This window comes from Myotis nattereri (assembly GCF_964212035.1).
Source record: "Myotis nattereri genome assembly, chromosome: 2".
NCBI lineage: Eukaryota > Metazoa > Chordata > Mammalia > Chiroptera > Vespertilionidae > Myotis > Myotis nattereri.
In genome coordinates this window covers 88,037,598-88,302,917 of record NC_138076.1, presented here as the reverse complement: position 1 = coordinate 88,302,917, position 265,320 = coordinate 88,037,598, and the positions used below count along the sequence as shown (strand labels likewise).

At 41.1% G+C, this 265,320-nt stretch overlaps 3 protein-coding genes across 3 annotated transcripts; all 3 read right to left on the bottom strand.

The window, feature by feature from the left end:
- Nucleotides 1-31,860: 31,860 nt before the first annotated feature.
- MLNR (motilin receptor) lies at nt 31,861-33,807 on the bottom strand (the record flags this gene model as incomplete). The annotated part of the gene is made up of 2 exons (XM_081084671.1): nt 31,861-32,249; nt 32,886-33,807. The coding sequence occupies 2 exons, from the start codon at nt 33,805-33,807 to the stop codon at nt 31,861-31,863; spliced, it is 1,311 nt and encodes a 436-aa protein (XP_080940797.1).
- Nucleotides 33,808-37,743: 3,936 nt separating this feature from the next.
- LOC308513269 (uncharacterized protein) lies at nt 37,744-38,287 on the bottom strand (the record flags this gene model as incomplete). The annotated part of the gene is made up of 2 exons (XM_081083165.1): nt 37,744-37,998; nt 38,078-38,287. 2 exons carry the CDS (start codon nt 38,285-38,287, stop codon nt 37,744-37,746), a joined length of 465 nt encoding a protein of 154 aa, XP_080939291.1.
- A 2,350-nt stretch (nt 38,288-40,637) lies between these two features.
- Nucleotides 40,638-260,229, bottom strand: FNDC3A (fibronectin type III domain containing 3A). The gene is made up of 26 exons (XM_081082785.1): nt 260,108-260,229; nt 215,583-215,720; nt 196,487-196,562; nt 123,746-123,822; nt 110,615-110,852; nt 106,067-106,336; nt 105,586-105,644; nt 97,630-97,787; nt 95,465-95,524; nt 94,233-94,371; nt 85,868-85,921; nt 83,188-83,312; nt 82,669-82,843; nt 80,975-81,061; nt 64,548-64,686; nt 63,941-64,009; nt 62,727-62,845; nt 60,496-60,601; nt 60,233-60,408; nt 56,807-56,920; nt 54,927-55,076; nt 54,545-54,828; nt 54,235-54,447; nt 52,619-52,785; nt 51,114-51,241; nt 40,638-43,176 (listed from the first exon to the last, which is right to left on the bottom strand). The coding sequence occupies exons 2-26, from the start codon at nt 215,679-215,681 to the stop codon at nt 42,862-42,864; spliced, it is 3,597 nt and encodes a 1,198-aa protein (XP_080938911.1). The 5' UTR covers nt 215,682-215,720; nt 260,108-260,229; the 3' UTR covers nt 40,638-42,861.
- Nucleotides 260,230-265,320: the final 5,091 nt, after the last annotated feature.

Sequence of the window (265,320 nt, the reverse complement as noted above, 5' to 3'; positions counted from 1 at the left end):
TTGCATACTCACTCCTGATTGGCTGGTAGGCATCATGAAGGTACAGTCAATTTGCATCTTTCTCTTTTATTAGTGTAGATAATAAAAAAAATGGAAACAAGCCAAATAACCCACAATGAGTGAATAGTAAACAAACTAAGGAATATCTATGAAATTAAATACTACTTAGCAATAAAAAGGAAGGAACTCCCCTGGCTAGGTGGCTCGGTTGGTTGGAGCATTGTTCCATATACTGAAAGGTTGCAGGTTTGATTCCCAGTCAGGGCTCGTACAGGAGGTAACTGATCAATGTTTCTCACTCTCTCTCACTTTCCCTCTCTCTCTCTCTCTCTCTCTCTCTCTCTCTCTCTCTCTTGGGTGAGGATTAAAGAAAAAAAAATGAAAGAACTATTGATTTATGCATCATCTTGGTTGAATGTCCAGAGCATTGTGCTAAGTTGAAAAAGCCAATCTTGATGCATTAGGCACCTTATTATTCTATTTTACATACCATTCTCAAAGTGAAAATACTATATAGTGATGGAGAATAGATCAGTGGTTGCCAAGTGCTTTGTTTGGGAGAAGGGTGTGACTGACTATTAAGGTAACTCAAGGGAATTTATTTGTGTTGATAGTCACTCATATCTATACAGATGAAAACATTTCATAGAACTGAGATAGCATAGGAACTTGGGCCCAGAAATGGAAAATACAGGGTGACCAGGAAGCCAGTTTAAGACCAGTTGGTCAGAAGGAACTTGGGATAAGCTGACTACAAAAATGTCACCACCCCTCCACTCCCTTACTCAAATACACAGAGGTAGCTGATTTTATCTCCCTTCTAACTGGCATGCACAGTTGATCAAGGTTTGACTGCCAGAGGACCTTCCTAGGGTTGCAGAAATGAGCAGTATGCCATCTTTCCCCAATAGCACAGGCACTAACTTAGGCAACACACTTAAAAAGGAAGTCACCAACCCTAAAATGGAAAATTCCTCAAGTCTGCTTTAAAAAAAGCCCACCTTTTTACATAAGCCTGCTTTGTCCTCAGCTTATAAAAGCAGCCAAGCAGAGCCAACCTCTGAGCCAGTATAAGCTTAATAAAATATGTCTGGAAATTTCTCTGGTTTCCTCTTGATTTCTATCTTGGGGAACCCAAGAACCCCAACACCAGTAACAGAACTATACACCTAAAAACAAAAGTAGTGTATTAAAAGCTAGTGAAATAAAAATAAAGTCGATACCCAAATTAGTAGTACTGTACCAATGTCAGTTTCCTGGTTTTTCAAAGTACTGTCATTATATAGATACCAGAGGCCCGATGCACAAAATTCGTGCATGGGGGAGGGGGATTCCTCAGTCCAGCCTGCACCCTTTCCAATCTGGGATCCCTTTCTCAATCTGGAACCACTGGCTCCTAACTGCTCACCTGCCTGTCTGCCTGATGGCCCTAACTGCTCCCCTGCCAGCCTAATGGCCTTAACTTCCCTCCCCTGCCAGCCTGATGGCCCTAACTGCCCTCCCCTCCTGGCCTGATCCCCCTAACTGCCTATCTGCTCTCCCCTCCTGGCCTGATCCCCCTACCTGCCTATCTGCTCTCCCCTCCTGGCCTGATCCCCCATCTGCTCTCCTCTCCTGGCCTGATCCCCCTAACTGCCTGTCTGCTCTCCCCTCCTGGCCAGATCCCCCTAACTGCCTATCTGCGCTCCCCTCATGGCCTGATTCCCCCTAACTGACTACTGCTCTCCCTTTCTCTCTGTGCCCTTTGGACCCTGGTGCAGGCATGCTGAGAGTGCTCGGCCGCAGCCCCACCCCAGTCCTGATTGGTCCTTACCTGATGGTGTCCCAGCCAATTTGCATATTCCTCTAGATTATCATTGCAGAAGCTGAGAAAAAGATAAATAGAAACTATTATTTTTTAATGTATTTTAATTGATTTCAGAGAGGAAGGGAGAGAGATAGAAACATCAATGATGAGAGAGAATCATTGATTGGCTGCCTCCTGCACGCCCCCTACTGGGATTAAGCCCGCAACACAGGCATGTGCCCTGACTCAGAATCAAATCAGGGATCCTTCAGTCCCCAGGCCGAGATTCTAACCAGTTAGGGCTCTTCTATTATTTTTGAAACTTGTTTTGAATCTTAAACTCTTTCAAAATAAAATATATTGATATCTATATACTACCTGAATGTTATATACAGATGTGTATATATGTGATTTCACACACACACACACACACACACACACACGACGTCCCCAAAAATGTATACACACTTTAACAGCTGATAAGATGTTAAATGAAAATTGAATGTACTTTGTCGCAGATTCCAAAACAGCGGCCGATAGGACCAGAGTGAATGTGAGAGGGCGAGTGCGTGCGCACACACGCAAGTGTGTCTGTGTGTGTGTGTGTGTGTGTGTGCACACGCGCGCACGCCCGCGGGAGTCTGATCACGTGCAGGAGTTTCAGGAGTGGGTGTCTTGGGCTCTCCTAGCCTGGGAGCCACTGCTACAGGCACACCACTCCTCAGGCCCAGCTCCCACACAAAGACCGCGCCATCATGCAGGGTGTACAAGGTCTTCCTTGGAGAGGCTGCAGGAGCGGCAGCAAGCTAGGCGCCCAGTCTCGCCACCGCCCAGGCCCAAACCAAGGCGCACATGCCCCAGACCCCACATGTCTGAGAAGCCCACACCCTGCGAGCCTGCAGCTGACCCTGAAAGGGACCCCACAACCTACAACAGACACCAGCGGGACCCCATGAGCCTGGCATGCACCCAGCCTGACCCTGCACGTCCCATGGGGGCCCAGCCTGGACCCCATGCAACCACGGTGTGACTGCCGCTGACCAAGCAGGACCCTTACCCCTGCTATGGACTCACTTAGTACCATTGTGCTGCCACTGACCACCTTAGAGCCCAACTGCCCAGCTCCACCACCAGGACTTGGGGGCAGGAACTGTGCTGAAGGCAGGGAGATGGATGTAGCCTTCCCTGCCTTGGACCTACTAGAACTGAGGACCCGAGGAAATTGCAGAGGCCGCAGATCAGTGGGTGAGACAGGTGGGACTTGGACTGAGAGAGGGAGCCCTGAGGACGCTGGCTGTGGAGACTGTGGACTGGGGCTGAAGTCCCTGGATAGAGTAGCGCTAGCACCCCACCACCGTGTGGCCTGGGAAGCTCCTCCTGATCAATAGGAAAGGCCATGCAGGGGAACTCAGGGCCAGCCTCCAACAGAGAGGTATGAAGGACACGTTGAGAAGTGAATCTGGGGGACCCTTTATTTCTTGGAGGAACTTGTGCTGGTGAGCAGAAAGGGGACTACATAGTTGGACCAGGAAGAAGGATCAACCCTGCCCACCTGGAAAGTAGCAGGGGCGGGGGGGCGGAGGGGGGAGCCTTTTTCCTGCTGGCAAACAGCTGCTTCTGACCTCACCTACAGTGACCTGAGGTAAGGGGAAACAGCCCTGGGCTGGAAATCTGTGCCCTGCAGGTGGCAGTGAGGAGGTACCAGCAAGTCGGGCAAAGCTGAGGCATTGGAAAAAGAGGAATGGCTCTCCCCTCCCCCTTCCTACAAGCTACTGGCACCACCCCCTAAAAAGTCTGATCAAACACTATAGGCCAATACCAGGATATGCTCACAGAGCTGGACTCTGTGGGGGAAGGGAGAACAGCTCAAAACAGGGACAATCAAGATGTGAGAATTGAAGCAGACCCAGCCTCTGGGCTAAGGAGTCCCCACCCACTGGACTATTAGGGGCTCCAACCTATCGAACCTCAATCAGGTTGCCTAGGGACAGAAAGGGACAGTGACTCACATTGGCCTGTAACAGAGAAGCTCCCGGGAGGCCCAGGATAGGCACACCAAGGGACCAGATTCAACAACATCAAAGCAAAATTCAGTCAGCTCCACAAATAGTGCACCCAAAGGTTTTTGAGTATGAGTATGGGTGGTTTTCTTTGTGTGTGTGTGTGGTGTTTATTTTTGGGTTTGTTTTTTTTTTAGAGTTTGTTTTTCCCCTTTTCTTCTGGTATATCTCTAATTTCTTTCTTTCCTTTGATTCTATTCTTTTTTTTTTTGTCTCTTTTCATCATTATTTTATTTTTCTTTTCTACTTTTTCCATTTCACTTTTCCTATCTATGTCTTAATATTCCCATTATTACTGCATTTTAAATTATATATTATTATTTCAATTATTTCCTTATCTTTCTTATTTCTATTAGTATACTAGTTCATTTAGCTTCCTTCTTGCTTCAATATTGCCATTTTTCTTCTTCTTCTTTCTCCCTTTTTCTTTACATCCCCTGTAAGTCTTTGGTCTCGTGTCTCTTAGTATTCTTTTCATTTTTTCTTTGCTTTGCTTTCTCTTCTTTTTCCTTCTTAGTCTTTCCTGTTGTTGTTGCTTTGCATAGCTTGATTTTTGTGGTGTTTTTAGTTCAGTCCTGTTGTGTCTTGTTCTGTTTTGTCAGCACCTGTATAATAGCTGGCATGACAAGGTTGGGGTTGAGCCTGTCAGCAAGTCATAGGGGAGATCAGTCCCATGAACAGGACATAAATAATCAAGTCCTAGTAACAATAAGAGAGCCCAAATAACCTACAAAAGGGATATTTCTAGAGCATCCAGCTCAGGAGATCAAAGAGACTGCACCACTGTACGCCTCAAGACACTTTCAACATAAGGCCATCCCCCAAAGACTGGGAAACATGACGGTTTGTCTAATACATAGAAACAAATACAGAGAGACATCTAAAATGGGGATACGAACAAACAACCCCAAATGGAAAAAAGGAGGAATTTCCAGAGAAAGAACTAAATGAAATGAAGGCAAGCAACCTATTAGACAGAGTTCAAAGTAATGGTAATAAAGGTGCTTAGGGAACTTAGTGAAAAGTACAAGGAACTCAGTGGGACCTACAACAGCATGAAAATGGAAATAGAAACTATGAACAAGAATGAGACAGAAATGAAGAATTACATATCTGATATCAAGAACACACTGGAAGAAATTAAAAGTAGATTGGATGAAGCAAAGGATTAAATCATGGATTTGGAAGACAAAGTATAAATAAATACCCAATTAGAGCAGCAAATTGAAAAAAATTAAAAAGCAGGAAGATGGCTTAAGAGAGCTCTGGGACAACATGAAACATAACAATATCCATATCATAGGAATACCAGAAGGAGAAGAATGTGACCAAGGAACAGAGAACTTATTTGAAGAAACAATTACTGAAAACTTCCTCAACCTGGAGAAGGAAAAATTCACATAAGTTCAGGAGGCACAGAGATTCCTAATCAGGATGAACCCAAAGATACCCACACCTATATACATCATAAGTATTCAAAGTAATGAAAAGCAAAGTCCTGAATTCAAGACTACTGCATCCAGCAAGGCTATCATTTAAAATGGAAAGTGAAATGAAAAGCTCTCCAGACCCCCCCCAAAAAAAATGTTAAAGGAGTACATTACCCCAAATAAGCTATGCAAGAAATTTTAAAGGGACTGCTTTAAGAAGAAGAAAAGAAGAGAGAGAGAATCATAGGCATAATGAAAATAAAAAATGGCAATTAGCAAATACCTATCAATAGTAACCTTAAATGTAAATAGATTAACAACTCCAATCAAAAGACATAGGATGATTGAATAGATAAGGAAACATGACCATATATATACTATCTACAAGAGACCCACCTCAGAACAAAATATACACACTGAAAGTGAAGGGATGAAAAAAATATTACATGCAAATGCAAAGAAAAAAAGAGTTGGGGTACCAATACTCATATCTGACAAAATAGACTTCAAAACAAAGGCCATAACAAGAGACAAAGAAGGCCACTACATAACACTAAAGGGAATGATTCAACAAGAAAGTATAACACTTTTAAACATATATGTGCCCTATACAGGAGCACCCAAATACATATATATACACTCTTGGGAGGCTTTAAAGGAGATATCAACAGCAATACAGTCATAGTAGGGGACTTTAACACCCCAGTGACATCACTGGAGCTAGATCATCCAGACAAAAAATCAACAAGAGAACAGAGGTCTTAAATGACACATGAAATCAGATGGATCTATCTAATATTTATAGAACATTTCACCCCAAAGCAACAGAATATACATTCTTCTCAAGAGCACATGGAACATTCTCAAAGATAGACCACATGTGAGGACACAAACAAAGTCTATACAAATTCAAGAATATTGATATACAGACAGTCCTTGGGTTACGTCGGACTCAATATACATCGTTTCATGGTCACTTATTTATTTATTTATTTTTTAAAAAGTTCCATCATTTCAACATATATACATATGTGCTTTATTTATTTATTTTTTTTTACTTATTTACCACAAGTAAAGGTCAGGAATTGTTATATTTCTTTTAAATTTTTTTTACTGTTTCACTTCATTACTGCTGTGTATGTGCTCCATGTGAGTGATGTAGGTGCTTATGTAGGTGGGTTCCAACTTACGGCAAAATACTCATTACGTTGCGCCATAGGAACAGATCTCCGAAGTAACCTGAGGATCTACTGTAATACCAAACATCTCGGATCACAATGGCATGAAGTTAGAAATCAACTACAATACAAAAACTCAAAAAAACTCAAATACATGGAGGCTAAATAGCATGTAATTAAACAACTAGGGGCCCAGTGCACGAATTCGTGCACCTTGAAAGGAACTGTGGGCTGTGAGGCTGCAGTGGGCACAGGTGTGGGTCTTGGCCCATTCTCCACACCCCCGCCTGGCCCCTCCTTCCGCAGCCCTCTGTCCCCTCTCTGCCAGCAGCCCCGCTCCCACTGCTGCTGTTTCAGATCACTTGGCACTGTCAGCGGGTGCGAGCAGCTTGGAGTGATTTGGGCCAGTGCTGTCAGTGGGTGCAAGCAGCGGCTGCTGTCCCGATTACCCCTCAAGAGCAGGGGGAGGTGGAGAAGTCCTCAGGGGCAATCAGGGCCTGTAGCTGCCATTCACACCCGCTGACGGCACTGAGCAATCGGGGACCAGCACCAGGTGCTGGCAGCGGGTGCAAGCAGTGGTTCCAGCACCAGCTGCAGGTGTGAGTGGGGCCAGCGCTGGCAGCAGGTGTGAGAGGGGCCGTCACCAGCAGTGAGTGCACATGGCGGCTGCCAGCCCGATTGCCCCTCAGAAGCAGGGAGAGGTGAAAAAGCCCTGAGGGGTGATTGGGGCCGGCAGCCACCGCCGCGTGCACCCGCTCACAGCACCGAGCGATTGGGACCAGGACCAGGCACCGCTGATTGTGGGTGCAAGCGGGGCCGGCGCTGGCAGTGGGTGTGAGCAGCAGCTCTGGCACCCGCAGTGGGTGTGAGTGGGGCCACCGCTGGCAGCAGGTGCAAGCACCAGGCGCAACCGCGACATGCAGGAGCAAAGAATTTTCAGTAACCACCAGAGGCTTGCCCCGATGACAGTGACCAGCACCCTGCCTTGGTCTGGTGCCTCCATTCACCTACTCCACCATCCTGCCATGGCTGACGCCCACCATGTTTTGCGCATGCCCCCTGGTGGTCAGCTCATGTCATGGCGACTGGTTGTTCAGTTGTTCAGTTGTTCCAGTTGTTCTGCTGTTCGGTCTATTTGCATATTAGCCTTTTATTATATAGGATGAATGGGTTACCAATGAGATCAAGGAAGAAATAGAAAACTTTCTGGAAATAAATGAAAATGAGCATACAACAACCCAAAACATATGGGACATGGCAAGAGCAGTCCTGAGAGGGAAGTTCGTAGCATTACAAGCCTACCTCAGGAAACAAGCAAACAAAAAAAGCACTAATAAACTATCTAACCCTACAACTAAATGAATTAGAGAACAGTGAGGGAAGGAGAAAATGGTGGTGGAATAGGCAGACCGGTCTTGTTCCTCCTCCCAGGGCCAGACTGGAAGTAAAACTAAAGTGGGGGACATTCATCCAGAATTATCAAATGAGGTTCAACTGAGAGGAGACTTATATCAAGGAAGGACAAAAAACACCTGGAGACTGGTAGGAAGGGCAAGGTATGGAGAGGAGCTGACCCAGCTCCCGGGGTAGCAGGCCAGTAGGTCGAGAGTGAGGAGGGAGCTCCCTGCAACAGGAAGGTCTGCTCCCTCAGAAGACGTAGGCCTGGAACTCAGGCTGGGCTCAACAGCCCAGAGCACCAGTGCCAAGACCTGTGGCCCACGAAACATCCAGCTGGGAAAGGCGGCAGGGCTGCTGGCCGTGGTGGAGCCTGCAGCCAGTCTGGTCAGAGAGAAAGCCGCAGTTTTGGTTTTGTATTTTTGTTGTTGCTTTTCTAAACAGAGAGAGCAGGGCTTTTCATTTGCAGCTATGCGCCCGAGGCTTTGGTGCAGGGGGAGAGGTGTGGACTTGAGGTGTCTAAGGAGAGGCTGGGGTGGGAAACATAGGAGGGAGACATGGAAAAGCAGCAGCCGGGAGTCCTGCATTTGGTCATATGCACCCAAACTGAAACAGACATTTTTCCTGAGAGGAGCTAGCTACTCCCAGTAACCTCAGGGCAGGTAAAGGGAAAAGAACAACAAAAAACCTGCCCTCGTAAAACAAACAGACAAACAAACAACAAACAAACAAACAAACAAAAACCTGCTCTAGTGATACTGCCTGCCACACCCTGCACTTTGACCTTTTCAGAGGAAACAAATCAGAGGCCAAGCCTATGTGTTTGAACAGTCTCAGGGAGCATCAGTGACTGGCTTGGGGGAGGCGCCGTCCACCCCACTATCCCGGGAACCTGACTGCCACTTTCCCAACACAGGAGAGCTGATAGAACCTCCAGGCTCCAGCCGATGCCACTGAACTGCATACAAGGATCTCTGCCCAGCTGAGGGCAGAGTAATATTTTGAGCCTCTTTCGGAGGAGTAGCTCTGGGACAGGGAAACACACCCACCACATCCCCTGAAATCTGAATAGCACCTTCCCCACCTAAAGCCCTTTCAGGAACAGACTTCTGAGGGATTAATACTGGAAGCTGACTAGCAGGCAAAGGCTGGCAGAGGTGGAGCCCGGGGACCCAGGGGAAGTGTGCTGACCCTGCCCTGGGCCCCATGCTGCTACCAAACCTGCTTTAGAGGGCAGATTGGCCCCTCCTGCTCGTAGCCAAGTCACAGGACACAAACCGTGAATTGCTTGGAGCTTCAAGCAGGTTGCTGAAAGCCAAAGGAGGACAGTTTCTGACAGTGGTTACCACCTGAATACCTCATGGGAAGTTGGCAGACATAACGGTCAGCCAGTCATCAGAAGAGTAGCATACAAATGGAGCTACCACGAGGCACTAAACTCTGCTGAAATGAATGCCACTTTACTTTTTTTTCTTTCTTTTTTCTTCTCATTTTTCTTTTCCTTTTTAAATTTTCTTCTTTTCTTTTTTCCACTTTTTATTTATCTTCTTTATCTATCTGATTTATTGATTTGCTGTTATTCTAGTCTCTATTGTTTCATTCATATATCTAATTTTCTTCTTCCCTGTTCCTACTCGATCTTCTTTTTATCTTCTCTCTTTTCCTATTCCCCTGCTTTCTCATTTTTTCCCCTTTTCTAATTTTGGGTCTTTCTGCTTTCTCCTCTATTTTCCTTTTCAAAACTTTTTTTGGCTTTTCTTTTCTTCCTCCTTTATTTAAACTGTTTTTCTTTTCCCTATTCCCCTAATTCTTTATCCTTATTTTATTTATTTTAGCTCTGCAACTATATAGTCCTTTCTCTCTCCCCACCTTTTTTTGTTTTGTTTTGTTATTTGTTTCTGTGTGTGTGGGGGGGGGGGGAAGGGGTGTTTGGTTAGCTATTTTTTCTCTTCATACTTTCTTTTTATTTTCTTCTATCATTCTTGCTCTCTTTTCTTTTTCCTGACTCTCTCTTCTCTGGTGGTGGCTTTTGTTGTTGCTGTAGGAGTCTTGTGTATATTTTAGTTTTGTTTCTTTTTTTCCACATTTTGTTGTGTTGTATTTTGTTTTGGACTGTCAGCACCCCCACAACAGCTCATATGAAATGATCAAGGGTGAACCACATAGTCAGCCAGCCTGAGAGGAGATTCCATCTATAAATGGGAGAATAACTTTTAAGACTTACATACAACAGGAGAACTGAAATAACTCAAACAAGGGGCTTTCCTAGAGCACCCAGCTCAGGATATCTAAAAGACTGTATCACTGGGTTCCACAAAACACCTACTACATAACACCACCCACAAAGTCTGGGAGGAATAGCAGTTTGGTCTAATACAGTTAGAAACAAATACAAAGGGACAGCAAAAATGGGGTGGGAGAAACCAAGATGGTGGCATAGGTAAACACCTGAAATTGCTGCCTTGCACAACCACTTCAAAAATACAATTAAAAGACAAAACGGACATCATCCAGAACCGCAGGAAAGCTGGCTGAGTGGAAATTCTACAACTAGAAGGAAAGAGAAAAGCACACTGAGACTCAGAGGAGGTGCGGAAGTGCAGAGGTACGGAGGGGCACGCGGAAAGGGCTGGCAACTGAGGACGTGGTTGTCTATTTCAATCAGGAGGGAGTCTCAAGCTCCCGACTGCTCTGAACTCCAGTTCCAGGCAAGTCTCTGGGGACTTAGACTCCTATGGGGAGAAACTGGACTGTCTGGCATCGGGTGGAACTCAAGGGTGACCTTCTCTCAGAGGTGCTTGCAGCGATTACTGTGGGACACTGAGACCCAGATCCGGGACCTCTTAGGGCAGGAATGAAGAGCAGCCATAGCTGTTTGCTCCACCCTATTGATTCCCTGAGACCCCACCCCACCCAAGCTGTGTGCAGAGGCTTTTGCATATGAATGACCTGGCCCTTTGCAATCTAAAATTACCTAACAAACTGCAGCTGGGTCAGAGAGACCCAGAACATCCAAAAGAAGGCCCAAGGCCCCACAGCAGCTTGCATTGCTTCACAGCTGGGCCTCATCTGGGCACCTCCAAATCCTAAACAAAGAAGAGGAATCTGCAGATCTCTCCTTAGCTCTTACTGGGTAGCCTCAGGCAGAGGCTAAATTAGCACGTCCTTAGAGATCCAAGAGCCAGAGTACCCAGGGGTCAGAGTGGGACCATCCAGATTACAACTCCTCAGATCCATAAGGGACACACTCAGGGGGCAGACTCAGTGAGCACCAAAAGCCCCACTGAAGCAAGTCTTGCCCCATAAGGGTGTCTCCAGCACAGAAGTTCTCCCAACATGAACACAGCTAATTCTCACAACCAATTGGCCTGGAGGTCAATACCTCCCAGTGATACCTACAACAATCAAGGCTTAACTACAACAAGACTGCACAAAGCCCACAAAGGGGTGCACCAAGAGTGTCCACCTCAGGTAATTGAGGAGGCTGAGCCACTGGGCCCTATAGGAGACCTAGCACAGAAAACCACTCTATCAACACAGGGAAGCAGCCAAAATGCGGAGACAAAGAAACAGGTCACAAATGATAGAAATGGAGAAAAGCAAACTATTGAATATAGAGTTCAAAACCACGGTTATAAGGTTTTTCAAGAATTCTCTAAAACCGCCGATAAATTTATTGAGACCCTCAATAAATCCAGTGAGACCCTCGAGGATATGAAAAAGGACCAAATAGAAATTAAGCATAAACTGATTGAAATAAAGAATATTATACAGAGATCCAACAGCAGACTAGAGGATCGCAAGAATCAAGTCAAAGATTTGAAATATGAAGAAGCAAAAAACACCCAACCAGAAAAGAAAAAAGAATCCAAAAATATGAAGGTAGTGTAAGGAGCCTCTGGGACAACTTTAAGCATACCAACATCCGAATTATGGGGGTGCCAGAAGAAGAGAGAAAGCAAGATATTGAAAACGTATTTGAGCCTTAACCGGTTTGGCTCAGTGGATAGAGTGTCGGCCTGTGGACTCAAGGGTCCAAGGTTTGATTCTGGTCAAGGGGATGTACCTTGGTTGCGGGTACATACCTAGTAGGGAGTGTGCAGGAGGCAGCTGATCGATGTTTCTCTCTCATCAACGTTTCTAACTCTCTATCCCTCTCCCTTCCTCTCTGTAAAAAATCAATAAAATATATTAAAAAAAAAAAAGAAAAGAAAACCTATTTGAAGAAATAATGACAGAAAACTTCCCCTACCTGGTGAAAGAAATAGACTTACAAGTCCAGGATGCACAGAGAACCCCAAACAAAAGGAATCCAAAGAGGACTACACCAAGACAATCATAATTAAAATGTCAAGAGTAAAAGACAAAGAGAGAATCTTAAAAGCAGCAAGGGAAAAACAGTCAGTTACCTACAAGGGAGTACCCATACGACTATCAGCTAATTTCTCAATAGAAACTATGCAGGCCAGAAGGGAGTGGCAAGAAATATTCAAAGTGATGAATACCAAGAACCTACAACCAAGATTACTTTATCCAGCAAAGCTATCACTCAGAATTGAAGGTCAGATAAAGAGATTCACAGATAAGGAAAAGCTAAAGGAGTTCATCACCACCAAACCAGGATTATATGAAATGCTGAAAGGTATCTTTTAAGAAGAGGAAGAAGAAGAACAAGGTAAAGATACAAATTATGAACAACAAATACACATCTATCAACAAGTGAATCTAAAAATCAAGTGAATAAATAATCTGATGAACAGAATAAACTGGTGAATATAACAGAATCAGGGGCATAGAAAGGGAGTGGACTGACAATTCTCGGGGGAAAAGGGGTGTGAGGGTGTGGGAAGAGACTGGACAAAAATCGTACACCTATGGATGAGGACAGAGGGTGGGGTGGGAACCGGGTGGAGGGGAGCTATGGGGGGAAAAAAGAGGAACAACTGTAATAATCTGAACAATAAAGATTTAATTAAAATTTTAAAAAATGGGGTGGCAAAGAAACAACCCCCAAATGAAAGAAAAGAAAAAATAGCCAGAAAAGAAACTAATTGAAATTGAGGCAAGCAATTTTTCAGATAAAGAATTCAGAGTAATGGTAATAAGGATCCTCAAACAACTCACTGAAAACTGCAAGCAACTTAATGAGAATTATAAGGAGCTGACTGAGGTTGAAATGATAAATAAAAATCAAATGATGAATGACATAGCTGAAATAAAGAACACCATGGAAGGATTCAACAGTAGACTAGAAGAAGCTGTGTACTGATTCAGCAAATTAGAAAGCAAGGTAGAAAAAAACACCCATCTAGAGGAGCAAATGAAAAAAAATTGAAAAGCATGAGTAGAGTTCAAGAGAGCTTTGGGATAACATGAAACATAACAACATTTGTATCATAAGGATACCAGAAGGAGAAGAATCTAAGCATGGAATAGAGAACCGGTTTGAAGAAATAATAGTAAAAAATTTCCCTAACCTGGTGAAGGAAAAGGTCACCCAAGTTCAGAAAACAGAGTCCCAATGAAGATGAACCACAAAAGACCCACAGCTAGACACATCATAATTAGAATGGGAAACATTAAAGTCAAAGAAAGAATCTTAAGGGCTGCAAGAGAGACATAGAAAGTTCCCTACAACAGAGCTCCCATTAGATTGTCACCTGATTTCTCAATAGAAACTCTTCAGGCCAGAAGTGAGTTGCATGAAATATACAAAGTAATGAAAGACAAGGGACTGAATCCAACAGTAGACTATTCAGCAAGGCTAGCATTTAAATTTGAAGGTGAAATCAGGAGCTTCACAGAAAAAAAAAAAGGCTAAAAGTATTTATTACTACCAAATCAGCACTGCAAGGAATGCAAAAGGGACTACTGTAAGAAGAAGAAATAGAAAGAGAAGAACATAGGCATAAAATAAGGCATAAAAATAAAAATGGTTATAAATAATAATCTTAAATGTAAATGGCTTAAATGCTCCAATAAAAAGACATAGGGCAGCTAAATGGATAAGAAAACATGACCCATATATATGCTGTCTACAAGAGACCCAACTCAGAACAAAGGACTCACACAAACTGAAAGTGAAGGGATGGAAAAAAATTTTCAAGGCAAATGGAAATGAAAAAACAAACAAAAAACACGCTGGGGCCACAATATTCACATCTGACAAAATAAACTTCAAAGTGAAGGTCATAACAAGAGAAAATAAAGGTCACTTCATAATACTAAGGGAATTGATACAACAAGAGAATAAAACTCTGGTAAACATACATACACCCAACACATGAGCATCCAAATATATAAGAGAACTTCTAGAGGATTTTAAGGGAGAAATCGACAGCAATACAATGATAGTAGGGGACTTTAACACCCCACTGACATCACTAGATAGATATACTAGCCAAAAAAATCAACAAGGAAATAGCAATCCTAAATGACACACTAGATCAGATGGAATTAGTTGACATTTACAGAACATTTCACCTCAAAGCAACAGAATATACAATCTTCTCAAGTGTACAGTGGACATTTTCAAAGATAGACCACATGTTAGGACACAAACTAAGTCTCTACAAGTTCAAGAAGATTGAAATCATATCAAGCATCTTCTCAGATGACAATGGCATGACATTAGAAATCAACTACAATAAAACACTCAAACATTCAAACACATGGAAACTAAATACCATGTTATTAGACAATGAATGGGTTACCAATGAGATCAAGAATATAAAAAACTTCCTAGAAACTAATGAAAATGAACACACAACAACCCAATCTATGGAACACAGTGAAAGTAGACCTGAGAGGAAAGTTCATAGCACTACAGGCCTACCTCACAAAACATGAAAAACTTCTAATAAACTATCTAACCCTACTACCTAAACAGTTAGAAAGAAAACAATAAAAGCAAGGAATAAGTAGAAGAAAAGAAATAATAAAGATCAGAGCAGAAATAAATGGCCTAAGACTAAAAAAAAATACAAAAGATCAATAAAATCAAGAGCTGATTCTCTGAAAAGATAAACAAGATTGATGAACCTTTAGCCAGATTCACTATGAAACAAAGAGAGAGTACCCAAATAAATAAAAATCATAAATGAAAGAGGTGAAGTAATAACTGGCCCCACAGAAATACAAAAGATTGTAAAAAAAATCTATAATAATAAAAGTGTAATATGCTAATTAGACCGGACTGCTGATGACCTTCCAGACGTCATTCTGGACATCCTTCTGGATGAAGGATGAAGCTGCGGCAGCGAGGGCTGAGGCAGAGGCAGTTAGGAGCGATCAGGCAGGCAGGCAAGCAGTTAGGGGTGATCACGCAGGCAGGCAGGTGAGCGGTTAGGAGCCAGCAGTCCCAGATTGCGAGAGGAATGTCTGACTGCAGGGCGGGCTGAGCGACCCCCCTCTCCCCCGCATACACGAATTTCGTGCACTGGGCCTCTAGTATACTATAAACAACTACATTCCAACAAGCTGGACAACCTGGACGAAATGGACATATTCCTAGAAAAATACGACCTTCCAAAACTCAATCAGGAAGAATCAGAAAACCTAAGAAGATAACAACTGATACAATTGAAGTAGTAATAATAATAAAAAAAAAAATTCAGTCAAACAAAAGCCCACGTCTGAACAACTTCTCTGGGTAGTTTTACCAAACATTCAAAGAAGAAATAACACTATTCTCCTCAAACTATCCCCAAAAAATCCAAGAGGAAAGAACACTTCCAAGCTCTTTTTAGGAGGCTTGCATTAACCTAATTCCAAAACCAGATAAAGATATTATAAAGAAAGAGAATTACAGGCCAATATCCCTGATGACATAGATGCTAAAATCCTCAACAAAATATTAGCAAATTTAATCCAGCAATATATTAAAAAGATCATACACCATGACCAAGTGGGATTTATTATGGGGATCCAAGGTTGGTACAATATTTGCAAGTCAATAAATATGATACAGCACATAAACAAATTAGAAGACAAAAATCACATGATCATATCAATTGACACAGAAAAAGCATTTGACAAAACCCAACTCCCTTTTCTGATAAAACTCTCAGCAAAGTGGGAATAGAGGGATCATACCTCAATATAATAAAGGCCATATATGACAAACCTACAGCCAACATCATACTCAATGGGCAAAAACTAAAAGCATTTCCTCTAAGAACAAGAACAAGACAGCATTATTGTTGATTTTTTGTCTTTCGCCACTCTTATTTAACATAGTACTGGAAGTCCTAGTCACAGCGAACAGACAAGAAGAGATAAATGGCATCCAAATTGGAAAGGAGGAGGTAAAACTGTCATTATTCACAGATGACATGATATAGTACATTGAAAACCCTACAGACTCCACCAAAACACTACTAGATTTAATAAGTGAATTTGGCAACATAGCCAGATACAAAATTAACATCCAGAAATAGATGGCATTTTTATACACCAATAATGAATTCTCAAAAAGAGAAACTAAACAAATAATCCCATTTACCATTGCAACAAAAAACTTAAGATACTAAGGAATAAACTTAACCAAGGAGATAAAAGACCCATGCTCAGAAAACTACAGGACCTTGAAAAATGAGATAGAGGAAGAAATAAACAAGTGGAAGTATATACCGTGCTCATGGATTGGTAGAATTAACATCATTAAAATATTCATACTACCCAAAGCAATCTATAGATTCAATGCAATCCCTATTAAAACACCAACGGCATATTTCACAGCCCTAGAACAAACACTCCAAAATTTATATGGAACTAAAAAAGACCCAGAATAGCTGCAGCAATCTTGAGAATGAAGAACAAAGTTGGAGGCATCACAATATCAGATAACAAGTTATACTACAAAGTCACTATACTCAAAAGAGCCTGATACTGGCACAAGAACAGGCATAGAGATCAGTGGAACAGAACAGAGACCCCAGAAATTGACCCAAGCCATTATGCTCAATTAATGTTTGACAAAGGAGGCTAGAACATACATTGGAGTAAAGACAGTCCCTTCAATAAATGGTGTTGGGAAAATTGAATAGATACATGCAAAAAAAAAAAAAAATGAAACTAGACCACCAACTTACACAATACACAGGAATAAACTCAAAATGGATATAAGACTTAAATGTAATTAATGAAGCCATAAAAATCTTAGAAGAAATCAGCAAAATGTCAGACATCTCTCATGGCAATATATTTGTGGATGCATCTCCTAGGGCAAAGGAAACTAAGGATAAAGTAAACAAATGGGACAAATAAAAACTTAGGCACAGCAAAAGAAACCATCAACAAACCGAAAAGAGAGCTCAACACATGGGAGAATATATTTGCCAATAATACATCTGATAAGGGGTTAATTTCAAAAATATATAAGGAACTCATACAACTTAACAAAAGAAAGACAAAAAACCCAATTAAAAAATTGGCAAAGAACCTAGACACTTTTCCAAAGAGGACATATAGATGGCTAAGAAACATATGAAAAAATGATCAAAGTTACTAATTATCTGAGAGCTGCAAATTAAAAGACAATGAGGTATCACCTCACACCTGTCAGAATGGCTATCATCAACAAAGCGACAAGTGTTGGCAAGGATGTGAGGAAAAGGGAACCCTAGTATACTGCTGATGGGAATGCAGACTGGTGCGGCCACTGTAGAAACAGTATGGAGTTTTCTCAAAAAATTATAAATGGAACTCATTTGACCCAGTGATCCAACTTCTAGGAACATATCCTGAGAAACCCAAAACACCAATCAGAAAGAATACATCCACCCCTATGTTCATAGTAGCAAAATTTACAATAGCTAAGATGTGGAAACTGTCCCAAGTGCCCATTAGCAAATGAATGGATAAAAAAGTAGTGGTACATTTACACAATGGAATACTACATGGCAGTAATAAAGGGTCTCTTACTCTTTGAGACAGCATGGATAGACCTGGAGCGTAATATGCTAAGTGAAATAAGACAGAGAAAGGCAAGTATCACATGATCTCACTCATATGTGGAATCTAATGAACAAAATAAACTGATGAACAAAGTCGATCCAGAGACAGAGAAGCATGGAATAGACTGACAATTTTCAGAGGGAAGGCATGGGTGTGTGGGGTGGGTGGGGAGAGATTAACTGGGAAATTTATATGCATATATGCATAGCCCATGGACACAGACAATAGTGTGGTGAAGGCCTTGGTGGGGTGGGTGTGGGGTGAAGGTGATCAATGGAAAAACAAAACTAAACAAAGGGGACATCTGTAATACTTTGGATAAGGATGATTTTTTTTTTAAAGAAAGAGAACAGCAAGGAAAGCCCAGAGGAGGTAGGAGGAAAGAAATAATAAAGATCAGAGCAGAAATAATTGATATAGAGACTAAAATATATATATAAAAGATCAATGGATCTAAGTTCTGGTTCTTTGAAACTCTATTGAAGAACCCTTAGCCAGACTTATCAAGAAACAAAGAGAGAGCACCCAAATAAATAAAATCAGAAATTAAAGAGGTGGTATAACAATGAACACTACAGAAATACAAAGGATGGTGAGAAAATACTATGAACAACTATATGTCAACAAACCTGACAACCTGGGTGAAATGGACAAATTCCAGAAATGTACAATCTTCCAAAAGTGAATCAGGAAGAATCAGAAAACCTGAATAGGCTAATAACAACTGATGAAATTGAAGCAGTAATTGAAATATTCCCAGCAAACCAAAGTCCTGGACCAGATGCGTTTACAGGAGAATTTTACCAAACTTTCAAAGAAGTAATACCTATCCTCCTCAAACTATTGCAAAAAATCCAAGAGGGAGGACCACTTCCAAGCTCTTTTTTTTTTTAATTAAATTTTTATTGTTCAGATTATTACATTTGTTCCTTTCCCCCCCCCATAACTCCCTTCCTCCCAGTTCCCAACCCACCCTCCGCCCTCACTCCCCACCCACTGTACTCATCCATAGGTGCACGATTTTTGTCCAGTCTCTTCCCGCCTCTCCCACACCCCTTTCCCCCCCCAAGAATAGTCAGTCCATTCCCTTTCTATGTCCCTGATTCTATTACAATCACCAGTTCATTCTGTTAATCAGATGATTTATTCACTTGATTCTTAGATTCACTTGTTGATAGATGCGTATTTGTTGTTCATAATTTGTATCTTTACCTTTTTCTTCTTCTTCCTCTTCTTAAAGGATACCTTTCAGCATTTCATATAATACTGGTTTGGTGGTGATGAACTTTAGCTTTTCCTTATCTGTGAATCTCTTTATCTGACCTTCAATTCTGAATGATAGCTTTGCTGGATAAAGTAATCTTGGTTGTAGGTTCTTGGTATTCATCACTTTGAATATTTCTTGCCACTCCCTTCTGGCCTGCAAAGTTTCTGTTGAGAAATCAGCTGACAGTCGTATGGGTATTCCCTTGTAGGTAACTGAGTTTCTTTCTCTTGCTGCTTTTAAGATTCTCTCTTTATCTTTTGCTCTTGGCATTTTAATTATGATGTGTCTTGGTGTGGTCCTCTTTGGATTCCTTTTGTTTGGGGTTCTCCGCGCTTCTTGGACCTGTAAGTCCATTTCTTTCACCAGGTGGGGGAAGTTTTCTGTCATTATTTCTTCAAATAGGTTTTCAATATCTTGCTCTCTCTCATCTTCTGGCACCCCTATAATTCGGATGTTGGTATGCTTGAAGCTGCCCCAGAGGCTCCTTACACTATCTTCGTATTTTCAGATTCTTTTTTCATTTTGCTTTTCCGGTTGGGTGTTTTTTGCTTCTTCGCATTTCAAATCTTTGACTTGATTCTTGTGCTCCTCTGGTCTGCTGTTGGGAGTCTGTATAATATTCTTTATTTCAGTCAGTGTATGCTTAATTTCTAGTTGGTCCTTTATCACAACATCGAGGGTCTCATTAGATTTCTTATACATCTCATTAAGTTTATCGGCAGTCTCTAGAAGACTCTTGAAAGACCTCAAAAGTGTGGTTTTGAACTCTATATCCAGCAGCCTGCTTTCCTCCAGTTCTGTCATTTGTGTCCTGTTTCTTTGTCTTGGCATTTTTTATGCTTTGCTGTGTCCATAGAGTGGCTTTCTGTGCTAAGTGTCCCAATTACCTGAGGTAGACACTCTTGGTGAACCCCCTTGTGGTCTTTGTGTGCAGTCTTGTTGTAGCTAAGCCTTGATTGTTGTAGGTAACACTGGGAGGGATTTGACCTCCAGGCCAACTGGCTGTGAGAATCAGCTGTGTCTTCAGTGGGAGAACTTCTGTCCTCTAGGGAGGTGCTAATCTAGCCTTTGTCTGAGGCTATCCCGCAAATGCCTCCCTGCAGGGCTTGGGCGGGGTGGGTCCCAGGGGATCAACAGGGCAGAGGGAGCAGTTATGGCTGCTCTCAGTCCTACCCTCAGAGGCCCTGCTTCTCAGTGTCCCAGTAATCACTGCAAGCACCTCTGAGAGAAAGCTGCCCTCGAGTTCTGCCTGATGCCAGACAGTCCCACTTCTCCCGTATGAATCTGGGTCCCCAAAGACTTGCCCGGAACTGGAGCTCAGAGCCTGAGACTCCCTCCAGATTGAAAAAGACAACCATTCCCTCAGCCGCCAGCCCGCTCCGAATGCGCCTCTGTACCTTAGTATTTTACTTCCGCACCGCTCCTCCTCTGAGTATCGGTAAGCTTTTCTCTTTCCTTCTAGTTGTAGAATTTCCACTCAGCCAGCCTTCCTGTGGTTCTGGATGATGTCTATTCCATCTTTTAGTTGTAGTTTTGAAGTTGTTGTGCGAGGCAGCAACCTCTGGTGTTTACCTATGCCGCCATCTTGGTTTCTCCCCAAGCTCTTTTTTTGAGTGCAGCATTATCTTTAGTCCAAAACCAGATAAAGACACTTCAAAGAAGGAAACTACAGGCCAATATCCCTTATAAACACAGATGCTAAAATCCTCAACAAAATATTAATAAATCAGATTTAGCAATATATTAAAAAGCTCATACATCAGATCAGGTGGGATTTATTTCAGGGATGCAAGGCTGGTACAATATTTGAAAATCAATAAACATATACATCACATAAACAAAATGAAAGACAAAAATCACATGGTCATATCAATAGTTGCAGAAAAAGCATTTGACAAAATCCAGCACCCTTTTTTGGTAAAAACTGTCAGCAACGTGGGAATAGACCGATCATACCTCAACATAATAAAGGTCATGTATTACAAACCTACAGCCAACATAATATTCAATGGGCAAAAACTAAAAGTGTTTCCCTTAAGAAGAGGAACAACACAAAGAAGTCCACTTTCAGCACTCTGATTCAACATAGTACTAGAAGTCCTAGCCACAATGATCAGACAAAAAGAAAACATAAAAGGCATCCAAATTGGAAAGGAGGAAGTAAAACTGTCATTATTCACAGATGACATAATATTGTACATAGAAAACCCTAAAGACTCCACCAAGAAACTATTAGACTTAATAAATGAATTTGGCAATGCAGCATGATACAAAATCAACATCCAGAAATCGACAGCATTTAATACACCAATAATGATTTTTCAGAAAGAGAAACTAAACAAACAATCCCATTTACCATTGCTACAAAAAAAAATAATAAGATGCTTAGGAATAAACTTAGCCAAAGAGGTAAAACCCCTGTACTTGGAAAACTATAGGACATTGAAAAAAGAAACAGAGGAAGATACAAAAAATGGAAGAGTATAGATATACACATATTTCTACATATACACATAAACCACAATCATGTGTATGTGTCTCTTTCAATGGCTATCTCTCTAAAACAGTTCATGTTGATATCTTCAATTCCAGTCCAGCACATCAGGATTATGTGTAGCCTTCCCCCTTGCTATTTTGGTAAATGTCTTCTCAAACAGCAAGAAACCCAACTCCCATTATTCTTAGTATATTTTTTTCTGACCTCCTCCCCCATTCACCTGTTGTGCCTGACTAATCTTCCCAGCACACCAGTTGCCTCTTTGGCTTTCCAGACCCTCTACTGTGGCCTCCACAGCTCCTTTTGTCTCTGAGGAAAGGGAAGAAAAGGGAGGGGAAGGGGAAATACAGTTTTCTTAAAAATCCAATGATCCCAAATAGCACAGAATGTGGCAAAGAATAGGTGCGCAATATCATTAATTATTGTGCCTCTCTACTTTGTATTTCATTTGCTTGTTCTCTACAGGTAACCTGAATCTTCACTGTTTAATCTAGGTCCTGTTGGTTTGGAATATCGTCCTAGCAGTGTATTTATTTGGACAGAACCTTCTTCTTTTTTTTTTAAAAAAAAAATATATTTTATTGATTTTTTTACAGAGAGGAGGGGAGAGGGATAGAGAGTTAGAAACATCGATGAGAGAGAAACATCGATTGGCTGCCTACTGTACACCCCCTACTGGGGATGTGCCTGCAACCAAGGTACATGCCCTTGACCAGAATAGAACCTGGGACCCTTCAGTTCACAGGCCAATGCTCTATCCACTGAGCCAAACCTGTTAGGGCTGGACAGAATCTTCTTAAAACAAAACAAGTTAAGGTCCCATGGAACTGATCATACACATAAGGTATCTATACTGGATTTGTTGTAGATGAAAATGCACAACACACAGTCAAGTCTGCTCTTCTACATGGAAGGCCCACCATGACCAGTGACCGTGTCTTCTGCACTCCTAGAGATAAGGTGACCATAGGAAAAACAGGGACTAATGGTGGCCAGTGCACCCCTGTGGGCAGGATTAACCCTAATTTGGTCATTTTGGGCAAAAGCTATACCCATAAGCATCATCCTAAATCTGGAAATTAAGGTTTCCTAAACAATTCTCAGAAGGCAGTTCCTGGCTGCACTTAAACCCTGAGGAAGCAAAGAGAAGCCTGAAACAAAATCCAGATACCCTTCATGGAACATTCACTTTGTTATGGAGGGCAGTGCTGACAAAGACAAGTGGCTTCTCAGGTTCTCCATATGTCGCCCCAAATGCAGTAGCGCCAGCAGCAGCATCAGAAAGTAACGGTGTCCTCAGAGAAGTAAACTTGGGGCCACACAGACTAATGTGCTACAAAGTAAGACTATCCAGGAACCCTGGGAGTGTCTGTGCTCCACAAAGTGGGAGGACTGGCAAGCCCACTTCCCATGTTGTCCTGAGGTGCTCTGCTACAGGCCACCCAAAAGAGGGTGGGCAGGTGGGTCTGGGCACCACAGTCTACGTCCAAGCTCCTTTTGAATCCTCATTTGTGTGGTGCCCTCTGGACTGGGTTTGGGTATTTCTGAATCAGCATTCCTGAAGAGGGTCTGTAATTAGACATGTTAGAAATCAACAGAAGGGACTAGGGGGAGGAGTAGGAACGAGAGGAGAAAGAGGGAATAGAAAGAGAACTATCACTGATGAAATATCTGCAATGCATCAGATACCTTATGTAACAGTAATAATAGTAATAATAGTGTCTTACATTATTGAGCATTTACTACGTTCTAGCTACTTTACATATGTTATCTCATTAATGCCTTTCAGCATCCTTATGAAGTGGGTGTTATTATCGTTATCTCTGCTTATGGGAACCAAGACATTTAGTAACTTGCTCAAGCAGGTAGCTTGAAAGGGGTGGGAGTAGGATATAAGTGTGCTTCATTCGATACTCACAGCAACCTTGTGGTACAGATTTTTATCATTTCCATTTTACAGGTAAGGAAACTAAGGCCCTTGGGCCACCAACATGAACATCGCTCAGGAGCTTGCTAGAAATGCAGTGTTGGCCCCCACTTCAGACCTACATTGTCAAGGGTCTGTACAGAACCACTCAGCTAGACCAGAGGAATCCAAGCATAAGATCCCCCCAGAGACTATGTTAAAACCTGGATTCTTGGGTCTACCCCCTAGAGATTCGGAGTCCATGGTATTCCCCAGTAGTATTTTAGCCCTCTGTAGAATTGCTCTTACCAAGTACTCTTTTAGATTACATCATCTATCACCATTAACTGATACTAAAAAGCAAATTTTTCATGCTAGTTAAGGAGCAGGTAGCAGAGTTTTATTTAGCTCAGTGTTGACCAACTTTTTCTGGAAAGGCCGGATAGGAAATATTTTTACTAGTAGGCGCTGTGGGCCATTTGATCTGTCATATGTCACAAAAGCAAGGATACCTTTGTCCCACTGTTGAACAAGATTTTCTACTTTACAAAATGCCATCTTAGAGTTCTCATAAATTTTCCTGTCTCCTGTGAATCATACATATAATGTCCCTAACCAGACACCAGGGCATGATTTTTGAGTCCTCATTTTCTCCTTGGTACAATCTTATTTTACTTACCCTCATTTTTACGTAGTTCCTACTTTCCCCAGTTATGGGACTATGCTCCAACCAAGTGAGCCACATGGTCAGGGCAGAGTATGGTTCTTTTTAAAAAATATATATTTTTAATGACTTCAGAGAGGAAGGGAGAGGGAGAGAGAGAGAGAAACATCAAGGAGAGAGAATCATTGATTGGCTGCCTCCTGCACACCCCATACTGGGGATTGAATCCATAACCCAGGCATGTGTCCTTGACTGGAAGGAACCCTGGACCCTTCAGTCCGCAGGCCAGTGCTCTATCCACTGAGCCAAACCAGCTAGAGCAAGAGTGTGGTTCTTAAAGTGGGGTCCTGAACCAGCAGCAGCAGCATTGCCTGGAAACTCTACAGAAATGCAAATTCTCGTACTCCAACCCAGACCTACAGAATCAGGTCTTCTGGGTTGGGCTCGGCAGTCTGTTTTAAGAAGCCCATTAGTTGTTTCAGATGCAGGATAAAGTTTGAGAACCACTGGTTTAAATGATCACTTCTATGCTGTTGACTCACAAATCTTACTAGCCTAGATTTCACACTCTAACTTTTCTCTAGTATTTCAAACTGGAATGTTCTGTGGAATGCTAATATATGCTCTTTCTTTCTTCCTTCCTTTCTTTTTTCTTTGAACGTTAATATATGAAAGCAAAGAAAAGAAAACAAGCTCTACGGCAGTGGATCTCAACCTTGGCTGCACATTAGAATCACCTGGGAATCTTTTTAAAATCCTGATTTCTGGGCCTCATCCTCCGGAAATTCTGTTTCTTTGTTATGGGGTGAGGCCACACATTAGTAACAAAGAAACAGAATTTCTGGAGGATGAGGCCCAGAAATCAGGATTTTAAAAAGATTCCCAGGTGATTCTAATGTGCAGCCAAGGTTGAGAACCACTGCTCTATGGTCAAAAGGAGTTTACATGGCATTGCAACATTTCTTAAAATAATTTACTGTTGGGACCTATTTCCAGGAGGTTGTGGAAAACCCAACAACAAATGAATGTCTTCATTGGAAACAGAGAAATCAAAACAGAATTCATTATCGTCCCCTGCTAATCATTGCTACCTCGGACAGCCTATTCTTTCAAATAGCACAAATGTCCTAGTTACATAGGCTTAAAATACTGGAGTTATGGCTTCCTCTTCTCTCATGTCCAATCAGCCTCTGAGTTTTAGGGACTCAGTGTTGAAAGGTTAGAGACCCAAAATGGCTTTCGGGGGACAAGCAAGCTGTTGTTGTGGCTTATCAGAGTCAAGACTCAGGAGGCAGCCCTTCACTGGAACCTGGAGACTAGTCCGTCCACCTGAAAGGCAACTCTGGCTGATCTTAGCAACTAGCACGAGGCAGGAGCCTGGGGCAGCAGGTGGAATGCTCCAGAGCTACCCACAGGCCCACAGGTGACATGCGATCAAGGAATCAGGGATAGAACCCAAGAGGGCCCTGAGGAGCTGAGTAGGTCTGTCCTGGAAGATGAGGAAGAGGTCAAGGAACCAAATCAGGTATTGAACAAGTTAAACAACGTGTTTTGAAGAGCAGGAGCGAGGCCTAGTTGTTGAGATGAGGAGTCAGAGACGACGGGACTCAGACTGGCCTGCAGGGAGAAGGACCTGTCAGCACTGACAGTGGAGTGGCTTGGCTGCTCCCACAGGTGGAGATCAGGGGCACTGAAGGGCTAAGAGCCAGGGAGTCATTACTGGATCACAGTCATGATTTCTGCTAGAACATAAGTGACTTTCACATGAATCCACCACCCAAACCTACATTTAGTATCTTTGTTTACTCTCTTTGTATCTCTTCCTTTATCCTGGGGTAAACAGAGGAAAAGGAAGGAAAGGGGTGGGAAGGGGGAGTTGGGTGGAATGAGAATGAAAGAGACTGGGGAGCTTTTAAAAAATGTGTCTGGGTCAAACCCCCAGAGATTCTGATGGCACCGATCTAGTCTCCAGATTAATGAATCAAATATTTATGTGCATCGGAATCCCCTGGGGATCTTGTTAAAATGCAGATTCTGATTCCGAAGGTTTGGGGTGAGACCTGAAAATCTGCAATTTAACAAGATCCCAGGTGATGCTAATGCCACTGGTCTGTGGATCTCATTTTCTACAGCAACAATCTACAGTAGGGGTTCTCAGAGGGTCGTCCCCAGACCATCAGAATGAGCATCACTGGACACTGGAGAGAAATGCACATTCTAGGGCCCCAACTGAGACTCTGAATCAGAAACTCAGGGGAGGATGTTCGTACAGCAAGACCCACCGAAAACCCTGAGACTGAAAATCTACCTCTGGAAATGGAGAACAGGGAAAGACTAAAAAAAAGAGGCTGGTCAGTCCAGTCTGGCAACTAATAGAGTTTATTAAGGGAAACTTACATACGAGGTATGTCTTAGGCGACTGCGCTACAAAATGAGTCCCCTCGCTACTTGGCAGGGGAATTATATAAGGCAAAGGGGTGGATAGTCATGGGAACAAGTATGTGAATGCTACCAGGTACAGAAATCACTTTACATGTTTGACCAGGTCAGGACAACAACCTGTTCCAGGAATCAGCATGTAGCAGAAGGCAGGGAAGGATGCTTATTTATGTCAGAATGAACATGAGTTACCATCAGGCAGTCTCTAAGGGGGGTTTCAGAAAGCATCCTCCATTCTGGGTCGGGTCCAGCTTGTGGGACAGACATGTCTAGAGCAGTCTCACCTTCACAGTGGAGCCCAGCAATCTGTGTTTTAACCCATCGTCCCGGTGATTCTTATGCATGCTCTAGACCAGTGGTTCTCAACTTGTGGGTCGCGACCCCTTTGGCGGTTGAATGACCCTTTCACAGGGGTCGCCTAAGACCATCCTGCATATCAGATATTTACATTACGGTTCATAACAGTAGCAACATTACAGTTATGAAGTAGCAACGAAAATAATTTTATGGTTGGGTCACAACATGAGGAACTGTATTTAAAGGGACAGAAGGTTGAGAACCACTGCTCTAGAGCAACCTTTTCCATCTCATGGCACACATAAACTGATTACTGAAATTCTGAGGCACGCCAGAAGATATTTTTGCTGATATGACAAAAAATAGGTATAATATGATTCGTCCACACCATATGGCTATTGTTGTGTGGCTGTTGTCATTTTTTTATTTGACAATCTAAGGGAAAAGAGATCAATGCCCCTGACTAAACAATGCAAGCACTTGCGGCACACGAGTTGAAAATCGCTGCTCTAGAGAATTCATGAAATCCAGAGAGAAGGGAGCTGACATTCACTGTAAGGACAAGTAATGAATTATTGTGGGAGTAAGAAAGAAACAAAGAAAGATCACATTTGGCTCTATTTATGTTCCAGCTATAAACAGGTATAATTATTATAGCAACATTAAGACATAACCCTGAAATCAGCACATATTTGCTTAAAATTTTTTTTATCTCCCTATCATCACAATGTAGAATCTCTTAGAACACTTTTGGAACTTGCACACTCACTGCAAAGGCGAGAGGAAAGAGATGACAACTGGCCCTGGTACTGATGTGGTGGGAGTGCCTAAGGCTGCGGATTAAGGATGGGGAAAGGGGCCTCGCTGCTCTGAGCTGCAACATTGCTAGAGGTCTCGGTGAGGGGAGGTGTTGAAAGTGGCAGTGTCATTGCTCCAGCGTCACCACACTAACCCATGAGTGCCCCGTGCCTGGATTACGGCAAATAACTGGTCCCAACTGGCCTCCCAGGCTCAGGGTGTACCTCCCCCCACCCCCCGCCTGCCAAACCCACTATGGTGAGGTGTTTTGCAAGCTCCAGCTTCTGGTTATACCAGGTGCCCTTGCCTTTTTCTCCAAGGCCCTTCCTCTACTCCCTTCAGCACCCTCTCCCCGCGTGTGCCCTTCTTGCTCCTGTCTGGTGCTTGCCAGATTAGAATGGATGTTCCAGTCATCTGCTAGCTCAGCCTCCATCTGTCCGTCTGCTGGGATGCAGATTCCCGTACCCTCCCTTGCTGCCAGCTGAGTTCAACTCACATTGTCTATGCGGGCAAGAGATGCCAAGGGGGAATAAAACCCAGTCTTCCCTTAGGGAGCAAGTTACAATTCCTGGGAACTAGCCACTGCCATACACTAAGCGCCATGCAAGAGATTCCAGCCCACACTCTGTTCTCCTGGTCTGGCTGGCACTTTCTAGCCCTTAAAATTACACAGGAGTCCATAATTCTTCAAAAGGCGTGTGCTGTTTTCCTATGAAGTTGGCAAGTAGAGTCAGTCTCTGCCACGTCCTTGTAGCTTACAGAGAGCCAGGGGCACACCGAGTGGGCACAGAGCATGCCCGTGGAGCCCGCGCTTGCTCAATGACAAATGTTCCTGTGCTCCCAGGAGAAAAAATGTTGGTATCTGAAGGCTGCTCGGAACTGCCAGAGTCTGTGTAATATTTAGAGTTAGGAATCTTTAGAACGTTGGCTCACAATAAAAAATTGCCTCACACCTAAGTTTAAGAAAAGCTGTTTTAAAGCTCCACTTACAACACTTGACCCGTTCAAGCACTATCACTTATACACAAAAAGCTTCCACATTCTGGCAAATGCTACTATCACACGAGTACAAATGGCCAGGAGAGGCCATGTTCAGACTTCAGGCACCGTCAGCATGCTGCTCTTATATGCCCTTGAGGACCCGGTGCAGGGGCTCTCGGTCCCTAGGAGGTGCCATGCCATAGCTTTTTTGAACATTTCCTTCAGAAGTGAAAACGTCTCCCATAGAAAAGACGAGGAATGTCTGTGTGGATGACACTAACCTGATATTTGGCAGGCCTATCTGAGCTAAGTGCTTTTATTAACCTACTAGTGGCCTAGTGCGTGGATTCATGCACATTGAAAGGAAATTGATTAGAAGATGTCTATTTTTAAATTTCCAGTGTGCGTCATATGTACCGGTTGGTGAGTCGGTCGGTCCTATGGACAGTCAGCCACCTAACCTTTTACATATATAGATGAGCTGTGTCTGTGGTTAGTCAAGAAGACACAATCACATACAATAGCCAAAAAATGCATTGAAAAGTTGATTGATTTGGACAGCATGACATGAGCTAATTTTTCTAGTGTATTTTGTCATGCACATCTAGCACTTAGCAGTTGTTTGGTAAATATTTTCCAATTGAATGAATGAAAGAAAAACCTTTCCCCAAAGGTTGTTCCTCACCCAACACAAATGGTGTGGCCTGCAGAAAGCAGAGGAGGCTCAAAGAGTTCCCCGTAGGGACGCCAGTTCAGGGCTCTGTCTGGGTGCAGGGAGCGTCTCCGTGATATGGCCCCCGGGGAGGAAGGCCCACGTCGGAAGGCCACACTCTGCTGTCCCTTTCCAGGGGATCTTCTCTCTCCCCTGCCGGGTCTTCCTGGACTGCCCTCCTGTACGTACAGGAGAAGGACACTCTCAGTTGGGGTTGAGAACAATTTTAGATTTTAGAACAATTTTTCTAATATTTTTTACCATGACCCACAGTAGGTAAACATTTTATTTTGTGAACCAGGAAGACACCAACCAACATATTATTGGACAAAAGTTTCACAATACAGCAGTTACCCTTAATGTGTGGGATGAGCTGATTTATCAATTCTATTCTTGCCCACTCCTTTCCATTAAAGAAAAATGTGACCCACTCCACTGATTTCACAATCCACCAATGGGTGAGACCAGCATTTTGAAAACAATGGTACAGTGATCGCTAGAGGGATGGGCGCAGGCACCCCATCTCAGGGGCCCTGCAGGGAAAGATCCTGCACCATGCCCACACCTGCAGACACTCTTACATCACAGGGGAGTCTGATGTAAATCCTTTTCTAGACTCGGAACAAGAAAGCTCCAAGGAGAGGTCTTTGCTTCTATACCTAAACTATTGTACTATAAATAAAATACCAGTAAGGCTCTTTTTAAAATATATATATATTTTTTATTGATTTCAGAGAGATAGGGAGAGGGAGAGAGAAACATCAATGATGAGAATCATTGATCAGCTGTCTCCTGCACGCCCCCAACTGGGGATGGAGCCTGCAACCCCGGCAAATGCCCTGACAGGGAATCAAACCCTGACCTCCTGGTTCATAGGTTGGCATTTAACTACTGAGCCATGCCAGCTGGGCATCAGTAAAGTTCTTAGCTGTGACCTTCCACAGGGAAGAAGCCACTTTTGACTGCCCAGACAGGAACTCTGTGAGTAGAAAGACTTTTCAAATAATCCTCGAAAATCTGCGGAACAGAGTGTAGGGACTGCTGCTGTCTGCTTCTTCCACTAGCCAAGGGGCTTGGAGGCAACACTGTGCCTGGCTGATCAAGGGGCAAAGCAGGACTCCGTGGGCAGGTGAGTGACCCTTGTTGATGGATTTCCTTGGTTGTAGTTTACAACCAAGCAAGCTGTGCCCTCCCACCTCCAGGGGCACCATTCACACAGACTGTGTGCGTGAGGCCCTCTGGAAACAGCTTTATGTTTTAAACTGTAAAAAATAAAACAAGGTTACAGAGCTGTTGGTCAGAATGTCCAACACATTCTCCTTCACCCTTGACTACATCTGCTGACTTGTGTTTTTCACGAGTGGGAGTGGGTATAGATCTTAAAGATTGCGAATGATCTCCCTGTTCTGATTTTGTAATAATCAGGGCAGGCTACACATTCGCTATATTAAGACCAGGCATGTGTGCCCAGACCTAGTTCTTTCCCTGGGTCTGGTTTTATAAATGCTGGTGATAAACCAAGTCTGATTTATATGATGCATCTTCAGTGGGAAATGTGTGACTCCAGGTGACTTTGATCAACCTCAGGAAATGACAGCACCGCTAGCGCAATAAGATAACTACTGCTAATTTCAGGATTACCAGCTGCTGTTAAATGAGTTGTAAAATTATTGTTTTATTTTTAAAATAAGAGATCTTAAAGACTGGAGTTCTTAAGACCCATCAGTTCCTATTTGGGAAATTTAAGACTCAGTTTTATCACTACTAAAGCAGTAATCACGACAACACTTAGCCACCAACCTGAGGCAAATAAGGTGTATGAAAGCTCTTTATAAATGTCCGGAAGCCAGGTCTTGCTGCAGCTTCTTGCCCTCAGGCTTCCTGCCTGAGTTTGCTACCTCCTGGCCGGATAAGTAGGTTGCAACAGTTGCTTATGCACAGTAGTTCGGCAGGAAGGCATTGTGCCTAAACTTTATGATTTGGTCTGAGCCAAGAGAGGTAGGGCTCTGAACATTGAACTCAGCCCAGAATTCCTTTCACTTGCTTCTAAAAACTTTTGCTGCCATAAATAGACATTAAATAATTTCTTGAATCAATACTGTCATTATCCTGGGTTCCTTGTATATGCACCATAACATTTATTTACAAAGCATAAAAACAAAATACACCTTTGATCTCAAAGGCAACTATTTTTTATTGCAGCATCTCTCTGTATCTTACGAACTGTAAAATGAGCAATCATATTTCCAAAGACCAGGAGAATGAAGACGTGTAAAACCTCCCGAGAGCACATTTCGTGATTGGGATTGCGTGAGGCTAAAATGAATGTCTCTGAGGAGGTACATGGAAGGAAAACTAGAAAGATTGGTACACTTTTTGTATCTTGATTGAAAAAGAATTATGCTAACGAAGTTACTGGCCAACTTACAAAATGTGCACCGCTCTTTCTAATTCTTCCTGACAGCGTCGTTTCCCCTTTCAGTCCTTATGGTCCTACAGACCTGTTTTCTCCGAAGTCCCAGGACTGTGGGAGGAGGCGACTTGCTTGGCCACGCTAGCGGCAGGCGTCCGCAGGCTAGTGCTGGTCTCGGTGTAGCCAGCCGAGTCTCCTCCCGTGGTCCCCTCTGTGTTTCTGTTCCTACAGACACCTCTCTGTGCCGGCTGTCTCCCTCGAAGTAGTTTCCAGGCCGCGGCTCTATACTTCTTTGAAATGAGGTTGTAGAGGATTGGGTTAACGGATGCACTTAGGTAGAAAAGTTGCAACGCAACAATGTTGAAGTACTGAGAAAAGTACATCGTCTGAGAATCTTCCGTGTTTATGTAAATGATTCTGCCAACGTGGAAAGGCAACCAGCAAACTATAAATGACAGAACCACCACCACTGCAAAACAAGACACAGGCACCGGGATTAGCTAAAGCATTTAAAAACGAACAAGGGTCCCCAAGAAACCATCGGAAGGAATAAGTAACAGCAGAACAATTAGGTAAAACCTTGACCTAACCAAATCCCCAGCCCATCTATATTTGCTTTAAAGTTGCATATGTGGCTAATATATGTGCTACCAAGGCTGGACATGAAGCAGAAGGAGCAATTTCTATTAACAAGCTGACAGGCTCCCTTCCGCACAGCCACTCGGCGACATGTTCTCTGCTTTCCGTTGAAAAGAATTCTGAAACGGGTCTTTTATGTATTTATTTGTTCTTATGGGCATGGTTCACTTTAACCTTCAGGAAAACTTAGCATTAAGTAAAGACATTTTAGCTTAACGTGATCTACCCTGCCTTCTCAAGGATACTGTGAGAACCCCATCTGCGGCCTCCAACAGGGACATCTAAGAGCCTCCAATTCCTGTCCTCGGGCCAGCAGCTCACGGATCCCAGCGTCTCTGAAAAGCACTGCTGTTTACAGGACCTGGTAGCCCACCCGCAGGGCCGCCCCGGGGGCCCAGGAGCGGAGGCGCCACGGGCTGGGAGACCAGCGGGTTGGTGTGTGTGGAACAGACGCGGCGCCACTTACGCAGGACGCGGACCGTCTGCCGGTGGCCCCGTTCCCGCCCGGAGGCCGCCGGGCCTCGCAGCGGCCCCCGGCTCCTCCACAGCTCCCGCCCGATGAGCCCGTAGAGGACGCTGAGGCACAGGAAGGGCAGGAAGAAGTAGGCGGTGGTGACCCACAGCATGACCCGCAGCGCGCCCAGCTGCGAGGGGCTCGGCCGGCACTCGCGGCTGAACAGCGCGGCCGCCGCCGCCGCCTCGCGCCCCGACGGCGGGGGCAGCGTGGGCGCCGCAGGGGACCCGAGGGCCGACGGAGTCCGTGGTGGCCGTGGTGGCGAGGAGCCGGGCGAGGGGGTGAGCTGCCTGGTGCCGTTCAGGTCCGGCAGCGAGTCGACGCGGGGGTCCTGCTCCACACCCACCAGAAAGAAGAAGGGCCCGGCGGAGAGCAGAGCCACCGCCCAGAGCGCGGCGATGAGCGCGCGGACGCGGGGCCGGGTGATGAGGACGCGGGCGCGGAGCGGGCGGCAGATGGCGAGGTAGCGCTCCACGCTGAGCGCCGTCATGTGCAGCAGCGAGGCGTAGGTGCAGCCCTCGCCCACGTAGAGCGAGAGGCGACAGAGCAGCGGCCCGAACACCCAGGGCCGCGAGCGCCAGAGGCGGTACAGGTCGAAGGGCAGCCCGAGCAGGATGAGCAGGTCGGACACCGCCATGCTGCCCAGGTACAGGTTGGTGGTGGTCCGCATGTCCCGGTAGCGCCCAATGAGAAGCACGGTCACCACGTTGCCGCTCACCCCGACGGCGAACAGTCCCAGGCACACGGCTGTCACCGGCACCAGCGCCCCCAGCGGGAAGGGCGAGCAGCGGCGCTCGTCGCAGGGAGGCAGGGCGGCCCACGACGGCTCCCCCGCGCCCTCCGCGCCGTCGCTGCGGTTCCAGGGGCTGCCCATGGGCGTGCCGCGCGGGCCGGACGCACGGACACTCGCGGGCTCCCTCGGCGCCGCCGCGCCCCCAGGTGGGCCGGGCGCCTAGAGCCTGGCTCCGCTGGCGAAGCGCTTCCTTTGGCGCGCGCGGCCCCTGCCCACTCTGCGAGGCCCAGGCAGCCCTGCCCGAGCCCGGCCGCGCGGGGACGCAGTTCTGCGGGGTACTCGTTGGGGCGCTACCCAGAGGGAGCGCGCAGTCTCCGCCTCCGGCCCCGGCCGTCCCTCTCCCGCATCCTTTCCCAGGCCCGTCGTTTTCCAGGATGCTTCCCTCTCCACCAACTGGAACGCGGGGCGCGGCCGAGAGCACCAGCCCCGCCTCGGCTCGGGGAGCGATTTCCGAACCCAGTGAGGCTGGTTACCGCGTGGGCGGGGCGCCGGCGCTTCATTTGGACGGTACCGCGGGGACCTCCGGGGGGACGCCTGCTTCCTGATGGCCAGGGAAGGCTGCCGAAACACGGGAGTGTGCGAGGAGCTTAGACCAGAAATGGAGTTCCTCCCGGGCTCCAGTTCTGGCTCCACAACCGAGTACTCTTGGGTCAGCCCAGCCTTATTCAGCCTAGTTCTCTTCTGTGAATAATTTCAACGATCTCTTACAACTCTGAAATCCATGGGCATGACCGTGTCTACTCATCTTAAAGAACGAGGCTTAAGTATTTGCGTGTATATTTGAGTACTTAAACATGTGCCATATTGTTCCTATGTACAAAATATTCTGTAAACTTAAAAAGCCGAGTATTTGCCAACACGAAAAAGAACTAAAATTCTGTGGGAAAGACTCAAACTGAGTTAATTCATATGGTCTTTATTTATTTATCTTTATTGTTGAAAATATTATAGATGTCTCCTCCCCCCCCCCCATTGCCCTCCTCCACCCCGCTCTAGGCCCCGCCCCCCAGGCCTTCATGGCACTATTGTCTGTGTCCAAGGGTTATGCATATATGCATATAAGTTCTTTGGTTAATCTCTTCCCGTCCCCCACCCCCCACCTTCCCTCTGAGACTTGTCAGTCTGTTGCATGCTTTCATGTCTCTGGATCTATTTTGTTCATCAGTTTATTTTGTTCATTAGATTCCACATATAAGTGAGATCATGTGATACTTTTTTTTTTTTTCCTCTTACTGGCTTATTTCACTTAGCAAAATAACCTCCAGGTTCCTCCAAGCTGTCTCAAAGGGTAATCGATCCTTCTTTTTTTACAGCTGCATAGTATTCCATGGTGTAAATGTACCACAGCTTTTTTATCCATTCATCTACTGATGGGCATATTTGCCAATGATACATCTGATAAGGGGTTAATTTCCAAAATATATAAAGAACTCATACAACTTGACAAAGGGAAGAAAAACAACCCAATTAAAAAATGGGCAAAGGGCCCGGCCTGAGTTGCTCAGTGGTTAAACATTGACCTATGAACCCGGAGGTCATGTTGGATTCCCAGTCAGGGCAGATGCCCAGTTTGGGGGCTCGATCCCCAGTGTGGGGCGTGCAGGAGGCAGTCAATCAATGATCCTCTCTCATCATTGATGTTTCTACTTCTCCCTTTCGCTTACTGTCTGAAATCAACATAAACATATTTTTTAAAAATTGGCAAAGGACCTAAATAGACACTTCTCCATAGAAGACATACAGATGGCCAAGAGACCTATGAAAAAATGCTCAAAGTCACTAATCATCAGAGAGATGCAAATTAAAATGACAATCAGGTATCACCTCACACCTGCCAGAATGGCTACCATCAACAAATGAGAAGTGCTGGCCAGGATGTGGGAGAAAAGGGCTAGTACACTGCTGGTGGAAATGCAGCCACTATGGAAAACAGTGTGGAGTTTCCTCAAAAAATTAAAAATGGAACTGCCATTTGGCCCAGTGGTCCCACTTCTAGGAATATATCCTAAGAATCCTGAAACACCAATCAGAAAGGATATATACACCCTTATGTTCACAGTAGTGCTAATTCACGTGGTCTTAATGTCAATAGCTAACACTTACTGAGTACTCACGATGTGTTTGGCCCTGTGGTTTCCATTTAATCATGTCCTTAGGAGCTCATTTCACTCGTGAGCAAAGTGGGATTCTCTTGAGATCACACAGGTAGCAAGATGCAGGGATAGGATTTGAACTCTGGCCAGCGGATTCCAAAGCCTGCAGGCCCTATGATGTGCCACCAAACTGCCTTGCTGTGCCCCCACAGTCATTCTAGCTCTGCAGTCCTCACCCGAAGCACCACAGATTGCTCTGCAACTTTTCTGGGAGTTATTTATCTCTGCATGAACACCACTAGTATTTTCACCTTCCTCATTACTGCTGTTCCAGTCATCCTAAAACTTAGTCTTGAAACCAACTTCCTCAGATTTTCCAGCCCTCCCTCATCACTTGTACCCTCACCCCTGAGGATTTTGCTGCCTGCCACTCTCTCAAGCATTCCTCCTGATAAAATTTACACCCACACGAGCCTGGCCATGCCTTGGTTTCTCCTTTCTATCTGATCTTCTTGTCTCTCCATCGAGGGCAGTGGCTCCTATGGACATCCCTTATACTGTATTATTGCAAGGATCTGGGAACCTCCATCATTTCCATTTCAGTCATACCACCCATCTTGCTAGCTCACTTTCTCTAATACAGTGGTTCTCAACCTTTCTAATGCCGTGACCCTTTAATACAGTTTCTCATGTTGTGGTGACCCCCAACCATAAAATTATTTTTGTTGCTACTTCATACCTGCAACTTCGCTACTGTTAAGAATCGTAATGTAAATATCTGATATGCAGGATGTATTTTCATTTTTACAAATTGAACATAAAGCATAGTGATTAATCACAAAAACAATATGTAATTATATATGTGGGTTTTTTTTTGTTTTGTTTTTTTTAAGCCTCTGTCAAAAATGTATTTCTTATTTCAGGGTACAGGATTGAAGGACAAGATGATAGTTACAAGTAAAGAAAATTTACAAGAAAAAAACTGACGAAAGTTTTTCAATTAAAGTATTGTAACATTCAAACTTGACTTAAAACATAACTAATGAAACAAAATGGCAAACAAAAAATGTTTTTGGGTTTTCGAAACAAATAAATGAAATAGTGTTTAGGCAGTAGGGCTCATGCTGATGGCTAGCAGAAGTAACAGAGTGTACTCTACTTGGAAAAATCATTAATGTACAAACAAGCCCAAATTATGGACTGCAGTAATTTAATCATCACTGCCACTTTTCTTCCAAAATAAAGCCTTGATTAAACCATTCATACCCTATTATTACTCATACCTTTACTTCAAAGATTAAAGGAACTATATACAACAAATGAATTTATTTTCACCATAGGGATAACATATTGTACCTCTCTGCCAATGTTACTTGAAAACCTTCCATGTCAAAACAACTTGACAGTAGATATAAACAATTCAATAAATACGCAATGATCTTTCATTACAGTCCTTTTAAGATGCATGTTAATTCATGCTGTTAACCTTAGGATCACAGTGCATAGAATCCAAATAGAAGCAAGTTGGGGTGACTTTCAAAGTAATATTGGATCCCTCACTTTATTTATAATCTCACGTTAATGTCTCAGGCCCCGTCATGCATTAATCACTGGGTGGCAGGAGTTAATGAAAATTTTTCCTGTTACGACGTCCATTGCCGGCAATGAACGTCCCAAAACCGTCAAGGAAGTCATTGTTATTGCACAATACATGAGGACCTGGAACTTTTCCAAAAGCTTAAAAAAATAAAAATAAAAAATGGAATTATATTTGACATTTCCTGACACCTGCATTAATACTGTATGACTAATAAAAGCATGTCAGCTGCCTGGACTGAGCCAGCGATCAACATGCGCCCAGAATGCACACGAGTAAAAATGCAGTAAAAGGAAGTAGTCTTCATTGCCTATAGGTCACTTCCAGTCAAAGGTTAAAGTTCAAAGATTGAATGATCAAAGTGCTCATTTTCTCAGTAGGACTATCTTCTGCTAGGAGGATGATAATAGTGGCATCAACAAGTATCATCATGATACCACCATTTTGTTTTCTTTGGATTCTTGTTACATGTTCGAACATAAAAAGAATTATCTGGTGGTCGTCTCTTTTCTTTGCAGCTGGAAAGCATGCTAATAATGCTAAGACAAACTGATTGGACTGAGAGCGCTGGGGACCAGTCTTCTGTTAGAATGGATAAACAGATATGACCATTGCTATAAACATGAGGATGAACGGGAATATTTTCACCAGTAAACATGACCTGAGGAGAGTCAAAAGGATATCGACTACTAAACTTAAATAGAAGTTGAAATTTTTCCCCTTCATATAAGGTACCTGGTGCACCTTCCATGTCTACAATCCACTGTGTAATTGAATTTTGAACACTCTTTTCATTTAAAGTCATCCCAGGAGGTGGGTCATTTTGCAAAGCCAACAGTTCTTTCTGCAGTCGTTTCTGCATTGACGCCATGATGGAACCATCCCTCCCCCCCGAGGCCGGCAAGGCCAGAGCTATATATGTGTTTTCTGATGGTCTTAGGCGACCCCAATGAAAGTGTCGTTCGACCCCCAAAGGGGTCGCGACCCACAGGTTGAGAACCGCTGCCTTAGAGGGTTGTGGGTTGTTATGGATATGGGCAAGTGTTTAGCATCATGTCTGGCTTACATAAACTGCTAGATAAATGCTATCATAAATGCATTATTAAAGTCCATTATTTCCATTTCCTTCTTAGAATACAGGACTTCTAGGAGACACATCAGAGGATAGTGGTCGAGTGTGGGGGCACCTGGATTCAAACCTCAACTCCATTATTTTTTAGCTATATGACTTAGGCAGAGTGCTTGACTTCTCTCTGTGTTTATTCTTAATAGTGCAATTAAGAAGATTATGTAAATACTAGAGGCCTGGTGCACGAAATTTGTGCATGGGGGTGGGGGTGGAGGGTGGGGAGTCCTTCAGCCCAGCCTGCACCCTCTCCAATCTGGGACCCCTTGAGGGATGTCCGACTGCCTCTCAACAATCCGGGAACACTGGCTCCTAACCACTCACCTGTCTGCCTGCCTGATTGCCCCTAACCACCTCTGCCTGCATGATTGCCCCTAACTATTTCTGCCTGCCTGCCTGCCTGATCGCCCCTAACTGCTTCCCTACTGGCCTGATCGCCCCTAACTGCCTCTGCCTCGCCCTGCACCTGGGACCTAGGATTCCCTCCTCTGGCCGGTTGCAGGCACCCAGGACCCAGACCGGCTTTGTCCGGGCTGGCCACAGCTGCAGGGGACAGTGGGCGGGTGGCTTCGCCTGGGCTTCGGCCGCTGGCGCCCGGGACTGTGGGGCGCCCGGGACTGTGGGGCGGCCTCTCCCTGGCCGCAGCCCTAGTTATTGGCGCCTGGGACCGGGGGGCATGCGGCTTGTCCCTCTCCCGGGCTGCAGGTGCAGGCACAGGCATTGGTGCCGCCGCTTATGCCTGGGACCGCAGGGTGGGTGGCTTGTCCCTCTCCGGGGCCACAGCCTGGCTGGTCCCCATTCCTCTTTCCCCAGTGTTGAGTGTCTGAGCTGTTACGGCATGAGGGCATGATGACCATTTGCATATTAGCTCTTTATTATATAGGATGGTCAGACACTGAACACAATGCCTAGCACACATTGAGTGATGGATAGATGCTAGCCATTATGATTTGAATGGGTTCAAAATCTATTTTCAAAACTCTTTTGGCAAATTTCCCATAGCAAATATCATCCTATTTATTGTATAAGATGAAAAATAGCCCTTTGTAACATGTAAACATTTGAAGGCAACACTCTCAAGTGAGAATTTAATGACAACTATTAAAATATTTGTTCTTGTCAACTTTTGTTTTTTTGGAGTCTTTTATCCCCTTTAAGAGTATCAGGGAGAAAATGAAGAGTATTTAAAAAGCTTTTTTAAAATAATGCATTATCATCATCTATGTTGATGGTAGGTGGTTAGGTTACAGGATGAAAGACATTAGGTGTTGGGGAACCATTCCTTTGCAGTCTGTTTGCCTGACTGAGCCACCATAACCATGGGATCCTCCTGCAGAGAATTTACGATAATGAGAAAGTATTAATGTTGGAAACCAACCCTGGGAATGCTCAAACCTGGGTGTATTTCCTGGTTCTAATCTAGGGGCAAAAGGATGATGTGCAACACTGTAAATCAGGATCACATTCTTTTCAATGCTGGACTCGTACTTGGTTGTTTCTGTGGATTGATCCTCCACAAAGTATCTCTTCACCAGCTTAACATTTTAAATTTTATTGTGATCCCTGCATTTGTGGCAATTAGAGAGCTACTTAGAAGCAAGGTACCTAATGAACTGCACAGAATTAAGTCACTAAGATAAAACTTCTAATTTTATTCTTTAATCTACTGGTATTTACCTCCTTGAATATAGGTCCTTAAATCTGTTGAAGATTTGAATACTGCTAGGAAAATTGTTGTAAGTCCATTGCAAGAGTGGAGTCTTAACATTTTCTAAAAGAGGCAGCAGCCCTGGCTGGCATTACTCAATGGTTAGAATGTTGGCCCAAGCACTGAAGTCGTGGGTTTGATTCCTGGTCAAGAGCAAGTACATGGGTTTCAGGTTTGATCCCCAGCCCTGGTCCAGGTACGCTGAGGAGGCAATCAATCGATGTGGCTTTTTCACATAGATGTTTCTTCCTCTTTCTCTTCTCCACCCGCCATCCCTCCCCACTTCTACTTTCTCTAAAAATCAATGGAAAAAATATCATCAGGTGAGGATTAACAATAAAAAAGAGGCGGTAAATAATGAATGTACATGAATACAATAAACATATCTCAAAAAAGAATGATACCACTTTTATTTTGCATGGATTTTAAAGATATTTTTGCTACATAGTTTATGTATTTTTATGAGATAATATTTTTTCACTTGTATGAAGTTCAACCTTATACAATTTTAAAGTGATATGTTTGGTAGTGTATCTATAATCTTTAAAAAGTTTAGAGTTTTTGGAATGTACAGTATATGAGGTAAAATCAAGATTACATTAAAAATTGTTTTCTCTTCTGCACTAATTTTGCAGTGAGGTTCAAATGGCAAATACACTATTAAATGACATTTACTATCAAAAATAGGAGTTCATTTCCATTACTATGAAAAACATAAGCCACTGTAACTGTCACAGTGGTACATTTTACCATTTTAGACATTCAACTATTATAGAAATCTCTGGGCTATTACACTCAAACTCATTTGTACTGCCAAATGTGGCACTTTTAAGAAGTTTCTAGAAAACAATCACAATCACTTGTTTTTTGGGAGTTTTCAGCCTATACATAAGAGATTAAATTTAAATAAAATGTAAACATACAATATATTATATTGACAGATCATTCTTACCACTTGGAAAGGCCAAGTTTATCCATTTCTTTTTTGAACAAAGGTTAATGTTTTTTCCTACGGCATGGATCATTTGACATAAAACAATTACAACACATGCCCATTCTAATACAAGAGATATTCTTCAAAGATCTTCAAAAGTACAAAACATACGTCCTTTATCAAAGACTGACACAAGTGCTTAGTAATCACTAAAATGCTAACTTCAGCAACTAAAAATTAGTGATTCACTATCCTAAAATTCAAATAATAAATTAAAAAGACTAGTTACAAGTGTTTTACAGATAACAGATGTGATAAAACAAGAATTTTAGAAAGTTTCATTACAAACTATTATTACTGGCAGTCATTGACATCTATGCAAGATGTTCAATGTGATTCTTGTCAAAATACAATCTGATCATCCTATAACTCACAAATGCAAGCTCACAAAACATTAATGAATTATGCAATTGCAAAGTGCTCTAATGCAACATTAAACACATGCAATCAACAATTTGGAAGTATCCAAACAGACATTACATTAAACATTAGTTTTTTAAGAAAGAAAGCAGCTTGAAGTTTACTGGTGCAAATTAATTTTGTCTTTAAATTTGGTGTTCCAAACAGAAAGGTTAAATTTGATTATGAATTCTGATGGTGATGGCAGTAGTTATGGAAGAAGCAGCAAAACTTAGAGGAGTTCTTAAAAATGAGCCTATATCAGTTAGATGAGAGAGTGTGTGTGTGTGTGAATATTTCCACACTTGGTATGTATAGTTTATATGCCACATATGTACATGTATGTCCTTATACACATACAAATAGTTTAAAGGTTCACAAAACCAAATTAAATAGGTTTGAAATTCAGAGTTGACTATAATTACTTTAAAAAAAGTAACTATCTAAAAGCCCTCTGTTCTTTTCCATATTCTCAACACCTGAAGAGGTACCTTTTGAGTAAACATTAAATTAATTTAGGCCAAGTAAACTGTCTGTGCTTTCTTTAAGTGATTTATCTGTGAATTCATGAAAATATAGTGTAATAAAGAACTCCACATTCATCAAACAAGTGGTTCTTTTTCTCATGCATATTCTTTCACCCAGTTTTTGTTTGCTAAGCTCCTCTAGTTATTCATCATAATCCCACTTACCAAATAATTAAGACAAATGAGGAGGTAGAAATATAGCACTAGATTGCTTTCACAGCATCAGACTTTAACATTTTTATATAGCTTGTTTTAGTGTAAATTTTAATCATTCTGAATCATTCACTAGGTAACAATCTTTAAAACAAACAGATCAGGTTGTCAATGTTACACTCATGCTGACTGGTCAAAATATCCATTATGTATTCTTGCCTCTTAGAAGATTTGTTTGACAAGAAGGCATGTGAAAAAGACAAGAAAGAAAAGAAAAAGAAAGGAAGGACAGAAGAAAAAAAGACAAGGGAAAAAAAATACCCAAACCAAACAAAAACCCAAAAATGGCTATTTCTGTGGCTTGCATTCTAATGAGGTGCAAGCCTCTACCTAACAATATAAGCACTGAAAATGGCAAAAATGTACTATAGTCTCAATGCCAGTGCTAAATGCCACTGTTTTGGAAAAGCAATACAGAAATAATTTTAGTACATGACAACATAAAATGTAATACAGTATTAAAAATAAAGTTGTATTTTCACTTGATTACAAAGTATTGAATGATAAAGGCAATTAAAATGGAAAAGAAAGCAAACAGCACAAGGATGACGGCTGCACACTGCTCATCACTAAGTGCTCGCCGGGTCCTGGTGCTTTCCACAGCGTCTCTGTTGGTGCTGGCTGCTGGTTCAGTCCTCTGGGAGATGAAGAACACTGCTGTGCTGAAGGGACCTACTAGGTCCTGATGGCCCACAGGGTCTTGGCACTGGCGAATGGCACACACGCGGAAACGATACTCACAGTTCAGCTGAAGGCTTGAATACCGGAGTGACGTGTCGGGACCCTTGTAAATCTGTGTGTAAGGTATTAGAAAAAGAATTACGTGTGGAGGCTGGGAAGAAAAATGTGTTAAAGTTGGCTAGTTTCAGAATTATTTTTAAACATGGAAGCTGCTATTATCTTTCAAATGATATTTAAAAAATACGTATGGATAAATCTGAAAAGTTACAATGTAAGCTCTACCCTCACAGAACTTGCAGACCAGTTAAGAAGTAAAGATGCACCCCTAAAGTAGCTGGAGAACAGGCAAAATCAGCCCACGGACATGTTTCCTCAAATGTTCCCTGGTTTCCTCAAATGTAAGAAGTCACACTTTTGTGAAATCATTCCATGAGAGGAGGAAGTATCTAATCTCATCTTTGTATAACTGGTTTTGCACAATTTCAAAATAAAACAATTAATGAATAAGGAGCTTTCTATAGGTGTCCATGGCAAATCATTTAATAGACTTTAAAGAGAAGAATCACAGAATTGGATCTTAAAACCCGAAGTCCTCTGCCTTAGAAGGGAAATAATAATAAAGAAATTCCATGGATTTTCAAGAGTGTGTGCCAGGGCTTAAGAGAATATGTATTAGAATTGGTCACCCCTGGGTCCAAGCTGTGCTCTATCACTTTACAGTCCATGTGATCTTAGACCCCAACTACCTTGTGTAACAAGCGTAATAGTAGTTATCTTGCATGGTAATTATGATATTGAAGTAAGTTACTACTTGTTAAAGCACTTAGCACAGTGCCCAGCATATAGTGAGTGCTCAATATATGAAGCTATCATTTCCTTTAATGAGGCCCTTCCATGATTTTGTATGTGGGAAAACCAAGGCTCACAGTGACCTTCCAATTGAGTACTCCCAGCGAGCTGGTGGGCTGTAAGTCAGATTAACCAAAACCTGGGCTACCATTCTTTCAAGCTATCTTAGCTGCCTCAATTATATGTGTTGTAAATTTAAATTTTTTACATACTAGTTTGCTCCAAGGGGAATGAGGTAAGAACTGTCTCATTTTTGTGTCTCTAGAATCCAGAATGTAATAGTTACTTAATAAAAGGCAATGATATTAATAAACCATTGACTATTTGTACTTCAAAATGTATTATCAGTGGATGCTGAGTGTGTGTATATATAACCTTTATTTAAAGAGGTAAGCCTTAAGATGAGTCTTAAAGAAATGGTGATTAGCATTAGTTTTGAGGATGCAGATGAATGTTCTAAGTGGGAATGCAGAATAGGTTCATAATTAGGCAATGGTAAAGGATTAACTTAAGTAATTCAGAAGGTTGCATTAGGCTGCAGTGTGAAACAGCACATATACAATGAGGACAATTTTGTACGAGTAAAAAACAGTATGTATCTAATGGGTACAATATTTATTTTTGTCTTTAAAATTTTCTTTGCTTTCCATTTATTTCCAAATAAACATAGTAATATGCTTAGGAGAAAAAACTCAACAAGTGGCATGAAGGTGATAGGTAAGAGATATGACAAAGAGAAGGAATATGTTAATACACTAGTTGAAAACTTAGGTTTGAATCCACAGGGGCTACTTTAGGTGTATGATATTTAAAAGGTGTTTTAAGGAATCCTGATCATAAGGCTAAGGGAGAGATTGAGGGAGGTGGGCAGGACAGGGCTTAAGCATAAGGTAATGAGGCCTTAGCATAGTTTTTATGTATCATTTTTAGAAATGACTATTACTTAAGAGTTAATAGCCCCTATTCTTCCAAGAGTTTAAAGCTTAGGCACCAAAGTGAAGTTAGTGTTTATGACGCTGATGAAGTAAGAAAGCAGTTGGGGAGGAGAGATTGGGAGGGAAGATAGATGATGAGATTTTCAATTTTGTGTTTTAGATGTTAGGAGGATATGTATATAGGGAGACATCTTATAGACAACTGTAGATACAGGACTGAAGAAAACAGATGAACTTGCTTAAAACTAATTTAAAGGGATTTTTATACCCAAGTGAAGCTATTCAAAATAAGCATTAAGCTCAAGATGAGCTGGGGTAGGGTCTCAGAATGAAAAATAAGATTAAAATGAATAACGTCATTTTTGCTCTCCCACTCTTTTCATACTGACAAGATAAAATTGTTGTGGCCTTAATAAATAGTAAAGGGCAAGTAAGAACTCTATTTAATAATTTTTTTGGCCCACAGCTATTGCTCAAAGATTGTATTACATAAACTTAAAACGAAACAAAAACAAAATAGCCCCATCTTTGCTATCAATCAACTACCCTTTTATAAGGAGAGTGTGGCAAATATCAATTAGTGCAGATTTACAATGGAAGACAATGGAAGGTAAAGGATAATTTTCACTTCTCATTTTAATTAAGGAATACAGACTAGCCTGGCCAGTGTGGCTCAGTGGTTGAGCATTGACCCATAAACCAGGAGGTCATGGTTCAATTCCCGATCCGGGCACATGCCCAGGTTGTGGGCTAGATCCCCAGTGTGGGACATACAGGAGGCAGCCGATCAATGATTCTCTCATCATTGATGTTTCTATCTCTCTCTCCCTCTTCCTTCCTCTCTGGAATCAATAAAAAAAAAAATATATATATATATATATATATATATATATATTCAAAAAAAGAGAATTACAGGCTAAACCGAAGCTTGTGAAGTTAGTGCATGTTTAGGTGACCAAGAACTTTGAGATAGTATGCCAACTGCAACATAATTTTATAGGAAAACCTTTAAAGAAAATTTAGACCCTCACAAATTGGTATTTGTCTTTATTTTAGCTTTCTGAATATATCATAGCATCGAGAAAATAACAGTTGTAGAACTAGAGCCAATAAAAATTGAAATCAGTATCTTGTCAGTTTATATCTCTTTGCGGGTTTTTATACCCACATTCTAAAAACTTATTTTGGTTGGCTAGATTGATTTACCAAATACTTTAATACGAAAATTTCAAAATAGTCCTATCTTTTAAGGATACGTGTACATATTTACTATCAAAGATAACCACTTTTGAAGCTGTCATTACAGAGGAACAAATTCTGTTTAATTAGTTTTGCTTTCTGTGTACATTACATATCCATATCTGATTTTACATTGAAGAACATGCACAGTATACATTATTTATAGCAGTAACTATAAGACAATGATTTCAGCAATACATTACTTTTAGACTGAGTGAACTTATTTAAACCTTCCCTGAATATTTAATACTAGAGGCTCGGTGCACGAAATTCGTGCATGGGGGAGGGTAGGTCCCCTCAGCCCAGCCTGCACCCTCTCCACTCTGGGACACCTCAGGGGATGTCCGACTGTTGGTTTAGGCCCGATCCCCTAAACTGGCAGTTGGACATCCCTCTCACAATCCTGGACATCCCTCGCATAATCCTAATCGCTCACCTGCCTGCCTGCCTGGTCACCCCTAACTGCTCCCCCCCAACCCCCCGCTGGCCTGATCGCCCCTCACTGCCTCTGTGTGCTGGTCTGATCGCCCCTAACTGCCCTCCTTGCCGGCAGGTTGCCTCCAACTACCTCCTCCCTGCTGGCCTGGTCGCTCCCAACTGCCTCCCCTGCTAGTCTAATCGCCCCCAACTGTCCCTCTGCTGGCCTTGTCATCCCTCACTAACCCCCCTGCTGGCCTGGTCACCCCATGCAGCCTATTTATTCAGTTGTTGGTTTATCCCTCACTAACCCCCCTGCTGGCCTGGTCGCCCCATGCAGCCTGTTTATTCAGTTGTTGGTTTATCCCTCACTAACCCCTCTGCTGGCCTGGTCGTAGGCAGCCATGTTGTGAGGGTGTGAGGGTTAATTTGCATATTACCGCGTTATTATATATGATGCACTTGATTAAATTTTAAAAAATAATTATTCATATTGACACATAAGGTATATGCTGTCATATAATTTGGCACATATGGTCACATGGGGTCCTATGTATATGCTATGGCAAATAATTATTTTGTAGTGTCAATGCATGAAGAGAACAGTAAAAACCCTCACAAAAAAGTGATAGACAAATAACCACAGCTCTTGTCTCTACCATTACTCCCCTTTATTATTGCTGAGGGATTTGTAAGTGAACTTGGAGCTTTTATTTCATTTATTTAAAAATATTTTTATTGATATTTAGAGAGGGAGGAATGGGGAGGGAAAGAGAGACATTGAAGTGAGAGACTGAAATATCAATGGGCTGCATCCTGCAAGCTCTCTACCAAGGACTAAGCCCACAACTTGGGCATGTACCCAGACGGGAATCAAACCAGCAACCTTTCTGTGCACAAAACAATACCCAACCAACTGAGCTACACCAGCCAGGGTAAAATTGGAGATTTTGGAGCAGTTCTTAAATTTATTGTGCACAAGCACCACTTGAAACAAACAAAAAGAATATTGTGGATCCCATTCCCAGATATTCACGTTCATTAGGTCTGCAGGGCATTTGAGGAACACTTTTTTGAGAATTTAAGTTCAGAGAGGAAGAAGTTGTACAGAATCCAATAGGCCTCTGTTCCAGTACCCATTCTCTGACTGCCAATAGTATCCTGATTTTGGATGGGTGTCAAACTCTCCCTTACCCAGGCTACGTACTAGGAGGAGCTGGCCTGCCTCTTAACTCCAGATGTGGGCCCTTGTTGGCTTGAACCCTGGCATAGTCACTGGTCCAGGGATGGCTTTGTAACTCTAAGTGTCCCCTGCCCAATGTGAATAAGGAAGAGTAAGTTCCCTATGGCTAAGGGCAGCACTGTGAGAGAAACCCTGATGACTTCATTGAGTTTCTGGATCAACCAGTCCTTAAGCCAGCAGACATCTGACTTTTGGCATGAATTTTCCCAAGAAAATAGTCTTTCTTTAATGCCAGTAAGGTCAGCTATTCTGTAAATATGAGAGTTGTATGTGTGAGAGAGGGAGGAAGGAGTCAGAAGGAGATTATAATTTTAGAGAATGGGGGCAAGTCTAGGTGAGGTGCTATTCAGCATGTAGGGCACAGAGCTGCAAGAAGGCAGCAAGGATTGGTGAGAGCCACTGACTGATCAAAGAGGGATAAAGAAAGGGAAGAATGCAAAGAAATAAATTGTTGTTGCCCCATTAATTTGCTTCCAAATTCTCAAACCTAGCAAAATTTATAGGTTAAACAGGGTTTTAGAGGCTAGTCTAGAAATGTAACCACCAATCCTCTATAATAAAGACACAATATGCAAATTGACCATCATGCCCTCGCACAAGATGGCCACCCCCGTGTGGTCAAAGATGGCCGCCACAAGAAGGCTGGCAGGGGAGGGCAGTTGTGGGTGATCAGGCTGGCAGGGGAGGGCAGTTGGGGGGGGGGACCAGACCTACAGGGGAAGGGAGTTAGGGGAGACCATACTGGCAGAGGGGCAGTTAGGGGCGACCAGGCCTGCAGGGGAGGGCAGTTGGGGGCGATCGGGCCAGCAGGGAAGCAGTTAGGCGTTGATCAGGCTGGCAGGGGAGTGGTTAGGGGGAGATCAGGCTGGCAGGCAGAAGCGGTTAGGGGCAATCAAGCAGGCAGGCAGGTGAGCAGTTAGTAGCCAGCAGTCCCGGATTGTGAGAGGGATGTCCTACTGCCGGTTGGACTGGCAGTTGGACATCCCCCTAGGGGTTCCAGATTGGAGAGGGTGCAGGCTGGGCTGAGGGACCCCCCCTCCCTCCCCCATGCACGAATTTCATGCACTGGGCCTCTAGTTTATAATATCCTCCTTTTTAAAAACATCAACAGTTCCTACTGCTATAGAATAAAGACCCACCTAGACCTGGCCCTCTCCTCTTCCACATACTCCATTTTTGAGTCACACTCGAGAGTTCATAGTTCCTCCTAAGCTCACCAGTTCCCCAAAAGACTCACTTAAATGACACCCCTTTTGGAAAATATTCTAAAGTCTATCTAGAATAAAGCATTTCTTTTTATAAGGTAGATTTTTATCTTCATTATCTTTTATTTGGCTAAATAAAATGGCATGTTTATAAAATTTCTGCTTGCTTCTTAAATTTAATTCTAAACAAGTTTTTTGAAATCAGAACAGTAAGTTAATAATACAGCCCCCCGTAATTCTTCAAATGTAATATTAAATACATGTGTTGAGTATCAAATAAATTTTAAAGTATCAAATTATATGAATGATATTGAATTCTTAAAAAAAGACTTTCGAGAGACTTAGATGAGCATACATAAAATGAAGTTTCTAAGGAAATTAGTATTTTAAGTTTTACGTTGCTTATAATCTAAAATAAGTGGAAGTCATGATAGGGTTTAGCTTTTAAGTTAAATTAGAATTAGCACTGCTCTTTATGTAGTGATATGTTCATTAAAATTCATTTACTACTCAAATGTGGGGTTCCTATTTCCTTTAAACAGGTAATGTAATTACATTTTCTTTAATATTAATTTTGCTTCCTCCTTGGAAGGAAACCTGCTTATCTGTAAATTATATTTAAATCTAATTATCATGTCAATTTGCAGATGGCTTACTGAAGAAAAACAATCACATGCCAAATTTAATATGACTCTCTCGGGTCTTTTGTAATATCAGTTAAGAAATTCCACTTCTACACTTAACAAAATTTGAGAGAAAAAAAAATTTTATTGGAAAATATTTTATTTTTAATAGTTACAACGGAAGACTGAAATAAAAATGAATGATTGGTTTTCTAGTGGGGAAAAAAACCCCAAGATGAGATGCTAAAATCAAAACAACACAGTTTAAAAGCCCTCAAAATCAAGAAGGTTGACAGCAAAAAATGGAAAATCAGATGAAATAAATATAGCAATTAAGTTAGGCTTTTAAGTTGCATAACAAGTTCTTTATCTTTGAATTTTTTTGGCTGGGAAGTTGATAATTCCTCTAGGCTTCCACAATAACTGTGTGTATTATGACTATTACTATTATTGTAAAAGCCTCCATAATGGTCTCTCTGCTTCTGTACTTGTCCCACTCTAGCCAAAATGACCTTGTGTCTGATCATGTGACAACTCTGGTCTAAATCCTCTATTGGCTTCTCATTTTACATGGAGTAAAAGTCATAGTATGGCCTATAATGCCCTACATGACATCCACACCACTCATAAAACTCCCTTCCCCCTGACTTTATCTACCATTCTCCCCCTTGCTCACACTGCCCTAGCCATACTGGCCTCCTTGTTTTTCATTAAATTTAACAATCAAACTCCTGCCTCGGGCCTTTGTACCTATTGTTTCCTCTCCTTGGAACACTCTTCTCCCAATATTTACTTCCTTTGGGTCTCTATTCAAATGTCATTTGACTCCCTGTATAAAATAATACTAGCTGCCTGTCCCCCCCAGTACTCCCTACCTTTTACCCAGTTTTATTTTTTCTCCACTGCAATTACCACTATCCAACATATGATACAGTAATGTGTTTTGTTGCTTTTAGTATCTCTTTTTCTACTAGAATGTGAGTTCCATGGAGGCAAGGACTTTTTATTCAGTGTTGTATCCTGGGTCCCTGGTACAAAGTTCAGTAAATACCTGTCAAACGAATGAACATTCTGTTTAAGTATAGCTCACATCCAAAAGATTTTGGACCCTGAGACACTAGTTACTAATGTTTGGAACACTGTAAGTCCTGAATAAAATTTTTTTTTCAATTACACATGACATACAATCTTATATTAGTTTCAGGTGTACTGATTTAGACACTCATATAACTTGCGATCATCCCGATAAGTCTAGGACCTGACACCATTCATAGTCATTACAATATTATTGACTATATTCCCTATGGTGTACTTTTCATCCTGAGCCTATTTGTATAGCTGTCAATTTGTACTTCCTAATCTTACCTTTTTTACCTCCAACCTATTATCTGGTGACAATCTATTTATTCTCTGTATCTATCAGTTGAACAAATGTTTTTGAATTAGGAACATAAAGACAGTCAAATCTTACAATGGAAAATTCATAAACATGAGAAAGGTAAAAGTATATATCCACAGAATTATATTTTGGCACATACCTGTTTGAATTCGGAATCCTTTCCCACCATAACTTGAAGACTATAAATAATTGGATCACCTTTCATTGGCTGTAAACACTCCCATGTAATTTCACAAATGTGATCATTTACTTTCTCTATTTTGGGGGCTGTAGAGAGCAAAAAATATAAATAAAAATCTGCTCTACTTAATTTTTACTTGGAACATTACACAGACACATTAATCAAAATCAATAAAACTGTAAAACTTAATTATTAACTTGAAATAAACGTCAGTGGATTTTTGAAATTTGCAGAGAAATGGTCAATAGTTCACTTCTTACTATCTTCAGGTCATACAATCTACAGATGCTACAATGGCTAGACTGACTAAAAGATCTGTCAAGGTAAGCACTATTTTATTGCGTTAAAAAGCCAATAGAGGGGTATATGGCAGTTAAAAAAAAACAACTATGGTACTTCTAAGAGCACAACTAGAACATTAAATTTATAATTTAATCTAAGAGGATGAGCTGAAAACTACCCCTAGTTCTTCAACCACATATGACTGTTTCACTCAATAGTGGGGTACAGAGGGGTCAAAATCAGCAATCTTATTAAGGCTAACGGACACTAAACTGGACAAGAGGACAGAAAAATGACTCAGTGGAGCTCTGTCAACATTATTAGAAACACTATTCAAGAACAGAACTGTTAATTATGGATTTGCCTAACAAATGGTATATCAAGTTCATGATTGAGGATACTGTATTAGAAGTCCTTGTGATTCGTCCTCAGAGTGTGAGGAAAATTGGCTAAATGCACAAAGTATAATCTTGCTGCAGTCGCTTTAAAATAAGGACCCCTCTGAATTGATTTTAAAGATACATGTATGGACAAATGTGTGTGTGTTTGTGTAAATTTGATTTAAAGATTCAAATCAACTAAGAATTTATGTTTTGCTTAACAAACAACCTGGGTCTCTCCCTAAAATAGAAATGAATGAAATAACAATGACTCAAAGCAACCAGAATTTGTGATTTTTCCCCCTTTAAGTAGTAAGAGCAGAAACAGGTAATGGCCTTATTAGAAAACCAGCCTATCTTTTCAATTTAGTATTTTTGAAAAAAAAATGTTTTCATTGATTTTTAGAGAGAGAGGTAAGGAGAAGGAGAGGGAGAAGGAGAGGGAGAGGGAGAGACAGAGACAGAAAGAGAGACAGACACACACAGAGAGAAAACCATTGATATGAGAAAGAAACATCAATCGGTTGCCTCGTGCATGCAACCCAACTGGGGACCTAACCTGCAACCTGAGCACATGCCCTGACCAGGAATTGAACAAGTGACCTTTCAGTGCATGGGATGATGCTGTCAACTGAGCCACACTGGCCAGGGCTCAATTTAGTATTTTTATACTAGATTAATTTAAATGTTGGACATATACTGGATGATAAATTTTAATAACAGTACATAAAGCACTTGATGAAAATGCATTTAAAAATCATTTGTTATTAAAGAAAAATAACTTGAAGATATATAACTTACCTTTCAAGGCAGCTGGAACAGATTTTGTAGTAGTGAAAATATATTCTTGGGAGAGAGGACCTTCCCCTGCTTCATTACAAGCTTGAATACAGAATTTATAGGATGTCGACTCATTAAGTCTTTGTACTTTGTATGTATGACATGGACCTCTGTATAAGGATACAAACCTAAAATGGAAAGGATTCATTAAAAATAATCCTTGACTACATTACATTTATAAAGTACTGATTGGGACATAATTTAGGAATAACAACTTACTCCTAGAATTTAATGCCAGGATTGGTTTGTCACTCCAGATAAATAATGTGCTTTTTCATCAGATGATGACAATTACAGAACAGGTAAGTTTTTGAATTTGGCATAGTTTTCTGAAAAATTATTGCTAAATTTCCTATACAACCATGGTAACTGTTTCTTTTCAGGATTCTGATTGTTTTGATGTACACATTTTTAAAGGTACTCAGAACACCACACTTTTCATTATAAATTATTTCTAATTAGAATCATAGGCATACAATTTATCACATAAAAAAAGGTAACTCTCAATTCCCAGGCATAATTTTAGTTGATTTGGTGATGTTTTCTAGCGATTTATATAGCAGTATAAGAGAATATATAATTTCCCATGAATTATCCTCTCAAACTGTTTGATGGGAAGTTTAATAACATATGTTACCTATAAGTTGAATGTTCCTCAATATTTTTGACTGACTGCTGGTTAGCTTTTTGGAAGTTGGAGAATGAATAATGAATGCTCATACAGTTCTCTCTTTCTCTCTATATATATATATGTTGTTAATCCTCACTCAAGGATATTTCTTCCACTGATTTTTACAGAGAGTAAGAAGGGAGGGAAAGAGAGAGAAAGAGAGAAAGATCAATGTGAGACGCACACAGATTGGTTGCCTCCCCATACGCCTCGACTGGCGCTGGGAATTAAAACCTGCAACCCAGGTATGTGCCCTTGATTGGAATCAAACTGTGACCATCTGGTGCATGAGCTAACACTCTAAGCCAATCAATCATTTACTGTAAAAACTGCCTCTTGCTGGAAATAAGCATTCAAGCCCTAGCAAAGATTAAGTTTCTTTTACAAGCATGAAGGGAGTAAAAGAGTTAGAGTAGTGATTTTCAACTAGTATCCCGTAAGAATTTTTAAAATGTGCAATACCTGACTATTTAGTCAGGTTACTCATCCCTTTTCCCTTAGGTTGTCAAATAAAAAAACAACAGCCAACACAATAGGCATCCAGTGTGAATGAATTAAAATTATGCCTATTTTTTTGTCAGACTGTCAAAAAAGATAACATTTTTTTTTTTATGTGCCACAGAATTTTAGGAATTAGTTTATATGTGCCATGAGACGAAAAAGGTGAAAATCACTGGGTTAGAGAAGTGAGCCATAGAATAGACCACTAAAGTTTTTCTCTCTTGACATCCCACTCACAAGTGAAAAACAGAAAATCGTCATTGTTTCCTCTAATGCTTCAAAAACAGCACACTTCAAAATTCTTATGCAAATTCTCTCTGAAAATTTATTTTATTTACTTCTATTATTTATAAAAATATATTCAAGACCCAAGAAACTACATAAAGAAGTAATTTAAAACACCAACCTTCCATTCTTATCCTCCATCTGAAGGTGGTACTGAATAGAATCTGTTGACAGTATCTTTGGGGTTCCTTCTCCCCATTTCAGCTTAAGGTTCTGGTGGCTGAAGGCAACACATTCCAGACGAGGTGGATCAGGAGGGAGGGGCTTAGTTTTTAACTTTATCATGTGGCTGAAAGGACCAGCTCCAAGGCTATTCAAGGCTTGAATTCGTATTCTAAGTGCCATATAAAAAAGAAAAATTAGTTTATGATTATTCTATTTAAAGTGTCTCTCTGGTCTAGGCAAAAATTAACATAGTTTTTATAGTATACCTGTATGTTGTATCTGGTTGCAAATTGTCTAGAATATAGCTTGTAACCTTTCCTACTGTCAAGGGCTGTTTATCTCCAAAGTCTATGCTGTAGGCAAGGATTTCTGAACCATGGTCACAAGGCTTTTCCCAGTTTATTGCAAGGCATGTAGAAGGTGAATAATCGGGATTTTCTATATCTTCATCACTTATTTCTTGAAGACAAGTCACAATAGCAGGAACTGATGGTGGAGTCACACAGGCTACTACTTCACTGAAAGGACCTGCCCCCACAATACTCAGAGCCTACAAATGAACAGAGCCCATAGTTAACGAAGATTTGGCCATGAAAATGCTCACAAAACCGTAAAGACAGAAAGTGACGAGGCCCTTACTGCCTTTACCTGGACTCTGCAATAATAGGTAGTTGCTGGTGAAAGTCCTTTTAATTCATAACTGAGACTGGGCCCACAGTAACATATCTGCATACTTCCTTCAACTCCTCCCCACTCCAATCGATATTCAGTGACATCAGTTCCATTACTCAAAGGGACCTTTAAATTAAGAAAAGGATAAAGGTCTTAACATTCAACATTGATTAAACAGCTTTTGGGTAAAAATGTTCTTTACCCAAACATATAAAAAACTGGATTGCTTTTGAATTTCTTTAAAATGTTTAAGCAGAATTAAGACTATTCAATATTACATTTTATTTATTAAGGCCACCTGAATTTAAGATTAGTCAAAAAAATATAACTTTGTTGTCAATTGGAAATATGATTGAATCACTTTATAAAGAGTAGTTTAAGGTAAATATACTTCTAAGTAATTCTATTAAGTAATATAAAATGGTAGATCATACAAGGATATTTTCTTTGTTAAATTTCAAAGGAAACTGAAAATGTAATTGTCATTATTATACACAATAAATACACTGAAGATAATGAGAAATAGTATTATACTAATTCCCATGAATGTTCTGAACATTAAGCTAGTCAGTGGCTAAATATCTCATTACTGAGACAAAACCTTAGATAATACACAAAGCACATCATGAATAAGAATCTAAATATCTGCAATGCAAATATACCTTACTTAAATGCTTCTAGGAGAAAAAACCCTCACTTTTTACTATGTGAATTTAAGGAGACTTACTCTTTGTATAACTTATATGAGGATATAAACAGTATCTTTATTATTTTATATAAACTACTAGAGGCCCGGTGCACAAAATTTGTGCACTCGGGGGTGGGCGGGGGGTGGGGAAGGGGTCCCTCAGCCCGGCCTGTGCCCTCTCGCAGTCTGGGACCTCTCGGGGGATGACCACCTGCTGGCTAAGGCCTGCTCCCCGGGGGATTGGGCCTAAGCTGGCAATCAGACATTCCTCTGGCAGCCTGGCAGCCCTCAGGGGATGTCCACTTGCCAGCGGGGAGCAGGCCTAAGCTGCAGTCAGCCTGGCTTGTGGCTGAGCAGAGCTCCCCCATGTGGGAGCGCACTGACCACCAGAGGGCAGCTCCTGCATTGAGCGTCTGCCCCCTGGTGGTCAGTGTGTGTCACAGTGACCAGTCATTCCCAGTCTTTCTGCTGTTAAGGTCAGTTTGCATATTACCTTTTTACTATATAGGATAGAGGCCTGGTGCACGGGTGGGGGCCGGCTGGTTTGCCCTGGAGGGTGTCCCGGATCAGGGTGGGGGTCCCGCTTGGGTGCCTGGCCAGCCTGGGTGAGGGGCTGATGGCTGTTCACAGGCTGGCCACACCTTCTTTAGGGTGGAGGTCCCCACTGGGGTGCCTGGCCAGTCTGGGTGAGGGGCTGAGGTCCGTTTTCAGGCTGGCGGACAACTGAAGCTTCCAGTCTCTCCTTTTTTTCTTTTTTCTTTTTTTATTCTGGGATTTATTTACCTTCTATAATTGAAACTTTGTTGCCGTCACTGGAGCTGAGAGCTGGCTCTTGCTCGCTCCAGCTCTGAGGCCACAGCTGGCTGAAAGCAGATATCTGGGGTTTGTTTAGCTTCTATAATGGAAACTTTGTTGCTTTTGGAGCTCAGAGACGGACCACGGCAGGCGGGGAACCTTGGCTTCCTCCATCACTGGAGCAAGCAAGCCTCCTGCTCACTTCAACTGCGTGGCTGCCGGCTGCCATCTTTGTTGCGGTTAATTTGGATATCACCCTGATTAGCCAATGGGAAGCGTAGTGAAGGTACGGTCAATTACCCTTTTTGTCGTTTATTAGATAGGATTCTAATTGACTAAGAAAGTAAATATAAGTCAGTGGAAATGACAATACCTCCCAATTCACTTGTGCGCAAGTTGCAGATCTGCATGTCACTTGAGGGGGGTTGCATTGATCTGGTGGTCCAGGGGCTGTAGTAATATCACATTTTTCTGAAAATGGTCCAAACTAGAAAAACAAATGTAACCACCATTTCCATTTTTCACCTATCGAGTGCATAGCTCTCTATAAAAACTTACAAATAAGTGCATAATCCTTGTCCTTCAAGACTAATTGGTAATAATATAAGTCTAAAAGTATTCACAGAAAGTAGAAAGATTTAAAGATTACAGAAGTGAATATGTGGGGTATTTTTAAGTTTCATTTACTATATTTTCTTCTCCTGTCCCTTATTCCTTCATGAACTGTTTTTTTGTAAGAAAGGCATAGCATTAGGGAATTAGGTAGGTGGGATCAGTCAGAAAAAGTTGTGAGGAGTGAAGAAACAGATATCAATTAAAAGTATAAGAGATGGTAGGCATAAATTCTATCTTAAAATTTACAATAATTTAAGATGGGTCTAACAGGTATATTCTTTGAAAAATACAGAAAGCAAGTATTTACTTAGGATGATTTAGACAAATTATTACAAACCTAAAAATACAGATTAAGGATACTAGTATTAAAGGTGCGATCCCAAAGTACTGCAGCTTTGTGGGGCTTTCAAGATGATGACTTATGTACGAACTGCCAACAAAGTATATAAAGTTGATGTAAGAAATTTAAAAATAAGGTTATAGATATTTGGAGAACATATGCACAGTTCACTAAAACCTTAAATAATAGGGAGGGAAGAAGCTCAGTTTAATTTTGTGAAATTTTAATTACAGAATAGTTCAAAGAAACAGTGTTACTCAACTGAGGTAAGAAATTACTGCTTTGACCTTAGAGAACCTGCTTTAATGCAGACAGGTTGACACAGTTGAGTGGAGTCTGACAAACCTAAGTCTAAGGCTTATCTTTACCACTTCTTAGTTTGTGTAACTGTGGGCAAAATCTGAGCCCCAGCTGCCTTAGTTGTAAAATGAGATATCACCCATCTTTTGTTCAATTATGGAGTTAGTTGTACAGATATTTAGATAATATTAAAAAAAAATCCACACAAGGGAGAACCAAGATGGCGGCATAGGTTAACGCCGGAGTTTGCTGCTTTGAACAACTACTTCAAAAGTGAAACCAAGAAACGGAAGGGACATCACCCAGAACCACAGGAACGCTGGCTGAGTGGAAGTCCTACAACTAGGAGGAAAGAGAAACGCATACGGACACTCAGAGGAGGCGCAGTGCTGAAGTCAAATTCTGAGGTGCGGAGTGCGCGGAGCGGGCTGGCGGCGGAGGGCGCGGTTGGCGTTTTCAATCGGGAGGGAGTCACAGACTCTGAGCTCCAGATACGGGCGAGTCTTCAGGGACCCAGACTCAAACGGGAGAAGCGGGACTGTCTGGCTTGGGTCAGAGCGAGTGCAGCTTTCTCTCCGAGGTTTGCAGCCGTTGCTGGGACTCAGAGAGGCAGAGCCCCTGGGGACAGGACTGAGAGCGGCCATAACTGCTCTCTCCGGCCCACCCTGTTGATCCTGTGCGACCCGCCCCGCCCAAGCCCTGCACAGAGGCATTTGCCGGATAGCCTCAGGCAAAGGCTAGATTAGCACCTCCATAGAGGACAGAAGTTCTCTCACTGCTGACACAGCTGATTCTCATAGCCACTTGGCCTGGAGGTCAAACCCTCCCTGGAATTAGCTACAACAATCAAGGTTTAACTATAAGACTTCGAACAAAGACCACTAGGGGGTGCACCAAGAAAGCATAACAAAATGCGGAGACAAAGAAACAGGACAAAATTGTCAATGGAAGATATAGAGTTCAGAACCACACTTTTAAGGTCTCTCAAGAACTGTTTAGAAGCCGCCGATAAACTTAATGAGATCTACAAGAAAACTAATGAGACCCTCGATCTTATATTGGGGAACCAACTAGAAATTAAGCATACACTGACTGAAATAAAGGATAATATACAGACTCCCGACAGCAGACCAGAGGAGCGCAAGAATCAAGTCAATGATTTGAAATGCGAGGAAGCAAAAAACACCCAACCGGAAAAGCAAAATGAAAAAAGAATCCAAAAATGCGAGGATAGTGTAAGGAGCCTCTGGGACAGCTTCAAGCGTACCAACATCAGAATTATAGGGGTGCCAGAAGATGAGAGAGAGCAAGATATTGAAAACCTATTTGAAGAAATAATGACAGAAAACTTCCCCCACCTGGTGAAAGAAATGGACTTACAGGTCCAAGAAGCGCGGAGAACCCCAAACAAAAGGAATCCAAAGAGGACCACACCAAGACACATCATAATTAAAATGCCAAGAGCAAAAGATAAAGAGAGAATCTTAAAAACAGCAAGAGAAAGAAACTCAGTTACCTACAAGGGAATACCCATACGACTGTCAGCTGATTTCTCAACAGAAACTTTGCAGGCCAGAAGGGAGTGGCAAGAAATATTCAAAGTGATGAATACCAAGAACCTACAACCAAGATTACTTTATCCAGCAAAGCTATCATTCAGAATTGAAGGTCAGATAAAGAGCTTCACAGATAAGGAAAAGCTGAAGGAGTTCATCACCACCAAACCAGGATTATATGAAATGCTGAAAGGTATCCTTTAAGAAGAGGAAGAGGAAGAAAAAGGTAAAGATACAAATTATGAACAACAAATATGCATCTATCAACAAGTGAATCTAAGAATCAAGTGAATAAATAATCTGATGAACAGAATGAACTGTTGATTATAATAGAATCAGGGACATAGAAAGGGAATGGACTGACTATTCTTGGGGGGGAAAGGGGTGTGGGAGATGCGGGAAGAGACTGGACAAAAATCGTGCACCTATGGATGAGGACAGTGGGTGGGGAGTGAGGGCGGAGGGTGGGGCGGGAACTGGGAGGAGGGGAGTTATGGGGGAAAAAAAAAGAGGAACAAATGTAATAATCTGAACAATAAAGATTTAATTTAAAAAAAAAAAAAAGAAAAAAAAATCCACACAAAACCAGAAGTGCTTAAAATGTAAAGTGTTTTTTTCCTTAGGCCAAAAAAGAATCACAATTAGTTGTCAATGGAAAGTAAATGCTGCATATAACCAGCCCAAAAAACAAATACTTCATCTTATGATCTTGTTTCTTCTCCTAAATTTACTAGTAAGTAAACCCTATTAGTACTACCTGAAAGGCAAATTTTAGCTCAGTTCAAGTCTAAAATGTCACAAATTGTACGTGGAATTTGAAAATACTGAGGTTCTATAACAATAATATGATTTCACCGTATCTTATTTATCAGTATAGATTTACAGCTATAAATTGTGAAATATGGAGTCACAAATAAGAGGTGCAATTAATTACATATGTTACATGAAACACACTGTGATTATAATTCAGTCATCACAGTCTTCCTACCCCCATTTTGTTAGCTGCGTGTAGTCTGAAGCTGTAAGTCTTTCCAGGGAGAAGGTTGCTCACTGTACATTCTATTTCAGAACCTTGGTAAACTTCTTTGGGTTCATCTTTTTCTACAGAAGACATTTCCACACTGTAGCAGGAAATGGGAGATCCGCCATCAACCAGAGGGGGTCCTAAAGATGGAAAGATTTGTGCAACTTAACAAGAGGAATATATTTAGTATTAACTTAATTATAATTTGTTACCAAAATGGAAATTACCCCATCGTAATTGTATTTCTTTTGCTTTGGGTCTACCCTGTAATCTGGGAGGGAGGCATGGGCCAGGAGGCACAGCTGGAGTCTGCACAAGTAAAGTTTCAGATACCTGCCAAAACAAAAGCAAAAACAAAACAAAAATGCCCCAAACTAAATAGTGAGATTGCTTTTGTTAAAGAAAAATAACATAAACACAAAGATTGTATCAAATTTGAAATTATACTTGACTATTGACTGAAAATAAAGTTCTGAATAAAATCAAACCTTATAAAATCAAGAGCAAGTCATTAAAACTAAAATTTTATATACACAAATAAAGACACTGAATACTATATACAAAATAAGTTACCAAAATAAATAAAAAGAAAAGCTCTTCCTTTTCTTTTTCATAAATAAAAAACAAAGCAAAACAAAAAAGAGAAAAAGAAAACTCAAAAAACAAAAACCAAACATAAATAAAAACCAAAAAACCCTTACATCCAACACAACCTAATGGACATTATTTTGACCCTGTCCAAAGGATCCACAAATCTCTTCTAAGGAAGGATGTTTTAACATTCTGTGAATGCAATTTACCATGTTTTCAGGAGATTTAGACTATTTTGGCCACTTTACTGCATACTGTATTTTTCACCTGTTTAACTTATTTATTAATTTAAAAAAGTGATTTTCTTCTTCCTTTCCACCTAAAAATAATTTAAAAAATTAGGTAAGTTTTTCCAAGTATCTATCATCTTTCTAGGTGTTTGGTGTTACTTTTAGCCATTTTTTAAAAAAAGTCTTTTATTTTAAAAGACATTTTCTTAAAAACATTGACAGAAACCCAGTGCCATATATGCCTTATCTGCACTGTGTTAAGGTTTACAATTAACTTTCTTTCCAAAGATAAATAAAATATTTGGTCATCACCTTATTCAGAAATGTATCTTATATAAGAATGCTATAATGTTATATTAGAAAAATAGCTTTTTTGGGGGGGTGGGTGGGAGAGGGAGTAGGAGGTTTTTTTTTTTTTTTTTTAGAATCCAGGAAGATTTTCTTATTAGAGAAAATGAAGCAACTGGATCCCAAGCCTGTTGGCCAGGACTTGCATGCAGTTTCAGAATACTTGCATTTTCAACAATTCATTTTTAAAAGTACTTTTACTACATTAAATTCCATTTGAAATATAGTAACAATTATGAATGCTCTAAGAAACCCCCCTTGGTTAAATTCATTAAAAAGAAAAAAATTACTCCCATTAAAAAACATACTTCTGAGTACTGGCCAGTGTGGCTCAGTTGGTTGAGTGTCATCCCATGCATGGGAAGGTTTCAGGTTTGATTCCTAGTCAGGGCACAAGTTTCAGGATTGATCCCCAGTTGGGGCACATATGGGAGGCAACCAATCAATGTATCTCTCTCACATTGATGTTTCCCTTTCTTTCTCTTCCTCTCTCTCTACAATAAATTAAACCAACAAAAGAACAAACAAAAACCCCCGTACTTTTCCATAACATTACATATGTCTCATATGTAGTCAATGGTACATTTTTTAAAAAATATATATGTATTTTTTATTGATTTTTTACAGAGAGGAAGGGAGAGAGATAGAGAGTTAGAAACATCAATGAGAGAGAAACATTGATCAGCTGCCTCCTGCACATCTCCTACTGGGGATGTGCCCGCAACCCAGGTACAAGCCCCTGACCGGAATTGAACCTGGGACCCTTTAGTCCGCAGGCTGATATGCTATCCATTGAGCCCAATAGGCTAGGGCAGTGGTCGGCAAACTGTGGCTTGCAAGCCACATGCAGCTCTTTGGCCCCTTGAGTGTGGCTCTTCCTAAGCCTTAGGAGTACCCTAATTAAGTTAATAACAATGTACCTACCTATGTAGTTTAAGTTTAAAAAATTTAGCTCTCAAAAGAAATTTCAATCGTTGTACTGTTGATATCTGGCTCTGTTGACTAATGAGTTTGCCAACCACTGGGCTAGGGCATAAAATTTATCTTTACAAAATTTTCTACAATGTTTTCATATACTTGTTTTTCCAAAGTTGAAAATAGATATTCACTGAATACAGATATGCACTAAGGACTATTATTAGGATATTCTGGCCACTATAAAATTAACCATCTGGTGACAGAAATTACTTTTATACATGTATAAATACATTTTAATATTTGAAGTGTCATCTGGTCTTCTCATTTAATTTGATCAAACTTGAAAAAAAAAATCTCTATATAAATATTACCGCACTCTGTCCTCCATCACTGATGCAGTAAACTCGTAAACGATAGAAACAGCCTGGACTCAGTCGATCACAAAGATGTTCCCTAGTAGCTCCACTGTATATCATATCCCATTTGTTTCCTGTAAAGTGAAGAATTATGTTCAATCAGCTCCAAGGTAATGTTTAACATTTTGGTATCATGGACACGGCAGGTATCCTAGCTTCACTAAATAAGTGTTTATGTAATTTGTCAGAAACAATTTAAGCTTGTTTTGAGTTTCCTGGAAATGATCTAATTTTCTTTATGTGTGTAGCTTCCTAGACAAATTTTGCATGGCTTTGTTGAAGGTAAATATCTCTGTAACTCTGTACAGACTTTGGCTGAGATTGATAATTTGCTTTTAATTAAGCATTTTAAATGTGTTTACTGGTCCAGTAATAACATTATAACACACAAAGAAAGAACCAATACCACAGGAAGTTTAGTCTTAATTAAAAGATATCCTTATTTTTTTGCAGACAACAGGTCATTTCAAGAAATAAAGATTGTTAAATGTGCCATTCAAAAATAAAGTTTAGTAGGCATAAAATTTCTTATTAAAATTAGTATAATGTAAGTTAACTAAATTTTAGAAGATAAATTTTCTCTGGTACATCTGGGTATAATCTAACTGAATAAACTAATTTCAGAAGAGTTTAGGTATACTGGACTTGAGCAATTCAAACAAAAAAATAAGAGAATGTAAACGAAATCATATAAGTAATAGCAGTCTCACATTTGATTTGTTATATTTCTAAAGATTACAACTTAAAGTGGTTTGTAACATGCAAAATCCTAACTGCTACAAACAAAGGGAAATAAAAACCAAGAGAAAAGAAAAAAGATCATATAAAACTAGAGGCCTGGTGCATGAAATGTGTGCGGGGGGGGGGGGGGGGCGGGGGACGGGAGCCGCGGCGGGAGGTGTCCCCTCAGCCCAGCCTGGGCCTTCTCTCAGTCTGGGAGCTCTTGGGGGTATGTCTGCTGTGGAGGCGGGAGAGGCTCCCGCCACCGCTGCTGCACTCGCCAGCTGTGAGCCTGTCTTCTGGCTGAGCGGCGCTCCCCCTGTGGGAGCACACTGACCACCAGGGGGCAGCTCGTGCATTGAGCATCTGCCCCCTGGTGGTCAGTGTGCATCATAGCAACCAGTTGCCCCGCTGTTCGCTTGATTTGCATATTAGCCTTTAATTCTTACCATTAGAACCTTCTGCCATCTCCACTATATATTTACTGATGGATGCCCCTCCATTGTCTTTTGGTGGGTCTATCCAAAGAAACAATAGTAGTATTAGGCAAAGTACATGCAATTTAAAATGACAGAAAAATCCTAATAAACATAATATCAAATCTGGTGTTGCTTAAAAAGAAAAAAGAAATCACCTACAGTGCTTTTTTATTAATATCAGCAACTCATTAATCTATTGCTTTTGCATTAAGTAGTATATCAGTAGGTGTTTAATAAATGTTTATTTTAAATGAATAAGTGATTTTCATTTTTCATGAGAGCCAGGATGACCTAGGTGACATTAACTACAAGTTCAGCAATCTTTCATTTTACACAGTGTTGCCCCTGCCAACAGTTCTACAGTAGACCCCAAATTCTTCGTGTATCAAATCGGAACTTAGTATGTGTGAGTACATACACAGCTGTTTACAAAAAAGATCCTCAAACCATGACTCTTACATTTCCTATTAAACTTGCTCTAACGTATTTATTTACATATTTTAAAAATTATCTTACTATTCAAATCATTTTAATCAAATATAGAAGTAATGATGTACAAATATGCATAAAATCTTACCCCAAGTTATTTTAAAACTGTGTGAATGTATCTTTCCTTTAACTGAAGGCTTTATGGGTACTCCTGGTTTATCAGGGCATGTAGTGAATTCTACTATTTCACTTGGATTACTTTTACCTTCTGAGTTGTAAGCAATAACCTGTGATGAGACACAAAAACATAAAATAATGTTTGACACAATGATATTGGCTTAATGAACAAAGTGATGAGAGACATAAAGGTTCAATCAAATGATAAAGTTTTCACACTGTGATAAGCCATCAGGCTTTGTTTTTGATAGGGATTAAGCATATATAAGAGTATTCAGTCCTAGAAGTATTCAGTGTAAATCTAACATTCTGATACTAAGCAAGAGTCATCACAAGAACAAGCTAAATCTAATGATACTTGATGGAATTTCCACAGTTTCCCTGACCTGTGGTCAACTGCAGTCTGAAAACATTAAATGGAAAATTTCAGAAATAAATAATTGATAAGTTTTAAATTGTGACTCTTCTGAGTTGCCCGATGAAATCTTGTGATGTCCTACTGCAGCTGGCCCAGGACATGAATTATCCATTTGTCCAACGCATCCACAATGTATACATACTGCCCACCCGTTAAGTCATTTAGCTGCCCTCTTGGTTATCAGAGAGAGGAGGAGTGAAGAAGACAGGGGGGGAGAGATAATACACATGTGCCTCACAGCACATTTACCTAACATTTATTACAGTATTCTATCTAATAAAAGAGAAACATGGTAATTAGCCCTACGTCCGCTACCCTTCCCATTGGCTAATCAGGGCGATATGCAAATTAACTGCCAGCCAAGATGGCGGCTGGCAGCCAGGCAGCTTCAAGCTAACATGAGGCTTGCTTGCTTCAGTGATGGAGGACTCCAATGTTCCCCGCATGCCTTGCCGGCCTCTGAGCTTGCAGTTTGAAACATTGTTACAAATATAGAAGCTAAACAAAACCCCAGAAACCTGCTTTCAGCCAGCCGGGATCTCAGAGCTGGAGTTGATACAGTGTTTCGATTATAGAACCCAAACAAGCTAGATACCTGCTTTCAGCAGCCTCAGAGCTAAAGCTGGCCCAGAATAAAAAAAGAAAAAAAGGAGCGGTTGGGAGCTTCAGTCACCCGCCAGCCTGAAAACAGCCCTCAGCCCCTCACCCAGACTGGTCAGGCACCCCAGTGGGGACCCCCACCCTGAAGGGTGTGTGACCAGCTGTAAACAGCCATCATCCCCTCACATCCAGGCTGGCTAGGCACCCCAGTGGCGACTCCCACCCTGATCCAGGACCCTTTTCAGGGCAAACCAGCCGGCCCCCACCCATGCACCAGGCCTCTATTCTATATAGTAAAAGGGTAATATGCCTCCCAGCACCGGGATCAGCGGAGCCACGAGGCCTCCTGGCACTGGGATCAGCGTGACAGGGGGCAGTGCCCAAAACCCCCTGATCGCCCTACAGCTCTGTGACAGGGGGCGGGGCCACAACCTCCCTATCCGCCCTGCTCTGTGCCTGATAGGGGGGAGCTCCCCAACCCCCTGATCGCCCTGCGGCTCTGTGTGTGACAGGGTGCGGCGCCCCAACCTCCCCCCCCCCCCCACGGGCCCTGCTCTGTGTGTGATGGGCTGGAGCCATAACCTCCCCATTGGCCCTGCCCTGAGTGTGACAGTGGCGGCGCCCCCCCGCCCCCCACCGGCCCTGCTCTGTGGGTGATAGAGGGAGGCGCCCCAACTCCTGATCTGCCCTGCTCTGTGTGTGACAGGGGGCGGTGCCCCAACTCCCCTATAGGCCCTACTCTGTGAGTGACGGGGGAGCTCCTCAACCCCCTGATCGGCCCTGCTCTGTGACAGGGTACGGAGCCCCAACGCCCCCTGATGGGCCCTGCTCTGTGCGTGACAGGGGGCAACACCCCAATTCCCTGATTGGCCCTGCTCTGTGCGTGACAGGGTACGGAGCCCCAACCCCCCTGATGGGCCCTGCTCTGTGCATGACAGGGGGCAGCACCCCAAACCCCTGATTGGCCCTGCTCTGTACGTGACAGGGGGTGGCGCTGCAACCTCCCCATCGACCCTGCCTTGAGTGTGACGGGGGCGGTGCCCCAACCCCCCAATCGGCCTTACCCTGAGCGTGACTGAGGGTGGCATCTCAACCTCCCGATCCGTCCTGTTCTGTGCATGACAGGGGGCGGCACCCCAACTCCCCAATCAGCTCTGCTCTGAGCCCGACCAGGGGCTGCACCTAGGGATTGGGCCTGCCTTCTGCCACCCGGGAGCAGGCCTAAGCCAGCAGGTCGTTATCTCCCGAGGGGTCCCAGACCCCTCCCGAGAGGGCACAGGCCGGGCTGAGGGACCCCCCTTCCCCGAGTGCACAAATTTTTGTGCACTGGGCCTCTAGTATTGTTATAAATGTTCTATTTTATTATTAGTTACTAATTGCTTATTGTGCCTAATTTATAAGTTAAACTCTATCATAGGAATGTATGTATAGAAAAAAAGTACATATAGGATTTGGTACTATTTGCAGTTTCAGGCATCCACTGGGGGTCTTGGAATATATCCCCCACAAATAAGGGGGAGGGACTACTGTATCATTAAATACCGTCAACTTTCTCTACTTTTCTATTTTTACTACTACCACCACCTTAGTCAATGCCTCCTTTATCCTATCTTTTCAGAATGACTACACTATACCACCAACTAGTTTCCAGCTTCCATTCCTTCCCTCAACCCCATTTACTTTTTACACTTCAGCCAGTGGGACTTTATCACTTTTCAGCTTAGAACCCATCAATGGCTTCTTATCTTACTCAGAATAAAATCTAAATTCCTTATTATGGCCCATGTCAGTGGTCGGCAAACCGCGGCTCGTGAGCCACATGCGGCTCTTTGGCCCCTTGAGTGTGGCTCTTCCACAAAATACCACGTGTGGGCGCACATGTACAGTGCAATTGAAACTTTGTGGCGATTGAAACGTACCTCAATCAGAGTGAGGACGTTTTTAGCAAAGACCAGCTTAGGAGTACCCTAATTAAGTTAGTAACAATATACCTGCCTATATAATTTAAGTTTAAAAAATTTGGCTCTCAAAAGAAATTTCAATCATTGTACTGTTGATATTTGGCTCTGTTGACTAATGAGTTTGCCGACCACTGGCCTATGTGATTTCACCCCTGACTACCTCAACTTTAGGACCTTTTGCATTAGTAATTATTACCCGTCTGTAATGTTCTTTCTGATCTTGGCATGCTACCTCCTTCTTTCTATTTGTATATGTTCAAATGTCATTTCTGAGAAGACTTCCTTGACTACCCAAGTAATTGCCATGTCACCCTATTTTAGTTAACTTACAACTATCTGATATTTGTTTGACTTTCTATTGCCTCTACTAGAATATTAGTTATTTTGATCACTGTTGTATTCCTAGTTTTTAGAACAGTGCTTATCATAGAGTAGATGCTCAATAATTATTGAGTGATTCATAGACAGGGACCATTATGACATGCCATGACACTATAGATGAGGATCTAAATAAATCTACCCCAAATAACTCATGGAGCCCATGAGAACTCAGTAAAATTTAGTCTAATGGCTCAATTTTGCTCAGGTTTCCTCAGTCCTCCCACAGGACTATTCAGATAGATTTTCAGGATGTCTCTTCATTCTGCTGCTATACAAATTAGACTACAAAGGGAATCAAAACACTTCCCAATATAGTACAGTGTGTCTACTAAAACCTAATAACTAGAGAAAACTTTAATAATAAGAACAGGCCCTGGACGATGTGGCTCAGTTGGTTGAAATGTCATCTCATATACCCAAAGGTCGTGGGTTCAATTCCCAGTCAGGGCGCATACCCAGGTTTTGGGTTCGATCCCCAGTTGGGGTGTGCATGGAAGGCAACTGGTTGACGTATCTCCCCCGCCCGCCCCCCACCCCCCTCCCCCCGCCTCTCTGAAATAAATAAGAATGTATCTTCAGGTGAAGATTAAAAAGAAAAAAGAAAAAAAAAAAGAACAGATTCCCTAAAGACCATAAAGATTCACTAATTATGTTTTTAAAGGTATATAATATTTCATCATTGACACCTTTTACTTCAGTTGGTCATATGAAGCAGGGGATCCCTCGGGGGTGAGGACGACGGGGCCCCAACGCGCTAGGGTGTCTGCATGCACGACCCCGGGGACCAGGTTCATTGACGCAGATCCGTTTAATTGAGGAACTACAGGGGTATATATAGCATGAGGGGACCAATCAGAGGGAGACACATTGCTATAGGCGACCAATCAGAGGGAGACACGTTGCTATAGGCGACCAATCAGAGGGAGACACATTGCTATAGGCGACCAATGGCTGAAAGGCTGGGGTACTGTGCACGTGGCTCTAGGAGTTAGTTCAGGCGGGCGTTGCTACTTCCTGGTGTGCCGAGGAAGCATGTCATGGTGGAGTGTGCTCACACCATTGCAACAGCCACAGCGCTGAGACATACTTCCTGAGCTCTACTACATCTCCCCCTTCCTTTCTAATTAGCGCCAAAGCAAAGGAGTTGTCACTACTCAGAAGGAGATAGAAGGGTGGCCTTATAGACGGGTAAAAGGAGTAGCAGAGGCACGTGCCACTGGAAACTGGGAACACTAACTGGCATGCGAACGCCAGGGTGAGGTATCACAGTCCGCAGACCTTATCTGTGTGCACCCGTGCTATTAGCTGTGATGATGGCACACATTAATAAGAATAATTTTCCTGGCGATGGGTTCCCCTCTGGCGCCATGCGCGCGGCTTGGTCTTGTAGAGCCTTGGTGTCACCCCAGGTGATGGGGTGAGCTTGTCGGTGTCTAGGTCGTCTCCGCCGTCGGGGCTGGTTCTCTTCTATGGTCAGGTCCTCCATTTCCTCCACGGGGGACGATGGTGGTGATCTACGGCTCATCGCTGATGGTGTGGGGTTTGACGTCATTAGCAGGGATCCATGCGGGACTCCCATCACCTTCTGGAAAAATACAAGCAAACCCTCTCCCCTGGGTTAAGAGTGGGTCGGGGCCTTTCCAGGCTCCAGTGAGTGGGTCTCTCCACCAGACCAAAGGAGAATAAATTGACTGGACTATTTTGACAGTAGAGAAGGGCGTATATTATAGCTCTGAGGTCTCCTACTTGTGCTGAGCCTTGATAAGTGTATCTAAGGTAAGTGGGGTTGGTGGACGTTTTAGGAGACTTTATTATTGCTGCACAGTAATGCTTCCCCGCGTCAGTGAAGGCACTGGGTGCCCTTTGAGGGAGCCGTTGACAGTTGGAGGTGGAATGCGGGAGTTGGTGCCCTTTAAGGGAGCCTTTGACAGTTGGAGGTGGAATGGAGGAGTTGGTGGTGCCTTTTGCAAATCCCACCAACAGTAACAAAACCATGAAGGTTTGGGAGCTGAGCCCAGGGTGGAGGGAGGGATGGAGACACAGCTTCCGGGCAACGGGGCCGGAATGTCAGAGAAGGGGGTAACGGTTTTTCCTTGTGGACCTCAGCGGGTCGAATCCTTTTCAAGACCTTCTCCCAAGTGGAGGGGTTCCAAATGGGGGCCTTGATTAACCACAGATTGGACTATAATAGATACTCCCAATGAGTTTGGAGTTCCTTTTCAGATACCTTAACTTGCCTGCTCTGCAGTAAGGCGTGGAGCGCGCACGCTTGTGGCGCTCTTGCCGAAGGGGGAAAGTTTCCCATTTTACTGTAGAGGGTCGCTCACCCGTCCAGCCATTCCGGGGGCCCCACGTTCGGGCGCCAGATGAAGCAGGGGATCCCTCGGGGGTGAGGACGACGGGGCCCCAACGCGCTAGGGCGTCTGCATGCACGACCCCGGGGACCAGGTTCATTGACGCAGATCCGTTTAATTGAGGAACTACAGGGGTATATATAGCATGAGGGGACCAATCAGAGGGAGACACATTGCTATAGGCGACCAATCAGAGGGAGACACGTTGCTATAGGCGACCAATGGCTGAAAGGCTGGGGTACTGTGCACGTGGCTCTAGGAGTTAGTTCAGGCGGGCGTTGCTACTTCCTGGTGTGCCGAGGAAGCATGTCATGGTGGAGTGTGCTCACACCATTGCAACAGCCACAGCGCTGAGACATACTTCCTGAGCTCTACTACAGTCATAAATGTATCTCTATATATAAAAGCCAAGTGACTGGAATGATGGAATGACTGGTCACTATAACATGCACGGTGGTGGCCAACCGGACCAATCAGGGCCCCAATCGGTTCCCCTCAACTTTCCATGGCCTCTCCCCCGAGCTGGTCCTGCCCCTGATTGGGGCAGTTGGCCGGACCCCACCCATGCAAGAATTCGTGCACCGGGCCTCTAGTAAAGCTATAAGGTTATCTCAGCCCATCCCAATTTTACAAATAATCAAAACATTCACTTAGTGCCTGCCATAGAGGGAGCATGGTGCTAAAAATTCTAGGTGTGGTGAACACCTTACCTTAAATTAGAATCTTTATGCAAAAGACAGGCAATATGCATATCAAAAGAATTACACACACAAAAAGATGACTATGGCTTAAAAAATGATTCAGGAATCCTTTAAAAAGGCAAATGTAAGTAATATGGGGCAGCAGTGAAAGGGGACTATCGACGAGGATTTAAATAAATCTACTATTAGGTAAGACAGAACAGAAAACCCTGAGTATAAGAGCAGAAGTGAACAGCAAAATTGCAAGCTCTACTCAGGAAAAAATGAGTAATCAATCTAGTAAGGTAGCCTGCTTATGTAAGGAATAAAAAGAAGTACATTTAAAAAACTGAATTGATCAGAATAAAAAAAAAACAACATCACCTATGTCAAACTAAGGAAACTGGTTTTCAGAGGGAAAGCTGTTTCAGAAAGGTTAATCTAGCTATAAAATAGAACTTGGATTAGAAGGCAAGAGAACAGCCTGAAAGCAATACAGAAAACTTTAGTATTCTTAAAGACAGAAATGACAGAGGAGAAAGGAAGGCAGACAAGATGAGAAAAAAGGAAAGGAACATGACTATGTACTGTCATAGATGCTGTTATATAAGTACATAACTTCAAAGAAGTTAACAGATCCAGGTACTGTTTTGCTTTTCTTCATTGATGAAAGGCCTCAAAAAAACAGGTAACAAGTTAAAGTGAAAATATCTAAGGACTCTCAGCCCTTAGACCAGTGGTTCTCAACCTTCCTAATGCCACAACCCTTTAATACAATTCCTCATGTTGTGGTGACCCCAATTTCATTGTTACAGATTGAACATAATTAAAGCATAGTGGTTAATCACAAAAACAATATGTAATTATATATGTGTTTTCTGATGGTCTTAGGTGACCCCTGTGAAAGGGCCGTTCAACCCCCAAAGGGGTCGCGACCCACAGGTTGAGAACCGCTGCCTTAGAATCTAGAAGCCTTGTTACTTGAAAAACTATTTTTCAGGAAACAAGGCATCAGCTTTCTAGCGGCTCAGAATCACAGGAACTGTATACTACTAGCCCCTGAAGCCTTTAATTCTTCTTTTCAGGTCTTGGCTCAGCTTCCAGTGAACCATTTGATGAAATTAGCATTGTTTGCTTTATTTTAAGAAATGACTGCTTTCTTACGCTTTAAATCTTTACTTTCATTTTTATTTTATCCTTTAAATTCTTTCATTGTTCTAATTTTGTTTTAGTATTTTGAATGTCCTAGGACTGTCCTTAGTATCGAATTGAGAACTCTAGCATTTGGAAAACTTGGTCATTTTAGAATTTTATGTAATTCATATCCTTATTGTTTCTTTAAAAAAATAACATACTATTTAATAATTACATCCTGTATTATATTTTTATTGCTTTTGCTTAGTATTCTAAGATTTCTAAGTTAAGATTCTGTTTTAATATGTTTCCTTGAAAGAGGAGTCTGCAATGCCACGCCAGAAAAGAAAGACAGACATTGCAGTAATATTTAATGATTTAAAACCCTCTCAGCTGGTACTCAGTACATGGTAGATTCAAAATAAATGTCTGGGCTTCTAGAAAACTTTACACAGTCATCATTTTCCCTTTCCTAAATTTTTTTTTTTCTGCTCTAGATCTGTGGTTCTCAAATTTCAGTAAGCATCAGGATCATTTGGAGGGTTTTCTAAGATACAGATTGCCAGGCTTTACCCCCAGAATTTCCGATTGAATAAATCTGGATTGGGGCCAGTGAATTAATATTTCTAACAATTCCCAAGTGATGTTGATAGAATGGTTTTATGATAACACTTTGAGAACTATTGTTCTAGATCTTGGATTTGTATATCCTGCAATTTGAGAGTGACTACCATAGTGAAACAGTTTTGAATATAAATTGGTGATTTGTTTATAGTGAATTAGTAAGGAATTTAACTCCTACTTGTAGGTATACATTTTGTCTCTATGTTGCAACAACACCATGCTGTTACACGGTAGTAGAATTCTAAGAATTTTAATAAATTTATTAAATTATGAAGACACGGACAACTTGCTCAGAAGTCCTGTTGATAATCATTATAGAAGCAAAAATACAATTCAATATCATCATCAGAGGAAAACTAGAATAAATGTATACACATCTCAGGTATTTTATAATTCCTATAAATATGAAAACTATTTAGAAATTAAAATAATCCAGTGTTACTAGAAGTTCTGAAAATGAAACTAATATACAAAGCACAGTATAACAGATATAATTATGCCCTGCATAATCAAAGTTACCATTATCATTAAAATGTTCTTTCTAAGGTTCTTAAGGAGTAATAAATTTATTTTAGATCTTTGAAAGTTAAAACAATTTATAGTGGCTTTTATCATTTATTTGAAACTAGAGGCCCGGTACACAAAAATTTGTGCACTCGGGGGGGGGGGGGGGGTCCTCTCAGCCTGGCCTGCGCCCATTTGTAGTCCAGGAACCCTTGGGGGATGTCCACCTGTTGACTTAGGCCCACTCCCCTGGGGATCAGGCCTAAGCTTGCAGTCAGACATCCTTCTGGCAGCCAGGGAGCCCTCGCGGGATATCCGACTAAAGGCTTAGGCCCCCAAGGGATTGGGCCTAAACCGTTAGTTGGACATTCTTAGTGCTGCCACAGAGGTGGGAGAGGCTCCTGCCACCACCTCTCCACTGGCCAGCCATGAGCCAGCTTCTGGCTGAGTGCACTCCCCATATGGAAGTGCACTGACCACCAGGGGACAGCTCCTGCATTGAGTGTCTGCCCCCTGGTGGCCAGTGCGCATCATAGTAACCGGCCATTCTGCAGTTCAGTGAATTTGCATATTAGCCTTTTATTATTATTACTAGAGGCCCGGTGCACAAAAATTTGTGCACTCGGGGGGCGGGGGGGCGGGGGGGGAAGAGGGTCCCTCAGCCCAGCCTGTGCCCTCTCGAAGTCTGGGACCCCTCGGGGGTGACCACTTGCTGGCTTAGGCCTGCTCCCCGGGGGATTGGGCCTAAGATGGCAATCAGACATCCCACTGGCAGCCCTTGGGGGATGTCCCCTTGGCAGCGGGGAGCAGACCTAAGCTGCAGTCAGACATCCTTAGTGCTGCTGAGGAGGCAGGAGAGGCTCCCACCACCACCGCTGTGCTGGCAGCCATCAGCCTGGCTTGTGGCTGAGCAGAGCTCCCCCATGTGGGAGCGCACTGACCACCAGAGGGCAGCTCCTGCATTGAGCGTCTGCCCCCTGGTGGTCAGTGTGTGTCATAGTGACCAGTCATTCCCAGTCTTTCTGCTGTTAGGGTCAGTTTGCATATTACCCTTTTACTATATAGGATAGAGGCCTGGTGCATGGGTGGGGGCCGGCTGGTTTGCCCTGAAGGGTGTTCCGGGCCAGGGTGGGGGTCCCGCTTGGGTGCCTGGCCAGCCTGGATGAGGGGATGATGGCTGTTTGCAGCTGGTCACACCCCCTTCAGGGTGGGTGTCCCCACTGGGGTGCCTGGCCAGACTGGGTGAGGGGCTGAGGGACATTTTCAGGCTGGCGGGTGACTAAAGCTCCCAACCTTTCCTTTTTTTCTTTTTCTTTTTTATTCTGGGATTTATTTACCTTCTATGGCTGTCACTGGAGCTGAGAGTCAGCTTTAGCTCTGAGGCTCGGCTCCAGCTCTGAGACCTCAGCTGCTGAAAGCAGGTATCTGGGTTTGTTTGGCTTCTATAATTGAAACACTGTTTCAGCTCCAGCCCTGAGGCCCAGCTGGCTGAAAGCAGGTTTATGGGGTTTGTTTCACTTCTATAATTGCAACATTGTTTCTTAGAGTGCAGCTCAGAGGCCGGCAGCGGCAGGCGAGGAAACTTGGCTTCCTCCATCACTCGAGCAAGCAAGCCACCTGTTCGCTTCAGCTGCCTGGCTGCCGGCCGCCATCTTGGTTGGCAGTTAATTTGCATATCACCCTGATTAGCCAATGGGAAGCGTGTAGGAAGTACAGTTAATTACCATGTTTGTCTATTATTAGCTAAGACTAGTGGCCCAGTGCACAAAATTCATGCACGGGAGGAGGGTGTCCCTCAGTCCAGCCTGCACCCTCTCTAATCTCGGACCCTTTGGGGGATGTCGACTGCTGGTTTAGGCCCGATCCCAGGATGTCCGACTGCCGGGATCGGGCCTAAACCGGCAGTTGGACATCCCTTTTACAATCCTGGACCGCTGTCTCCTAACCACTCACCTGCGTGCCTGCCTGATTGCCCCTAACTGCTTCAGCCTGCCAGCCTGATCGCCCCTTAACAGCTCCCCTGCCGGCCTGATTGACGCCTAACTACTCCCTGCCGGCCTGATCATCCCCAACTGCCCTCCCCTGCTGGCTAGGTCACCCCCAAGGCTTTTATTAGTATAGATATGACCCTTCACAGAAAATTTCACTAACCCTGCTTTGCAATAAGGGATTGAAATCTTTGGGGCCAGGCACCAAGATTTCCTTTCTTTGAATAGTGGAGGAATAATTATCTTGTCTTTAAAATGCCCTAAACGTCAAATGAGATAATGACTTAGAAAAGCATAAAAGTACCATATGAAGACAACTGCCTTTTTCATATACTGAAAAGACAAAGTGGTAAAATGAAAAACACTATTTTTATTCTTCCCCTTCCTTCCTTTACAGCCTTTATTTATACTTTGAAATTTAGAAAAATTTCACTCCTATTTTCATTTCTTTACATTCAATATTATTTTGTATTAGTTTCAGGTTTATTAGTTACAGAATAGTGGTTAGACAACCATATACTTTACAAAGTGTTCCCTGATATTTCCAGTACCCCCTGGCTTCATACCATCATTACAACACTATTGACTCTATTCCCTATTTAAGTGACAATAGGTTTACAGGTTCCTTCCAATCTTTCTTTTGTGTTGCCCGCCCTTCCTTTTCTTTCTCATGTCTTCCCTAATTTTCTTTATATAGTATCTCAATTGGCCCTCAAAGCTCAGTGAAGGCACTGGGACACGCTTAACACATTTTACAGAGCAGGAAACTGAGGCCATTTCCAGTTGGCTATGGAACTGGACTCTTCGCGCAGGGAGCCCTCACAGCCAGCTCTCCACCTTTCCTAAGGGACAGCCGCAGGGCAAACAGAACAAACCTCCACGTGAGGCTTCCAAGCCTCATTCTCCAGCTCCTCTTCATCATGGATGCTCCACATTCTTTCCTCTCCCCCGCCCCCACCCCATTCTTTACTGCCCCCCGCCCCTTCTGGGGAGCAGGTGGTAGGCTTGCACTCACTGTGCAGGTGTGCACCCCCATGGGGTGGGGTGAGAACTGGGGGCTGGGCGGGCGCAGGCTTGTTTTTGGGCCAAGGCGGGAGCAGGAGTCCTGGCCTCTCAAGTGTGCAGGCCCGGTCAGCGCTGGGAGCTTCACCAAACCGCTGCAGTGGGGTACCCAAGCAGTGCGGCGCTCCTTCACTGAGGTGGCGCTGCCCCCCACCCCTGCCTCAGGGCTGCGAGTCTGTGCCTCTCCACCTGGGCGTCCTTCCACTCCTGCAGCCATCGCCTCTTGTTTCCTGCCTATTGGGGCCAATACAGAATCTCACTCACCCCGGGTGAGGCAGATCCCCGCCCTCCAGCACCCTGCCCAGGCCTGAGCCCTCTCCAGTGCACCCCACCTTGGCGCTGCTCTGCGCTCCTTGGGCCGCCCGTCTCCTGGCCAGCTGCTTCCCCGAAGCCATGGCGCTTGCCCAGGATCCCCCATCAGGCGGAGGCCTGTGCGTGCGCCTGCAGACCCCATGGCCGTGGCTCCTGGCAGCCGCTTTGCCAAAGGTTCCTCTACCTTCAGGCTCTCTCCTCAGACCCCCGGGAGCTTGGCTCCTGCAGCCCAGCCCTTCCGTGGCTCCCTGCAGCCCTCACTCTATTCAGCTCTCCCGCCACCCACCTGTCAGGATGCTGCTGGGTGCCTTGCTGAGGGCAGTGTGGTTCTGGGGCAGTGGCTGGGGTGTGGGGAGCAGCTCCAGTAAAGTTTAGTAAACCCCAGGCCCCCAGTCCCTCCTTGAGCGGAGCCCAGGGCAGGCTGGGGGCCTGGGTCCGAACACTGCAGCTGCAGAGGCCCCGCCCGCCCAGGACTGCACACAGGGGTCCCGGATGGCATTGGGGCTTATACGGCTTGTTCGTGCCATCAAGCTCCCCCGTTGCTCAGAGCCGCACATGGGCGTCCCGGCCAGGGGCGTGGCTTAGGCGGCTTGTTCGCACTGCCAAGCCCCCCGCCACCCAGGGCCCCACACAGGGGTCCCGGCTGGGGGCGTGGCTTAAGTGGCTTGTTCCCGCTGCCAAGCCCCCCGCCACCCAGGGCCCCACACAGGGGTCCCGGCTGGCGTTGGGGCTTAGGTGCCACACGGGGCCGGATGGCAGCTCGAGCTGGCCCTCCCTGCCTGCAGTATGCAAATTAGCCGCCATCTTGGCTGGCTGTTAATTTGCATATCACCCTGATTAGCCAATGGGAAGTGTGTTGGAGGTACGGTTAATTACCATGTTCATCTTTTATTAGATTAGATTATATAGGATGTCCCTATTTCTCCCCTTTTGCCCCCTCTACCCAGCTCTTGCCCCCACTTCTCTCTGGCCATCACCATACTGTTGTCTGTGTCCATGGGTTGTGCATATATTTTCTTTGGCTAATCCCTTCTTTAAATTCACTTCTTCAAATTTTTATTTTCAGATAAGTGCTTATAACTGCACTATTATATATTTTCTATTATATCATTTAGAATTAAGATATTTTTTAATTGAACCCTTGTAAATTTTAGCACAATTTAATAAATTATGCGAGAAGCAATTAGGAGATTTTTCATGTAATGCAGATACATTTCAATTAATATTTTATTAATTTTTAATTTTTTAGTATTTCAATTTGAAATAATCTCATACATGTAAAAATAAACTATAAAATACTACAACATATTATATGTACCCTTCACCCAAATTCTTAGGTGTTAATAATTTAAACATAACCATTATACACTAACAAAATCTGGAATATATTTTTCTTATAATCTCTTTAATGTTACTTAATCCATTTACTTTGTTTTTGTTAATCTTTACCCAAGGATATTTTTCCACTGAATTTTAGAGAGAGTGAAGGGAAAGGGAGAGACACATTGGTTGGTTGCCTCCTGCACATGCTCTGATAAGGACTGGGGTTCAAGCCAGCGACTAAGGTACATGCCCTTGACTGGAATCTAACCTGGGACCCTTCAGTCCAAGGGCTAATGCTCTATCCACTGAGCAAAACAGGCTGCAGCTTAATTCATTTACTTTTAATCTATATGTGTCTTTATATTTAAAGTGGGTTTTGTTTTTGATTCACGTTCATAATCTGTCTTTTAATTGGTGCATTTATGCCACTGACTTTCAGAGTGCTTACTGATAGAGTTACTGCCATATCTGGTGGCTCCGGGGGCTTGCGGGGCTGGCGTGACTGCGGCCCGGGACCAGATCTGGTCCCGGGCAGCAGGCAAGCAGCTTCTGGCGTCGCATGGATGGCGGCTGGCGCTGGCGGCTCCTGCTGTCCCGTCCTGCCTGCAGTTTGCAAATTAGCCGCCATCTTTGTTAGTGGTTAATTTGCATATCTCGCTGATTATCCATGGGAGGTGTAGTGAAGGTACGGTCAATTACCATGTTTGGCTATTATTAGATAGGATGATTTGATTAAACAAGACCTACAGAAAAACTCAAATGCTGAGTTTATCAACTAATAGTATCCTGGTATATTTTTGTGTAAACTTCTGCACAAAAATGTAGGCTGGCTTATATTAATTGGTATGTTAATATAATCACTGTCTGCCAAGAAATAATGATATACATCATGGACCAAGTCAGAGCTAAAATATATCCAATATTTTTCAAAGCTTGCTACTGTCTCAAGTGAGCAAGAATAATATGTAGGGCAGGGGTCCTCAAACTACGGTCCGCGGGCCACATGCAAATACAAATATTGTATTTGTTCTCGTTTTGTTTTTTTACTTCAAAATAAGATATGTGCAGTGTGCATAGGAATTTGTTCATAGTTTTTTTTTTAAACTATAGTCCGGCCCTCCAACGGTCTGAGTGACAGTGAACTGGCCCCCTGTTTAAAAAGTTTGAGGACCCCTGACGTAGGGTCTCCATGCCTCAGTAAGCAAGAATAACATGCAGTCTTCTCTGCCTTTCTTCCAAAATAATTCAGTCCAAAATCAACAGATGGACTAAACAAGGCAAGTATTTGTGGACAGGAGTGGAGGCAGTAGCATTTGCCCAGTAGGAACTCAAGCACCCTGAATAGGGAAGAGTATAAGGGAAAGGGGAAGCGTTTGATCCAATAAGTAAATATATTGAACACAACTTGGGCAATTTTTCTCACTGACAATGAAGGAAGTCAGAAATAAAGGGAGAAAACCAGAATTAACCTGTGGCATTGGATTAAAACTGGAGGTATTTAGTTTGCGCGTGCACACACACACACACCACATAGTTCCTAGCTCTGTTCAGTGAGAGGGTGTCCAGGAGTAGCAAACCCTTATAGCAGTAAGTATACTACCAGATCTTGGTTTCTAAATATCACTGTCCACTAAAAGGACCCAGGTACTTTGAGAAACAGCAAATTCCAAGGTTAAAGAAGAGAACGTATGAAACCGGAATTCCATGTGCCAGAAAGGAAGGGCTCAAAGAATAATGAGGGGAGGGTCATGGCTAAAGTATTCAGAAGCCAGATTGAAGGGGCTCCCAAACCTGAGACAATTTGAGTCTTATCTCATAACTGGTAATCACAGTAACAAAATATAGCCCACTCAATAAAAAGCAATCCATGAGTTCACATTGATGATATAAATTAATGATAAGAGAAAGCTTTTCCTTATATTATAATGCCAACTAATAAATGTAGAAGGAATGATAAAATAAAAAAATCACACTTAGCAACGATTAATCATAGTAATGATTCAAGCAGGAATTATCAATGGGTGTTAAAACTATGGGTAAAAGTTTGATGAGGAACAAGACGTTTACACAGTATTTACAAAATACTTATTATAAAGGGAAAAAGAACAACTTTATAGTGAAGAAATATGGTAGATATCACCTTCACCAAGTGAGTGTCAGTAATGGAATGAACTGAAATTGTGTACCATTTGATATGATGCACTGGGAAAAAAGTAATATTACTTTGATATCCCTGACAAAGATTTTATTCTGATTATGTTTAAAAACACGCACATTTTAAAAGATATTTGTTCACATTTACAAATAAGAGTTCCATAAAACATTAAAACTGTTTTGAATTTAAATATAGTAGTCCCCTTTACCTGTGGGGGTAAGTTCCAAGACCCCCAGTAGATGCCTGAAACTGGGGTATTACTGAATCCTATATGTACTATGTTCTTTACATACATAACTATGATAAAGTTTAACTTATAAATTAGGCACAGTGTTATTAAAACAACTAATAAAAATAGAACATTATAACAACATACTGTAATAAAAGTTGTGTGAAGGTGGTCACTTGTTGCAGAGGATCCCTTGCTCAAGTCTCCTAAGAAGCTCCATACTTTCTGGCACAACATGTTGCCAACAAGTGGAACACGTTTTCTGTTCATGTCTTCACACACTGTGTCTGTAACTTCCACTGCTTAAGGTGTGCCAGTAAAACTAACATGAATTTCTTTTTTCAATTTTAGTATCAAGATACTAAGAATAGTGCGCAATTTAAAGTTTATTAATTATTTACTTCTGGAGATTCCCATTTACTACTTTCAGATTTCTGTTGACCATCAGTAACTGAAACCATGGAAAGTAAAACTGCAGATAAGAGAGATGGGACTACTGTACATAATGTTTGAGGAGCACTATTATATAGTAAGAAAGTAAAACAAAGCACATTAGAAAAGGCCAAAATTATTTAAGATTTTAAAACCAAAGGAGTGAAGTATACACTTGGCTTTAAAACCAAGGAATAACAAGAACAACAAATAAATCTTTTAGGGGGTTTCCAAAGCTTACCTTAAATTTATACTTTGTACTACGTCTGAGATTTTTCACTGTGTAAGTAAGATCTTCTCCATCATATTTAGGCTTAAAACCATATCCCTGGAAAGGGGAAAAAACAAATCTTCATTAGATGTCTAACAGCAGAAATATGGGGAATAATGAATATGTGAAAAGACTCAGGTTTTCTTCATCTTCACCTATGTGCTATGTGATCAATGCTGTTTAGTGTAATTCTCATACTGATGTTTCTAACTTGAGTGGACAGATCCAGAAATGCTACTAACAAATACAGAAGGATGAAGGAGACCACTTATTCTCAGTAAAGAGAGTATCTCAGAGAAGATTTTTGTGTTGAGGGAAGAGTGAGAGGCAATGGTAACTTGACTATCAGTAACCTTATCTCTAGAACAGAAATTTCCCAGACAGATGTTCTAAGAGCTAAACACAACTATAACTAATGTATTTAAGTTGCCCTGAACACATAGTTGTGTTTAGATGAATAAATGGACGGTTGGTTGTCCTGGCAGGTAGGAATGTCACTTAGGTTTGGGATTGCTATTTATAGCCCCAGTGACAATGCTTCATTAATTTTCCAATGCTATTTTTAACGTTTTAAAAATTTGAGGTATAATACATGTACCAAAGAATTCCCATTTTAAAGTATGAAATTCAATGGTTTATAGTATATTCACAAGGTTGTGAGTCACTCAATACCTCACTTATAACCATCACTTAATACCTAATTCCAGAATAGAGCCTGTACTTGATTTTTTGGTTAGTAGTCACTTCCCCTGTTTTCTCATCTACTAATATACTTTCTGTCTTTACAGATTTGCCTATATCCATCAAATTAAATAACATAATATGAGATCTTTTGTGACAGAATTCTTTGACTTAGTACAATGTTTTCAAGATTCACTTATGTTGTGGCATGTGCCAGTACTTCATTCCTTTATATGGCTGAATGATATTCCATTGTATAGCTATATCACATTTTGTTTATCCATTCAGCAGTTGATGGACATTTGGGTTGTTTCTACTTTTTGACTATTATGAATGATGCTGCTATGAAAATTCATGTAGAAATTTTTGTACGAACATGTGTTTTCAATTCTCCTGGATATATACCTAGGAGTAAACCAATGCTATTTTTTATTCATATTGTTTCAAAGTAGCTCTAAAAAGCTATGGAACTATATATAACTAATACAGGACAGCCTAACTTTTATTCAGCTTGATTCCAGTTCACAGAAAATGAGCCAGTAGTAACTAGATTTAGGTTGTACTATAGAATCTCATGTGAGGTTCTTTAAGTCCCCTGTGGCACTTGGGAAAGCAGTGTATAAACACAGTTGGAGAAGGCAGACATAGTATTTCCTTATCTTTTAGAGTTGCTTAGTTTAGAAGGCTGGGTGATCTTCCCCTCTCTTTATTTCCCCCAAAACATATATATTTGACATACACTTGATGTTATTCCCAGGCACAAACATACATACAAAAACATAAAAAACAAAACTCATTCCTACACATCAAGAAAAATAAAGACTGAATTCTCCCTCACTTCCAATACCTCCAAAATATAACCAACCAAGGAGTCAAAAGATTTGGGGAAGGATCTAACTATTGTGGCAATATGTACAGTATTAGGATTAATACCACACTGAAATGTTTTAAATATCCCATTTAAAATACATATTCATACTCACTGAAGTTTCATCCTCCATCTCTAAAATGTAAGAAATTCCTTCATCTGATGGTGTTCCTGAGGGTTTACGCCATTGTAAGGATAACCAAGTAACACCAGCCTTAGTTAATATAGGACTTGCTGGCATAGAAGGGGCACAGCCTGAGGTGTAATATAAAACTTCTTCACTAAAACCACTGTTGAAACATATGAAATTTGTTTAAGAAGAAATGAGAAAAAGTTATTTTTATAAAGAATTAACTTTTGATAAATGACATTTTTGATAACTAATTATAACTTCAATAATATATCTTGAATTTGATATCTTTACAGTAACCAAGTCAAACACCTAAAAATAAATTAGCATTCTTTTAAAACTGCAGTTTATGCAACTAACCATTATCTTATAGCTTTTAATACAACTATAGCAATAAAATGATAACATAGCAGATAATTTTAGCAGATAATTTGTACTGTAAATAATTTACACAAATAAAGTTGACTGGATAAGCTAAAATATCTACATTAAAGTGTATTTTACCTTGTGCCATACTCATTTTTGGCTGATAGTCTAAATTTACATCCCATTGCTGGTGATAGTTTAGTAATTTTAAATTGCTTCTGTGAGCCCATGTAACACTGACAAAATTCTCCATTTCCTTTTCCCTAAAAGAAATGGATAATTATTACATGTCAGGTATATTATTGTAAAAAGATAAATCCACATCAATTCCTACTTGACAGTAACATATTAACTATCATACATTTTTGTTGTTGTTGTTGTTACTCCTTACCCGAGGACATTTTCCCACTGATTTTTAGAGAGAGTGAAAGGGAGGGGGAGAGACAGAGAAACAATGATGTGAGAGAGACACAATTGGTTGTCCCCGCCTACACCCTGATCAGGGCCGGGGATTGAGCCTGCAACTGAGGTACATGCCCTTGATCAGAATCGGATCCTTGACCCTTCAGTCTAAGGGCAAACGTTCTATCTACTGAGCCAAACTGGCAAGGCCAAAAGTCATCTTAATTACATGCATGTCATGGATCTCAAGAGAATGATGAGATTACATAGATCTTTTATATGGTAGTTACTCTTTGTTAAATGCAGAATTCAAAAATTGGAGAATAGGTATCTTTGCATAACTTCTTGAACTAAGTGCCTGTTTTGGCTGATGCTAAACCTCTGGCTTTAAGCGTTTAAGAAACGCTTTCCAGGTATGGAACCCATAATCTCAAGGGGGGGGGGATTGGCAGTGGTGGCAACGGTCATCTTTGATATGCACCACTGGTGGTGTTCCTTAGCTTATGAAAAGTTCTATGCAGAGTTTTAAGAAAATGTCCATACACATCTCCAGATCTCCACTTAGACAGCTACTAAGCTTTTTTACAATAAAGATTTTGGAGCTGCTACTGCTTAGATTTAACAATGAAAGAATATAAGCAGAAAAGAAAAAGGAGTATAAGGGAAAGAGAAAAGTCTGCAGGTCAGGACAACTAAAGAGTTTTAGAAATTTAGGGTGCTACATAAAAAGGACTAGGTTCTCACTCTCCAACCATTTTTGCTTATTTTGTCAATAGAGGTAAAGGGCGGTTAGAGTAACTTCTGCTTCAAAGAAAACCTTTAGTCTTTGTCAGTCTGTTTTACTGAACTCTTGTTAGTTTTAATAGCATTTATAGTTAATTCTACTGAGTTGTCTAAATAGAAAATCATATCATCTCTAAATAATGATAATTTTGCTCCCCAGGCTAGCCACCATGGCTATACTTCTTGTCTTGGTTCCAAATCATACTGCATTAACTATAACTTCCTGAATAATGTTAAATAAAGGTGAGGATAACTGGCAACTTTCACTTGTTTCTGCTGTAACCAGAATGCTTTCACTGTTTAGTGATGGTATTTTACTTAATACAACAATAACTATCAAATAAGGAATTACCTTTCAAGTCCTAATTTGTTTTGAATTTTAATTGAAATGGGTGCTAAATTTTTATCAAATACCTTTTCATAATTTGTCAAGATGCTATAGTTTTTCTTCTAAATTACTATCATATAGTAATAGGTTTCCTAATTTTGAATTCTCTTAGAACTTTTGGAATAAAACCCACTTGATTGGTCCTAATTACTGCTGAATTTCCAAATTACCAAAGGAATTTCTTCTACTCTCTTTAGTCCCTCCTATTTTAGCTGTTGTGTAAGCAGCAGGGTAGGAGAAAACATGATAAGTGATAGTAAAACAGAGTACTAAACAATACAGCCCAGTAATCTTGCTGTGGTAGGCTGAATAATGGCCCCCAAGATATCCAGGTCCTAATACTACCTGGGACCCGTGAATGTTACCGTATGTGGCAACAGGGACTGTACAGATGCGATTAAGTTAAGGCTCTTGAGATGGAGAGATTATCCTGGTTATCTGGATAAGCCCTAAATGGAATTATAAGTATCCTTTTTAGAGGGAGGCAGAGAAGGACTTGAAGACAGAAGAGGTAAAAGGCAATGTGATAATGGCAACAGGAGGAGAAAAGGCATTTAATGTGGCCATTAACCAAGTAATGAGGAGACCTCCAGAAGCTGGGAAGGGCTAAGCAATAGATTATTCTCCTCTAGAGTTTCTGGAGGAAGCAAGGCCATTGTGATATCTTGTTTTTGGCTCAATGAAATCCATTTTAAATTTCTGGTTTCCATGCCCTGGCCAGGTGTTCGGAGTGTCATCCTGTATGCCAAAAGGTTATGGGTTCAATCCCTGGTCAATGGATGTTTCTCCACCCCCAACAACTATCAATAAACATATCCTCAGTAGAGGATAAAAAACAAAACAAAACAAAATTTCTAGCTTCCAGAACTACAAGAGAATAAATGTGTATTGTTTTAAACCACCAGGTTTGTGGTAATTTGTAAAAACAGGCATAAACAATGACTCTTAGCCTTTAAAACTAATGTAAAAAAGTAATTTTTTTTAAATCAAGGTAATTACCCAAGTAACAGCTTAATGGTGGTTTAGTTAAAAACAAAACAAAACAAAACATAGGGAGGTCCAGTCAGTAATATTTTCTAAGAATACTGTCAGTTCACTCATGTTCCACATGAAATCATTCACATTGTTTTTATTTTTTTTCACATTGTTTTTAAAAGAGGAAAAACTTAACTATTAAACAAAAGTTACTTCTGCCTGAGGATATGCACATAATTTTAGCCTAATTTAAAGATTCAATTTACTCACCTCATCCCATTCTAAAATAAAGCTTTGGATTTTAGAACCATTGTCACTAGGTGTCTAAAACAAACAAAATGAGTACAAATTAGTACTTTTGTAAAAGATACTGTGATGATCTAATCTAAGGAATCTATACTGTTACAGATGTTCTCTGTGACTTGGCCCTAGAAAAATTTGCACAAAAATATATGTATTGCATACCTCATAATCCTCTTACATGCAAGGAAAGAACAAAGCAAGAGGTTATTCAAGTTTTTCTGAATATTAAAATGCCTTTTTAAGCAAGAACTATCTTAACTTTTATAATTCTTTTTAAAAAATCCCTTTGCCTTTTATTAGCTTTAAGCTCCTTAGGGCTGAGTTTTTATTAAAACTCACCTTACAATCTAAAAGTAATCCTAGATAATAAAAGGCTAATATGCAAATTGACCTGAATGGTGGAATGACCGGTTGCTATGATGTGCACTGACCACTAGGGGGCAGACGCTCAATGCAAGAGCTGCCCCCCTGGCGATCAGTGTGTTCCCACAGGGGGAACGCCGCTCAGCCAGAAGCTGGGCTCACATCTGGCAATGCAGCGGCGGTGGAAGGAGCCTCTCCCATCTCTGCAAACATCCCCCGAGACCTCCCGGACAAGAGGGTGCAGGCCAGGTGGAGGGACCCCCCCCCCCAAGTGCACAAATTTCATGCACCTGGCCTCTAGTATTGTATAATACAGTGGTCGCCAACCTTTCAGATCTCACGGACCACCAGTGGTCCGTGGACCATCGGTTGGCGACTGCTGGTATAATACACCAAAGATAAAAGTAGGGTGCTGAAAGGAACTCCAAGAGGGCATACTGTCTGGATCTCTGCTTCTAAACTCAATGTGCTACTTACCTAGGACTACTAATTCATCAATCTGTTAATTTTCCATCTCCCTTGGCATTTTATTTCAGTATTTAATCACTCAAGATTTTCAACCTTATTTCTACCCGAATTTTCTTTCTATAATTTCAACCTATTTCCTTTTTAGTACTCACTTTGATTCAGAACAAATGATCATTACAGTCCTTAAATGAAATTTCATCTATTTGAACACAACTGACTCTTAGACTCCTATAAAAGTTAAATAATCTACAGATGATGTAGCATATAATTGTACACTTGAAACCTACATAATTTTATTAAACAATGTCACCCCAATAAATTTAATAAAAGATAAAGCAAAAGAAAATTTTCCAAGAGGAAAACATTCTTAGTTTTTTTTTTTTTAATTAAATCTTTATTGTTCAGATTATTACATTGGTTACTCTTTTTTCCCACCATGACTCCCCTCCACCCAGTTCCCACCCCACCCTCCGCCCTCACTTCCCACCCACTGTCCTCATCCATAGGTGCACGATTATTGTCCAATCTCTTCCCTCTCCCCACTCCCTTCCCCCGCGCCCCCAAGTATAGTCAGTCCATTCCCTTTCTCTGTCCCTGATTCTATTACAATCACCAGTTCATACTGTTCATCAGATTATTTATTCACTTGATTTTTAGATTCACTTGTTGATAGATGTGTATTTGTTGTTCCTAATTTGTATCTTTACCTTTTTCTTTTTCGTCCTCTTCTTAAAGGATACCTTTCAGCATTTCATATAATACTGGTTTGGTGGTGATGAACTCTTTTAGCTTTTTCTTATCTGTGAAGCTCTTTATCTGGCCTTCACTTCTGAATGATAGCTTTGCTGGATAAAGTAATCTTGGTTGTAGGTTCTTGGCATTCATCACTTTGAATATTTCTTGCCACTCCCTTCTGGCCTGCAAAGTTTCTGTTGAGAGATCAGCTGACATCCGTATGGGTACTCCCTTGTAAATAACTGAGTTTCTTTCTCTTGCTGCTTTTAGGATTCTACTTTGTCTTTTGCTCTTGGCATTTTAATTATGATGTGTCTTGGTGTGGTCCTCTTTGGATTCCATTTGTTTGGGGTTCTCTGGACTTCCTGGACGTGGAAGTCTATTTCTTTCACCAGGTAGGGGAAGTTTTCTGTCATTATTTCTTCAAATAGGTTTTCAGCATCTTGCTCTCTCTCTTCTTCTGGCACCCCTATAATTCAGATGTTGGTACACTTAAAGCTGTCCCAGAGGCTCCTTACACTATCTTCGTATTTTTGGATTCTTTTTTCATTTTGCTTTTCCGGTTGGGTGTTTTTTGCTTCTTCATATTTCAAATCTTTGACTTGATTCTTGTGCTCCTCTGGTCTGCTGTTGGGAGTCTGTATAATGTTCTTTATTTCAGTCCGTGTACGCTTAATTTCTAGTTGGTCCTTTATCACAACATCGAGGGTCTCATTAGATTTCTTGAGTATCTCACTACATTTATTGGCGGTCTCACCAGTCTTCTTGAAGATCTCACTACATTTATTGGTGGTCTCACCATTCTTTTCGAGGGCCTTATTAAATTTATCGGCGGCTTCTAGACAGTTCTTTAAAGACCTTAAAAGTGTGGTTTTGAAGTCTATATCCAGCAGTTTGCTTTCCTCCAATTCTGTCGTTTGTGTCGTTTCTTTGTCTCGGCATTTTTTAGGCTTTGCTGTGTCGATAGAGTGCCTTTCTGTGTGAAATGTCCCAATTACCTTAGGTAGACACTCTTGGTGCACCCCCTTGTGGGCTCTGTGCACAGTCTTGTTGTAATTAAGCCTTGATTGTTGTAGTTATCACTGTGAGGAATTGACCTCTAGGCCAATTGGCTGTGAGAATCAGCTGTGTTTGCAGTGGGAGAACTTCTGTGCTGGAGACACCCCTCTGGGGCTAGACTTGCTTCAATGGGGCTCAAGTCTGAGGACTCGGAGTAAATTGGGGAGAAGGGACCACGGGAGGTTGGCCACCAGCCCCAAGAAGGGAGCCAGTCCTCAGCCCCCCTGGGAAAGGGGCCATTTCCGCTGCCACCCACCCCCCATTCCCCATCCCAGCCTGGGCCCAAGGGCCCCTGTGGGGTCAGAGAGGAGGCAACAATTGCCAGGCTGGGCATAGAAGGAATGGATGCCAGACGCTGAGGCCACCGTTGGCACCCCGCCACTGCACAGTTTCCTGCCTCCCACCCTACCCTCTCCCTCGCTGCCGCACCGCCACTCTGGCATGCGGACCCTGGGAAAGGGAGAGGACTGGAGTGAGACAAACCCTGTGTCAAGGGCTGACTTTCAATAGATTACAGTGAGAGAGCTGCTCTGCTATGTACAAAACCCCAACCCAGAAGCAGGTCTCTACAAATGGCTTAGCACCAGGGGCCAATGGGGGCTAGAGGGCCAGGGGGAGGGGCCCTAGGAGGTTGGCTGAGGGAGGGCACTATCAGAGGGAAGCTCCTGCATTGAGCATCTGCCCCCTTGTGGTCAGTTTGTGTCATAGCGATTGGTCGTTCCGGTTGTTCGGTTGTAATGGTCGCTTAGGCGTTTATATATACACTAGAGGCCCGGTGCACAAAAATTTGTGCACTCGGGGGAGAAGGGGGGGGTCCCTCAGCCCGGCTTGTGCCCTCTCGCAGTCTGGGACCCCTCGGGAGATAAAACGCCTTGCTGGCTTAGGCCTGCTCCCAGGTGGCAGAGGGCAGGCCCAATCCCTAAGTGCAGCACCTGGTCGGGCTCAGAGCAGGGCCAACTGGGGAGTTGGGACACCGCCACCTGTCATGCACAGAGCAGGGCAGATTGGGCGGTTGTGATACCACCCTCAGTCACACTCAGGATAGGGCCGATTGGGGGTTGGGGCACCACCCCCTGTCAGACTCAAGGCAGGGTCGATGGGGAGGTTGTGGCGCCACCCCCTGTCATGCACAGAGCAGGGCCAATGAGGGGGTTGGGGCTCTGTACCCTGTCACGCACAGAGCAGAGCCGATCAGGGGGTTGGGGACCTCCCCCCTGTCACTCACAGAGTAGGGCCGATAGGAGAGTTGGGGCACCGCCCCCTTTCACACACAGAGCAGGGCCAATCAGGGGGTTGGGGCACTGCCCTCTATCACCCACAGAGCAGGGCCAATCAGGGGGTTGGGACGCCGCCACTCTCACACTCAGGGCAGGGCCGATGGGGAGGTTATGGCTCTACCCTGTCACACACAGAGCAGGGCCCGTGGGTGGGGTTGGGGCACCGCACCCTGTCACACACAGAGCAGGGCCGATCAGGGGGTTGGGACGCCGCACCCTGTCATACACAGAGCCGCAGGGCGATCAGGGGGTTGGGGAGCTCCGCCGTATCAGGCACAGAGCAGGGCTGATCAGAAGGTTGGGGCATCTTCCTCTGTCACAAACAGAGCAGGGCGGATAGGGAGGTTGTGGCCCCGCCCCCTGTCACACACAGAGCCGCAGGGCGATCAGGGGGTTTGGGCGCTGCCCCCCGTCACACTGATCCTGGAGCCGGGAGGCCTCTCGGCTCCGCTGATCCCGGTGCTGGGAGGCCTCGTGGCTCCGCTGATACCAGTGCTCGGAGGCATATTACCCTTTTACTATATAGGATAGAGGCCTGGTGCATGGGTGGGGCTGGCTGGTTTGTCCTGAAGGGTGTCCTGGATCAGGGTGGGGGTCCCCACTGGGGTGCCTGGCCAGCCTCGATAAAGGGATGATGGCTGTTTGCAGCTGGTCACACACCCATCAGGGTGTGGGTCGCCACTGGGGTACCTGGCCAGCCTGGATAAAGGGATGATGGCTGTTTGCAGCTGGTCACACACCCATCAGGGTGGGAGTCCCCACTGGGGTGCCTGGCCAGTCTGGGTGAGGGGCTGAGTGCTGTTTTCAGGCTGGTGGGTGACTGAAGCTCCCAACTGCTCCTTTTCTTCTTTTTTTAAATTCTGGGCCAGCTTTAGCTCTGGCTCCAGCTCTGAGGCCTCTGCTGTTGAAAGCAGGTATCTGGTTTGTTTGGGTTCTATAATCTAAACAATGTATAACTCCAGCTCTGAGATCTCGGCCGGCTAAAAGCAGGTTTCTGGGGTTTTGTTTAGCTTCTATATTTCTTACAATGTTTCAAACTGCAGGCTCAGAGGCCGGCAAGGCAGGCGGGGAACGTTGGTTTCCTCTGTCACTGAAGCAAGCAAGCCTCATGTTCGCTTCCAGCTGCCTGGCTATCGGCCGCCATCTTGGCTGGCAGTTAATTTGCATATCGCCCTGATTAGCCAAAGGGAAGGGTAGCGGTCGTACGCTAATTACCATGTTTCTCTTTTATTAGATAGGACTAGAGGCCCGGTGCACAAAAATTTGTGCACTCGGGGCGGAGGGGGTGTCCCTCAGCCCGGCCTGTGCCCTCTCGCAGTCTGGGACCCCTCGGGAGATAACGCCCTGCTGGCTTAGGCCCGCTCCCGGGTGGCATAGGGCAGGCCCAATCCCTAGGTGCAGCCCCTGGTCGGGCTCAGAGCAGGGCCGATTGGGGAGTTGGGGTGCCGCCTCCTGTCACGCACAGAGCAGGGTCCATCAGGGGGTTGGGGAGCTCCCCCCTGTCACGCACAGAGCTGGGCTGATCAGGGGGTTGGAGCACTGCCACTGTCACACTCAGGGCAGGGCCGATGGGGAGGTTATGGCTCTACCTCGTCACACACAGAGCAGGGCACGTGGGTGGCGGGGTTGATTGGGGCGCCGCACCTTGTCACACACACAGCAGGGCCGATCAGGGGGGTTTGGTTGCTGCCCCCTGTCATGCTGATCCTGGTGCCAGGAGGCCTCACTGCATCGCTGATCCTGGTGCTGGGAGACCTCACGGCTCTGCTGATCCCAGTGCTGGGAGGCATATTACCCTTTTACTATATAGGATAGAAGCCTGGTGCACGGGTGGGGGCCGGCTGGTTTGCCCTGAAGGGTGTCCTGGATCAGGGTGGGGGTCCCCACTGGGGTGCCTGGCCAGCATGGGTGAGGGGCTGAGGGCCGTTTTCAGGCTGATGGGTGACTGAAGCTCCCAACCTGTCCTTTTTTCCTTTTTTTTTTTCATTCTGGGCCAGCTTTAGCTCTGAGGCTGGCTCCAGCTATGAGACTTCCACTGCTGAAAGCAGGTTTCTGGCATTTGGTTACCCTTCTGTATTTGAAACAATGTTGCGTTCCTGCTGGCTGAAGTCCAGGGTTTTGTTTAGCTTCTATTTTTGAAACATAGTTGCTTAGAGTGCAGCTGAGAGGCCGGCAAGGCAGGCGGGGAAGCTTTGGCTTCCTCCGTCACTAAAGCAAGCAAGCCTCATGTTAGTTTCCAGCTGCCTGGATGCCGGCCGCCATCTTGGCTGTCAGTTAATTTGCATATCTCGCTGATTAGCCAATGGGAAGGGTAGCGGTCGTACGCCAATTACCATGTTTCTGTTTTATTAGATAGGACTAGAGGCCCGTTGCAGGAAGATTCCTGCAAGAATAGGGCTTCCTGAGACCGCAGTGAAGCAGAGAAGAGAGCGAAGCCCACCGAGGCGGGCTTCGCTCCCTTCTCCGCTGCCTTGCTCCCTTCCTTCGCTGCTTAGCTCTCGGCTTCTTCCCTTCTTTGCCACCTGGGGTCTCTCTGTTCTCTGCTGCTTTGTTCTCTCGCCAGGTCACGGATCCAAGGCCCGGATCCCCCGGGCAGCATTGGGCGCTACCGGCCCTGCCTCGCTGGGTCAGGGATCCAGGGCCCAGGTCCTGCGGGCAGCGTCGCATGCTGCCAGCCCCGCCTCGCCGGGTCAGGGGTTGAGGGTCTGTGGGCAGCGTTGCGTGCTGCCAGCTCCGCCTACAGTATGCAAAGTAGCCACCATCTTTGTTGGCAGTTAACTTGCATATCGTGCCGATTAGCCAATGGGAGGTGTAGCAAAGGTATGGTCAATTACCATGCTTATCTATTATTAGATAGGATATTAGAGGCCCGGTGCACAAAATTCGTGCACTGGGGAGGAGAGTGGGGGTCCCTCAGCCTGGACTGCATCCTCTCAGATTCCAGAACCCCTCACACCTTACTGCTCACCTGCTCACTGCTCCTTATCACTTAGCTCGCTGCTCCTTAGTGCTGCCATAGAGGTGCGAGAGGCTCACGCCACCACTGCTGCGCTTGCCAGCTGTGAGCCCGGCTTCTGGCTGAGCAGTGCTCCCCCTGTGGATCCCTGACCCCTGGTGGTCAGTGAGCATCATAGTGACCGGTCATTCTGGTCATTCCACCATAACCGTCACTTAGGCTTTTCTTATATAGAAAGACTAGAGGCCCAGGACATGAATTTGTGCACTGGTGGGGTCTGGCCCCAACTGGGGTGTATTGGGTCTGGGCCTGTCGGGAGGAGGTGATGGCGGGAGATTGGCCAGTTGGCCCACCCTGATCGGGCCCAATCAGGGCTGGGACGGCTCGGGGGAATGGCCATTGACAATTGGCTGGCGGGCCCCATCCCCAATGGGGTGGGTGGGGCCAATCAGGGGCCAGGAGCCTGAGGAAGGGGTCATGGGTGGTTGGCCTGCTGGCCTTGCCCCTGATTGGAGTGGGGGAGGGCCAATTGGGGGTGGAGCTGGCTGGGGGAAGGGGCTGCGGGCTGATCAGGGTAGTGGGGCTGATCAAGGGTGGGGCCAGTGGGCCTGCCCCTGATCAAAGTGAGGGGTGCCGAATGGGGGTGGAACTGGCTGGGGGGAGGGGCCGTGGGCCGATTGGGGTGGTGGAGGCCCATTGGGGGCGAGGCCAGCTGGAGGGAGGGGCTGCAGGAGGTTGGCTGGGCAGCCCCACCCCTGATTGGTGTGAGGGGGGGCTCATCAGGGGTGGGGCCAGCTGTGGGGAGGAGCTATGAGTGGTGGGCTGGCTGGCCCGCCACCAATGGGGTGGGAGGGGCTGACTGGGGGCCAGTGGCCTGGGGGAGGAGACATGGGTAGTTGGCCAGCTGGCCCTGCCCGATCAGAGTGGGGGGGGCCGATTGTGGACGGAGCTGGCTGCGGGGAAGGGCCGCAGGCCGAATGGGGTGGTGGGGGCCCTTTGGGGGGGAGGCTGGCTGAAGGAGAGGGGTTGAAGGAGGTTGGCTAGCCGCCCCCACCCTGTATTGGGGTAGCGGGGGCAATCAGGAGTGGGGCTGGCCTGAGGGAGGGGCTGCGTGCCAGTTGGGGTAGTGGTGGCCCATCGGGGGCGGGACCAGCCAGGGGGAAGGGCCTCGGAGAGGTTGACCGGCGGCCCTGCCCTTGATCGGAGTGGGAGAGTCTGATCAGGGGCAGGACTGGCTGAGGGAAGGGACCACGGGAGGTTGGCTGGCTGGCCCCACCCCCCGATCAGGCTGGTTCGCTGGCCACAGTGGGCATTATAGCGACCGGTCATTCCAGTTGCTGGCTTTTTATATATATAGATATGTAAAGAGCAGGTTAGCTTAAAGATTTTTTTGTCTCCAAAAATAATTGAAATACTATTCAGGGAAAAAAGAAAATAAATGTCCAGTTGGAAATATTCCAGAGAATATTCTTACCTTCCATTGCAAAGTGAGTGAATTTTTGGTCCGATTTGCTATCCTTGGTGGATTAGGTATGTCAGGTTCACAGCTCAAGGTGGTAAAGCTTTCACTTTCTGAAGGAGTTCCCTTTATACAATTGTATTCGGCCTGGACTCTACGGTGATAAAATAAATAGTTTTATCCTGCAGAATCATTGCAAACAGCCCTTTAATAGCATCACCTTTAAGCACTTGCAAATTAGAAAGTTCCCCTCTAAATGGTTTATTAAGAGAATATGCACATTAAAAGGGTGGCCATTAAAAAGAAAAAAAAAAAGACTAGTGGCTTTTACCTTTTTTTACTGCAAACCAGAAGTAAAAAATACATTTTAAATTGTGACATAACTGTCTGCGCAATATGTATTATCCACAGGCACACTAATACTAGTGCGTGTACACATGTGCAAAACAAGGGTCCCGAAACAATATCCTTAACTAGAGTAATACATATACTGATACTCTTCCATTCCATTTGATAACATTTAATTTTTTTAAATGCTGAATATAACCCAATAACATTAATTACACGATCCAATAATGGCTGCAATCCACAGTTTGAAGAATACTAGGTTAGACAATACATTGTGTTCATCCATAGGAAGTAGAACTGAAGATTTAATTTAATAGTTTAATATGAATAATCCTATCACAAATGTTCTTTTTCAAAATGGAGATGACTAAGTAAATGCATTATACTCAGTCCCAACCAGGGAAGTCCCTGGAGTCAATAATTTTGGTAAATTACAATGGAAGACCTATGCAGAGTAAAACAGTTTCTAAGTTATCCCCAATTAAATGTGAAATTGTAAGAATTTTAGTATCTCAAACTCATTCCAAAAAAAGATGTAGTAAAGGTATGTAAGTATAAGTCACATATTATTTGATTCTGTTTTATAAAAATTTCAAAAGCTGGGACAATTTCTAGTGCTAAACCAGATATTGTAGACATATTATATATATTAACTGTGTATTTATTCCAATCCTTATGTTCTACAAACAGGGTGACTAATCCTTCAATATAACAACCTAGTTAAAATGTTCTACTTTTGTGGGAAAGTATTGATAATTGTGCCAAAAAAACCTTATGAAAGTTCATGTTTTTAATACAAAGTGAATAATTAAATTACATTCTAGATTTTTAAGAAAATGATTAAAAATAACACTACCTATATTCTATCATAGAAAAGCTACATGTAGGAGGTTTCTTACTTTGCATGGTATTCCGTAGCTGGCTTGAGATCATTTAAAGTGACACTTGTTTCTTCTCCTCTGCGGAAAAAAAGGTAATATTTCATTGTCTGGCAAATAAAGCATTTCTGGAGGATATGCATTATGTACACTGTAGGTAGTTTATAAAATTATACTGCTTCTTACTTTACAACCTGTGATCATATTCAAATTCCCCTAATATGGACTTTCATTAATTAGGATATGTGCCTAACTTAAGTATGTACCTGCATACTACTATAAAATAAGTGTGGTAAGCAAATCAAGATATAGAACTATTTTATATTATTTAAAAATCCATTTTGCACATAGTTGAAATGAGAAATAACACATGTAATACTGAAATAAAAACTACCAAATTTTTACATGGAGTCTGCCACTATTGCATTTTATTAGAATATAACATGAAACTTTAAAATGTTACAGTTTAATGAGTAGATAAGAAAAAGCAATAATCGCAATTTAAAGTAAAGCATTTCCCATAGCCACTATGACATTTTTAAACACAACAATACTCATCTTCTTAAAATAATCATTTCATACAACTATTACTTGGTATGTAGCCAACAAACCAGCCTCTTTTCTACTTCTTAAAAAAAAAAAAATCACTGTTCTCTGCTCCATTTCCTTCATCCAGGTTTCTCTCCTCTCCACTTTTTGGACTTCTGCAATCCCCTCCTCCCTGTTTTCCAGCTACCTTGTTTCTCAAGTCAAAACCAGTAAATATTATGAGAAAAAAACAAACAGGTCTCATTGGTGAAAATACATTTTAATGAATTGGGCAGTTACAGCAGCATCCTCAGAGAGAGACCTTAATGGAGGGTAAAGGAAGTGACTAATTTCCCTCCTGTTCTCTCTTGTCAGGCTGCAACAGGAGATAAAACTTCTTAAAAAGCAACCATAGCTAATTATAGACGACCAGTAACACACAAAAACTCCCTTTATGTTGATGGTCCTTTATCCCCTTAGATAGGGTGTAAAAAGGGGATAAAGGTAGGTAGGTTTGTCTCTTTTAAGAAAAATGAATAGAATAAACACAATGAAGTCTCAGAGATAGGAGACAACATTTTTATAATCTTATGTTACCAGATGATAATTACTGGGGTAATTTCACTTTCCTTTCTTCCCTATACTAGCTATTTTTGGAAAAAAGACACACAAAAGGCTGATGTATCCAGTATTCTGTATTAATTATGATCATTTGAATGACTAACCAACCTCATTTACAATCTTTCTGGTGCTTAAATTATAACTAATAATCAACTTTACTCTATTTTTTCACTAGGATAAGCAATTTCTATATGAATAAGGACAGAAAAATAATTTATTATTTTATTTTTTAAAATATATTTTTATTGATTTTAGAGAGGAAGGGAGAGGGATAGAAAATTCAATGATGAGAGAGGCTGCCTCCTGTGCCGCCCCCATCCCCTTCCCTCCACCCCCTCCCCCCGCCACACCAACCACTCTTACTGGAGATTAAGCCTACAATCCAGGCATGTGCCCTGACCATGACCTCCTGGTTCATAGGTCAACATTTAACCACTGAGCCACACCAGCAGAGCAGAAAAATAATTTATTTTACAACTAGTCAATTAAAAATGTTACAATTTTAGCCACTGACCTTTCTAAGGCTAACTGATGTATAATAAATACACTTTGCAGCAAGAAAAGAGAACTATGATAGGTTTTCAAATTACAATTATTAATAAACCAACATACAAATGAGGAATAATGACACTAAATTCATTTTGCAATAGGACATGAGCTTATACAAATAAGAATTAAATCTAACTCTTCAGAGGAGCATTACCATATTTCATGAGTTTGTAATCTAAGAGTTCTCATTTTTGGTCCTGGCTTCTACATATTACAATTTATATTTATGTCTCAGGAATATGTGAATAGTGAACCATCTGTTAGGGAACCTACTGAAAAATAAAAAAACTGGTCAGTGAAAGCAAGGGCTTTCCCTGTGTGTACCAGCCAGCATTTGGACTATTTACATTGAAATCACTATCACTGCTCAATTTATAGTTCAAAATAAAAGCATGAAAAGAGGAAAGTAGAACAAAGGTAGTATTAAACTCCTTATGATAAACCACAACTTATGCAATGGGAGAGAGTATGATATAACAAATACCTACACATATACACTTTTATATTTCCCATCTTTTCCAGTACTTGAGACCAGAATTTCATAACCATAGAGCTCTGGTACAGTAGTCTCATCTGTTTCGCCGTTAATGAAGCTGGAAGGAGGTGACCAGGTAAGTACTACTGTCCTTGCCTGGATGTCTGAGGCCTGCAAAAACACAATATTTAAAAGCTCTAGGAAGCAACTGTAACGTACACAATGAACAGTGAAAAATTTAATGGTGTTTCAAGATTAAATAAAATATATACATGTGTCTACTTAGATACAATGGATTTCAAATAGAAACCTATTCATTTGTAGATGAGATATAATTTATTCTGAATGGGCAGGTGGGTTAAAGAAAAGTTTAAAGACCAAAAGAAAGAGACAAAAAACTCAAGAGAAAAATGAGGAAAGAACATGGACTGTCCAAAGACTCATAAATATAAATGGGTAATATATGAAATTATGTGTAACTGCATCATAATTAAGTACATGTTAACTAAACAGGATGCCACTTTTTATCCACCAGCATGTGAGGATCTACAATAACATCATGCTCCATTTTATGGAAGAAAAAGATTAAAAAAAGTTAATTGGCTTATCCCAGATTACTCAACTCCTGAGTGCACATCTAATGCTGAGACTAGCTTGATAATCTTCCGCATACACTACACTTGAGTCACAATGATTGAGCTTTTATTCTTTTATTTGGTTCCTCAAATGTGTCACATTTCAGTTCTTTTCAAATGCTGGTTGTTCGCAATACTATCCCCACACTCTCCCACTGTCCATAGTGCCCGACCACTACTTTTTCTTTAAATTTTGGTTCAATCATCCTTCCTTAGGGACCTTTGTTTGACATCCTTGTCAAGCTCTAGTCCCCCTATTATTAGAGGCCCAGTGCACGGATTCATACACCAGTGGGGTCCCTCGGCCTGGCCTGTGGGAACTGGGCCAAAACTGGCTCTCCAACATCCCCCAAAGGGGTCCCGGATTGCGAGAGGGCGGTTCTTGGGTGACACACCCCGGAATTGGGCTCCCTCTCTCTGGTTCCGGGTGTGTCACCCAAGAACCGCCGCTGCCAAGTCAACACAGCTCGGCAGTTCCTGAATTGAGTGTCTGCCCCCTGGTGGTCACTGCGCCTCATAGCTACCAGTCAGATGGCTGCTTAGGCTTTTATATATATAGATTCTTATAGTACTCTCTTTGTTGTGACACCTCATAGATATAGTTTTATATTTACTGCATGATGCTTACTCTATTAACTGCAGTTCTGAGGGCAGAGGCCATGCCTGCCTTTTGCTTTCCATTCTATTTACAGCTTCTATCTCACATTTTGTAAATGGTCACGTATTTGTGGAATGATTAAGTAAATGAATAAATTTAATTTGGTATTCTAAATAATTTAATAAAGGCATAGCTACCCAAACTGTTAAAAAAAAAACCCTTAAAACAAAGTAAAGCAAAACAAAACCATCAGCATTACTTTATGTTTTATGATACAGGGCTATTGTTTTATTAAATTACCTCTTCCCCATAATATTGGGCAAGAAATTCTTTTAAAAAATTGTTTCAAGCTTTATTTGCCTGAAAAATTATACTTTTAGTATTATATAATGAGAAATGCTTCTAGCACTAGTTATTATATCATTCAAATAATTCTATAAAGGCTATCAAATTACTTTTAAAGTTCATCTAATTCGGATATATCTAGATCTTGGAAGAATAATGCCTGAATTTCAATCTCAGCTTTAATACTACTTATTAAACCCACTCTTTCCTCATCTGTAAAATAGGGAAAATTGTACAGAGGGTTGTTGTAGAAATTAAAGAAAGTAATGTATATGTGTATTCAAAGTACTTTGGACAGAGTCTGACACTAGGAAACTTATGTTAGCTGTTATTATGAAATAATTCTGTATATGTTTACATTAATTTATACGTATACATACAGCTCAATTCTTAAGAGAGAACAAATCAGAAGGTAAATTATAGCACCCAAATCTATTACTTAGGGTTGTCAGAAGAAATAAGACCATAGTAGCCTATTAGATTAGTGACTGTCTTACTCAAACTTCCTAAAATGGGGTAAAATGAAAAGGTAACCCTTTGTGGAGAAAGTGTTAAGAGTAACAACCATCCTTGTACAAAAGTTAGAGCAAAGAATTTTTTAGATAACTTAAATATTTTTCCATGGATTTTTTTTGGAAGTGGCGGGGCACAGGTAGAGTTTTTCTTTTGGACACCAAAAAATACTTTTATCAGTGTTTAATGAATGATAATGGTTTTTTTCTATCTGGCAAGCTTGCCATGCTTATTTCTGCTCTCCCTTTCCTATTCCTTCCAACTTTTGTGCCTTTTGTAACTCTTCAGAGGCTCAGAGAAAGCTTTCCTGATTGTTCTATTTAAATAACTCCCCTTTTCCCAGTAACTTATCATATCACCCTACTTCTGTAGTAGCACTTTTTACAACCACACATGATTTGTATATTTGTTTTTAATTTATTGGCATATAGCAAGGGCTCAATACATATTTTGATTGTCATGGTGATAAATATTTGGATGAACTGACCACATGGATAACTATGCAGCTCTTCAAAGAATAATGTCGTAACAGAAAGATTGCTAAGGCATAACAGTGCTCGCCACAAGCAACAGGGTACAGTATAACCCCTTTTTCATAAAGAGACAAAAGAAAAAAATTATATTTTGCTGGACAGACACATACAAATAAATTGAAATAGTACTGGAAGGAATTCCAAACTGTTAAGTGTAATTAAATTGAGCAAGTGGGTAAAAAGAAATTTATTTTAACTCTCTACATTTATGTGTTACTTACATATTTTACCATATTAGTTATAAAATATTGGGATTCAATTAGTCACTTGCACTTGTTAGCTGCTTTTCAAATGAAATGAAGTCATAACTCTTAAAAAAACAGAGAAAGAAAAAGACTAGTAATATGAACTACTGTGATATTTTGGTTTTCTCTTCTAGTCTTACTCTAATTTTTTCAAAGGCTTTTCTTCATATGGCTGTAATCATGAAGTCCAAATAGTTTGATCCCCAGCACTTTTCGTTACAAAAGCATTGTTCTAAGTTTTTGCAGTCTTCAAATACACAAATATATATATATTTTAGTGATTTTTGAGAGAGAGAGGGGAGGGAGAAAGAGAAACATCAATGTGAGAGAGAAACATAGATCAGTTTCCTCACAAAGGGGACCAAACCCGTAAACTGGGCATGTGCCCTGACCAGGAATTGAACTGGTGACCTTTCAGTGCAGGGATGATGCTCAACCAACCAAGTTACACCGGCCAGAGCCAAAACCATATTTTTAAGTGGCTATATCATTCTGGCCAGTAAAAACATACTAATTTATCTATGCATTCCTTTGTTTTATTTTTGTTAATATTAGTGCTGGAACATACTTTTTTTTCCCTTTTTTAAAAAAAATCTGAAGTGCTGAAAGTATTACATAGGTCCCCTTCTTTCCCCCCACCCCCCCAATTGACCTCTTCTAACCCACCTCGATCCTCCCACCCAGGCCATCATCACCCTACTGACTGTGTCCATGGGTTATGCATATATGCATACAAGTTCTTTGGCTGATCTCTTCCCACCCACCCACTCCCACCTTCCCTCTGAGATTCCTAAGTCTGTTCCATGTTTCTATGACTCTGGATATATTTTGTGCATCAGTTTATTTTGTTTGTTAAATTCCACATATGAGTGAAATCATGTGATACTTGTCTTTCTCTTATTGGCTTATTTTGCTTAGCATAATACTCTCCTGGTCCATCCATGCTATCTCAAAGGGTAAGAGATCCTTCTCTTTTATTGTTGCATAGTATTCCTTGGTGTAAATGTATCACAGCTTTTTTATCTATTCACTAGAGGCCTGGTGCACGAAATTTGTGTGTGTGTGGGGGAGGGGGGGATCTAGGGGTGGGTGAGGGAGGGAGGCGGGTGTCCCTCAGGCTGGCCTGTGCCCTCTTGCAATCCGGGACCCCTCAGGCAGGGTCCCTAGGCCTGGCTGGTGATGAGGGCCTATCTTGGATTTCCTTCCCACAGCTTCCAGCAGCTGGCCCCGCTCCCACCGCTGCCACTGCTTGCCATCTGTGCGGTGCTACCCACCCCCGCCCCCCAGCACTGGTTGCTTCCCTCTGTGGGTGACAGGCAAGGGGTGTGATTGCTTGGCTGGCCTGGGCCTCCCTCTGTGGGGCAATTGATCATGGAGCCCCCAGATGGGTCGCCCCCCACAGGGAGGCCCCACCCACCTGCCACAGAGCTGCCAGCTAGATAGCCTGGGCTTCCCTCTGTGGGCGATCGTGGGGTGATGGCGGGGCCCCCCAACCAATTGCATTACACCTGCCTTGGCTGGTCTGGCACCAATGCATGTCATAGCGTGGTTGTCTGGAAGTTCATCCGGACGGTCATTCTGTTGTTCGGTCGTTAGGTCGATTTGCATATTACGCTTTTGTTACTATAGATTTACTGATGGACATTGGGCTGTTAAGTCCTAGCTATTGTAAACTGCACTGCTATGATCATAGGGGTACATACATTCTTTCTGATTGGTGTTTTGGGTCTTTTAGGATATATTCCTAGAAGTGGGATCATTGGGTCAAATGACAGTTCCATATTTAATTTTTTGAGGAAACTCAAAACTGTTTTCCACAGTGGCTGCAGTGTACTAGGATTCCCACCAGCAGTGCACTAGGGTTTCCTTTTCTCCATATCCTTGTCAGCACATGTCATTTATTGATGGGAGCCATACTGACAGGTGTAAGATGATAACTCATTGTCCTTTTAATTTGCATCTCTCTGATGATCAGTGACTTTGAGCATTTTTTCATGTCTCTTAGCCATCTATATATCAACTTTGGAGAAGTGGGCTCCTTTTTCATCTTGTTGATGGTTTCTTTGGCTGAGCAGAAACTCTTTATTTTGATGTAGCCCAATTGGTTTATTTTCATCTTAGTTTCCTTTGCTCTAGGAGATGTATGGCAAACACATTGCTATGGGAGATGTCTGAGATTTTGCTGCCTATGGTTTCCTTTAGAATTTTTATGATTTTACTACTTACACTTTAAGTCTTTTATCCATTTTGAGTTTATTCTTGTGAATGGTGTCAGTTGGTGGTCTAGGTTCATTTTTTTTTGCATTTATGTGTCCAATTTTCCCAACACCATTTATTGAAGAGATTGTCTTGACTCCATTGTATGGTCTTGTCTCCTTTATCAAATACTAATTGAGTGTAATGGCTTGGGTTAATTTCTGGGGTTTCTGTCCTGTTCCACTGAACTATATGCCTGTTCTTGTGCCAATACCAGGCTGTTTTAATTACAGTGGCTTTGTAGTATAACTTGATATCTGGTATTGTGATTCCTCCAACATAGTTCTTTCTCAAGATTTCTGTGGCTATTTGGGGTCTTTTTTGATTACGTATAAATTTTTGGAGTATTTATTCTAGGTCTGTAAAATAAGCTTTTGGTATTTTAATAAGGATTTCATTGAATCTGTAGAATGCTTTAGGTACTATAGACATTTTAATGATGTTGATTCTATCAATCCATGAGCATGGTATATTCTTCCACTTGTTTATATCTTCCTCTCTCTCTCTTTTCAATGACCTGTAGTTTTTGAAGTACAAGTCTTTTACCTCCCTGCTTAAGTTTATTCCTTAGTATCTTATTTTTTTGTTGCAATAGTAATGGGATTGCTTTTTTAGTTTCTCTTTCTGCTAATTCATTATTGGTGTATAAAAATGCCATTGATTTTTGGGTGTTAACTTTGTATTCTGCTACATTGCTAAATTCATTTATAAAATTTAGTTTTATGATGGAATCTTTAAGGTTTTCTATGTACAATATTGATGTCATCTGTGAATGAGAATTTTACTTCCTCCTTTACAATTTGGATGCCTTTTATTTCTTCTTCTTTTTTGATCACTGTGGCTAGGACTTCTAGTACTATGTTGAATAAGAGTGGTGAAAGCGGACATTCCTGTCTTGTTCCTATTCTTAGGGGAAATGGTTTCAGTTTTTGCCCATTGAGTGTGATGTTGGCTATAGATTTGTCATATATGACCTTTTTATGTTGAGGGGTGGAGATACCTCTATTCCCACTTTGCTGAGAGTTTTTATTAAAATGGGTGTTAGATTTTGTAGAATGCTTTTTCTGCACATATTGAAAGATCATGTGATTTTTGTCTTTCAATTTGTTTATGTATCACATTCATTGATTTGAAAATAATTTAACAGCTTTGCATCCCCAGAATAAATCCCACTTGGTCATGGTGCCTGATCTTTTTAATATATTGCTGGATCCATTCTGCTAATACTTTGTTCAGGATTTTAGCATCTATGTTCATCAGGTAATTGGCCTGTAATTCTCTTTCTTTGTAATGTCTTTATCTGATTTTGGAATTAGGATAATGCTGGCCTCATAAAAAGAGCATGGAAGTGTTCCTTCCTCTTGGATTTTTTGGAATAGTTTGAGGAGGATAGGTGTTAGTCGTTCTTTGAAGTTTGTTAAAACTCTCCTGTGAAGCTGTCCAGACCAAGGCTTTTGTTTGCTGGGAATTTTTTGATTACTGCTTCTATTTCATCAGTTGTTATTCAGGTTTTCTGATTCTTCCTGATTCAGTTTTAGAAGATTACCTAATTTTAGGAATTTTTAGGATTGTCCATTTTGCTCAGGTTGTCCAATTTGTTAACATATAGTTGTTCACATATTTTTGCTCGTATAGCTTTTTATTGAGAAACAGGACTACACAGTTTCATAGAAGTTAAATTTATATTTCTCTTGATTACTAGTGAACAAGTCTTTAGGGTCTTAATGGGTTTAAAAAAATATCACTGTATGAGCACTTATTGTTAATCTGATGCAAATTTTCTTATATTTGATGCAAGTTTTTTTTTCTATTAGGCTATCTAAAAAACATGCAGAAAATTATAGGTAGCCATTTCTGCTGACATACCTACCCTTTGTTGATTTCTTCTAATATACCTACACTTATAAAGGATTGAGGAACATTAATTTTCTTGTACAGTTTGATATTATTTAACTATTTTTGTATCTGGAGTTAGTTGGATATATTTTACTAGAGGCCCGGTGCATGAAAATTCATGCACTGGATGGGGGGTCCCCTCAGCCTGGCCTGCCCCCTCTCACAGTCTGGGAGCCCTCAGGGGCAGGAAGTGACCTAGCGATCAGGGGAAGGCAATGCCCCATCACACCTCTGCTGCTGCCACTGCCGGCAGCGCAAGCCTCGGCAGGCCCTGGTTACCTGTGCCTCGGCAGCCCTGGGCAGCTGGGGAGCCGCCATCCAAAGCTTGCCTGCGCCTCAGGACTGCCCTGGGCGGCAGGGGGCCTGAGGGGACTGGGGGTCTCCGGAGGCTGGTGTGCAGAGCACCTGCCGACCCAGTGGGGGTGAGGGGACTGGACGACGCCATCTTGTGGCTGTGGGCGCCGGCCACCTTTGAGGGTGGAGCAGTCAGTTAGCATGTTCCCTCCTTATTGGTTGTGGGTGCTGCCATCTTTGAGGGTGGGGCAGTCAATTAGCATATTCCCTCCTTATTGGCTGTGGGTGCCGCCATCTTTGCAGCATGAGGGTCAAATTAGCATATTCCCTCTTTATTAGATAGGATATGGAAATCACATATATAGTTTTTTTAAAACTTGGTAATTAGTTGTATCTACATTCGTTATTAATCTTTGCCTGGTCCAAATGATTTTCAATAGCGTATATAAATCCTTGTTTTAAAAAAATGAATTCTTGTTTGAATATTCTGCTTCACTGATAACTTTTCTCACCTGTCAGGCCCATACTGATTCATAATTGACCTCATATTCCTCATATAGAATTAAGTATGAAGTAAGGCTTAAATCAAAATATACCAAAATCCTCTATGAACATAGTAAATATAAATGTAAAGAAAATAAACGAAATACTTACCACCGGTTTGACAATGTTGGAAAGAAGTGCTTCAAAGGCTTTAGTTTCTTCATCTTTTTCTAAAAAATTTTTTTTTGAAAATTAAAAAATGGGCTTAAATGGAAGCATCCCACTCCCACACAATATGTCTTGTAAAATAGGTTATTATTTGCGATTTTTACTTTCTAGCTTTTACTCCTTAGTTCATTCTTAGCTTGTGGCTCTCCAGGATTCTTCTGCTTCAGTTTCTATTTCCATTTTAACCATGATTACTAATTATAACACACACACACACACACACACACACACACACACTAGTCAATAAGATTTATATATAGAAAGTATATTTTTATTCATAGTTGTAAAAAATACTTGTTCTCTGTAGAAAACATGACATTTGGAGCATGACTAAATGACCAAAAGGTTAGAATATACTTTTACTAAGTTAAATATTGAGGAGAAATAATACCAAAAAGAATATCTGAGTATTTTAAATAGTTACCTTCGATTTCTGTATCCATTTGTGCACCACCTTTACCTTTTCCTGACTTGTTCTTTGCTAATCCTGTGTTTACCCCACTAGCATTCTGCCCTTTTATAAGTCCATTATGTTCACTTATGGGAGAAGGGCATTTCTGGGGTGATGATGGTGGACTACTCATTTTATCTTTCTGTGTTCCTTGGCGATCCTTTAATTTTTTCTGCAAACGTTCATAAGTTTTACTAGATCTTTCATCTCTAAAGTTGGACCTTCCATGTGTAGAGTGAGCATCTACGAAAAAATAAAAAATAAAAAGACATTTACAAGGTCACTTTCTCCAAATACATTTATGGAATGAGAAAAGAACAGGAAATAAATCTATCATAATTATATAAAACAAAATATTTCAAAGAATAATTTTGCAAAAAAACCCAGAAAACAAAACCTATTTTTGTTTCTCCAACTGACAGAAGCAAGTTCTATGACTTGATTATATATATATATATATATAAAATAAATTTACAGAGACATTCCTTTCCTTCAACTCTTCCCAAGTAACTGTTACTCTTCATAGAAATAGCATAGTGGTATGCTATGATTATCATAGATGGGGAATAAGACCTGAATTGAGCTGTGGACAGTTCTTTTTCTTTTACTCTTTTGTACCCATTACTCTTAGCATCTCTTTTAACTTCAAACATATAAAATAGGTAAAAAAAACCCACCAACCACCACCTGCCTCAATTTAAATTCCCTTATAATTCAAAAAGCAAATCATCACTAAAAAATAAAGTTTTAGGAGTTAGCAAAAAGAAATGAGTGGATTGTTCACTAATAGAATTTTTGGATATTGTAAATTCAAGGTTATGATTTTTAAAAATGTATTATTTCAAATAAAAGTCACACAACAATATAATAAAATTAATATACTCAATACTGTTAAAGCAACTGTCCTCAGCTTATGTTTATTTTAAATTTAAAATCTGTAAAAATAACATTTTAAAACAAAGTCACAAAAATATCAGTCAAGTTTTAATTTATCAATGCTCTAACAAATTTAGTATAATATTCATTTTTTTGTTATATTGATCCTCACCAGAGAATATTTTTTCCACTGATTTTTAGAAAGAGTAGAAGGGAGGGAAGGAGGAGGAGAAAGAAAGAGGAAAGAGAAATATTGATGTGAGAGATACACATCGACTGGCTGCCTCCAGCATGTGCCAGGACCGGGCCAGCGATTGAACCTGCAATTAGGTATGTGTCCCTTGCCAGGAACTGAACCTGTGACCCTTTGGTGCATGGGCCAGCGCTCTAATCACTTAGCTACAATGGGTAAATAAAATTATATCCACATAATGGAGTATTTTAAGAATACTAAGGAATGGAGTACTAGTCATGCTACAAACTTGAAATGTATAAACCTTGAAAAAAATGTTAAGTGAAGAAAGCTACACACAATAGGCTACACATTGCATAAACACTTATATCAAATATACATATTGTGTGTACACTTATAGGAAATAGCTAGAATAGGAAAATACATAGAGATAGAAAGTAGATTAGGAGATAGGGTAAAGGAAAATGGAACTGACTGTTAATACACAGTTTCTTTTTGGGATGACAGAAATGTTCAGGAATTAGATAGCAGTAGTGAATATGATATATAGTGAATATACTAAAAACCACTGAATTGTACACTTTAAAGTGGTAGATTTTGTTATATAAATTATACCTCAATAAAAAAAGAAAAAACACAGAAACTGTAATTAGTATGTACTTTCAAAATGTAGTTATCCAAATGCCTTTATATTTTATTTATTACTCAATATAAATAAAATAATAAAGCAGCCATGGTGGAGGGGGGAGGGGACTACAAAGAATATGTAGAAGAGCAGGAACTTTATTATAAAAAAGATCTTATAGGGTTAAAATCTTCAGCAATGAACTAGCAGGGGCCATGGAAAAATTACTTAACATTACTGAGTCTCAGTTTCTTTATCTGTTATTTTGCAGAATTTTATTGAGGCTTAAGTGATATAACCCATGTATCAGCACAGTGTCTAGCAAAGTTCAGGATCAATAATGGTAGTTGTTAACGGTGAAATGTTGGATTAAGTACCACTTTGGGAATCTATACAAAATATGGAAAAGGATCATGGAAACAGCTACGGGTTATAAAATGAATTGTCTATTATTAAGATTCAGTGGTAAATTCTTTGGCTTATAACCTCATATACAATATGGTTCTTGTCTTCCACCACCAGGTAGCTTGTTTTTAAGATTTATACTCTTCATGGGTTTGTATGCTTCACTTTCCTTCACATCCCTGTGAATCATATCTAGTCTAATGTATATCCCCTTGGAATAAGAATGGTTTTTAACAATGCAAAACCGTAGTAACTGCAACACCTAATTTTTCTTAAATTCTCTCAAACACATTTAAAAATACTAAGTCATAATAAGAAAATAGAAGAGACTGATTTGTAATATAAACTGTTGCTACTCAAGCCCTGGCCAGTGTGGGCCAGGTGGTTGGAGCATCATCCTGTATACTAAAAGATGGTGGGTTCAATTCCCAGTCAGGGCAAATACCCAAATTGCAGGTTCTATCCCTGGTCGGGGAGCATGTGAGATGCAAACAATAGATGTTTCTCTCTCACATGGATGTCCCTCTGTCTTCCCCCTCTTCTGCTCTCTAAAAATCATTAAAACAAAAAACTCTTGCTACTCAAAAGTATATTCATTAGAATATTGCATGAGTCTCACCTGGGAGTTTGCTAGAAATGTTAGGAACCCAATCCAGACTTACAGAATCATGCATTAATTGGGCAATAAAAATAAGTTTGAAAAATAGATTGTATCTACTACTTACAGGCTGTATTACGTATTTTAAATTTTGTATTTAGAGTTATATCTTCTTCAGATTTACTAAGCATAAATGACAGGTTCTGCTAACTAACTGCAAGGGAAACGGTGATGAATAAAGCAGATTCAGTTTTTAGGGGATTTACAGTCAAGTAAGGGAGAAAGTCATACAAAAAATTCAAATTGTGCTCAGTTCTGTGAAAGAAACAAACAGATTTCAGTGCTAAAGACTGATAAGGCAAGGTCATGGATGGTTTCGCTGAAAGATAAAATCTAAAGGGAAAAAAAGAAGAAGGTTTCCAAGGAAAAGGGGGGAGAGCATTCCTGGTGGAGAGAAAACCATGTGTGGAGGCTCTGAGGCAAGAAAGCTTGGAGGTTCTGAAAAACTGAAGGGGGCTGGTGGGGACAAGAGGGAAATGGCAATCAGAAGTCATAGGACAGAGCTTTGTCCAGGGCAATGGTTGCAACTAGGGCAAATTTTGGCTCCTAGGGGTCATTTGGCAATGTCTGGAGATATTTTTAGTTGTCACAACTGGTTAAGGTGAGGGGAGGGTTATAGTAGAGTACTATTGGTATCTAGTGGGTAGAAGGCAGAGATTCTGCTAAACATACACAACAAAGTCAAGTCCTGTCTCCACAACAAACACTTATCCATCCCAAACATCAAGAGTACTAAGGTGGGGAAATCCTGGTCTGGGGAAGGGTTTAGAACTATATTTTAAATGCAAAGGGAAGTCACTAAAATAGAATAGTCTGATTTATACTTTTAAATGGTTATTCTGGCTGCTCCTGGATGATTTGAGGCAAGAATAACAGCAGAAAACCAACTGGGAAGATGATGTTGCACTTGTCCTGACAAGAGGTGATGGTGGATTAGATCTGAGTAGCAGTTAAGAAAAAGTAGATAGATTTGGGAAATTTCTAAAAATAAGACTAATACCAAATGATGTGGAGGAATCAAATTTTACCATCTGATTTTCATTTGAGCTAATTAAATGGACAGTGGTACTATAATGAGATAAAGATGACTGAGAAAAGCAGGTTCCATGATTAGATTTATGTTTTATGTTTTAGAAATGGTATAACTGAGATGTATGAGGGCATCTAAGTGGAGTTATCAAGAAGCCTGTTAGAAATATAAGTGTGTGGCTCAGAGAAGAGGTTTTGGTGAAGATACAAATTTGAGAGCTCTCAGTATATAGACGGTATTTCAAGCCACAGGAAAAAATAAGGAAACTACTTTGTGTGTAGGGTTGTCTATTCTTCCCAACAATTTATTAACTCCCTTGAGGGCAGAAGTTATGTTTGTCTTACTATTGTTTTTTTCCTCAATCTCTCAACAGAACCTAGCAACTTGGGTTAGTGGCATGACAGCCTTCAGGATTTAACAATGATGTGATAATTCCTGGGTGCAAATTTTTTAAAGAGCCTAGTCAGCCTAACAGAGGAGAGGACCTCTTGTTTGAATGTGTCCCCACTAAATATTGCTACATGATATATGTTACTTACCCTCTTTGATTTTGTTTATTCATCTGCCTTGAAGGATGAGCACGAGGATGAAATACTTAGTCTAGTGCTTAGATAACAGAAAATGATTGTGATACTGTTACCATTTTTTGTTTCTTTTATATAATATAATAGCATCTATTATATTAAGCAGAGAAGAGCCAACTCCATAAAACAGGAATATTTTTAATGTCTTACCTACATCTCCATATACTTGTGAAGATTGATACTGTGGCATATACTGTGTTGCCATGTCTCCAGCTCCAGTCACAGGTGAGTACATATGGCGTGGTGGAGGGGGAATCATGGTTGGGACAGGAATGAAACCTGGCAGAGGAGGATGAGGAGAACGATGTATGACTGTGTGACCACCAGGATGAAACTCTGGTGCTTGAGGAACCACAACAACTCTTCGAACACCATTGTCTTCAATAACCTATAAAATAAACATTAGATTAAAAGTTTCTTCCATAAACTGTAAGCAATTCTTTTGAAATATGTTACTTTAGAGTAAGAATTTTTACACCATTAAAAATTAATTTAAAAAATATTACAGAATCAATTTAAAAAGACTTTAAATACATTAAGTATATATGAATTAGCATTGAACAATATGAAGTAGTTTTTGTTATATAATACAATATAAATCTTAAAACACTAATGAGATTAGCAAAATAATAATATAAACAATGAGCTATGATATTAGATATTATCCAATGTGCTATGTGCATCTAGTGATGTGGTAAAAATGAAGGGAGATTCAAGGGAATTTTTGGTTTGGACACAATAGGGTCATGAATTATTTTCCTTTACTGTATTATGGGTAGGAGTTGAGGGAAAACAAGACGTTGCGAAACAGAAATAGGTAAAAAACTGGATCCAGACTCCTAAAGCTCAACCATATATTGAATTCAGGTACAAAATTCTTATGACCATGACCAGTACAATTTTAACAGCTGAAGATAATTTTAAGGGAGACAAACATCTAATATAACACCACTTAAGAAAAAATATTTGTGGCTTCAAAGTCTTAGAAATTACACATTTTAAAATAGGGGCCACATTGTGGGAAAGGACCTTTTTCTTTTTTTTCCAATCCTGGAAACAATACTCATTTATTTTGTTTAGAAAACAATGTCCCTGAAACTCAACTTCCTTCATTATAAAGAAAAAAAGGTATTGGATTAGAATGATGATGCAATTCACATTGTTGTACATTAATTAGGTACATAAATAATTGGAAGCTGAAGAAGAGATGAATGATACACAAAGCAAAGGAAGTGTATACTCTGGCTGTTAAAATAACTGAGAAAAAAGGAACTGTGGGAAAGGATTTTTTTAAATGATGAATTTTTTTCCCTTTAAACCTCACTGAAGCAGCAAGGACATATAGGAAACGTCAAAAGGATATAGGACTTTATCTCAAAAATTGGAATCCCTCTATTAAAAGTCTCTACTCTCTTTAGACTTAATTGGTTACTGTTGAGGTATAAAAAATGTCTAATAATACCTTTCCTAAGGAAACAAAAAAATAATTAAAATGTAAAGTGCTATCTTAAAGGAAAATCCAGATATTTTTCAGGAAAAACAAATTTTATTATGCTTAAAAATAGCAAATTTTATATATAAACATATTATGTGCTTGGTAGATATATTAGAAAACATACTTATTTGGGGGTACAGATAAGCCTAAAGTAAAAATAAATTACTGCTTTAGAAAGAAGATAGTTACTATTAAATAGTCCATTAAATTACCACTCCCTCCCCCCACCCCCCTGGTTGAAGTGTGAGATGACTTGCCTGGAATATAGGTCTAGAAGACCAAATAAATTCACTGTGTTTTTTAAAAAATATACTAGCTCTAGAATTGGAATGCCTTGCTTCCAGCAAAATGGATGCCTCAATATCCCATCTTTCTCCCTAATTAACTCAGTTCTGGATTCAAACTCAGACAAGTGTATATATCTGGACACAAAATTGTATCTGAAGCCCTAGCTGAAGAGAATCTGGAAACTGTTCATAGCTTCGTAGCCTCTCACTTTATAGAAAGGGGCATTAGAAGAAGTTTAGAATGAATTTTAAGTGGCCAAACCACAGGGTCTGTTACAATATACTGTTATTACCTTTAACAACTCTCTAACTCACAAATCTCAAATGACCTCATTTCTGATAGGATTAGACCTGGCATTCAACCTGGCTCTATAACCCATCTTCCTAGCTGTTCTTTCTTCTACACCAAATCCTGAACCCTTAACTCTAGCTAGGCTGGTATACTTAAAAACCTATCTTCATATATACATTTCTGTATCTTTCCTCTACACTTTGCTTTTCCTTAATCTAAAACTACATGGATCTATCTCATTTATTCTTCCAAATCTACTTCTAACTTTACCTCCTCTACTCATTTAAAAAACATATTTGTTTATGAATAAAACAAAACATTGATAATTTAGGAGAGAAAAAACATTAGTGTGGTGTCTTTGTGGGGGCTCAAACACAGAGGGGCAGACAAAGAGAACAACAAAAGTAAATTATTTAGCATGTTGAAAAGTGATAAATACTATGGAAATAAAAAGGGCGAATTAGCCTGGCTGGTGTGGTTCAGTTGTTGAGTGTCACCTCATGAATCAGGAGGTCATGGTTTGATTCCTGCCCCACATGCCTGGGTTTCAGGCTTGATCCCCAGAGTGGGGTGTGCAGGAGGCAGCAGATGGATGATTTTCTCTCATCACTGATATTTCTCTCTCTCTCCCTCTCCCTTCCTCTCTAAAATCAATAAGAACATTTTAAAAAGGGTGAATTAGAAGGGGACAAGTTATAGTATAAAATAGAGTGATCAAAATAGGCCTTACTGGCAAAATGAAATTTGAGAACAGACTTGAAGAAACTGAAGGAATTAGCTATGCAGAAATCTGGACGAGTGTTCTGGGTAGAGGGGAGAGTTAAAAAAAAAAAAAAAAGTCCTTAAAGTATGGTGGAAGTGAGTGGATCAGCATAAAAGAGGACAAAGGACAGAAACAGATGAGGTCAGAGAGATAGGGAGTGAGGAGAACCCAGGTCAGGTAGGGCTGTATTAGCTATTAAGGACTTAGACTTTAGCATTTACTCTCAGTAAAATGGGGAACCACCACAGAATCTTGGGGGTAAAAATGATAAAAGCCAGTGGTTCCTAGCCAGAGGTGATTTTGCCCCACAGACATTTGGCGGTATCTGGAGATATTTTTGGTTGTCACAATTTGGGGGTGGGGGTACTACTGTCATCTACTGGGTATAGGCCAAATGCCAGGGATGATGCTAATTACCCTATAACACAGAAGACAAACCCCTACAACAAAAAATTACCAGAACTACAATGTCTATAGTGCCAAGGTTAAGAAATCCTGATATAGAGTCAAAACCAAGATGGCGGCATAGGTAAACACCGGAAATTGCTGCCTCGCACAACCACTTCAAAAATACAACTAAATGACAAAACGGACATCATCCAGAACCACAGGAAGGCTGGCTGAGTGGAAATTCTACAACTAGAAGGAAAGAGAAAAGCACACTGAGACTCAGAGGAGGTGCGGAAGTCAAGTACAGAGGTACGGAGGCACATGTGGAAAGGGCAGGCAACTGAGGACGCAGCTGTCTTTTTCAATCAGGAGGGAGTCTCAAGCTCCCCATGGCCCTGACTCCAGTTCTGGGCGAGTCTCTGGGGACCAGACTCATACGGGGAGAAACTGGACTGTCTGGCAGAGGGCAGAATTTGAGGGCGGCTTTCTCTCAGAGGTGCTTGCAACGATTACTGCGGGACACTGAGACCCGGGGCCTCTTTGGGTAGGACTGAGGATCAGCCATAGCTGTTTGCTTCACCCTGTTGATTCCCTAAGACCCCGCCCCACCCAAGCTGTGTGCAGAGGCTTTTGCACATGAATGACCTGGCCCCTTGCAATCTAAACTCACCTAAGAAACTGCAGCTGGGTCAGAGAGACCCAGAACATCCAAAAGAAGGCCCAAGGCCCCACAGCAGCTTCCATGGCTTCACAGCTGGGCCTCATTTGGGCACCTCCAAACCCCAAACAATGAAGAGGAATCTGCAGATCTCTCCATAGCTCCTGCTGGGTAGCCTCAGGCAGAGGCTAAATTAGAACTTCCTTGGAGATCCAAGTGCCAGTGTACCCAGCGGTCAGAGTGGGACCATCCAGATTACAACTCCTCAGATCCATAACGGACACACTGAGGGGGCAGAATCAGTGAGCACCAAAGCCCCACTGAAGCAAGTCTTGCCCCAGTAGGGTGTCTCCAGCACAGAAGTTCTCCTACCACAGACACAGCTGATTCTCACAGCCAATTGCCCTGGAGGTCAATTCCTCCCAGTGATACCTACAAAAATCAAGGCTCAACTACAACAAGACTGTGCACACAGCCCACAAAGGGGTGCACCAAGAGTGTCCACCTCAGGTAATTGGGGAGGCTGAGCTACTGGGTCCTATAGGACACCTAGCATAGAAAACCACCCTATCAACACAGGGAAGCAGCCAAAATGCGGAGACAAAGAAACAGGTCACAAATGACAGAAATGGAGGAAAGCAAACTACTGGATATAGAGTTCAAAAGCACACTTTTAAGGTTTTTCAAGAATTCTGTAGAAACCGCCGATAAACTTAGTGAGACCCTCAAGGTTATGAAAAAGGACCAACTAGAAATTAAGCATACACTGACTGAAATAAAGAATATTATACAGAGCTCCAAAAGCAGCCTAGAAGAGTGCAAGAATCAAGTCAAAGATTTGAAATACGCAGAAGCAAAAAACACCCAACCGGAAAAACAAAGAAAAAAGAATGCAAAAATATGAAGATAGTGTAAGGAGCCTCTGGGACAACTTCAAACGTACCAATATCCGAATTATGGGGGTGCCAGAAGAAGAAAGAGAGCAAGATATTGAAAACCTATTTGAAGAAATAATGACAGAAAACTTCCCCTACCTGGTGAAAGAAATAGACTTACAAGTCCAGGATGCACAGAGAACCCCAAACAAAAGGAATCCAAAGAGGACCACACCAAGACACATCATCATTAAAATGCCAAGAGCAAAAGACAAAGAGAAAATCTTAAAAGCAGCAAGAGAAAGAAAGTCAGTTACCTACAAGGGAGTACCCATATGACTGTCAGCTGATTTCTCAACAGAAATGATGCAGGCCAGAAGGGAGTGGCAAGAAATATTCAAAGTGATGAATGCCAAGAACCTACAACCAAGATTACTTTACCCAGCAAAGCTATCAGTCTGAATTGAAGGTCAGATAAAGAGCTTCACAGGTAAGAAAAAGCTAAAGGAGTTCATCACCACCAAACCAGTATTATATGAAATGCTGAAAGGTATTCTTTAAGAAGAGGAAGAAGAAGAAGAAAAAGGTAAAGATAAAAATTATGAACAACAAGTACATATCTATCAACAAGTGAATCTAAAAATCAAGTGAATAAAAAATCTGATGAACAGAATAAACTGGTGAATATAATAGAATCAGGGGCATAGAAAGGGAGTGGACTGACAATTTTTGGGGGGAAAGGGGTTGTGGGGGATGCAGGAAGAGATTGGACAAAAATCGTACACCTATGGATAAGGACAGTGGGGGGGGGAGGGGGAAGGGCAGAGGGTGTGGTGGGAACCAGGTGGAGGGGACCTATGGGGGGAAAAAAGAGGAGCAACTGTAATAATCTGAACACTAAAGATTTAATTAAAAAAAAAAAGAAATCCTGATGTAATCTTACATTTAATAGGGTTACTCTGGCTGTTGAATTAAGAACAGAATGTAGGGCAGGGGCAAATTCAGAAAACTATTGTAGTAATTTAGATAAGATATGGTGGTGGCTTGGACTAGGGTGGTAGCAGTGGAGGTGCTATATATATAATCTGTATATACATAAAGGTAAACCACAAAGATTAACTCATGATTCTAAAGGAGAAGTGAGAAAATAGTTTATAGATGATGGTCTTCTATTAACTATGATGGGAAAGGCTGTAGGGTAAGAATAAGTTATTTGGGGAATACAGATTTGGAGTTTTTGGTTTGGATGAGTTTGGCTAAGTTTATGAAACATCTAAGTGAAAATTTGGAGTAGGCAGCTAGATATAGTAGTTTGCAGTTCTGGAAAGATTGGGAAAGGACAACCAAGTGAGGTGGGAAGAAAACTAAGAGAGTATGGAGTTTGGTGATATGTATCAAGGATAAAGGATCAATTTTGTCAAATGCTGCTGACAGGTTAAGATGAAGACTAAGAACTGATCATTGGATTTAGCAATGTGGAAGTCATTGTGACCTTGATGAGAGAGCAGTTTTGGTGTACTCATAGGGGCAAAGCCTGACTGGTGTGGGTTTAAGAGAGAAAATGGGGAGGAGAATTAAAGAACTAAAAGCACAATTTTGGAAAGTTTTTCTGCAGAGGAAAATATGGAACTTGGCTGGTGACTGATAGTAGTGCAATCAAGAAACTTCATACTAATAAAAATGATCCATCAGAATGGAAGAAATTGATGATGTAGAAAAGAGAAAAGAAAACTGCTAAAAATGCTAGAGCAGTAGTAGGGCAAACTGCGGCTTGAGAGCCACATGTGGCTCTTTGGCCCCTTGAGTGTGGCTTTTCCACAAAATACCACATGCGGGCGCGCACCTACAGTGCGATTGAAACTTCGTGGCCCATGCACAGAAGTTGGTTTTCAGCCTGGGTGAGTCTATTTTGAAGTGGAATTAGAAGAAGTGGGGGGTGTTGGTCGGTGGGGCGACAGGAGACACTGCACAGGCGGGCCACAGGATACGCAGCGCAGGGTCAACCTCAGCAAACGTACCTCAATCAGATTGAGGACGTTTTTAGCAAAGACCAGCTTAGGAGTACCCTAATTAGGTTAATAACAATGTACCTACCTATATAGTTTAAGTTTAAAAAATTTGGCTCTCAAAAGAAATTTCAATCATTATACTGTTGATATTTGGCTCTGCTGACTAATGAGTTTGCCGACCACAGTGCTAGAGTAATGCCCTTGAACAGGCAAAAGGGCACAGATCCAGGACCCCAGTAGGGGCATTGAGCCTAAGAGTGTGTGGCACGAGATGACAAGGTAGAGCACGTAATTCTAGATGCTCATAGAGATGTGGGGCTAGGAAACTGTGGATGGTTTCTTTAGATTGCTCCCCATGAACCCTTTCCTGGGCAGCACAATCTAACTGATGTCTCTCTCCTATCATTTCTATTGCATTTGTTTTGTATCACTTGTTAGGTATAACACTGTAGTATTCGTTAATTTTCCAGATGCATATGTCTTACTCTATAACTTAACTCTAAGTTCTTCAAGGGACATGTATTAACTATTTAACCCTCATAACAATGCTACTAAGGGGTACTATTATCATCTCTATTTTTTAGATGGGTTAACAGGCACAGAAATGTTAAATAACTTGCTAAGGTTACATAGTATTTGAACTCAGGCAATTTGGCTTCACTGTTCTTACCCACTTTATGGGTATAGCATCCACAAATACTTGGTCTTCTAGCTTTTTGTTTTGTTTTTCGAAATTTCACAACACAGATGAGTTCTCACTGGTGAAAAAGAAAATGGCTAAACTGCTTATGAAATTAAAACCACTTTTTCTGCTGAGAAAGAACATTTAAAGTACAAAGACAAGCTGGGGGGAAGGGAAAATGGGGAGTTATTATTATTATTTGTTGTTAATCCTCACCCAAGGATATTCCCCCCCACCCCCCTTTTTTAAAGAGAGTGTAGAAAGAAGGGGGTGGGCTGAAGAGATTGAAATAGAAACATCAATGGGATAGAGACATCAGTTGGGCCCAGGGATCAAATCTGCAACCCAGGTAGGTGCCCTTGACTGGGATTCAAAACTGCGACCCTTTGGTGCATGGGCCGACACTCTAACCATTGAGAAACACCAGCCAGGGCAGGAGTTATTGTTTAATAGATATAGTTTCAGTTTTGCAAGATGAAAAGATGTTAGTGATAGTACAACAGTGTGAATGTACTTAATGCCACTGAACTATACATTTAAAATGTTTATGGTAAATTTTTTGTTATATGTATTTTACCACAATTAAAAATAACAAAAAGTTAAGATGTTGAGGGAAAAAAAGGGGCAAGATGAGGACTAAATGAGTATGGAGACCTCAAAACTATCTGCTAAGTTCTCTAGCTGCTGAGAAATGGCCAACCATGTAGACAATTAATTTTATATCAACAGGGTACACTGATGATTAAAATAAAATCAACAAGTAAAAAGGAAAAATATGATCCAAATTAATTTATGTAAATAAAAATTAAAACAAAGACAATGAAATATAAATCAAATGGGGATATCACAGTAACCACATATGCCACCTAATTTCTAATTAGGAAAAGCCCTGTTTTCTTTCCTTGAACATAGACATAACTGAGAGGGGCTGCAGAGAAAGGTGTTTGTGTTTACTGATATTTTATACTGTGTATGTGTCTTCTTCACCATACTATACAGTCCATGACAAATTTATTTATCATTTTTTCCTGGTGTAGTGCACTCAGCACTTGCTCAAAAATTTTTTTGTTGAGTGAATGATAATGAAAAAAACCCAAATGTCTTCTATTAGTTTTACTAGAATGCTACATTCCCCAACCCCCCCCCCCCCCCTTTATAAGAACACCAAGCCTTAGCTGGTTTGGCTCAGTGGATAGAACGTTGGGCCTACGGAATGAAGGGTCCCAGGTTCGATTCCAGTAAAGGGCACATGCCTGGGTTGTGGGGGGCATGCAGGAGGCAGCCAATAAATGATTCTATCTTATCATTGATGTTTCTATCTCTTTTCCTCTCCCTTCCTCTCTGAAATCAATAAAAATGTAAAAAAAAAAAAAAAAAAAAAAAAAAAAGGGAACACCAAGCTAACAGGGTTCTGTGATTTCTTCAATTCTCAAAAATTTTGCTTCCCTTCTACTCTATGGCCTTACCCTGAACCCAAACTATTCCTACTTCAAGCTATTCAACAATATAGGTACTTCTGACCATTCATCCAACAGATCTTTATTTTACATATCTACACACACACACACACATAACATACTTTTTCTCTCTGGCTCTAACTATAACTCGTCATCCTATTTAAACCTCTATATCCCCCTATCTTCCAATTTCTTATCCTACCCATCTTTTTTGGCTGTTTTCTACAGGAGAGACAGAGAAGACTGAGCTCAGACTGGCAGACTGGTTTGGAGAACCTTTGGAAAATTTACTGACCTCCACTGATGCATGCTGACATAAAGGTCAAGTGCAGCTCAAAATCATAATCTGAAACTTCACCTGATTTGCCCTCTCCCTGAATTATGAGATCTACCCCTCCCTGTTGAGTACCCTTTCATACCATAACTATCTACAGTCCATAAAAAACAGGGAGCCATTACAAGAAAGGCAGGAGAGAACTTTGGATGTTACCTTTCAGGAGTCCCATTCAGGTTGTCTATATTCATCCCTAAAATACCAAGTGTTGGAATAAAAAGTTATGCTTTTAGTGCCTATAAGTTAGTATTATTTGCCGGTAAGTTAAGCTCCTTTGACTCCTGTTACCTTTTGCTTTCTGTCATTAACTGCTTAGTGTTTGAGTTTTACAGTTTTTGTTTCCCCATTTAATATCTTAGTTCATTCAGTTGGCACACATTTCTGCCTCTATGCAGTATGTCACACTCTCACAAACTTTCCTTTCTTATGTGTTGAACTACAATAATAAAGCTCATTGAGGTCATGTCTAAAATTATGTTTGCAATTAGAAAAAGGGCTAAAGAAAAATATACTAAGTGTTTACAGAAAGTATTTCTGGATTACAATATTCAATGTAATTTTTTCTCTACCTTTTTATATATTTCCCAAGTTTTTCTACATAACAATGATTAGGAAAGTAGTTTAAAATGTACAACTATATTTGTTATTTATCACAAAATATATTTTAATTGCCTTATTTGCAAAATTAATATTCCTTTTTATTTAAGTTGCTGGTGAACAATTTCATTTTGCTTTATGCATATCATTTAGCTTTAGGTCTCCCTATTATATTGAACAGTAGTGTTATGGTAAACAAAATTTTTTTAAATAATAATTTTTTTAAAAATGGTAATCCATTTTTCTGATTTGATAATAAAAATTATGTGTATTACTAAAAAACTAAGTCACGATTCCCATTATTAAGTAGAATGCTACAGTATCATAGGAGTAAGGTGCAAAGATTATAAAATAAACAATATTGTAGAACTCCTGAATAAGAATATAAAGGCTGTCTAACACAACTGGCAATTTTAATAGCAGGTCTGGGCTGTGCAAATTCTGCAAATGAGAAATATAAAACCATTTACTCCCAAAGCTACCCAATGTATGACATCCTGACTGTCTCATGTTAATGAAGTTAAAATATATGCAAGAGTTAATGAGTTTATTTTTAAAGTGGATCTCAACTTAATAGGGACATGCCATTAGGACAAATATCACAAATTTGAAGGTTGTTATATCCTAGGTAAATCATGATTTCTTCATAAGTTTCTTCTATTAAGTACTTTGATTAAATTTTGATCTTAAATTAAGATTGATTTATCTTTGGGACTTTTCGTTTTTCTTCTTTAATATACTTAATATACTCTTAGGTGTATGTATGCCACATTATTTCCTCAGTGATAGAGCTAAAAAGTCCCAACACTGGATTTTTATTTTATACTAGAGGCCTGGTGCATGAAATTTGTATATGGGGGAGGGGGGCCTCAGCCCAGCCTGCACCCTCTCCAATTTGGTACTCCTCAGGAGATGTCCGATCGGGCCTAAACTGGCAGCTGGACATCCCTCTCACAATCTGGGACTGCTGTTCCTAACTGCTCACCTGCCTGCCTGCCTGATGGCCCCTAACTGCCCCCACTGCCAGCCTGATCACCCCTAACCGCCTCTGCCTGCCGGCCTGATCGCCCCTAATTGCCCCCACTGCCAGCCTGGTCACCTCCAATTGCCCCCCCCCTGTCGGCCTGGTCACCGCCAACTGCCCCCCTCTGCTGGCCTGGGTGCCCCTTACTGCCCCCCTCTGCCAGCCTGGTCGCCCCTCACTGTCCCCCCCCGCCGGCCTGGTTGCCCCCAATTGGCCTCCCCTGCTGGCCTGGTCGCCCCCAACTGCCCCCCCCCCCACCCGCCGGCCTGGCAGCCCCTCATGGCCACCCCTGCCAGCCTGGTTGCCTCATGCAGCCTGCTGTTCAGTCATTTGGTCGTCCCTCACCAACCCCCTGCCAGTCTTGTTGCCCCACACAGCCTGCTGTTCGGTCATTACTGTGAAGGTGTCCTGACCAATTTGCATATTACCCTTTTATTGGTATAGATGTTTCTATTGATTTCAGAAAGGAAGGGGGAGGGAGAGAGAGAAATATCAATGATGAGAGAGAATCACTGTTTGGTTGCTTCCGGCACACCCCCTACTGGGGATCAAGCCCATAACCCGGACATGTGCTTGAAGGGGAATCAAACCGTGACCTCCTGGTTCATGGGCCGATGCTCAACCACTGAACCACACTGGCCAGCCATTTTTGCAGTCCTTGTTTTTCTGACCAAACTTTTTAGGATATATATATTTGCTGAATCCCATTGATGATACAGCAAAAACGTGATGATACAGCAAAATCACATGATGATACAGCAAAAACATTATTTGACCTTCCTTGAGTCAACAACAACACATAGGCAAGGGATGAAGGTGATTAAACCTGATGCCATGAGGAGAGATCAGTGCAAAAGTCTGAAAGGAGACTACAGATAGCTATTTATAGGTTTAGCATGTGTGCTATGTAGCTCCTATTAAGCCATATACAACCTATACTTTATTATAGTCACCTGTGTGTCTTAACATTTAGTTCAGTTCATAGCTTCTAAATTTGCTATATAATTATGTTTGCTTATATGTCAAGATTTGGATAATTATCAAGTGCTTAGCTGTGCTAGAACTAATAAGTATTTTCTAAAATCAGAAATTGCATTTTCACAGTGATGCCAAAATGCTAGAATCCATTCTTGCATAGTGGGTACTTATATTATTTCAATACTTATAAGACTAGATTTTTGTCTTTGGATTACCCTGTGTAATGGAAAATGATACACTTCCTAGAGATAATCTTAAATTAAGATTGATAATAGTAGCCCACTAGCCTCACATAATCCTTCTAGTAAGATAACTGCTAAAGCTCATTCACTTATTTGACAAATATTTATAAGACACTACTATATTCTAGTTACCACAGAACAAAAATAATTAAAAGGCATCTCTTAGCCTCAAGGAACTTAAAATCCCATAAGAGAAAAAAAATATATGTACATCATAATATTAGATGGTGTAGTAACAGCATTAACAAAACCATGGAGAAAGGAAAACATCATGTGAGTATGTGAGTAATCATGTTTGGCTGCAAAAATGATTAGATATGTGATTAGACCTATCAAGAGAAGGGTAGGACAGAACTGTGAAGGCTTTATATGTCAAGAAATCTAGACTTCCTTGAGTGAACAAGCCAACTAAAGGCTCTTTATGATAAGAAGTGAAAAGTTCAAAGTAATATGGGAAGATTATTTTAGTGGCTCTTGGCCTAAAGATATAGAACCTCACAATATTCTGGCATAATTAGGAAGGAAATAAGAGAGGGCCTGAAGAAAATTTCAAGTATAAATTCATTGCTAGGAAAAAAAACTTTGTACTCCAAAAGAATTTTAGGAATGAGTACAAATTATGCAGAATCTTAGTAGCAGAATATACTGAACATCTGCAGTATATTATAGTTTAATTAAGTTTGCCTGTGTAAACTGTGTAAGTAAGTTAGTTATACTTTATTCTTTAAGTCAGAAGTTCCCAACTGGTGTGCAGGGAGACCTTACAGGTGTGTGATAATACTGATCCTCTTAGTCCTTAGAGTTGCAGGTTTACAGGTCTCAGTTCCCTTCGATTTACTACAATGTGCCGGGTATCTGTGAGTCATTGTGTGAATAAGGTTGGAAGCATATCTTGGGTTACTTCTAAGCAAATAATTTTAAAAATGTTAGTGTAGGTACCTTTTAACCTTTATAGTACTTACAACAGTCACATATTCAGAGAACAAAACTCTAGAATTTATTCTCTATTATAATTCAACACCCAAAGAAAAACTAAATGATGAGTGCTACCAATTTAATTGTTTTCTCCTTTCCAAATACACCAATGTACTACAGTACTTGAAACAGATTTACCAAAGATACACTGTATTGGGAAATTAAAGTAACATTATGTTCTCTATTATATAGGTATTAAAAGAAAAATAACATAAAAACATACCTGTGGGGCATAACCAGGAGGCACGTAAATAGGAGGCACAGAACCATTTGGAGACATCATTGGAACCTGAGCAGGACCTGAATGGGCCACAGAAATAATGTATTAATCCAGGATTACTTAGCAAGCTAAAGCTGAAAACAATTTGAATTACACCTGAATACTTCATTTAAACTAAACACTCAAACTAATAGGGACTATATAACTATAAAAAGAAACTCAGATGATTCAAAAGTTATAATATATGAAACTTTATCTTATAAAGTGCACTGACTGCTTTAACTGCAGCTGTGTTTCTCAAACTTGCCTGGTGATCATAATAGTTACCAGAGAAACTTAAAAATACAGATTTCCAGGCTCTCCTAAAGATTTTTATTTAGTATGCTTATAGTAAATGGAGTCTTGAGTCAGTATATTTACTTTACAAATATCCCAGGTGACTCTTATTATTGTGCAAATGTAGAAACACTGACTTCCAGGAAAATAAAACCAAACTTTGCATATAAAACAAATGAAAGATAAAAAGGCAAAATTTTGAAAAGCAATAGGAAAAATCAAGAAAAACTCAAGAGGAAAAAAACAATAAAAGGAAGAATAGTTGGGAATTTGGAACTTGCTTTGTTAGGGTTAAATAAGCCTCTTGTGTAATGCGTAAGTCATGTCTGTGGGGGCCTGAGAACAAATAAAAACACCACATGTATTTTTAGTCACAGAAAAAAGGTTTTTGTTTCTTACACTGAGAAGTTCTTTAAAAAGAAAAAAAATTCAGCTTGTTTTATTCTACGTTTCCTTTCATTTTTACAGTGTTACCTTTTCCAACCAACTTTTATAAATATATCTTGTTTACCTTCTCTCTTAACCTTTCTGAAATAAAACAGACACTTTGGAAGGTGTGTTTTATTCTTTCTAGGAACTAAAATGTTACTTGCTTTATTTAACTTAAAAAGAAAATCTCACCTTCAGATCCCCTTTTCCTGGTAACTTTAGACTGCATTGTCCCGTCACCCAATGGTTTTAATAACTTGAAATGAAACTTTCTCAAAGAGCCTTACTCATTTCTAAGGAAAGAGAGGTACCCAAGAGTCTGATGAAGAACGTAATGGGGAAAGAGTTCCTTTTATATGTAGAATTTCAACCTGTAGTACATATAATGGATCTTAGTTATAAAAGAGGAAAAACTTAATTATAGGGCAGAAAAGAAACAAATTTCACTGGTAACATTACACATACGTCAGAAAAACAAAATAAAGAGCATGGAGGTTGCCAGCAATTCTATAGATAGCACCGTTCCTCTTTCTAAGGAAGGAGAAGGGGTAATGATCATCAACAAAGTGGTAGTGGGAGTAGGAAAAGGGAGGTGAGAGATAGGGAAAGAAACAAAGAAGAATGTAGGAAAAAGGGGGATCCAGGAAAGGAAATACTAAACAGTGGAAAGAAAAAAGGGGAGAGAGGAGAGAAGGGAAGGTAGGGAACAAGATAAAGGCAAGAAGGGAGAGAGGAAGGGAGGGGCAAAGGAGGAGAAGCAACAGAAGAATAGGGAGGGTAAGGGAGAAGACAGGAAGAGAATACAGAGGGGCTGGAAGGAAAGGAGAGAAGGGGAGAGTAAAGAAAAGGAACAGGAGAAAGGGAAGAGAAGGGGTAGGGAAGGGGGAGTAGGGAAAACACTCAAGTAGTTAAGAAGAAGTATGGAGTGCATGTGTATGTATGTGTGGAGGGCAGACTACCAAATTATGCTATGTAATAGATGATTATAAAAATAACTTTTCAATAAAATACTCTTCCCATTCAAAACTAGCCCACTAAATACATGAAGCTGTTCAGAATATTATCTTACAATATCTAATTATATATAGCTAATACTAACTTACTGTGTGACAGGCCTTTTATGTATTTTTTTTTTCTCTTTATACTTATTCTATTAGGAAAATATTATTACTTTCATTTTCCTGATGTGGAAATTAAGGCAGAGAGGTTAAGCTTACCTAAGTGGTAAAATTAGGATACAAAATCAGGCAGTTTCATTTCTAAGGATATAGTTCAATTACATATTCAGGAAACATTAAAATAAAATATTATGCATTACTGGTAACTAATGTAATTTGAGACTTAAGCATGTGCTGATGCTTCTAAGAAAGGTTAAGGCCTCATTATCTTTAGAAAGGAAAAACAAATTTTTCTGAAATTTAAGACATTACTTATTAATTTACTAAATAAAATTTGTGAGGTGCTTTATAACTCTGGGCAAGAAAGGCTTCAACTAAAACTCACCTTTTAACTTCTATATGCTGGACTCAAGAAAAAATGAGAACAGTTTTAAACTAATGCTGGTTTACTTCTGAATCTTGAGAGTTGGCTTAGAGTCCAGGGGTGGGCAAACTTTTTGACTCGAGGGCCGGAACAAAAGCATGGATGGAGTGTTTGTGTGAACTAATATAAATTCAAAGTAAACATCATTACATAAAAGGGTATGGTCTTTTTTTTTTTTTTTTTAGTTGTATTCATTTCAAATGGGCCGGATCCGGCCCGCGGGCCGTAGTTTGGCCACGGCTGGCTTAGACAGATATTATTAATCATATGTGAACTTTAACTGGGAACCAGAAAGAGAATTCCTTGAAAATCTTGTCATCTTAATAAAGGAATTTAACATTTATTGAGTTTCTACTATACATGCCATGGACTGTGATTCTTTTCACATGTTGCCAAATTTAATCCTTGTATCAAGTCATCAGTATAGTGTTGCTATTTTTTTCTTTTTAGCCATTAGGGTAAAAATGTTACTGCTGATTAAATTTAAACCTGTAAAACTACATAACTACTTTGGGTTGCCCTTCTTTTACTAAAAACATTAATATGTGGTTATAATTCAAACAATATTATACTTTGAAAGCTGTCAAATAGTTTATAATTTAGTAGTATGAAATTCTACTTTAGCCTTTAATATATTTAAGTGTGTTACTGAAAACAGAATAAAACAAACCCAACCCAAAATAAACCAGTTGTAAATATATTACTAGTTGCAGTCCTGGAATAATGATTAACTTCCCTAGGAAGTAATCATTTCACGCTAGCAAGTAAATTTCCTTATCCTGAGGAGGAAATGGTGCATGATTAGCTTTTAAAGAGGCAATTCAGGGGTACTATATTTATACCTAAAATACTGGTGTGAAGTAACACTGAACACTGAACTTTACATAAAACTACCATTGTGTAAATATAGTAAATACAAGTACTGATGTTTTGAACTACAATATTTACATTTCTGTTGCTATTCCTGACTATAGTAGCAAAGTCCTAAAACCTTACATTCTTGATGCAAATGATTGATTACCTCCTTAATACAATGATACTTTTTAATTTAGGGAAGTATTAAAAGATTAACTACAAACCCTAATTAAAAGCAGTGAGGGGAATTTTATTCCAATGAAGCAGGTAAATGTGTTACAGATTGTACCATTAAATGCACATCTGCATATGAGTAGCTATATTTGAATAACTGTAGATACACCCAGCATCTTCTGAATAATCTACATGATTTGAGCAAAATCTGCCCAAAGTCATAGAGCTATTATTTTTAAGGGCATATTTCTTATTCCAAAATCTTGCAGAAGAAGAAACATTTTTATTCACCAATCATCTTAAGAAATCTGAGAGCCCCCTCACCTCAATTTCTTAGAAGTGCCATCAATAACTTATTAAAGGTGATATATCATCTAGTACAAGTAAAATTCTATTTTCTTTATTGGCATACGTTCACATTTAAGTTCTTTTAAACTAATGTACAAATATTTCTGAATTTAAATTCTTAAAATGAAACGAGCTGCTGATGTGCTACACATTCTCTTTATAAGCAAGCTTTCACAATGGCTTCCAAATATTCTGATGCCAATGTTCAGATTTCAGTTGTAAAAACGAAAAAGATAAAAACGCTGGAAAGAAATATTCTGTGAAATATAAAATCAGCCCAACTCTGACCTTTTATAACTGCGTGGCAACAATTTAAAATATTTTTATAGCGATAGGCTTGGCAGCTACTGAAACACACACACACACACACACACACACACGCACACACACACACACGCAAGCACACTTTAGCTTAATACAGCACTTCCTATGCTTTAAAATAAAAACAGAAGGTTCAAAAACAGTCAGCAAATCTTACCACTCATTTTGTTTTTACAGTAGCAGCAGGGAACAAGAAAATCCAACAAGGAAACAGCGTAGTACACGTTAACAGTTTTAATTGGAGAACGGTTCGCTTTTTTTCCCCCAAAGCTGAGGAAAGAGCCTTTGACCGAGTCACGTGACGCTATCACGTGACCTGCAGTTAACCGCGGAAAAGGAAGAAGGAAAAGCAACCGTTCCTGAAGGCAGCGTTTCGGATATAGTAAATGATTAAATGATTTCTCCTGTCGCTGCCTTTAATTTGACCTTCTTTCAAATTCCCTTATGAGCCAACTCAAACGCTCATTAAAATACAAATACAAAAATATTTGATGTAAAACGATTCTCTTTGTTTACGTGCTCCTCCAGTAATATCTCAGGCAAAATCTTCTAATTCAAATTTTATTATCCAGCCTGCACTTTTCCTTTAGAAAGTTTAGGATATGTATAACATTAATTTAGAGGATTCACTGTAGAATTTCTTTGTGTAACTTGATCCACATTCCATACTCAGCCCTTAAAAATGCCCATAAAGAATTGACTAAGAACATAAGCTTGATCAATGTATTCCCCAAAGGGGAGATTTATGTTTCAGGCTGGTATTTACCCCTGAAGCTAATAATAACAGCTACTACTTTTATTTTGGTTTTCTTTTTCTTTTCTTTCTCTCTCTTTTAAAATTTAAGATTTACCCTGGATATTAATACGGATATTTGGTGGATGGCATTTTTACTCATATCTGAGAAATCTGAAAAGATAGATCATGGGTTCGGGTTTAGTAGGCTTAGAGTACTTTACCCAGGCACAGTTGGAGAACAGGAAGGAGACCAAAGATTACAAGAGAGGGGTGAAGATTGTAAAAACTTCTGGAGGCCTTTTCATCACTTTATGGTGATATGTTAGTTAAGGAAATGTATTAATAGCTAACACAAATATACAGGTAATGGTAATTATTATGATTTGTAACAAGTTGCAGAATGGAAAGAAAATGAATTTTGGTATAAAAAGATAAGTTTTAATAACAGCTTCCATATTTATTAGCGAGGCAATTTATTCTTTGAATCTGCTTCCTTCTGCAAAAAGGTTAAAATAACCTCATAGCATTGTGAGAATCATATTTGATAAATTTAAAGTACTAAATATGGTTGGCACTGCTCAATAAATGATAGTTAATATACATAAAAGTATGATCACTATTCCCTGCCACCCGCCCCCCCCCCCCAAAAAAAAATAAAGTTATATAGTGCAGAATATATACCAGGCATCATCAGGAGTGTTTTACGTGTGTTAACCCACGCAATCCTCACAAGAATTAAAGTAGGCATCAGGCAAAGAAACTAAATGAAGTTAAGTAATATGCTAAGGGCACACAATGAAGAAAATCCAGTATCTAAGGCTATATTAAACAGTTAACCATGTTCAAAAGGCCAGTCTCCAAAATAAGTGAACAAGAACTGACAAGGAATAACTTGACGTCAATAAATACATGCTAAACATTCCAGAGAAGATAAGACCATAAAGACCATTCTCACACATGGGGAAGGGTAATTGTTAACTTCTGAGTTCCTACTAAAAGGCAAGAATGGCCTGAAATATTGGACTCAGCCTCAGTAATTCCAACCATGCCTCTGATCTTCAGTCCCTAAACAAAAAGCAAGCCCCTGCAAGCCCACTTCGTCATTTTGGCTGTGTTCTCACACAGCTGTGTTTCCATTTCTTTCTTTTTTAAAAAAATTAATTTTTATTGTTGACAGTATGATATATGTCCCCATTTCTCCCTTTTGCCCCCTTCTACCCACTGGTTACCTTTTCAATGGTGCTCAGTAGAACCATTTCCCCCGTTATAAATTCCCTTATGTTCTCAACCTTTTCACAGAACAGCTGTTCATGTACTTCCCTTAAATGAAACCTGGCTCTCCCCTAGGACAGTTTTTCTAGCAGCCCCTGGGAGCAGAGACCTCCCTTTCTCTCCTGAGGCAGTCTCCAGATACCCCAAGGCTGCTTCCCCATTACCACTGTTGTTCCCATTTCATGCTAAAGTTTCTTTTTCCTTGAGGTTATACCATATGAGTATGTAACTTTCTACCCCATTTAACTGCTGTCATGCTCAGTCCTCACTGAGAACTTTGACACTATTTCACAGTTCTCAAAAATCTAGCCTCAAACTTTCTTGAATTCTTCTCTTCCATTCTGTTTTTAGTAACCCATGTTCAAGGACACATCATGAAACTTTCACTTAGAATTCCACTCCCATGAAACTTTAAAGTTTCATGAACAAAATAAACTGATGAACAAAAGAGATCCAGAAACATAGAAGTATGGAACAGACTGACAAATCTCAGAAGGAAAGCAGGGGTGGGTAGATAGAGAGTGATTAACTGGGGAACTTATATGCAAAACCCATGGACACAGACAATAGTGCAGTGAAGGCCAGGGAGAGGTGGAAGCAGGGTGAAAGGGGTCAATGTGGGAAAAAAGGACATCTGTAATACTTTCAACAAGAAAGATACATTTTTAAAAAGTTTAATGTTTTAGTTTCTGGTTACCATATCTATCTTTCATCTCTCCAGTTCTCTTCTACATGTGTTTTTTTTCTCATAATGATCTCCCCTTTCTTCTGATTCAACACTGCCTTCACAGACTTACTTTCTTTCCCATCCTCTCCCCTGAAAAATCCCCAAATCCAATCAATCAGATAATCACCTCTCCTTCTCTTAGACCTGAACTATAGAAATCAAATAACACTCAGGCCCTAGCTGGATTGGCTCAATGGATAGGGTGTCAGCCTGTGGACTGAAGAGTCTTGGGTTCGATTACCATCAGGCGCACATGCCTGGGTTGTGGGCTTGATCCCCAGCAGAGGGCGTGTAGGAGGCAACCAATCAATGATTCTCTCCATCATTGATGTTTTTATCTTTCTCTCCTGCTCCCTTCCTCTCTGAAGTCAATAAAAATATATTTAAAAAATAGCACTCAGACTGTCATGCTTATAAATTTAGTTATCTACAACTTCAACTCAGCTGTCAGTATTGCTCAGGAATTCTTTCAGGAATTTATCAATGATTAAACCATCCTGTTTTCTAGAGAGATTATCAGAGATCCTCACTACTCTTTTTTAAAAAAATACATATTTTATTGATTTTTTTTTTTTTTAAAGAGAGGAAGGGAGAGGGACAGAGAGTTAGAAACATCGATGAGAGAGAAACATCGATCAGTTGCCTCCTTTACACTCCCTACTGGGTATGTGCCCGCAACCAAGGTACATGCCCTTTGCTGGAATCAAACCGGGACCCTTGAGTCCGCAGGCTGACACTCTATCCACTGAGCCAAACCAGTCAGGGCCTCACTACTCTTTAAAGACCTTCCCCAAACTGACCTCATCCACATATGTCAGCATAAAATTGAACCCTTTCAATGTTATTTTCAGAATTATTGTTCCTTCACTAGGTCAAAGCTATCTCTCCACATTTACACTTGTTATTACCTCCACTTTCTTCTCCACTCGGTCTTTGCTTTATTGGTCATTTTGGTCTCATTCAGTATTTTTACCTGTCTTTAGGACCATTCTAAGGAGACTCAGTTCTAAACCTTTACTATTGTTGCAATTGCCACAAAGTTCTAATGCTGAGAATTAGTGACATGATCCATACTTTCAAGGATCTTTGTTATAATGGGGAAAGTATAAAATAGATGTATTTTACATTTCCTAAAGAACTTGTTAATTCAAGCAAGTGCATAAGTCAAAAATTTCCATATAAAACATAGTGAGAGGACACACTGAGAGTATTACAATTACAGGAATGCATTATACAATGATGAGGATATTTTACATTTTCTTGAATTTCTTTAATAGTTTGAGAAGGGTAGATGTTAGTTCTTCTTTGAATATCCTGTAAAATTCAGATTTTGTTCAGATTTTGTTTCTTCTTGACTCAATTTTGAAAGTTTGTATGTATTTAGAAATTTATCCAGATTGTCCAATCTGTTGGCACATAGTTGTTCATAGTATTTTCTTATAATCCCTTTGTATTTCTGTGGTGTCAGTTGTTACTTTTCTTCTTTCATTTCTGATTTTATTTATTTGGGGCCCTCTCTTTTTTTCTTGTTTATCTTTTCAAAGAACCAGCTCCTGGTTTCTTTGATCTTTTGATTTTTTTTTAGACTATTCCATTTATTCCCATACTGATCATTATTTCCATTCTTCTATTCACTTTGGACTTCGTTGGTCTTTTTCTAGTTCCTTTAAGTGTAAAATTAGATTGAGCTTTTTCTTGTTTCTTGAGGTAGGCCTATAATACTATGAATTTCCCTTTCAGGATTGCTTTTGCTGTGTCCCAGAGATTTTGAGTTTTCATTTGTCTCAAGGTAACTTTTGATTTCTTCCTTTATCTCATTGTTAACCCATTCATGTTTAGTAACACATTATTTAGCCTCAATGTGTTTGTGTTTTTCAAAATTATTTTCTTGAAATTGGTTACTAGTTTTATACCATTGTGGTTAGAGAAGAGGCTTTTATGTTGTGTGCATAAATGTTTACAAGGCTTATATCCTTTGCTGGATTAATCCCTTTATCATTATGTAATGTCCTTCTTTTTCTCTTATTATAGTTTTTGTTTTAATATCTACTTTGTTAGATTTAAGTATTGGTACCCCAGTTTTTTTGTCTCAATTTACATAAAATATAATTTTCCATTCCTTTACTTTCAATCTTTGTGTCTTTTGTTTTGATGTGGGTTTCTTGTAGAAAGCATACATATACATGGGTCTTGTTTTCATATCCATTCAGCTACCCTGAGTTTTTTGATTGGAGCATTTAATCCATTTACACTTAAAGTGATTACTGATAGGTACATATTTATTGCCACTGTATTCTTTATAATTATGTTGGCCTTCTTTTTCTTTCTTCTTAAAGAAATCCTTTTAACATTTCATAATCTCTGTACACTGTTTTGAACTCTAGCCTTTATTTTATTTAGTTCTTTTTCTCCAGATTGCTCTTATTCTTTCATTTGGGGCATGTTTTTGTATCCCCATTTTAGCTGCCTCTCTGTACTTGTTTCTGTATATTAAGTAGATCTGCTGTCTCCAGTCTTGGTATGGTTGCCTAATGTAGTAGGTATCTTGTGAGTTTCAATGACACAGTCTGATGATTCTTGGAGCTGCTCCAGATGTAAAGTGTGTCGGTTCTGTGAGCCTTCTGTTGTAGTTGAGTCTTGATTGCTTTTGGCCTGTCAGTGGGTGGGGTTGACTCTCAGCCTGGCTGACTTTGAGAATTGACCTTGACCACAGTGCACAAGGTGTACTGTGGGAGCTGACCCAATGAAGTGAAATTTGCCCCAGCATGATCTGGTGCCCGCTGAGATCTCCCTTTGGGTGTGCCACTTGCAGAGCTAGTTGGGTCATGCTCAGATGTGGTCTGAAGGTTTCCACAGGACAGTGCTGATTCTGGGGCCTCCTGAAAGGAGGTCAATGTTATATGCTGCCTGTGACCACCCCTGGGCTACCTTTTTGGAGTTACAAAGAGATCCACAGTTTGTGGTTGCCTCTTCTAAACCTGGTTGTACATGGGAGGGCCCAAGCTGTGTACCAAGGCCAGCTGCCACCCATGCCAAGCCCAGGGGCAGGTCAACAAAAGTCACAAGACAGATCTGCCTCTGCCTGCCAGCTGTTCAACCAACTCCTGAGTCTGCATGTCTGCACATTGGGCGCAGCCTGACTACAGCCAGCAGACTCCTCTGCAGGGTGTAAGATTGGCAGGGTGGGGATACAGGGAGTCAGGAGGGTGGGGCTAGTGGACCTCCTGTAAGGGTGGTGTGTTTATTAGTCAGGCGCACAGGGGAGAAAAATGGCCCCTTTCCCAGAGCCACAAAACACAGCTTCTCCACATACCCATCTCCGACACTCCCTGAGACTGCCTGAACCTCCTCAAGAGCTAAGAAGGCCTCTACTGAGGAACCATGTTGGCTGCATAGTTTCCATTTTCCCTTCTTACCTAATAAAATGACAATTTTAGAAAACTTAGTATGAACCTGTTTTTTTTTTTCTTTTTCAAAAACACTAGCAACTATTTTGCAGAGGGCTCTCTTAAATTAATACCATGACATGTTATACCAATTGTATGGAATTCCTGGTAACATTTTAACACATATCTGAACTACTAATTTTCAGGTAGACTTGTCAACACAATCACTAGCACTATATCTTGGGTGATACCGTTTAGAAGCACTTACTGGGTATCAGGCACTAATCTAAGGGCTTTACAGATATTAACTTATTTAATCTGTATAATATTCCTATGAAATCGAACAACTACTATTTCCATTTCATAGGCGAGGAAACTAAGATACAAAGATATTAAGTAACTTGCAAAGTCTCACAGCTAGCAAGCTGAAAATAGAATTAGGTGGTCTAGCTCTGAAACCCATGCTCTTCACCATGATACTATATATACTACCTCTGTTGTTCAGAATATATTACCAGTTACAAAATGAATGAGAAAACTGCAGCACAATAATACCAAAGTTCACTTGAAGGTAAACCACAAATAGAAAAGCACTGAACATTTGACTGGAAGACCCCACACAATACACCCCAAATATCTGCTGAGTATATAATGATAATAAAGCAAAGTGTATCTAATGTAACTCACTTAACTGTTACAAAGATAAGATTCTACAAGTTTCTTAAGTGAGGATATCTTATGGAAAACAGTCAGTGAATCACTTAATAGGCAAATTTCTTTCTAGAGTTGGGATATATAACCTTTCCTGTTCGTATGAGCTGAAATGTGATTAAATTAAGACTCCAAGGGCCATAGTGTCAAGCTAGTCCTTATCTTCTACAGATCAAGAAATGTATGTCTCAAACTGCCATAGAGCATGGCCCCAATGACTTGGCATTTCAACATCATTAATCATCAGAGAAATGAATATTAAAACCTTAATGAGATATCATCTCACATACATCAAAATGCCTATCATTAGTAAGTCAACAAATAACACGTGCTGGTGAGGATACGGAGAAAAGGGTACTCTCATGTTGGAAGGCAGATTGGTGAAGCCACTATGGAAAACAGTATGGAGCAGCCGTGGGCAAACTACGGCCCGCGGGCCGGATCCGGCCCGTTTGAAATGAATAAAACTATTGAAAAAAAAGACCGTACCCTTTTATGTAATGATGTTTACTTTGAATTTATATTAGTTCACACAAACACTCCATCCATGCTTTTGTTCCGGCCCTCCGGTCCAGTTTAAGAACCCATTGTGGCCCTCGAGTCAAAAAGTTTGTCCACCCCCGGTATGGAGTTTCCTTAAAAAGTAAAAATGCAACTGTGAGGATTATCCTAATGTTACTGTGGACAGTCAGGTGGAGTGCCGAGGAGTCTCCCACATTATCCAATATGAAGGCAGGGGGAGGTTCTTACACTGAGCTTGCCAAAAGCTAGAAATATGAATGGACAGGGCCCAAGTGCACTAAAAGTTAGCAAGATAATTGGATAGAAAAAAAGCTCCCCCCCATCCCTATAAAAATGGTGGGCTTAAGCAAGAAGAAACATTTGTCTTTGAGACTGGAGTCTGCCATTCTCCGAGGTCATATGGCTCCTGAATAAAACTTCTTTCCTTCTGCACCAGCACCTGCCTTATGAATTTGACTTTTGTTGTGGCAGGCAGCTGAACCACCATTTTTTGTTTGGTTACAATAAGACTAGTTGGATTGACTGGGAAATGAGGGTGGCTGGGAATCCATATAGACACACAACTATACTTTAATATACTATTTCCCAAGTATTTGGATTTATGTGCTAATAAAATTTTATAGGGACTCATTAAGGTAATCAGCTTTTTAAAAAATTAATTGATATAAAAATGAAGGAGGGAGAATTAAGAACAGATAGAAGGAAATCTATCCTATAAAACACCACATCATTTCATAAAGAAAGGATATTTTTAGTCTCAAAACAGTAGGAGGGATTAACATAATTAATTGACTAATTATTTTTATTATATTGAGGGGTAAGAAAAAGAGTTCTATTAAAATATTTAAAAAATAAAATGTTTTATTAAAAAACACACAGAGGTGGGGAAGGGGTAAGAGATCAACCAAAGACTTGTATGCATGCATTTAAGCATAACCAATGGACACAGACACTGGGGGGATGAAGGCATGTGCTGGGGGATGGGGTGGCTGGGGAGAGGTCAATGGGTAAAAAGGAGACATATGCATTACAATATATAATGCTTTAAACAATAAAGAATTAAAAAATAAAAAATAAAAACACACAGAGTTCATTAAAGATCATTTTATCAACTACCTTATATTGAATATCTGAATATTAAATAGTATAAGCAGAACAATTATTATTAGTACATATCCATGTATTTTAATCAGTTTGTTAGCTATCCTGTCTAGAATTCCATATCACTGGTATTTCACTGAAAATTTTCTCTTTTCAATAGTCTATTTTTAATTTTTTTCATAAAACTGCCTGCAACTGTTATATTTTATGGTTATTTTGAGAATGAGAATACCTTCAATTAAATCTTTTCTATAATATTTTAACTTAGGACTATAACAGTTATATTAAAAATACTCTGATTCTGAGGTGCTATCTGGTGAGCTGGAAGCAAATTCTGCTAAGTGAAGGATATCTGTTTTTTAAAATCTTATTGAAATGTGAAATATTCAGTCCATATATTATACCTTCAAATATTTTTACAAAAAAACCTCATTGAATTTTATGTTTCTTTTGCATATTTCACCAAATTTAGATTTTTTTTTTAGCTCATTGTTGCTGAAAGGGTTCATTGCAAAATAAAAAAAGCACTGCAATAACAAACAGTTATAGATTTACATAATAAATGACAAAACCACTCAGACTATTTTTTAAATATATTCTGTTGCATATATGTATATAGTACCCAAATTTTACTTACTGTATATATTTCACATTCATCTAACCTAGATGCTTCCCATTGATCCCTCCAACTGGTGGCCTGATGACATCAAGTGGCCAGCAGCATCACATATGACTTCTGCCACTACCACTTCCAGAAGACTGAAACGAGTTAGCAGTCTTTAGCCCTCTGTATCTAAGAGTACTTTGCTACAAAGTCCCTTAACTGTTCTTGACTTGCTTCTGGCAAGGGTCAGGAAAAGAGAAATGGTTTAGTCTGGTTGCCTTTAAGATTTAATCACAGGTTAACATAAAAACAAGAGATGAATAACTTGCTTACTTAGAATTCTGAGATCATGCCAGAATATGGAAACATAATATTATGGTTGACCAGATGTATCACAGCTTATTTTAATGTAACTACTAATTATATTACATTTAAAAATGAATAGTCTAGGACAGTGGTCAGCAAACTCATTAGTCAACAGAGCCAAATATCAATAGTACAATGACTGAAATTTCTTTTGAGAGCCAAATTTTTTAAACTTAAACTATATAGGTAAGTACATTGTTATTAACTTAATTAGGGTACTCCTAAGGCTTAGGAAGAGCCTCACTCAAGGGGCCTAAGAGCCGCATGTGGCTCTCGAGCCGCAGTTTGCCAACCACTGGTCTAGGACAAATGTTAAGCTGGTTACATACCAAGATGACAGGATAAACTACGATTGTTCTAGATAAACTGGGATATAAGGATACCCTATTGATAGGAAATGCTTATTTGTTAAGGCTACATAATATCTGGCAACATTTATTCACATGAGGTAGGCAATTAGTAATTGCCTTAAGTCTAGGAATTTCACTAATTGGTGATTATAATTTGAGAATAGAATCAGGCAGAAAATTACAGAAGATAAAAAATCATGGTCGCCCTGACCGGTTTGGCTCAGTGGATAGAGCGTCGGCCTGCAGACTGAAGCGTCCCACGTTCGATTCCGGTCAAGAGCATGTACCTTGCTTGCAGGCGCATCCCCAGTATGGGGTGTGCAAGACCAGCTGATCGATGTTTCTCTCTCATCGATGTTTCTAACTCTCTATCTCTCTCCCTTCCTCTCTGTAAAAAAATCAATAAAATATATTTTAAAAAAATCATGGCCATTATTCACTGCTTAGATGATTTGGGGACTAAGTATGATTCAGAATTATGGGCAATTTCATTTATCTGTGTACAGGTAATTGAAAGTTCCTATAATTGTATTGCTAATGGTTTAGATATGTCATTGAGAAGCACACTAAGAAAGTTTGAAGCATGACTTCTTATTATGGTTAAATTGAACTATATATAGATAAAAAACTTGAAGTAGGAGATGTGTTTACCAAGCATCTGTTTTGAAACAAAAGTATTTTTAGGGCTTTTTAGAAAGCTACAAAGACTGTGATATTAATGTGCATACATACAGCAGCTTGTGAACACTGCTATTTTTAGTATCAGTCTAATGTGAACAATGATGAATCATTCTTTGTTATCCTAGTAGGAAATAGTGCTTGGGATTTATTGCAGCACATTAGGTTAACTATGTCTCAATAACTGCACATCTAGATGCTAACATCAGACAGGCAGTGATATGGATCAATGATGCAAATCTTATCAGAATCTAACATTAAGGCAATAAGGGTCAAAAAAAAAAGTGCCCATGTGACAGGGCAAACCAGTCATCCAACACGTGCACAGACTGCATTAAATCATTACTGCTAATGTTAAAAAGGGTTGTACTAGGTTCTTTTTACATATTAGGTAAGCTTTAAAATTTTAGATTATAGATTTCCCACATAACAGACTATATTTAAGCTTCTTCACAGTTCCTGTGGTTTAAGGTCTGGACCTTAAGGTTCCACTAGCGCATATGAGTTATCTAGGTTCTTTAGACACACATGTTGTAGAATGAGCCGCCATTAATTAAGCATCCTATCTAATAAAAGCCTAATATGCTAAGTATCCAGTTGGCTGGTCAGCCGTTCAACCAGTCAAAGCGTAATATGCTAATGATATGCTAAGGCTGCTCAACTGCTTGCTATGACAAGCACTGACCACCAGGGGGCAGACAGTCAACCAGCTGACCAGTCACTATGACGTGCACTGACCACCAAGGGGCAGATGCTCTGACTGGTAGAGTAGCTTGCTGCTGGGGTCCAGCTGATTGGGACTGAGTGAGATGGGCCAGACATGCCCTGGAGCCCTCCTGCAATCCCTCCCTGGCTGGCCAACCTCCTGCGTCCCTCCCCAGCCCTGATTGTGCACCAGTGGGGTCCCTTGGCCTGGCCTGCGCCTTCTCACAATCTAGGACCCCTCGGGGGGATGTGGGTGAGCCGGTTTTGGCCTGATCCCGCAGGCCAGGCTGAGGGATCCCAATGGTGCACAATTCATGCACTGGGCCTCTAGTTTTATGTAACATGTTATGCTTGACAAATAACATTTAGGTTTAGATTTGGAACACTACAGGGTGGTCTCACAATTCATTGTTACCTCAGAGTGTTTTTCCCACTGTCACCTTTTTGTGGGTTTTTATTGCTTTTACTTTTATTGACATCAAAATACTAATATCTATTATGATTACAGATGATTGAAGAAGATGGTTTATTATGAGTAACTACATACAATGTTTCAAAATATCTTCTTCCTTAATTAAACATACTACCTGAAATTTGAGATTTCCTCTCCTGTAACAGGAATGGAACCTATCCCTGGAGGCTTGACACAGAATGTTTCCATTCTGCTGTAGGTTCTTTTGAAAAGAAACTAGGCTTCTAGACTTTAAAGCATTATCCTTCCTTCTATTTTATCACTTCCCAGGAGAATTGGACAAAGGGAGATGACAACTGGAGATGTTTAATATCTTTTCTTGTATCATCATTAACTTGACATAATCAGCCTAGCTTGAAAACATGCCAAGGATCCTTTCCTATGCTCTCAGGCACTTGCTAGTTTGTTTCTTATGAGAAATTGAAAAAAAGGAAAACAAAGAAAAGAAAAAGGAAAAGGTTCATTTGTTTTTTAAACTGTTAATTATCTGAAAGAAATATTTGGAAAATATAAAAATTACTGAGACAGTGCCCTGGCTGGTGTTACTCAGTGGTTGGAGTGTCATCCTGTACACCATGAAGTGGTGGGTTTGATTCCTGGTCAGGGCACATACCTAGGTTGCAGGTTTGATCCCTGGTCAGGCAAGTATGTAAGGTAACCAATTGATGCTTCTCTCTCACATCAGTATTTCTTTCCCTCCCCCCATCCCTTCTCTCCAAAAACATAAAAAAATCAATAAACACATCCTCAGGTGAGGATTAAAAAAACAAAAACAAAACAAAAATTACTAAAATAGTTGTCTTCATATTTCTTTCTGAGGGGCACTCTTTAAATCTGGATTTTCTATGGTAAAAAATAAATGCTATTTCTAATTGAAAACACTTCTATACTTACTATATATCAACTTTCATCAGGAGGCGACTGGACTATAAGGTCTTATTTTTCCTCTATCAAGATTTGCATATTGTGATCATCTGCTGTCTTTCCCTAATTTATCCTACTCATTCCAACCTTCTCAGGGCAAGTCCCTGTCAGCTAACAGGGTTTTAAATGGAAAAGGGAGATTAAAAATACACTGTGTTGTTGACATGTGAAAGACTGCAAAGAGTTAGGAGAAAACTCCACAAAAGGCAAAGGTAGGAATAGAGGCCTCATTTCCCACTCATTCACTTCAGGTTCAAACATTACCAGATTGGAAAATAGAGTCTTATTTATGTAGCTAATCCTATATAATAAAAGCCTAATATGCTAAGTGTTTGGTCAACCAGTTGGCCATTCAACCAATCAAAGCGTAATATGCTAATGATATGCTAAGGTCTCTCAACCGCTTGCTATGATGTGCACTGACCACCAGAGGGCAGAAAGTTGACTGGTCAACTAGTTGCTATGATCTGCACTGACCACCAGGGGGCAGATGCTCCAAACGGTTGGTTAGCTTGCTGCTGGGGTCCAGCTGATCGGGACTGAGTGAGATGGGCCAGACACACCCTGGAGCCCTTCTGTGGTCCCTCCCTGGCTGGCCAACCTCTTGCATCCAGCCTGCGCCCTCTCTGGGGATGTCGGAGAGCCAGTTTCGGCCCAATCCTGCAGGCCAGACCGAGGGACCCCACTGGTGCACCTGGCCTCTAGTTTATAATAAGATTAAGTAGAGAATGGCAGGAGACAGATCTTTCCCCAGGCTCCTTGCCTGTGACTATGACACATTTTGGAGGTTTGGGACCTTCCTTTTCAACCTTGTGCCCCAGCTATGCAGTTTCCCTCTCAAAAACAACCATTCTTTGTTTCTGTAAATCCTTTTAAAAATATTCTATGTATATAAAAGCAATTATGTGTATATTTAAAAATACAAATGTTGGTATACTATAATACTGTTCTGCACCTTAATAATACAGCTTAGAGATTTTTCCATATTGTACATATAGAGTCTTTTAATGGCTGCAAAGTATTACACTATAACAATGAACCACAATTTATTTAACTATTCCCCTATTGATAGAAAGTCAAGTTGTATTCAACCTGTTGCTATTACAAACAATGCTGCAATGAATATCTTTGCACAGACAACATTTCATAGATGGGTTAGTATATCTGTAGGATAAATTACTAGAAGTAGAATTGCTATATCAAAGGATTTACATTTCTAACATTACTAAATCTTAGAGTCTGAACTAATGTATAGTCTCATTAACATAGCCTCACTAGTTCAATCTGAAAGGTGAAAATAACATCTTAATGTAGTTCAGTTTGCATTTTCTTATCTGCACCAAAATAGATTGTATGCACCAATAATAGGTTTACCAATTTCCTTAATGAGCTTAGGATATCAGCTTTAAAGAAAAAAATCTATACATTTTATAAAATAAAATTGAACAAAATTTAGAAGGGGTTAAAACATCATTAATGATTATTTAATCAATTAATACTTGTCAAAATTATCAAATTATATAGAAAGCATACTCCTGTAATCCTATCATATCACAAAAACACACACTCCTGTAATCCTATCATATGACAGGCACTTGAAGGAAATATGCCAAAATTATTTCTGATGTATATATCTTCATTAAAAGTAATATTTTTCCTTATTACAAAAAGGTCTAATTCTGTTGACATTCTTAATAATGTGTAATCAAATAAATGGCCATCAAGCCCAGTCGGTGTGGCTCAGTGGTTGAGCGTCGACCTATGAATCAGGAAGTCACAGTTCAATTCCTGGTCGGGGCACCCGAGTTACGGGCTCGATCCCCAGTGTGGGGCATGCAGGAGACAGCCAATCAATGATTATCTCTCATCATTGATGTTTCTATCCCTCTTCCTTCCTCTCTGAAATATATATGTATTTTAAAGGCCATCAACATTCAAGTCCTAGAGGAATAGTGGCAGGAGAGGTTCCTCTGGTCTCCCCTTGAAGATACAATTTCAACAGCTATAATTCAACAAAAGATTCCCTGCTCAACACACAAACATATCTGAGAGATCTGCTCACTGAAACATATTAAGGTAGGCTGTCAGAGCAAGTGGAAAGGAGGGAAAGGAGAAGAGCAGAGATGTGTGTCATGGACACATAGGTTTCAGGAGAAGGGACTTATCAGGTTGTCGCCTGCACTCCCTGCAGCCAGGAGGAACAGAGAGATTCAGTTAGGCCAGGGTTCCTGCCTGAGTGGTCTATAGGAAGTGCAGCTGAACCCAGTGACCCAGGCAGAGTTGCAGTACAGAGGTATGACCTTGGTTGTCTGGTGGCTGCCAATGCCAGGCATAAGAACAAAGCCACAGAGCCTGGCAACCTCCCCACACCCTCCCAGAGCTGGCAGTGGGCCTCAGACTAAGCTATAGTAGTGAGAGCCAGGCTACAGAGCACATTAACTGCAACCCTAAGAACTGGAGTGACAGAAGAATTTTTTTCCCTGAGCATCAGCAGGCTCACACTAAGGCAGCCAATATCTAGCAGTCATTGCTGTGAGAACAAAACCAAAAATGCACCAGCTGGCCACTCCCAGCTCACCTCGTCCTCAGCCACAGTGGCTGCACTGCTGGCAGTGTCTGGTTGTAGGGGACAGCCTGGGATTCCACAGGCTCAGAGCCCCATCACTCACCACATGCCCCCATTAGGGGTGGTATCTGAGACTGAGGCAAACTAGTCACAGAGGAGACTCCTCTTCTCCAGGGAATACAAGGCATTTCATTTTCTACCACCCTATAGAGATAGGAGAAGCCAGAGCAGTGCAAGAGAAACTAAAAAACTCACACTCAGGGCCATCCACCGGAAAACAACAGAAAGACTTCTTATCAGTCTACCAAATAAAAAGTGCCACTCTTAAAAATAAAAAGCAGTTCTCATTCTCATAGATGCGTGGACAGAGAAGAAATCCATTAAATACCATGAATAACCAATTAACAAAACAGCTAAGAAAATTTTAAAATCTCCAGAAAATAAACTTGGAGACATGGAAATACATGATTTAAATGATAGGAAATTCAAGAATGCAGTTCTAAAACAACTCAATGAGATTTAAGAAAACACAGGCAGTTAATGAGCTCAGAAATAAAAACAAAAAACAAAAGAAGTAATTTAGTAAAGAGACTGCAGCTTTAAAAACATTAAAGATGATTCACTCTTAGTAAATTTTAATCAAAAAGAAATTTTGGAGATCAGAAACTCAATAAAAGCGACGAAGAATGAACTAGAAAATTGAGTTGACCAGATGGAGGAAAGAATTAGTGATATCGAAGACTGAAATCTAGTAATGACACAGATGAAAGAAGAGAGAGATTTGAGAGTAAAAAAAAAAAAAAATTCTATGAAAACTGTCCGATTCCATCAGAAAAAGCAATATAAAAATAATAGGGATATCAGAAGGACAAGAAAGGGAGAAGGGGACAGCCTATTCAAATAATTCGTGGGAACTTCCCATAGCACTGGAAAGAGTTTGATCCTTGAATCGTAGAAGCAAACAAAACACCCAATTTTCTCAATTCAAAAAGGCTGTCTTCCAAGGCACATTATATTAAAACTATCAAAAATTAATGACAAAGAAAGAATTCTCCAACAGTCAGGAAAAGAACATGGTAACCTATAAAGAAAAGATTTTTTAGTAGAAACTCTACAAGCTAGGAGAGAGTGGAGTCAAATATTCAAACTATTGAAAGAGAAATTACCAGCCAAGAACAGTATATAAAGCAAAGTTATCCTTTACATATAAAGGAGAAATAAAGACTTTGCCAAACATACAGAAGCTGAGAGAATTTAGTACCACAAGACCTCCATTACAGGAAATAACTGAGAGGGTGTTATTCTACCAGAAATAAGATAAAATAATTCAAAACTATCAGTAAGATTATTAACAAACAGAAGCAGGATATTGCAACCCTTTTTCAGAATAGGGTTAATCTTACACTTAAATATAACATATTGGTTAAAGGAGGTAAAAATAGAAGAAGACAATAGCTATTACAATTTGGAAATGAACTAATAGCATCAATAGGGATAATATGTGATACCAGAAACATAGAGGTCTGAATTTGCAAAGGAGAATGAAGATGCATTCAGAAGAAAAAAGACTACTGTATATATGAAATTTTCTTTTGCATAACCACACACATAAAAACATCCAAAACTGAGATATATAACTTAAACATAGAGGAAACAGAAGAAAAAAATCATAGAATACTGTTAAACTAAAACGACAGAAACACAAGGAAAAAGAAAACAATGGAGACACAAAGTACCAGAAAACAAAAGATAACATGGCTATATGAAATCCTTATACATCAATAATCACCCTCAATGTAAATGGACTGAATTCACCAATAAAATGGCAGAGTAGCAGATTGGTTCAAAAAACAAAACCCAACCATATGCTGCCTTCAGGAGATAATTCTTAGCTGGAAAGACAAATATAGACTCAAAGTGAAAAGGTGGAAAATGATTTTCCAAGCACATGGCTTCCAGAGAAGAGTGGATATAACCATTCTTACATCTGACAAAATGGATTTCAAGAAAAAAGGCAACAAAAGACAAAGATGGTCATTTTATAATGGTAAAAAGGTAATACACCAAGAAAACATAATACTTATCAATATATATGCACCCAATTGGGGAGCACCAAAATATATAAAGCAACTACTAACAGAACTAAAAAGAGAAACTGACAAAAACACAATTATAGTAGGGGACCTAAATACCCCATTGACAGCTATGAACATATCATCCAAATAGAAAATCAACAAGAAAATATCAGCCTTAAATGACACATTAGACCAAATGGACATAATTAACATTTATAGAGCCTTTCATCCTGGAACACTAGATTATACATTCTTTTCCAGAGCACATGGCACATTCTCAAAGATAAGACTAGATGTTGAGACACAAAACTAGCTTTAACAAACTTTAGAAGACTGAAATCATACCATGTATATTCTATGACCACAATGCTTTGAAATTGGAAATCAACTGCAAAAAGAAAGTGGGGAAAACCACAAATAGGTGGAGATCAAACAACATGCTACTAAAAATGACTGGGTCAAAATGAAATAAAGGAGAAATCAAAAGATACATAAAGAAAACTGATAATGACAATACGCAATATAAAAACTTTTGGAATGCAGCTAAGGCAGTATTGAGAAAAAAGTTTATATGATATCATAACAGGCCTTTCTCAAACAACACAAATCCCAAATAAAGAACCAGAAAAAGAAAAAATGCAGTCTGAAGTCAGCAAAATAAATGAAATAATAAAATTTAGCACAGAATTAAATGAAATGGAGAAAAGACAATACAAAAAAATTAATGCAACGAAGTGCTGGTTCTTTGAAAAGATTAATGAAATTGACAAATCTCTGGCTAGACTCATTAAAGAGAGAGAGAGAGAGAGAGAGAGAGAGAGAGAGAGAGAGAGAGAGAGAAGACTCAAATAAACAAAATCAGAAATGAAAGAGAAGTCACCAGAGAAATAAAGGATCATACAAGAATTCTATGAAAGACTACACACTACCAAATTCAATAAACTAGAAGAAATAGACAAGTTCTTAGAAATATATAACCTTCCTAGACTGAATGATGAAGAACTGGAAAAGCTAAATAGATCAATCAACAGTGAGGAAATTGAAACAATCATCAAAATCATCTCCAAAAGTAAAAGTCCAGGGCCAGATGGCTTCACTAGTGAATTCTATCAAACATTCAAAGAAGATTTAATACCTAACTTTCTCAAACTCTTTCAAAAAACTGAATAAGAAGCAATACTTCCTAATACATTTTATGAGGCCAACATTATACTGATACTAAGAGTAACACAAAAACAGAAAACTAGAGAACAGTGTATCTGATGAATAAAGATGCAAAAATCCTAAACAAAACACTAGTAAACTGAATACAACAATACATTAAAAAAAAATAATACATCACGATCAAGTAAGGTACATTCCAGGGCCACAAGACAGATGAACATATGCAAATCAATCAATATAATATACCACATTAACAAAATAAAGGATAAAAATTATATGATTATATCAATAGATGCAGAAAAAAACATTTGATAAGATATAACATCCATTTATGATTAAAACACTCAATAAATGGGTATGGAAGGAGAGTACCTCAACATAATAAAGGACATGTATGACAAATCCTCAGCTAATAGCCTATTCAATGGTGAAAAACTAAAAGCTTTTCCTCTAAGATCAGGAATAAGACAAGGATACCCACTCTCATCACTGATACTCAACATAGTACTGGAAGTTCTAGCCAGAGCAATCAGGCAAGAGAAAGAAATTAAAGATATCCAAATTGGGAATGTAGAAGTAATAGTGACTTTTTGCAGGTGGCATGATTCTTTATATAGAAACCCTAAAGACACCATTATAAGCTATTAAAAACAATAAACAAATAAAGTTGCAGGATACAAAATCAATGTACAAAAATCCATTGCATTACTATATACTAACAATGAAATTTCAGTCAGAGAAATTAAAAAACACACCAAATCTAATTCCTTTTGTAACTGCAACAACAACAAAAAAAGCTAGGGATAAACTTAAAGCATGCAAAGGACTTATACACTGAAAACTAAACATCATTAAAAGAAATTGAAGACACAAAAAAATGGAAAGATATTCCATGTTCATGGATCGACAACTCAACATAGTTAAAATGGCCATATTACTCAAAGCAATATACAGATTTAATGCAATCCCCATCAAAATCCCAATGGGATTAAAAAATAAAAAAGAACAAAAAAGTCATCAGATTTGTATGAAACCACAAAAGACCCTGAATAGCCAAAGCAATACTAACGAGAAAAAAGAACAAAGCCAGAGGTATCTCTGACTTCAAATTATAATACGAAGAGACAACCAAAATAGCATGGTATTGGCACAAAAAACAGATACATAGACCAATGGAACAGAATTGGGAGCCCAGAAATAAACCCACATGTAAATGGGCAAATAATTTTCAAGAAAGGAGCCACAAAAACATACAATGAGGAAAAGAAAGCCTCTTCAATAAATGTGCTGGGAAAATTGGAAAGCCACATGCAAAAGAATAAAACTATACTTCTATTTGTCACCATACACAAAAATGAACTAAAAAAAAATAGATCAAAGACCTGATGAATATAAGACCTGAAACAATAAATTACATAGAGAAAAAAAACGTAGGTACAATATTTATGGACCTTAGATTTAGAATTTTACCTCAAAGTCAAGGGAAGTAAAAGCAAAAGTAAATAAATGAAAGAGATAATATCAAACTAAAAAACTACTGCACAGCTAAAAAAACCATCAATAAAACAAAAAGGCAACCAACCGAATGGGAGAAGATATATGCAAACACCACCTCTGAGAAGGGTTAATATCCTAAATATATAAAAGAAACACACAATGCAACAACAACAAAATCCAATTTTGTTGAGGATCTGAACACTTCTCCAAGAAGACATACAAATGGCCAACAGATATATGAAAAGATGCTCAAGTTCACTAGTTATTAGGGAAATGCAAATCTAAATGACAATGAGATTCCACCTGATGCCTGTTAGGATGGCTATTACCAACAAGTAACAACAAGTGTTGGAGAGGTTGTGGAGAAAAAGGAACTCTCATTCACTGGTGCAAATGTAAAATGATATAGTCAGTATGGAAAACAATACAGAGGTTCTTCAAAAAATTAAGAATAACTATATGACCCAGTAACCCCTCTTCTGGATCTACCAGTTAAATTTGAAAACATCCTATCTAATAATAGACAAACAGGGTAATTGACAATACCTTCACTATGCTTCCCATTGGCTAATCAGTGTGATATGCAAATTAACCGCCAACAAAGGTGGCGGTTACTTTGCATACGTAGGCTCCAAGCGGTGGAGCAAAGACTGAAGGCAAGCCGGAGCAGCAAAGATGGAAGACGGAAGGAGGCTCCGGCCAGGGCCACAAAGACGGAGGACGGAAGGCCGCTCCGGCCGGGGCAGTGAAGACGGAGGACGGAAGGCAGCTCCGGCCGGGGCAGTGAAGACGGAAAACGGAAGGCGACTCCGGCCGGAGCGAAGGCCTGGGTCCCGGGTGCCGGAGGAAAACCGGTGCCTGCAGCCAGGAGAAGGGAAGGCCTATTGCACGAATCTCTTCGTGCAACAGGCCTCTAGTTTATTCATAAAGACATATGTACCCCTATATTCAATGCAGCATTATTCAAGGTGGCTAAGACATGGAAACAAGTGAAATATCCTTTGATAGGTGATCAGATAAAGAAGATGTGATGAATATATACAATGGAATACTACTCAGCCACAAGAAAAGATGACAACATGGATGGATCTTGAGAATATCATGCTAAGTGAAATAAGTCAGACAAAAAAAGTCAAGAACCATATAATTTCACTCATATGTGGAATACAAACTGAAAACAACAAATGAACAAACAAGACAAACAGGAAAACTCATAGACACAGACAACAGCATGGTGGTTACCAGAGGGATAGTTTTTTTGGGGGGTGGGATGAGGTAGTAAAGAGTAAAATTTACAGTGATGGAAGGAGATTTGACTTCGGGTGATAAACACACAATGTAATATACAGATGATGTATTACAGAATTGTATACTTCAAACCTATATAATCTTATTAACCAATGTCACCACAGTAAATTTAATAAAATATTTTTTTAAAGATTCCAATCTTGGTTAAATTAAACCAGTTAATAAAACTTTTAAATCTTCAATTTTGGGGAGGTACAATGTAAAAACCAGGACTCATCCTTTATGTGTCCTCTAGGAAGCATGTCCTAAACCCTAGACTGGTTTGAATACTCCTGCTGTGAGCTTCCACAGCACCCTTTCTGTTCTTTTTAATCACAGCACTTTTTTTTCACTTTATTGAATACTTTTACTGTCTTCCCTAGGAGACTGTAACTTTGTGTGGGGCAGGGATAGGGTCTATCTTACTCATCACTAAATCTTCAGAGTTTTAGAATACTGACTTTACATATTAAAGTCAAAGTAATTTGTTAAATAAAAGACTTGGTTTAAAAAGGAACTTCCAGTTTAGATTATAACCTAAACTCAGCAATTTATTCAACGTAATCTTCTAAATAATTGCACTATGTTACCATACAATGAGTATGAATGCTTACAATAATTTAGAGCACTGGAATATTCTGAATTATTTTCAGTATATTCTGTTTACCAAGGTTAAATTTAAGTGTTTATTTTGTAAACATTTTCAGTAATATAAGGTGGAAAAAGGTTTTCAACAAATCAGAAAGGTATTTTATAATAATACGCTGCACCAGGTTAAAATTTAAAGCACACACTTTTATGCCCTTAGTTATTAACTCTAATAATATCATCTTTAGCAAAAACATCTTGAAGCCAACTGATGAAGATTTCTTCCCAAAAGATGAGAAATGGAATTAAATGATATTAATCTTCCATCCACTTTTAGGGTAATAAAAATTAAGATCTTCCCTAAGTATAAATGATAGGAAAACTTTTCAAATTCTAATACTTAGTGTTTTATAAAATACTAGAGGCCCTAAGTATGAAATTTGTGCAAAAGTAGGCCTTCCTTCCCCCAGCTGCAGACACCAGCTTCCCTCTGGCACCTGGGACCTGGGCTTCCTTCTGGCTGCCGGCAGGTACCCAAGACCCAGTCTTGCCTTACAGCCCCAGCTTCGTCTGGAAGGTCTTTTGGAAGGATATTAGTTTAATTAGCATATTACGCTTTTATTATTATACTAGAGAAATGGCCATATTACTCAAAGGGGCGGGAGAATACCCTCAGTCTGGCCTGAGCCCTCTCGCAGTCCGGGACCCCTTGGGGGATGTCCACCTGCCAGCTTAGGCCTGCTCCCTGGGGAATTGGGCCTAAGCTAGCAGTCAGACATCCCTCTGGCAGCCTGGGAGCTCGCGGGGGATGTCTGACCAACAGCTTAGGCCTCCTCCGAGTGGGCCTAAGCTGTTGGTCAGACATCCTTAGCACTGCTGCAGAGGCGGGAGAGGCTTCCGCCACTGCCACTGCACGGGCCAGCTATGAGCCAGCTTCTGGCTTAGTGGTGCTTCCCCTGTGGAAGCGCACTGACCACCAGGGGGCAGCTCCTGTATTGAGCATCTGCCCCCTGGTGGTCAGAGCATATCATAGCGACTGGTCATTCTTCCTTAGGATCAATTTGCATATTACCCTTTTATTACATAGGACTAGTAGACGGTATTGTTTACTCCTTAATATTATTTTGGTGGACTCCCACCACAAAGAACAGGATTAGTAAGTGAAATGAAACATGTTCGTTCAATGCTGAGAGGAAAAGTTACATTTTGCAATTAAAAGAGATTTTGTTTGACCCATCATCATATAATACTATCCTTACTAATGAAAGCCTAAGTGGCCCTCATGCCATGATGCCCTCAAAAGATGGATGTGCACACAGTGGGCACGCGCAGGTGGGCGGGGCGGGGCTTGATGCTGCATGCCTGGCATGGAGCCTGCCTGGGAGTCCCGCCTCCGAGGAGGTGGGTACCCTGGCTCTGCGCAGGTGGGCGGGGCGGGGCTTGATGCTGCATGCCCCGCATGGAGCCTGCCTGGGAGTCCCGCCTCCGAGGAGGCGGGTCCCCTGGCTCTGTGCAGTGAGGCCTGCCTGGAGGTCCCAACTCCATGTGGCAAGGCCTGTCTGGGGGTCCTGTGGGTCCCAACTCCTGGCTCCACACAATGCAGAGGTGGGACCCCTGGCTCCAGCCTACCTCTTTGGGGCAATCGATTGTGGGGCTCCCGTACTGTGACAGGGCACAGGCCAGGCTGCGGGACGCCCACCCTGAGTGCACGAATTTCGTACACCGGGCCTCTAGTGTATATAAAGCTAAGTCACACTTTTTATAGGATGGTCTTGGAGTTCAGAGAGGAATTATGTGTAAGGTTCTTGGCTTATAGTATTTGGTTGCAGATTTTATTTTTTAATTTTAAATTTTTTATTGATTTCAGAGAAAAAGGGAAGAGGAGAGAGATAGAAACATCAATGATGAGAATCACTGATTGGCTGCCTCTTGCATTACCCCTACGGGGGAGAAAGCCTTGGCATGTGCCCTGAGGGAATCGAACCTAGACCTCCTGGTTCATAGGTCAATGCTCAACCTCTGAGCCACACTAGCCAGGCATGGTTGTAGATCTTTAGAAATAAGACATTCTAGAATTCAGGTCCCAACTCAGCCATTCATTAACTGGTAACTCTGAACAAGTTATTAACCTATGTCTCAGTTTCCTTTGTCCATAAAATGAAGTAAGCAACAGCTGTCTCACAGGGTTGTTCGAAGTATTAAATAGGTTAATTTACATGAAGAATGTTTACAACAGAAACTTGTAGTCACTGCTCAATAACCATTAGCTAATATCACATATGCTAAATAAAGTACGAAATCACATTCTCCCCTTTTTTCATTACTTGAGGATCTAGAAGGCATCGATCTTGCAATTAGAAATGAATAAGTGCTAAAATGAAGATAATACTACTATTTATTCCTAAAATAAGTCAATAAACATTTCCCGAGTTTCTATATATGTAAGGGGCAGCTCTAGTTGCTATGAGGAGGGAAAGGAGATTTAGAACATAAGGAGGATATATAGTGCCATGATTTTGTACCATAATCACTTAAGAAAGGTAGATATGGGTCCAGAAATCTGTATGCTTAAACTTCCCAGTTGATTCTGAGATCCCTTTGTGTAGTGATATAAATCATAGTCTTTGCAGACAGAAAACCTTCATTTGAGTCTCAGATCTTCCAATAAATAGGTATGAGACTAATGAACCTTCAGTTTCTCACTCTTTTAAACTTTAAATAAGATTAATGTGGGACTAATTCTCTTGAAAGGCCATAAAACTACTCAGTTAGGTGTAATACATGTTAAACATGGACTTTTGTGACAAATTTTAATCAAACCTAGTTCAAAAACTCTGCAATGTGGCTATTGTGGACATTCTCCCAATTATACAGGTAGTTAGGTAGATTTAATTAAATCACAATATATCTAGCCTTGGTTTCCTCACTTAACAAGAAGTTGTTTCCTATAGCTAATTCTCACCTTCTTAGCAAGTGAATAGGCAAGATGGATATTTCAAACCCAGAATGCACTACTCTGCTCTCTCAACTTTACAAATGGTAGTATAAATAAATAAAAATGCACCAATAAAAACTGACATGGCCTAAAATGTAGTTAAAATACTGTGCATATGCAATGACAACAAAAATGGGATACACCTCCTTCTTTTAATTGTTGTGAAATACATTGGGATACATAAAACACTTAAAATATTTAATCCTTGATCTATCCATTTATTGATTGAAAGATCAATCTGTATCAGGCATTGCCTCCTTTGGGCCAGGATCAGGATCACTGGCTAAACTCCAAATGACAAAAGTCTCAAGAGGTAGAAAGAAAAAAAAGAAGAACACTAATCCCAAAGGGACAGGTGAAATGTGATTGAGAAAAGGCAGATAAGTATCTTTTTTTGGGTAAAAAGAAAGGGTGGAGCAAACGTAAGTTTATTGTTGTTTGTATGGAAGATAGAATCCTATATAATAAAGAGCCAGGGTGTAACCACCCTTACCACCTAAGGCTCAACCAGACCAGAAGTCAGTGCTGGGTTGCCTTGGCTGCGGTTGCTATGCAGGGCGGGAGTCAGTCCTAGGTGGGAGTCAGTTCTGGGCAGGAGTCAGTCCCCGAGTCTGGCCATGCCCAGCAGGGGGTCAGTCCTGGGTCATGTAAGTGGAAGCCATAAGAAATAGAAACAAGGCAGACCTATCCCTCCACATGGGAAGATATTGCCAGAAGAATAGCAGTGAGCCAGAACTCCCACCATCTCATAACAATAATGAATACCCACCCCCCTCCCTCGACACACACCCCTACAAACCTTGGGCCAAGTGGGAAACCTGGACTTCTACTCTCTTCTTGAAATAATGAGGTTGTATCTCACCCTTCCCTTACCAGAGCAGTATCAAAGCAAAGCCAGATAACACAGGGTTGAAAGAGATCCAGAGTTCATAATGCTCAAAATTTCTAGGTTTCAATTATCAATTATTCATACAAAGAAGCAGAAAGATCTAAAACTGAATAAAAAATAGATACTAACACTGAGATAGTAGAGATGACAGAGTTATTTGATAATAAGTTTAAAGCAGCCATCAAAACAATCTTTACATGAGTGATTTTGAACATCCTTAAATCACTGAAAGTAGCTTAAATGGGGAAAAAAGAAAGTTATGGCAAGTAAATAGAAAGTCTCAGCAAAGAAAATGAAGCTATAAAGAAGAACCAAATGAAAATTATAGTACAGAAGAGTATAATAACTGAAATAAATAACTCTGTGAATAGGCTCAAAGCAGAATGGATGGAACAGAGGAAACTAGAAAATCTAACAATAAAAATATCCAATGAGAATAGGGAGAACATGGGCTTGAAAAAAACAGAAAAAGATCAGAACCACAGGAACCAGTGGAGTCATAACAACAACAACAACAACAACAACAACAAAAATAAATAAATAAAACTGTAACATTTGGAGACCAGGAAGAAATTAAAGAAGATGGAGCTGAAAGAGTACTTGAAGAAATAATGGCTGAAAACTCTTCCAATTGGTCAAAAGACAGAAATCCTCAATTTTAAGGTGCGGAAATACAAAATGAGATAAACCCAAAGATAGCAACACCCACATCATAGTCAAACTTCTGAAAAATAAAAACAAAGAAAAAAATCTTGAAAGTTCTGAATGACAAATAACACTGTATCTATAAGGAAAAGGTAATTCTCATGACAATTCGTTTTCTGTTAGAAACCATAAAGTCTAAAAATAGAAGAATTGTCAACAGAGTCCTATTTCCAATGATAATATCCTTCAGCAATATGAGGAAAATCAAGGCACCTCAGGAAAGAGAAAACATCAATGTAAACAAGAATTGATAAAGAATAATATCCATGCCGAAACCGGTTTGGCTCAGTGGATAGAGTGTCGGCCTGCAGACTGAAGGGTCCCAGGTTCGATTCCGGTCAAGGGCATGTACCTGGGTTGCGGGCACGTCCCCAGTGGGGGATGTGCAGGAGGCAGCTGGTCGATGTTTCTCTCTCATCGATGTTTCTAACTCTCTATCTCTCTCCCTTCCTCTCTGTGGAAAATCAGTAAAATATATATTAAAAAAAAAAAAGAATAATATCCAAATCTCAAAATACATATGCAATATATTCAATATCATCTCTCCAGGTAAACTCAAATTTATTCCTCCATTACTTACTTACCAGGATAGCTAAAATTAAATAGGTTTATAATATTAATTATTGGCAAGTATCTGCAGGATCTGGAACTCTCATTCACTGCAGGTGGTTGTATAACTTGGATAAAAGGATTCAAAACTATATCTACTAAAACTAAACAAATGCCTAGAGCGTGAGTCATTAAATTTACTCCTTTTATATATCCAAAAAACATGAGCATATAGGTCCTCAAAATCATATGTGAAAGGATGTTTAGAGTACCTTTATTCATAATATTTTTAAATTAGAAACAACTTACAAATCTGCCTACAGGAAATGGAAGAATGGTAGTAAATTCAAATAACAGAATACTACACACCTACAAAAAAAAGAATAAAATCCTGATATGAAGAACAATATGGGTTAATTTCATCGATATTATGTTGAGCAAAAGAAGTGAGACACAAATGAGAATACATCATATAAATCCACTGATATGAATTTCTTGCACTGATGGTACTATCAATGATTATAAAGGTCAGAAAATTAAGAAATTCTGAGGGTAGTAGTCAGAAGGGGGGATAAAAGAAACTTCTAAAATCTTGAAAAAGATTCTACATTTTATACTGGGTGTTACATATGTAAAGAAGTTTGATCTCTACATTTATGTTTCATGCACAGGTGGAGTTAAATATAAGTGTTTTCTAGCACTGCAAGTCGCTTATTATTTGATCTTGGGTTCCTCAACTTTCAGAGTCCATGCTAATCTCCATTATGTCATATTACCATCTGAAGATAAATAGTGACATCAAGATCTAATTCTACAGCTCAGTAACCCTGAAAAATGAAAGAGGATTTATCCTGATTAAGAACTCTGAAGAAATCATACTAACAGTTCAGTATAATTCACCAAATATTCTGCATAAAATATCATCTCAAATGGAGTACCATTTATGATTCAATAATTGGAATTTAAGAGGAAGTAAAACAGTAGGTCTTTGGTTATTCTCATTGTTTGTGGACTCAGTAGTAATACTGATAAACTATTGAAAAAGTAGGTTTTTACTTTTTCTACAAATATTTAAATTGTTTGGGTAATACCAAAGAACTGTAAATTTTTAGCCTAAACATACTTGAATATATTTTTATTGTTAATTTTAGAGAGGAAGGGAGAGGGAGAGGAAGATAGAAACATCAATGATAAGAGAGAATCATTGATCAGCTTCCTCCTGCATACCCCACACTGGGGAATCTAGCCTGCAACTCGGGCATGTGCCCTGACCAGGAATCGAACTGTGACTTCTTGGTTCATAGATTGATGCTCAACCACTGAGAAACACCAGCCAGGCAGCCTAAACATACTTTAAGAAGTGACTGTCACATATTGGGAAATGAGACATTAAAGTAATATGTAAATCCTATATAATAAAAGGCTAATATGCAAATTGACCAAGCAGCAGAACGACCAATTGCTAGGACATGCACTGACCACCAGGGGGCAGATGCTCAACACAGGAGCTGCCCCTGGTGGTCAGTGCACTCCCACAGGGGGAATGCCACTCAGCCAGAAGCCCTGAGCCGGGCTCACTGCTGGCAAGTGCAGCGGTGGTGGCAGAAGCCTCTCCCATGGGGAGTGGGCCTAAGTCATCAGTTGGACATCCACCGAGGGCTCCTGGACTGCAAGAGTGCAAGAGGGAACAGGCCGGGCTGAGGACCACCCCCGCCCCCATGAGTGCACGAATTTCGTGCACCGGGTCTCCAGTCTCTCTCTTTATAAAAGCCTAAGCGACCATCGCAACTGAACGGACGACCAAACAGGCTATATGGGGTGACCGGGCCGGCAGGGGGGTCAGTGAGGGGCGACCAAATGACCGAGCAGCAGGCTGCGTGGGGTCACCAGGCCCGCAGAGGGGCTGTGAGGGGTGACCAGGCCAGTTGGGAGGGCGTTTGGGGAAAACCAGGCTGGCATGGGGGGCAGTTTGGGGCAATCAGGCCAGTGGGGGGCAGTTAGGGGTGACCAGGCTTGCAGGGGGGGGGGCAGTTGGGGGTGACCAGGCCAGCGGGGGAAGGGGGGCAGTTAGGGGTGATCAGGCAGGCAGGCAGGTGAGCAGTTAGGAGCCAGTGGTCCTGGATTGTGAGAGTGATGTCCGACTGTCGGTTTAGGCCTAATCCCAAGGATCGAGCCTAAACCGGCAGTCGGACATCCCCTGAGTGGTCCCGGATTGGAGAGGGTGCAGGCTGAGCTGAGGGGACACCCCCGTCACCGGTGCAAGAATTTCATGCACTTGGGCCTCTAGTTAATAAATAACAGATATACACACATACCTTATATATAGCCCTTATTTTTTTAAATAAATAAAATACATTATTTTAAATAGAAGTACATTTAGAAGATTCAAAAATGAAAATTATAAAAAGGTAGAGGGAAAACTTTCACTCCATTCCTGTTCCTCATCTTATACACTACCACTCCATAGGTAAACACTGTAATTTTGGATGATATTTCAAGATTTATTATTATTTTTAGAGTCTGTGGTATCTATTAGTCACCTACTATTTATTCTTTCCTTCTTCCACAGTAATTATCTCCTGAATATTTTAACTCCCTGAATTGTTTTTTTTTTGTGTGTGTGTGTTAATCCTCACCAGAGGATTTTTTTTTCTATTGTTTTTCAAAGAGAGTAGAAGAAAAGGAGGGGGAGGGAAGAAATGAAGGGGGGGGGGTGAGGAGGGAGAGAGAGGGAAACATCAATGTGAGACACATCGCTGGTTGCCTCCTGCACATGCCCTGACCAGGGAGTGGGGAGCAAGTCCAAAAGCCAAGTATATGCCCTTGACCGGGAATCAAACCCAGGACCCTTCGATGTGAGGGCCAACACTCTAACCACTGAGCAACACCAGCTAGGCTAACCCCCTGAATTTTAGTTGGTACATGGTTACCCCAACCAAGGGCATTGTCCCCACCCCTCCCTGCTTCGAGCTACAAGTAGTGAACTAAGCTATGGGAAATAAGAATGTGAGAAGTGATCTGTACTATCTCCAGATGTGTCCTTAAAGAAAGAGGGCAAATCTCACATTTCTTCTTTCTTTTCCCTTTTTCCATTCTGTCTAGGACATGGACACAGTGGGTAGCCACCCTGGATCATGTATATGAGCACAATATCCTAGGACGGCAGAACAAGATAGAAGTAACCTGGGTCCCTGTATCATTCATGGGACAGAGAAGTCCATATGAGCATTAATTGCCTACTTTTGACCAATAAAAAAGTTGTCTTAGTTTTCTATTGCTGTGTAACATTAGCACAAACTTAGTGGTTTACAAAAGTACTCATTATTAACTCACAGCTGTAGTTCAAAAGTCCAGACATAGTGTGAATGAATTGTCTTCTCAGGGTCTCACAAGATAAAAATCAAAGTGTTGGCCAGGGTGTGTTCTCATCTGGAGATTAGAGTCCTTTTCCAAATTCCTGTGGTTGTGGCAGAATTCAGATTCTTGCAGTTGTAGGACTAACATCCTCATTTCCTGTTTGCTGTCAGCTGGGAGCTACTCTCAGCTCCTAGACCAGCCGTAGGCAAACTACGGCCCGCGGGCCGGATCCGGCCCATTTGAAATGAATAAAACTATTGAAAAAAAAAGACCGTACCCTTTTATGTAATGATGTTTACTTTGAATTTATATTAGTTCACACAAACACTCCATCCATGCTTTTGTTCCGGCCCTCCGGTCCAGTTTAAGAACCCATTGTGGCCCTCGAGTCAAAAAGTTTGCCCACCCCTGTGACCTAGACCCACATACCTTGCCATGTGGCCCTTTCCCAAATATATTACTTCTAGAAGAGCACAGTCCCTTTTTAAGGGCTCACTTGATTAGGTGAGATTATTCCAGACCATCTCTCTTTCCTAAAAGTGAACTCTACCATATTATATAACACAATCTTGAAAGTAAAATTCAGCATATTTACAGTCCCAGGAATTATGTATGGTGTGCGCAATGGGGGCAATACTCTTGAAAGACATCTTAGAATTCTACCTACCACATCACCAAATCTAACCTCAGGTTCTCCTCAGGTACTTTTTTGTTAAAAGTGAATAAATTTTTTAAATCCTAACCTGAGGATGTTTATTGAATTTTTTTTTTTAAAAGAGGAAGGATTATATATAGAGAAACATTGATGTGAGAGAGAAACATCAATTGGTTGCCTCTCATATATGCCCCTACCGGGGACTGAACCCACAACCTAAGGAATTGAAGCCCTGACCAGGAATTGAACCTGTGACCTTTTGCTGTGACACCTGACCCCACCACGAAGATCCATGGGAACATGGTATTTGATGGCTAATGCTGGTAAACCCTGAGAGCATTGCTCAGTGGCCTCAAATCCAGCACTGATGAGGAGTGTAAATCTGTTTCAATCTTCTGAACACTGCTTGCTCCTACCTGGTGACTGGCAGAGATTCTTTCTGAAACTTGGCCTAATGGGCAGCTAACAGGCGAGAGCAGATCTTGGGGAGCCTTGCGCCTTTTACTGACCTATTTCCAGGCTTGGTGCTGCTGAAAACCTGCCTGGTGAGCAGCTAGGCCCTTCCCACACATAATCAGACCCAGCAGAGAAAGCCACAAACTGTGGATTGCTTTGTAGCTCCAAAACAATTAGCCTAGGGCCTATCACTGATAGCACTTACATTGACACGCACTGGTTCCACTCTCAAGAGGCCTCAGACCCAACACAACCAATAGTTCAGACCATATCAAAGCACAACCCAATTAGCTCCACAAGTGGCACACATAAACAGAGATCTCCCCAGATATCAGACCTTGTTGGGGTAAATTCAGCTTTGTGGAGCCAGTCCCTGCACAACAACTTATATAGGGTGTCCCAAAATTCACGCAAGAAGTAATTTTAATAGAAAGCACAGGTTTATAATTAAAAATTGTAAATTTTTTATTGATTTTTAAAGTATACAGTACAGGGTTATGTATGGAATAGCACATCAGGTAAATGGCCTCCACGGCTTTGCTGGCACATACGCAAATCCGTGGTCTTCATTGGTCTTCATTGTCCCTGCTCCTGGGCCATAACTGGTACTTGGTAATGCTTATCAAATTGAAGGGATTGAAATCAAAGAGCAACAGATATTAGAATCTGATTCAATAAACCAAGTAAAATTAGGCTTTTATTTTGTTGTTGTTGTTGTTGTTAATGCTCACGCAAAATTCAAATCTTGCGTGAATTTTGGGACACCCTATACATTGCACTAGGGTCAATCCTCACAGCCAGCCAGAAGGACAACTCCACCCACGGAAGGGCAAACAGTAATCAAGACTCAACTACATTAGGAGAATTTAAATAAAACACACAGGGCAACATTCTTGAAGCACCCAGCTCAGGCAATTAGGGAGACTGTGTCTCTGAGCCTCACAAGACACCTACCACATAAGGCCACCATACCAAGGCACAGCATATCTACCTAATACATGTAAGTAAATACAGAGAGGCCAAAATGGGGAGACAAAGAAACATGCCCCAAATGAAAAGACCAGGAGAAATCCCCCCCTCCCCCCGAAAAGAACTAAAGAATATAAAGGCAAGCAAGCTATCAGATACAGAGTTCAAACCAATGGTTATAAAAATGCTCAAAGACCTTAGTGATAACTTCAATAACATGAAAAAAGACATAAAAGCCATGAAAAATAATGAGTTAGAAATGAATAATACAATATTAACAATGAAGAACATACTAGAAGAAATAAACAGCAGTCTAGATGAAGCAGAGCACTGAATAAGCAATTTAAAAGGCAAGGTAGCAGAAAACAATTAGAGCAGCAAAAAGAAAAAAGAATTAAAAAAAATGAGGATAGTCTAGGTGACCTCTGAAACAATATGAAGCATAACAACATCCACATCATAGGGATACCAAAGGAGAAAAGAGAGACCAGGGAATCAAGAATGTATTTGAAGAAATAATGGCTGAAAAATTCCCTAATCTGGTTTAGGAAAAAGATACACAGGTCCAGAAAGTGCAGATTCCCAAACAACATGTACCCAAAGATGCCTATACCAAGACACATCAAAATTAAAATGGCAAAACTTAAATGCAAAGAATGTTAAAAGCAGCATGAGAAAACTGGCTAGTCACCTACAAGGGAGTTCCCATAAGACTTCTAACTAAACATTTCAGGCCAGAAAGGATTGGCATGAAATATTCAAAGTGATGAAACACAAGGACCTACAACCAAGATTACTCTACCCAGAAATTCTAGCATTCAAAATTAAAGATGAAATAAAGAGTTTCCCAGATAAGAAAAAGCTAAAGGAGAACATTAGCATCAAAACAGTATTATAAGAGATGTTAAAGAGCTTTCTTTAAGAGGTAGAAAAAAATGAGGAACAGTTATAAAGAACAAATTGGCAATAAATATATACCTATCAATACTCATGTTAAATGTAAATGAATTAAATGCTCCAATAAGAAGACATAGGGTAGCTGAATGGATAAGAGAACAAGATATTTCTATATCTATATCTATATCTATATCTATATCTATATCTATATCTATATATCGTCTACAAGAGACATACCTCAGAATGAAAGATACACACAGACTGAAAGTAAAGGGATAAAAAAGGATATATCATGCAAATAGAAACAAAAGAAAGCTGGGTGGCTATACTTATATCAGACAAAATAGACTTTAAAACAAAAACTATAATAAGATATAAAGGACATTACATAATGATAAAGTGGTCAACCCAACAAGAGGATGTACTAAGCCTTGGATACATTCGTGCACACAACATAGGAGCATCTAAATATGTAAATAAAATCTTGACAAACATAAAGGGAGAGATTGACATGAATACAGTTACTGTAGGGGATTTTAATATTTTATTGACATCAATGGCTAAATCTTTCAGACAAAAATTCAACAAGGAAACTGCAGCCTTAAATAACATGACACACTAGATCAGAAGGATTTGATACTTTCACAGCATTTCCACCAAAGCAGCAGAATACAGTTTGATCAAGTGCACATGAAACATTTTCTAGGATAAGCCACATGTTAGAACACAAAACAAGTCTCAAGAAATTTAAGAAGATAAAAATCATATCAAGCAGCTTCTCTTATCACAATAGCATGAAAGTAGAAATCAATTATAAAAAAAACCTGAGTTCGGCTGATGTTGCTTAGTGGTTGAGCGTTGACCCATGCACCAAGAGGATGCTGGTTCGATTCCCAGTCAGGGAATCAATAAAATTTTTTTTATTGATTATTGAATAAAATCAATAAAAACTTTTTTTTTTTAAAAAAAGGAAAAAATAACGGAAAACTTCACAAACACACGTAGGCTAAATAACACATTATTAATGGGGCAACAATCAGATCAAGAAAGAAATCAAAAGGTCCCTTGAGACAAATAAAAATGAACATATAACAGCCAAAAATGTATGGGACACAGCAAAAGCAGTCCTAGGAGCTCATAGTAATTCAGGTCTTCCTCAAATATACAATCTACCCTTACACCTAAAGTAACCAGAAAAAGAAAAGTAAATAAAGTCCAAAGTGAGGAGAAGGAAGGAAGGAAATAATAAAGATTAGAGCGGAAATCAATGTCAAAGAGACTAAAAAAACAATACAAAAGATAAATGAAATCAAAATCTGATTCTTTGAAAAGATTGACAAACCTTTAACCAGACTCACAAAGAAAAAAGAGAGAGGATCCAAAATAAATAAAATCAGAAATGAAAGAGAAGTAACAACTAACACCACAGAAACACAAAGGATTGCAAGAAAAGTATTATGAACAACCATATGCCAACAAATTGGACAAACTGGATGAATGGATAAGTTCCTAGAAAATACAATCTTCCAAAACTGAATCAGGAAGAATCAGAAAATCTGCAAAGACTGATTACAACCAATGAAATTGAAGCAGTATTGAGAAAACTCCCAGCAAACAAAAGTCTTAAACTGGATGGCTTCAAAGAACTAACACCTATCCTACTCAAACATTTCTAAAAAATTCACGAGGAGAGAAGATTCCCTAGCACATTTTATGAGACCAGCATTATCCTAAGTCCAAAACTAGATAAAGACACTACACAGAAAGAAAATTGTAAGCCAACAGCCCTGATGAACACAGATGTAAAAATCCTCAACAAAATATTAGCCAACCAGATCCAGCGATACATTTGGAAGACCATACATCATCATCAAGGGGGATTTATTCCTGGGATGCAAGGTGGGTTACAATATCCACAAAGCAATTAATGTCATATATCACATAAACAAAATGAAGGATAAAATTCATGTAATCATATCAGTAGATGCAGAAAAAGCATTTTTATATATGATCTAGCACCCATCCTATCCTATATAATAAAGAGGTAATATGCAAATTAACCCTCACACCCTCACAAAGATGGCTGCCTACGACCAGGCTGGCAGGGGGGTTAGTGAGGAATGAACAAACGACTGAACAGCAGGCTGCGTGGGGCAACCAGGCTGGCAGAGGGGGGCAGTAGGGAGCAACCAGGCCAGCAGGAGGGACAGTAAGAAGAGACCAGGCCAGCGAGGGGGTGGCAGTTAGGGTGACCAGGCCAGTGAGGGAGCTGCAGTTGGGGGCGACCAGGCCGGCAGGGGGGGCAGTTGGGGGTGATTAGGCTGGGGGGCAATGAGGGGCGACAAGGTTGGTAGGAGGGGGCAGGTGGGGGCGATCAGGCCAGCAGGAGAGGGGCAGTTAGGGGTGACCAGGCAGCCAGGCAAGTGAGTGATTAGGAGCCAGTGGTCCAGGATTGTGAGAGGGATGTTCGACTGCTGGTTTAGGCCTGATCCCGGATTGGGCCTAAACCGGCAGTCGGACATCCCCCAAGGGGTCCCAGTTTGGAGACGGTGCAGGCTGAGCTGAGGGGACACCCTCCCCATGCATGAATTTCATGCACCAGGCCTCTAGTTTATGATAATAACTCTCAGCAAAGTAAGAACATAATAAAGTCCATATATGACAAATCCACAGTACCATTTTACTCAACGGGGAAAAACTAAATGCATTTCTCTTAAGATCAGGAACAAGACAGGGACATCCCCTTTCACCACTCTTATTCAACACTAGAGGCCTGATGCATGAAACTCGTGCAAGAGTAGGCCTTCACAGCGGGGGCGGCTGTCTGGATCCCACAGCTGCAGCCCTGGCTTCATCTGGAAGGTCATCTGGAAGGACATCCAGTCTAATTAGCATATTATGCTTTTATTATTATAGATAGTATTGAAGTCCTGGCCACAGTAATCAGACAAGAAATAAATAGCATCCAAATTGGATAGGAAGAAGTAAAACTGTCATTATATGCAAATGAGATGATACTAGAGAGAATAGTAAAGATTCCACTAAAAAATTACTAGAGCTGATAAATGAATTTTAATAAGTAGCAGGATACAAAATAAATATTCAGAAATTAGGTGTATTTTTATACATCAATAATAAACTATCAGAAAGGAAACTAAAAAAACAATCGCATCCATAATTGTGTCATAAAAAATAAAATACCTAGTAATAAATTTAACCAAGGAGGTTAGACACCTGTACTTGAAAAATTATAGGGCACTAAAGAAAGAACTCAAAGAAGATACAAGTAAATGAAAGCATACGTCATGTTCATTGATAGGAAGAATTAACATTAAAATGTCCATACTACCCAAAGCAATCTATGAATTCAATGCCATCACTATCAAAATATTCATGGTGTATTTTATAGAGTTAGAACAAATAATTAAAAAATTTATATGGAATGCCCCAAAGTCCCGAAAAGCTTCAGCAATATTGAGAAAGAAGAACAAGATTAGGGTTATCACACTACCTGATATCAAAGTATAGTGTAAGGTCACAGTTATCAAAACACCATGATACTGACACAAAAACAGATACATAGATCAATAGAACAAAGTAGAGAGCCCAGAAAAAAACCCATGTCTATGTAGTTAATTAATATTTGACAAAGAAGGGAAGAGCTTACAATGGAGTAAAGACAATCTATTCAATAAATGGTGCTGGGAAAATGGACAGATACAGGCAAAAAAATGAAAGTAGACCACCTTCGTATACTGTATATAAGATAAACACAAATTAAACACTTAAATGTAAGACTCGAAACCATAAAAATCCTCCAATAAAACATAGGCAGTAAAATCTGAGATATTTTTAAAAAAATATTTTTTTGATATATCTCCTCAGGTAAGGGGAAAAAAAATAAATGGGATTATATCAAACTAAAAAGTCAAGGAAACAGTAAAGGAAACAGTAAAAAACAACAATGAAGAGACAACCTACTAAAAGTAGATTGGACAACCTGGATGAAATGGATAAATGGAGACCATAATCACCAATGATTATCTGATAAAGGGTTAATATCCAAAATTTATAAAGAACTCATACCAATCAACACCAGAAAAACAAACAATTCAAATAAAACAAATGAACAGATTATCTTCTCCTAACAGGACCTACAGAAGGTTGATAGACATATGAAAAGATGCCCAATGTCACCAATTTTCAGAGAAATGCAAATTAAAATCACAGTGAAATATTATCTCACACTTGTCAGAATGGGAATCATCAATTAATCCACAAATGTGGAGAAAAGGGAATCCTTGTACATGGTTGGTGGGAATGTAGATTGGTGTAGCCACTGTGGAAAACAGTACGAAGTGTCCTCAAAAAATTAAAAATGGATTTGCCTTTTAACCTAGTGATTCCACTTTTGCAGATTTATCTGAAGAAACCCAAAACACTAATTTGAAAGAATAAATACACCTGTATTTACAATAACCAAGATATGGAAGCAATTCAAGTGCCCATCAATAGATGAGTGGATAAATACGCTGTGGTACAATTGAATGTTACTCAGCCATAAAAACAAATAAAATCTTACCATTGTGACAGCATGGATGAACCTAGAGGGTATTACAATCAGTGAAATAAGTCAGAAAAAGACAAATACCATATGATTTCACTTATATGTGAACTCTAACGACCAAAATAAATGAAGAAACAAAATTGAAACAGATTTATAGATACAGAGAGAGAAAACTTGAGATTGCAAGAGGGGAGAATGTATTGGGGCTCCGGGTGAAAGAGGTGAAGAGACTAAGAAGCACAAATTGGTAGTTACAAAATAATCATGGATAAGTAAGTTAAACATAGAAAATATAGTCAATAATATTGCAGTTGGAGTACTGGAAATATCGAGAGTGATACTATGTAAAGTAAATAACTATGTAACCACTAAGCTGTACATCTGAAACCAATACAAAATCAAAATGAAAAAATTAAAGAGATTACCTATATGTACATAACTATCTACTAAGATCATTTATTCCATTTATATTTATGGAGTGTTTACATTATGCCAGAAATAACTTCATTATAATTGAACATTTCTTTGTTTCAGATATAAAAAATGTTAAGATTTTTTAAAAAATTTGAATGGTCAGTAAAAAAACAGTTTGTCTATTGAACTAACTTTCATCTAAACAAGCAAGTAATGATGCCAATTCTAACCCAGGGCTTCAGTAAATTTAATTCTAATAAAAATCCAATCATAATAATATAGGGAAAGGGAAACATCTGAAAAATTAAGAACACAGCAAAATGTTTCTTCTCTAGAAAACTGATTGTTTCTAATTTCCTATCCATTACCTAGAACATAACTACTTTGAAACAAATATGACTGACCATGTGAATGGTCATTTAATTTTAAACACCTACCAATCTCCAACTCATGAAAACATGTTATCAATTTCTCTTACTTAGATATACTCAATGTATAACTGTTAATCATATTTTTTAAAAAGTAGCTATAAAAACCAAACTGAGCAGAAACTAGCTTCGATAAGTAGCTCTTAAGGGTAATTAGTTTAAAAGCTCCTTAAAATGAAGATACTTTAGCTCTTCTTTGACTTTTGATTCTATTTAAAGCATTCAAATTCATCTTTCTTTCTTGCCTTTAAAATGATCGAATTTGCCATTCCCCCCCCCCCACCCCCAATTCTATGTCAATCTGTTTTCCTATCCTCCTCAGTCCCTAGCGCTTATCTACCTTTAATAGGTGGTTTCTTTCCTAAAACGGGTCACTTAAAAGAGAGAGAAAACTGCACCCAAAACAAACATTTTTTAAATTCAGATTTCTGCCTATTTAATAAAATACCATTTTGTGAGGCCAGTTCAGAGAAGGCACAGATCCTGATCCATTTTATTCACTAATATTTAAAAAGTGTCAGATGCAATGGGTTAAAGAAACTATTTCACATATTTACATTTCTGCATCTTAATATCCTTTTGCCATCACTCATTAAATGGGATTTTTGTTTTGTCAGTTGTTTTAATAGAACTCATTAAATTGCTTTAGATTTCCTGATTCCAAAAGAACTGTAACAGTGTCATTTTATTCACTGGGAACATAAAAAATGATGACATTTTAATTTGCCTATATGTTCCTTTTTAGCATAAATGTTGCAATTTTCTCTTAACTAAGTCATATATAACATGGTTTTTCTTGAAAAGCAAAATTTAATAGCTTTTAGGGGCAACCTGGGCCAATTACACAATGTACTTAGGATGAGTCATAATCATTCACTTAACCTAAAATGAACTGAATTTATGAATTAAGTTATAATTCATTTTCACAAACAAGACTCATTAATGTTTCAAAACTAATATTTTGAGCCTCTCTACTAGAACTGATGTTTTTATCTTAGAAGGAGTTCTTGTAAAGGGCAACATTTTAAATATAATTATATTATTTCTAGCATTATGAAAAATAGTTATTCTTACTTTACAGCATTTTCTAAGGCTAGGTAAGATTTTCTAAGTAATGTATAAAGGACACGGTTTAGTTTGCTAAATTATGAAAAACTAAGTAATATCTACTCATCTACACATATAAAGAACCAGGGGCCATCGCAACTGAAAGGACAACCGAACAGGCTGAGTGGGGTGACCAGGCCAGCAGGGGGGATAGTGAGGGACAACCAAATGACTGAGCAGCAGGCTGCGTGGGGCAACCAGGCTGGTGGGGAGGGGGGGCAGTAAGAGACGACCAAATGACAGAGCAGCAGGCTGTGTGGGCCAACCAGGCTGGCAGAGGAGGGCAGTGAGGGGTGACCAGGCCGGCAGGGGGGCGGGACAGTAAGGGGCAACCATGCTGGTGGGATGGGCAGTTAGGGGTGACCAGGCCAGCAGGGATGGGGCAGTTGGGGGTGACCAGGTCGGCGGAGGGAGGGGACAATTAGGGGAGGCCAAGCCGGCAGGCAGAGGCAGTTAGGGGTGATTAGGCTGGGAGGGGGGCCAGTAGGGGCGATCAGGCAGGCAGGCAGGTGAGCAGTTAGGAGCCAGCAGTCCCGGATTGTGAGAGGGATGTCCGACTGCAAGTTTAGGCCCATTCCCCAAGATTGGGCCAAAACCATCATTCTGACATCCCCCAAGGCATCCCGGATTGGAGAGGGTACAGGCTGGGCTGAGGGGACCCCTCCCCCTGTGCACGAATTTCGTGCACCAGGCCTCTAGTATAGGAATAAGAATCAACTTGAGTTACTTATAATTTCCATAGAAGCTAAAGAATTGGGTTAAATTCAGTCAGATTTGTACAGAGGAAAAGTCAGTGAGTCAAAGACAATTAGTGGTTATAAAAAAATAATATTCTTAAAGTACTGATCTACCTATTATTAAAAAAGTTTAAATGAGAGTGGTGTCATTATGGTGAGAGAGATGTGCCTTCAGCCTCTTCCTTTCGATGTAAAACCAGTGGGGACATCCGGAATTTTAAAAAAGTTCCTCTATTCAACATACAAAGACCAGACGCCTGATCCATGAAATTCGTGAATGGCGGAGGGGGGATCCCTCAGCCAAGCCTGCACCCTCTCGCAATACGGGACTCCTTGGGGGATGTCCGGGTCGGCCTAAACCAGCAGTCGGACATCCCTCTCGCAATCTGGGACCGCTGGCTCCTAACCGCTAGCCTGTCTGCCTGCCAATCATCCCTAACCCTTCTGCATGCCTGCCTGCCTGATCGCCCCTAACTGCCTCTGCCTGCCTGACTGCCTGATGCCCCTAACTGCTTGCACCTACCTGCCTGGTCACCCTTAACCACTCTGCCTGCCTGCCTGATCGCCCATAAATACTTGCCTGCCTGCCTGATTGCCCCTACCACTTGCCTGCCTGGTGGCCCCTAACCACTCTGCCTGCCTGATCACCCCTAACTGCTCGCTTGCTTTCCTGATCACCCCTAATCACTCTGCCTGCCTGCCTGATGACCCCTAACCACCTCTGTCTTGGCCCCCGTTGCTGCAGCTTCTTCCAGAAGGACATCCGGAAGGTCGTTCGGCTGTCTGGTCTAATTAGCATATTACGCTTTTATTATTATAGATGCCAGAGAGATCCACATATCTGCACATCTGAAGGTTGGTGGATTGGAATAAATAGAAGAGGTGGAATGAGGGGAATGGCAGAAACAATATCTGTGATCCCATTCCCTCAGCTGAGCCTGCAACCTCAGTGAGAGTGCAGTAGCAGCAAAAGAGGCAGGCCCCTTGACCCTGATTCTGCCTATCCTCCCAACCATGGTGAAGAAAAAGAAGGGTAGTTGTGGAATTGGAGCGTGTGACTCCAGCTCCCTCCCACAGTTGTGATGTTGCCCATACTACCAGAGATCCTGGTAGTAGCAGCAGAGGTAGCACACTTGATTCCTGGACACAGTAGTGGCAGTGGTCACGGAGAAATGGATAGCAGTGGTTGCATACCTCAAGACCGTGGCTTCCCTTTCACCCACACCATCCCCCCACTATGGTGGTGGAGCTCGAGACCAAGGTAACCCCCTGACATAGTGAGGCATTCACCATTCTGCTGACACAAGCAGCAATACCCATGACTACAGCATCCACAGGAGATGAAAGGCACTAGTGACCTTGGAGGCAAAAGCAATGATGAAGAGGGCATCTGCAACACCTCTGCCAGAGGCGGTGAAGGGTAGAAAATGCTGGCTCTCAAATACAATGAGAGTCAGCCCAGGTAAGAAAAACTAAAACCTATAATATAGCACCATCTGCTGGAAAACAAAAAAAAAAGGCCTATAATTACCAATCTGTTAAACTTTTTAAAATTTTTTACTTATTTACTAGAGGCCCAGTGCATGAAATTCTGCACAGGTGCGGTCCCTAGGCCTACCCAGTGAATGAAGTGCAAGCATCTGGTGTGAAAGGACAGGTCCCAGCTGAACTCTGGGCCCTGGGCAGCACCCGGGCCTCCAGGCCCCCATGAGCCACCCTCAGCCTGACTCATGGCACCCAAGTCCCTACACAGAGATGCAGTGAGCATAGCCAGATGCCATGGGCTGGGGCACAGCATGGACCTCTGGCCACCTAGCGGGGCTGCACAAAAGCCAAGAGGGCAGTGCGCTCTCCCGGCCGGCCTTGCAGACCAGATCCTGGGCGAACTCATGGGGAAACCGAATAGTACCCATGGTCCCAGTGGCTGCAGCCCGGCTCACCTGAAGACACCATGTGGGTGTGGGGAAGGCTCCTTGCAGAGGCCCGGTACCTGAGTGAGGGGGCTTCCCTGGTGCACGAGCCCTGGTGACCCGGGGGAGGGTAGCAGGGGGAATGTGAGCTCAGCAGACACCCTGCATACTCACCGCACCTCTGTCCCATCACCCCTGCCCCCAGGTAGCCCAGGAGAGGTCGCAGTGCGTCACCGACGCCTGCCATGTTCTGTGCTGCCGCCTGGTGGTCAGCGCACGTCATAGCGAGCAGTCGAACACCCGGACTCCCAGTCGAACAACTGCCCGAGGGGACAATTGGCATATTTTTATTATATAGGATTTTTTAAAAACAATCTTTCTTGTTGCAATTATAACATAGGTCTTTCTTTTTTCCTCATTAACCTCTTCCAGCCCTTTCCTGTTGTCCCCTCACTCCAGGCCCTAACTACCCCATTGTCTGTGTCCACGGGATATGCTTACCCTAATATATAAAAACCCAGGGTTTGTAATGACCGACTGAAGGCTCAGTTGAACACTGGAAGTCAATCCTGCAGTCAGGGCTGGGTTGCCATGGTGACCCAGCACTGACTGCCCCTGTGCGGGCGTGGCGACCCAGCACTGACTGCCGAGGGGGCTGTGGATCAGACCCAGAGAGAGGCCTGAAGAGAGAGGCAGGGACTGATCTGCAGCCTCTGTGGCAGCTGTTGATCAGCTGTTGCCCCTCTTCCCCTCTCCGGGCTTCGCTAGCAGCCGTGCCTGTTTTTCTCTGGGTCTCCGCGGAGGCTGCTCATCAGCCTCGACTCTCTGATCAGGCCTAGAGATGCTGACAGGCATAGAAACCGACCAATCAGAACCAAATTGGACAGCAGGGGAGGGAAGTTGGGGGCGAAATCAGGCCAGCAGGGAAGGGCAGTTGGGGGCAACCAGGCTGGCAGGGGAGGGTAGTTGGGGGTGAGATCAGGCCAGCAGGAGAGGGCAGTTAGGGGTGATCAGGCAGGCAGAGGTAGTTAGGGGCAATCAAGCAGGCATGCAGAAGTGTTAAAGGCAAAAAGGCAGGCAGGCAGAGTCAGTTAGGGGTGATCAGGCAGGCAGGCAGGTGAGCACTTAAGAGCCATCAGTCCCAGATTGCAAGAGGGATGTCCAACTGCCGGTGGGATTGGGCCGAAACTGGCAGTTGGACATCCCCCAAGGGGTCCCTGATTGGAGAGGGTGCAGAGGCTGGGTTGAGAGACCACCTCCCCGCCGCAGAAATATCGTGCACTGGGCCACTAGTCTATATTCAGAAGGGCCTTGACTTACGAGTTTAATTCGTTCCGTGATGGAGCTCGTAACTCAAATTACTCGTATGTCAAATCATAAAGTGAACGAGTGAGACACGTGATGCTGGGCTGATGTTGTGGCGTTCACTGTGACATTCGCTGCACCAACTAGCGGTGGGGTATCTGAAGCTGGCTCGTAACCCGAATTTTAGCTCGCAACTCAAAGCAAAAAATCGGCCGAGAGACGGCTCGTATCTCGAAAAACTCGTTAGTCGGGACACTCGTAAGTCAAGGCCCCACTGTATATAAAAACCTAAGCGACTGGCTGACCGGCTGGTAGCTATGACATGCAATGACCACGAGGGGGCAGATGCTCAATTCAGGAGCTGCTGAGTGACAGAAACTTTGCAGAGTGCCCTCTAGCACTCCCGGACTTCCTTTTGTTAAGTTGTATGAGTTCCCTATATATTTTGGAGATTAACCCCTTATCAGATGTATCATTGGCAAATATGTTTTCCCATGTAGTGGGCTCTCTTGTTATTTTGATGATGGCTTCTTTTGCAGTGCAGAAGCTTTTTATTTTGATACTAGAGGCCTGGTGCATGAATTCATGCACAGGTGGGGTCCAGCCAGCCCACCCCAATTGGGGCCGATTGGGGTTGGGCCGGCTGGGGGGAGCGGCCATGGGAGGTTGGCCGGCTGGCCCTGCCCCCAATCAGGCTGGTTGGTCAGCCTCAGTGTGCATTATAGCGACTGGTCATTCTGGTCACTTAGCTTTTATATATATAGATAGTCTCATTTGTTTATTTTCTCCTTAGTTTCCATTGTCCTAAGAGATGTATTGGTAAACTTATTGCTATGAGAGATGTCTGACATTTTGCTGCCTATGGTTTCTTCTAGGACTTTTATGGTTTCATGTCTTACATTTATTTAAGTCTTTTATCCATTTTGAGTTTATTCGTGTGCATGGTGTAAGCTGGTGGTCTAGTTTCATTATTTTGCATGTACCTGTCCAATTTAACCAACACCATTTATTCAAGAGACTATCACTGCTACAATGTACGCTCTTGTCTCCTTTGTCAACTATTAATTGAGCATTGTGAGTTGGGTGGATTTCTGGGTTCTTTGTTCTGTTCCTGGGTTCTTTGATCTATATCTCTGTTCTTGTGCTAGGCTGTTTTGAGCACAGTGGCTTTGTAGTATAACTTGATATCTGGTATTGTGATGCCTCCAACTTTGTTCTTCTTTCTCAAGATTGCTGTGGCTATTCAGGGTCTTTTTTTAGTTCCATATAAATTTTTGCAGTGTCTGTTCTAGATCTATGAAATATGCCGTTGGTATTTTAATAGGGATTGCATTGAATCTACAGATTGCTTTGGGTAATATGGACATTTTAATGATGTTGAGTCTACCAATCCATGAACACGGTATATCCTTCCACTTGTTTATATTTTCCTCTATCTCTTTTTTCAACGTTCTGTAGTTTTCCGAGTACAGGTCTTTTACCTCCTTGGTTAAGTATATTCCTAAGTATCTTAACTTTGTTGTTGTTGCAATGTAAATGGGATTGTTTTTTTTAGTTTCTTTTTCTAAGAGTTCACTATTGGTGATAAAAATGCCATGAATTTTTAGGTGTTAATTTTGTATTCTGCTACGTTTCTGAAATCATTTATTAAATCCAGTAGTTTTTTGATAGGGTCTTTAGGCTTTTCTATGTACAGTATCATGTCATCTGCAAATAATGACAGTTATATTTCCTCCTTCCTCATTTGGATGCCTTTTATTTCTTCTTCTTGTCTGATCACTATTGCCAGGCCTTTTAGAACTATGTTGAACAAGAGTAGTAAAAGAGGGCATCCCTGTCATTTTCCTGTTCTTAGGGGAAATGGTTTTAGTTTTTGCCCAGTGAGTATGATGTAGGCTGTAGGCTTGTCATACATGGCCTTTATTATGTTGAGGTATGTTCCCTCTATTCCCACTTTGCTGAGAGTTTTTATCAAGAAAGGGTGTTGGATTTTGTTGAATGCTTTTTCTGCATCAATTGATATGCTTGTGTGATTTTTGTCTTGCAATCTGTTTATGTGCTGTATCACATTTATTGATTTGTGAATATTGTACCATTTTTGCATCCCGGGAATAAATCCCACTTGTTCGTAACACACAACATAAAGAGATAATTTGTGACAACAAAAATATAAAAGAGGAGGAGGAAAAGGAAAGAACTTATATAAACAAATGAAAATAGAAGCTATCAAAAGAAAAAGGACTATTTTATGTATGAAATGTTTTATGCAAACCTCATGGTAACCACAAAACAAAAAAATAGAGGAAATGGAGAAAAAGATCAAAGAAAGCCACCAATCAAAATTAGCAGACAGAAACACAGTATAAAGAAACAATGGAGGAGAACCAAGATGGCGGCATAGGTTAACGCCGGAGTTTGCTGCCTTGAACAACTACTTCAAAAGTGAAACTAAAAAACGGAACGGACATCACCCAGAACCACAGGAACGCTGGCTGAGTGGAAGTCCTACAACTAGGAGGAAAGAGAAACGCATACGGACACTCAGAGGAGGCGCAGTGCTGAAGTCAAATTCTGAGGTGCGGAGTTCGCAGAGCAGCCTGGCGGCGGAGGGCGTGGTTGGCGTTTTCAATCGGGAGGGAGTCGCAGACTCTGAGCTCCAGATACAGGCAAGTCTTTAGGGACCCAGACTCAAACGGGAGAAGCAGGACTGTCTGGCTTCGGTCAGAGCGAGTGCAGCTTTCTCTCTGAGGTTTGCAGCGGGTGCTGGGACTCAGAGAGGCAGAGCCCCTGGGGACAGAACTGAGAGCCACCATAACTGCTCTCTCCAGCCCACCCTGTTGATCCTGTGCGACCCGCCCCACCCAAGCCCTGCACAGAGGCATTTGCTGGATAGCCTCAGGCAAAGGCTAGATTAGCACCTCCCTAGAGGACAGAAGTTCTCTCACTGCAGACACAGCTGATTCTCATAGCCACTTGGCCTGGAGGTCAAACCCTCCCTGGTATTAGCTACAACAATCAAGGTTTAACTATAAGACTGCGCACAAAGACCACTAGGGGGTGCACCAAGGAAGCATAACAAAATGTGGAGACAAAGAAACAGGACAAAATTGTCAATGGAAGATATAGAGTTCAGAACCACACTTTTAAGGTCTCTCAAGAACTGTTTAGAAGCCGCCGATAAACTTAATGAGATCTACAAGAAAACTAATGAGACCCTCGATGTTATATTGGGGAAACAACTAGAAATTAAGCATACACGGACTGAAAAAACGAATATTATACAGGCTCCCAACAGCAGACCAGAGGAGTGCAAGATTCAAGTCAATGATTTGAAATGCGAGGAAGCAAAGAACACCCAACCGGAAAAGCAAAATGAAAAAAGAATCCAAAAATGCGAGGATAGTGTAAGGAGCCTCTGGGACAGCTTCAAGCGTACCAACATCAGAATTATAGGGGTGCCAGAAGATGAGAGAGAGCAAGATATTGAAAACCTATTTGAAGAAATAATGACAGAAAACTTACCCCACCTGGTGAAAGAAATGGACTTACAGGTCCAAGAAGCGAGGAGAACCCCAAACAAAAGGAATCCAAAGAGGACCACACCAAGACACATCATCATTAAAATGCCAAGAGCAAAAGATAAAGAGAGAATCTTAAAAACAGCAAGAGAAAGAAACTCAGTTACCTACAAGGGAATACCCATACGACTGTCAGCTGATTTCTCAACAGAAACTTTGCAGGCCAGAAGGGAATGGCAAGAAATATTCAAAGTGATGAATACCAAGAACCTACAACCAAGATTACTTTATCCAACAAAGCTATCATTCAGAATTGAAGGTCAGATAAAGAGCTTCACAGATAAGGAAAAGCTGAAGGAGTTCATCACCACCAAACCAGGATTATATGAAATGCTGAAAGGTATCCTTTAAGAAGAGGAAGAGGAAGAAAAAGGTAAAGATACAAATTATGAACAACAAATATGCATCTATCAACAAGTGAATCTAAGAATCAAGTGAATAAATAATCTGATGAACAGAATGAACTGGTGATCATAATAGAATCAGGGACATAGAAAGGGAATGGACTGACTATTCTTAGGGGGGAAAGGGGTGTGGGAGATGCGGGAAGAGACTGGACAAAAATCGTGCACCTATAGATGAGGACAGTGGGTGGGGAGTGAGGGCGGAGGGTGGGGTGGGAACTGGGAGGAGGGGAGTTATGGGGGGAAAAAAGAGGAACAAATGTAATAATCTGAACAATAAAGATTTAATTAAAAAAAAAGAAAAAAAAAGAAACAATGGAGATATAAATCAGAAAACAAAAGATAAAATGGCAGTAATAAATCCTCACATATCAATAATCAGCCTAAATAAAAACGGACTGAACTCACCAATCAAAAGGCACAGAGTAGATGGATAAATTAAAAAACAAGACACAACTACATGCTGCTTTCAGTAGACTCATATCAGTTCCAAAGACAGACATAGGCTCCAAGTGAAGGAGTGGAAGATGAGACTCCAAGCCAATGGTACCCAAAAGAAAGCAGATATAGCTATATTTATATTGGACAAAACATGCTTTAAACTAATAAAGGTAACAGACAAAGATAGACATTAGATAATAATTAAAGGGACAATCAATCAAGAAGACAAACATTTATTAATATATAGGCACCCAACTCAGAAGCACAAAATATATAAAGCAATTATTAACAGACCGAAAGGGTGAAACAGACAGCAACACAATATTATTAGGAGACTCTAACACTGTATTTACACCAAAAGACAGATCATCCAGACAGAAAGTCAACAGGAAACCATAAGCCTTAAATGACACTTTAGAGTAGATAATAGATATATAAAACATTTCATCCACAAGCAAGAAAATATACATTCTTCTCAAGTGCACATGGAATATTCTAAAGGACAGACCATATATTGAGAAACAAAACAAGCCTCAAAAATAAGAAGAAATCATATCAAACATCTTTTACAACCACAACAGTATGAAACAAGATGCTAAGTACAAGAAGAAAAATCACAAATATGTTAAGTTTAAACAATATGCTATTGAACAATCATTGGGCCAATAGGGGGAAAAAAGGAGAAATAAAAAATACATGGAGACAAGTGGAAATAAAAATATGAGATGCCAAAATCTATGGGATGCAGCAAAGCACTACTAAAAAAAAAGTTTATGGCAATACAGGCCTACCTCAAGAAACAAACAAACAAACAAAAATCTCAAATAAACAATATAACTTTACTCTTAAAGGTACTTAAAAAAAAAGAACAAAGCCCAAATTCAGTAGAAGAAAAAAATCAGAGCAGAAATAAATGAAATAGAGACTAAAAAGACAGCAGAAAAGACCAATGAAATGAAGAGCTGGTTCTTTGAAAAAAGAAACAAAACAAAGTTTTAGCTAGACGAGAGAGAGAGAGAGAGAGAGAGAGAGAGAGAGAGAGAGAGAGAGAGAGAACTCAAATAAAATAAGAAATGAAAGGGAAGTTATTACTGATGCCACAGAAATGCAAAGGATCATAAGAATACTATGAAAGGCTACATCCCACCAAATTGGACAACCTAAAAGAGATAGTCTCAGAATCACACAACCTTTCAAGACTGAATCATGAAGAAATAGAAAATCGAATAGACAGGCCAGTAGTAAGGAAATTTAAAGTTATCAAAAACCTACCCCAAATAAATTTGGTCAGATGGTCAACATCCAGGTGTTATCTATGGCTCACTATTTAAATATTTAAATGGACATTTCCATATTACTCTACAATCTTAACTTGTGCTCATATTGAAGACTCTGAGGCACCAAAATATCCCTATGTATAAAAGTATGTTTTTAGTACATAGGAGTTACCAAGGCAAAAATATATACCAATATACTTAAAAGTCTTTTGGCAGTTAATTTTAATAAATATTGACAGCATGCCAACTAAGCAAAAGGCATTATTTTAGCACACAGCATCAGCATTGAAAAAGAGACAATTTCTGTTGTTAAGGAAACAAAATAGTAGGAAGCTAATATTCCTTAGAGACTTTAGTAAAGTAAGGTTTTTATGTAGCTAGACAAAGACAGCATCATTGTTCCTGCCCCCATAAGACTCAGAAGTTTAGTGGAAGTTTCTCTCTCAAATATTTATTTCATTAGAAATGTGAGTTAATAAATTAACTACTTGGTATCTTGTTATAGGTCTATTATGAACAACCCATCACTGGCCAAATCACTTTATAAAATATGCCTATGCACAGATATACTTTTAAATTTAACTCTCGTTCAGAGTATTCATCCCAAAATTAAATAAAGAGATATCAGTCTAATTAACAGGTTATTTTGGCACTTACCAATCAAACTTCTTTTACCTAAGAATTACTTTTATAAATCATCTAACCAGTGCACAAACACATACAATGATGGAACTCTGACATAACAAAGCAATGACTCAATTATTATATTGACATAATTGTTAGATAGTTCTTCTCTGTGAGAGAAAACTGGTTTCCTAGTAACTCTCACCTATTAAAGTCTGCCTTCTAAAGGTGCAGAAAACATGTATTCCAAGTCACAGCTCTTTTTTCTAAGTTAAATATCCTTCACATATTTTTGTAGTCTTTTATAATAATGACTAGAGGCCCGGTGCATGAAATTTGTGCACGGGTGAGGTCTCTAGGCCTGGCCTGCGATCAGGGCCATCTTCCCTAGCTGCCCGGCCCCACCAACTGCTGCCACTCACCTCCGGTTTCCCATTTGCCATTGGCAATTGGAGACTGCAGGCCTGGGGGAGGGACCAAGAGGTTGGCTGTACTTGCCCGCTCCCCGGCCCCATTCCCTGTGGCAGGTCGCCCTGTGTGTGTGGGGCGACCAGCAGGGCAGGGGCCTTGGCCTGGCGCCACCTGAGTCTGCTGCCACCCACCCCCAGTTCCCCGTCCCCTGTCGGGCAATCGGGGCCTGTGACCTGTGGGCAGTTCCTGCGTTGAGTGTCTGCCCCCTGGTGGTCAGTGTGCTCATAGTGACCGGTCATTCCGCTGTTCGGTTGATTTGCATATTACCCTTTTATTATATAGGAGGATTTCATAATTTTATGCTCTCCTACTTACCTTCCTAGGTTCAAGCTCAAGTTGTCAATACCTTTAAGAAACATGTTAAAAGGATAGCATATAACCAGAGTACTACACCATCTGTTTTGAATTTATATTTATTTCTGTAGTCTAAGATTTCATTTGTTTTCACTTTTGCAAATGAGATTCACTAGGTAACACATAGTTAGCTCTAGTTCTATTAAAATAAGCAAGTTCTACTTAACTTTATAGTTAAGTCCTCCACTCTTGCACGTAGTAGACATTGTCATTTGTTTTGGTGCATAGGATCTGAAACTCCGTTTTGAGTTGGAGGAATCACCTTGGTGTAAGGTAACTTTGTTCCTATAGATGCTGATAACCTAGGAAGCAGTGGTAGATAGCTACAAGATAACTATTGCAGAAGAGGTATCTGTGCTGAAAGCAAGTAATATTGAGTTCTTTGTAAAGAAATGGCATGGGTATGGGTACAATCATCACGTTGATGATGATTTCCCAATCAGATCTGTTCTCTAGCATGGTTTAGGGGCATTGTTCCTAAAGTTCAGTCTGGCTCTCTGGTCCTCCCAAAGCTGCTAAGATATCTAATATGTTCTTCACATAACATACCTTTAAAAATTTTTAAAGAATCACAAACTTACAAAAAATATTGCATGTCCAGAGACAGAAAAAACTTTCTTCTCTAAACTATTTGAACTAAGATGCTGACATGATGGCCTATCACCCATGGAATACTTTAGTATGTAATTCATATAAATAAGGACATTGTCTAATATAAAAACACAACCATCAAAACCAGAAAATTAACATTAATACTTTATCACTATTTGTTATAGGTTGAACTACATCTGCCCAAAAAGATACATTTAAGTACTAGTGCCCTAGAATGTGACTTTATTTGGGAATCGGGTCATTGCAAATAATAGTTAAGATAAGGTCATGTTATGGTACAGTGGGCTCCTAATCCATAATAATAAAAGGGTAATATGCTAATTAGACTGGACGTCCTACCAGATGAAGCTGGCGGCCGGAGGGAAGCCTGGGTCCCGGGTGCCTGCCGGCAGCTGGAGGGAAGCCCAGGTTCTGGGTGCCAGAGGGAAGCCGGTGCCAGCAGCTGGGGGAAGAAAGGCCTGCTCTTGCATGTATTTCGTGCATTGGGCCTCTAGTCCAATATAGTATCCTTGTGAAAAGACAGGCATGTGAAAACAAAGAGACACAGGGAGAAGGCCATGTGAAGATGGAGAGAGAGAGAGACTGTAGTGATACATCTACAAGCCAAGAAATCCTGAGGATTTCTGGCCATCACCAGCAGGAGAGGTATGAATTCTCCCTCAGAAGAACTAATCCTGCTGACTCCTTGATCTTGGATTTCTAGGTTCCAGAACTGAGATATTAAATTTCTGTTGTATTGAGCCAGCTTGTGGTACTTTGTAATCAGAAAAATAAACCATCTAATTAACACATTGTATGCGGGAAACGTATTTATATACATTTTACTTATACGTTTTACGTTGACCAGTAGTAGAGCGTGGGACACGTGTTAATACGTTTTTTATAGACTAGCGGTAGAATGCGGGTAACGTATAAATACGTAAACTAAAGTTATCGTAATTTTACTGAACGTTGCCATTTGCGCAAAAAATTAGCAAAAATGGCCCACGCCACCTGTTAGCACGCGATAAAAACTACCCGCAAACAATGTGTTAAAAAAACTGCATTCAAAATTTAACTGCTGTCCTAACAATGTGCTTTCTAGGAAAAGAATCTGTTCAGAATCACATATTGCATTTAGTTGGCATTTCCCTTTATTCTATAGTCTGAACGAACATTTTTTCAGTCTTTCTTTGACTTTCATAATCCTTTGAGATTATAGATTAACTCGAGGCCCGGTGCACGGATTCGTGTACTAGCGGGTCCTTCAGCTTGGCCTGCACCCTCTCACAATCCGGGACCCCTTGGGGGATGTTGGAGGCTCAGTGCATGGATTCAGCCCGATACCCGCAGGCCAGCCCGAGGGACCACACCAGTGCATGAATCCGTACACTGGGCCTATAGTATGCATATAAGATCTCCGGTTAATCTCTTCCTGCCCTCCCCCCACCTCCCTTCATCAGCCTGTTCCATGTTTCCAGGCCTATGCGTTGTGTGATTGCCCCCTGGTGGTCAGTGCATGTCATAGCTACCAGTTGAATGGTGGAACAGTAGCCAGTAGCTTACTTAGGCTTTTATATATATAGACTAATGGCCTGGTGCATGAAACTTATGCACGGGAGGGGGTGTCCCTCAGCCCGGCCTGCACCATCTCCAATCTGGGACCCCTCGGGGGATGTCTGACTGCCGGTTTAGGCCCGATCCCACAGGCCTAAATCGGCAGTCGGACATCCCTCTCACAATCCAGGACGGTTGGCTCCTAACCGCTCACCTGCCTGCCTGCCTGATCGCCCCTAACTCTTCCTGCTGGCCTGCTTGTCTCTATGCCAGGCTTCTCGCCTCCAATTACCCCCCCGCCCCCGCTTGCTGACCTGATTTCCCCCAACTGCCCACCCTGCTGGCCTGCTCACCCCAACTGTCCTCCCCACAAGCCTGATAACCCCCAACTGTCCCCCTGCCGGCCTGCTTGCCCCCAACTTCCCCCCCCTGCTGACCTGCTCGCCCTGAACTGTCCCCCCTGCCAGCCTGATCACCCCCAACAGCCCCTCCCCCTGCTGGCCTGCTTGCCCCCAACTTCTTCCCCCACCAGCCTGATCACCCCCAACTGCCCTCCACTCCTGGCCTGATCGCCTCTAACTGCCTCTGCCTCGGCCCTGACACCATGGCTTTGTTCCTGCTGGGGGTGGGGTGTGGCCGGCCTGGGCAAGGGGCTGAGGGCCATCTGGGGGCAGTTTGCAGGCCGGCCAAACCCCTGGCTTTGTCTGGAAGGACGTCGGGAAGGTCTCCCAGTCTAATTAGTATATTATCCTTTTATTAGTATAGATTATTTTGTAGAATGTCTTTAAGTTTGTCTACTGTTCCCTTGGGTCTAAATTCAGATTATACATTTTTGGAAGAAATATCATAGAAGTGACGCCATGTTTCTCTCAATGCATCATATCAGGTAGTAGCATACAATTTTGATTTCTGCCATTACTGATGACATACAATTTGATCACTTGATTAAGATGGTGCCTGCCAGGCTAAAGTTATCTGTTTTTTTGTTTTGTTTTGCCTTTAATGGTATTTTGTGGGAAGGTACTTTGAACTATGTAAGTTGCCCATTTTTTTTTTTTTCACCAAACTGTGGGGAAGCACAGGACTTGACTGGAATGTCTGTAAGGAAGATTCTCTCAAACGTTGGGGGCCTCTGAGGGGACCTTGCCAAAAGCAGTAGTCCCTACGTTGACTTTTCCAACAAGCCCGATCACCCAGGGGGTTTTGCTAGAATCTCTATGTTTAGTCTTTAAAGACCCAACCTTGTAGAAGCATATACTTTCTCAAGGATACTTACCCTGCTGATTGATCTAGAGATTAATTTTAGTTCAAGCTGTTAGGACAATAAAAGCCAAAGGAGGCAGGCAAATAGAGCGGCGATAGCCAAGTAGTGCCTTTTCCCTCTCTTTCACAGAAAAATGTGTTAGAGCAATCTGTTCATCCGTTGTTCAGGGTCTGCTGGTCAGTCCTGGCACCAAACTTTTAAAAATAATTAATTAATTAACTTGTGGACTCATTGTTTCTTATTTTATTCAGTAGACTCTAATCCACGTCTAATATTATTTTGATGTTCAAATTGTGCTTACTTTAGCTAGCAAAAGTTCCTTCCAGCTGCATACTATGTCTTCTGACATGTCTACATCTAATACTTTAAAATTAAATTTATTGGTTAACTGAGCACTTCCTTCTTTCTGGAGTAACAATATGTTCCAGTCACATCCTGTACTTTTCCTGCCCCAGACCCTGAATCCAAAATGTCTGATTTTTCTGATTTAAGAGCCACAGGATTTATTCTAGTTTTCTCCCTTTCCACATCTAAAACTGCTTCTCTGATATTAAGAAAAGTGGTTTTCATAATTCTTAATATAATGCTTCTTTGATTAGTCCCCAGTGTTATGTAATCAATCTTCCACCTCTGCCACCATTCCTACCCCTGGCAGATGTTCCTGTAAATCCACACTGTCTCTCCATACTAGATGACCCTTCTAGCATGGATGCAAGGCTTTGACTTCCTATGTTGAGCCAACCCCTACTCTCCCCATGTGAGGTCATCCTCTCCTTGGTTCCACATGGTCCCACACAAGCTCAATACCCTGTGCTGTCTACCTACTCTGTTTTTGTGTATATTCTCTTCTCACCACATTTAAGCTCAGACTCTCCATATGAGTCTTTTCTACCCTTCAGCCAATCATGTGGACTTCTTCCTTTACTCTGCTTAGCCTGATTATCCACGTCAGGCCATTCCGCTATGGCAGTGGTTCTCAACCTTGGCTGCACATTAGAATCACCTGGGAATCTTTTTAAAATCCTGATTTCTGGGCCTCATCCTCTGGAAATTCTGTTTCTTTGTTACAGGGTGGGGGCCACATTAGTAACAAAGAAACAGAATTTCTGGAGGATGAGGCCCAGAAATCAGGATTTTAAAAAGATTCCCAGGTGACTCTAATGTGCAGCCAAGGTTGAGAACCACTGCTCTATGGGGATGCATGCCCTCCTCATCCCACTCAGGCTCTCATTTCCTATGCTCCCCCCACAAGTGGATGGAATCTTCCTTGAGCTGACCTGTATATTCTTTTTGGTCTTTTATAAGTTTTTCTCTTGCATGTAGCATCATGGAATAACACCAAAGCAGAAGGTCCATAACAATGCAAAACCACTAGGTATTTCATTAATAAATTATTTTTCTTTAGTCCTATTTATTCATTTTGGAGTGTCATGAAAGAAAAAGAATAATATCATCAAGAAAAAGACAAGTCCACCACAGAATGTGATGAAATATTCGCAAATCATATGTCTGATAAGGGACTTGTATCCAGAATATATAAAGAACTCTTACACTTCAAAAATAAAAAGATAACTCAATATAAAAATGGGCAAAGGATCAAAACAGACATTTCTCCAAAGATATGCAGGTGGCCAATGAGCACATGAAAAGATGTTTGATATTGTTAAGCGTTAGGGAAATGCAGTCGAAACCACAAAACCACATACCCACTAGGATAGGTATAATAAAAAAGATGGATAGTGTTAGCAAGGTTATGGAACCCTCATATTCAGGTGGAGGGAATGTAAAATGGTGCAGTCACCTCTGAAACAGTTTGGCATTCCGCAAAGTTAAAAGAAAAAGTTCCCATATGACCCAGCAATTCCACTTCAGTATGTACTCAAGAGGAATGAAAACCTATGTGCACACAAAAACTTGTACATGAATGTTTACAACCGGTGTTCATAATAGCCCAAATGTGGAAACAACCTAAATGTCCATCAACTGATGAATGGATAAACAAAATATTACACTCATACAATAGTCGATTATCCCCCTACTAGAGGCTTGGTGCACAAAATTCGTGCACGGGAGGGGGGGGGCGGCGTCCCTCAACCCTACCTGCACCCTCTCCAATCTGGGATCCCCCGGGACTGCTGGCTCCTAACCACTCACCTGCCTGCTGGCAAGATCCCCCTAACTGCTCTCTCCTGCCAGCCTGATCCCCCTAACTCCTCTCCCCTGCTGGCCTGACCCCCCTAACTGCTCTCCCCTGCCGGCCTGATCCTCCTAACTGCTCTCCCCTGCCTGCCTAATCACCTCTAAACGCCTCTGCCTCAGCCCCGCCACCATGGCTTTGTCTGGAAGGATGTCCGGAAGATGTTCAGTCTAATTATCATATTACCCTTTTATTAGTATAGATGCCACCTCGTCCTAAAAATGCAGGTTGTGCTATCATGGAAGGGGAACCCGCAGTAGCATCCTGGGTTCTGACCAGGGCTTATGCACTTGTGCTTTATCTCAGCAGATGAGATTCCTAGAAGAAGACTCTTGAATGTACCTTGAACATTTCTATCAATTTTGCCAAATCCTCCTCCAAAAATGTTGAACCACTTTAAACTCCCACAAGCAACCATGCATGTGCCCCTCTGTCCTACTTTGATGCCAATATCATTGATTTCCCCCTAGAAGCTTCCCTCCCCTCAGCCGGGACTGCTTGGCACTTGAGCCAACCTCACTGTTCAGCCCAGGACTTGATTTCCCGAGATAGAATTATGGAGGAGGAAAAATAGTTTTCCTCTACCCTTCTGAGTTCTTAGCGGAGGCCCTTGTAATGAAAGACAGATTACCAAGAGAAAAACAAAGTTCATTAACATGTGTACCTCGTGTATATGTGGGAGATTCCAGGGAAAAATGAGTAACTCCCCAAGATGGTTTAGAATCCAGATTTAAATACCTTCTTCCTAGGCAAAGGGGACAGGAGATGTAGGCCTCTTAGAGAACAAATGATTTTTAGGAAAGAACGGGAGTGGGGGAGATAGTTTGTATCAAAATTTGGGTGTGATGTCAACTTCTAGTCTCCTGTCCTGTGACAGCAGTCAGTCTTCACTGGTTGATGACACTTTTCCCATCGAGGGGATCTATGACATTTAAGCTCCTTTTGGGGGGTCTGATTTTAGGCAGATCAGGAGACTTTAGGGAAAGTCTCTCCTTGCATTTGTTGTTTTTCAAGCATCTGCAGCTCAAGATCATCAATATAACAACACGGTATATGTTGGAGTGGCATGTTTACCGACCTTCAGAATAAACCCAACAAAAGCTTGTTTCCTCTCTTAGATGATTTGCCACAGTAGCGTTAATCCCTGGAGACAGTATTCTGACCAGACCTTCCTGGGAGTGGTCATAACATACCCTGTGCTTGCAGAAAGGTGTGGGCCATATCATTAAATAGATCAGGGTCAGTTTTCTCATCTTGTGGAAAGGGAGATGAAGTTATGATAGTTTATCTCCCTTTCCTCAGGTTTCCTGCTGGTTTCTGTCTCCTTGCTGCTCCAGCGGCCCCAGAGCCGCCGCAGCCTTGGGGCGTGGAGCTTCTGGGTGCCGGGCCCCCCTGGGGGCTGTGTCTCTGCTCCTCCGGCCCCAGCGACCCCACTGCCGTGGGGTTTGGAGCTGCTGGGTGCTGGGCACCCTTGCAGGCTTGTGTCTCTGCTCCTCCGGCCCCTGCGACAGCGGCGATGAAGCAGGCCCAGAGGCCCTCTGCAGGCGGGTTTGGGCGGAACGACCCAAGCAAGCATCCTGGCCCAGCAGCCGCCATCTTTGTCAAGCAGTGACAGTCAATTTGCATATACCCCCTTTATTGGCTGTGGGCACCGCCATCTTTGTTGCAGAGTGACGGCTAACTTGCATATTACTCTTTTATTAGATAGGAGGATGTAATAAAAGCTTAATATACAAATTGTCCCCTCGGGTGGTCTTTCAACCTGGAGATCAGGAGTTCGACTGCTCGCTATGACGTGCACAGACCACCAGGGGGCGGCACGAAATGTGGTGGGCATCGGTGACACGTCACTGGCAGCGGGCAGCAGTGGAGGTGCTGCCAGCCCTGATGGACCCTGACGAGAGCGGGACTGCGGTGGGATGGTGGAGCAGGTGAGCAGGTGGCACCAGGCCAAGGCAGGTGTGAGTAGGGGCCTGATCACCCCGCCAATCATTCGGCAGACGGCGACCAGTGGCAGCGGTAGGGAGCGGGGCCATCACCTGCTCCTAGGCGCTGATGGAATCGGGCAGGGGGGCCCGGCCCCAATTGATCGCTGTAGGTGGGATGGTGGAGCAGGTGAGGGGGCGGAGCAAGACCAAGGCAGGGTACCAGGTGGGGCTGTGGGGCTGCGAGCGCAAGCTGGGGCTGCAAGCCTGGGGGCGCAAGCTGGGGGCTGATCTCCACATGCCACCCCGAGAGACCCCACTCATGCACGAATTCATGCACTGATCCTCTAGTTTGTCAATAAAAAGGAATGAAGTACTGATCCATGCTACAATGTGGGTAAACCTTGAAAATATTATTCTAAGTGCAAGTAGCCAATCACAAAAAACCAGGTACTAATTAGGCAAATCTATAGAGATAGAAAGTAGCCTAGTATAATTTCGTAGGGCTGAATTGGAGGAAAATGGGAATGAATGCTAATGGGTGCAGGGTTTCCTGTGGCGATGACAACAATGTTCTAAAACTAATTGTGGTGATGGCTGCAAAATACTGTGAACATACCAAAAACTATTGAATTGTACACTTTAAATAGGTGAACTATATGGTATGTAAATTATATCTCAATATATGTAAAAGCAAGAAAAAAAAGGAAAGTCATACCTGCCTTTTAATATGGAGAGTTTTTAGATAAAATTGTCTATATAGATTCTACTTACTTGACATAAAGAAACAATCAAGAAACGTTAAGTTTTTTATCCTTTTCACTCAACTTAATTAAACATTTATTGAGCATTCTCTATGTGCTGGGTTTATAGGAAAAGCCCAGAGCTATAAACATAAGTAAAATTTAATTTCTGCCCTCAATTATTTCTGTACGTCTATCTAGCAGTAGGAGAAGAGAAAACAAAGAAAGATCTTGTCTGAAAATACTTCACAGAATAGATGATGTTTGAAGGATGAGACTTTATCATCAGGAAAGCTAACTGTACAATAGAGATCTTAAGAGTTCACCACATATTCTCTATGAAATATGCTTCTAGGACCTTCCTAGTAACTGAAATTCAGAAATCTTGCCTACTTCTCTCTTCTGTACACCTCCCCACAAAACAAAACTAAAAAGAGCAGTCTTTAGCACATGTTACAGAGATCCGTTCACATTAAACCCAAAGATTTACTCATTCATTGTACTTTTACATTCCTAGGTACAATTACCAGGCAAAAATGAATTATTTTTCACACTATCTATCATCATATAAGACTATCTGTTGACATGTTATCAACACACCTCACTAAAAAATCAAGCTGTTAGATCTGTTTCAAAATAACCTTTAAAAAATATATATATACTTTTATTAATTTCAGAAAAAAAGGGAGAGGGAGAGAGAGATAGAAACATCAATAATGAGTGAATTGACCGGCTGCCTCCTGCACACTCACTACTGGGGGGTGTCAAGCCTGCAATCTGGGCATGTGCCCTGACTGGGAATCAAACAGTGACCTCCTGGTTAATAGGTTGATACTCAACCACTGAGCAATATGGGCCAGGCTCAAAAATACCTTTTAATAGGAATAAAAACTGAGACAGATTTAAGGTAGTACCCTAATTTTAAAAGGAATAATGTGTTTGTGTTGAAACCAACAAATACTGGGAGTAAGATGGAAAAATGAGATATGGGTCTGAATCAAGCAGTATAGATAAATCTAACCAATGAGCAGAATGGCAAACTGGAAAGTAGTTAAAGGTAGGAAGCTACACATCTAGATATTTAAGAGTTGTGCAGGACCTAAAAGGACATGAAATAAGGCAAACAATAAGGGAAGACAGACATCTGATTTTGGATGGGACTCAGAAAGAATGGTATGGACAATAAAAAATGACCAAATCAAATGAACAAAGTGTATTCTTTTCATTATAAATATGAAACATATTTTGAAAAAAAAAATACCTCAAAGTCCTTTTTCTAGCCCATAATTTATTTCCTTTCCACCCTCTTTTTTTGGAGCGGTAGAGGGAAGAGAGAGAATGCATTTAAAAGAATACTTGTGACATTTTATTGAACATTTCTAGATGTTTGTAGTAAGAAGATTTTTAGGTTAATAAGTAACCATAAACAGGGAGACATCACTAATCTTTCCCAACTGTTAAATGGATGTTAACTCTTCTGCATAATCTCCTTCAATGGCTCTTACTTACCTTTACAATAAAGTTTACAGTTCTTAGTATAGCCATAAAGCCATTTCAAGATGAGTTATCTTAAAAAAGGCAAGTTATTGTTTCATTCTGTTGCCTTTGCACACTATTTCCTCTGCATAAAATGCTTTCTTGACCTTTTTCCATTTGACCAACTACTATTTTCCTTAAAGAGAGGTCACATGTCACCTTCTTCTTGAAGAATTCTTTTCCTGACTTATCACTCTGTGTTAGAGTACCCCTCCTATGCTCCCTTAACACTCTATGCATGTCTGTAATGGTTCTATTTGTTGTTACTCTTCACCCAATAATATTTTTTTCCACTTATTTTTTTAGAGAGAGTGGAAGGGATGAAGGAAGGGGGGGAGAGAGGGAGAGGAAGAGAGGGATACAAGAGAGACACACTGGTTGCCTCCCACACACACCTGGCCAGGGGTTGACCTGCAACCAGGGCTCAGGCTGAAGCTCTAATCAGAGCCACATGGGCCAGGGCTTTAATGGTTCTTTTTATATTGTAACTAGAAGCCCGGTGCACAAAATTTGTGCACTGGAGTGGGGGATCCCTCAGTCCAGCCTGCTCCCTCTCACAGTTCGGGAGTCCTCAGGGGATGTCCGACTGCCGAGGGGAGCGGGCCTAAGTTGGCAGTCGGGCATCCTTAGCATGGAGGCAGGAGCGGCTCTCGCCAGCTGTGAGCCCAGCTTGTGGCTGGGCAGCACTCCCCCCCGTGGGAGTGCACTGACCACCAGGGGGCAGCTCCTACATTGAGCGTCTGTCCCCTCATGATGAGTGTGTGTCATGGTGACCGGTCGTTCCGCTGTTTGGTCAAGTTGCATATTAGCCTTTTATTATATAGGAAGGATACAATTGTTAATTTTCCTTCTTTCTTCCTTACTACACTGTGTTCTCGAATGGCAAGAATTGTGTTTTAGTTTTCTTTTGAGTTCCTGGCTGCTGGCACATTATACCTCAGCAGATACTTAGTAAATTCATGAAATAAGTTTTAGCAATTGTCTTTTCAAGCAGTATGCTATAGTAAAAAAAGTACTATACTGAGCCCTACCCATAATTAGCTATAACTAACAAATTCTGAACTTCCACTACAATAAGTGATTTAGAACTCTAAATTTCCCTGTGATCTCTTAACAATTCTTGTTAGGTAATAAACTACATTAAAAAGAAGTCTTTAATTAAAATGCTTATTAAATTATACTGGATTTAACTCAATTCTTTAGGTTTCATTATAAAGGTTTATTTTATTACAATAGTGGCTGTAAAGAGAAAAGCTTTCAGAACTTGATGGCCTTAGGGCTATCAGGTTCTATTTTTCTCTCAGCTTTACTGGCATATTATTTTCTCCCTTAAGACTTTCTCTTTGTTATCTGCTGCCTACACTTCTACATCTACTCTCATTTTTCTTACCTAGCTCCAGAACTAGTTCAGGAAGATGACTGCCATGTGATAGAAATTAGTGATGGTAAAGGGGAAGAAAAGGAAAAAGATGAGCTCCAGCAATTACTTTCTCATCCTATCTCCTTCTCTTGCTTGGAGTGAGGGCACACTGGTCTTTACAAAGACTTAAATCCTAGTCCCCTGTCCCCCACTACTCTTTTCACTACATCCCATGTTTGAATTTTGGACTAACAAAAACAAAGAGGGAAGAGTTTTTTACATTGTCTGGTTCGCCTTATCCTTTCCTGTGTTTCAGAAAACTACCTCGTAATTTTAAAACAAAGTTTTCACTCTTATAATTGGTCATATAGAGAAAGGAGTCTCCCTGTTCTCTACTGAAGCAAAGACTGTGTTCCTGCCTAAAAATATCTTCACATCATAAGCAGTTTCTACTATTAGGGTACTGTTAGTACTACAGGCACATTATAAACTAGAAAGACTTTACTGGTCCTGAGTGAAGGGGTAACTGCCATATAAAATCAATTTAATTAATATTATGAGGAGGGGGGATTTAAAATTTATAGTTATAATTGACTTTTAAAATATGTTATTTAAAAATCAGAGCTGGTTATCCAACTGCAATTAGCAGTTTTTATATTTTTAGCCACATTAAAGTAGTAACAAGTACAGTATCCTCATTTGCAGATGTTTATTTTCTTTAATTAAATCTTTATTGTTCAGCTTATTACAGTTGTTCCTCTTTTTTCCCTCCACCTGGTTCCCACCCCACCCTCTGCCCTTACCGCCCCCCACACTGTCCTCATCCATAGGTGTATGATTTTTGTCCAGTCTCTTCCCGCAACCCCCACACCCCTTTGCGCACCCCTGAGAATAGTCAGTTCACTCCCTTTCTATGCCCCTGATTCTATTATATTCACCAGTTTATTCTGTTCATCAAATTATTTATTCACTTGATTTTTAGATTCACTTGTTGATAGATGTGTATTTATTGTTCATAATTTGTATCTTTACCTTTTTCTTCTTCTTCCCCTTCTTAAAGGATACCTTTCAGCATTTCATATAATACTGGTTTGGTGGTGATGAACTCCATTAGCTTTTTCTTATCTGTGAAGCTCTTTATCTGACCTTCAATTCTGAATGATAGCTTTGCTGGGTAAAGTAATCTTGGTTGTAGGTTCTTGGCATTCATCACTTTGAATATTTCTTGCCACTCCCTTCTGGCCTGCATAGTTTCTGTTGAGAAATCAGCTGACAGTCATATGGGTACTCCCTTGTAGGTAACTGACTATCCTTCTCTTGCTGCTTTTAAGATTCTCTCTTTGTCTTTTGCTCTTGGCATTTTAATGATGATGTGTTTTGGTGTGGTCCTCTTTGGATTCCTTTTGTTTAAAGTTCTCTGCGCTTCCTGGACTTGTAAGTCTATTTCTTTCATCAGGTAGGGGAAGTTTTCTGTCATTGTTTCTTCAAATAGGTTTTCAATATCTTGCTCTCTTTCTTCTTCTGCACCCCCATAATTCAGAGATTGGTACATTTGAAGTTGTCCCAGAGGCTCCTTATACTATCTTCATATCTTTAGATTATTTTTTCTTTGTATTTCCAGTTGGGTGTTTTTTGCTTGTTCGTATTTCAAATCTTTGACTTGATTCTTGCGATTTTCTAGTCTGCTGTTGGAACACTGTATAATATTCTTTATTTCAGTCAGTGCATGCTTAATTTCTAGTTGGTCCTTTTTCATAACCTCGAGGGTGTCACTAAGTTTATCGGCGGTTTCTAGAGAATTCTTGAAAAACCTTAAAAGTGTGGTTTTGAACTCTATATCTAGTAGTTTGCTTTCCTCCATTTCTGTCATTTGTGACCTGTTTCTTTGTCTCTGCATTTTTTATGCTTCCCTGTGTTGACAGAGTCGTTTTCTGTGCTAGGTGTTCTATCAGGCCCAGTGGCTCAGCCTCCCCAGTTACCTGAGGTGGACATTCTTGGTGCACCCCTTTGTGGGCTTTGTGCACAGTCTTGTTGTAGTTAAGCCTTGATTGTTGTAGGTATCACTGGGAGGAATTGACCTCCAGGCCAATTGGCTGTGAGAATCAGCTGTGTCTACAGTGGGAGAACTTCTGTGCTGGAGACACCCTTCTGGGGCAAGACTTGCTTCAGTGGGGCTTTGGTGCTCCCTGAGTCTGCCCTCTGAGTGTGTCCCTTATGGATCTGAGGAGTTGTAATCTGGATGGTCCCACTCTGACCACTGGGTACACTGGCTCTTGGATCTTTAAGGAGGTGCTAATTTAGCCTCTGCTTGAGGCTACCCAGCAGGAGCCCAGCTGTGAAGCAATGCAAGCTGCTGTGGGGCCTTGGGCCTTCTTTTGGAAGTTCTGGGTCTCTCTGACCCAGCTGCAGTTTGTTAGGTAATTTTAGATTGCCAAGGGCCAGGCCTTTCATATGCAAAAGCCTCTGCCTGCACACAGCTTGGTTGGGGCAGGGTCTTAGAGGATCAACAGGGCGGAACAAGCAGCTATGGCTGGTCCTCAGTCCTACCCTAAGAGGCCCGGCTTCTCAGTGTCCCGGTAATCACTGCAAACACCTCTGAGAGAAAGCCGCCCTCGAGTTCCAACCGATGCCAGACAGTCCAGTTTCTCCTGTATGAGTCTGGGTCCCCAGAGACTCGCCCGGAACTGGAGTTCAGAGCAGTCAGAAGCTTGAGACTCCCTCCCGATTGAAAAAGTCAACTGTGTCCTCAGTTTCCAGCCCTTTCCACGTGAGCCGCGTCCTCAGCTGCCAGCCCTTTCCGCATGTGCCTCCATACCTCTGCACTTTACTTCCGCACCTCCTCTGAGTCTCAGTGTGCTTTTCTCTTTCCTTCTAGTTGAAGAATTTCCCCTCAGCCAGCCTTCTTGTGGTTCTGGATGATGTCTGTTTTGTCTTTTAGTTGTATTTTTGAAGTGGCTGTGCAAGGCAGCAATTTCCGGTGTTTACCTATGCCGCCATCTTGATTTCTCCCCCAGATGTGTTTAAAAAGACTAATGTTATATTAGTTAAAATGCTTCCATCATAAACAATATTTATTGAAGACAATTTTAAAAGAGATATACAAACAAATCTAAGGTGGGTGCTCTTAGAAACTTACATTCTAAGAGGTACCCAGTAAAAAATAATTTTTATGAAAACCTAATTGACCAGTAAAGAGGCAAAAGTTTACTATATTGCATAAAGACCTCTTATGTGGTTTCTTTTAAGCTCATAATATGTGGATCCTTCCTTTTTTGAAGTTACCCTTTTTGCCATACAAACGATTTAAATTAACTTAGAGAAAGTGCTAACTCCAAGACATGTAATGCTTAGATAGCAGGCTAAAATTTTTAATTATAAGTACTAAGCTAACTGCTTCTCTAGAAAGAGTCAGATCTATTTCTTCTTTGATTAAATCGAATAGAGAGACCAGGTAAAATGGGAGGTACCATAAGCCCTGGTTTCCTGGGATAATCTTGGCTGACAACAGTTGTCTTGGAGTAATTGCTAGAGTCCTCTTTTGTTCTCAGAAGTATGCTGGGTTGGATGATAAGGCATATGGTCATCCTACTTCTAATGTGCTCTTTTCAAATGAAAGCCTATTATTTAGGTACTCAATATATGGAAGGCCAATAACTGAAGGGTATGCAAAGAAATGTAAGAAATGGCATCTGCTCTTAAAGAGCTCAAAACTTAAGTTGAAGAGACTAAATAAACATTTCAAGTTGAACACTCAAAATTTTAATGGCTTTAAAAAATAAAACAAGAAGAAATGTTCTAAGAAAGAACACAATAATTGGTATTATGAAGTTTCACAGAAGATGGAGTAACTTTCTATGAAATAATTAACACCACAATTTATTGAGTGCCTTATATGTGCCAGATCTGCTTTAGAGTGCTTTACACATGTATCAGTTAATCCTCACAATTATCCTATGAGTTGTACTATTATTCTCACAAGAATGGAAATTTTACAGGTAAGAAATGTACCTGATAGAGGTTAAATAACATATGAAAGTTTACACAGACAATCAGTGACAGAGTTGGGATTTAAACCCAGGTTCTCTAAATACAAAGCCAGTGACCTTTATATTGCTTTTGTCTTCACATAGAGCAGATGGTTTCAACTGGGGGTGATTTTGTGCCTGCCCCTCAATCCCACCACCCCGGAACATCTAGTGGTATCTGGAGACATCTTTGTTTGTTACAAGTGTGTTTGTAGGAGGTGGCTAGTGAGTAACGTGGGGGGAGGGGAGGGATGGCTAGTGAGAAATGTGGAGGGAATACTCACTAAAGACTTTACAAAAAACGTTAATTTATTTTTTATTTAAAAATATTTTTTACTTTATCTTTATTATTGAGAGTATTACAAATGTCCTCCCTTTTCCCCCCTATTGTCCCTCTCCACCTGGCCCCGGCCCATCCCAGGCTTACCACACTAATTACAGTCTGTGTCCATGGATTATGGATACATGCATATAAGTTCTTTGTTTAACTTCTTGCCGGCCTTCCCCACTACCAATCCCCCCTTGCCTCTGAGATTCTCCAGTCTGTTCCATGCTTCCATGTCTCTGGATATTTTGTTTGTCAGTTTATATTCATTTTATTCCACATATAAATGAGATCATGTGATACTTGTCTTTCTCTGACTGGCTTATTTCGCTTAACATAATACTCTCGAGGCCCCTCCATGCTGTCTCAAAAGTTAAAAGATCATTCTTTTTTAAAGTTGTATAGTATTCCATTATGCAAATGTACCACAGCTTTTTTTTTTTTAATATATTTTATTGATTTCTTACAGAGAGGAAGGGAGAGGGACAGAGAGTCAGAAATATCGATGAGAGACATCAATCAGCTGCCTCCTGCACACTCCCCACTGGGTATGTGCCCGCAACCAAGGTACATGCCCTTGACCGGAATCGAACCCAGGACCCTTGAGTCCACAGGCCGACGCTCTATCCACTGAGGCAAACCGGTCAGGGCACCACAGCTTTTTTTATCTACTCATCTATTGGTGGGCACTGGGCTGTTTCCCGATTTTAGCTATTGTAAATAGTGATGCTATAAACAAAGGGGCACATATATTCTTTCTGACTGGTGTTTCAGGACTCTTAGGATATATTTCCTTAATAGACACTTCTTCAAAGAGGACATACAGATGACCAAGAGACACATGAAAAAATGCTCAAAGTCACTAATCATCAAATTAAAATGACAAAAAACTTTTTAAGGATAAGATCTGAGCTCAGTTTTGAAGCACTGTTTGAATTTGGATAGGCTAGGGGTGGTGGTGATAAGGGTGAATTCTAGATAAGAAGAATAGTACAGTAAGTACAAGACAGATTCAAAAGACAGTGAATAATTTACCAAGCTAGAAGTAAAACAGTGCTGAAGGGAAAATGAGTTGAAAGACTAGAAAGATAAAATGATCTTTTAAAAAAGATTAAGGAATCTGAATTGGATTCACTGAAGATTTTTGAGCAGGTGAGTGACATTAACAATATCTTTATATATAAAAGGCTAATATGCTAAGTATCTGACCGTCCAACCAGTCGCTATGATGCGCACTGACCACCAGAGGGCAGACGCTCAACGCAGGAGCTGCAGTGATGCACACAGAGAAACAGCACCATGGACCTGACACCCACAAAGCAACACCCAGCTTCCCCCAAGTGGGACACAGGCCCTGCCACCACCCCGGAACAATAGCCCATCAAATCGTAGCCGACGCTGCTGGGACCTGATGGCGCAAAATGTGGCCCACATCCCAGCCCAGCCCTGCAATGGGTGCTGTGGGTGCCAGGTAATGACATCATGTAGCAACGCCCAGCTTCCTCTCCCTAGCGACAACTAGCCTCCTTGCAATTTCTTCAGCCTAGGAACACAACTTGCTTTATAGCCAGGTGCAAACATTTCACACTTTAAACAAATGTCTGTGAAGTGTTTTCCCATGCCCATCTCATTTGATCCTCACAGAAGTCCTGGAGTAGGAAGATAGGAGACTCGGTGGAATCCTATTTTCTTTTCATTAGATAGAAAAAGGAGATTTAGAAAGCATAGAAACTTGACCCGACTGAAAAGAAGAAATGGTGGACCTTGAAAATGACTTCAGGTTTTCTCACTGCGCAGAATATAGTCAAACACTGCTGCAGTTAAATATTTTACCCTTTGTTCTCTCTGTGTGATCAAAATAATAATCTGCTTTGTGTTGATATTTATTGCTGTATTGCTGACAATTACCTGAAACAGAATTTGGGGTGCTTCACTAGGCTGGAAAAGTTTAGTTACATCAAAAAGCAGGTCTAATTAAGCAAGTTTATTCTATATCTATAAAAGGCTAAGTTGACTCGCACATGCATGATACATATAAAGCTCTCGCTGGGGCCAATCACATGCATGTTTCAATCTGTCATTGTTGACTGTGAATTTGGTTGACACTTCTATTATAGAGAAATGGCAAACAGCGATATTAAAATATTTCTTCTAATGAATTTCCTTTCAATGTGCATGAATTTGTGCACAAGGCTTCTAGTAATATTATAGTAAGATTAATTAAGAAACCAGGGCAAAGAGACTAATTAGGATGCTGCAGTTGTTAAGCTATAAGATATTCAGAGTTTGACTTGTTGTAGTGATAGTGAGAAAGAAAGGAAGTGATCACCAGCATATATATTTTTATGTATTATAAATTTTTCTCGTTTCAAACAATAATAAATTACCATTCTTACCTGTAATGCACTGAAACTGTCCATCTTCTCTTCTTATTGTAAATGCTTCTCCTGGGTTAACTTGTACCAGAATAACCTTAAAAAGAGGGGAAGAAGTATTAATCAAAACAACAGTAGAGCAAATTAGTATATCAAGAGCTAGTAAGAGAGTAGATATGAGCTATTTTACCCTATGAAATGGGAAAGGAAAATGGGGATTACACATTTTACACATTAGTTAAAAAAGTATTATTTCACTTTTCTAGAGGTCAGACTTAAGTCAAAAATAAGGGAATAAGAAAAAGTTAGTGGCAAACTTTTACTGTAAAGTTAATAAACGTCACTATGAAACATGCAAACCACAGAGTATTTGGATCATTTACATTTAGTTCATCTGCTGCTAAGCACTGCGTTCATTAAAACATAAAATACAGCTTTGTAAGTAGAGCATATTTGAATCAATATGACTTTTAAAATTATATTTAAGAATCCCACCACTTTAAGTAGTTTTCTTGTAATTTTATAGATAATACAGGCAGTCCTCGGGTTACGTCGGACTCGACATACATCATTTCGTGGTTATGTCACCATCTCCCATTTATTTATAAAAAAAAAAAAAAAGTTCCGTCATTTCGACATATGTATATATATATGTGCTTTATGTTTTTTATTATTTACTTACCACAAGTAAAGGTCAGGAATTGCTGTCTTTCTTTTAAATTTTTTTACTGTTTCACTTCATTACTGCTGTGTATGTGCTCCATGTGAGTGACGTAAGTGCTTATGTAGGTGGGTTCTGACTTATGGTGAAAATCGAGCTGTAGGAATGGATCTCTGATGTAACCCAAGGACCTACTGTACTCACCAATTTTATGGCATTTGAAAAACAGAAAACTGGAAAAAAATCTGAGGTCCATCTATCCTAAGATTGTTAACATTCTGATAAATTTCTTAGTCTTGTTCTCTACACATAGGCTTAATTTTTTTCCTTAAACATAGATATATGATCTCCTGTTATGTATTCAAATATTATAAAAAGATTTTTCCATATTATTATTCACAGTGTTTCATCAAATGACTATACCATAAACTATTCTACCATTCTCTTAATGTAAGAAAATTAGGTAGTTTTAGTTTGCTATTATTATAAACAATGCAGAAGTGAACATTTTGGAATGTACTTTTCCCCTCTATATAATTAATATTGCTCCCTTTTGATATATTCCTAATTCTTGTGTCTATTGTTAAACTGCTTTTAACAAAGGTTTTACTAATTCATATTCTCCCTCCATAGTCTTTGGGAACAGCCTTTTACCACATTTTCCATAAACCTGGAAATTATAGTTTTAAAATCTTTGCCACCTTGCTAGATGAAAATAGTATATTACTATCTTTTAAATTTGTACTCAATTTTTAATGAGGTTAAATGCTATCTTTTATTTTTGTTACTAGCTCTTTTATAAACTGGCTGTTTGTTATCTTTTGGGGTCTTAAGTGTTCCTAGTGATTTGTATTCTTTGCATATTAATAATAGTAATAAACCCTGGCAGGTGTGGCTCAGTTGAGCATCACCCCATGTACAGAGAGAGGTTGCCAGCTCAATTCTTGGTGAGGACTCATGCCTGAGTTTTGGGCTCAATCCTTAGTAAGGGGCATGCAGGAGGCAGCTGACTGATATTTCTCTCTCATGGATGTTTCTCTCTTTCTTCCCCCCATCCCTCAACACAATAAAAATATATTTAAAAAATGATATTGTACTATATTATACTGCAATTATATTCCTATTTCCTTTTCTTCTTAATTTTTAGCACAGTTGATTATTTTCTTATAGCCAATGTTATCTATTTTTGTCTTTGTGACCATCTTCTACTGCTTCTAAATTTAACTTACGGCTGGTTATCAAGCTCTTGAAATGCGGCTAGTCTCTATTTAGATAAGCTGTAAGTGTAAAACACATATTGGATTTCAAAGGCATTACAAAAAACACCCAACAATGTAAATACCTTGTTAATAGTTTTTATATTGATTACATGTTGAAATAATATTCTGGGCATACTGAGTTAAGTAAACACTACCACAGTTAATTTCTTATATTTTTACTTTTTTAATGTGGCTACTATAATTTTTAAAGGTAGGCACAAGTCCGTTATAAAGGGTCTTGTGAGTCATTTTAAGGGCAATAAAGAGTGTTATTTATGGAGAATCACTCTGGCTGCACGGTAGCAATCAGGTATGTATAGGAAGACCTGTCAGGAGGCTATAGCAGTTATTTAAGTGGGTTTCTTTTAATGGATTAACTTATTTATATTTTTAAAATGTGTTTTATTAGCTTTTAGAGAGGGAGGGGGAGAGAGACAGAAACATCGATGAGAAAGAAACATTGATAGGCTGCCTCCTCACACGCCCCCACTGGGGACTGAGCCGAAATCTGCATGTACCTAGACCAGGAATCAAACCTGTGACCTCTTGGTATATGGGACGACATTCAACCAACTGAGCCACATGGGCCAGGCTTAACGCATTAATTTTTATTTACAACTAGAGGCCCAATGCATGAAAATTCGTGCAAGAGTAGGCTTTCCTCCAGCACCTGGGACCCAGGCTTCCCTCCTCTGGCTGCCAGCAGGCAACCAGGACCCAGGCATTCCTCCCTCTGGCTGGTCACAGGCAACCAGGACCCTGGCTTCCCTCCCTCTGGCTGGCCACAGGCAACTGGGACCAGGGCTTTCCTACCTCTAGCCGGTCGCAGGCACGCGGGACCAAGGGTGGCTTCACCCAGGCCCCGGCTTTGTCAGGAAGGACATCAGGAATGATGTCCAGTCTATCTGATCTAATTAGCATATTACCCTTTTGTTAGTATAGATTTTTATTATTTTCTTTCATTTTCCTTAAACTTATCATGATGTTTTTCTAACTTTCTCATTTGAATACCTATTTCATTCTTTTTTTAGTAGTATATGCACTTTAAGACTTTAAATTTTATTGAACTCAGTTTTAACCACATAGAATATTTTCACTAGTATTTTTTATAATTTTCTGTTATTTTGTTCTTAATTTCCTGTGATCCAAGAATTGTTTTAAAGAAAACAAAATTTGTAAAATGGGCTAGAGGATTTTCAGTTTGCTTTTATTTCCAATACATTTTTGTCAATCCCAACAAATCCTGGTTTTTTAAAAGTATTTTTAACCCATTCTGTCTTTTTCACTCTTTTTCTAATTAGTGTTGGAATTTGGTAGAGGTGGTGAATTATTGAAGAATGTTACCCGAAGCTAGCATTGGGTTAAAACAGGAGAGTTCTTAACGTGGGGACATAGATAATTATTCACAGGCTTTATGAACTACCCAGAATTGTATATGAAACTTTCTGTAGATATTACCATTTTCTAGAAAAGGGTTCACTGTTTTCTTTAGATTTCATTAAATTCTTAATGGTGTCCAAGACCTAAAGTAGTCCTTACTGTGTCACACAATTCTGTTTGCTTTATATACATGTTATTTCTTTAAAATCATGATCATCTCACAGTCCTGGTACTGAGAAGTTCTATAAAACACTAGTTGCTTCTTTAATGAATTCATTCACTACAAGGTTGACAAAAATAAATAAAACTAAGAAAACCAAACATGACATATACATAAATAATATATACTGCTATTAAATAAAAAGGAGAAACAGGCCTCTTTTCAATTATATGATCCAGAAAATAGTAAGCAATAAAATTAATTTATCTGAAAATCATGTTAAACACCCATTGTTTGGCGCCTATTTTTATATAGAGGCCTGGTGCACAAAAATTTGTGCAGTGGGGGGGGTGGGGGGGAGAAGTCCCTCAGCCTAGCCTGTGCCCTCTCACAGTCTGGGACCCCTCAGGGAATGTCCATCTGCTGGCTTAGGCCTGCTCCCTTGGGGATTGGGCCTAAGCTGGCAGTTAGAAATCCCTCTGGCAGCCCGGGAGCCCTCGGGCGATGTCCACTTGCCAGCGGGGAGCAGGCCTAAGCTGCAGTCGGATATCCTTAGCGCTGTTGAGGAGGCGGGAGAGGCTACTGCCACCAGCGCTGTACTGGCAGCCGTCAGCCTGGCTTGTGGCTGCGCAAAGCTCCCCCTGTGGGAGTGCAATGACCGCCAGGGGGAAGCTCCTGCATTGAGCATCTGCCGCCTGGTGGTCAGTGTGTGTCATAGTGACCAGTCATTCCCAGTCGTTCTGCTGTTAGGGTCAATTTGCATACTACTCTTTTATTATATAGGGCAGAGGCCTGGTGCACGGGTGGGGGCCAGCTGGTTTGCCCTGAAGGGTGTTCCGAATCAGGGTGGGGGTCCCACTGGAGTGCCTGGCAAGCCTGGGGGAGGAGCTGAGGGCCGTTTTCAGATTGGCCACACCCCTTGAAGGAGGGGGGGCCTGCTGGGGTGCCTGGCCAGCCTGGGTGAGGGGCTGATGGCTGTTTGCAGGCTGGCCAAGCCCCACAGCGGGGGCCCTCACCCCATGAAGGTGTGGCCAGCCTGGGTGAGGGGCTGATGGCTGTTTGCAGGCTGGCCACAGCCCCCTGCCACCCAAGCACCCAGTGGAGGCTGGCTGGAAGCAGGTATCTGGGATTTATTTATCTTCTATAATTGAAACTTTGTTGCCTTGAGCGGAGCTGGCCAGGGCAGGCGGGAAGCTTGGCTTCCTCCATCGCCGGGGAAACCAAGCCTCCTGCTTGCTCCAGCTCCGTGGCTGCCAGCCACCATCTTGGTTGTGTTAATTTGCATATAGTTGCTCTGACTGGCTGGTAGGCATGGCTTATGCGCATGGATTGTGAGTGTAACAGAGGTACAGTCAATTTGCATGTTTCTCTTTTATTAGATAAGATGTACTGTAGGTACCAAGAAAAAAAATAAATCACAGTCTAAGGCCTCAAAAGTTCACATTCTAGTGAGGGAGACGGACAGGTACTCAACTGTACAGTGTCATAGTGGTATAATAGGGATATAAACAATGTCCTATAGGTTCTACTCATCCCAGATAATCAGAAAAAAAATCCTGGAGGAGAAGATAACTACATAATGTTCAGAAGGACAACCAGAAGTTAGCAAGCTAAAAATGAGAAGACATTTTTTTTTCTTCTTTTTTTTTCTTTTTTATTTTATTTTAATTAAATCTTTATTGTTCAGATTATTACATTTGTTCCTCTTTTTCCCCCCCATAACTCCCCTCCTCCCAGTTCCCACCCCACCCTCTGCCCTCACTCCCCACCCACTGTCCTCGTCCATAGGTGCACCATTTTTGTCTCTTCCCGCATCTCCCACAGCCCTTTCCCCCCCAAGAAAAGTCAGTCCATTCCCTTTCTATGTCCCTGATTCTATTATGATCACCAGATTATTTATTCACTTGATTCTTAGATTCACTTGTTGATAGATGCATGTTTGTTGTTCATAATTTGTATCTTTACCTTTTTCTTCTTCTTCCTCTTCTTAAAGGATACCTTTCAGCATTTCATATAATGCTGGTTTGGTGGTGATGAACTCCTTTAGCTTTTCCTTATCTGTGAAGCTCTTTATCTGACCTTCAGTTCTGAATGATAGCTTTGCTGGATAAAGTAATCTTGGTTGTAGGTTCTTGGTATTCATCACTTTGAATATTTCTTGCCATTCCCTTCTGGCCTGCAAAGTTTCTGTTGAGAAATCAGCTGACAATCGTATGGGTATTCCCTTGTAGGTAACTGAGTTTCTTTCTCTTGCTGCTTTTAATATTCTCTCTTTGTCTTTTGCTCTTGGCATTTTAATTATGATGTGTCTTGGTGTGGTCCTCTTTGGATTCCTTTTGTTTGGAGTTCTCTGCGCTTCCTGGACCTGTAAGTCTATTTCTTTCACCAGGTGGGGTAAGTTTTCTGTCATTATTTCTTCAAATAGGTTTTCAGTATCTTGCTCTCTCTCATCTTCTGGCACCCCTATAATTCTGATGTTGGTACGCTTGAAGCTGTCCCAGAGGTTCCTTACACTATCTTCGTATTTTTGGATTCTTTTTTCATTTTGCTTTTCTGGTTGGGTGTTTTTTGCTTCTTCGTATTTCAAATCTTTGCCTTGATTCTTGCGCTCCTCTGGTCTGCTGTTGGGAGTCTGTATAGTATTTGTTATTTCAGTCCGTGTATGCTTAATTTCTAATTGGTTCTTTATCATAACATCGAGGGTCTCATTAGATTTCTTGAGAATCTCACTACATTTATTGGCGGCTTCTAGACAGTTCTTACGAGACCTTAAAAGTGTGGTTCTGAACTCAATATCCTCCATTGACAGTTTTGTCCTGTTTCTTTGTCTCCCCATTTTTTATGCTTTCTTGGTGCACCCCCTAGTGGTCTTTGTGCACAGTCTTGTTGTAGTTAAGCCTTGATTGTTGTCGGCAATACCGGGGGTGATTTGACCTCCAGGCTAACTGGCTATGAGAGTCAGCTGTGTCTGCAGTGGGAGAGCTTCTGTGCTGGATCTCTAGGGCGGTGCTAATCTAGCATTTGCCTGAGGCTATCTGGCAAATGGCTCTGCGCAGGGCTTGGGCGGGGCAGGTCCCCGGGGATCTACAGGGAGGGCCGGAGTGAGCAGTTATGGCTGCTCTCAGTTCCGTCCCTAGGGGCTCTGCCTCACAGAGTCCCGTCAACGGCTGCAAACCTCGGAGAGAAAGCTGCCTTCGAGTTCCAACCGAAGCCAGACAGCCCCGCTTCTCCCATTTGAGTCTGGGTCCCTAGAGACTCGTCCGGATCTGGAGCTCAGAGTCTGAAACTCCCTCCCGATTGAAAACAACAACTGCGCCCTCCGCCTCCAGCCTGCTCCGCGTGCACTCCGCACCTTACTATTTCACTTCAGCACTGCACCTCCTCTGAGTCTGGGTATGATATTCTCTTTCCTCCTAGTTGTAGAATTTCCACTCAGCCAGCCTTCCTGTGGTTCTGGATGATGTCCGTTTCGTCTTTTAGTTGTTTTTTGAAGTGGTTGTTCGAGGCAGCAATCTCTGGCATTAACCTATGCCGCCATCTTGGTTTCTCGGTACTATGATATCTTCGAGAAGACATTTCAAGGAGAGAACAACATAGCATATATTAAGTCAAGAGGGTGAAAGAGATCATGGACAATTTGAAAATGGGGAAGAAGTGTGGTACAGCTAAAGTTTAAACCAGTTTGAGAAATGCAATGGAAAGGTAAGATTGGGATAATAAGCAGGGGTTAAATCATGAAAATCTTTAAATATCAAGCTAAGGAGTTGTATCTTCAGGCAAGGCTATTAAACAGGGAAGGGTTATATTCAAATTTCACCTTTTCCCAACTTCTTATTTTGAACTATTTGATATTACAGAAAACTTCAAGATTAGTTCAATGAACATCCATATACTCTTCATCTAGATTCACCAATTGTTAACATGTTACACATTTACTCACTCTCACAATGGAGTATCTGGCTGATATTATGTTTGATCACTTGGTTTAGGTGGTATCTGTCAGATGTCTTTATTATAAGGTACAATTTTCCTTTGAAAGCAATAAACAATCAATATGGTGATACTTTGAGGTTCTGTGAATATCCTATTTTCCAACAGTCTTTCACCCAATGGTTTCAGCAATTATTACTAAATCATTACTGTGGTAAGTGTAAAAAGGGGATTTAAAAAACTCCCACCATTCTTTCTACATTTACCAGTTAGCATTCTTTTATTAAATAGAGCTTTCTTTTCAGTATTATTCCCCTTATCGCACACCCCATATTTAAATGTTTCTTAGTATGAGTATGGCCTCATGGATTCTTTAAAAAAAAAAAATCAATGTTATAATCCATTCCTGTCATTATTAACATTATTTTTTTGGTAAGGTGAGATGAGATTGACATAACATAAAATTAATTCTAAAATAACATTAAAGTATTTAATTCCATGGCATTTAGTATGTTCAAAATGTTGTCAAATGACTACCAGTATCTACTTCCAAAACATTTTACCACTTCAAAAAAAAGCATATACCCATTAAAAGATCACTCTTTTTCCCTCTCCAGAATGCTAGTAACCATCAAAATTTGCTTCTATCTCCATAAATTTACCCACTTTGAATAAATATAATCATACAACATGTGATCTTTTGTGACTGCTTTCTTTAACTTAGCCTGTGTTTGTAGTTCATCCAGTTGTAAGTATCAGTACTTATTCCTTTTTATGGCCGAATAACACTCCATTGCATGGATATACCAGAATTTGTGTATCCATTCAAACACTGATACACCATTTTGACCTTTTGGCTAATGAGGATAGTGCTGCCAACAACATTCATATGTTGATTGAAAGACACACACACACAAACTCAAAGTAAAGGGATGGAAAAAAATTCATAACAATGGAAATAAGAAAAAAAAGCTGGGGTAGCAATACCTATACCAAACAAAATACACTTTAAAATAAAGGCTATAACAAGAGACAAAGAAGGACCCAGCAATTCAACATCTAGGTATTTATCCAAAGAAACCTAAAACACTAAATCAAAAAGACACACGCATGACATGAAATATTCAAAGCTATGAAAAGAAAGGACCGACAACCAAAATTACTCTACCCAACAAGGCTATCATTTAGAACTGAAGGATAAAAAGGTTCCCAGATAAGAGAAAGCTGAATACTTCATCATCACCAAAACACTATTAGAAGAAATGTTAAAAAGACTTCTTAACACGAAGAAAAAGATAAAAAAATATAAATAGTAAACCCTGCACCAGAGCCCCTCCCAAAAAAATTCCAGAAATAGCACACCCAATGGCCAGCTTTATACCACACCAGAGTATCAACCAACCACCTCCATAAAAGACACACCTAAAGAGCAGTCTCAGCAGGCACCAGAGCCCCACTAAAGCAAATTCTGCATCATAGTGGCTCAGTGGGCTGGGCCTTGTCTGGTTCTCCCAAAAATTGTCAGTTCAATTCCCACTCAGGGCACATGCCTGAGTTGCAGGCTCGATCCCCAGTAGGGGGTATGCAGGAGGCAGCTGATCAATATTATACTCTCTCATTGATGTCTCTCTCTCTCTCTTTCTCTCCCACTCCCTCTATCTCTCTCTTTAGAAAAAATCATGCCCTAGCTCGTTTGGCTCAGTGGATAGAGTGTCAGCCTGCGGAATTAAGGGTTCCAGGTTCGATTATAGTCAAGGGAACATGCTAGGGTTGTGGACTTGATCCCCAGTAGGGGGCATGCAAGAGGCGGCCAATCAATGATTCCCTCTCATCACTGATGTTTCTATCTCTCCCTCTCCCTCTCTGATATCAGTTAAAATATATTTTTAAAAATCATTAAACTATTCTAAAATATCTAAAATAAACAAATAATAAAATGGCAACAACTACATATCTGTCAACAATTTCTTTAAAAGTAAAATTAAAACGTTCCCATCAAAGATTTAAGATGGCCGAATAGATTAAAAAAATCAAGACCCTGCCCTAGCTGGCTTGGCTCGGTGGATAAAGCGTCGGCCTGTGGACTGAAGGGTCCCAGGTTCGATTCCGACACAAGGACACAAGCCTGGGTTGTGGGCTCGATCCCCAGTGGGGGGTGTTCAGGAGGCAGCCGATCAATGATTCCCTCTTGTCATTGATGTTTCTATCTCTCTCTCCTTCTCCCTTCCTCTCTGAAATCAACAAAGAAATATATATTTTAAAAAAAATCAAGACCCTTATATATGCTGCCTATAAGAGATTCACTTCTGATTGAAAGACATACACACACAAACTCAAAGTAAAGGGATGGAAAAAAATTCATAACAATGGAAATAAGAAATAAAAGCTGGGGTAGCAATACCTATACCAAACAAAATACACTTTAAAATAAAGGCTATAACAAGAGACAAAGAAGGACCCAGCAATTCAACATCTAGGTATTTATCCAAAGAAACCTAAAACACTAAATCAAAAAGACACACGCATCATATGTTCATTGCAGTATTATTTACAATAGCCAATATAATGGAAGCTACCTAAGTGTCCATTAATAGATGAATGAATAAAGATGAAGTGGTACATAGATGCAATGGAATAATACTCAGCCATAAAACAGCATAAAATCTTTCCATCTGCAACAACATGAATGGACCTAGAGGGTACTGTGTTGAGTAAAATAATAATCAGAGAGAGAACTACAAACACCACATGATTTCACTTATATGTGAAATCTAAAAAAACAAAAAACAAAAAATGAGCCAACAAAACAAATTCATAAACACACAGAACATTTTGTTGGTTGCTAGATGAGAGGGGGAATGGGTGAAAAATGGGGAGGGATTAAGAATTACAAATAGTAGTTACAAAATAGTCATGGGAATGTAAAGTACAGCATAGGGAATATAGTCAATAATACTGTAATAACTATGTGTGGTGTCAGATGGGTACTAGATATATGAGGGTGATTATTACCTAAGTTATATAAATGTCTGATCACTATGCTGTACACCTAAAACTAATAGAATAATGTATGTCAACTGTAATAAAAAAATAAAGAATTTTTAAAAAAAGATATAATCTCAAATCAAGCACATGCTTGAGAAAGCAAAATGGTAAATGCACTTTGGAAAACAGTTTAGCAGTTTCTTATAAAGATAAACATAACCTTATCATACATGATCCACCAATCATGCTCCTACATATTTACCCAATTGAGTTGAAAATCTACTCCCAACCAAAAACCTGCACATGAATGTTTAAAGCAGCTTTGTTTATAAATGCCAAAAACTGGAAACAACCAAGTCCTTCAGTAGGTGAATAAACTCTATGGTACAATGAAGTATCACTCAATAATAAAAAGAAATGGGCGATTAAGCCATGAAAATAAATTATCTAGAACACACTGCTATGTGAAAGAAGTTGGTTTGAAAGGATTACATAATGTATGAATCCAACTATATGACATTCTGGAAAAGATAAAATTATAGGGACAGTATAAATATTGGTGGTTGCCATGGATTTGGGGTGGGATGGAAAGTGAGGGAGGGATGACTAAGTAGAGCACAGAGGATTTTTAGGGTAGTTAAATTATTCTCTATGATATTTTAATGGTGATATATGACATTATACATTTGTCAAAACCAAAGAACTGTAAAATACCAAGTGAACCCTAGCATAAACTGTGGAAGTTAATAATTGTGACAGATGTACCTCATCCATGTAAGATGTTAATAATAGGGAACCGGTACTATCTCAGATATATGAAAGCTCTTTAATTTTTGTTACCTACAACTGCTCTAAAAATAAAGTTTAATAATTTTTTTAAAAGGGTGATGAAGATTCTTCAAACACAAAAGAGTTCAAATGCTGCTAGTCAAAATGAATAAAAAATGTATATTACAGCTTCCCTAAAAGCAACACTAGTAACAATAATATCAGGAGGGATTCCCTCTAGTATAATTCATACGCAAAAAGACCCACTATATATAATATGGCATAGTATCAAACGTTTACTGTATAAAACCAGAAAATACAGATGAGGCAATGGATAATCTGGATGGCCAACTATAAGAGTTTTTAACATCATGCATGCACTTGACACTTCCTCCTATCAGGAAGTATCTTTGGGTTTGCTTTTTTACTCCAGGCACCAACCAGGTGTCATATCTCTATAGGAAAGCTCTAACTTGATCATGTATGGCATACCAATAAGTTCCTAAATTAAGACAAAGAAATGCCTGTTTTTAAGTTTATTTACTTCCCACCTCTAATTGTTAGCGCATATATGTATGTTACTGATTTCAGAGAGGAAAGAAGAGGGAGAGATAGAAATATCAATGATGAGAGAGAACCGTTGATCGTCTTCCTCCTGCACGCCCCCTACTGGGGATTGAGCCCACAACCCAGCATGTGGCCTGACAGGGAATCAAACCTGGGGCCCTTCAGTCCCCAGGCTGATGCTCTATCCACTTAGCCCGGCTAGGGCAATTATTACCTACTTTTGTTCAGTTCCTTCCATTTCTACCACAGCTATTGGTCCACTTTTGCTTCACATTTACACTTTAGTATAACTACCTCTTAGTTTCTTTATCTACTGTTTACTATAACTACATCTATTGATTTAAGTCCTGAAAGGCATTTCTATAAATTTCTTCAGTATTTCAAACATTTATTGAGTGCTTCAATTCAGATTCAGCAAACATTTACTGAACTCCTTCAGGCTCATTTCACCCTCATAGCTATAGCTACTCTAAAGAAGCTATTATTACCTCTATTTTAGAGCAATTAGAGAAGTTTAAAAACTTGTCTGAGTGCACCAAATCAAGTATAAATCTATGAACCAAGTCATGTATACTTCCCACTCATCTTTATCTCTCCCTATAAAACTACAAGATACTCTGCTAGTTAGAATTTAAGGTTTTACTCCACCTCCTGAAACCTGTTTTTCAAATCCTATCTAAAAAACTGTCCTCTAGACATAATGACCATATCTGATCCTTCTAATCTTGTTCTAGTAGATTCTTCTATTCCTAGCTCCTTTATCTATACAGTAAAACCTTAATATAACAGATTAATTCAGGTGAGACGTTGTCCCTTAAAGCCAAAAGTCTATCTACACTAACAAAAGAGAAAAATGGTAATTGGTGTACGACACTACCCTTTTCATTGGCTAATCAGGGCTACATGCAAATTAACTGCCAACAAGATGGCAGTTAATTTGCATATGTAGGCACAATGCAGGGAGGCGAAAGGGAAAGCAGGTGCCCCCCGCTGCCACTGCAGGTCCCCGCTGCCCGGGCCAGACACCTAGGCCAGAGGCGTTAGGCCTGGGCAGAGGCGGAGCCTGCAACCGTGGGGAGCTGGGGGTCCCCTGCCCAGGCCTGACACCTCTGCCGGAGGCCTCAGGCCTGGTCAAGGGGCCGATCCGGTGACTGGTGATCGGAGGGTGATGAGGGTCAACTCCTCTGGCCGAGGCAACAGGCCTGGGTGGGGGGCGGAGCCGGGGATTGGGGGGATATGATGGTCCCCTTGCCCAGGCCTGAAGCCTGGGTCAGAGGCGTCAGGCTTGGGCGGGGGGTGGAGCAAGCGATCAGAGGGAGATGGGGGTCCCCTGCCCAGGCATGATTCCTGGGCCAGAGGCCTCAGGCCTGGGCGGGGGCCAGAGCCAGTGATCGGGGGGAGATGGGGGTCCCCTGTCCAAGCCTGACACCTCTGGCGGAGGCGTCAGGCCTGGGCAAGGGGCCAATCCTGCGATTGGAGGGTGATGGGGGTCAATGCCTGAGGGCTCCCAGTATGTGAGAGGGGGCAGGCTGGGCTGAGGGACACTCCCCCCCACACACACACCCAGTGCACGAATTTCATGCACCGGGCCCCTAGTTATATAATAAAGTAGGTTTCCCAAATGTGTATGTTAAAAAAATTGACAAATCAGTTTAGCTGTTCTTTGTTTTTAATGTCCGGGGATTTTTTTACCAATGTTTTTTAGAGAGAGAGGAAGGGAGATGGATAGAGAGAGAAACATCAATGAGACAGACACATCATTGATCAGCTGCTTCGGCATGCCCCCTACTGGGGATCAAGCCCACAACCCAGGCATGTGTCCTGACCTGGAATTGAACCCATGACCTCTTGGTTACTGGGTCAATGCTCAACCACTGAATCAGACTGACTAGACTAGTTGACTTGTTTTTACTTCTGTACATACATTTATATAATTAAAATTAAGTATGTATGAAACTTTAATTTCACAGAAAAGTTTTCTATATGTATTACTGTACCTTAAATTTATACTGAATAGGTCTAGTAAATGCTTGCAATCACCAGTCACTGTGAGTAAACAAATGCGCATGGCTGGGGTGTGGCTTAGAGCATGTTAAAACTGCTGCAGAAAGTCATGTCATAAAACAACGGAACCACAAAATCTTAGCAAATCGAATCCAGCAGTACATGAGAAAGATCATACACCATGACCAAGTAGGATTTATCCCAGGGATGCAAAGGATGGTACAATATCCGCAAATCAATAAACGTGATACATCACATAAACAAATTGAAAGAAAAAAACCACATGGTCTTATCAATTGATGCAGAAAAAGCATTCGACAAAATCCAACACCCATTTTTGATAAAAACTCTCAGCAAGGTGGGAGTAGAAGGATCATACCTCAACATAATAAAAGCCATATATGACAGGCCCACAGCCAACATCATACTCAATGGACAAAAACTAACACCATTTCCCCTAAGAACAGGAACAAGACAGGGATGCCCACTCTCACCACTCCTGTTCAACAGAGTACTGGAAGTATTAGCCATTGTTATTAGACAAGAAGAAGAAATAAAAGGCATCCAAATTGGAAAAGAGAAGTAAAACTGTCCTTATTTGCAGATGACATGATATTATACATACAAAACCCTAGAGACTCCATCAAAAAACTACTAGACTTAATACATGAATTTGGCAATGTAGCAGGATACAAAATTAACCCCAAGAAATCTGAGGCATTTCTATACACCAATAGTGAACTTTCAGAAAGAAAGATTATAAAAACAATCCCGTTTACCATCGCACCAAAAAAATTAAGCTACATAGGAATAAACTTAAGAGGTAAAAGACCTCTACTCAGAAAGCTACAGGATGTTGAAAAAAGAGATAGACGAAGACATAAACAGACGGAAGAACATACCGCGTTCATGGATTGGTAGAATCAACATCATTAAAATGTCCATACTACCCAAAGCAATCTATAAATTCAACGCACTTCCCACTAAAATACCAACGGCATATTTCACAAATCTAGAACGAATTCTCCAAAAATTCATCTGGAATAAAAAAAGGCCCCGAATAGCTGCAGCAATCTTGAGAAAGAACAAAGTAGGTGGGATCTCCATACCAGATATCAAGCTGTATTACAAAGCCACTGTTCTCAAAACTGCCTGGTACTGGCACAAGAACAGACATATAGATCAATGGAATAGAATAGAGAGCCCAGAAATCGGCCTGAACCAGTATGCTCAATTAATACTTGACAAAGGAGGCAAGAACATACAATGGAGCCAAGATAGTCTCTTCAATAAATGGTGGTGGGAAAATTGGACAGATATATGCAAGAAAATGAAACTAGACCACCAACTTACACCATACACAAAAATAAACTCAACATGGATAAAGGACTTAAATGTACGACGGGAAACCATAAAAATTCTAGAAGAATCCAAAGGCAACAAAATCTCAGACATATGCCGCAGCAATTTCTTCACTGATACAGCTCCTAGGGCACTTGAAACTAAAGAGAAAATGAACAAATGGGACTACATCAAAATAAAAAGCGTCTGCACAGCAAAAGAAACCATCAACAAAACAACGAGAAAACCCACTGCGTGGGAAAACATAATTGCCAATGTCATATCTGATAAGGGCTTAATCTCCAAAATTTATAGGGAACTCATACAACTTAACAAAAGGAAGATAAACAATCCAATCAAAAAATGGGCAAAGGACCTAAATAGACACCTTTCAAAAGAGGACATTCAGAAAGCCAAGAGACATATGAAAACATGCTCAAAGTCTCTAATCATGCGAGAGATACAAATCAAAACAACAATGAGGTACCATCTCAGACCTGTCAGACTGGCTATCATCAACAAATCAACAAAAGACAAGTGCTGGAGAGGATGTGGAGAAAAAGGAACACTCGTGCACTGCTGGTGGGAATGCAGACTGGTGCAGCCACTATGGAAGACAGTATGGAGTTTCCTCAAACAACTAAAAATGGAACTCCCATTTGACCCTGTGATCCCACTCCTAGGAATATATCCCAAGAAACCAGAAACACCAATCAGAAAGAATATATGCACCCATATGTTCATAGCAGCACAATTCACCATAGCTAAGATCTGGAAACAGCCTAAGTGCCCATCAGTAAATGAATGGATTAGAAAACTGTGGTACATCTACAAGATGGAATACTATGCTGCTGTAAAAAAGAAGGAACTCTTACCATTTGCAACGGCATGGATGGAACTGGAGAGCATTATGCTAAGTGAAATAAGCCAGTCAATGAAGGAAAAATACCACATGATCTCACTCATTCATAGATAATAAAGACCATTATAAACTTATGAACAATAAAAGATACAGAGGCAAAGCTGCCTCAAACAGATTGTCAAACTGCAGCGGGAAGGCTGGGGAGGGTTGGGGGGCAGGAGGGAGGGGAGTAAGAGATCAACCTAAGGACTTGTATGCATGCATAGAAGCATAACCAATGGACATAATACACTGGGGGGTAAGGGAGGCCAGGGGATTGTCAAGGGCGGGGGGGAAAAAAGGACACATATGTAATACCCTTTGTAATACTTTAAGCAATAAAAAAAAAAAATCCATTAAAAAAAATAAATAAATAAAAAACAAAACAAAACAAAAAACCCCCAAAACAACAGAACCAATTACCACATGAGATGCAGTGTGATCACGTGGTAATCATTCGCTGAACGTTGTTTATGAGCAGTGATTTGTGGAATTAAATATGCAGACTATAGCTGTAGATATGTAATATTTATTTATGTTGGTAAATAATAGTTTCTTCCAACATATGGCTATTTGCTAAAATTTGTTAAAAATAACAGTGAATTAACAATAAAAAAATAACCTGCTAATTTAATTATAAGCAAATCTTGGTTAAAAGCATTTTAAAATTAACAGAGTGTTAATTTTCACATATTACATATGGACCAGAAATTGCTTCCATTAAATTCGAAGTCCATTAAATCAAGGTCCATAAAATCAAGGGTTTACTTCATCCATCTATGCCACTACTGTCACTTGCTAGCATGGTCCCCCATCAAGATTTCAGGAGGGCAGGTGGTCTTATTTCAGCCTACTGCCTTCTTTTTAACAGACTACACCAAGGATGTCAAACTCAAAGGCTAACACGAGCTAAATAAACAAGGTTTAAATTTATGTGGGCCGCAAAAAAAGCCGAAAGCTTCAATTTTCATAGAAACATAGGTTGATTTCGATAGACATGCTGAATACAAAGGGCTGAAATAAATGAGTAACATAAAATAATAGAAAATTTTAACAAAAATTAGTGTCTTTTTCTTCTTGAACATTAACTTACTCACCAAACATTAATAAGCGTAATGCAAATAAACCTATTTATCTTGTTCTCTGAAAGCGAAATATTTCCTGTTGCACACACCAAACAAGTCAGTCCAAGACTAATAACATGGCAATTGGCTGCTAAAATACTCGCTGCTAGTATTAGTGGAGAGAAAGGGTGCGCCTGTGCGAAAGGTGCATAAGGGAAATGAATGCAACATGATTATAGTAATCAGTCATTAGCGAACGTTGTAGCTAGTTCTTAATAATTATGTATTAACAGGATATTATAAAAATTAAGTTCCGAAATTTTTATTAAAACGTTTCTTACATACCGTTATATTGGCTGGGCCACAAAAATATTCGCTGTGGGCCACATGCGGCCCGTAGGTCGTGAGTTTGACATGCTTGGACTACACACTGTAGCAACATCAATGTACAGTACTATAACTGCTTAATAGATTCTTTTTTTTTTAGTTTTATTGCTTAAAGTATTACAAAGAGTATTACATATGTCTCCTTTTTTCCCCCGCCCTTGACAATCCCCTGGCCTCCCTTACCCCCCAGTGTATTATGTCCATTGGTTATGCTTATATGCATGCATATAAGTCCTTCAGTTGTTAATAGATTCTTTTATGCATTGGACTATCTAAACAACACGAAGCCAGTGATCTGCCTGAAACAACAATGACAACTGAAGACACTCCTGGAACCTCAAAGTAAATGAATACATGCCATATTTATTATTTTTGCAGGAAAAAAAAGAATCTTAACAGACTTAAATTTGACCATAAAGAAAAGTTAGTGAAATGAAGTTGCTGCTGTAAGTTAATTAAACCCAGGATACACTCATCATGCCATGTTTATTCAAAACAGAAAAAATTACAATTCAACCTACTCTTGCATTTTTAACAGCAGTTAACAAAAAAAGCCTCCTATCTTGTAAGAAAATCATAATTGTCCACTAAGTTTGTAAAGAAACAAAATATGACTAATTTTTTCGTAGTTTCTCGGGGAGGCAGTATGAGCAAAAGCTTTATGTAATCTTTTTTTTTTTTTTTAATGTATTTTATTGATTTTTTTACAGAGAGGAAGGGAGAGGGATAGAGAGCCAGAAACATCGATGAGAGAGAAACATCGATCAGCTGCCTCCTGCACACCCCCCACCGGGGATGTGCCCGCAACCAAGGCACATGCCCTTGACCAGAATCAAACCTGGGACTCTTCAGTCCACAGGCCGACGCTCTATCCACTGAGCCAAACCAGTCAGGGCAACTTCATGTGATCTTGAGCCTTTCATTTTCTTTCATCTGCAAGATGGACACAAATAAACCTGCTTCATAAGATTGTTAAAAAAAAAAAAAAAGATCATAAAGGTCTTAGTACAATGTTTTTTACATAGTGAGCACTCAAAATGTTCCTTCTCCTCCTCATTATTATTCTGCTGTTCTTAGTCTTTGTTTCCTCTCTTATAATATTAAAATCCCTAGACATAGGGTTGTTGTGAAAACTAAGCACATTGCTTGGTGAGTAAGAGGTACTTAATATAAGCCCATCATTCTCATCCCTTTACAGAACTATACTTATAAAGCCATGGGTTGGTAGGAAAAACACAGCAGCTTTTCAAAAACTGTATATTTCCTTTTGGGAGAAGGGAGTGTAGACAGGAGTAGGAGGAAAAAGAAGATAAAGTTAATCATTATATAATACAGGCAGCCATTTAATTATATAATTAAATAATGACTTCAATGATTTCAAGTCATAATTTATAATAATCATGAAGGACCAGGTTAAAGTTAGTTAAAAAAAAACTCAGAGACAACTACATTTTTTTCTAAAGGAAAACAAAAACAACTTTATATACACACACAAAATTTAAGCATGAATTACTACGACATTTTAGAAGTGACTTCAAAAACAGTCTCATTTCATTGTCTTATGAAACCAAAACAACATTTTGAACTGGAGTTTAAAACATGAATTAACAGGAACCCACTAAGGTGATACTTATTGTTTTAAATTTTGCATTCTTCTGAAAGAAATACATGTGTACTAGACATAAGGAAATAAACATCTGTTTTCCTTACCTGTTGTGTTCCATCTGCACTTACAATAGGGGCAGATAGAAGAGAAATATCACTAGTTAAAATCTGAGATGTATCCAGTAGTGGTGGATGTTCTGCCATTATCAATAAGACATTAATATACCGGATAACTCTCCAACTCTGAAAAACAAAAATATATAGCATATGTATATATCCTTAAAATATGTTAAAATATGATATATCCAATATTTGTTTTCTTAGGTTATATATTTATTTTGAGAGTATGTTTATTAAACCTGGGGCAGTGACACCAAAAGAAGGGATTAGGATAGAAAAAGCAACAGGAGAGTGCCTAGGTGGTGCTCTGATTTTGGTTCTCTAGAACTGTTTTAGGAAAAAGTGAGCCATAGTGGGCTGCTATTAGCTCAATGAAAAGTCAGAGAAAGGGGGTCTGGGAGACAGGTTTGGGGGAGTAAGCTCAGGATGAACTGCTGCTGCCAGCTGCTCTCCTGGCTGCAAGTTTCTTGAGGACCCTTAGAGTATAGGAGAGAAAAGTAAAGATGCACGCCTGAGAGGGAAGAAAGGTATGGTTATGCTTCAGAGAGAGCCTCAAGATTTGTCTTATTCTTTAACCTAAAGAGATAGTCTTGTCAAAGGAAATTTTACAATATTCTGTTAACTACTTTTTAGTCAACAGACCATTTAAGGAAATACATTTCTTACAATTTAACCAACTGTCTGTCATTATAGACAATTAACTAAGATCTAATAAAGCCAATATATCAGCACCTTCTATTTAAAATCTGTTTCTCTATCCCTTTCATCTCTATACAATATTTATTTAATTCAACTGCCACACCACTTTAAACACTGGGATAGGCACTAAATGCAATGACTGAGTGAAGCAATTCTACCACTCTTCTTTTTTTTTTTACGAGGAAAGATGATGATTAGGGAAACTCAATCCCTCTTCACCATCCTATCAGTCTCTAGGAACTACATAGGAATTATGATTTTTCACTGATTCGTCAGACAGAGCAAAATGGCAGAAAAATTGCTCAGGATTAGAATAAGACCCTTCAAGTCCTAACTTTTATGTTCTGATATTGGCCTTCTACCATTCTGGTTTTATTTTTCTTTTCTAAGTGACACCTACTTTACTATAAACCAAATCATTTCAGTGATAAAACCACATACGTTTAGAAATCCTTAAACAGATGTCACTCTGTTTTGTATAAAAAGTAGAGGACCTGCATATGCAATATTAGTTTATCACATATTTCAACCAATAAAACATCAGCCAATTACATGTTAGGATGAAAACAATAGAGCTCAATCATAAATTTTATTGAATCTATACTGAAAGGCAAAATAACAAACATTTTAGGATACTTGCAGCATTCTACAATTCAGTAGTGTCAAAATGCTTAATTTTTCAAAACTTGTTTATAGTATTGCAGATGTCCTCATTTCCCCACATCTTTAATCCCGTACTTCCTTCCCCCATCCCACCCCAGGCTTTCACATTATTGTCTGTGTCCAGGGATTATGCATGTATGTTCTTTGGTTGATTTATTCCAGTCCTCCAACCACCTCCCTTCTGAGATCTGCCAATCTGTTCCCTGTACCCATACCTCTGGTCCTATTTTGTCATTTTATTTTATTCATTAGATTCCACATATAAGTAAGATCATGTGATACTTGTCTTTCTCTGACTGGATTATTTCGCTTAACATAATACTTTCCAGGTCCCTCCATGTGTGGCAAAGGGTAAGAGTTTCTTCTTTTTACAGCTGCATAGCATTCCTGTGTAAATGTATCAAAGCTTTTTTATCCACTCATCTACCAACAGGCACGTGGGCTGTTTCCAGATCTCGAGTATTGTAAATTGTGCTGCTTATGAACATCGGGGTGCATATATTCTTTCTAAGTAGTGTTTCATGTTTCTTAGGATATATTCCTAGAAGTGAGATCACTGAGTCAAATGGCAGCTCCATATTTAATTTGAGGAAACTTCATATCGATTTTCCATAAAGGCTGCACCAGTCTGCATTCCCACTAACAGTGTGTACTACAGTTCCCTTTTCTCCACATTCTCACTAGCACTTGTCATTTGCTGATTTGTTGATGGTAGTCATTTTGACTGGTGTGAGGTGATACATCATTGTCATTTTAATTTGCACCTCTCTGATGATTAGTGACATTAAACATTGTTTTTTATGTCTCTTGGCCATCTGTATGTCCACTTTGGAGAAGTGTCTAGTTAGGTCCTTTGCCCATTTTTAAATTGGACTGTTGGTTTGCCTTTTCTTAAGTTGTAGGAGTTCCTTATATATTTTGGAAGTTAACACTTTATCAGATGTATCATTGGCAAATATGTTCTTCCATACAGTGGGTTCCTTTCTCATTTTGTTGATGGTTTCTTTGCTGTGCTGAAGCTGTTTATTTTGATACTAGAAGCCCAGTGCACAAAGATTTGCGCAATAGGGCTTTCTTCCCCAGGCTGCAGGCACTGGTTTTCTTCCAGGACCCAGGACCCAGGCCTCAAGGCTTGGCTTCTCTGCTGCGGCAGCAGCGAGGCTTGGCTTCTCTGCTGCAGCTGCAGTGGAGAAACCAAGCCTCTTCAGTCTTCAGTCTTCAATCTAGCCGGAGCCTTCAGTCTTCGCTCCATACCTGCGTATGCAAATTAACCGCCATCTTTGTTGGGTTAATTTGCATAGTCACTCTGATTGGCTGGTGGGCATAGTGGAGTGACATCAATTTGCATGTTTCCATTTTATTAGTGTAGACTAGAGGCCCGGTGCACAAAAATTTGTTCACTCAGTGTGGAGGGGGGTCCCTCAGCCCGGCCTGTGCCCTCTCTCAGACTGGGACCCCTCTCAGGGGATGACCACCTGCTGGCTTAGGCACGTACCCCAGGGGATTGGGCCTAAGATGGCAATTAGACATCCCTCTGGCAGCCCAGCAGCCCTAGGGGGATGTCCACTTGCCAGCAGGGAGCAGGCCTAAACTGCACTTGGATATCCATAGTGCTGCTGAGGAGGCAGGAGAGGCTTCCACCACCACCACTGTACTGGCAGCCATCAGCCTGGCTTGTGGCTGAGCAGAGCTCCTCCCATGTGAGAGCGCCCTGACTACCAGAGAGCAGCTCCTGCATTGAGCGTCTGCCCCCTGGTGGTCAGTGTGTGTCATAGTGACCAGTCATTCCCAGTCTTTCTGCTGTTAGGGTCAGTTTGCATATTACCCTTTTACTATATAGGATAGAGGCCTGGTGCACGAGTGGGGGTTGGCTGGTTTGCCCTGAAGGGTGTCCCGGATCAGGGTGGGGGTCCTGCCTAGATGAGAGGATGATGGCTGTTTGCAGCTGGTCACACCCCTTTCAGGGTGGGGGTCCCCACTGGGGTGCCTGGCCAGTTTGGTTGAGGGGCTGAGGGCCATTTTCAGGCTGGCGGGTGACTGAAGCTCCCAACCTCTCCTTTTTTTCTTTTTCTTTTTTTTTTTTTTATTCTGGGATTTATTTACCTTCTATGGCTGTCACTGGAACTGAGAGCCGGCTTTAGCTCTGCGGCTCGGCTCCAGCTTGAGGCCTCGGCTGCTGAAAGCAGGTATCTGGGTTTGTTTGGCTTCTATAATTGAAACACTGTTGCAACTCCAGCTCTGAGGCCGGCTGGCTGAAAGCAGGTTTCTGGGGTTTGTTTAGCTTCTATAATTGCAACATTGTTTCTTACATTGCAGCTCAGAGGCCGGCAGGCGGGGAACCTTGGCTTCCTCCATCACTGGAGCAAGCAAGCCTCCGGTTCGCTTCAGTTGCCTGGCTGCCGGCCGCCATCTTAGTTGGCAGTTAATTTGCTTATCTCGCTGATTAGCCAATGAGAAGAGTAGTGAAGTTATGGTTAATTACCATGTTTCTCTATTATTAGGTAGGATACCTCATTTGTTTATTTTCTCTTTTGTTTCCCTTGCCCTAGGACAGTGGTCGGCAAACTCATTAGTCAACAGAGCCAAATATCAACAGTACAACAATTGAAATTTCTTTTGAGAGCCAAATTTTGTAAACTTAAACTATATAGGTAGGTACACTGTTATTAACTTAATTAGGATACTCCTAAGGCTTAGGAAGAGCCACACTCAAGGGGCCAAAGAGCCACATGTGCCTCGCGAGCCACAGTTTGCTGACCACTGCCCTAGGAGATGTATAGGCAAATACATTGCTATGAGAGATGTCTGGGATTTTGCTGCCTATGGTTTCTTCTAGTATTTTTATGGTATCACTACTTACACTTAAAGTTTTTGTAAAATCCATTTTGAGATTATTCTTATGTATGGTATAAGTTGGTGGTATAGTTTCATTCTTTTGCATGTATTCATCCAATTTTCCCAACACCATTTATTAAGGAGATTGAATTGACTCTATTGTGTGCTTTTGCCTCCTTTGTCAAATATTAATTGAGCATAATGGCTTGGGTAAATTTCTGGGTTATCTGTTCTGTTCCATTGACCAATATGCCTGTTCTTTTACCAGTACCAGGCTGTTTTGATTACAGTGGCTTTGCAGTATAACTTGATATCTGGTATTATGATTCCTCCAACTTTGTTCTTCTCTTTCAAGGTTGCTGTGGCTGCTGGAGTTTTTCATTTTTTTGTTCCATATAAATTTTTGAAATATTTGTTCAAGATCTGTAAAATATGCCATTGGTATTTTAACAGGGATTACACTGAATCTATAGATTGCTTTAGTGTGAACATTTTATTGATGTTAATTCTTCCAATCCATGAACATGGTATATGCTTCCAGTTGTTTGTATCTTCCTCTATTTCTTTTTTCAGTATCTTGTAGTTTTCTGAGTATAGGTTTTTGTCATCTTGGGTTAAGTTTATTGCTAGGTAAAAACTTGTTTTATTTATTGCAATGGTAAATGGGATTTTTGTTGTTAATCCTCACCCCAGGATATTTTTCCACTAATTTTCTAGAGAGAATGGTAGAGAAAGGAGTGGGGGACAGAGAGAAAAAAAATCCATGTGAGAGATTCGTGGTTGCCTCATACACATCCTAACTGTGGCCAGGGATCAAGCATGCAACCCAAGTACATGCCCTTGACTAAGAACCAACCCTGTGACCCTATGGTTTGAGGGCCTATGCTCCAACCACTGAGTGACACCAGCGAAGGCAATGGGATTGTTGTTTTTTATTTTTTTTTTAGTTTCTCTTTCTGAGACTTCATTATTGGTATATAAAAATGCCATCAATTTCTGGATGCTAATTTTGTTTTCTGCTAGTTTGCCAAATTCATTTATTAATTACTTTTTGATAGAGTCTTTAGGGTTTTCTATATACAATATCATGCCATCTGCAAATAATGATAGCTTTACTTCCTCCTTTCCAATTTGGATCTTTTATTTTTTTTTCTTTACCGATCACTGTGGCTAGTACTTTCAGTACTATGTTGAATGAGAAGTGAAAGGGGACATCCCTATTTTGTTCCCCGTTTTAAGGGAAATGCTTTTAGTTTTTGACCATTATGATGTTGGCTGTATATTTTTTTCATATGTAGGCCTTTATTATGTTGAGGTGTGACCCCTCTATTCCCACCTTAGTGAGAGTTTTTATCATATATGGGTGCTGGATTCTGTCAAATGCTTTTTCTGCATCTATTGATATATTTATGTGATGTTTATCCTTCATTTTATGTGGTGTATTGCATTTATTGATTCATGAATACTGTACCAACTTTGCATCCCCAAAATAAATCCCAGTTGGTCATGGTGTATGATTTTTATAATATATTCCTGGTTCCTATTTGCTAATATTTTGTTCATCAGGGATACTGGCCTATAATTTTCTTTCTGTGTAGTGTCTTTATGTGGTTTTGGAACTAGGATAATGCTGGCCTTGTAAAAAGAGTTTAGAAGTCTTCCTTCTTCTTGAAAATTTTTTGGAACAATTTGAGAAGGATGGGTATCAGTTCTTCTTTGAATGTTTGGTAAAATTCACCTGTGAAGCCATTTGCAGTAAGACTTTTGTTTGCTGGAAGTTTTTTGATTACTACTTCATTAGTTTTTATAGGTCTAGTCAGGCTTTCTGATTCTTCCTGATTGAATTTGGGAAGATTCTAGGAAATTGTCCATTTCGCCCAAACTGTCCAATTTGTTGGCATATATATCGTTGTTCATAGAAAATGTTTTATTTATTTAAAATCTTGAGTCTTTGCAGAAACTCTCATACAAGTTGATTAACCTAAGGACAATTTTCTATGGAGATACATAAAAACTGTTACAAGATTTTAAAAAATATTCAATACAGGCATCTACTTCATGATTTGGTATGTAAATCCATAACATAAAACATTCTCATAAATGCATGCAATGTAAGCATAACAGATATATATTTATATAAATATTACCTATTGTATATATATGTGTATATGAGTATATATGAATGTATAGAAAAGGGGTACACAAATCTAACTTCTGGTTTAATCTGTATTGGTATATTTTCTAAAATTCAATAAAATTACTGAATACTTGCCAAAACCGGTTTGGCTCAGTGGATAGAGCGTCGGCCTGCGGACTGAGGGGTCCCAGGTTCGATTCCGGTCAAGGGCATGTACCTGGGTTGCGGGCACATCCCCAGTGGGAGATGTGCAGGAGGCAGCTGATCGATGTTTCTCTCCCATCGATGTTTCTAACTCTCTATCTCTCTCCCTTTCTCTCTGTAAAAAATCAATATATATAAAAAAAAAATTACTGAATACTTTAAATCATGTCAAATAATTTTACTCCATGGCATATACAAAAGAATGATAAAATGGGAATGAGTCAATTTATTATTTTCACTCTTGTATTTAGTTTAAGAAGAAACATTTTAGGGAAGCTAACTACTCAGGATTAACAAGAGTTAAAAGTTTGTAAGTAATTCATTTTCTGTAAATTAGTAAATTTTTAAAAATAACCATAGGGTAATTTTTATTTTGTCATTTTATTATATTTACCAGTGACCCGGTGCATGAAATTTGTGCACATTAAAAGGGAATTAAATAGAGGAAATATTTTAATATTGCTATTTGCTCTTTCTCTATAATAGAAGTGTCAGAGATGAAAGAAAATTAGTAAAATGTATATGAAAATCTTCTTCCTGTCAGAGGCTGGGGCATGCCAAGGGTACCAGAGTCAAGTCCCTGCCCACCACGTGCACCTCAAAATTGCGCAAGACCCAGACCTGGCTGGCCCCACCCACATTGGGCTAGATCCAGACCCGGCTGACCCCACCCCCGTCAAGCCTCGCCAGGCGGGGGGCGCAGCCTCAGGTCCCCTGCCCCGGCCCAGCGTCACGCAGCTTCAGGTCCCTGCTGCTTGCTCATTAAGACTTGTTATGGAACTCGGCCTCCACTGTGGATGCAGCCATCTTGTGTTATGGAATCCCTGCCTCCGCTATGGGCGCAGTCATCTTGTGTTAGGAAATCCCTGACTCCACTGTGGGTGCAGCCATCTTGTGTTACAGAATCCCTGCCTCCGCTGTTGGTGTAACCATTGTTACCGTTACGGCATGATGCTCAATTTACATATTCCCCCTTTATTAGATAAGATAATTTTAAATATGTTTTACTAAAACTGCAAATCACATTATTTAAATTTTAGAAAGTAATCCTGAAATTACAACCATAGTTTGGTTTCAAGAGGTGATAAGACTACAATACAAGCTTTACAAATACAAATTTCTCCTGAACCACCAATTAATTCCAAAAACACTGCTATTATAGACTGGATCTGAAGCTATATGCTAAGTTTCAATATTACCATTCTAGTGAAGTGTTATCTCATTTCATTTTTTGTAAAGCAATAATCCACTTAAAGTTTCACTTAAAAATGGTTTCATTTAAGAATTTATTTCTTGTATGGCCATATTCGTCATACTAGAGGCAAAAGTAGTTGGTTTAATTTCAGCTTGCGAATCGAAAACTTCGGTCATGCAACTGAAATGTCACATTTAAGAATCTAAAAATTCCTGAATTCTTGCACAGAGAACACTGTTACCTTCTTTCAACCAATTTCTTCTAATTGTGTTACTACTCACTTCCTACATTCTTATCTTGTGACAACACACACCCACTTATTTTAAGTTATGCATTTATTTTTACTTTTTTAAATAATGTACTTTGATATAAAAAAGGGGGAAAGAGTGATTTCTTGCATTTGCTAATTTCCATGAAACAAATACTCCTCTATGTCTCATTTCAAGTTATCATGATTTAATATTGACATGAAAATTTGTGAATTTTAACAATCAACTTTTGTATACAATTACAAGATGGCTCTAGCATTTCAATGTTTATATCTATACTAGAGGCCCGATGTACAAAATTTGTGCATGATGTGTGTGTGTGTGTGTGTGTGTGTGTGTGTGTGTGTGTCCCTCAGCCTGACCTGCGCCCTCACCAATCTGGGAGCCCTCAGGGGATGTCCCATTAACGGCTTAGGCAGGGAGAGGTCCTAAGCTGCAGTCTGGCCTCCCTTTACAGGAGGCAACCAGCCAATCAGGGGAAGACACCACCCCCATCACCAACTGGCTGCTGCTGCCTCTGGCTTCCCTCTGTGGGAGGCAAGGTGATGCCTCTATAACACTTCCTCTGCCTGAGCCTCAGCCCTCGCAGCCACCGTGGCTTGCCTGAGTCTCCACTCAGCCCTTGTTTCCTGAGCTTCAGGCCCTCACAGAGGCAGCCACCATCCGTGGCTTGCTTGAGCCTTGGGCCAGCCCTGGGCAGTGGCTGCCTCCATCCATGGCTTGTCAGCACCTCGGGCCAGGCCTGGGCAGTGGCTGCCACCAGGCTTGTCTGTGCCTCAGGCAGCCGCTGTGGCTTTATCCAGAAGGACACCTGGATGGTCGTCTGGAAGACGCCCAGTCTAATTAGTATACTACCCTTTTACTAGTATAAACTAGAGGCCTGGTGCACAAAATTCATGCATGGCCGGCAATCGAAGTGCGGCTGTCTGGCGTGAAAGGGCAGGTCCCAGCTAACCTCTGGACCCTGGGCAGCACACACTCCCTTCCGCCTGAGTCACAGCACCCAAGTCTCCACGCGGAGATGTGGTGAGCACAGCCGAATGCTGCGGGCCAGGGTGCATCGTGGGCCTCTGGCCCACCCAGCAGTGCTGCACAGAAGCCAGGCAGGCAGCACACTCTCTCCTGGACGGCCTTGCACATCAGCTCCTGCATGGGGAGCCCGACCAGCCTCTGTGGTCCCAGCGGCTCGGCCCAGCTCACTGGGAAGACGCCACGCGAATGCGGGGCAGGCTCCTCGTGGGCGCCCAGCACCTGAGCATGGGGACTTCCCCAGTGCACAAGCCCTGGTGTACTGGGGGAGGGTAGCAGGGGGAGTGAGAGTGAGCTCAGCGGACACTCAGCATTCTCACTGCACCTCCGGTCCCCATCACCCCTGCCCCCAGGTAGCCAGCGAGAGGTCACAGCGTGTCACTGATGTCTACCATGTTCTATGCCGCCCCCTGGCGGTCAGCGGATGTCATAACGAGCAGTCAAACTCTGTCTCCTGGTTGAACGACCGCCTGAGAGGACAATTTGCACATTAGGCTTTTATTATATAGAATTTGTATATCAATATTCAATTATCATTGTAGTAATCCTATATAATAAAGAGGTAATATGCAAATTGACCCTCACTCCATCATACCATCACAAAATGGCTGCACCCACAGCAGAGGCAGGGTTCCCATAACACAAGATGGCTGCACCCACAGCAGAGGCGGGGTTCCCGTAACAAGCCATAACGAGTGATCAGCAGGAACCTTAGACTGCATGGTGCTGGGCCGGGGACCTGAGGCTGCACTCCCCTGCCTGGTGGGGCTTGACGGGGGACCTCAGGCCGCATCTCCCGCCCAGCGGGGCTTTACAGGGGACTCAGACCATGCCCCCAACCTGGCAGGGCTTGACGGGGGACCTGAGGCCATGACCCCCACCCTGGCAGGGCTTGACGGGGGACCTGAGGCCATGCCCTCCACCCCAGCACTGGGCCAGGGGACCTCAGGTCGTGTCCCCCACCCTGGTGCCGGGGGACGTGAGGCTGTGCCCCCCGCCCAGCGGGGCTTGACAGGGGTGGGGACAGCCGGGTCTAGACCTCGCCCATTGGTGTGGGCCGGCCAGGTCTGGATCTCACGCAATTTTTTTTTAATACTTTATTTTTCATTGATTTTTTACAGAGAGGAAGGGCGAGGGATAGAGAGTTAGAAACATCGATGAGAGGGAAACACTGATCAGCTGCCTCCTGCACATCACCTCCTGGGGATGTCTCTGCAACCAAGGTACATGCCCTTGACCAGAATCGAACCTGGGACCCTTCAGTCCGCAGACCGACGCTCTATCCACTGAGTCAAACCGGTTAGGGCTCTCACGCAATTTTGAGGCGCATGTGGGTGGGCAGGGACTTGACTCTGGGTCCCACAGTGTGCCCCAGACCCTGATAGGAGGAAGATTTTCATATACATTTTACTAATTTTCTTTCATCTCTGACACTTCTATTATAAACGACAAATAGCAATATTAAAATATTTCCTCTAATTAATTCCCTTTTAATGTGCACAAATTTCGTGCACCGGGCCACTAATAACATAATAAAATGTTAACATTTTAGGAATTTGAGTGAAGAAAATCTGTAAGTCTGACATTTTAATTATTTAAGAATAATGTCAGGTTGCATATGTGAATGTAAAGATAAAACAAAAAAGCTTCTAAAAGAAAACACAAAAAAGTATCTTAATAACTGTAGGACAGAGAGAGATTTTTTCAAACAGGATATAAATTATATTTCTTAAGTCATAGAGAAAAAGAATGATACACTGAACTTCATTAAAACTAATAACTGCTATTCATTAAGAATTATCTTTAAGAGAATGAAAAGGCAAATCAGACTGGAAGATATTTATAACATACATACTGAAAAATACCATATTTAGAATACAGGGTGGGGCAAAAGTAGGTTTACAATTGTTTGTATGGAAAATTGCCGGGGCTGACCAGCAGACCCTGAGCGATGGATGAACAGATTACTCTGACGTAGGTTTCTGTGAAAGAGAGGGTTAAGGAACTCTTTTATTTCAGTAGTAAAAGCAGTCCTGTTCACCTGCCTTATTGGCTTTTTATTTTAACAACAGCTTGAACTCAAATTAACATTGAGATACAATCAGCAGGGCAAGTATTCTTAAGAAAGTATATGCTTCTACAAGGTCAGGTCTTTAAAGACTATACATAGAGATTCTAGCAAAACACCCCAGGGGATTGGAATTGTTTGGAAAAGTCAAGGTAGGGGCTGCCGCCTTCAGCAAGGTCCCCTCAGAGGCCCCCCCAACCTTTCAAAGAATCCTCCTTACAGACATTCCAACCAAGTCCCATGCTTCCCCACAGAAAATAATACAATTAATACATAATAATAGAAGAATAAATTGTGTTTCATGTATTCACAACTATAAACCTACTATCACCCCACCCGGCATATACAGGCTTCCTACAAATTGATTAAAAAAAAACAAAAACAAAAAAATGTCAAGGGACCTGAATATGCTCTTCACAAAAAATTGTAAACTCAATACAGGTTTTATACGTAAATTGTAAACTCAAGACAGGTTTTATATATAAATTGTAAAATTGCAAACTCAAGACAGGTTTTATATATATAAAGATTCTCAAATTATTACTAGGCAAAAGCTAATTTAAAACCATAAAATACTACCATGTCACAATATCAAGTATTAATGATGCTACAGAGTAATTGGCACACTCATGCAGAATGAAAACTCAAAATCACTTTGGGAACCAATTTGATATTATCTACCAAAGTTGAACATATTAAGTATTCTATGACCTATTTATAATCCAGTTTTTAGATCCGTATACCAGAAAGAAATGCATGCACTTGTGCACCAAAAGGTAAGTAAATGATGGCACACAGCAGCATTATTCTTTAACTAGAGGCCCGGTACACAAAAATTTGTGCACTCAGGGGAGGGGGGGGTCCCTCAGCCCGGCCTGTGACCTCTCGCAGTCTGGGACCCCTCAGGAAATAACGACCTGCTGGCTTAGGCCTGCTCCCAGGTGGCAGAGGGCAGGCCCAATCCCTAGGTGCAGCCCCTGGTCAGGCTCAGAGCAGGGCCGATTGGGGAGTTGGGGCGCCACCCCCTGTCATACACAGAGCAGGGTGATCGGGAGGTTGTGATTCCACCCTCAGTCACACTCAGGGTAGGGCCGATTGGGAGGTTGGGGCACCATCCCCTGTCACACTCAAGGCAGGGTCGATGGGGAGGTTGCGGCTCCACCCCGTCACGCACAGAGCAGGGCCAATCAGGGGGTTGGGGCATTTCCCCCTGTCACTCACAGAGCAGGGCCCATCAGGGGGTTGGGGCGCCGCCCTCTATCACCCACAGAGCAGGGCCGATCAGGGGGTTGGGGTGCCGCCACTCTCACACTCAGGGCAGGGCCGATGGGGAGGTTATGGCTCTACCCCGTCACACAGAGCAGGGCCCGTGGGGTGGGGGGTGGGTTGGGGCGCCGCACCCTGTCACACACACAGCAGGGCTGATCAGGGGGTTGGGGCGCTGCACCCTGTCACACACAGAGCTGCAGGGCGATCAGGGGGTTTGGGCGCTGCCCCGTCACGCTGATCCCGGTGCCAGGAGGCCTCGCGGCTCCGCTGATCCCGGTGCTGGGAGGCATATTACCCTTTTACTATATAGGGTAGAGGCCTGGTGCACGGGTGGGTGCTAGCTGGATTGCCCTGAAGGGTGTCCTGGATCAGGGTGGGGGTCCCCACTGGGGTGCCTGGCCAGTCTGGGTTAGGAGCTGAGGGCTGTTTTCAGGCTGGGGGTGACTGAAGCTCCCAACCGCTCCTTTTTTTCTTTTTCTTTTTTTTTATTCTGGGCCAGCTTTAGCTTTGAAACTTGGCTCCAGCTCTTAGGCCTCCCCTGCTGAAAGTAGGTTTCTGGCCTTTGCTTACAATGTTGCGATCCTGCTGGCTGAAGCCCGGCAGGTTTCTGGGGTTTTGTTTAGCTTCTATGTTTGTTACATAGTTGCTGGCAGCTCGGAGGCCTGCAGTGGCAGGCGGGAAAGTTGGAGTCCTCCGTCACTGAAGCAAGCAAGCCTCATGTTAGTTTCAAGCTGCCTGGCTGCCGGCCGCCATCTTGGATGACAGTTAATTTGCATATTGCCCTGATTAGCCAATGGGAAGGGTAGCGTCGTACGCCAATTACCATGTTTCTTTTTATTAGATAGGATAGCTCAAGACTATAAATATCCTAAACAACCCTCCACAGTAAATGGTAAACCATATTATGATTCATCCAATTGGATAACTATACAATGAAAATTAATGAACTTGTGATACAGGGAACAACATGAATAAATTTCACAAATATAAGGAGGGTAAAAACAGACACAGAAGAGTATATACTATACAACTTTTTAAATACAAAGTTCAAAAACCGATAAAACCAATCTATATTATTAAAAGTCAAGATAGCAAAAGGTGCCTTTGGAGATGAAGAAAGGATGGATAGTGGAAGAAGCATGAAGGCAGTTTATGAAGTGCTGGTACTGTTCTATTTCTTGACTTGGGACATTTATATGGTAGCTGCATTATGCATTGAGCTATATACACTGATATAGAGAGTGAGACAAAAGTAAATTTAAGTTGTTCTTATGGAAAATAATAGAATGACCAATCAATAATACCAGAATAAACAGTTTCGAGTACTCACACCTGTGAACCCACTTTTGTCCCACCCTATATATGTACTTTTCCATGTATACGTCAATAAAATTTTTTTAAGTTAAAATGACCACATGGTGATCTAAACTGATAGAGAAAAAAGCATTTGAGAAGATTCAATGCCCTTTCATGATAAAGAACACTCAAACTAGTAATAGAAGGAAATTACCTCAACATATTAAAGGCCACACATTAAAAGCCAGCGGCTAACATCATACTCAGTGACTAAAGACTGAGAACTTTTCCTTAAAGATTGGGAACAAGGTAAGATGTCCACTCTCTCACCACATCCATTCATAGTATTGGAAGTCCTAGCCAGAGCAGTTAGGCCTGAAGAAAAAAAAAAAAAAAAAGGCACCGAACTTTGAAAGGAAGAAATAAAACTATCTTTGTTCACAGATAACATGATCTTATGTAGAAAATCCTAAAGGTTAAAAAAACACACAAAAAAACAAACACAACCTGTTAGAACCAATAAACAAATTCAATAAAAAGGCAAGATATAAAACCAAAACACAACAGTTGCATTTCTATACACTGGCCAATTAATCTGAAAGGGAAATTAATAAAAAATTCCATCTACAACTGCATCAAAAAGAATACAATACCTAGAAATAAATCTAATCAAGGAGATGAAAGATTTATATACTGAAAACTGACAAAATATTGCTAAAAAATTAAAGAAGACATTCTGGAAACATACCCTGTGTTCACCATTGGAAGACAGAATATTGTTAAGATATCCATACTACTCTAAGCAATCTACAAAATCAATGCAATCCCTATCAAAATCTAAGTGGCTTTTTTTTTTTTTTTTTAGATATAGAAAAATTCATTATAAATTTCATATGGAATCTGAAGGGACCCCCGAACAGCCAAAATAATTTTGAAAAAGAAAAGCAAAGTAGGAAGATTCAAAATTCCCGATTTCAAGATGCATTACAAAGCCACAGTAATCAAAACTGTGTGGTATTGGTATGAAGACAGACAAATATACCAACGGAATAGAATAGAGACCAGAAATAAACTCTCATGTTTATGGTCAAATGATATTCAACAAGAGTGCCAAAACCAAATGACGGGGAAAGGACAGTCTCTCCAACAAATGTTGATGGGAAAACTGCATATCTTCTTTTAAAAGAAAAAAGTTGGACCTGCAACTTACACCATATATAAAATTAACTCAAAATAGAATTAAGACCTAAGTGTAAGACCCACAATTATAAAGCTTCAAGAAGAAAACATGAAAAATGCTTTATGGCATTAGACTTGATAAAGATTTCTTAGATATAACACCAAAAGTGAAGACCATAAAAGCAAAAATGAAAATGGGACTATATCAAACTTGAAAATTTTTGTGCATCAGAGGGCACATTCAACAGAGTGAAAAGGCAACCTACAGAATGGGAGAAAATATTTGCAAACTTTGCTCCAGTTGCTATAAAATACCACAGACTGGGTGGCTTAAAGAACAGACAGTTATTTCTAATGGTTCTTTTTTTTTTTTAATATATATTTTGTTGACTTTTTACAGAGAGGAAGGGAGAGGGATAGAGGGTTAGAAACATCGATGAGAGAGAAACATCGATCAGCTGCCTCCTGCACACCTCCCACTGGGGATATGCCCGCAACCAAGGTACATGCCCTTGGCCGGAATCGAACCCGGGACCCTTCAGTCCACAAGCTGATGCTCTATCCACCGAGCCAAACCAGTTAGGCACAGGGGTCCTCAAACTTTTTAAAGAGGGGGCCAGTTCACTGTCCCTCAGACCGTTGGAGGGCCGGACTATAGTTTAAAAAAAAAACCATGAACAAATTCCTATGCACACTGCACGTATCTTATTTTGAAGTAAAAAAACAAAACGGGGACAAATACAAAATTTGTATTTGCATGTGGCCCATGGGCCGTAGTTTGAGGACCTCTGGTAGGGCTTTCTCATGGTTCTGGAGTTTGGAAAGTCCAAGGTCTGGGTGCCAGCATCATCAGGTTTTTGGTGAGGACCCTCTTTCTGGCTTGCTAAGTAAGAGCCACTTTCTTGATGTATCCTCACAGGGCTGAGAGGGAGCTCTGGTCTCTCTTCATCTTCTTAGATTATAAGGGCACTAATCCCATCATGGAACTCCACCCTTCAGACTTCATCTAAACCTAATTACCTCCCAAAGGTTCCACCTCTTAATACCATTACAAGTTTAAGGGTTCAACCTATCCATATCAGAAGGACACAAAATTTATTTCATACATTCTTCCTCTGGCCCTCCAAAATTCATGTCCTTCTTGCATGCAAAATACATTCATTGCCTGAGGGTATAATTCATCGTGGGGCAAAATTCTTCTCCAGACATGAACCTGTGAAACCAGATAACTATGTGCTTAAAAAAAAAAAAAAATCAACAACAACATAAACCACAAACAACAAAGCGACATAACCACGATAATGTCATTAATGATCCAGAGTGTATATACAAACATTGTAGACTATTAAAAATGTAAGGCATAATAACAAAATGTCAGCAAGGAAAAAATAACCAAAAAAATTACCAAAAATTAAAAATAAATAATTCCTTAGTTCATCAAATATGCTGTGTTCAAATTTCAAATTCTCATTATTTTTTTAAATTTGTTTGAATCAAAATTCATACTAAATGCACTGACGGACGTTACCATTGGCTTTCATGTCTTTTAAAACCTCTTTTAACCTTAATTATTTTCTATGTGATTGTCGTGATTCCTATAAAATGCTTTTAAAAACAATAATTTATGCCTGTCCTTAAAGGTGACAATAACTAGACCATCCTATATAATACAAGGCTAATATGCAAATTAACCAAACAGCGGAATGACTTGTCAATATGACGCACACTGACCACCAGGGGGCAGACACTCAATGCAGGAGCTGCCCCCTGGTGGTCAGTGTGTTCCCACAGGGGAAGCGCCATTCAGCCAGAAGCCGGCCTCATGGTTAGCGAGCACAGCAACGGTGGCGGGAGCCTCTTCGGGGCTCCCGGATTGTGAGAGGATGCAGGCTGAGCTGAGGGACAACCCCCCAACAAGTGCACAAATTTTGTGCACCGGGCCTCTAGTATAGGTGTAACTAATGAACCATATCATCTTGATATATTGAGTCACTCAATGCAGGTAATTTAGAAAACATTAGGCTCGGTCAAGATGGTAGCATAGGTAAATGTAATACTTGAAACCTCCCACAACTATATTAAATTACAACTAAATTACAGAAAAATATCACTTACAGCCACCTGAAATCAAGTCCTATAACTATGGATATAAAAAGGATGTCACATCAAGACTGGTAGGAGATGTGGCTCAAAATCAGGAAGAATATTTTGGTTGTGGAGGTCTCAGCTGAGGAGCAAGGGGTCCCAGCCCAACAGCAGGCTCCCCAACCAAGAGTTCCAGTACCAGAAGAGAAGTCCCCATAATTTCTGGCTGTAAAAGCCAGCAGACACTGTGGCTGAGTTCAACAAAGGGCTGCTGGAGTCCCAAGTATTCCTCCTAAAGGGCCCACAGATTTACTTGGACTGAATCACACTTAGCTCTAGCACCAGGACAGCAGCTCAAAAGGCGCCAGGGACATAAAGGTAGAAACTAAATTGTTTGGCATCAAGGCAAGGGCTGGGCAACTTATTCCCAGACACAAGTGCTGGAAGAGACCATGATTCCTTTGCTGAGCCCTGCCCACAGAGGCAGCAGGCGGGCACCAGATCTGAGTCTCCATCAACAAGGCTAACATTGTTAGGCCCCTTGGTTGACTCCCTGGAATTCTTCCCCAACCAACTTAAAGGCCCACTTAAGCTGTTTCTAATGGCTATTCCATACACATGGTCTGTCTTGGCTCATTCTTCTGACTTTACTAAAATCGATCAAACAAGCAGCAAGTGGCCTCTATGTATCCCGTAATTCTTGCTGTTTGGCACCAGGTCCAGCATTAGTGGTAGCCAAGCTTGGTTCACAGGTTGGCCTCTTCTGGGCCAATCCCAGCACAAGTAGCAGCCATTTACAGATCACTTTGCAGTTCATGACAGGTAACCCCAGGCAGGGCATAGGTGGTGGCTGACCTTGACCTGTACCTCCCAGGAGGCCCCAGAATCAGTGCACACTATAGATGGTTTCAAACTACAATGAAGCACCACCCAAGCACCTCCATGTGCAACACACTCTGAAGTCAACTCAGTGGGTACTTGAGCCCTACTAAAGTGAGATCTCCTCATGGGATCAGCCCCTGGAGAAGCAGATCCTCCATGGTTGTTATGGCCAATCTTCACAGCCACTCAGCCTGCAGGTAAATTCCTCCAACTAACATATCAATAACAATCAAAGTGCAACTACCACAGGAGTGTGTACACAGGCCATTTTGTGGGGGGTGCACTTGGAGGGACTGGAAGGCTGCACCAATGAGCCCTTCAGGACACGTACTACATGAGGTCACTATGCCAAGACTGGGAGACATAGCAGCTCTACCTAACACATAGATACAAACACAGGGAGGTAGCCAAAATGAGGAGACAAGAAAACATGTTCCAAATGAAAAAACAGAACAAAACTCCAGAATGAGAACTAAGCAAAATGGAAAGAAGCAAGCTACCAGTTGCAGAACTCAATGAACTTAGGGGAATAATAGAGAAATGTAATGAGAATTTCATTAAAAATATAAGAAACATAAAAATGAAGATAGAAAACTTAAGAAAAAGTAAAAAATGAAGAATACAATAGATAAAATGAATACATTAGAAGGAATCAACAGTAGAATAGATGAAGCAGAAGAACAAATCAGAGATTTGGAAGATAAGGGATCAGAAAACACACATTCAGAACAGCAAAAACAATCCAATATAATAAAAGGCTAATATGCAAATTGTCCCCTAGACCGCGAGTTGGACCAGGAATTTGACCAGGGAGCAGAGCCGGCCTGCCAACTGCCCACGGCCCCTCCCCTGTGCACAAATTCGTGCACTGGGCCTCTAGTCTATATATATAAAAGGCTAATATGCTAAGTGGCCCTCCCATTGTACGACCAGTCGCTATGATACACACTGACCACCAGGGGGCAGGCACTCAACACAGGAGCTGCCGTGATGCGCACTTACTATTTACAAAGAATTGGCATGCGGAACTGACACCAACAAAGCAATACTCGGCTTCCCCCAAGGGGAACATAGGCCCCGCCACCACCCCGGAGCAACACCCCACCAAATCGCTGCCGACACTGCCAAGACCCCATGGTACAAAATGCGGCCCACATCCAACCCAGACCTTGAATGGTCACCATGGGTGCCGGGTAATGACGTCACGTAGCAATGCCTGGCTTCCTCTCCCTGGTGACAACTAGCCTCCTTTCAGTTTCTTCAGCCCAGAATCACAACTTGCTTTACAGCCAGAGGCAAACATTTCACACTTTAACCAAATGTCTGTGAACTGTTTTCCCATGCCTCATCTCATTTGATCCTCACAGAAGTCCTGGAGTAACTGTTGGTAGATAGGAGACTCGGTAGAATCCTATTTTCTTTTCATTAGCTGGAAAACGGAGATTTAGAAAGCTTATAAACTCGACCCGACTGAAAAGAAGAAATGGTGGACCTTAAAAATGACTTCAGGTTTTCTCACTGCGCAGAATATAGTCAAACACTGCTGCAGTTAAATATTTTACCCTTTGTTCTCTCTGTGTGATCTACAATAATAATCTGCTTCATGTTGATATTTACTGCTATGTTGCTGACAATTACATGAAAGTGAAGTTGGGATGCTTCACTGGGCTGGAAAAATTTTAGCTACATCAGAAAGCAGGTCTAATTAAGCAAGTTTATTCTATATCTATAAAAGGCTAAGCTGACTCGCACATGCACAATACATATAAAGCTCTCGCTGGCACCAATCGCACACATGTGTATCGATCTGTCATTGTCAATTGTGAATTTGGTTGACACTTCTATTATAGAGAAAGGGCAAATAGCAATATTAAAATATTTCTTCTAATTAATTGCCTTTCAATGTGCACAAATTCATGCACTGGGACACTATAATAACAAAAATGGAACCACTAAGGGGCCACTAAGTATAAGGGGCCACTAAGACAATTTCAATAGTACCAACATTCATATCATGGGGAGCTGGAAGGATAAGAGACAGAGCAAGAAAATCTAGCCAAAAAAATGACAAAAAACTTCCTTAACCTGTTTAAGAAAACAGACATACAAGTCCAAGAAGCACAGAGAATCCCAAACAAGATGAACCCAAAGAGGCCTGCACCAAGAAACACCATAATTAAAGTGCCAAAGGTTAAACGCAAAGGGAGAATCTTAAAAGTAGCAAGAGAACCCTGCCCAGTGTGGCTCAGTGAATTGGAGTATCATCTGGTACACCAAAAGATTGTAAGTTTGATTCCTTATCTATTGGAACATATGCAGATTGTGGATTCAATCCTCAGTTGGGGTGCATATGGCAGGCAACCAATTTATGTGTCTCTCACATCAATGTCTCTCTCTGTCTCTGTCTCTCCCTCTCCCTCTCTGAAATCAATAGAAACATATCTTTGAGTGAGGATTAGAAAAAAGCAGCAAGAGAAAAGCAGTTATTTACCTACAAGGAAGCTCCCATAGGACTGTCAGTTGATTTCTCAACTGCGCCTTCTCGCAGTCCAGGACCCCATAGGGAAATGTTCACCTGTTGGCAGTCAGACATCCCTCTCACAGTCCAGACTCCTAACTCCTTACCGCCCGCCTGCTCGCTGCTCCTTACCACTCAGCTCCCTGCTCCTTAGCGCTGCTGTGGAGGCGGGAGAGGCTCCGGCCACTGCCGCTGCACTCTCCAGCCATGAGCCTGGCTTCTGGCTGAGCGGCACTCCCCATGTGGGAGCACACTGACCATCCAGGGAGCAGCTCCTGCGTTGAGCATCTTCCCCCTGGTGGTAAGTGCGCATCATAGTGACTGGTTGTTCTGCCATAATGGTCGCTTAGGCTTTTATTATATAGATTATTTATAACTAGAGGCCCGGTGCACAAAATTCAAGCGGGGGGGGGGGGGAGTGTCCCTCAGGTCAGCCTGCGCCCTCTAGCAACCCGCGTTCTATTGCCCAGCAGAGGGAAGCCCTGGCCACCTGCCGCAGCACCGCCGGCCGAGTAGCCTGGGCCTCCCTCTTTGGAGTGATTGAATGTGGGGCTCTGCGATTGATCACCCAGCAGAGGGAGGTCCCGCCCACCCACCACAGTGCCGCCAGCTGGGTAGCATGTGTCTCCCTCTTTGGGATGATTGTGGAACCCCCCATGATCAATGCCCCCCCCCAGCCTGTGGCCTGGGCCTCGCCCTTTGGAACAATCGATCATGGGGCCCCCAATTGCCCTGCAGAGGGTGGCCTAGGCCTCCCTTTGTGGGGCGATCATGGGGCGATGGCAGAGCCCCCTGACCAATCATATCACACCCGTCTTGGCTGGCCTGGCACCAGTGCATGTCATAGCGAGGTCGTCCAGAAGGTCGTCTATACAGTAGTTCTGCTGTTCGGTTGTTTGTTTGATTTGCGTATTTTGCTTTTATTATTATAGATATCCAAGATATGAAAGCAACTTAAGTGTCCATCAATAGATAAGGAAGAAGAATTGCATATGTACAATGGAATATGATTCAGTCACAAAAAAGAGTATCTTGCCATCTGCAACAACATGTATGAACGTAGAGGGTATTGTGCTGAGGAAAATAAGTCAAAGAAAGACAAATGCCAAATGTATTCACTTAAATGTGGAATCTAAGAACAAAATAAATGAACACGTAGAACAGAAACAGATTCATAGGTACAGAGAACATTTTGACAGTTGCCAGATGGGAGGGAGGTTTTGGGTATAAGTGATAAAGGGGAAGGGAATTAGATGTACCAATTGATAGTTACAGAATAGTCATGGAGAAACAAAGTATGGAATAGTGAATATCCTAAATAATAAAACCCTAATATGCAAATCGACCGAACGGGGGAATGACTGGTCGCTATGAACTGACCACCAGAGGGCAGATACTCAACATAGGCGCTGTCCCCTGGTGGTCAGTGCACTCCCACAGGAGGAGTGCTGCTCAGCCAGAAGCCGGGCTCATGGCTGGTGAGTGCACTGGAGGTGGTAGGAACCTCCGTGGCAGCAGTAAGGAGCAGTGAGCCAAGTGGTAGGGAGAGGCAAGCAGGCGGGTGGTAAGGAGTGAGGGGTTCCAGACTGTGAGAGGGCACAGGACATAAGTATTAAGTGATAATGATGTCAAGCTGATAACAAGGTAAGGTTTACTTCATTGTTGAATGCCCCATCCCATATGTGAATACATTCCTGTTCTTCAACTATAATAGATAAAATATAGTTCCCTTAAGGAGAAGAAAGTGTTTACAAAGTAGTCAAGTTTAATGAGGTCTTCGAAACTGCCCTTGGATATTTCATCCAAATCAACATACTGAGCCAAATCAATTTTCCTCTCAGATTGAAGCTATTATTTCCTATAGTTTTAAGAAAAAATAGAACTTTGAAATGTTTTTGGGAAATGGCAAAGATATTAGTTAAATGTATTAAACGAACATGTATCCAGCAAATACAGAATAGCAACTACTCTAGATTTTTAAAATAGCTTTACTGAGGTATAACTGACATATATCAACGAACATGTTTAAAGTGCACAACTTGATAAATTTTGACACATGAATAAACACATTGTAACACCATTACTACAATCAAGATAATAAACCTACCCATCAACCTCCAAATTTTCTTACTATTTGTAATCCCAAGTTTTCATTTCAGTAATTGTTACACATGTTTTCATGTGTTTATTTCCACCCTATAGCTTTTTGGTTAAGGATCTATTCAATACTTTGGCCCATTTTGTTACTGAGTTGTTTTTGTTTTATTACTCAGTTTTGATAGTGCTTTATATAGTCCAGATACCAGTCCTTTATCAAGAGGTTTACTAAGATTTTCTCCCAGTGGCTTATCTGTGTGTTCTCTTAACACAGATAAGAGCAGTTTTAATTATGATAAAGTGCAGCTTATCAATTTGTTATTTTATGTGGTTTTTGGTGCTGTATCTAAAGAGATCTTTGCCTAGCCCTTTGGCTTAGTCGGCCTGCAGACTGAGGGGTCCCAGGTTCGATTCTGGTCAAGGGCACATGCCCCAGTTGTGGGCTCGATACCCAGCAGGGTGCATGCAGGAGGCAGCCAATCAATGAGTCTCTCTCATCACTGATGCTTCTATCTCTCTCCCTCTCCCTTTCTCTCTGAAATCAATAAAAATGTTTTTAAAAAATAAATAAAAATAAAAAATAAAGAGATCTTTGTCTAATACAAGTCACAAAATTTTTCTTGTTTTATTCATGAAATTTTATTCTTTTAGGTTTTACATTCTACTTGTTCTATCAATTATTAAGAGAGGGATATTGGAATCTAAAATTGCATATTATTTCTCTTTGCAATTCTATTATGTAATTTGACTCTTTTATTAGATGCATAAAAATTTAGGATTATGTCCTCCTGATGAATTAATCCCATTATTATTATGAAATGACCCTCTTTATCCCTGGTAGTAATTATCTTTGCTGTGAAATCTAACTTCTAATCTAATCTAGTCACTCCAGCTTTCTTCTGCATAGTGTTAGCACAGTAAATATGTTCTTTCTTAAATTGATTCTTTTTTTAGAGAGACAGAAAGAGAGAGGGAGAGAAATATCTATGTGAGAACAAATACCTCAATGGGCTGCCTCCTGCACACTCCCCTCCAGGAATTAAGCCTGCAACCTGGGCATGTGTCCTGACCAGGAATCAAACAAGCAACCTTTTTGGTGCACAGGGTGATGCCCAACCAACTGAGCCACACCAGCCGGGGCAGCACAGTAAATATTTTCAAACGTTTTACTTTTAATAGATATGTGTACTTATATTTAAAGTGGAACTCTTGTGATATACTTGGTTTCTGATTTTTTAAAAATAGGATACAATGATCTCTGCCTTCTAATCAGTGTTTAGACCATTTATATGTAATGTGATTATTGATATGATTGGGTTTAAATCTATCATCCTATTTATTTTTGTCCCATGTGTTCTTCATCCCCTTTTCCCTCTTTATTTGTTTTGTCTTGGGTAATTTCTTATTATGTCATTTTATATCTCTTGTTGTCATATAAAGTATAATTCTTTGTTTTGTTACTTTAGTGGTTGCTCTAGGGTTTATAATATATATGTTAAACTTACCACAGTCTAACTTTTCATGATCTAATTTATTACCATATAAGTAGAATAAATTTAACTTATACTACTCCAGGTATAAGTATCAGAAAACCTTACAATAATATACCTGCGATTTCTCCTCTTCCTTGTGCTATTATATACTAGAGGCCCGGTGCACGAAATTTGTGCATTCAGGGTGTGTGTGTGTGTGTGGGGGGGGGGGGTGTTCCCTCAGCCCGGCCTGCACCCTCTTGCAGTCTGGGAGCCCTTGGGGGATGTCCCACTGATGGCTTAGGCCTGCGGGGGAGCAGGCCTAAGCCAGCAGTTGGACAGCCTTAGTGCTGCCACGGAGGCAGGAGAGGCTCCCACCACCGCCACTGCACTCGCCAGTCATGAGCCCGGCTTCTGGCTGAGTGACACTCCTCTGTGGGAGCACACTGACCATCAGGGGACAGCTCCTGCATTGAGCGTCTGCCCCCAGTGGTCAATGAGCATAAATCATAGTGACCGGTCTTTCCACCATGTGGTCTATTTGCATATTAGCCTTTTATTATATAGGATTTTAATTTATATGTTATAAACCCTGCAACCATTATCATATTTATGTTAAACAGTCAATTGTCTTATAAAGATATCTAAATAGAACCTTATATACTTACCCATATAGTTACCATTTTCAGTGTTCCACATTCCTTTCTATAGGTCCAGAAATTCATATAGTTTAATTTTTCTTCTTCTTAAGGACTCCATATAACTTCAGTGTTAGCAAGGATTGAAGGCAATGGATTCCTTCAGCTTTGTTATGTTTGAAAACTCTTTATTTTGCCTTTTTTCTTGAAAGATAATTTTGCTGAGTAAAGAATCCTTGATTGACAGTTAAAAATTTTTAAAAATATTTCAATTACAGTTGACATTGAATATTATATAGGTTCAGGTTCTTAGCATAGGGTTAGACATTTATAACTTACAAAGTGATCCTTCCAATATGGTGGATGAAAAAAGGTAAAGATCCATCTGACCCCATACATATTTATTACAATACTAGGGGCCCGGTGCACGAAATTCGTGCACTGGGGGTGGGGGGGGGGGGAGTGTCCCTCAGCTCAGCCTGCCCCCTCTCACATACTGGGAGCCCTCAGGCGTTGACCCCCATCACCCTCTGATCGCCTGATCGGCCCCTTGCCCAGGCCTGACGCCTCCGCCAGAGGTGTCAGGCTTGGACAGGGGACCCCCATCTCCCCCCGATCACTGGCTCTGGCCCCCGCCCAGGCCTGAGGCCTCTGGCCCAGGAATCATGCCTGGGCAGGGGACCCCCATCTCCCTCTGATCGCTTGCTCCACCCCCCGCCCAAGCCTGACGCCTCTGACCCAGGCTTCAGGCCTGGGCAAGGGGACCATCATATCCCCCCAATCCCCGGCTCCGCCCCCCACCCAGGCCTGTTGTCTCGGCCAGAGGAGTTGACCCTCATCACCCTCCGATCACCAATCACCGGATCGGCCCCTTGACCAGGCCTGAGGCCTCCGGCAGAGGTGTCAGGCCTGGGCAGGGGACCCCCAGCTCCCCGCGGTTGCAGGCTCCACCCCTGCCCAGGCCTAACGCCTCTGGCCTAGGCGTCCGGCCCGGGCAGCGGGGACCTGCAGTGGCAGCGGGGGGCGCCCCCATCATGGGCTTCGCTTTAGGCCCAGGCAAGGGACCCCTAGCTCCTGGGACTGCCAGCTTCGACCGTGCCCAGCTCCCATCGCTGGCTCCACCCCTACTTCCTGCTATCACTGGCCAGGGCGGCAAAGGCGCCTGATTCTCCGATCATGGCTGGGGGGCAGGGCAAAGGCGGCCCCAGGGCCGCCTTTGCCCTGCCCCCCAGCTCTTAGCTCCCCTCTGGGTTTCTGATCACTGTCAGTGGCAGGGGGCTTCTTCCTGCTTTCCCTTTCGCCTCCCTGCATTGTGCCTACATATGCAAATTAGCCGCCATCTTGTTGGCAGTTAACTGCCAATCTTAGTTGGCAGTTAATTTGCATATAGCCCTGATTAGCCAATGAAAAGGGTATCGCCGTACGCCAATTACCATTTTTCTCTTTTATTAGTGTAGACTAGAAGCCCGGTGCATGACATTCGTGCAGTCAGGGAGGAGGAGGGAGTCCCTCAGCCCAGCCTGTGCCCTTTAGCAGTCCGGGAACCCTTGGGGGATGTGCGACCGACGGCTCAGGCCCACTCCCCACCACCGCCACTGCACTCACCAGCTGTCAGCCCAGCTTGTGGCTGAGCGGCACTCACCCTGTGGGTCCTGTATTGAGTGTCTGCACCCTGGTAGTCAGTGCGCGTCATAGTAACCGGTTCAGCTGATTTGCATATTACTCTTTTATTATATAATATATAAGATTATTATATAAGATAGGATTATTTACTATGTTCCCTCAGGTGTACTGGGCATCTCAGTGACTTGTTATCTTCCCATTCGTACTCCTTAATCCCTTAACTTTTTTCACCCACCCCACAAGCACCCTCCTACTTGGTAACCATCAGTTTGTTCTCTGTATCTGTAAGTTTGTTTCTGTTTTGTTTGTTCATTTGTTTTTCAGATTCCAGATTAAAGTGAAATCATACGGGTACTTGTTTTTATCTGTCTGACTTATTTCACTTAACATAATAATGGACCCTCAAGGTCCATCTATGTTGTCACAAATGGTAAGATTTCATTCTTTTTTATGGCCGAGTAATATTCCATTGTATATATGCACCTCTTCTTTATCCAGTCATCCATTGATATATGCTTCCATAGCTTGGGTATAAATAATAAATAATATTGCAATGAACATAAAGATGTATATATCTTCATATTAGTGATACAATTTTGTTGGTAATTATTGGTCTGTTCATATATTGTTTCTACTTGATTCAGTCTCAGAAGATTGTATTTCTAAAAATGTATCCATTTCTTCCAATTTGTCCTACTTATCTATATATATAAAAGCCTAAGCGACCATTGCAACCGAATGGACAACCGAACAGGCTGCATGGGGCGACCAGGCCGGCAGGGGGTTAGTGAGGGATGACCAAATGACTGAGCAGCAGGCTACAAAGATGGTGGCACCCACAGCCAATAAGGAGGGAATATGCTAATTGACTGTCACACCCTCAAGGATAGCGGCACCCATAGCCACAAGATGGTCAGCAGGGGAGGGCAGTTAGGGGCGACCAGGCCAGCAGGGGAGGGCAGTTGGGGATGATCAGGCTGGCAGGGGAGTGGTTAGGGGGTGATCTGGCTGGCGAACAGAAGCTGTTAGGGGCAATTAGGCAGGCAGGTAGGCGAGTAGTTGGGAACCAGCAGTCCTGGATTGTGAGAGGGATGTCTGACTGCTGATTTAAGCCCGATCCCTGTGGATCAGTAGTTGGACATCCCCCGAGGGGTCCCAGATTGGAGAGAGTGCAGGCTGGGCTGAGGGACACTCCCCCCCCCAACCCCCCAATTGCACGAATTTCATTCACCGGGCCTCTGGTTGTCATATAATTGTAGTATTTTCTAATAATCCTTTCTATTTCTGTGGTGTCAGTTTTGGGTCCTCTCTTTTTTTTCTTGGAGAGTCTGGTTAAAGGTTTACCAGTTTTGCTTACCTTTTCAAAGAACCAGCTCTTGGTTTCATTGATCTTTTGTTTTGCTTTTGAGACTCTATTTCAGACTATGGTCTTTATTATTTCCTTCCTTCCTTTGGGCTTTGGTTATTGTTCTTTTTCTAGTTATTTTAGGTGTACGGTAATACTATTTTAGATTTTTCTTATTTCTTAAGTTAGGCCTGCATTGCTATGAATTTCCCACTTAGAACTGCTTTCACTGTGTCCCATATATTTTGAGTTGTTGTGTTTTTATTTTCATTTGTCTCAAGGTAACTTTTTATTTCTTCCTTGATCTTGTTAAGCCATTCATTGCTTAATACACGTTTTTTAGCCTCCATGTGTTTGTGTGTTTTTCTGTATTCTTTTTGTGACTGATTTCATTTCATACCATTGTGACTGAAGAAACTTAGTGTAATTTCAATCTCCTTAAATTTATTAAGACTTGTTTTGTGGCTTAACATGGTCTATCCTCAAAAATGTTGCATATATGCTTGAAAAGAATGTATACTCTGCTTCACTAGGGTGAAATGTTCTAAAAATACCAATTAAATCAGTCTGTTATAATGTATCATATATGGTCACTCACTGTTTCTTTGTTGACTTTCTATCTGGATGATCTACCCATAGGTATAAATGGGCTGTTAAAGTCCCATACTATGACTGTATTACTATCAATCTCTCCCTTTATGTCCCTCAATATTTGCTTTATATATTTAGGTGCTCCTGCATTGGGTGCATTACAGTTTATAACAGTTATATCCTCTTGATGAACTGATCCCTTTATCGTTATGTAATGTCCTTTGTTGCTTATTTTATCTGATGTAAATATTGTTACTACAGGTTTTTCCCCCCCGTTTCCACTTGCATTAAATATCTGTTTCTACCCTTTTACTTTGTACATGTATTTGGATCTAAAGCCCATCTCTTGGAGGCAGCATATCTATGGGTCTTGTATTCTTATCCATTCAGCCACCCAGTCTTTTGATCAAAGCATTTAACTTATTATTGATAGGTATGTGGTTACTGCCTTTTTAATATTCATATTTTTAATCTTTTTTTCTTCTTCTTAAAGAGCCTTTAACATTTCTTGTAATACTGCATTAGTGGTGATGAACTCCTTTAGCTTTTGCTTGTCTGGAAAACTCCTTATCACTCCACTGATTCTAAATGATAGCCTTGCTATGTAGAGTTATCTGGGCTGTAAGTCATTAATTTTCATCACTTTGAAAATTTCATGCCAATCCATTCTGGCTTGGAGAAATCGGCTGGCAGTCTTATGGAAGCTCTCTTGTATGTAACTACCTACCTTTCTCTTGATGCTTTTAAGATTCTCTTTGTGTTTAACCTTTGGCATTTAATTATGATTTGTTTTGATGTGGGCCTCTTTGGAATCATCTTGTTCACAATTCTGCACTTCCTAGACTTGTGTGTCTATTTCCTTCACCAGATTAAGTTTTCCATCATCATTTCTTCAAATAGGTTTTCAATTCCTTGCTCACTCTCTTCTCTTTCTGGCACACCTATCGTGTGAACCTTTTCAGGATTGAAGTTGTCTGAGAGGTCCCTTAAACAAGCGGTCGCCAACCTTTCGTACCTCACAGAGCACCAGTGGTCCAAGGACCACCGGTTGGCGACCACTGTTCCAAAGGTTTCCTTAACCAGCGGTCGCCAACCTTCCGGACCTCATGGACCATCAGTGGTCTGTGGACCACCAGTTGGCGACTCCTGCCTTAAACTTTTTTCTTTTTCTTTTTGCTGTTCTGATAGGGTGTTTTCTGCTACATTGTCTTTCAAATCACAGATTAGATCTTCTGCTTTATATAGTCTTCAGTTGATTCCATGTAATATATTCTTCATTTCTGACTGGTTCTTTTTATGGTTTCTATGTGTGTGTTTTTTAATTGATTGATCTTTAGAGATGGGGGAGAGAAGGGAGAGATGGGCGATAGTAGAGGGGGAGAGAAACATCAACTTGTTGTTCCAACTATTTATGCATTTCATTGGCTGATTCTTGTATGTCCTCTAACCAGGAATGAAACCCACAGCATTGGAATATTGGGACAATGCTCTAACCAACTGAACTATCCAGCCAGGGCTCTTATGTCCTTTTTAATATTTCCTAACTTTCTTATTGAGCTCATCTCTTTTTCCCCTAAATTCATGGAGCATCTTTCTAACCAGTGTTTTGAACTATGAATCTGGTTAGATTGCTTGCCTCCCTTCTGCTTCGTTTTTTCCCCCTTTCTTCTGGAGTCCTATTCTTTCATTTGGGACATGTTTATCTCATTCTGGCAGCTTCTCTTTGTTTTTACCTATTAGGTAGATCTTCTCCTTTTCCTAGTCTTGGCTGGGTGGCCTTATGTAGTAGGTGTCCTGTTAAACCCAGTGGCACAGAAGCTGTGGTCACCTGAGCAGGTGCTTCAGGGTATCCCTTGTGTGGGCTGTGTATGCTCTCCTGTTGTGGTCGAGCCTTAACTGCTTTCAGCACATCAGTGGGTAGAATTCATCTTCAGGCTGACTGGCCTGAGGACTGGCCAGAACTAAAGCAGATGAATGGTTGCGTGGACTGGCCAAACAGAATGGGATTTGTTGTAGCAGGGCTTTGGTGCCCATTAAGTCCACCTTTCATGTGTGTTGTTGTAGAACTAAATGGGTGGTACTCTGGTGTGATGTGAAGCTAATCACTGGATATGCTGATTCTGAGGAATCTTGGGAAGGACTCTGGTGCAAGCCCAGGTCAGACCCTGCCTGTTGCTGACTTGGCGCCACCTATAAAAGCTACAAAGTGATCCACAATTGATAGCTGCTTGTGCTGGGTTTGGATGTGCCTCAGAGAGGCTATGCTTCAAACCAATGCCAAACGGCCACTGGTGCCAGGCTGGGGGCCACTTAACAAGGGGTACAGTGGCATAATGATGCAAGTGTTGCTTGTTTGGGGTTTGTGGACTTTTCAGAGGTTTTAGGAATGTCCAGTAGCATGGGTTGGGGACAACTACCTATAATAGCTGCTGAAAGAGGTTCCAGCCTGTGTGCAAGTTGGGTAGGGTAGATTCTCAGGGAATCACCAGGGTGGGGTGAGTTTGATGGAGTCTCAAATTTGGCACCTGACTACTGAGTAGGAGGCGGGCTCAGCAAAAGAATTTGGCACCCCTCTGTTGGGAGGACTCAACAAATTAACTAAATGGTAAAGAGTGCTGCCCCTCCAGCCCTCACCATGAAGCCAAACATTGTTTCTCCCCATATGTCCCTGGTGCTTTTCCAGCTGCTACCCATTGCTAGAGGTCAGAGCAAGTGCATTCTTCAGCAAGTAAGTCCATGTGTGGGCCATATAAAAGGAACACCTGGGCCTCCGGCAGCCCTCTGTCTCACCCAGACAGAATTCCCAATGATTTTCAGAGTTAGGTTGCTGTTGGAACACGTTCCCAGCACTGGTGGTCTGGGTTCAGGTTGCCTCATGTGGGGGTGGGACCCCTAACTCAGTAAGACCTCCACTGCCAAGACCCCCCCTCCTGATTCTTAACCAACACATGCAGGTATGTACCAGCCTGTTTCCCATCTCCACCCCTCCTAACAGTTTCAAGTGGTTTCTTCTTTATATACATAGTTCTATTTAGCTAGTCTTCAGGCAGTTCTCAAGGGTGATTCTATAATTTAGCTGAAATTTTGATGTGGTCATAGGAGGAGATAAACACAGTATTTACCTATTCTGTCATCTTGACCAGAGTCTGACAATTTTTTCTTTTAGTGTTCTAAAGATATTGCTCCATTATCTTCTAGCTTACATTGCTTCTAATGGAAATCTGCTGTTACCCTTATCTTAGTTCTGTTTTTCTTTGGCTGCTTTTTTTATCACTTGTTTTAAGCAACTTGCTTATAATGTTCCTTGGTGTCATTTTTATTCATCTTATGCTTATTGTATTTCTCAGTTTATATCTATCAAGTTTAGAAATTTTGGGGATTATTTCTTCATATAATTTTTCACTTCATCTTTTTTAAAAAAAATCCTCACCCAAGGTTAAGTTTTTATTGATTTTAGAGAGGGAGGGAGGGAAAGAGAAAAAGAGAGACAAAGAGACATCGATGTGAGAGAGAAACATCAATGGGTTGCCTCTCATACACTCCCCGAATGGGGATTGAACCTGCAACACCCAGCCTAACTAGTAATCTAATCTACCACCTTTTCGGGGGACAAGATGATGCTCAACCAATTGAGCCACATAACCAGGCTCAGTTCATGTTTTTAAACAATTCTCTTTTCCCTGTTTTTCATTTTAGGTAGTTTATACTGCTATGTCTTCATGTCCACTAATCTTTTCTTCAGTAATGTCTAACATGCCGTTAATCTCATCCACTGTGTTGTATCTTTGACACTATAATTTTAATCTAGAAGACACTTCTACTTAACATGTTCAATCTCTCCTCTAGTTTCTTCAGTGTATCCAATACAATCATAACTATTTAAATGTTCCTGACTATTTAAACCTAAACATCTAGGTTCACAACAAAAGGATTTGAATTCCTCTTTAAAAGCTACTGGTTTAAAATAACTTTACCATATTTAATATTTTTCCTCCATTAATTACTTTCAAAAAGAAAATTTTATAAGAAAGTCAAGAAACATTTCTGTATTTTCCATGAAAAAAAGTTTGTACAACCCAGTATTGTAATGTGCTCACTTCTGAAATAACCAAATTCTTTGTTTATAAATCTACACCTATGCCTGAGTTAAAAATTATCTAAACAAGCTCTTATTCCCTCATCTTTTTTTTTTTTTTAAAGAACCTTCCTTCTCTTTACTCTTTCAGCTTAAGTTGAAATTTACCAACTTTTTTAAAACATTAGGTTCTAATATTAAAATGGAGGGTAAAAATATCCAGGTATTTGAGACTGTTTTATATTTGCAAAGAAACCACTTTTATATTCGAGATTTACAAAATAAAGTACACAGACAATTTTATGTCCTAATTGGCACTTAAAAGTTGAGGATGACTTGTTATAATAATCACTTCTTTAACCCACTATAGCAGGGGTGGGCAAACTTTTTGACTCGAGGGACACAATGGGTTTTTAAACTGGACCGGAGGGCAGGAACAAAAGCATGGATGGAGTGTTTGTGTGAACTAATATAAATTCAAAGTAAACATCATTACATAAAAGGGTACAGTCTTTTTTTTTTTTTTTAGTTTTATTCATTTCAAACGGGCCGGATCCGGCCTGCGGGCCGTAGTTTGCCCATGGCTGCACTATACACAGCTTTAGACCCAATAATATACTAAAATGGCTATTTTTTATTTGTTTATTGATTGTTTGAGAGAAAGTAAGGGAGAGAAACACTGATGTTAGAGTGAAACATTGACTGGCTTTCTTCTGCACATCCCCACACCCGGTATCAAGCCCACAACCTCCGCACGTATCCTGACTGGAATCAAACTGGCAATGCTTTGGTGCACAGGATGACACCCAACCAACTGAGCTATACCAGCTAGAGCTGACATGGCTATTTTTAAAAGTACCAATGACTTCACACAACAATTGGAGGCTTTTGTGAATGAAAGGAAGATGTGCTATTAAAAACTACACAGGAAAAACAGACATACTAGTAAATCAAGGCTTTCCAACTAGCAAGTATGGCTCAAAAAAGGACTAATCATAATCACCAAATTCAAACCCTCTTCTTTTTCATTATTTTGTTACATCACAAAAGCTATACATTTTATACAGTACTGGAAAACATACAGACATTATTTTTAACTCTTACTCCTGCCCCCAAATCCAATTCCCATTTCTACAGCTACCCTCTGTGGGATGTACCCTTTCAGACTTCTTCTCTGCACTTATCTGTATATGAGGCTTTCTGGCAGTAGTTGTTACATAAATGAATTCACATGTACTGGTCAGTGTCTTGCTTTTTCGTGTAAAATATCATTAAAATTTTCCTATTTTCCTAAAGAACTATTTCTGTATCTATTTCATTTTTTTTCATGGCTGCCTAATATTCTACTGTAAGGGCATACCATTATTTCACTATTCTAATGAATGCTGAGACAGATTGCTTCTATTTTTCTTCATACATTTCTCCCTCTGGAGGGAATAACCATGTAACATTCTCTAGGAACCTGTCATAGCATTTCTGTACTATAGATATACAGAAGTATGCACTTTAAAAATTGATAGATACTGCCAAATTTTTCTCCTAAAAAGATGAACCTATTTATACTCATTCAATAGTTTAATGCATACTTTCCAATTTGACACTAATAAAATTTTCCACATTTTGCCAATTTTATTAGTAGTAGTAAATATTTTTTTGGAATCCAATTTCATTAATGTTGTAATTTAAATTTCTCAGATTACTGGTGTGGTTGAGTATCTCTTCAAAACTTTATAGGCTAGTTTTCTACTTCCATGATTTTCCTACTTACATTTTTTCTCATTTCCTACCAGGTTGTCTTTTTCAAACTTAGACACACCTTGCAAACTCTGAATATTTAATTTGTCTATTACATGTCAAAAAGTTTATCACAATCTATTGCTTGCCTTTTTAACCAGTTAACTGCCACGGTATTTTAATTTAAAAAGGTCTGCTGCTTGCGTCTATTTATAGACGCTTATGGCAGTTAAATGATTAAAATGGCATTTAAGTTTTATGTCTCACCTGAAAAGACTTTCTTTACCCCGCTCCCATAATTTTTAGTTCACTTCTCCTAAAAGTTTTGCCATTTTGTTTTTACTCTCATATAGTTTTCCCCTTTGATCTATTAATATAGTGAATTACATTAATATGTTTTCTAATACTGAATCAATATTGCACTACTGGGATTCAACATATCAGAACTGGTGTAACTTAATAACTGAAAGTCCAGGCTCTGGAGTCAGAATTCCTGAGTTCAAATCCCAAATCTATCACTAACTAGTTATATGATCTTACAATGTTATTTAACTTCCCCATCCTTCAGTTTCCTCATTTTTAAAATGGTGACAACAGTATATACATCAGAGGGTTGTTCTAAGGATTCAGTAAATTGATACATGTAAAGTTGTTTTCAACAGCACCCAGAATATAAGAATTGTTTAATACATATTCTTATTATTTACTAAGTGCCTTATATTAGCCAGGCACACGGCAGCATTGCTGGAGTTGGCAAAGTAAGGCCTGTGGGTTAAATGTGGCCTTTTGCCTGTTTTTATAAATGAAATTTTACTGGAACACAGCCAAACCAGGTAAATTCTATACCTGTAGTCATTTTTATGCTCCTACAGCACAGTTAAGTAAATGCAACAGAGTCCATGTGGCCACAAAGCCTAAAATATTGGTTTATTTGTTCCTTTACAGAAAAAAAATTGCCAACCCCAGAACTGTTCAAACTCAGAAAGTTCATAGTTTAATAGTTAAGAAAGACAAGTGAAGAAATATAAATGTTACAGTATGATAAGTACTCAATCATGATATTGTGTTACTATGGGAATATAGTAATTCAATACTAAATGACAGGAAGGATTCACACAAGTGAAGAGGCAAAAGAAGAGATATTTTATTTACTTTTAATTATTTTAAAATATGCATTTGTTTACATGTCTTTATCTCTTATCCTAGTGTGTGATTTACCAGAGGAAAGGGAGTATGACATTCATTTTTCTGACATTCATATTCTAATATCTAGGACATTTAAGATTTTTAACAAGTGATAGATGGATAACAATGGTGAAACAAAAATAGAATACCTAGATTGCAATGATTAGACACGTGCGACTAAGTTCTAGATATAAATATTATATGGCAAGCATTTTACTTGCCATATTAAATAGACTCTCTTTTTTAATTCTTATAATTACCAATTCTTCTTAGATCCTATTATTATCCTTGCCTAAAGGGAAGGAATTAAGACTCAGAGAGGTAAATTGCTCATTTATACATAGTCAGTAAGAGAAACAGCCAGCACACACACCCAGATCTCCTTAATGCAAAACACATGCCCTTTGTACTACAAAAAGTTGGAGAGCAGTAGGAAATAGATATAGTCACAGGATGTCGACAGAGTATAGACTCAAATAGAGAAAGAAGTCATTATAATTGATGCAACAGGAATTATGGTGTGATTTTAATTTCTAAACTTAAAGGTGAGTGGGAAAGTGAATTGTTAATTTCTCCTTATAGCAAAAATTTGTTTAAATAAACTTTTATTAGGCAGCACTTTATGAAGGCTATACTTTATTATTTTAAAAAATATATTTTTTTATTGATTTCAGAGACAAAGGGAGAGGGAGAGAGAAATAGAAACATCAATGATGAGAGGGAATCATTGATTGGCTGCCTCCTGCATGCTCCCTACTGGGGATCAACCTGTAACCCAGGCATGTGCTGCCCTTGACCAGAATCGAACCCGGGACCCTTCAGTCCGCATGCCAATGCTCTATCCACTGACCCAAACTGGCAAAGTTTGATACTGCCTTAAAACTTAAGAGAACATACACATTTATGAAGTATAGAAAATGCTAGTATAAATAAAAATACAAAGTTAATTTGGGCGTTTGTTTGGCTTTAATGCTTTTAAAAGGAAAAAAAGCACCACTGATTTTATCCAGGAAGCTCTCCATCCTATACATCTCTACTTTTTCCAGCACTTAATACTACCTCTGATATACATAATGTATTTGCGTTTTTCTGATGACACAAAATACAGAGTAACCCTAGCCAACTGATTCATGCAACCATAACTCAATGCACCACTATTCACCTGACAATGATTAAGTAAAACACAATGTGCGAAAGAAAACAGAAAGCCTTAGAAATACACATCTATAAATATAGAAACTTCAAAGAGATAGCTCATGTAAATGAATTTTCAAAATTACTGATACCTTTAAATCACCATAACTTATTTTTAAACAATCGTAATGGAAATATTTATTTTTTTATTTTTTAAATATATTTTATTGATTTTTTTACAGAGAGGAAGGGAGAGGGATAGAGAGTTAGAAACATCAATGAGAGAGAAACATCGATCAGCTGCCTCCTGCACACCCCCTCCACTGGGGATGTGCCCGCAACCAAGATACATGCCCTTGACCGGAATTAAAGCCACAACCCTTGAGTCTGCAGGCTGACGCTCTATCCACTGAGCCAAACTGGTTAGGGCCATAATGGAAATATTTAAAAAGATGTCTAGGTCTTTCTTCTCTGCCTTAATCTGCACACAATATAACCTTTTCTGATGACTCCAACTCATCAATGTAAATATCAATTACTAGGGGCCCAGTGCACGAATCTGTGCACCTTGAAAGGAACTGTGGGCTACAAGGTTCCTTTCCTCCACGTACCCACCCGGCCCCTCCTGCCTCGGGCCCCAGTCCCGTCTGCCAGCAGCCCTGCTCCCGCTGCTGCCACTCCCAGGCACTGACGGTGCCAGCCCTGCTTGCACCCGCCGACAGCGTGGAGCGAGTGGGACCGGAGCCAGCACCAGCAGCAGGTGCAAGTGGCAGCTGCTGCTCTGATCGCCCCTCAGGAACAGGGGGAGGTGGAGAAGCCCTCAGGGGCAATCGGGGCTGGCAGCCGCCACTCACACCCACTGATGGTGCTGAGCGATCAGGGCTGGCAGCAGGTGCAAGCGGCGGCTCCGGCGCTGGCAGCCGGTGTGATCAGGGCTGGTGCTGGCAGCAGGTGTGAGGACCAGTTGGGACTGCGGCACAAGGGAGCAAATAATTTTCAGTAACCACCAGAGGCTTACCCCAATGACAGTGACCGGTGCCCTACCTTGGTCTAGCACCCCCACTCACCTGCTCCACCATCCCACTTAGGGCAACACCCGCCATGTTCTGCACTCTGCCACCGGCTGCCAACACCCACCATGTTCCGCGCACACCCCCTGGTGGTCAGCGCATGTCATAGCAACTGGTTGTTCTGCCATTCTGTCCATCTGGTACACGAAATTCATGCACGGGGTGAGGAGGTGGGGTGACTCAGCCTGGCCTGCACTCCGGGGGATGTCCGAATGCCGGTTTAGGTCCAATCCCTGCAAGCTTGGGCCGAAACCGGCAGTCAGACATTCCTCTCAGAAACCCAGATCACTGGCTCCTAACCGCTCACCTCCCTGATCGCCCCTAATCATTCGCTTGTCTGCCTGATCGTCCCTAACCACTCTGCCTGCCTGCCTCACTGCCCCTAACCACCTCTGCCTCGGCCCCCGTGGCTTCGTCCAGAATGATGTCTGGAAGGCCATTCAACTGTCTGGTCTAATTAGCATATTATGCTTTTATTATTATAGACTAGAGGCCCGGTGCACAAAATTCATGCATATGGGGGAGTTCCCTCAGCCCAGCCTGCACCCTCCCCAATCCAGGACCCCTCGGGGGATGTCCGACTGCCTCTCGCAACCTGGGACCGCTGGCTCATAACTGCTCGCCTGCCTGCCTGCCTGATCGCCCCTAACCCCTCTGCCTGCCTACCTGATCGCCCCGAACTGCTCCCCTACTGGCCTGATCACCCCCAATGCTCCCCTGTTGGCCTGATTGCCCCTAACCACCTCTGCCTTGCCATGCACCCGGGACCCAGGATTCCTTCCTCCGGCCGGTCGCAGGCACCCGGGACCCGGGCTTCCCTCCCTCTGGCTGGCTGCAGGCACCTAGGACCCAGGCTGGCTTCACTAGGGCCAGACACAGCCACAGGGGATCGTGGACTGGCGGCTTCACCCAGGCCGCAGCCATAGGCACCCGGGACTGCAGGGTAGGCAGCTTGTCCCTCTCCTGGGCAACAGGCGCTGGTGCCCGGTACCACAGGGCAGGCAGCTTGTCCCTCTCCCAGGCCGCTGGCGCAGCTGTTGGCACCTGGATCCACGGGGCAGGCGGATTGTCTCTCTCCCAGGCTGCAGGTACAGACACAGCTGCTGGTACCCAGGACCACAGGGACTGTGTGGGATGCAGACTGTCCCTCTCCCGGGCTGGGCCACAACCCCAGCAGCTGGTACCCGGGACCGTGGGGCAGGCAGATTGTCCCTCTCCCGGGCCACAGGCACAGGCACGGCCACAGGCATAGCCGCAGCCGCTGGCAACCAGGACCGCGAAGCATGCAGCTTGTCCCTTTCCCAGGCCGCCGGCGCAGGTGGGCCTGCTGGGCGGGTGGCTTGTCCATCCCCCGGGCCGCAGCCTGGTTGGTTCCCATTCCTCTCTTGCAAGCTCATTTGTGCCTGGTTGGTCCCTATTCCTCTGTTGCAAGCTCATTTGTGCCTAGCTGGTCCCCATTCCTCTCTCACGAGCTCATTTGTGCCTGGCTGGCCCCCATTTCTCTCTCCCCAGTGTTGAGTGTCTGACCCATTACGTGTGACGGCTTGAGGGCATGACGACCATTTGCATATTAGCTCTTTATTATATAGGATTAGGCTAACCTATAGTGAGCCTTCTTAGAGTTTTTGAGGGTTGTCCAATTGTTTTGTTTCTTCACTAACTCACCCTAAACTACTTTCAAAAACAAGGTTTCCTACTGTCTGCTCCCAGCACCCTAGCCAAAGTTTCTAAAATGCCAGTTGTAGTTTAAAATATGTACCAAAACAGGCAGTTCATATACTTAACCATACACAAATTTTAAATCAGCCTGGATGTATCAATTTTCACTGCTCTAAGGCCTGGCTCAAAAGTTTTTCTTCTTGCCCTAACTGGTTTGGCTCAGTGGATAGAGCATCAACCTGCGGACTAAAAGGTCCCAGGTTCGATTCCGGTCGGGGGCATGTACCTTGGCTGCAGGCACATCCCTAGTGGGAGGTGTGCAGGAGGCAGCTGATCGATGTTTCTCTCTCATCGATGTTTCTGGCTCTCTATCCCTCTCTCTTCCTCTCTGTAAAAAATCAATAAAATATATATTAAAAAAAAAGTTTTTCTTCTTTCGCTTCCTAGTTCTAAGACCTAATCTGGGTTGTTGCTAGAGGTATGGCCACAAAATAACAATGACAATAGTAGTTATTTCTGCATATTTTTATTTTTACTATAACAGGGGAAAATACAAATGACATAACAAAACACACTAAACCACCATTTTGACAAATGATATAAGGCCCCTCACGTATGCTATATGGACAATTTTCTAGACAATTATTAGCCAAGGGTCAGCAAATCAGGCCCACTGGCCAAACCCTACCCAAAGCTGACTTGTTTCAGTTTGGCCCTTGAGGTAAAGATGTTTTTTGTTTTTAAAAGATTGTAAAAAAAAAAAAAAACACAAAAAAAGAACATCCAACAGAGACTCTAAGGGCCCACCAGGCCTAAAATACTACCTCCCAGTCTACAGAAAAAATTTGCCAAACCTCGATCTAAGCTATAATAAGCAAACACATATAAGACATCCCTTATACATAAAGCTTAAGCTGTGAATATGTCAAAGTAGATGTATCGTTGTTTCAGTGATGGCTTCATCATGATACAGCCAAACTGTCTTGTCCAGCCCTGCCTATTCCTCTCTTGAGCATGCCATAAGGCTTAGCCAAAATCTCTACCCTTCTTTCGTTCTCTTAATACTTTTTCTTGGATGTTCTCAGAATGGTCTCCTTGCTGCTAGTACCAGCTATATCTATTAGTCTTTTTAGGAATGTCATTCCTTTTCCTATCTAAATCTTTCCTTAAGCTTCAATTCTGACTTCCTCTGATTGCCTTTCAAGATCTTTCTAGCCCTCTAGTGGCCCTCATTCTCCTTTAAATTTTAGTCGTTGCTACAGAACTTAATAATACCATGTTATTTTTTGCTAATGATTTCCCATGTGTTAATCTAGTATCCCCAACTAATTTGTAAACTACTTGAAGGAAGGAAACACATCACACTGCTTTTATCTGTATCTCCATTTTAATAATAGTTCATCATCTTTTAAGCACACGTCATCTCCCAAGTGTACTTCTCTATCTTGGAGAAAAATAGCCTGAGGGCTGGGTAAAGGGTAGTAAGTGACTGGAAATATCAAAAGATGACACCCACAAAAGAACTTGATGGAAGATCATAGGGTTACACTGAGAACTTAGAAAGTGTATGTGATAAAAAAGCAAAACTATAATAGGGGGAGAACAGAGAGATAAGGATCAAGAGATAAAAAGAGACCACTAAATAATACTCTAAAATAAAATGAGCCCAAAATATTAAGAAAATTATAAAAGCTCTTAATCATGTAAAAAAAAAAAATCCACCCGAATTCAACACTATTAGACATTCATTGCTTTTTAAGAAGCAGCTCTTGCCCTAGCCGGTTTTGCTCAGTGGATAGAGCATGGGCCTGCAGACTGAAGGGTCCTAGGTTCAATTCAGGTCAAGGGCACATGCCTGGGTTGCTGGCTTGATTCCCAGTAGGGGGTATGCAGGAGGCAGCTGATCAATGATTCTCTCTCATTGATGTTTCTATCTCTCTCTCCCTCTCCCTTCCTTTATGAAATCAATAAAAATATATATATTTTTAAAAAGGCAGCTCTTGACATTGATATCCAGAGGGGCCATTTTTAATTTTTATTTTCTTTTTAGCAAAGTCTTAAACTGAGGCAGTAAAAGATTCAATGGGATAGATAAGCACAGTATTCTACATTTCTGAATTTACAATATTGTGAATTTATCTGAAGTTTCCTAGAAAATGCTAGGAATATAAAATATACACAATCATTTATCTTTTGATTACCTGACTAATAAAATGAAAAATCTTGTGCATATTCCTACATCACTCTTAAAGATACCACCTAGATTCATTTTTATGTAAAAAGCACCAAAAACATTTTTCAAAAAGACTTTTTAGATTACTTCAAATTGTAATTTAAAAATATAGGCAAAAACATAAGGTGCATAAGCCTTGGATGTATAAACATTAAAAAATACAAATTTTTAAAAGAAGCTTAAGTACAGAGATGGGACAAAAGTAAATTTACAATTGTGAGTACAAGAAACACAGTTTATTCTTGTATTGTTATTTATTATTTATTGTATTATTTTCCATACAAACTGTAAATCTACTTTTACCCCACCCTGAGACTAGACTAAAAATTGACAAATTATAAATTAAATGCTCTTTACCTAAGTAAAGCCACAAAAGACAATGAGAATATTAATCGTGGATCCCTTCTCTTTTTTCTGGGTTTTATAGTCTCTTGACCTGACCTATGCCTAGCTAGTCAGAAAACGGGGAAATTTTTTAAATTAGTAATAAAATATGCTTAGTATTATACTGTAGAAATTTCACAATCGAAACAATTATTAAATGCATGGTAAAAGAAATCCACTCTCAATTACCCATATGAAGAGGGGAAGTGATAAAACAGATGATACCAAAAGATATCATAGAATCAAAAGATAATCCTAGAATCAGTTTTTTCAAAGCCATATCTTTACTTTGGGAGAAGCAAATTACCTTCATAATTATGTTTGACTGAAGCCAGTATTAACCAAAAGTTTATTTTTCCTGAGTATTAAATGATTCTGAGGAGTCAGACAAAAGGAAAAAGAGAGAGTTAATTCAGAAGCATACAGGTGGCTAAAGGCAGCCAGACTGAAATTAAAAAAATTTTCAGTTAATTTACACAAGAAAACTGAGATGATGTATATAGGAAAGGAAAATAATATAGTAAAATATACAGTGGTAATGCTAAAGTGTTTAAATATAGAATTTTTAATAAAAATTTTGAACAAGATTTTTTTCCTGTCAAATCATCAACCCTTCTTCCCACTAACTAGTATTATTACTGATGGCAACAATATCAGCGGGCTAAAAAGCTGAAAGCAAAACTGTAGGTTCTATATTATAAAAGATGTTTTAAAAATACTTCCTAGCATTGTTTTCTGTGAAGTCCACCATCTGTCTCAGTGGGCACTTTATCTCATGACATGAGAAAAGTCAATTCAACCAAGAAAATATCAAAAAGGTAGGGACTCATTTCTCTTGAATATTTTTAGGTGAATTAAATAAAACTTGCACGATGGCAAGAATTACAGATTTAACAAATACATAAAAACTAAATATTCATCCAAACACAAGCACGTAGTCACAAAACTCAGTGAGTTTCTGCCTAACATATGGTTCCAACTCCTGAGGAGCATATGTTTAGCACTGATGCTGGTAATGGCATGGTGATAAAATATTATAGCAACAGCTCAGCTTTTGCTATTTCATTCTTATAATACAGAAAAACTTTGGTTTCAAGAACTATAAACACAGACCACAGTTAAGCAGCAAATTAATTATGTTGCTCACTTTTAAGAGTCCTCGGTGAACACATACATGAGTGAGGATTATACTGTAAAAATAAATCTTGTCAGCCTGTTATTCTTAATCGATGCGGAGACACAAAGCTTTTCACAAAATCTCACAAAAGACAATTTCTTAATTCACGGTTCTTAGCACCTCAGCAATCATTACGCACCCCCTCCCCCCCAAAAAATATCCCAAGGCTTTGAACGCAATTTAATAAAAGAACGATGAACGACTACCTTAATTAATTAAAACAGCCGCCGCGATTTCACGACCAAATCATTTGTTCATTTTCCTTTACCGAACGCTGGATGTCCCTCCACAGCCGTCTCAAAAGTTCAGCGATGCCGGCTGCTGCCAGGGCGAGGGCGGCCGCCCGTCTCCCTCCCGACGGAACAGGTGGTACCTCCGCCGGGCGGAGGGACGACCAGGTACAACCCACCGAGACCAAACACACAGGGCGGGTTTTCGAGGTTTTAACCCCACGCTGAGCGGGGAAAATTCTCTTCAGAAACGCGTTTCAAGTCCGGCGGCTGCCGGGAGGCCAACACCGAAGGCGCGGCGGCCGCTCCCGATCCTCTGCCCAGGGCCCCTCTCCCGCCCCCGCACCCCCAGGAGCGGCGCCGCGGGCCCGGGGGGCGGGAGGGGGGCTGAGTGGGGGGTCGGGGGTGTTGCCCGCGCCCCCGCGCCGCCTCCTCAGGCTGGTGGCCGGGCCGCGCCCCCGGAATCGCCCGGAGGTGAGACCCCCACCCGCAGGTGTCCCGCCGGCGGCCGGGTCCCGCGCGGCCCCCACTCCCCTCGGCCCACGACGCGCCCACAGGACGGGGAGGTCCAGGCCCTCGACGGCCCGAGCCCCGCTCGGCGCACCGGCCCCCGCAGCCCCAGCCTAACGGTTTCCGTGAAGCCGGCCGAGGGGCGGGGCGGGGGTGGGTCGGTCTTCCCCACCTTCCCCGAAGGGAGTGCCCGCGCTCTCACCTCCGAGTCACGCCGCTTCGGGGCGGAGGAAGGCGGCTACCCTGGCGCCTCGTCTTCGGTGACTGGCCGCTCTCGCTCCGCCTCAGAGGCAGAGCCGGCTCGGGGGCCGGCGCGCTGACTCTTGGGGTGTCTTCCCGGCTGTGACGGCGCCGCCTCAGCCCCGCTCTTCGCTCCCTCTCCGCGCAGCTCCCGCTTTCTGTTTCACCCGAGGGACCACGAACGCCGCCGCCGCCATGCTTACTACGGAGCCGGGAGGAGGAGTCCGGCGTCGGCGCGCCCAGTGCGGCTGCGCGAGCCCCGCCGACGGCGCCCCCGGCGGCCCGGACTCCGCGGCCCCGGGTCTCTCCTGGGAGCGCGAGCCGCCCGCGGGGCCGCGATGTCCGAGCGCCCCCTCAGCTCCCCGCCCTCCGAGGCTGCAGGCCCTTTGCCGAGGCTCGGCTGCGCCTGGTTCTCGAAGCCTCTGCCGCGGCGGGACCCGGGCCACACCGGGGAAATGTGGCGTTAGTTGAAGTTCCCGGGGCCCCTCACAATTCTCAGCCCAAATTGCAACCCCCCGCCCCGCCAACCCCGCTTCCCGGGACGCGGCGGGTCCGCCTCTTCACGAAAGCTCGCGAATTTAACGCGGGGCCCGTGCCCGTACGGACGCTCCCCCTCGGGATAAGGAGACGACCCCGGTGGGCTGGGCGCCTCCAGCCCTGAGCGCTTGCCGCCCGGGACCTCGCTCGCCAGCAAACACACTTAGGTGTTTACTTCAGTCGGAGACGTGGGAGGTAGTTCCTGGGTCTGTTCCCCAGTCAAATCGCGTGAAAACCCACGACCGTACCTGAGTTTGGACCACAGCGCGAAGATCTACAGGTGAACTCGGCAGCGACCGCCCCACCTCGGCTCCGGGGGGGCGCTGCGGGCCGCCTCGGGAGCCGCCCGCGGGCCGGCGGCGCCTACTTCCGCACTGAGCCCCGGGGGCTCGGGAAGGGGGGTCCTGGAGCGCGAGCCCGGCCCGGCACTGCTCCTGCCACCGCCGTGCCGGACGCCACCAGGGTCCCTGTTCTGGCTTGATTTCACTGTTATTTTTTTAAACGGGGCTGCCTTTTAAAAGAACAGTATTTTTATTTTAACCTTTTCACAGAAATCCTTTCACAAGGTACTCCCTGCCTAGATTCTTAAAGAATACGATGATGGATGAAATCCTTTGTTGATGACTGACCCTTCCATTCCATGCCGTGGCCTTGCGCTTAAGTCCCAGGGGATTGCTGAAATATGTAGGATCCTCACTCTAGTGATCTCTCTTATTTCCTTTGGCATGTCCTCATCTCCTTTTCTAGTGACTGTCACTGCTTCTCATCTCTTCATCTGCTCCCCCCTTTCCCGCCCCCCCCCCCCTCCTTCCTTTCATCCTTCCTGTTTTACTGTTTATTTTTTATTATTTTCTCCTTTCTTGACTGCTTTTCTTTATGGCTCCAGGTGATGAATAATCAGATGTTTCCATCTACATCCAGCTAATGGAAATTTTTTTCTTCCCATCAGTAAATAGGACAGTGACTCTACATCAAGTGGTATCTTAAGATATTTTTATTGCTGTTCATTATCAAAAGTTATTTTCCTGTGAGAGGTGTTTCCTTTTCTTTAATTTTCTTTAAAAATTAATATATTTTTAAATTTTTTATTTTAATTAAAGTAGATATACAACATATTAGTTTCAGGTGTACGACAGCATGGTGATTGAACATTTATATGCCTTATAAAGTGACTACCACAATATGACAAGTAACCAACTGTCATCAGACATAGTTGTTATATTATCTGTTCTATTCCCTATACTGTACATTATATCCCTGAAGCTTATTTTATAACTGGAAGTTTGTACTCAATCCCCTCCCCTTTTCTTAGCTTCTAGATTTGGACCTCTTTCAGACAAAATTGCTGGAAAGCTGATCTCTGAATAACTAAAACATAACTCCATATTGTTTTTAAGTATGAGGATTTAAAGCATTTCTTGGGCATACCTATTACATGTGTATATAAACAACAAAGAACAGCTATTTTGAAAGAGAATAAGACACAATTCAGGAATATCATTGAAGTAGACCTAGAGATGGTAGTTAACAATGTACAATGCTGTAAGCGAAGTCAAGTGAGGACTGGGAAATGTATGTCCTGTGGAGAGAATGGATCACACACATAACCCTAGCATGGGCATCAGCATGAATTTTCTGAGAATCCAGAGAGAGACAAGAATTTATGTTGGCTATGAACAAATCACTTTTCAGTGCTTCATTTTTTTAATCAATAAAATAAGGGTCATTTTCAGTCCTCATCTTTATTGAGCTTTCAACAATACTTAACACTTTGACAACTTACTTCCTTGAATATTTATTCTTCCTTTGGCATTATAATTTCCTTGCATTTTTTGGTTCTGTTTGTTTGTTTTTATATTTCTGGGTGCTGCTTCTCTAATTCCCTTGCAGATTATTTTCTTCTCCCTACTTATTAAATATAGGGGTACCTCTCAATTTCATTTCGGTTCTTTTCTGTTTTCATTATAATCTCTTGATCTAAACATCTCCCACACCAGTGATTTTAGTTATCATTTATATGCTGATGATTTCCAAATATGTGTCTCTAGCCCAGACCTTCCCCTTAAATTCCAGATCTGATACCAGCTGTTTCAATGACATGTTCACTAATGTCACAACAGTTTAGGCCAGTGGTCGGCAAACGGTGGCTCGCGAGCCACATGTGGCTCTTTGGCCCCTTGAGTGTGGCTCTTCCACAAAATACCACGTGCAGGCGCACAGTACAGTGCAATTGAAACTTTGTGGCCCATGCGCAGAAGTCAGTTTTCGGCCTGGGCGACTCTATTTTGAAGAAGTGGCATTAGAAGAAGTGGGGGGTGTCGGTCAGGAGACGCAGCGCAGGCTGGCCACAGGATACACAGCGTGGGGGAGGCGCGCGATTCATGCCCCAGGTGAGTGAGCCAGTCAGTCAGCAGTCTCATTGTGCAGTGGTTAGTGCTAGTCACATCAGCAAATCGTGCGGGTGACAAAAGTAAAGTTTATTAAGTTAATTTTAGGGAATGTTGTGGAGTGAAAGAAGATGTAGTGTCGAGGATTGAGAAAGGTATGTTGAGATGGTTTGGACATATAGAGAGGATGAACGAAAGGAGATAGACGAAACAAGTATACAAGACAAGTGAGGATGGGAGAGTTGGAAGGGGTCGACCTCAGCGAACATACCTCAATCAGATTGAGGACGTTTTTAGCAAAGGCCAGCTTAGGAGTACTCTAATTAAGTTAATAATGTACCTACCTATATAGTTTAAGTTTAAAAAATTTGGCTCTCAAAAGGAATTTCAATCGTTGTACTGTTGATATTTGGTTCTGTTGACTAATGAGTTTGCCTACCACTGGTTTAGGATAACTGAATTCATAAATTCTTCTTGTTTTCTTTACCCTCTCTATCCAGTTGTTCAAATCAAATATGTAGTAGTCATATCTTCCTTACCCTCAGACCCCATATTCATTGTATCACCAAGTCCTGGCAATTTTATCTCCAAAATCTTGCAAATTGGTCTACTTCTTTCCAGTTGCCACCAATTTAATCTGGTCTTACTGCATTCAATCGGAGCCCTTCCAGTCATTCTCTACTTTGCAGCCAAAATGATTTTTTGAAAAGCAAATAAGACTACATATCACTTCTCACATGAAACCCGTAAACAACTTCTCATTGCTCTGAAGGAAAGACTAGAATTTTGAAGGTGCCTACCAGAGCATGTGAGAGGTCTTGCCTTTTTCATTCTCATCTCATCTAACTCTCCTTGCTTACTAAGTGGGAGACTTCCTGACTTTCTTTTAGTTTCTCTAATGTGCTGTGATCCCAACAGCCACAGGCTCTCTGCATTGCTCTTCCTCTTCCTTTTAACCATCTTCTCTTACTCATCCAAGTAAGCAAAAGGCATTCCTGGATTCCCAGACAAGTTCACCACCCCTTGTTGATGTCAGCTCTTCTACTAACATGTACCTTTCCCTCTGCCTTAACCACAACTTGTAATGAAGCATAATAACCTCTATTTTGTAAAAACTGTTGTTTGAAATTTCCACTAGACATAGACAACCCTTTGTTCTGTGAATTAATTCTGCTATTATTGGACGCATTTGCTCTAATGATAGGAAAAATAAGCTCAACTGTGTGACAAGCTCAACTGTCTGACCTTACAAGGCGCTCCGCTGCTGTCCCTAGCTACCCCCATACCAGGTGTCTTTTAGTTATCTGTACTCAAGGCTACTGAACTGTGTTGTACTCAAGGCTACAGGCTTCCTGCGAGGTATCTGCTAAGCATACATAGGGCTCTTTTGAAAACTTGCAAAAGGGACCAGAAACCCCATAGTTAGGAGACAAAGACATTAGAAAAGTATAAAGGGAAAACTTCCTCCATGTTGCTTTGCCCAGACTCTGGAAGCAATATTCCTCAGAGCCCACTAGCATAATAAAAGACTCCAAATTAATTTGGCTTATTATGGCGTCTTATGTTCAGCTCACTGATTTACAATATAACAATAACATTTCGGTATGTGTGAATACTAAGTATGTCTGTTGCTCCCTTCATGAGGAAAATAGTGCATAATTTTGCTAACACATGTAGTAGGTGTCCAACAAATACTTTTTGAATGATTTAATGTTCTTTGAGGCCCCTTTGAAGATTCTAGAAGGTTGTTTAAACATGCAATTGATCACTTTTAAGAGAGCAATCTTCTGTATGATTAGTGGAAAGAGATACAATAATATATTAGGACACAATTCTCCATGGGACTGTCATATTTCTGTATATCTTGTGAGCAGTGGCACTAGCAGCTTTTGTTTCAGACTATCTTTTCCAGGATGGTTGTATAGCAAACAGCCTTGGAAGACAGAAATAGTGTTTTCTACCAAGTAGCAGGCACCAGTGTTTACCATTCAATATGATGATGTCTCCTTCTGTGGAAAAGATTACGCAGGCTTCCTTGTAGCCCATTATAAAAGATTTTGAATCATGGGGTTTCTCAACTGTGATGCAAACCAGCATCACCTGGGCCACTCCATGTTGTCCCTGGCTGATACCTGGGAGGCAAAGAAATTGTCATTGACATAAAGTTTGTGCTGTTTGCTGTGCCATATGTGATATAGTCCTTTGACCCAGAAGACTCAGGTCTTCTGCTAGCATCCAAGAAACTATAGGAGGCTAAGTTATTAAGATTGCCGACCCTTCATAGCTCTTGACAAGATACTAGTATGGGTTGAAGAGAAAGAAGGAGATGAAGAAGTCTAACTGCAAGTGGAGACATCTTTTAAGAAGTTGGGAAAATAGAAGTTTGGTGCGGGAGAAAGCTAGGACAGCAGGAGATTGAGGTGGGAGGATTATGCTGACTGAATTCTCTAAGCAACATTGGGGGTCCTAATTCTAAAGGCAGGCAGAGAGAACACAGCCATTGCTCTTCTCTTTAGATGGGGAACTGGTGCAAGTCTGAAAGAGGTGAAAGCTGTTGATCTGAAGGCACATGAGTTAAAAAGGCCAGAAGTATTTTGTCTCTGAGAAGTGTTATTATGTGGGGGAAGAGAGACAGGCTTTGGGGTCAGGTAAATGTGGGCTGAATCTCAGCTCTGTTTCTGAATGATTGATCTTGGGTGTGTTATTCTTCTGAGCCTCAGTTCTTCAACTGTAAACTAGGGAGAAAATACCTACTTCGCAGGATTAATTGACATAATGCATGAAAATTCCTGGCACATGCCTGATGCTCAATAAATAAATGATAGCTATATGATTAGACTGTCCTGGCTAATTATGACCTGGTGCAGTTAGGGAAGTCAAGAACATTCCTCAATGCTTACAAAGACACTTGGAAGAGATTTGGCCAGGATCAAGTCTTGGTCCAAATTCTTGATCCTGTTGCAATCTCTATGCCTCACTATTCTTTCCCAGCTATGCTTTACTTCGTGGATGGAACAGCTCCATTCCTAAAAGCCAAGGAAATAAGACACAAAATAGGAAACAACTTGATATTG

Excerpts from the sequence above, each read along its gene's own strand:
- FNDC3A (XM_081082785.1), bottom strand. The coding sequence starts at position 215,681 with ATGGCAGAACATCCACCACTACTGGATACATCTCAGATTTTAACTAGT. Across the intron at positions 85,922-94,232 it reads CACTCACTTTGCAATGGAAG|ACACCTAGTGACAATGGTTC; the intron begins GTAAGAATATTC and ends TGTTTGTTTTAG. Across the intron at positions 64,687-80,974 it reads GTACAAAGTATAAATTTAAG|GTTATTGCTTACAACTCAGA; the intron begins GTAAGCTTTGGA and ends GTCTCATCACAG.